Source organism: Vidua macroura, chromosome 17 (genome assembly GCF_024509145.1).
Source record: "Vidua macroura isolate BioBank_ID:100142 chromosome 17, ASM2450914v1, whole genome shotgun sequence".
Taxonomy (NCBI): domain Eukaryota; kingdom Metazoa; phylum Chordata; class Aves; order Passeriformes; family Viduidae; genus Vidua; species Vidua macroura.
Window position 1 is genome coordinate 7902314 of NC_071587.1, and position 203949 is coordinate 8106262.

General features: G+C 56.8%; 19 protein-coding genes across 50 annotated transcripts in view; 6 read left to right on the forward strand and 13 right to left on the reverse strand.

Moving 5' to 3' along the window:
- TPX2 (TPX2 microtubule nucleation factor) overlaps nucleotides 1-1077 on the reverse strand; it is a 14328-nt gene extending 13251 nt beyond the window's left edge. For 4 of the 8 annotated variants that reach the window (XM_053993230.1, XM_053993234.1, XM_053993232.1 and 1 more), the window contains exon 1: nucleotides 615-979. The gene's annotated coding sequence lies outside the window, so the exon portion shown is untranslated. The other 4 variants (XM_053993231.1, XM_053993229.1, XM_053993228.1 and 1 more) reach the window with 4 other exon arrangements.
- Nucleotides 1078-1163: 86 nt separating this feature from the next.
- BCL2L1 (BCL2 like 1) lies at nucleotides 1164-20254 on the forward strand. Of its 9 annotated transcripts, none has more exons than XM_053993239.1 (3): nucleotides 1164-1251; nucleotides 2861-3526; nucleotides 18513-20254. In XM_053993239.1, the coding sequence occupies exons 2-3, from the start codon at nucleotides 2972-2974 to the stop codon at nucleotides 18648-18650; spliced, it is 693 nt and encodes a 230-aa protein (XP_053849214.1). In that variant the 5' UTR covers nucleotides 1164-1251; nucleotides 2861-2971; the 3' UTR covers nucleotides 18651-20254. The 9 variants fall into 9 exon arrangements, with proteins under 9 accessions (XP_053849214.1, XP_053849213.1, XP_053849220.1 ...); XM_053993238.1 differs by lacking the exon at nucleotides 1164-1251 and adding an exon at nucleotides 1706-1902; XM_053993245.1 differs by lacking the exon at nucleotides 1164-1251 and adding an exon at nucleotides 1706-1902 and having other exon boundaries at nucleotides 2866-3526.
- Nucleotides 20255-21286: 1032 nt separating this feature from the next.
- On the reverse strand, nucleotides 21287-26362 carry LOC128816018 (bactericidal permeability-increasing protein-like). Its single transcript, XM_053993236.1, has 16 exons — nucleotides 26311-26362; nucleotides 25111-25281; nucleotides 24775-24889; nucleotides 24561-24689; nucleotides 24323-24478; nucleotides 24128-24191; nucleotides 23954-24014; nucleotides 23685-23776; nucleotides 23366-23599; nucleotides 23211-23270; nucleotides 22619-22786; nucleotides 22243-22310; nucleotides 21883-21925; nucleotides 21644-21707; nucleotides 21486-21562; nucleotides 21287-21407 (listed from the first exon to the last, which is right to left on the reverse strand). The coding sequence occupies exons 1-16, from the start codon at nucleotides 26360-26362 to the stop codon at nucleotides 21366-21368; spliced, it is 1596 nt and encodes a 531-aa protein (XP_053849211.1). The 3' UTR covers nucleotides 21287-21365.
- Nucleotides 26363-28416: 2054 nt separating this feature from the next.
- On the reverse strand, nucleotides 28417-29316 carry ID1 (inhibitor of DNA binding 1). The gene is made up of 2 exons (XM_053993247.1): nucleotides 28959-29316; nucleotides 28417-28776 (listed from the first exon to the last, which is right to left on the reverse strand). The coding sequence occupies exons 1-2, from the start codon at nucleotides 29277-29279 to the stop codon at nucleotides 28735-28737; spliced, it is 363 nt and encodes a 120-aa protein (XP_053849222.1). The 5' UTR covers nucleotides 29280-29316; the 3' UTR covers nucleotides 28417-28734.
- Nucleotides 29317-34363: 5047 nt separating this feature from the next.
- On the reverse strand, nucleotides 34364-47583 carry HM13 (histocompatibility minor 13). Of its 4 annotated transcripts, none has more exons than XM_053993011.1 (13): nucleotides 47367-47583; nucleotides 45964-46062; nucleotides 44659-44741; nucleotides 43513-43601; nucleotides 42672-42757; nucleotides 42434-42559; nucleotides 40574-40631; nucleotides 39799-39882; nucleotides 39445-39481; nucleotides 38370-38472; nucleotides 37507-37592; nucleotides 35725-35773; nucleotides 34364-34771 (listed from the first exon to the last, which is right to left on the reverse strand). In XM_053993011.1, the coding sequence occupies exons 1-13, from the start codon at nucleotides 47544-47546 to the stop codon at nucleotides 34379-34381; spliced, it is 1473 nt and encodes a 490-aa protein (XP_053848986.1). In that variant the 5' UTR covers nucleotides 47547-47583; the 3' UTR covers nucleotides 34364-34378. The 4 variants fall into 4 exon arrangements, with proteins under 4 accessions (XP_053848986.1, XP_053848987.1, XP_053848989.1 ...); XM_053993012.1 differs by having other exon boundaries at nucleotides 34601-34771; nucleotides 35725-35853; XM_053993013.1 differs by lacking the exon at nucleotides 35725-35773 and adding an exon at nucleotides 35395-35584 and having other exon boundaries at nucleotides 34685-34771.
- Nucleotides 47545-49226, forward strand: LOC128816077 (uncharacterized). The gene is made up of 3 exons (XM_053993340.1): nucleotides 47545-47565; nucleotides 47600-47762; nucleotides 49075-49226. The coding sequence occupies exons 1-3, from the start codon at nucleotides 47545-47547 to the stop codon at nucleotides 49224-49226; spliced, it is 336 nt and encodes a 111-aa protein (XP_053849315.1).
- Nucleotides 48166-53008, reverse strand: REM1 (RRAD and GEM like GTPase 1). Its single transcript, XM_053993022.1, has 4 exons — nucleotides 52553-53008; nucleotides 52321-52403; nucleotides 51110-51314; nucleotides 48166-50926 (listed from the first exon to the last, which is right to left on the reverse strand). Exons 1-4 carry the CDS (start codon nucleotides 52860-52862, stop codon nucleotides 50649-50651), a joined length of 876 nt encoding a protein of 291 aa, XP_053848997.1. The 5' UTR covers nucleotides 52863-53008; the 3' UTR covers nucleotides 48166-50648.
- A 6013-nt stretch (nucleotides 53009-59021) lies between these two features.
- On the forward strand, nucleotides 59022-61246 carry SOX12 (SRY-box transcription factor 12). Its single transcript, XM_053993020.1, has one exon. It carries the CDS (start codon nucleotides 59035-59037, stop codon nucleotides 59932-59934), a length of 900 nt encoding a protein of 299 aa, XP_053848995.1. The 5' UTR covers nucleotides 59022-59034; the 3' UTR covers nucleotides 59935-61246.
- A 3440-nt stretch (nucleotides 61247-64686) lies between these two features.
- TBC1D20 (TBC1 domain family member 20) lies at nucleotides 64687-75813 on the reverse strand. 2 transcript variants are annotated; one of them, XM_053993016.1, is made up of 8 exons: nucleotides 75646-75813; nucleotides 73267-73452; nucleotides 72058-72138; nucleotides 70399-70585; nucleotides 69543-69644; nucleotides 68005-68146; nucleotides 67160-67338; nucleotides 64687-67026 (listed from the first exon to the last, which is right to left on the reverse strand). In XM_053993016.1, the coding sequence occupies exons 1-8, from the start codon at nucleotides 75686-75688 to the stop codon at nucleotides 66753-66755; spliced, it is 1194 nt and encodes a 397-aa protein (XP_053848991.1). In that variant the 5' UTR covers nucleotides 75689-75813; the 3' UTR covers nucleotides 64687-66752. The 2 variants fall into 2 exon arrangements, with proteins under 2 accessions (XP_053848991.1, XP_053848990.1); XM_053993015.1 differs by having other exon boundaries at nucleotides 72058-72141.
- A 1325-nt stretch (nucleotides 75814-77138) lies between these two features.
- On the reverse strand, nucleotides 77139-99775 carry CSNK2A1 (casein kinase 2 alpha 1). Of its 3 annotated transcripts, XM_053993019.1 has the most exons (14): nucleotides 99685-99775; nucleotides 87743-87936; nucleotides 86617-86728; nucleotides 85624-85725; nucleotides 85192-85242; nucleotides 84446-84505; nucleotides 83731-83814; nucleotides 83238-83348; nucleotides 82337-82438; nucleotides 81334-81434; nucleotides 80475-80623; nucleotides 79121-79207; nucleotides 78318-78470; nucleotides 77139-77479 (listed from the first exon to the last, which is right to left on the reverse strand). In XM_053993019.1, exons 2-13 carry the CDS (start codon nucleotides 87841-87843, stop codon nucleotides 78355-78357), a joined length of 1176 nt encoding a protein of 391 aa, XP_053848994.1. In that variant the 5' UTR covers nucleotides 87844-87936; nucleotides 99685-99775; the 3' UTR covers nucleotides 77139-77479; nucleotides 78318-78354. The 3 variants fall into 3 exon arrangements, with proteins under 3 accessions (XP_053848994.1, XP_053848992.1, XP_053848993.1); XM_053993017.1 differs by having other exon boundaries at nucleotides 77139-78470; XM_053993018.1 differs by lacking the exon at nucleotides 99685-99775 and adding an exon at nucleotides 90267-90611 and having other exon boundaries at nucleotides 77139-78470.
- A 5964-nt stretch (nucleotides 99776-105739) lies between these two features.
- On the reverse strand, nucleotides 105740-108475 carry TCF15 (transcription factor 15). Its single transcript, XM_053992641.1, has 2 exons — nucleotides 107983-108475; nucleotides 105740-106176 (listed from the first exon to the last, which is right to left on the reverse strand). Exons 1-2 carry the CDS (start codon nucleotides 108457-108459, stop codon nucleotides 106102-106104), a joined length of 552 nt encoding a protein of 183 aa, XP_053848616.1. The 5' UTR covers nucleotides 108460-108475; the 3' UTR covers nucleotides 105740-106101.
- Nucleotides 108476-115018: 6543 nt separating this feature from the next.
- Nucleotides 115019-116648, reverse strand: SRXN1 (sulfiredoxin 1). Its single transcript, XM_053992640.1, has 2 exons — nucleotides 115406-116648; nucleotides 115019-115236 (listed from the first exon to the last, which is right to left on the reverse strand). The coding sequence occupies exons 1-2, from the start codon at nucleotides 115817-115819 to the stop codon at nucleotides 115033-115035; spliced, it is 618 nt and encodes a 205-aa protein (XP_053848615.1). The 5' UTR covers nucleotides 115820-116648; the 3' UTR covers nucleotides 115019-115032.
- A 428-nt stretch (nucleotides 116649-117076) lies between these two features.
- Nucleotides 117077-122211, reverse strand: SCRT2 (scratch family transcriptional repressor 2). Its single transcript, XM_053992639.1, has 2 exons — nucleotides 121963-122211; nucleotides 117077-119810 (listed from the first exon to the last, which is right to left on the reverse strand). The coding sequence occupies exons 1-2, from the start codon at nucleotides 122084-122086 to the stop codon at nucleotides 119104-119106; spliced, it is 831 nt and encodes a 276-aa protein (XP_053848614.1). The 5' UTR covers nucleotides 122087-122211; the 3' UTR covers nucleotides 117077-119103.
- A 3467-nt stretch (nucleotides 122212-125678) lies between these two features.
- Nucleotides 125679-128983, reverse strand: SLC52A3 (solute carrier family 52 member 3). 4 transcript variants are annotated; one of them, XM_053992638.1, is made up of 4 exons: nucleotides 128563-128983; nucleotides 126604-127674; nucleotides 126226-126349; nucleotides 125679-126102 (listed from the first exon to the last, which is right to left on the reverse strand). In XM_053992638.1, the coding sequence occupies exons 2-4, from the start codon at nucleotides 127629-127631 to the stop codon at nucleotides 125890-125892; spliced, it is 1365 nt and encodes a 454-aa protein (XP_053848613.1). In that variant the 5' UTR covers nucleotides 127632-127674; nucleotides 128563-128983; the 3' UTR covers nucleotides 125679-125889. The 4 variants fall into 4 exon arrangements, with proteins under 4 accessions (XP_053848613.1, XP_053848612.1, XP_053848611.1 ...); XM_053992637.1 differs by having other exon boundaries at nucleotides 128419-128983; XM_053992636.1 differs by lacking the exon at nucleotides 128563-128983 and adding an exon at nucleotides 128063-128235.
- Nucleotides 128984-132585: 3602 nt separating this feature from the next.
- Nucleotides 132586-136662, forward strand: FAM110A (family with sequence similarity 110 member A). Its single transcript, XM_053992881.1, has 2 exons — nucleotides 132586-132606; nucleotides 134870-136662. Exon 2 carries the CDS (start codon nucleotides 134938-134940, stop codon nucleotides 135937-135939), a length of 1002 nt encoding a protein of 333 aa, XP_053848856.1. The 5' UTR covers nucleotides 132586-132606; nucleotides 134870-134937; the 3' UTR covers nucleotides 135940-136662.
- A 1976-nt stretch (nucleotides 136663-138638) lies between these two features.
- ANGPT4 (angiopoietin 4) lies at nucleotides 138639-147738 on the reverse strand. Of its 2 annotated transcripts, XM_053993295.1 has the most exons (10): nucleotides 147269-147738; nucleotides 142832-142987; nucleotides 142490-142611; nucleotides 141964-142196; nucleotides 141358-141473; nucleotides 140836-140937; nucleotides 140589-140755; nucleotides 139698-139828; nucleotides 139418-139611; nucleotides 138639-139315 (listed from the first exon to the last, which is right to left on the reverse strand). In XM_053993295.1, the coding sequence occupies exons 1-9, from the start codon at nucleotides 147584-147586 to the stop codon at nucleotides 139451-139453; spliced, it is 1506 nt and encodes a 501-aa protein (XP_053849270.1). In that variant the 5' UTR covers nucleotides 147587-147738; the 3' UTR covers nucleotides 138639-139315; nucleotides 139418-139450. The 2 variants fall into 2 exon arrangements, with proteins under 2 accessions (XP_053849270.1, XP_053849269.1); XM_053993294.1 differs by having other exon boundaries at nucleotides 138639-139611.
- A 1049-nt stretch (nucleotides 147739-148787) lies between these two features.
- Nucleotides 148788-157981, reverse strand: RSPO4 (R-spondin 4). Of its 3 annotated transcripts, none has more exons than XM_053993290.1 (6): nucleotides 157658-157981; nucleotides 156812-157147; nucleotides 153784-153972; nucleotides 153369-153512; nucleotides 153093-153278; nucleotides 148788-150124 (listed from the first exon to the last, which is right to left on the reverse strand). In XM_053993290.1, the coding sequence occupies exons 2-6, from the start codon at nucleotides 156888-156890 to the stop codon at nucleotides 150051-150053; spliced, it is 672 nt and encodes a 223-aa protein (XP_053849265.1). In that variant the 5' UTR covers nucleotides 156891-157147; nucleotides 157658-157981; the 3' UTR covers nucleotides 148788-150050. The 3 variants fall into 3 exon arrangements, with proteins under 3 accessions (XP_053849265.1, XP_053849264.1, XP_053849263.1); XM_053993289.1 differs by having other exon boundaries at nucleotides 156812-157180; XM_053993288.1 differs by having other exon boundaries at nucleotides 156812-157204.
- A 15478-nt stretch (nucleotides 157982-173459) lies between these two features.
- PSMF1 (proteasome inhibitor subunit 1) lies at nucleotides 173460-184198 on the forward strand. 3 transcript variants are annotated; one of them, XM_053993069.1, is made up of 7 exons: nucleotides 173471-173853; nucleotides 174900-175052; nucleotides 175589-175671; nucleotides 176272-176448; nucleotides 177640-177693; nucleotides 179514-179672; nucleotides 179798-180864. In XM_053993069.1, the coding sequence occupies exons 1-7, from the start codon at nucleotides 173725-173727 to the stop codon at nucleotides 179847-179849; spliced, it is 807 nt and encodes a 268-aa protein (XP_053849044.1). In that variant the 5' UTR covers nucleotides 173471-173724; the 3' UTR covers nucleotides 179850-180864. The 3 variants fall into 3 exon arrangements, with proteins under 3 accessions (XP_053849045.1, XP_053849046.1, XP_053849044.1); XM_053993070.1 differs by lacking the exons at nucleotides 179514-179672; nucleotides 179798-180864 and adding an exon at nucleotides 184111-184198 and having other exon boundaries at nucleotides 173460-173853; XM_053993071.1 differs by lacking the exon at nucleotides 179514-179672 and having other exon boundaries at nucleotides 173464-173853.
- Nucleotides 184199-185459: 1261 nt separating this feature from the next.
- On the forward strand, nucleotides 185460-202669 carry RAD21L1 (RAD21 cohesin complex component like 1). Of its 3 annotated transcripts, XM_053993249.1 has the most exons (14): nucleotides 185460-185523; nucleotides 186826-186956; nucleotides 191245-191374; nucleotides 192872-192971; nucleotides 193931-194037; nucleotides 194411-194596; nucleotides 195211-195312; nucleotides 196289-196399; nucleotides 197420-197649; nucleotides 198498-198600; nucleotides 199315-199454; nucleotides 200137-200217; nucleotides 200755-200832; nucleotides 201595-202669. In XM_053993249.1, the coding sequence occupies exons 3-14, from the start codon at nucleotides 191353-191355 to the stop codon at nucleotides 201784-201786; spliced, it is 1452 nt and encodes a 483-aa protein (XP_053849224.1). In that variant the 5' UTR covers nucleotides 185460-185523; nucleotides 186826-186956; nucleotides 191245-191352; the 3' UTR covers nucleotides 201787-202669. The 3 variants fall into 3 exon arrangements, with proteins under 3 accessions (XP_053849224.1, XP_053849225.1, XP_053849223.1); XM_053993248.1 differs by lacking the exons at nucleotides 185460-185523; nucleotides 186826-186956 and adding an exon at nucleotides 190184-191078; XM_053993250.1 differs by lacking the exons at nucleotides 185460-185523; nucleotides 186826-186956; nucleotides 198498-198600; nucleotides 199315-199454; nucleotides 200137-200217 and adding an exon at nucleotides 190181-191078.
- Nucleotides 202670-203949: the final 1280 nt, after the last annotated feature.

Consider the following 203949-nt stretch of genomic DNA (forward strand, 5'->3'; position numbering starts at 1 on the left):
CGTGCTCGCTAAAAAAGATCCCACAAGTTTCAGAAGACATGAAGATGGGACATTCTAAGAATAGATGGAAAATAAAATTATTTTTAGCTAGCATAACCTCAACTAATTGTTACATTAAGTTGAAGGTCCTCTAGCTTAAAAAAAGGCCCCGTATAAAAATAGCTCCCCTAATATTTTTTCTGTTACTTGGGCCGGGTTTTGCCTGGTTTGCTTCCCTCCTTTTCCTGGGAAGCAGGATTTGGACTGAGAAGAAGTTACAGAGCTTTCCGTTGTGAAATACACTGTTTCATCAGATTTCGTGATTGTTTAAGAACTTGGAACTTTATTTCACTGCCGAGGCACCCACCCCACCGTAAGGCACACGCCTGGCGCTCCGGTACCGCGATCCCCCCCACGGGAGCGGGAACCTCCCGCCACGGCGGTTCCTCCCGCTGCCGTCCGGGGTCACCGGGCTCGGCTTCCCCGGAAAACGAAGCGTTCGTAATCAGTCCCCGGGGCTCCGTTACGAGCCCGCCGGCCAGGCGCCACGATAGCGGCTCCGGCCACGAGCTGAGCGGCCGGAGCCGCCTTTCGCCTCCGTTTCCCAGCCGAGCCCTCGGCCCCGTTACCAATACCTGGGCTCGGAGTAGGCCTGGGGAACAGCCGCATCAGCCACGGCCGGAGCGAGCGACCAGATATGGAGAAGCGCTGCGGGTCGGGGGAAGAGGGGCGAGGCCGGGGGTGTCCGGCCCGTACCCCCGCACTCACCTCAGCAGCAGCGCCTCCGCCGCCGCCGTTAACGGATTTCAAACAGGGCTCGGCAGTCCGAACCCACCAATCAGCGCCTGGCACACGCCCCTTAAGGCGCGCTGATTGGCCGGACCGCTTGAAGACCCGGATAAGCACACCCCGAACAACGCAGTTGCGTTCTCCCTGCAAGGCCTGATGGGAAATGTAGTACGTGCTCGCATAGCGCCACAATGACCGGGCGACAACCGAACCACAACTCACATAAAGCACTGCGGGACATAGTAGACCAATCAGAAAAGGCGATGCTTTGAGTGTCGCTCTGGGCGGCCTATTAGCGGCTGGCGGGCGGGTCCCCGGAGCCAGTGTCAGCCGGTACGGCCGTGGGGCCAGACAGGAGCCTACCGGAGCCGGGCTGTGCTACGGCGGCTATATCAGTGTCCGCTGCCTGGCTTCCACCCGCTGCTCCTCAGCAGATCAGCCCTTCGGACTGCTGGGCCCGGGAAAGGCGGCTTCCGCTGCCTGGTAAGCCCGGCTAGGTTTCTCGATGCTGTGAGGAGAAAGTGCCCTTTGCGCAATGGCGTTATCGACCCCAGGTGCTGCATAATCTTCCCCGCGGCCTTGCAGAGGGATGGGTAGCCAGCTGTTAACGGCGGGGCAGGCCCCTGCTGCCTCAGTCGCTTTCACTGCTTCGGCACTACGCGCATAAACCTCCCCCCACAACCCCGCCACAGTCTCCCTGAGCACTGTGGAGACAGAAAACACCGCACGTTAGTCCCGGACTGTTGTGAGGGGTTTGAGGCCGTGTCAGCGGCAGGGCCGTGCCCACAGGGCGCGGTGAGAGCAGAGGCCCGAGCTGACACCGCCGCGGCCGCCAGGGGGCGCCAGAGCTCCGCCCTCCGCCCGGCACCTTCGCGCGTGCGCAGCGCGCCCCCGCGCAGTCCAACCGACGCTCCTCGCCCAGCCTCGAGGCGCCGTGCGCATGCGCACTGCCCCATTGCCGCCCCCTCCCACCCTACCGCACCCCCCCGGCCGCTCGGCGGGCGATGTGGAAAGAGTCCGGGGACTGCTGAGCGGGCCGTGCCCCGGCGGGGCTCCCGGCGACTCCGGCGTCGCTGCCAGCCGGGCCCGCCCAGCAGAGCCGGGAAGGACGCGGACCCTCAGTCGGGCGCTGAGGTGAGGGGCGGGGTAGGGTAAACCTTGAGTGACGCGCGGCTCAGCCAAAGGGAGAGGCCGCAGCCGGGCCCCGCCCCTCCTGGCCGCTGATTGGCTGGCGTGTCGGCCGCGCGGGCGCCGTGTCGGCCCTCGTGCGCGGCCCCGCCCCCCAGGTACGGCGACCGGTGGGGCCGTCCGGGACCTGGGGGGGGCGATCCGGTGACTGGGGGGGGGGTGGTTCGGGGCTCTGGGGGAAGCGGTCCGGTGGGGGGGGGGGTGGGCGGGAGGACCGGGTACGCCCTGCGGCGCTCCCGCCTGCCGCTGCCCGGCGTGTCACCGTCCTGGCCCCAGCGGCAACGCGCCGCTAACCGTGACTGGAATCGCTCCCGTAAGGACGCAAGGCCGTGCGGCGGCTCCCGCGGTGACGAGCGCTCGCCGGTTTTTCAGCGGTTTATCCCCTCCGCCTGCGAGGAGAGAGAGGCTGCGGGGCGGCGGCGGTTACCGTCAAACCGGGCCGCCCTGGGGCTGCCGCGATCCCTGGGTAGCGCTGCCCGCCCGCTGCCGTGGCTGCAGCCGCTGGGTAACGCCGGCGGAGGGGGGCGGGGGCGCCGGGCCCTTTAACGGGCGGGGCGAGGCGGGGGCGGTGCTGTCGCGTTCCGGGCCGACCCGAAGCTCCAGCAGAACAAGAACCGCCTCCGCCCCGGCCCGCAGCCGGCCTGCCAGGCGCAGCCCGCACCCGGTGAGATCTGGGATCTGCTCGGAACGAGCCTGGGGGGTCCCCGGGGCTCGAGGTTGCTTTCCGGGGAAGGGGGTGTTGTGGTCGGTTGTCTGTGCAGCTTCAATCTGGTGGCCCTGAGCCTCGGCGTAGAGCTGCGGGGTGATCTCAGTATAACGATAAGCTATCGGTAATAATGGCGCGGGTGCATCTAAGAGCTGTGGCATTAACCGTTTCGGTGCCTCTCTCCTCATCTGTGCTAAGGTCAGATGCTTCCATCGGTCGCGAGGAAGAGGAGTGGAGTCGGGACCTGCTAAGTGCTGATCTGCTTGTGCTCCGGACCATGGACTCACTGAGGGCGTCCCAGGTGTGAAAATGTACAGCAGTAACCGGGAGTTAGTGATTGACTTTGTTTCCTACAAGCTCTCACAGAAAGGATACAGCTGGAGTCAGCTGGAGGAGGAGGATGAGAACAGGACTGACTTTGCAGGGGAGGAGGACGAGATGGACGGGGTCCTCAACGGGAGCCCCTCCTGGCACGCGGCCACCAGCCACATAGTGAATGGAGCCACCGTGCACCAGAGCAGCCTCGAAGTCCATGAGATCCGTCGAGCAGCCGACGTGAGACAGGCGCTGAGAGAGGCGGGGGATGAGTTTGAGCTGAGGTACCGGCGGGCGTTCAGCGACCTCACTTCCCAGCTCCACATCACTCCCAGCACAGCGTATCAGAGCTTTGAGCAGGTAGTGAATGAACTGTTCCGCGATGGAGTGAACTGGGGCCGCATCGTGGCTTTCTTCTCCTTCGGAGGAGCCTTGTGCGTGGAGAGCGTTGTTAAGGAGATGCGGGTATTGGTGAAACGCATCGTGTCTTGGATGACCACGTACTTGACCGACCACTTAGATCCCTGGATCCAGGAGAATGGCGGATGGGTAAGAACACCTCTCTGTGCTGGGGTTGGCTGCCCAAGCCTTCCCTCGCTCCAGGCTGGCAGTGGGGCCGGTCAAACCGGAGTGCAGCTCCCTGCAATGTTTGTGCTAGAGCTTTTCCTTCTCCTTGCAGGGAGAATAAAGGAGTGTGTGGTCTTGCCTTCTGTGCTCTAAACAGTGTCCCAAGATGGTCAACCCACCGTGTTGACACAGTTTGTGCTCACATACATCTTTCTCCATCCCTGCTTTTTCTCCTTCTCCCTGGATGTTACGTAAAAGACCTGTTTTTCCAAGAGCCATTGGAAATCTAATGTCATCCAAGCTTGTTCTTCAGGCAGAGCCCTGGCTCTGGGGTATGTTCTCAGTGTCATTAACAGCAGGGAGTGGAGCTTCCTCCTCTCCAAGCCAGTGTCGTGGTGGGCTGGCTGGTGGTTTGCCGAGGTAACAGCTACTTCTTCATTCTGGAAACAGCACTTGCCTTGCTCATGGTGTAGTGAATCCCACAGCAGATCCCGGTGGGTGGGTGGGCTTCTGGGACTGTCTGAGCTGGTATGGTGGGAGCCAGAGCTGAGGTGGAGGCAACCTCTGTGCTGGGGAGCTGCTAAGCCTGCAGCTGCTTTTCCCTTGGCAGGGAGCAGTGCTCCCAGCTGCCCCAGCAGCAAACCCTGGGAGCTCTCAGTGGTGAGGTATTAACATGAATAAGCATTTCTTCAGGAAGCATTCTTGAAATGCCGGGTCCGGCTGTGCGGTGCAGCCTGGGACTGCCGGCGGGAGGTATATGACCTACAGATGTCTGAGTTTTCATTTGGCTTCTGCATCTTAGTGATTCCCTGCTGGTGTAACCTTTACCGGTTCCCACTGGAAAGAGTTCATGCTGTCAGGCATTGGCATCTAAACAGTGGGGAATTGCCTCCTTGCTGGGAGCTGAGGCCTCTCGGCCCCCTTCAGCTCATGATCCATTGGCAGAGCCCAGCATTTTGGGAAGGGGACAGGAGCCTTTGAGCCCAAATGTTGTGCTCTGCACCCTCCTCACAGAGAAGAGGCTCTCCCCAGCTCCCCGTGCCTGACCAGCAATGCTGGGGACCTAAGAGATGAAGGGAAGAGCTGGTGCACCCAGGGAGAGGGAGCTAGTTCAGGAAGGGTGAAAGAATTCCAGGAATGTGACCGCCCTGGGGCACTGCCTGGGTGGGGCTGCTCAGGCAAGGAGAGGAGCTTGGTTTCGATTAATAGCCCGGGATCTGCTGGCCATTTCATCTGGCTGTATGTGGCCCATTAGCTCTCTCATCCTGCAGATAACCCTGGCCAAATACAGAGTTCCTTCCCCCTCCCTCTGCTTTTGGCTTTTAGAGCCACAGATTAGTTTTGGAATTAAGTGATCAAACTGAGGTTTCCAAGCTAGTGTGGCTGTTGCTGTTAGTGACTGGATTGGGCTGTATCCTGGAGACCTAGGCGATAATGCAATCTGATTTTTTGTAAATGAACTCTCTGGGGGATTTAGATTAAATCACTGGTGGAAAATCACTGGTCCCTGCTTGTGGGGAATCAAACACCTCCTCCCTCTGTTCCCCACCCCCAACCATCACGATTCAGACTCTTCAATTTTTTTGTGTCTGTCTCTAAATTAATTGTTTGGAACAAATATTTGTTCAACAGATTGCGGAAGGGTCAGGACTCCTATCTGACCCGCCTACCAGCTCTCTTTGAAAAACGCCGTTTCCCACTCAGGGGACCGCCTTGCTCTCTTGTTCTAACCTTGAACTGGGCTTTTAACTTCCCTGCCCAGGCTGTGCCGCTGCCTCGGCTATGCTGCGAGCTGAATGGAAGCCAGGCAGGGTGGTGAAGGCCAGAGTGGAGAGAATCCACACCACCAGCCACCAAAAAAACGGCACTGGGCAGTGTTGTTGTTGCCAGCCTGTTGCAAACCCCGAGTGCTCCTTTGACATCTTGGCCGTAGCTTTCTTCCACTCTCAGCTTTCATCATGTGAATGGAAGCCATGCCACTCGACACCAAGGGACAGAGGCCATAAGAGCTCCTGAGTGCCTCACGTGTAGGGTGTGCATGGGGATGCTTTGCTTTCCTTCGCTCTCGCAATTCCAGCTGCAGGGAGAAAGCCACTGGCCTTCTGCCAGCTCTCCCTGCAAGAGGAGTGCCACCCTGCCCTGGCTGTGATGGAGCCATCCCTCTCCTGCTGCCCTGTTTGCATAGGGAGTCTGCTTGATGCATTGGAGCTGTTAGAGCCTGTCCCATTCAAACAAAGCACTCCCGAGAGGTGCAGCAGGCAGGTCCTGGTGAGAGAGATGCAAGTTCTGGCAGGCCTGCTTGGCAGGGCCCAGGTGGTTTGTGTTTTGGAGCACTGCAACACTTCTCTTCCTGGAAAGCCCCTCTAAAAGAGGGAAGGAGCATGGCTCCATAACAAGTGCTGCACAGCCCTGTTGTGTAGGAAGCTCTGTTTCATTCCCCACTAGTGGAACAAAAGCAGCGTACGAGGGCCACGGGGTGCAGGTGCATTTGGAGGCCTGTTGTGTGCTGGGCTGTAGCAGTTCTCTTGAGAAATCAAGTTTTGAGGCAAGGGGAAATAGTAATTCTTGCTCCATAACGTTAACATAGAAGTGTTTTGTCACATTTACTGGCTCTGCCTTGGTTTGCCCTCTGCTCTGCAATCTGGCACTGGGAAAACAAACAAACAAGAGCAACCCAAGGGGAACATTTAATAACCAGCCAGAAGAGAACTGCTGCCTTGGCAAGCCATCACATCCAAAAAGGAGGCTTTCCTGGGCCAGTTACTTTGACCAGGACCAGGTCCCACTAGCTGTGAAGTTGAAATGGTGGGGCCAGCAGGGACTGGGAGTTGTGGAGGGAAAAATCTGGTGAGGGGGAAGGATAGGCTGAACAGGAGAGAGCCTGGCAGGCAGAGATGTACTGACCGTGCTTAATCTGTTTGAGAAAGTGAGCAGTAGTTCCTGCCTGGCTGTGACCCTCCAGTGCATGACAGCTTTTCCTTCAAGGCTAAATCCACATTCAGAGCGGGATTTAAAAGAGTGTTTTCTGGATGAGCTTGGAGTTAGTTAGATCTGTGGATATAGAGACAAGAGGTTTGTGGGGCATATGGTGGGGACCCACATGAAGGTGCTGTGTCAGGCTAGAACTGAAAGCAAATATCATCTTTAGCACCAGTCTGTGATATGTGAATCCCAACAAACTGTACTAGGCTGATGGAGAATGAACTACTTCCTGCGGTGGCTCCCTGCTTCCTGGGTTCTCAGTTGACCCTGGCCACACAGGACTTGGTGTGCTGGGACATGTGTTGTGTCACCCTGCAGTGGACTAGGAGCTTGTGATTCTCTTTGGGGAAAACCCTTTGAAGATGTCAATATAGCAAGCTCATTTTTATCTTTTAAATTTTTTTTCTGAATGATAGGAAATGACTCAGCCTGTGTCATATGACAGCACACAGCTGGGATTTCGTCCTGTGCTCTGGGTCCAGGCTCCTCAATGGTTTCAGGCTGAGAGTTAGACTTTGATTCTCAGCTCTTTGCTTTTTGGCCTTGTGTCCCAGGTATCCTGCACAAGCTGTCCCTGCCACTATCACATTTCCTGGGAGTGTGGTTTGCCAGAGTTCTGCCATTCTGAGTGTTACAGGTTGGGTTTTGGGGATGCCCCAGCACTTCTAATCCTGTTTGAGATCACAGCCATCCATTTCACGTGGTGGTCAATGTGCAGCAGAACTGACTCAGTGGAAGTGACTGAGCATAGCCAAGGCCATGCTTTGTGGTCTTGAAGATGAATCCTATGGCTTCATCTCAGGCTGAGAGAATTTGGCTTGTTCAGCCTGGAGAAGAGAGAACTCCCTGCCAGTGCCTAAAGAGACTCCAGCAGAGGTGGAGGGGGACTTTGGACAAGGGCATGGAGTGACAGGACAAGGAGGAATTCCTCCCCACTGACAGAGGGCAGTTAGATTGGGTATTAGGACAGTTCTCTGCCCTGTGAGGTTTATGAGACACTGGCACAGGTTACCCAGAGAAGCTGTGGCTGCCCCATCCCTGGAAGTGTTCATGGTCAGGTTGGATTGGGCTTTGAGCAACCTGGTCTGTGGTGCTCAGTTGTGCTGTTGCTTTGCACTTTGTCCTCGGTAATTCTTTTACAGCCTTGATCCCTTGCAGCTAAGATGATAGCCCCATTGTCATCAACTGCATGGGGTGAAAAAAGTACTGTCCTCCTGCCAGTGGAGTTCCCCATGTCCCTTCACAGTCCTGGGTATTCCTCCCTGGCTGTGGGAGCTGCCGGCAGTGTCCTGGTTCAGGCTGTCCTGCCTGGAGCAACCAGCCCAGGTAGCTGTATCCTCACTGACAGCTGGAGATCTGGGCTCAGCATGCAGATCCCTGGCAGCTCCTCACCCAGCCTTCGACCTGGGAGGCTTTTCTGCAGTGCTCTCCAGGAAATGCCATTGGAATGACTTCCACTGCAGCTTCCTGCCCAGCCCACAGCAGCATTCCTGACCAAGAGCAATGCAGAGGCTGATTTCAGAGCTTTGCTCTTTACCCCCTTTACTCGTTCTCCTTCTTTGGGGCCCTGCCTGTTTTCCTTGCTGCCTCTTGGTGTGTGGTGCAGTTTGATTACGTTCCTTAGATCTGTGATTACAGCAGGCGCCTGGAAAGCCAAACTCCTGCCCGTGGCTGGCTGTGGCTCAGAGCAGCCCACTTAACCCCGGGGTCTTTGAGCGAAACGGATAGCATTTCCTTCGGTCCCAGGGGAGCCACTGGCAACTCTGATTCGTAAAGCACTCCGAGGCTCTTTAATCCGAAGAGCTGAGTGTCATTTAAAAAAAGACCTGTGAAATAATTAACAAACTGTTTCTTGCTGCTCTGTGTTCACAGCTGCTCTCAGTAATGTCATTCCGCCTGCTCATCCTGCTCTTCTCTGACTCTGGAGCCGGGTCCCTGGAGCGCTGCCCAGGCTCTCTCTCTGCTTCAGTAGCAGTGGGGTGTCCCAGCGCAGCAGAAAGGGTGGGTGGGAGCTCTCTTTTCCCCAGTGGAAGCTGCAGCTTTCTGTGTGTGTCTAGGCTGCTGTGCCTGTTTTCCGTGGAGCTCTGGTATGGTTTGTGTACATGGTTTCCCCCCGGGAGCAGCAACGCGCCTGCGGCACACACTGAGTGCAGCTGAATGGTGGTGTGGTGCTCTGAGACCTTTGCCGAAGCTGAGAAGGTTTGATTTCCTTTGGTTTTTACCAAGTAGCTGACGGCTGTAAGCACAGTCCCGTCTTGACATTACAAGGAGTATTTCTCTAGCAGCTCTTTCCCCACTAGCTGTAAAGCCAGAGTATTCCCAGGAGGAGCTGGGGGAAGGGATGGATATCAGTTGTGGAAGTGTTGCAGACCTGCTGAACCAAGAGGCAAGGGATTAATGGTGGCTTCTGCTATAGGGGCAGAAGGGGGCTGGGGGCAGCTGCTCTGTCCCCTCTGGGCACCCCAGAGCAGCCGGGATGTTGACCTACCTGCTGATTCAGAGCGAAGGTATTCACTGAGGGTGGCTCTGCCTTGTAGTGGCAGGAGAGCCGCCACTGTCCTCCACCCTCTGCTCTCCTGCTCCACCCTCCCGCAAGGGAGGGATGTTGCCCTTAAACACTATTGTTCTGAGCCACTAAAGATTAACGCATAGAATGGAGGCATGAAAGGGAAGCAGAGTCCCTCAGTGCCAGGGCATTCCTTGCTTTATTGCCCTGACCTTGGACAGGGAAACTTGCTCCTCCCTCCTCCTCACCTGGAAGGATGTGTGGAGGGGTTCTTGGTGAAAGATCTCTCTGAAGTCTTGCTCCTAATCATCCTTGAGATGCCAAGAGCTCAAGTTAGGGAACATGCATTCCAGAGGCGTGGGAGAGCTTCTCCCACAGTGCACCCGTGGAGGGGGGGCAGTGGGGCGGGCTCAGGGCACGGGCTGGCACCCATCGTGGTCAGGTGGGGAGAAGGGTTGCTCTCTGCCACAGCAGAACAGCCCAGCGGAACGAGGGCGCTGAGGGCTGCTGGGAGGCAGAGCCGTTAGCAGATGGCTCCAGCTGGGCTTACCGGAGAGCAGGTGTGGGTTTCGGGAGCAGCCTTTTAAGAGAGATGTCAGTTTTGAACCCGGGAGGCTCAAGAGGCTGAGCCGTGGCTGCCACAACTCTCATGCTGGGGAGCTGTGACCTAGTTGTGCTGTAGAAATGCTCGGTTTGTTTTTTATTTTTAGGTATTTTGCTTATTTTATCCTCATGTTTAATTTAGTTAGCAAAAAAAGAATCGGAGGGCTGAACAGTACTGGGAAGGACTGCCTGCAGGCGGGAACGCCCGCTGCAGCTCCGTGCAGCCAGCATCTCTCCAGCCGCCCGTGTCTTCTCTCGGACACGTGCTCACGTGTACCAGCCCAGTGCTGTCTCTCAGGATCTCTTTAATGGGAAACCCAGTGCACTCAGCGCTGCTGCCTGCCTCCGGGGTAGCGAGGGAGGGAGGAGCGGGATTCAGAGCGTTAACCAGAGAGGCTCCCGTGGCCACAGGGACTGCTTGAATGTTGTGCTGTAACTGGTCTGCCTTCCCTCTGCTGCTGGGAGCAGGAAGCTGGGGGAGCTTGGTGTTTCAGGGGGCTTTGGGCTGATTACTTTTTTGACTGCTGCTTGCCTCTGCACTGGCACAGCAGGCCCAGGGAAGGGTAATGGGCTGTATCTGCAAAGAGGGAAGTTTCAGGGGGTTGTGCGATTCCCTTGGGGAGAGCTGTTTGAATTTATTGCATTATCCTCCTTCCTGCTCAAGCTTGTGTTTCAGCTGTGTCTGCAGACGTAGCTGCTGATTTAAGTAGATCCAATTAGTAGCTAGCTCCTGGCATCAGTATCCTGCTTGGGGAGATGAGCCCTGGAGATGAGGAGCTTCCAGTGGGAGCAGGGCTGGGCTCAGCCTTTCAGCCCCCATTCCTGGTCTAGGATGGACCCAGAGTTCCCCAGCTCACAGCCCTGCACCTGAGCTCAGAGGGAAACCGAGGCAGGTGTCCTGCTCCGTGCTCTGCCTGGCCAAGAACAAAGAGCAGGGAGGTTCTCCCTGCCTGTACCGCTGCCAGACAGGTGCTCTTAAGAGTGAAATCAAATACTCCAAAATGTGACAAGCTGGCAGCAGGCAGGGCTTGGAGCAGGAACTGGAGCTGTTCACACCGGGACTGTGCGAGGGGCCTATGGGCAGAGCCGTGCACTGACCTGGCTCCTGGGGTAGGATTCGAAAGGGAGCTGCTGGAACTGGCTGCTTCCTGAGGGAGCACGGAAGGATTTTCTTCTCTTCTGGAGGATGAAGGGCTCTTTGTGAAGCTCAGAGAAGAGGTCTAGGCTGGCATGGAGCTGGTTTGGTTTGAATGCAGCTAGTACCATGATGAGGTGGAGCAGGACAGCTGTCTGCATTGCTTCTCTGAACAGTACCAGTCCCATTTGCCCAGCTCTCTGGTTTGTGCCACCATTGAAGCTGTGGAAGACTGGGGACACTGCCAGTGTTGTGCAGGGAGCACGTCTGGTGGCAGTACGTGGCATTACTCTCTGTGTGTGCCTTGTGGTGAGCTGGCTCAGGGTTTGGGCTGGGATGTGGGTGCTGGGTGTGTGTGTGTGGCCCTGAGTAGTGCCTGGGTGACATATGACTTACATATGGAGAAAATGAGGTGTTGCTACCTGTAAATCAGCCATCATGGAGTGTTGCAAGTGCCTTCATCCTATACTTGTATGGCTCACCAGTGTATTAAACTTGCTGGAGAGCTAATGTCTTTTAATAGAGCAACTGACCTCATTTAGAAGCTTCCAGTGCACCAGCCAGTGATTATTTCATGCAACAACATGCATGGAGGAGCCCAGGGCAGAGCACAAAGTCTCCTTCTCATGCTGCACTGCTCTCTCACGTTTGCTGCATCAGCTGCCTACTGTGCTTCCTGCCCTCAAGTCAGCAAGGATTTTGCTAAAAGGGACTTTGTGGCTTGAATAATTTGAGATTTCATGGAACTAACAGGAAGTGAAAACAGAATGAGCACATCTTCCTCCTCTTCCTGCACCTCCACCCTTTCCCCTTTTTCATTCAAGTGGCATGTAAGAATTACAGCAGCCTCGTGAAGTGCCAGGGCTGAAGTGGGAAGTGGTGAAGCTTGGCTGTCGCTCCTCCAGGATGCTGGTGGAACGAGTGGCTGAGGCAGGAGAACCAGGCAGCTCTTCCCCAGGATCCGTCTCCTCTGGGCACCATCCCTGCACCCAGCCTGGCTCCCTTGAGCCCTGATAACACCAACGTTCCCTGTGAGGTGGGTTTGGTGAGGCTCATGGTGCGGGTGAGGACCAGAAAGAGCTGTCAGCATCGCCCACTCATCCCCTGGCAGGAGGGAACGTGGCTCGGCAGCCGGGCACACGTGAGCATGGCACGTCTCCCCGGCACAGGTTTCCCCACGGTTACACAAGGGCACGATTGCACAGGAGCTCTGACGTCCAGGAAGAGCAATGACAAGGTGAAAATTGAGCTCTGTTCCCTGGGTGCCAGTGGCCCTGCTGAGGTGCTGTCCGGCACAGCGAGCTGGCCACGGCCCTCTGCTCCCTGGCCCCGCGGGCGGCAGATAACCGGGACATGAAAGCAGGAGCCTTCCCTGCCCCCCGAGCGCGCCCCTCGCACAAAGGCTGCTCTGCTGCGGGGCTCAGACACCATCTGTCCGGTGGGGAGAAGCATCAGAGAGACCGTCTTTCCTCGGACTATTCCACTTAATGCCCTTTGGAAAACAATCCCATTCCCAGCAGGTGCTAATCTCTTGAGTGGATCCGGCTCAGCCAATGTGTTCTTCACTGTGCCTTTGTACCAGAGCCGTGTCTCCTCCCATCCTCGCCAGCCCTGCCGAGCGGCCGGTGCCGGCTAGGGCCTGGTGCTGGCCAGGGCTGTGGCACCTTCGGGCCTCAGCCTGGTTAGATCTGGGAGGAACACTGATGAAAGATGGATGCAAGTGGATTAGTCATTCACATCATCTCCAGCTTTAATACACATGAATGTTTCAGCAGATTTCTGGAACGGAGAGCGCAATTCCCTGCTCTCCATCTCGTGCTGTGCACAGCAGTCTCCCGGGGCAGGGACGGGGGTTACAGCTGTCACCGTAGCCTCTTTCATGTATTTGGAAAACGCTGAAATTGTGCTGAATGGTGTGGGGTTATTGCAGGTTCCCTGGAGCCAGTGATGAAACCAGTTTGACAGAAGGCTGCCGCGGCAAGGATTAGGGCTGGAATGTGCTAGTGAGGGTTTGTTTCTGGTTAGAAAAGGCTCTGGCATGGGCTAGGCTGGAGCCCCGCAGGTCTGTTGGGCTTTGGCCCAAGGGACAGCCTCCCTGCCAGACCCCCAAGCTACAGTCCCACAGCAAAGCCCGAGTGAGAAGAGAAAGAAGAGGGGATGTTCTTATTTAATTGACTCTTTTGAATTTATGGCTGCCTCCTTCCCAGTTGCAGGTTTCAATGAATGCCCTGGGATTTGGGGAGGGCCAGCACCCCAGGGTCCACAACACCCCAGCATCAGCTCCAAGGGCAGGAAAGGCAGGAGAGGCTGGTGGGTGGGTGGCATTCCCTGCCATTGTCATGGAGATCAGCAGCTGCTTCCCTGGAGGTCACCATTTGCATAACAGTTAGAGCTGCGTCTCTGGAGTATTTGCACCTGCAGCTGCTGTCCCCAGAGCCCCTTCCTCTCTCTGTGTCCCAGAGCCCCTTCCCCACCCCGTTCTGAGCCTGCCTGGGGTTGCTGGCGGGGACCAGTGGGGTGAACCTGCAGATCTTCTGTGCCCATGGAAGGGGATTGGAATTAGATGATCCTTAAGGTCCCCTCTAACCATTCTAGGATCTGTGTTTCTCTGGGGAAGGTCAGGCCTGCCTTGGATGGCAGGTTCCCTTGCCATGCTCCTGAGTCGGGTGCTCACCTTGACCTCCACTGCCCAGCACTGCAGGCAGTCCTGTGACCTCTGCAGTCACACTCTGTCCCTGCTGCCCTCCTTTCAGGGCTGGGAGTGGTGAGGGCCACACGTGGATACAGCATCAGGGGGAGAAGGACAGAGGGAGAACCTCTAGGATGTCTCTTCCATTCATATCACAAAGGGACCCATAGAGCGATGTTTACAGGATCCCAGTGGTAGCCTTTGGGAATACTTATGTTTTCTTTTATTCTTAAAGCTCTCAGCTGCCTTTTCTCCCCTGTGCTTCACCTCCAGGTTCACATATGCCAGCCCCATGTGGTGAGCTGGCAGCCCAAAGGGGCTCTGGGAGCAGGTTGCTGTCGATGCAGGGCTTTGTTGTGGTCTGTGCTGAGCTGCTGCCTTTCTTTTTCCCTCCTTGTCTTGCTGCTCAGCACAAAACTGTTCCCAGCATCTCATTAACAAATGTCTGGTCATCCAGATGACTCTGCTCCCGGCCGGTGGTTGCTGTTAGACCTCTGAGCAGGAACACAGCTGTACTTACCGTGAAGGTAAAACAGAAACAGCCTTGTTTTCAAGGGAAACATTGCCTCGTGATGAGAATGCCTGGGTTGGGAGTCAGATGTGGTGGCTCATGCTGCTGGCTCGCACACAGCTCTGGGAAAAGCACTTAACCTCCCCATAGCTCTGTAGATCCATCTGGGAACAATGCTGACTTATCCCACAGGAAGTTTTGGGAACCAGATTATTTTTGCTAAAACACATCAGGATCCTTGGGTTGGAAAGGCTGTTGTGCATGCTGAGGTGGGTGCTGGGGGTATCTGTCTCGCTGGGCTGGTGGGTATCAGAGCCATGGGGAAGCTCCGAAGTTCCTGCTGGAGTCCAAGTCTCCGTGTCAAAGTTTGACCAAGTTCACCTGGATACTCCCAGTAGTGCCTGGCTCTTCTCTGCTGGTTTTCAGAGCTCTGTCCTGGTATCACTGAGATACCTCCATGCCCCTCACCCCCTTGTGCAGGGTAAGCTTTGAGCCCCAAACTGCCAGAGCCCTCCTCTCTGCGCTCTCCTGCCTCACCAGAGGCCAGATGGGAGTTTATTGCCCACATCTGCTTCCTTCACCTGCCCTCATGGCTCAGTGTCACCGAATCCTCTTTCCCCAAGTGCTGGGGCTTATCTTGAAAGAGGAACCTGCTCTGCTCTGCTCACCCTGAATGGGATCCAGCAACTGTTCTCCCTTCCACATGGGCAGCACTGGTGAATGAAACCAACCAAACAAATGAGAGCCTCAAATTTTAGGTGTTCCCCTTCCCAGGCTAGGATGTGAGTAGTGTCTCGGCCAGAAGTCATGTTTCTTTAGTCTTCTCTCCCACCTGAGACAGAGCACTTCAGGTCAGACCTGCTCCTCTTGCCTTTTTGCCACAGGGTTGTGTGTGGGCACTGGGCATTGTTTAAATGGTTGCTGCATCCCCTACAGTGGTGGGTTGCAGTTTAGGGCTCTGTGAGTGTCCAGAGAACTTTTGGCACTGCAGAACCTCTGCCCCAGCTCTGGGGGGTGGTGGAGCCTGACTCTCCAGGTTCTCTGCCTCCTGCAAGCAGCATGTGCAGCAGGAGGGAAGCATGCCCTGCCCCAACTCCTCTAGCAGGTGATGTTTTAGGCTCCAACAAGAAAATGTGGATTCCTTCACCAGCTCTGGGGGGGAGAGGCAAAGGCAGGGGATTGCCTCTTGCATAAGAAAAAGATCTCTGCTTCCTCATTGCCTGCTCTGGAGCATCCTCCTCTCGGATGTGTCAGTCACCCGGGGTGGGGAAGGGGATGTGACGGGCGTTCTGATGGAACAGCCTGTCCTCTCCGGTGGAAGAGGCCCATGGATTGAGACACTGACGTGCTGTTGCTACCACAGTCCTTGTGATTAACTCAGGAATTCCAAATATTTCCTCTCAGATAAAGGTGACTGGAGGAGGCCAGAAATATCTGGACATGTTTGGGCAAGCCTGAGATCCAAACACCAGGCCAGAGAGGTCAGGATCAGTCCTGGGAGTGCTGGGCTTCAGGTGCGGAACGGCCGAGGCCCGGGATGGTGTGGGAACACAGCAAGCTGCCTTTCCCTAACCTTCAAGCCGGCCCCAGCATGGGCAGGGAGGACATTCCTGCCTGTTTTCCCACTCCCTCTGGTCTGGGATCTGGTTCCCAGGGGACACATCTGGGATCAAAGTTGTGCCGAGGCTGAGCTATCACAGCTCCTAGGGTGGTTTCCCCGGGGAAGGGCAAGGCACTCTCCTCGGGTCCCCTACGGCCCCCAGCTGCAGCTCCAGCAGCTGCTGCTCCCTTCCCAAGGGAAGGAGAGGGGCTCACGTCCCCTCCCTGCCTGTGCTGGGCTCTGGCTGTGCTCCTCTCCGCCTGTAGCACCCGATAGCTCTGCGTTCACTGTGCGCCATTTATCTCTCCTTCAGCAAACATTTCCTTTTCTTGGAAGCAAGGGCTTCTTGGAACTGCCTTTCCCCAAGCTCGGCGGCACATGCCATGGAAAAAGCAGCGTGGAGAGCCGGCTGCCAGCCCTGCTTGGCTCCCTGCCCTGCTGGGGGGGCCTCTCCTGGTGCCTGCCCCACGGAGACACTGGGTAGATGTGTGGCCCTGTCCAACACTGCAGCCTTCCATAGAGGGGATGTCCCTGCTGTGGGTCAGGAGGAGCCTGTGGAGATGTGTGGAACTCTCAGTGGGACAGGTCCTACTGAATCCCTGAGGAAAGCAGATCTTCTGGGGAATACATCACAAGGATGCAGCTGTCTTCCTCCAACTGAGCATTCTGCAGTCTCAGGTGCTGTGAGCAAGTGGCTGGGATGTGTGTCCAAGGGAGGACCATCCCTGGAGCCAGGGCCCTGGCACTGAGAGATCAAAACATATGCTGAGTTGGAAGAGACCCGCAAGGATCATCAAGTCCAACTCCTGGCCATGCATAGGACAGCCCAGCAATCCCACCATGTGCCTGAGAGTGTGGTCCAAACACTCCTTGAACTCTGGTTCAGGCTTAGTGCCATGACCACTGCCATGGGAAGCCAGTTCCAATGCCCAACCAGTCTCCTGGTGAATAACCTTTTTCTAACATCCAACCTAAATCTTCCCGGACAAATGTTGTATGGGTGGTGTTTTTTGGACAGGTGCCTTCTGCCCCAGTTCCCTGTGCCCTCCATCCCTGCCAGCCTGCTCTCAGTTTGCTGCCACTGCCATGCCCTGTCACAGCTCCATACTCATCACCACCTATCAGCAGAGGGATTTCCTGTGCCAGAATTTAAAATAACCTCCTTCTTGGGTTTGGGCTCTGCTCCTGTCCCTCTCCTGCAGCGCATCACTCGCTGTTCCCTGGGTGAGTGGACTGGCAGCAGGCAGTAGCCCTCACCTTTCTCCCTGGACAGCATCTGCCTGTGAGCTCCATCCTGACCATTCCTGCAGGGCCAGGACACAGCACAACACCTCCACAGATCCCATGCCAGCTGGCAGGCGTGGTGGGAAGTGAGCTGCATTCTGCCACTCTGTGTAGGTGGTGGGAGTCATGGGGATGAGTGTCATATCCCTGAAGAGGACTCTTAAGTGAGGTGGCAGCAGTGACATGCTCCAGGGTGAGTTAGCAAAGTCCCTGTGTCCCAACACTCTGTGTCTGTGAGTACCTCCTCATGGTCATGGGGTGTGGAAGGCAGCTGGGGGAGGTGTCTGGTGGGAGATGGAGAAGAGCTTTGGTGGCAGAGGCGGGTGCTGAGGTGCAAAGTTTATCAAGGATTGGGTCCCCTGTGGTGGGGAGCCCTGTGGCCATGGAGAGGGACACAGCCCAGCTCCCTGGGAGTAAGTGTGCATGTCTGCTGCACACCCTGCTTTGAAAAACTGTGTCTGAGCTCGGTCATAGGTATGTGGCAAGGTGAGGAGATACCCCACAAGCTGTGACCATCGTGGGGCTGTTTGATGCAAGCTGGGAGACTTGGCACCATGTTCCATGGAAGAGAGACACCTGGATGCCAGCCATGACCTGGGCACCAAACCCCTGCAGTCCTGGGGCCACAGGCTGTGGGCAGGTGTAGGAGGCAGAGTGCTGGCAGAGCAGGCAGGCAGGAATGCTCCCCCTGCCTGCGCAGAGGCCGTGGTGAGGTGTGACAGCGTCAGCCAGGCTTATCTCTGCTTTCCCAGAGCAGCCGGGTTACTGGAACTGCGTTCACTTATCAGGAAACAGGGGATCTTGCTGGGAAGATGGCCTCAAGGTGCGACAGCATCTAGCCCCTGCTGACGCTGAGCTGCTGGCGATCCCTGAGCCTGGAGCTCGCAGCTTCCTCTCCATCCAGCCTTGAGCCTCCTGCTCAGCCCTGATAAACCTGAGAGATCCTGGGCCACGTGTTTCCCTGCTGCCTGCCCAGGGACCCCTCCTGCCCTGCTGTGTGCGGCTCAGGGACCCCAACAGCTCTCCTTACCATGGGCTGAGGTCTTCCCAGCTCCTGCTGCTGCTGGAGGCAGCCGGCTCGGACGAGCCAGGCCGGAGTGACTGCATTCCTGGCCAAGCCTCGTGCTTGGCCTGCTCTCCTGAAGCCGTGGGAAGGCAGTAGCTTGGCGACCCAATGTCTGCCTTCGCCGCAGGGATTCGTGAAATCCAGCTCGTGTTGTGGAGTAACCTGTGAGGGCCAGGATGTGGGAGTGGGAGGTGGGAGGCTCCACTGTGGACACAAAATCACTTGGGGGATGCACGGCGTGGGCTTCCACAGCCGTGGGCACCAGCCCTGATGCTGCTTCCACAGACCTCAGCCAGGGAATGGAGCCCAGCGGGTTCCCACTGCAATGATTTCTATCACTTGGATGCTAATTTTAGAGAGCCAAGAGCACGTGATGCATCCCCTGCCCTGCCCACGTGGTGTTCTCCTCACAAATACTTTCTGGCATCCTCTTCTCTCATGACTGTGCTTCTCCCCTTGCCCTGTGTGCATGATTCAGAGCGAGGAAGCACAAGGCATCTGTCATCTGCCCGGTCCCCACCACCGCTTTCCTGCCAGCCCTTCCCTCTGCTCCACTCACACCCCTGTGCTCACCACTCTCCTCTTTCCACAGGAGCGCTTTGTGGACCTCTATGGGAACGATGCTGCTGCCGAGATGAGAAAAGGCCAGGAGACCTTCAACAAATGGCTCCTGACCGGGGCGACGGTGGCTGGAGTGCTTCTGCTGGGATCCCTGCTGAGCCGCAAGTGAGCTGCCGCCGAGCCCCCCGTAGCGAGGACGGCTGCGCCTTCACCACCACATCCACTACACTCCCGAGCACCGTCACCGGCACAGGGGGCAGCCCCTCCATCCCGGCCGAGCACCCTGCTCCATGGAGTTTTCTCCCTGGTGCCACCAGCTCCTTTTATTGTAGCTCGTCATATTTACTGTTCCGTTCTGTTTTAAAGGCGCTGAGGCCAATGCAGCACTTCAGCCACCAGCTCCCAGCTCTGGGGAGATCCAGGCAGCTGGGGAGGGGGGGGCACAGGCTAGAAGGTGTCCCAGCCCTGCAGGGTTCTCCAAATAATTTGGAAGAGAATAAACAGACTTATTTTTGCATGTGTGAGTGCGTGCGTGTGTGTAGATGTGTCACTAATATAAAGTTCCCCAGCCAGAGCAAGGGTCAGGCTCCGTGCCCCCGTCTCTGGCACGCTCAGGCACCAGGAAGAGGCAGGCTGCCCAGTGGAATGGAGCTTCCCTGCAGCATCCCTATCCTGTTCTTGCTTCCCCAGTCAGAGTTCATCCCTGTGGCAGGGGGAGCAAGAGGAGGAGGCGGAGGCCAGAGGTGAGGTGCTCTGCCCTTGGTCAGAATTTCTTTCTCCTCCCATACTCAGTTGCTGGGAGCTGTGGCCTGTCCCAGATGAGGATGGTGTGCCAGGCCCAGGGCTGTGCATGGTTTGAAGGTTCTTCGTTCTCTCCCCCCTCCTCACTCCAAATGTAGATGGCTGTGGGACAGTGCTCATCCCTTCCCAGCCTGTTCTGGGCTGGTGAAGGAGGCAGGAGAGGGGGAGAGCGCTTGTCCCTGGCACAAAGGGCTTTGCAGAGAGCTGGGGCTGTGGTGTCCAGGAATCCAGAGCTGGGGATTGGAAGGGTCAGGGGAAGCACCTTCACAGAGGTGGCAAAGCCCAGGGAACAGCTGATTCATGAGACGAGCAGGGAAGCAAGCCCAGGGGAGATGGAAGTGAGGGCTGGCACTGGCTGAGAGCCATCTCCACCTCTGGGGAGCCTCTTTGGGGACAATAGGAGCTGTTGGCCTTTCCACTGCTGTTCCCCACATTCCCAGTCCCATAGTGCAGGCAGATCCCTGTGCCCATGCGTGGCTGTGATGGCTGCATGCAGTAACTGAGGTGTCTGGCTTCCCTCCCCCTCATTCCCACACTGCTCCTGCTGCTGGAGCAGGGAACCTCCGGGCTTTGAGCTGAAATTAGCTTCCAGAATAAACGCCCTCATCCTTCGGAGCCCACTGCGGGCAGACACAGCTGTCCACAGCTTGTCCATGTACATACTGCCCGCGCTCTGCTGTACATATACGAGTAGTTTTTAATTCATTTGTGAATACTATTAATGCTATTTTTGTTATCTTGTCTGTCCGTATTTATGTGTGGGACCGTGCTCCCTGCAGAGGCCAAGCTGGGATGGAGGTGAGGGGAGAACCGGAGGTTCCAGGAGGGCTCACTTGGCCACTGAGCACGGACTCGCGCTCCTCATGTCGGACCCGCTCAGATCCCGCATGGGGAGCACGAGGATTAGCATTAGCCCATTGAACGCTTCGGTTTGCAGGTGGAGGTGAATCCACAAATAAATTTGTCATTCGAGCTGCTGGTGGTGCTGTGGTCTTTGCAGTCGTTGGGAATTTGAGAGACTTTGGGCCCAAAGGAGTTGGCTTCAGTGGGAGGGAGGGATGGATGGATGCATGGATGCATGGATGGATGCATGGATGCATGGATGGGAATGAGGGCCTCTCCCTGCCTAGGGAAGGGTTGGGGTGATCCAAGGCAGTTTGTTGCGGTCCAGAGGGATGGTGGTGGGGTTGGGTGGCACTAAGGGGTGATGGGGACAGGAGAGCCCAGGGCAGGCTCTTAGCTGGGCTGGGGGTGCTGGTTCTGGGGACATGGGCTCAGCACCCATTGTCACGTTGGGAGGAGGAGGGCAGGGGAATCACAACCTCACTGGGGCCCACAGCCCCCCGCATTCCCGGGTCTACCCTTCAAAGGAGCACCTTCCCTTTGTGCGAGGCTCATTCCAGCACGGTTTGGACCACACAAACACTCGGCCTTTTTTGGATGTCACAAACATGGGGAACGCCGAGCCACCCCACATCCCTCTCACGGCAGGACGCGCCCAGCTCAGCCTTCCCCAGTCCCCCCTCCCCTGTCCTTTCCGGGGTACCCCCGGGGCGGGGGGGCAGCGGCCGGGCCCTGGCGGCTCCGTGGGCCGGCGGGACGCGGTGGGAGCCCGCGGACACGAGCACCATCCCGTGGGCAGCGGGAGGAGCTGCCGCGGAGCTGCGGCCGCAGCGGCTGCGGGGAGCGGCAGCACGGGGACCCCCATGACCAACAGAGCCGCGAGGATTGGAGGGAACCCCGGTCCCCGAGGGCCACTAGCCCCGTCCCCGGCCGCCCGGAGCCCCCCACAGGGGACGGAGCCCAGCACGGCACAGCCAGAGCCCGTCGCAGCACAGGACACAGCGATGACCCGTCGGGGAGTTGGGAACGGGACCCTGCCTGGGAGACAGGGTGAGGGGGCTCCCGAGACACCCCACAGCACACAGGGCTGAGCTACGCTCCCGCTTTAATCCCTGCCGAGGATGGGGGTCCGTGAGTCCCGCGGCTGGGCACTTTGCCAGCCACGGGGGCATGATGGAAACAGGATGGTGATGGGGACAGGACTGGTGGGGGCTGGCGGGTTCCCACGAGGCAGATGGTCTCATGGCTCGTACTGCAGGTCCGTGGCGATGAGCACGAAGCCCTGTAGGGAGTCAGGGTGAGAGAGGGGATATGGGGGACGTGGGGAACCCTGGGGTAAGGGGACAGTGGTGGCACCCACCTGCTGCAGTGAGAGCCGGGGTCTGAGCAGGCTGAGGCCATGTGGGAGGGGCAGGGGGATGCCAGCCTGGAGCCACTCTGTGGGGAGACAAAGTCATAGCAGGGGATGGCCCTGGTGCAGCTGTGGGAGGATAGGGACAGGTCAGGAATAGCACTTACTGTTTGCCCGGGGAACCCCAAAAAGCCACAGCCCAAACTTCAGCAGGGTCTCCAGACGCTTCACCTGTGGGACAGGCAGGCCCTGAGCCTGGCACAGCACAGGTAGAGGGGTCTGTGCTGCAGGCAGGGCTCAGTCCCCTGCCAGACTTGCCATGCACGGGGTCCACAACACCCCAGATTTCCTCCAAGGTGATGTGGAATCCAAGGCTTCCTTTGGCTTCCCTGGCGCAGCCACTCACCTCCACTGGGCCCACGTTTGATGCCACTTGTGTTACATGGAGCCTGCAGGACAAGATCAGGGTCAGAGCCAGGCACAGGGAAGGGGACTGTCCCATCCCAGGGTAGGGACAGGCTGAGCTCCACGGGGGGACCAGGACCCCAGCAGAGCGGGTCCAACTGAGGACCTACTGCCAGGGCAGTGGCACAGATATGAACTGGGGGCAGGATGGGGTCTGAGCAGGCCATACCCAGGCAATACGGGACTCAAGGAGGCAGACGGACAGAGGTGGGGAATGGAGGAGCTGTCCAGGTATGTCCTGGGGGAGCTCTCCAGGTATGTCCTAGGGGAGCTCAGACCCAGCTCAGGGTCAGGCACTAACCCTGTCAGTCTCACAGTGCCCTCGAGTCTGTTCCTGGTGATCGTCGGCTTCCCCGTCACGTTGGCATCCTGCAGCAGGAAGAGACATTGGAGAGACCAGGGCAGAGCCTGCAACCCAGCATCACCCAGCATGGCCCCAGTATCCCCCAGCATCACCCAGCATGGCCCCAGTATCCCCCAGTACCACCCAGCATGGCCCCAGTATCCTCCAGCATCACCCAGCATGGCCCCAGTATCCCCCAGTGCCACCCAGCATGGCCCCAGTATCCTCCAGTACCACCCAGCATGGCCCCAGCCAGGAGCACAGGCACACCAGCCCCAGCCAAGTCCTTTGGGGTCCCCTGGCTCCCTGAGCTGTGGCAGCAGCAGCCACTCACGATGTTCAGCAGAAAGGCAGGGACACGGGTGGCGTTGGGCAGCACCACGAAGGCCTCAGCAGAGCTGAAGAGGGTCCCGTGCAAGGCATCAGGATGGCAGGAGAGCAGGGGCTGCTGGCGGGCCCAGAGGTGCAGCTCCATGGGCTGGTCTGGATAGCGCTCCTGCAGCTGGGAGGGACAGGGCAGGGGTGGCACAGAGCCATGCTGGCCATGCCCCCATCAGGTCCCCACCATTGCCCAGGTCCCATGTGCCCTGCCCACATCCTGTGTTCCATTCTGTCTGCATCCCATACTGCCTGCAACACCTACCATTTCCACTGCACCCCATTCCCTGTCCTGTCCCTCATGCATCCCATTTGACCTCTGTGTCATCCCATGTCCCATCCCACCTGCAACCTTTCCCTCCTGTATCTCATCCCTCCTCTGCCCCATCCCTCCTGTATCATTTCATATGTCCCACCCTCCAGCATCCCATTACATCATCTGTTCCTCCCGCAATCCCATCTTGTGTCCCATGTCCCATCCCACCTGCATCCTGTCCTACTCCATGTCCTGCCTGTGTCTCCTTCTCCCTGTGTCCCATCCCACTCACCTGAGGGGAGAAGACCTCCATGCTCTTGGTCCTCAGCTGGATTGGGAACCGCCGAGGGAGCTGGAAGGCAGGGAGGGATCAGGGTGCTGGGGCTGAGCAGGGGTGGGCATGGGGACACCCCAGTGGGGACAGCTCTGCTCTCCAGCCACCCCTACCATGTCATTGGAGATGTTCCTGCGCAGGGCCCCGGCCGTGAAGTACGTGAAGGCGGCTGAGTTGGCGACGAACTCGGTGACAGCCAACAGCAGCATGGGCTCGTGTGCCATGGGCGGTGTCATGGGCAGGGGCGTGGGCAAAGCCACAGGCAGTGCCATGCGTAATGCCACAGGCAGCAGGACAGGCAGTGCTGAGCGTCTCTGCTGGTACCTGCCCACCCTGAAGATCTCTCCCTGCACAGACACACAGATGGGTGTGAGGATCAGCCAGGCTCCCCTGTTCCCAAATCTGTTCCAGGGATTCCCAGGATGACATTACCTTGAGGGCAATGTCCCCATACTCCTCTGTGAAGGTTGGCGGTCCCAGCAGGGAGTGGTCGATGGCAGCAATGGTGTCCAGCTGGGTGGACACTGCAGGGACATGGGGGTGGTCAGGAGGAGTCAGACCACCAGCCCCCCTCCCACAGCCTGGCTCTGTCAGGATCCAGCCCCACAGTGGGGTCCTGCAGACCCTGCTGGGCACCAGTCCTGTCCACAGCCCCCCAGGACCACCCTGCCTGTCCCCAGTCCTGGGGTCCCCTCACTCACCTTTCATGTGCTTCAGGGCAGTGTCCAGCCTATCAATGCCCCTGTGGAGCACGAGGCAGAGCTGGAAGCAGAGCAGGGTGTCAGCGAGCCTAGGGATGAGGGTCTCCAAGACTCTCACTGGGCTGGGGGGGACAGGGACACCGACACCCCAGGGCACAGGGGCTGAGCACCCACCTGCTTGTTCAGCTGCTGCCGCAGGGTTCTCTGGAGCAGAGGTGCCAGCAGGTTGTAGAGCCAGCTGTAGGGCAGAGTGGGGTGCTCAGATCACCTCATGGTACCCACCCAGCCTCGCCCAGCCCATTACCCTGGCTGGGGCACCAGTAGTCCTTGCATGCCAGGGACAGGACAGAGCAGGGGGCTTGGCATCACCTGTATCCACGGTGAAACTCCATGTGCAGGTCGGTGCCGTGGGTGTCACAGCCGGCGCTCCAAACCGTGGGGTGGCCACTGCCGTCCTCGCTCACCCCCAACACCGCTGCCACGGCCAGGTCCTCCATGCGGAGCTCCACAGAGCCACTGTCCTGGCTGGGCACAGAGTGGGTGAGCACAGGGACAGCGGTGACACTGAGCCACCCTGAGTCCTGTCCCTGTCCCCATGAGGACTCACACGGCGCCCAGCTGGGCTGCCCAGTCGGCGCTGAGCTGGATTCGGGCGCGCTGCACCGTCAGCCTCACCCCCACGTCCTCGGCAAAGTCCAATGTGGATTCATTCATCTGCAGTTCATGGATGTGAATCCTGCATAAGACAGGAAAGCTGTGCTTGTGGCTGTAGTGCAGACAGGGATGGGAACAGGGACAGAGACCCCACAGGTGGCTCTTACCGTGGCACAGCATAGGTGAGAGTTCCCAGGAGCGGGGTGTTGTAGGAACCCGTCAGGTTCAGCTCATGTTCCTTCTGCAGCATCGACTGGAGCAGCTCCAGCCCAAAGCGCCGGCCTGGGCCAAAGAGGGAATTTGGGGTGACGCCAAGGAAGGGGCTGGGGTACCTGGGCTGTCAGCAGAGTGAGCAGCCAGGACCAGGATGGTGCTTCCATTCCCCATTCCTGGCAGACTTGGCATCATTTCTGGGAGTTCCCCTCTTTCCCCATCTTTAGCAGTCTGGGCATCATCCCCCAATGGTCCCCCCCATCCCTCCCTACTCAGGAGCACAGACTCACCGAACTCCAGTGTCCTCTGGGTCAGCCAGGCCTTGATGCCAGGATTGGTGCTGGGGCTGGTGATGGTGGCAGAGACACAGGTGCTGGTGATGGTGGCAGAGACACAGGTGGGCAGCAGGAGCAAGAGGCAGAGCCATACAGTACCTCGAGACTGGTCCTGGGACCTGGAGGCTGGAGCAGAGGACATGTCTGGCGGACACGCAGCAGGTGTAGAGACCCCCTCCCTGTGCACCAGCACAGCCAGGACTTATATCGGGGACAGGGAGCCGTGGGTGACATCAGCACACATGGGGACACCACAGTGCTCTGGCCACCGAAAGCCCGGCCTTGCCCAACGCATGACTCAGAGGGGAAGCCCCCGCTGTTCCGCACTCGCGTCCATCGTGGGAGCAGGGGAATGCAGGGTCCCACACCAACCCTGCCAGCCCCCACCCTGGGGGTACACACGAGCCAGGACGCCAGCTGGGGCCCCCCCCAGGGGCACAGGGCTGGCATGTGGGGACACACAGAGACCCGGCTGGGCCAAGGCCACAAAGAGCTCCCATGCCTGGGAGCACGTAGGAGTTGGGGACAGGGACACAATGAGCTGGTCCTGGGGCTGGGGGGAGCCTGCACCAGGGCAAACAGGGCTCAACCCATTTGCACCAGGGGGCAGCAGCTGTTCCCACTTTGGGAACCCTGTGTAGGGTTACCTACATTTCAGTGGGGATCAGGGTGTCCAGGGTGCGGAAGCAGCCCCCAAGGAAGTGATGGAAAAGTTGGGACAGTCAGAGCAAGAGCAGAACTGTGCAATCCCCTCCAAAAAACCCAGCGTGGGGAAAGAGCCACCCGCACTGCCAAACCTACCATCAGTGGGACCGTCCCCCAGCCAGGGTGAGCCCCTCCAGTGCTGTGGGCTGTGGATCACAGGGGTCCAGCTGCCCTCCTGGATCCAACCTGGCAGACCCAGAGGTACCTCTAGGAGGGCCAGGGCCTCATCTCAGCACCACAGGGGCACATAGAGCCCACGGGCAGTCTCACCAGAGGGACCACAGCCCACATAATGCACCTTAGGGTGGTCTTCAAAGCAGCTGCCCACTGGCCAGGGGTGGCCAGTGCCTCAGGCAGTGACCCAGAGGCCAGCACTGACCCTGATCCCCAGCCCAATGCCTACCACAGCCCCTCTATCCCAGGGTGCCCCTGCCCTGCACCACCACTCACCGTGCCAGGTGGGTGCAGTGCCCCACACCGCGGGGGCCGCAGGTCCTGCCATGGGTCCCAGCTCCTCCGTGTCCCGGGGACTGTACGTGGCACTGAACAGCAGGGACCAGCTCTGACGCCAGTGTCCATCCCGGGTCCTGGTCAGATCACAAACCACAACGTCACCCATTTCCCCCGTCCCTAATCCCTTCCGGGATGAATCAGGTCCCATGAAAACATCGAGGGACCGGTTGGGGCGCAGGTGCCCGCGGGCTGGGCGCTCCCTCGGGTTCTCCGGTGCATCCTGGTGCTGCCGCATCCGGCATCCCGACACGTGCCGGCGGCTTAGCCCTGCCAGCCCCGCTGCAAGCCTGGGCTGGCTCCGTCAGCCCCTTCCCCACCTCTCCTGTGCCAGGTACCCGGTGGTGGCCGCCCCGCGTCCCCTGAGGAGGGGATGACAGCCAGGGCTGCATGGCGAGGGCTCGGTCGTGGGGCACACAGGGCTTAGACAGGGGTCGGGCAGAGACGTGGGGACACACATGGACACACACGGAGCCCCTCTCCCCACCGTTCCAGCGGGAGCTTCCACATCAGGCGGCAGTGAACAGGTAAGGACGGCACTCGGGAGCACGGCACGGGAAGAGCCCCAGAGCCTCCCGCGCTGCCCCCGGCCCGAGCAGAGCCCCCAGTCCCGGTTCTCCCTGTCCCGGGACCTTCTGGGCTACTCCAGGAGGGCCGCCCGGACCGTGCAGTGCGAGCGGGCACCGGGAGAGGGACCCACCGCCCCGTCCGCGCCGCGCTCCGGGATTGGGAGGAAGACGGGCGGTGGAGGAGACACCAGTGAGGACGATGAAGGGGACCCATCCAAGAATGGACAAGTTAATCCACAGATACCCAGAGCCCCTGCGCCCCTACGTGTCCCCTGCTGCTGTCACAGCCAGGACAGGGGTGGACAGGCGAAGCAGTGTCCTGGTAGCCCAAGTCACCTGTCCCCTGCACAGGCCCTGCCAGGGGATCTGCTGGGCTGGGAAAGCACGAGTGGGCACGTGGACACACATGGACACGCTCGCGGCTGTGACCGTGCCTGTAAACACGCAAACACAGAGGGTGTGCAGAGCCTCACACGCCTGTGCCTGGGGCTGCTCAACACCTGCCAGCCCCAAATCCCTTGACTGCGAGACCCTGGGGAGGGGGGGGCGCCTAAAGGGTCCCACCAGAGCAACAAGAGCCCCTCCAGGCACCCCAGCCTGCCAGGCCCGTAGGGAGGTCTGAACAGATCTGGAACAGGAGGCTGTGAGATCCTTGGGGTGTTTGTGAGTCACAGGGAAGCTCAGGTAAGGGCAGCTGCCCGGGGCACCCCCAGTCCTCGGGGTTGCACAATCCCTGATGCAATTTCCTTGTCCCAAGCGGTTGTCTGTCCCCACAGGCAGGGGCTGCACCATGAAGAGCAAGAACCACAGGGGCGGGGCCACAGAGAGAAGCACCCCAGGATTTTTATCTGCTCTCCCCTGTAAAGGAATCAATCCCTACACGATCACCCCTGTAATCCCCCAGTCCTGACACAGCAACAATTGTGGAAGCCTTGGAAAGGTTGCTGGGTGCAGGTGGCCCAGCCGGGAAGGGGAGTGAAGGGAATTCCGGGCTGCGAACACACCAGTGTCCAGGGAGATGGGGAAGCCACACTCCCATCTGGGCACAGAACCCCACAGCTGGCTCATAGCACTATCCCCTCTGTGTCATCATCCCATCAAGGTGCCTAATCAGGGGAAGATGCAGCTAGTGCTGCTGCATTAGCTCACCACAGAAGATAGGGTGTGAAAAAGCTTTCCTCCTGTGTCTGACCCTCAGCACCCCACGTTTGAGCCCAGGGAGTGAAAACCCACGGGAGCTACTGGGAGAGGCTCTGTGGGGGTAATGCTGGGACACAGGGAATTGGGACCAGCCTGTGAGGAACCCCTTCCCCAGCACCACCACAGGGTCCCAGACCCTGTATCCCCCAACATACCCACCCAGCCCACAGTGGTCTGCTCAAGTTGCCCCCCTCCCGTTAAATGGGGCACAAACCCCCGGCTTAAACACGCCCAAAACGCAGGGGAAGGGGTGTGAGGGGCAGGAAGAAAACGCACGTGTGGTCATCAGGGCTTGTTTAATAACAAAACTCCAGCTATTGTAGAACAATATTCTCCAGCATCATTGTAATATACAATACGGGGAATGCTCTCAGCAATCTGAGAAGGAAGGATCCGGCCCACAGCACCCCCTGCCCAGGCTGCGGGGGGACCCCAAGGGCAGCCCCGCTGGGGAGTCAGGGATGCGGGTGAGCAGCGGTGCTCAGAGATGGGGTCCCGGGGACGATGTCCGTGGTGGGACCGGGATCCCGGGGATGATATCCATGGTGGGACCGGGATCCTGGGGATGACGTCCATGGTGCGGTCCAGAGCGGTCTCAGCGGCAGAGGATCCGATCGGCAGCGGGAATGCACGGAGCCTGCGGGAAAGGGACACGAAGCGGCCGGTCAATACCTGCCAGGAGGGCGCCGGGGAGGACAGGGATGGAAAGGGGGCAGGAGGAAGGGACCCCCCCCGGGAAGGAGAGGACGCGATGCAGATTGTGGGAAGGAGATTTCAAGGAAGCGCGGGTCTGAGCCGTGCCGTGGGGTCCGCACTCACCTCGGGGGAGTCCCCAGCAGCGGCGGGGCGGGGGGGGCCGCACTGCAGCTCCAGCTGCAGGTCCCAGATGTAGTCGATAACGTGCTGCAGCAGCTCCACCTTGGAGACTCGCCGGTGCCGCGGCAGCGTCGGGACCAGCGCCCGGAGCCGCGAGTAGCAGCCCTTCATATCGTACAGCAGCGCGGCGGCCGCCTGCTCCGCCACCACCGGGGACACACCCGGGCCCGGCCCGCAGCGGGCGGCTTCCCCGGGCCGCACCGCCTTCAGCGGGCCGCCGGCGCCCGCGGGCAGCGGCGAAGAAGCGACAGCGGCGACCTTCATGGCGAGAGGCTGCGAGCGCGGCGAGCAGAACGGGGACGCGGCGGGCGGACAAGGAGCCCGCGCCCCGCCGCGCCACTTATAGAGCGCCGCCGACCGGTGGGCGGGGCCGCGGGGAATCCTCGACCAATGGCAGCGCAGAAAAAGATGGCTCAGCCCCGCCCACTCCATTCATGCGCCCCAAAGGGCAGCGTCTTAAAGGGGCAATGGCGGAGAGAGCTCCGTGACGGGTTCGGGCTGCGGTGCACGGACGCCGGCGGTGCGGAGGCTACAGGGGTGCGGAGCGCCCACCCTGGCCCGCAATTAACGCGGGTGCTCGCCCCGCGGGCTCCCGGTGTTGGGCTCCCCGCAGCCCCGCTCGCCCCTTGCCCCCTCCAGGCCCCGGTGCCCCTCCGGGCGCTCGGGCCCCCCCGCACTCCCCGCGCCTCCCCCTCTCCGCGGCGGCTCAGACCGTGAGACGCCAGGGTCGTGACGTCATCCATTCATAAAACCCCGCGCGCTGTCAGCGAGGCGCCGGGCGGGCGGTGCCCATGGCGACGGGGGCGGGGCGGGGGACACACACCTGCAGCCCCTACGGGGGGCACCGGGACCCCCACGGAGACACCGCGACCCCCACAGGGACACCGGCACTCCCACGGAGACACTGGCATCCTCTCGTGGATACGGGGGCACCGGGACCTTACAGGACGCACGGGGACCCGCGGGGGACATCTGCACCCTCACGGAGACACGGGGGCATCGGGGCCCCACGGTGGCAAAGGAACACGGGCATCCCCACAAGGGACAGCTCCGCGCCCCCTGCCCCAAGTTTGGAGTTCTCCGTTCCCCCCCCTCTCCCGCGGCTCAAACCTCCGCAGAGCTGCTCGGTGGCGGCTGCCGGGGCGGGGGGCGCCAGGTTCGGGTCCACCCGAGGGACGAGCAGAGGGGTCGAGCGCTGGGTGTGGGGGGCGGCGCGGGGAATGGGCTGCGAGCACGGTCCTGCCGCGGGCGAAACCGGTGGAGGTCCCATCACTGTGCGAGGCAACCAGTCCTTGCCCCGAAGGGTTTCTGGTCCGGGCTGTAATTAGCGTTACTGCTAATTACCCCGCACCTGCGGGGAGGGCAGGCAGCGCCCGGGGAGGGCCCCCGAGCGAGACCCCGGCACACCCAGAGCAGCACGAAATGGTGTGGGAAGGGAGGGAGGCAGGCAAAGCTGCAGCTCAGACACTCCCGGGTGTGTGTACAGACACAAACACGCAGGGTGGGTGTGCGTGTGCACACACAAAGGCATGGACACACACGTGCTTGCACACACAGATGTGTGTGGGACATACCCAAATATGTGCACAGGAGCATTTCACACGCATACACAAACCTGTGGAGACCAAACACAGCCACAAGTACACGGACACACGGATGGACACACATACAGGTACACACACACACACACACACGTGTACACACATGCACGCTCATGCACACATACACCCTGCCTTGCACACCACATGTGTGCCCAAGTGCCAGCGCAGCTCTCCCAGCCCGTTATGGGTCAGGCTGGGGGAGGCAGACCCTGCCGCACATCCGCAGGCATTCAGGGAGCAGAAGGCCTCCCCTCTTCTTCCTCTTCTGGGGAGGGCAACAATCCTGGAGAGCACGCATGAACTCCAACCCTGCCAGCCTGGCTGGGGGGAACTGGATCCCCCTGTCCCTCCCTCTGTCCCTCCTCCTTGTGTCCTTCAGCCTGGTGCGGTGGCGGTTCCCAGGGTGGGCACGGCGCTGGGGTCGCCCCCTCCATTCAGGGCTCGGCGGAGGGCCCGGTGCTGCCCGGTTCCCACCGCGGCTCTCAAAGCTGCTAATTAGCCCCCATCTGGCGGCAGTGGCCGGGCCGCGGCGGGAGGCCGGGGACATTGTGCACAGGAATGTCTTTCAGGGCCGCCGGCCGGCCGCCGCCACCGCCAGCTGCGCCGCCAACAATGCCAGGACGAGCCGGACCCCGCGCCCCTGCCACCGGCCACCCCGAGCGGCGTGGGGACGTGGACGGATTTCGTGGCCGTGGTGGGTGTCATGGCACACATGGCATAGCCACCCTGGCACAGCCACTCCGGCTGCCCCAGCCCATTGGATGCCCCCGAGAGCAGGACACCCTCACCGCATCCCTCGGCATGTTGGGGTGCTGGGGATGGGGTGCTGGGGTCAGGGCTGCCAGTGTGGCACCGGGACACTGCCTTGGCCACAGCTGGCCGCGGGGTCCTGGCCTGGCACGGCGAGCCGGCCGGCGCAGCAGTGTTGTCCGGCAGAACACAGAGCTTCATTTCCATCTCAATTCTGGGAACGGGGCGCGCGGCGCGGTAACAGCAGCCTCGGCCATATGGTGCTGGCGGGGCTCAGCCCGGCCGGGGGGGCAGCCGGGGGGCGGCTGCTTTGCGCTGAGCAGGGGTTGCCCGGCAGCCGAGCACATCAAAGCCCCCGGCCGCCCCCGCCCCGCCGGGACCACACAGGGCACGGCCGCGCCAGGCCGCCGAGGGGCCGGGGGCTGCCTGTGCTGCCGTGATTGGGGGGACGGGGTAGAGCCGGCACCCCAGAAGCGGCAGCACCCAGCCCCGCACTCTGTCACGCAGGGCAGCACAGACACCGCAGGTCAGGCTGGGCCCCCACCAGTGACCAGGACGCCCAAACTTGGGCTGCTCCTGTCATGGCTGGGGTTGGGCTCCATCCAGATCCCCTCTCCCAGTGCCATCCGCAGGTCACCCCTGAGGCTACACAGAGCCTCCACCCCCCCATGTCCGCACGACACTGCTGAGCCAGGGTTGCAGATGTGCCGGGGCCGCCAGCACAGCTGGAGCGGGGCCGAGGCCTGAGAAAGCCCCTGCGCATTCCCCTCCCGCCTTCTCCCTTCCCGTTCCCAGCTTCCATCCGCTGCAGCCCAGACCAGCTGGAGCCAGGCAGCCCTTCCTGGGATTTATTCCAGCTTCCTGCCCCTCCTCGCCGGCCGACCGGGGCTGGGGCTGCCTTGGGCTGCTTCCTTTCCCTGCTCGCAGCCGCCGGCCGGGCGCCACTGTCAGTACCCATCATCACACGGGACCCCAGCTCTCACCACCAGCACCCACCACTCCATGGGACCCCAGTGCTCATCACCAGCACCCACCATCACAGCAAAGCATCCCCCCAACCCTGTATGGTAGAGCATAAGGTACAACTGCAGCACCCATCACCCATCATCACGCAGCTGCAACCCTGCTGCGGTGGGGAGGCTCCACAGGGCTCTAAAGACAAGCAGCCCTGGCGTGTCCCCCCTCACACCAGGCACCAGCACTCCCAAAACACGAAACCACCCTCCCCCTACCTGGTGTTTGCACCCTGTGCACCGCCAGCTCAGCCCATCCCACCCCACTGCAATTCCTGGTGGGAGCTTGGCACAAGGGGCATGTGCCCATGAGCTCCCCTGGCCAACGGGCATCTACACCACTGCCACGAGGTGCCATGGGTGAGTGGGTGGGTGAGGATCATCCCAAACCCCACATCTGCTGGCAGCAGAACAGGCAGCTTTGGCCCCTGCCCTAGCTGGGCGCAGTTAAGTGGACGGAGGTTTCCTGCCAGAGTCGGCACATCGATGTTTCCACAGCCCCCACCGAGGCGGAGGGACCCTGTGGAGAGGGGAAAGTGGCCCAGCAGCGGTCCAGACACAGTGGAGCCGTGTGGCCTCAGCCCTGCCGGGACCGGAGGTGCCACAGGCCCAGGTGCAGCAGGCGAGCGAACCGAGGAGCGCTGAAGTGCCGGCTCCGCTGGCGGTTCCTTGCAGGGCCCAACACACTTCCTTCCTCCTGGCCGGCCCTGGCTTATCGGCCAGGCAGGGTGAGGGGTGACCCTGCTCTCCCCTTCCCAGGCCTTCCGCTCCCTGCAGCCCTGGGAAAGCTCCCGGCCACGCTTCCACCACACCTACAGCAAGCAGGAGCTGCTCGGAGCTCTGCAGGGCAGCAGGGAGGCTGGAGGGTGATGTTGGCACGGGGGGTACCCTGTGCACCCCCCAGCCTGCTCCTGCACTCCCGGGGCCTCTGGAGGCTGCATGGGGATGCAGCTCCTACCACCAGGAGCCAGCAAGGAGGCAGAGCTTCCCAGGATGCAGTGCCAGCCCTGCACCAAGGGACACACCAGGCTGGGGAGTGGGGTCCTGACTCAGGGTAGGGTCCTGCACCCCACGGCAGAGCCGAAGTCCTTTTCCACGGAACACTGGAGGCTGGTGAAATCACATCTGGAGTCTAGACTCAGTGACTCGGTGGGCTGGGCCTGGCGGCCGCACTGTACCCAGACCCTGCTGCACACTGTTTGCTTAGCTGGAGGTATTTAATTGGAATTAAAGTGGCCCCTCTTGTTTTTGCGGACAGGGCTGTTGGAAAAGGAGCTGTAAGTCATAGAAAACATCTGTAGGAGCCTGCAAAGGGTCATTAGATGGCAGAACGCGAGGCGCCACTTTTAGTGCTCGCAGCCGGCGCGGGGAATAATGGTTCAATACGGCTTTTGTGGAGGAGCTGCCAAGCCAGCAAACACTTTCTATTTATTCTGGCAGTGGGCATGGCCGAAGGGATGCAGGATCCTCCACATGTGGGCCTCCAGGAGGGGTAGGGAGGACACTGCCAGTGCTGCAGGACACAGGGCAGCTGGTCCCAGTGGAAGCCGCAGTGGATGCTGGAGCTGCCCCTGCCTGCAGCCCCTCCAGCCCCCATGCCTGCACCAGCATTCTCTGCCCATCCCAGATCTAAAGGGTGCAGGATGGTGCCTGGCTCCCTGCAAGGAAGGGGGACAATCCATACTATCCTTACCCTGCTGCAGGGCTGGGTTTGAGGTTACCCACTCCTACCCCTCCCATTCCTGCTCCCCCAGGCCATGGGGCGTTAGCCTCAGCTCGCTGAGCACCCCAGCAGCTGGGGCAGAGCATGTTCCCATCCTGTGGGGTTCCTGCATCCCAATCCCTGATCAGCCAACCCTTCTCTGGGGCCAGATCCCGGCTCAAACCCACACAGGGCTCAGTGACTCCGGCCCTAAATCTGGGTATCACAGAGCAGGGGCCAGGCTGGGGGAAGGCCCAGTGCCAGAGAAGTGGGAGGGGGAAGGGGATGGTCACTTGGTCACTTGGAAACAGCCAGACAATAGCCACCGGCTCCAGTGGGAGAAGGCGGGGGAGCTGGATGCCAATCCCAGTGCTGGCTGAGCAGGGGCATGGCCACACCAGCACTCCTTCCTTCAATATGGTTTAATATGAGAGAAAGCAAATGCACAATACAAAATTTAAAAACCGGCATACATCGATACCCCACCTGGGTGGCTGCTCCGACACACACAACACGATGCTCTTGCACAATTGTTTCGTCGTCTGTCACTTGCAGAGGGTCTTGAAGGGCCCCAGCCCAGCAGCGCCAGGCACGGCCCACGGGCAAGGTCACTTCTCCTTCTTGGAGGCTTCTGTTGGCTCTTCTTTGGAAGCCCCTGCTGCCTCCTTGAGGGTTGAGCTCTCCTCGTAGCTGGGGACAAGAGGGATATGAGTGGGGCCAGCTCCTCCCTGGGGACAGAACCCCAGCCCAGCCTGTGGCCTCGGCTTCTGCCTTGCTGCTGTTGAGGACAAGGTGGGCTCCAGCCATCAGCACCCAGCACAGGAAGCCCCATGGGGCAGAGCCCAGGCAGGGAGATGAGGGATGCATCCCCCCCAGACATCTCCAAGGGTAGGGTGGACCCAGCCAGGGGCCAGCTCTGTGCCCGGGGATCTGTCTTTGTTCCCAAGAGCACTATTGGATATCCTGGATAGCACATGCTTTCCTTGGCTGAGCACGGGTGCCAGCAGGGCCAGTAAACAGGGGAACTGCAACAAGACCAACAGCAGTGTTCCCTCCCAGGGTCTCACTCCTCTGGCTGCAAACCCCCTCCAGCAGTGGCCCCAGGGCTCTGACTAAGGAAATGGGAATGCTGCTCCAAGCAGAAAGAACAAGGTCTGGGATGTCAAATCTTCTTGCCCTTCCCAGTCTCCTCTCTCAGAATGGGAGAGAAGCCGGCCCACAGCAGTGCAGCAACAGCTCCAGGCTCTGCCCAGAGTGAGGAGAGCTGGGAATAGGGAGAGCTTGGGCCAGGGAGAGCCAGGACCTGCCCCTACCTGGCCAGAGCGACAGATAAGGGGCCCCGGTGGCAGTGGCTACATGGCACTAGGGCTCTGCTGCCGGCGTCGGCGGGGACAGGACAGTTTCTGCTGCATGGAATCAGCCAGGCTGGCCGGTGAGCCAGACACCGTGGGGAAGTGGGTAAGTCTTGGTGTGTGAGGCAAGATTTCAGCAGAGGATTCATAGCTGCAGGAGAGAGAGGAAGCAGGAAGGGAAAGACAAGGACAGAAAGGAGGGTGGGGGGAGAGAGAAAAAGCAGAAGAGTTTTGGAGTGATAGCACCGAGAACGCACCGCCCTGAGCAGGAAGCATTGCATCCCCCTTCACCTGCTTACACCTGCTGGCCTCTCCTTGCCTGCAAGACTCCAGGACAGGGCTGCAGAATGGAAAAGTGAGCACTGAAACTTGGGGATGAGGCAGCTCCCACTGGCATGAGCAGAGTCAGGCAGCCAGAACCTAGGGAGAGCAAGCCTGGGCAGTGGGGAGGTGGCAGTGGAGCAGCCCAGGTGCTGGGCAGGTGACAGAGAGACACAGCAGACCCTGTCCTGCCACTCAAGGACAGCGTGCCCACAGGAGATGGGGGAGGCAGGATGGGTAACCACTGCTAAGGGAGCTTCCTGCCTAGCCTAGGGAGGTTTGGCATGGCTGAGAGCCATGGAGCTGATCCCGATGTCACCGACCTCTGCTCCCCCAGCACCCCTTCCCTGGGCCTGCAGCACAGATCTGCTCACTCCCACCCTGCCTGCAGACCCTCACTGCTGTGAGATACCATGTGTAGGCAGAGACCACAGGAACTGCCAGCTTCAGGGAGGGATCAGGGCACACCAAAGCAGCACAGCAGAGCTACCTACACCTGGTGGGATTCCTTTGGTGGGAGCCACTGCCCTCCAGGCATCAGTCCCTCTGAATCCCACTTCCTCTGCCTGCAACTGGAGCTGCTTCAAGGGAGGTCTGGCCCCCAGGGGCCATCAAGTTTGCAACCCTCCAGCATCCTGCCCTTGCCCTGGCAACACTTTGCTGCTGGAGCAGCTTGTGCTATTGCTCTGGGAGGGCACTAGGCCCTGGCTGCCAGGCTCCCTGTGCTCCTTGCTGCCCAGTGGGCCCAGCCTCACAGCTCATCTCTCCCCAGTTTCCTGGCAGGAGCTGCTGCTGCTGTCAGCTGGTGAGTCACGGCACTGGGGAAAGCGGCTGCAGGATCCCAGGTGCACAGGAAGGACGATCCCAGGACACTCAGTGCCTGCAGCAGCGATTGTCAGAAGCAAACATCAAAGGAGGGGCAGGTGCGGCAGGGCTGGGGATGGCCCAGCTGAGAGCCGCTGGGAACATGCATACCTGCATCTCCCAGGGGAGGGAGGGGAGGGAGGACAGCTGGCTTCCCGTTGCGCCCAGTTTCCCTGTGAGGAGGCTGGGAGCTCAGGAACGCTCCTCAGGCTGGGGCACTGGGGAGGCTGGAGGGTACACTGCCCTGCTTTAGGATGTTCCCTTCCCTCCTCTGCATCAACCATCATTACTGTGCTGAGCCACCATCAAGTCTCGAGCATGGCAGAGAAACCGCTCTCATGCAGGAGGCCAGAGCTGCCCACTGACAGCCTGGACAGGCTCCAAGAACAGCCCAGTCCCCTTCCCTCTGTACCCACACTCTCTGGGGCAGGGAGACTACTACAAACCACAAGACTTTGCCCAAGTGGGGAGGTTGGGATGTGCTCGAACCAGCCTTGGCTGCTCTCACAGCCGGCTCTGGCTCCATTTTCCCCCACCCACAGGCCCTGGGACACAATGACCAAGTATCTCCACACCAGGTGTGCAGTCCCACCCTCCCCTGCCTGCCAGCGCATGGGAAGAGTCTGTCACTGGGGTGTAAAGCAATACCAGGTGCTGCCTGCTGGTACCACACCGCAGCTCCCACCCAGCTCCCGGGAGGCGGCTGGAGCCAGGCCCGGCATGTACAAACACAGACCCGCTCCCTCCACCCACGCACGTGCCGGCGCACACCCAGAGCATGCCCAGATGAACTCGTCCCTCCAGCTGTGCCCGGGCGTGGGAACATCTGCACGCTTCATGTGCTCCAGCGCCGCCGGCAAAACAGCTCCATCGCCAGCTGAGGCTCACCTGAACATTTCGGTTACTTCTCCCTTTGCCAAGGCCACCAGAAGCGGGAATCCAATGCAGGCAGGGACCAGGTACAGCAGCGCAGGCTGTGGGGAAGAAAAACAACTGTTAAATCAAACCACAAATCACCCCGAGGGAAGAGTGCAAGGTGAGCTCATGGCCTTGTCCCCTCTGCACCCATGGTATCTGTCACATGGCTACACAGGAGTAAACACCCCAAAGAGCAGCTTCAAGAGCTAAGTTAGAGCTCCAGCAGCATGAAGCTAGATTGGATATTGGGAAGAAATTATTTCCTGTCAGGGTGGTGAGATCCTGGCAGAAGCTGCCCAGAGAAGCTGTGGATGTTCAATCCCTGGAAGTGTTCAAGGACAGGCTGGAACAGGGCGTGGAGCAGATTGGTCTAGTGGTTGGTGTCTCTGCCCATGGCAAGGGAGTTGAAACAAGATGGTCTCTGAGGTCCCTTCCCAAATCATCTGGGATTCTGTGAAAATGCTCACTGGAAGGTCCCAGTGGGCCATGAACACACTGAGAGCCCCTGTGCAGACCACAGTGTATGTGCTCCCAGAGCACCCTGCAGCACAGCCAGTGGGTGCTCAGGGCAGCTTGGTTGCAAAGAGCCAAAAAACACAGGGCCCCTGGCTGAGGGGCTGCTGTTGGAAACAAGGAGCCTTGCCCCAAACAGGCCTCTGCTCCAGCTGGGCACAGGAGCTTTGGGAAGGGAAAGGTACAGGCAAGCATTGGAAAATCAAAGCCAAGAGAAGAAATAAATCTACTTTTTCCTGGCAGGATGCAGGAACTTTGTGGCCAAGCTGGCCTGACCCACTTGGATGTGCATCCACAGGAGGCAGCAGGGTGGAGCTCACCTGGGCATGCTTGAAGATGTGCATGATGAATATGGTGAGGCCCAGCCCAAAGATGTAGGCCACAAAGCTGGTGTAGAAATACGTGTGCGTGTTCTTCTTCAGGCTGTAGGGAAAGGGAAGAGCTCAATGACCTCCTGTCTGGAATGCCAGTGGCCAAAATGGAATTGGCCTTGTACTCTTGGGCATCTCCCACCACAATGGAGTGTGCGGAGCGATGCTCTGGCTGTGTAGCCCCTGGTGTTGTGGGAGCAGTGTGGGACTGAGGCTGGAGAAGGGAAGAAGGCAAGTGATGCTGCTGCTGGATGGCAACTGGGAAGGGAGGAATTAGGGCTAGGACCCAGGGAGAAGGTCCCATTGTCTTGGTGGAGCCTGTCCCTGGCTCTCAGCAGTTGCTATTTTATCACGGGGCAGGCTGCAGGAACTGGGATTCCCAGCAGGTGCAGGCAGGATGTGGGTGGTAACACCTGGAAGAGCTGGCACAGACCAGAGGGTCTGTGCAAGAGCAGTGGGAGTAGGGCCACATCACCGCAGTCACAGAACACCCTGTTCCCCAGAGCCTTTCAGTGTGGGGCAACTTCTGCAGCCCAGCTGTAGGTACAGCTTCCCTACATGGGAAGGAGCTGCTTCCTCTAACATCAGTGGCAACCTGGAGGCAGCCAGCACTGCCAGGCATCCATTTGCATCCATGAGAACACTTCCCAGGTGCCAGCACCCCATGCTCTTTCCCACACTGTCACTGCTTCCTCTCACTGCCCTCCACTTCTTGGTTCCAGAGAGCTGGTGAGGCTCTGTGGGGCTGCTGTGTGCTGCTGCCCTGATCCCTGTCCCTATGCTGCCTGCCCTACCTATGCTTGAACTGAACTACTTGCCCCCAGTGCTCAGGACATACCCAAAGAGCCAGCCCCCTCTTCCAAGAGCTTTTCTTTACACCCCCTGGTGTGTCTCCACACCCAGCTCCAGAAGGGAGCACAGGACTGCACTCCTGGCTCCCCCTTCCCTTTTTTCCTCTACAAAAGCAGCTCAAATATGCTGCAAGATCCAACCTGCCAGAGACCCTTCCCTGCCGCCTGCTCACCTGATATCAAACCGCAGCAGCAAGGCAATGAAGATCCCTGCAGGGAGAAGGAAACAATGAGGGGCTGGAAGTGGCAGAGGAGGGACCGCGAGGGGCCAGGGGAGCAGGGAAGGGACAGCGCGGGGCTGGAGCGGCAGGGCAGGAGCCGCGGCGCTCCGTGCCGTGCTCGGGGTGACAGTGCCCTCTCGTGGCACGCGGCACCGGGACAGCACCCGGACCTGCGGGGGGACTCCCAGCCCACGGCGAGACCCGCGCGCCGCTGCGTCGGCCCAAGGGCAGAGCCAGGCACCTGCTCAGCTCCCCGCAGCCCCCTCAAAGGAGACCCCAGCCCCATCCTCCCTCTTCTGTCCTCACCCGGAATGACAATGTCTCCCAGTCCCAGCATGGCGAAGTTGTCGGCATCCAGCCCCTTCTCCAGCAGGTCCTGAGGGAAAACCACTGCAAGGAGCAGAGCGAGGCACAGTGAGGGGGAGTGTCCCCACCGAGCAGACCCCAGCCCCACTGGGCCTGGAAAACAGGGACCAGAGCAGGGCAAGGGGCCTGTCCCTGCCCTCAGCCCCCTTCTTCCCTGTAGCTTTCCTTATTCTTTCTGGGACAATTCCAGAAGAAACCAGGGACCAAACTACTGTATGCTCCACAGCAGTACCAGTTCACCCCTCCTGCTGTTTTGGGGCTCTGTGGGGTTTTTTTGTTTGTTTGTTTGTTTTGTTTGGTTGGTTTTGGGGTGGTGTTTGTTTTGTTGTTTTTTGGTTTGGGTTTTTTTTGTTTTTTTGTTTTTTTGTTTTTTTTTTTTTTTTTTTTTGTTTGTTTTTTGTTTTTTTTTTGTTTTTTTTTTTGGTTTGGTTTGGTTTTTTTTTTTTTGGTGCTTATTTGGTATGGACTGTTTTTACAAGTGGGTGAAATTGCACACTCCAAAGGTGCAGAATGACCCAGACAGACCAGGGCACTGCAAACCATCCCTTTCCAGAGACCTGCCTTGGCTTGAGGCTGGCCAGTGACAGGGAGGAGGGGTCACTAGCAGGAAATGTTCCTGTATACATCCCAGCTTGAACCATCTCCAGAGGTGGAGGGTGCATGGGGCAGGGCTTGCAGCAAAAAGGACCCCAGCACACAGGGAAGATCTACTCACGTTTTATTGGGGCCTCAAATGATTTGGCAACTGTCACCATCACGTTGGTGCCAAAGACCTGGAACAGAAGGAGCCCAAGGTGACCACAGCTGCACAGGAATACACACACACACGCTCAGCTACAGCCTCACCCCAGGGTCAGGAGTGGCCTCAGTGGCAGAAAATAGCCAATGACCTGCCAAAATGTGGGGTGCAGGAGCCCTGCAAACAAGCCCACAGTGTCGGGGAGGAGGCATACGGTGGCACTGGGGGAGGTGGCTGCTTCATGGCTGTCCTGCTCTCAGAGCAGCATGGGGACAGCGTTCACATGGCAGAGCTGCTGCCCACCACCCAGCCCTGCACCTCAGTTCAGCTTTAATCAGTGAGCTCCATGTAAAGTCCAATTGGAGGGCAGGAGCTTCCAGCAAAGCGTCCCAGCCTGGGAGCTTCCAGCGGGGACAGGGGCAAGTGTCAGATCAGCAGCAGTTTGCTCTGAGGTCATTTACTTGCGTGGCCCTATCGGCTGTAAATACTGGCAGCATTTGCAGGGTGGACTGTAAACACTGAGGGCAGCCACTCTGATCTCTGCACCTTGCCATCTCTAAGCTTCCAGTCCAGCAGGCAAAAAAACAGGCACTGGTTAGCACTGGGTGAGCAAGACCCTGGAGCCTCAACACTGGGATCAGGGAAAAGCATCACATGGCCCCCCAAAACTATGTGGGGGCAACAGCATTGAGATCCTCTTCCTCCTTGAAACCCTTCTGGGATCTCACTGTGATTGAATCCATGCCAAGATCCAAGTGACCGGTTCCTGCAGAGGGGCACAGTACGAGGGCCTCCACTTCAAGGCAGCCCTTCCCCAAGTCTCCAGCAATACTCTGATCCATGGGGAAGCCGAAGTGAGAGACAGCCAGCAAGTGGAGAGCACTCATTGTCCCCAAAGCACTGGGAAGACACTCCCACATTAAGCAGGGCCTGGGGCACCAGGTGTGCTAAGGCAGAAGGCTGAGTCCCCTCCAGCTGAAAGCTGCAGAGGAAGTGGCCCACAGGCTAAAAAACCACAGAGCCCAGACTGTTAACGAGCCTGGGAAACAGGGGCACCACCAGCCAAGTACAAAACAACCCACAGTAGCCAGGCTCAAATATGGAGGGATTACACAGGCAGCTGCAGAGCTGCTGGACAGACCTCAATGTATACAAGGCTCTCAGACATTTGGAAACATGGTGATTCAGAAGGTGGAGGCAGCAGGAAGGACTGGGGAATACGGACATTATAAGGAGAAACATTCTCCCATGCATGGAGCAGAGCACACGGCTGCATTCCTGCCTTCCCTGCCCCCCGTTCCTCTACAAAAGTAGCTCAAATACACTGCAAGAAATAAGGAAAATCTTAAAATGAAAAAGTCAGGGTGCAGCACTGGCTGAGGAAAGAGGACTGGAGGCATTCCAGGGTCTGGTCCTCTGTGCAAGAGAACAGAAGGACACTAATGAAACCAGCAGATGACAGAGCCAAGGCACAGCTCATACAAGCAGGCTCAGTGTGCCCCACAGCAGCCTCCAGCCCACCCAACAGCTGTCAGGTCTTGGGAAGACCATAGTGGGGAATACAGGACTGGATATGACACACACTAAGTACCCCACAATAACTCTGATGAGGTCCCTGCCAGCCCTGGGCTCTCCGAGTGAGAGAATAAAAGAAAACACACTTGATGAGCCACATTCTGCCACTGTGGGTTCTGTCATCAACCCTGCCACACCCCTCTGAGCTGAGAAACCAAAAATTCTGACTTCAAGTGTGTGTCCAGTCAGCGTGGTGCCTCCACAAAGGCAGAATGCCAAGCACACACTTCCACCAGTGCCCTGCAGAATGCTCCCGCTTACCCAGAACACATCGTAGATGAAGAGGCCCCCAAGCAAGATGCAGCCAGTGCTGACGTTGTTCAGGTGCAGCAGCTCCACCCCATTGAGGGAGAATGCCAGCCCGAAGAGATTGTTGGCAATCCAGTGCTGAGAAGGACAGGAAACGGAGATCTGAGTCCCGCTGTACATGGAACCCGCACCTTGCATGGAAACGAGTCCGTGTCTGATCCAGCCCAGTCCCCAGCTGTGCCTCACTTACCTTTCTCAGCAGGTACCAGACCCCCACAACACTGCTCAAGGCCAGGCACACGAGATCCTTGGTGTCAAACTCATAATTCACTATTTCTGCAAGAAAACAGAGAAGTCAGACTTGGGGCAGGCCGGGCAGCTCCCCTTCCCAAGCAGGGCTGAGATGAGTGATTCCACAGCTGGGGAGCCCAGAGCTCAGTGCTCACGTCCCAAACAAGGGCACTGTACTCGTGGTACACACATGCAAACCGCCTGGGAATGAGCAGTGGGCTCTGGAAAGCTCAGACCTTCTCCTTCAGCCAGACTCTGCACATGGACAGCATCCATGGTCCTGCTGTCAATAAGGAAATTTGATTCAGGCACTGCCTAAGGCAGGGAGAGGCAAATCTTCTCCCTCTTCCTGTGCCAGTTAACTCCTGGTGGTATCACCAGAAATACTCCCTTACCAGTAAAGCTACTACAAGGCAGGACACTTATCAAAGCATCTTCTGCCAGTGCAAAGATCTGGCCCAGATAAGGCAGCACAAATCAGTCAGATCTATGCTTTCCAAGGGGCTTAAATAAAGACTGTGCATTTAATGACAGCCATAGCTCCATCCCCACAGCACTCTGGGAGGTGTTTCTGGGGTCTCCCTGCCAGCCCAGAGGCAGTAGAGAGTGCCAGCCCAGCTCTGCAGGGACACACGGGGCTCACAGTGGCTATGGAAGCTCAGCGGGGAGCAGGAGGCAAGTCTTTGAGAAGGTTGTTTCAATGGGCTGAGAGTAATAAGACCAAAAAATGAAAAAAAAAAAAAGAACAGTAAAGGCAGAAAGCATTCAGGCTCCCCTGAAAGACCGGAAAGCCAACGTACCCTCCTTGCTCTCCCCGGAGCCCTGGGTGAAGAGGAGCTGGTACTGTTTGTTGGGGAAATTTGCAGGGAAGAATCTGTTCATCATGGGGCTGAAACGAGAGGTGTAGAGAAGGGCAGTTTGACAGAAACCCCACAAGATGTGCTGCCCAGCACCTCTGTGTTTGAGGGGGCCGCACACCCCCTCCCAAGAGGGGAAATGCCATCTGCTCCATCAGGGACTGGCCTGGACATCAGGGACAGGAGCCACAGCAACTCATCCTGCATAGAGATCTGATCTGGCTATATGTGACAGCCCCCCAAATCCTCCAGGGCAAGAAAACAGAGCATCACCCACAAGAAAGGAGGACCCACCCCAGACCCCAGCAAATCCCCTATGCCCCTCAACAACCCTCTGGGCCACCACTGACTGGCTCTGCTGCAGAGCCAGGAGCAGAGCAAAGCCCTTGCCCAGCACCAGTCTAGGGAAACCATCTGGTCCCCAACACTGCAGAGCTCATGAAACAGGAAACCAGTTCAACTTTTTCAGTTACTGAAACAGCCTGAGCTTTCAACACCTCATGCCACGCCTGGCACGAGAGGCCAGGGACATTACCATGAGCTCCAGCTACCTGTGTCACCCATCCCAGTTAGGGTGCTGAAGAGCTCTCCCCTCTGCAGGGAGCAAGGACTGTGCCAAAAGGGGTTTAAGTTGGATATAAAGAAAAGGCTCTTCACCCAGAGACTGGCTGGGCACTGTTACAGACTCCCCAGGGAAGTGGTTATGGCCCCGAGTCTGCCAGATTTCAAGAACTGTTTGGAAAACGCTCTCAGGAACACGGTGGGATTTTTGGAATTGTCCTGTGGAGGGTCAGAAGTTGGACAAAATCCTTGGATGGATCCAATCCGTGGATGCCTTGCAACTCAGGATATTCTGATTCTGTGATTCTGAGCCAGAGAAGCTCCTTAGGGTGAGCTGGCCTTGTCCCAGTGCTGGCTTCCCAGGACCCCCAGGGCTTTGGTTCCCACCACGAGGGACAACACCCTAATAGGTTGGGCAAATACCCTAAAGACCTGGCTCTCCTGCAGGGCACTGGTGCTCTGAAAATCTCCCAATAAAACGAACTGAAGCTTTAGGTAGCCCCAGTCACACCCATCCTTGTGCTGTACCTGATAGTGTGGGACAGGGCCAGGATCCCCAGCACAAAGAAATACATGGAAAGCAGAAGATTGATGTACTCTTGAGAGAATATCTGCAAGACAAAACCACAGAGGGGTTAGTAAGAACAGCATCCTCCCCATCCTCATGCTCCTGTTGGCAGCTGCTGTGTCAGTGCTCCAGGGAGATGAGAAGAATAGCTAGAATAACCCAAATTCCTGCATGCTGAGGGAGAATATGTTGGAAATAGCCGTGTGCTCAAAGAACAAGCACAATGGGCCCGTGAGCTGTAGCACATCTGTGAGCTGCTCAGGTCAAAAAATAACTCCAGTGCTGCAGAAAGGAGGCCACAGCTTCCCCTGCAGAGCAGGGAGAGAGGCACTGCTCCCAGGGGCTGCCCAGGCCCAGGGGAGCAGTAGCATCCCCTGCCCTAATTAAACAGGGCATTATTAAAACTCCTGCCCTCCAAGTCACACGCTCCCCTACTGAATCACACCCCTACAAACCAGTGTGGAAGGGTCCTGGGGCCCTCCGTGCCCTCCTGGAAGGGGGATGCTAGACTAGGCGAGCACATGGCACACAGCCATTGGCAGAGAGGGGACTGTACTGTACCATTCCCAACTCTGCACCTTAACCCTCACCTCCTGGCCAGCCAGGAGCACCCTGGCACCTTGCAGGGATCTCAAAACAGCACAGCTGGAAGCTGCCATGCCCACAGGACCACTCTGTGCTGCAGCTCCCCAGACCCTTCTGGGAGCTCAGCCATGTGCCAGACCTGCATGGGCAGCCCAAGGAGCTTGAGGCCACGACATCTCCACAGCACCACCATGTGCTGCTGAGAGCTCCCATCCATTTCTCAGGTCACCTGACTCTGCCTGTGGGCTCTGAACATCTAAGAAACTTCACCTGATCACACAGGGGCTCCCCCAGGCCTGCAGCTGAAATGGCTCCAGGAGCACAGCATGGAACACAACATAAAGCCAGCAGCATTTGCCCCTCAGAGACCCTGGCACCCTCTGGCTCCAGCCTATGCCCTGTCAGGTTGGCCCACGGAGGCAGGAAGAGCTCAGGGCTATTTGCTCCTCGGCAGTTCTCCAGAAACAACCTGTGCACAAACAGGCTCTGATTTCCCCCAAACTGTGACAATTCAGGCAAGAACTGACGTCCTCCTGCACGGTGACACCGAAGAGCCCGATCTGTGCAGCCTTACACACCTTCTGTCCCAACACTAAGGGCCAAAAACAGAGGCACCCCATTATGGGAGCTCCTGCCAGGTGGGAGAATGTCCTGCCCCAGCTCCAGTGCCACTCACTTACTTTAAAGAAGAGGTAGAGCCCCAGGAGGGTGCAACTGGCAACAATGGGAAAGCGAGCAGCGTCTCGGCTGGTAATGGTCTCTGGCATCTCCGAGGAGTTCTGGGGAGAGAAGGACAGAACAGAAATGGATCAGCCCCTGCCCTGCCTTCACACCTGAGCAGGGAGTGAACAGACACAACACACAACACTCCACAGTGATTTTGAGAGGGACAAAACACCCACTGGCCCCTGCTATATCCGGAGGTGAGGCTGTGTCAGAGGCAGAGCCTGAGCTGGAAAACGCAAACACATGTCCTTTCCAGGGCAGCCACAATTTACTGCTTTTCTCCTCCTGGAGAAGGAAAAAATCCTGTGCTGGCACTGTTCCGTTCTCCCCTGCCCAGAGGGGAGCTGGGCTCCCTCACCGCTCACGCCCAGCCAGCCCCATCTGTGCCACCATCTGTGATCACCCCGTGCATGACACGTCTCTCCAGCCACCTCCTCATCCCTCACCTTGCTCTTGGGACACTTCTCATGCTCAAAGGCCCCAGATTTATAAACCCCTTCCAAGACATCTTTGCACCACCTCAACCAGCCCCTTTCAAGCCATTTCCCATGGGAGACCTTCAGCTTTCAGAGAAGGCAGAGGGCTGCCTGTTCCCTGCCTGCTCCAGGCCCAGCTGGCTGCTGCTCAGAGATCTAATCTCACTCAGGCAAACACCTGCAGCCAGCACAGATCGAGGGCACCTCAAAAGCCCTTGTGCAGCTTATCCTGGGCACGGCAGTTGTCATGCTGTGCCCGGCAGCACAGAGGTGCCCAAATTCCTGCTGCTCCCTGCAGAGTGAGGGATGAGAGCCCCCACCCTGAATCACAGCTGGGCTTTGCTCACAGCCCCCCACTGCCTGGGCTGCCAGAAGCCCCCCCAAGATCAGCTGAAGCCCCTGATATGAGGCTTAAGAGCAGAAAAGGAGATTTTAAAAATAATAATAGATCAGATTGTGTAAAACAGTCCTCCCTCCTGAGCTACAGCAGCCCAACTGTTGGGATTTAAGTCCCTGCTATGAAATGCAGAGAACGGCGGGAGGAGTACTGGGACAGAACAGGGTGTGCAGGCAGGAGAGCACCCCCGGACCAGCCGCAGTGCCGCGGGGCACAGCCACACACGAGTCCCCCCAGCACAGCTCCTCTCGAGGAGGGACAAGGGACGGTTGTGTTTTGCAGCACTTGAATTTACGGGGGCGGTGAGGACGCGGCTGGAGAAGCCCCGGGGGAAGCCAACTCTCTCCCCGGGGTCCCCTGCGCCTCCAGGCCCAGGGCCGGGGCCGTGCAGCTGCCGGTCCTCCCGTGGAACGGAGCGCCCGGAGGGGACCCTTGGGGAGGGGCGAGGCCCTATAGGCCCGGCTGCCCCGAGCCGCGGGGGTACCTTGCTCTTGGCGCAGCTGACGGAGCGCAGCGCCCCGAAGAAGATGGGCAGCAGCGCCATGAGGACGAGGCTGCCGTAGGCCAGCGCCATGCCCTCGGGGGTGGCGGGCGGGCGGGCGGGGGTCCCGGCCCCGGGCGCGGCCCCGGCGGCGCTGCCGTTGTGCGCCGCGGGCTCCTCCATGGCGGCTGCTCCCACCGCGGTCCGCACCGACACGTCCCCTTACCGACCGGAAGTGCGTCACGCGTAGCGGCGCTGAGGCCGGCCCCGCCCCGGCGGCCCCGGTGCCAGGAGAAGGGCAGAGCCCGGCGCCGCCGCCCCGGGCTGGGGCCCCGCCCGACCGAGCGACCGAGCCTCGCTGTGGGCAGGGCAGGGGAACGCCCGAGGAGGTCCCTGCGGGTAAGGCTCCCGGTTTCCCCGCAGCCCCCCTGGAGCACGAGCGGGGAGGTGGCAGCTCCAGCTCCACGAGCGAGTTGTGTCCGGGGCTCCTGGGCTGCCCTGGGTTTTCCTGCCCTTCGCTGTTTTCCGAGGACCTGCACCCCTGTTCTTGGGAATCCCCCTGACTGCTCCCAGCCCAGCCGCGAGCAAACTGCCCTTCTGTAAAATGCCTTATAAATGGCAGCAAATTCTCCCCACGCGCTGGACCGGGACCAGGCTCTGCTGGAAAATTGGCCGAAATGTGTGTTTTCCTCACAAATACTCCAAGCCGCTGGCAGCTCGGCTGTGCCACCAAGCCTTCTCCTCCTCCTCACCAGGTTGAACGTCTGCTGAGGAGCAAAAATTGGTGAAGATTTGAGCACAGTGAAATGGTGCTGCCCCCAGTTTAGATCTGAGCTATGGGCGAGGAGATGGGAGCACAGCAGGGATTAAAAAAACGAGTCTTTAATAAAAAAAAAAAAAAAGTATTTTAAATTTTATATTTTAAATAAATCTATTTCAGGAGCGGGGTGATTCATAGCTCCGTGTTTCAGGCGGAGGGCAGATGGGAAGGCCTCCTGGGAGCCCCTCTCTGCGGGGTTGGCCTCCTGCCCGGGATGCTGCCCTCTCCCTGCAGCTGCTGTTCCCAGAGCCGAGCTGGATGGGCAGCAGAAGGCAGTGTGCCCCCACACCCCCCTGCATCCCACCCTGGCACAGCACAGCTCCTGACCCTGTCACTGCCCCCTTCTGAATCCCAGCCTGGCTTGGGAATGCTCACAAAGGGCAGCGTCGCTGTGCAGAGCGAGATGGGGGAGTCGGGGGCTGCTGGCCCAGGGTGGCCGCATGCCAGCGAGGAGCCAGCAGGGTGCTGGGCACCGGCAGCCCATGGGACGGGGGGAGAGTGTGCTAGGGCTGGTGGCCACCCAGGGATGGATAGCACTGGAGCCAGTGGCCACCCAGAGGCTGATGGCACTGGGATAGCCCCGAGAGCACTCGCTGGAGCAGCTGGTACCACCAAGACCTGGCACCACCTTCCCCAGGAGTGAGCCCAGATGGGGACCACAAGCAGTCCCTGGCCCCCTGCCAGCACCTCCTCCTTCCCGCCTCCCCCCTCCTTCCACCCTCTCTCCGTTTCCCAGCGCCTCACCGTGGCCCCCCTTGGCCTCTCCTCCCACTCCTCCCATCCTCCAGCACGGCTGCATTTTTCTGGGTTTGAGCTCATTCTTTCCACTCCCCTCTCTGCTGACTGCCAACTTTCCATCCCATGGCCTCCCTCCCCCGCCTCCTGCCACAGGGAAACACCAGCTGCAGCTGCAGGAGGGACCGGCAGCAGCAAGGAGCCCCTGTCCCTCGGGTGCAGCCCCCAACCTCAGCTGTGTGAACCACAGCATCACCTCCAGCAGCGCCAGGAATCGGCGAGCTGGGAGCTCTAGGACAGAGCAGTAGGAGCAGAGCAGCAGCAGTGCCATGGGCTAAGCAGCACAGAAAAAAAATCTGAGCACCCACCTCCCCATTTCTGAGGGCAAAACTTGGGACTTGCACCTCTGGACAGACTAGGTTCCCATAGGGACAGGGTGCTGGCCCATCCCAGTGTCCCATCTGTGCCAGCCACAGCCAGTGGTTCCCCACAGTCTGACCACAGAGCGAGCGGAAACTCCCGACCCGAGCAGGAGGGCACCACTGATCCTCCCTGGCATCGGGCCCGGGATGCTGAGCAGGTTCCCCCGTGGTATCCCAGCTGCTGCCTAAAAACAACAGCCTAAAAACAACAGGCAAAGCCCACACAGCTCCAGCATCGCCTCCCTGGGTGCCCAGGGTCACTCCCTGCTTGCTGCAGCCAAGCACGTCCCTTCCTGGCTGTGCCATTCTGCTCAGCTCCTGCTCCCTGCCCCTTCTTGGGGCACCAGGAGCCACCAAGTGCCCAGCTCCCTGCCCAGGCTGCAGCTCCCACAGTGCTCAGGGGCTTTAAACCTGCAGCTCAGCAGAGCTCAGCCCTTCCCACAGGCTTTTCCAGAGCTCGGAAATGCAGGAGGCTTCACAGGGGACGATGCTGGACCACTGGGTGAAGAACTGGGACCTCCAGCAAGGGTGGCCAAAGGAAGCCCTGGACAGAGGCTCTCCCTGCCCCAAGACACTCCAGCTAATGGAGGAGCAGGCAAAGGCCTGGCCAGAGCAGGAAGCAGATCCTCAGCCCTGGCCATAGGCAAGGAACAGAGCTTCAATCTGACCGTGTGGCTCTGGGATGTGGCTCCCCAGGGCAGGGACCCAGCAGAGAACAGCACCTCCCTGATGTGGTTTATTCTGCAGATCAAGGGTTTCCCCATCACACCAGTACAGAGAGAGCACAGAAACACTGGTGCCAGTGAGACATGGCACAAAGCCCTGGCACAACAGGGTCAGGGTGCCAGGTGACGCTGCTGGTGCTCCCCTGCCCCCTCTTCCCAGCCAGGCTCCAGGCTGTCCAAGCTGGACAATGCCACGGTGCCCTTGCCAGTCTCTGCTGCCCTGCAAAGGACAGCACTGCAAGTGGGACCTGCCACACTCCTGGTAGCCTCCAGCCCTGCTCTGGGGCACAGCCACCCCCTCACCTCTGGCTCTGCAGGAGCAGCTGTGATCCAAAATCTCACCACCCCAAGTGCAGGTACCCATCCCATCCTCCACTCCACGGACCTGATCCCACTTATTCCCTCTCTTGGAGGGGAGTGGCCGGATCCAGAGCACCTTCGCATCCCTCAGCACCAGTGAAAACAGCTCCACATCCTCAGCATCACTCCAGCCCCGTCTGAGCTCTTCACAGAGCCGCTGGCCACACTGCTGGCAGAGAGCAGAGTCCCAGCTGGCATGTGTGGAGGGACAGGACCGTGGCTCTCAGAGCACAGACAGGTCATGGCAGGACTTGGAACGGACTTTGAGGGCCACTTTGCTGCTGTTCCTGGCCACCAGCCTGTCGAGAAAGTGCCGGGCTCTGCTGGCGAGGCTCTCCTTGTGCTTCTGGCCAGGCGTGGGGTGCAGGTGGGACTTTTTGCCCCCTTGGCGCAGGCGGATCTGCCGCACCACCCCCTCGAAGAGCTCGGCCACGTTGTGCTGCAGAGCCGCCGACGTCTCAATGAACTTGCAGTCGAAGACAGCGGCGCAGGCCTGGCCCTCTGCAAGGGAAGGGAAGGGAGGGGGCATGGCCCTGCTGGCACCTCAAGTGCTGTGGGACGAGCACTGCCACATGCACAACAACAGCTGCACGTGCAGGGACGAGGGGACAGATATGGGGGAAGCAGCTGGGCGTGGAGGCCCCTCAGGGGTCTCCACCAGGCAGAAGCTTCATCCCTACTCACCTTCCTCAGACACCTCACGGCACCGCACCAGGTCAGTTTTGTTCCCCACCAGGATGATGGGGATGTCCTCAGCCTGGCGCGCGCGGCGCAGTTGGATGCGCAGCTCTGAGGCACTCTCGAAGCTGTCCCGGTCAGTGACAGAGTAAACGATGATGTAGGCATTCCCTACATGCAGGCAGTGGCTACGGCGCTGGCTCTCCTCACCCTGTCACCACATGGGGAACAAGATGTCACCAATCCGTGGCCATGACCATTTCCAGGGGACAGCAGAGCACCCTGGCACTGATGGGACCTGTCAGCACACCCCACCAGCCCCCACACTGTGGTGAACAGATGTGTTACCCTATTAATTAAATGCAGATTAAAAGCTCTTGATTTTGAGGGAATGTTTGGGAGTTTTCCTCTCTATCAACAACAAACTGGGGCTGTGGGGTCTGCTTGGTGGGGGGAGGTGAGGCTGAATCCCTTGGGAATGCCCTGGGACGGTGTGGTGGGTGCTGCACCCTGCATGATCCAGGCACTGCTGGGCAGTGTGGGAATAAGCCATAGTGGGAAAAAAGGGGCCATTGTTGGGGTGTCACAGTGCTGGGGCACCTCTGGGTAGTGCATGCCAAACACAGCTCAGTCTATATAGGTGCTGCACCCCTGTCCACAGTTTGGGCACTGCCTCTGTCCCCATTCCCAGGGACTCACTGCCTGGTGGCACCTACAGGAATGCAGGGCCCTGGCAGGAAGGGAAGGAGGGAGGAGTTTGGGGGGAGGCAGTGACAGCAGCACTGGTATTTCTGCCCAGGAGATACCTCATGATCTAGGCATGAGGAATGCCCTATGCCAGGCTCTTGGGAGCACCGTTCTGTCCGTTAAAGTGTTCTGGCTGGCGATACCAACTTGTGGATTTACCCAGTTAGATCCTTCAGCCCCATTCCCAGACCACTTCCAAGCAATTTGAAGTGGGTTATCATATAAGAATCTGCACCAGTGAGAACACGCCGGGCAGCCTCCCGTGCCCCAGGAGGGTGGATGCAGAGATGTGACCCCAGCCTCGCTTGCCCAGTGTGTATCCTGTGCTCCAAGCCCCAGAAATGGACAGGGGGGGCCCAGGTTGCCCTTCAAAGCGCTCAGAGGCTCCAAGACAGCACTTGTGCCCATACAATGTCCCCGTGGCACATCCTGGCTCACTCAGCTCTCTCCAACACCCAGCCCCGCCATACCCGCTGCTCTGACTCCCAGGTGTCCAGCACCAGCAGCGTGGTCTCCTCCCCATCCACGGTCAGCCTGCGCTCGTACGCGGCCCCTGCGGGACACCGGGAGAACTCGGTCAGTGCCGCGCTTCCCAGCAGGGTCCGGGGCTCCTCTCCGCCTCGCACATGGGTTTGTCCCATCATGGGGCCACAGGATGCCCCGCAGGTGACCCAGCACCAGATCCCCCCAACAGACACCCACCTCCGTGCTGGTCCAGCAGGTCCCTCTCCTGGACGCCGGCGAAGAGGTTGACCAGGCTGGTCTTCCCCACGCCGGGGTCACCCAGCAGCACCACTCGGTACCGGGGCTCCCTGAGCCTTGGGGAGCCCGAGGAGTCGGGGGACCAGCCGCCGCGGGGGACTCTGCCGCCCGGCTCGGAGGCGGTGTGCCCGAGCTGGGGGTGATAGGACTCACCCCGCGAAGTGGCCCTAGAGCCACCTGGCCGCGGGAGCGGGGTGCTGGCCCTCCGCCGCAGCGGGCTCCTGCTCCCGGGCTGCGTGTTCAGGGTCATCACCAGCGCCGAGGGCAGGGGGCCGTAGGGTGGGCGGGGGAGTGGGTGTCGCCCCGAAGGGTACCCGCACCCGGCAGCCCCCGACCGCGCCGCTGCCGCTCCTGGAGCCGCTCCCGCTCTGAGCCGATGGCAACACGGGCACAACGTTCCCGGGACACCCGCATCGCCGTCCGCCCCGAGCTTTAAGCCCCAGGAGGTGGAGCCCCTCGCGGCTCCGATCCCTCCCCCGCCGGACACACCCCCGCCCGCACTGGCCTCGGTCCGGCCCAGCCGCCCTGTCCCGGTCCCCGAGGTCTTCTCGGGGCTTGCGGTGCCGAGGAACGGCGAATTCCCCCGGGACCCGTTCCTCGGTCATGGGGAGCAAGGGTTACATGGGGATGCTGCGGGATGCATTTCCGCGGGCTCCACCACGCTCCGGTCCTGCGTGGAGCTGCGTCAGCCCGGTTCCCGGCCCTGGTCTCGCTACCCCAGGCTCAGCTCCGCCAAGGAAGCGAGCCGAGCCCAGTCTGGTCCTGCCCTGCCCAGGGGAAGATGTGCTTTTTCAGGACCTAGGAGCCCAGAGCCCGGCTGTGCAGCTCTAAGATGCAATGATTGAATACAAGGCTGAGGGTCTCCTGGCACGGGCAATAGCAGGAGCTGTTTTTATTTGATCCCGTCTGTTGATCTCGGGCACTGCCCCAAAGTGTCCCAGTGTGGGCACTGTTCTGACCCTACACTGGGTCACCAGTCCAACCACACTGGGATATACTGGCAGAGCCTCATGGCACCAGGGCTGGTCCCAGGACATCCCTCAGGATCGGAGCACAGTGATGGGAGGGCAAGAATGACAGTAACAACTTTACTGTGCCATAAAACCACATCTGCAAATGCCCAAGGTGCTGAGCAGGACTTGGGGGAAGAAGGGCTGAAAGCAATGGAGTCGTCTTGGCACCTCATCCAAGCCTGGCACTGGGCAAGAGGCTGGCATCAGACAAGTGTCCCTCCTTGGTGGGAATGCTGAGGACCACCTCAGTACCCAGCACGTACCTGAGAGAGAGGAGAGTTAGGAGGGGCAAAGCACAGAGGGAATAAGTCACTGTGCTTTGGCTGTTTGGGTATGAGGAGGAGCAGAAGCAGGAGCAGGGTGACTGCCCAGATGGACTGTGCTCAAAGGTGTCCTGTTCACTGCACGGCAGTCAGGGGGCACAATGGGGCCAGAGGGAAGCCTGCCTTGTGTCAGCTGTGCCACCCTTTCTATGTCCCCAGGGTCCTGCACTGGCTTTCAGTGGGGTCAGCCCAAATGCTTGTTCTGGGACCCAGGACCATGCAAGCAGCTAGGGGAAGAGGGAAACCCTTTTAAACCAGGTAAGGGTAGTGCCCAGCTCCTGTTTAGTGTAAACCAGAGCCAAACCTGACCCCCAGTCAATCCAGCAGTATTTTCTCATGCCTCATGGTCTGCCACAGTCACCGACCACTCTGCCAACCACCAAAATCTGTTCCAGCCCAAGCCTTGCTCCACCACCTCAGACCACCCTTTGTATGGCAGGCTCAGCTCTTGCCAGCCTTCCCAGAGCAGCAGAGCCAGACACAACTCCTGGGCCTCTGAGAGGGAGAAGGAATGAATTCAGCTGCTCTTACTGCCAATCCTGAAAGACAAACAGAAGCAGAGAAAGCCCGTTGGAGCAGCCAGGTACATCTGCTTTCTCGCAGTGGGGACAAGTGCAGCAAGCTGGGCTTGCTCAGAGCTGCCTCATCCATCTCCGTCTCAGCTAAGGACAAACTGTGCATCCAAAGTGTCCCAGCATAGGGCTCAGACCTACTGGTGAAATCCACCCAGGGCCTCTGGAAACAGGAGGATTTTTAAGGAGGGGGAGCTGAAATGCAGATGGGAATGAATACAGGGGGGGTTACAGTTCATCTGGGCTCCACACGCTGCCAGTGACATGCAGGGACCGAGGGAGGGCCAGCACGAGCACTGTGTGCTCCTCTGCACCCTCACATTCCCAGGATGAGCAACTTGTGGCTGATTTTGCTCTTTCAAGATGCAAGCCCAGTGTCTGGAAGCAAAGGGTTAATTAGCAAAATGAAGGGCTGGTGATGTCGTGTGAAAAGTTGCAGGGAGGTCAGTGGGAAAGGGCTGAGGATGGTGGAGAGGGCTCTGGCACAGGCTCCCGCCTGTCAGGGCGGGTAAGCACCAAATGCCTGACTTGTGATGTTACAGAAACTTTCCATTTGGGCCTTCCTGCTATTTTTAACTCTTCTCCCATCCACCCTCAGTAACCCCAGCCCCACCAGCTGCTGAGGCTAATTATTTCCCCTTTTTTATCATTTTTTTTTTAACAGAAAAAAAATTAAGTTCCACTAATCTATCACACAGCCACTCGCCTCCTCCCTCCTGACATGTTCCAGGCTTTTCTCCTCCTTCAGCTTGTGCCTCCATAGCTACAGCCATACCTGCCTTCCAGCTAAAACCCAGACCCTGGTGCAGGAGATCCAGCCCCCCTTGACAGCCACACCACTGCTGCTCTGCGGGGCGAGTGAGTGTCTGCCCACCAGGGTGGTATTTCCATGAAAAATAAGCCCTGTGTGCACCCGGGGGGCAGGAGCTGGGATACACCAGGAAGGAATGATCCCATGAGCAAACCCCCCTGAGCACAGGTTGCTGTGTGTCACAGGGCTCTCTCCCTCCTGGCAGGCTGGTGGGAAGATCATCCCCACAGAGCAAATGGGATTCGTTCTCAGAAATGGAATTGTTTGACATTTGCAAGATCAACACAGTGTCTTTAGCCGAGGATGGAAAGCAAAGGTAACATGACTGTATAGACTCATTTCACAGTGATGTGAGCAACTAGCTTCCCAGATTATTTTCCATTGTTTTTATTATTTCCTGGAGTTCTGCCCTCACTGTGTCCAGCCGGTTCTGACAGCAGGTCTGTACCACTGCCTTCATCCTCTGCACAGGGAGAAATACAAACACTGCTGATTCCTCAGAGCTGGGAAATATCCCCTTGCACCAACCCTGACCTTACCCTCAGGCACTGCTGCTTGCACTGGCAGCACGGAGGAATCTGTCACCGTGCCTGGTGCCACTCCACACAGGAATGGCTCTGCGAAGCAGAGTGCTGCTCCAGCAGCCAGCTGGAGCCAGAGACAGTATAGAGGAATGGATTTAGTACACTGTTGCAGGGGTGATACCGCTGCTGGTCTACGGGGAATCTCTCCCGGCTCGCTCTTTTGTCCATTTGGCAGCTTCTGTGCCTCCCTGTCACCTACATCCCACCATCCTCTGCTCTCCGGGGACGCCCGGCCCTATCGCCCTCCGGGAACCCCTCTTCGCTAAGGTCTCCGGGGATGCTCCGTGTCCCCCGTAACCCGAGCCGGTCCCCGCGGCGACAGCGGGCGGGCTCGGGGCCGGGCGGGGCCCGAGCTCACGGGAACGGGCGGAAGGGACGCCCCCTGCCGGCTCCGCCCCGGCACCGCACCGGGACAGGATCACCGGGACGGGATCCACCGGGCGGGGTCTGCGTGTCCGGGATTGGAAGCAGCTGTGGCAGCCGAGCTGCCGGGCGGGACCGGCCCCGGGCTGCTTGAGGAGCGGCCGGGGCCGGGAGGGAGCAGAGGAACGGCTGTCGCAGGGAGCCTGGGTAGGGGCGGGCCTGGTGCACGAGACCAACGGGGATGGAGAGCCGCCTCCGGCCCAGCAGAGCTGCTCGACGGCACGGGCGTTCCGTGCTAACGCGCACCCAGCCGGTCCTGCCGGCGCGGCGGCAGCGAAGACCGGAGGTGTGTGGGAGCGGCCGAGCAGGTGCTCCGGGCCAGGGCCATGCGGGTGACCCGTGCCGGCCATGACCTCCGGCCATACCGAGCGGGAACGGCTCGGGAAGGCGCCGCCCGCAGGCAAGGTGCAAAGCCGCGGTGGAGAACTGTGTGGTGCTCCCCGGGCAGCGCGGCTCCGGGACGGCGAGGGCAGCGCCCGGGGCTGCGGCCCGGGCCGGCGGGAGGGCAGGCCCCGTTGTCTCGGCTGGCTGCAATGTCGGGGCAGCCGGCAGGGTCGGGACAGGCCACAGTTCCAGCTCAGACCGCAGGACGGCGGCAGGCCGCGGTGCCCGGTCAGTGGCGGTGCCCGGTCAGTGGCGGTGCCCGGTCAGTGGCGGTGCCCGGTCAGTGGCGGTGCCCGGTCGGGCGCGGCCCCGCGCGGTCCCCTGTCACCACAGCAACTGCCGGCGGCGGCGCAGCCAATGGGCGCGGCCCCCGGCGGGCCCGCGCGCGGCAGCGACAGCCAATGGGCGCGGCCCCCGGCGGGCAGCCCGCGGTCTCCGGGGCAACAGCGCCGCCGCCGCCGCCCCATTGGTGCCGCCCAGCGGAGGGGGCGGGGCCTGACCGGGAGGGGCGTGGCCCCACCCGCGGCACCGGGGAGCCGCGTGTCCGCCTCGTGTTCTGCGCGTTCCCCGCCCGGCGCTCCCGTCCCCGCCGGGGGTCGACCCACGGGGAGACGCCGCTGGAATGGGTGGCAGGGATATGTCCACGAAATCGTCGGTGTTCCCATAACGCGTGGCGCCCTAGTGAGCGGCCCGGGGACCGTTCCGGGCCGGGGCTCTGCCCGGATGACCGGGAGCAGTGGGTGTCCTGGGAGCCCGGTGGGCCGGCAGGGCAGGGTTCAAGCACAGCATTCCGGCGTGATACTCGGTGTTCCGGCCGGTCAGAGCCGTGCACAGGGCTCCTGGCGAACCGCGAGGGGTGTGGGTGCTCCCGAGGGTGCGGATGTCAGGGTCATCGGGGACATCGGGGTGCCTAAACCGGGGGAGCAGCGGGTTACTGGCAGGAGCTGGAGCATCCTCGGGTGGGTGCCTGAGGACACAGAGAGGTACCGGCGTACCGGGATGCTTGTCTGAAGGTATCGGGTGTCACCGGGGGTTCTGTGCTGCTCGGGTCGGGGTACTGGGGGCTGCCAGGTTGTCGTGGGAGCGGTATCGGGGGCATTGGTGTGCCGGGTTACTAGGGGGTGGCGGGGCGTGCCGCGTCTAGCGGGGGGTACCGAGGCGTGCCGGGTAGCCGGGCGGTACCGGGGAGTACCGGGGTAGCGGGGCGTGCCGGGTAGCCGGGCGGTACCGGGGAATACCGGGGTAGCGGGGCGTGCCGGGTAGCCGGGCGGTACCGGGGAATACCGGGGTAGCGGGGCGTGCCGGGTAGCCGGGCGGTACCGGGGAATACCGGGGTAGCGGGGCGTGCCGGGTAGCCGGGCGGTACCGGGGAATACCGGGGTAGCGGGGCGTGCCGGGTAGCCGGGCGGTACCGGGGGTACCGGGGCGTGCCGCCCTGCCATTCTCTCCAGCAACCCCTCTCGGCGGGCGCCCATTGGCTGAGCGGGATCTGCCCCCCCGCCCGGCGGCCAATGGGCGGCGGGGGGCGGGGCCCTCCATTGACAGACCCGGCGCGGCGGTGTTTACCGGGGGCGGCGGGGGCGGGGCGGCGGTGTCTATAAGAGCGGCACCGGGGGGCGTGCGGCTCCCGGGCTGCCCGCACCGCCCCCGCGCACCCCCGACCCGCACCTGGACCCGCTGCAACCACCCTACACCATTCCCGACGGAAGCATCTGCCGACTTAACCGGGGAGGCATCACCGGGGCGGCGGGGAGCGGAGCAAGCCCGGGGCGGAGCCCTCACGGCGTGCAGCATCCCCGAGCCGCTACAGAGCATCCCGGAACATCCTCGAGCCGGCGCCGAACATCCCCGGGTTGGTGTGGAGCATCCCCGAGACGGTACAGAGCATCCCGGAGCTTCCTCAGACCGGTACCGAGCATCCTCGAGGTGCTACAGAGCATCCCAGAGCATCCTCAGACCGGTACCGAGCATCCTCGAGGTGCTACAGAGCATTCCGGAGCATCCTCGGACCGGTGCAGAACATTCCGGGACAGGACCGCTGCAAAGCATCTCCGAGCCGGAGACCACCGGGCCACCCCGGGGCCCTTCCGGAGCATCTCCGCGGCCGCCGCCCCGGCGGAGCCGGCTCCGCCGTGCGCCCCCGGGCCCCATCGCGGCCGCCTGCGCCCCGCCCCGCCGCCGCCCGCTCCGCACAATGGGGGCGGCGCGGCGCGGCGCGTAGCAGCGGGCGGGGAGGCGGCGGCGGACAGGGAGGCGACGGCGGGAGGGGAGGAGGAAGAGGCGGAGGCGGCGGCGGGATACCCGGCTCCGGGATGGTGCAGCGCGGCCCGCGGGGCCGGGGCGCGGAGGCTCGGCGGGAGCCCTGCGCCCCACTGCCCGCCCGTGACACCGAGCCCGCCTGGTGCAAGACGCCGAGCGGGCACATCAAGCGGCCCATGAACGCCTTCATGGTGTGGTCCCAGCACGAGCGCCGCAAGATCATGGACCAGTGGCCCGACATGCACAACGCCGAGATCTCCAAGCGCCTGGGCCGGCGCTGGCAGCTCCTGCACGACTCCGAGAAGATCCCCTTTGTCAGGGAGGCCGAGCGCCTGCGCCTCAAGCACATGGCTGACTACCCCGACTACAAGTACCGGCCTCGGAAAAAGGGCAAGGTGGGCACCGGAGCAGCCCGCCCGCGGCTCCCAGTGAAGATCAAGCCCTCCGTGTTGGGCCGTGTCTCTGCCAGCCGCAGGCAGCCGGCCAAGCTGCCCGCCGGCCCCAACACCCCGCAGGAGCCCGCACCAGAGGTGCCCGCTGAGGACAGCCCTGTGGTGCCTGGCACGGCAGCCTGGCACCCGGCACCCGACGGGGAGCGCAGCCCCCAGGAGCCCCCTGCACCCCTGAGCCCTACCACACCCTGCCCGGAGCCAGGGAGGTCCCCAGAGAGCGGGTCCCCCTCTCCCATGTCAGCTGGGTCCCCTCCCTCTTCCTTCAGCTCCTCTGACGAGGAGCTGGAGGAGGAGCTGCTGGGGATCATGCCCGGGCGGGCGCCTGCCAGTGCCACCTGTGGTGCCCTGGACTGGTCCGTCTTCGACAAGGACCACGACCTCTACCCGCGGGGAGGCTCCTCGCACTTCGAGTTCCCGGACTATTGCACGCCCGAGGTGACGGAGATGATAGCAGGGGACTGGCTCATGTCCAGCATCTCAGACTTGGTCTTTACCTACTGAGTCCCACGCTCTGCAGGTAACACTCATTTTTATTTTCACCCACAATCAGGTCATATCAAAAAACAACCCAGGAAAAAAAAAAAACAAACAAACCGAAACCAGCTGTTTACATGCAGGAATCAGGTATTTTGCCTTGAAGCTGCTGGAAGGCAGAGCCCCTGCTCCCCCCACCCCCTGGCACACACCCATTCTCCATCCGTCTGTCTGTCCGGCTCTCGCCTCGTGCCCGCAGGACGCATGGCCGCCCGCTGCGGTTATTTGCCCGTGAAATGCATCTCATCGGGTTTTCATTGTCACACCCGGCTGCTTTCCCCCATGGCCCCGGCACTGACAGCTATGGCTGCTCCCGGCCGCTCCCATCTGTGCCAGCACCGTGTGCCCTCCCGCTCTCCAGGAAGCAGGAGCATCCACGCCACCCCAGCTGTCGGTGCCCACCCCACCTTCCCCATCCCTTGGAGAATGGCTGATTCCGTTTGGTTTTTGACTGCATTGAACGCATGGCTTCAATTTTCTCCTCTTCCTCTTTGCAGCCCTTGGGGAGGGATGCCGAGCCATGCCAAACTGTCCCTTCCCAGCTCCCTATTTTGTGAGGGGTCCCTGGCTTGGGGGTTCAGTGTCCCACAGCAGCGTCTCCTTCCCTGTGGCGCGTGCTCCCCACCACTCGCTTTGGGAAGAGTGAAGTTGCACACACGTGATGAGCACGTGGGTGCAGGAGGCTGTGTTGTTTCTCTCGCCAGGCAGTTGTGCAGGGAAAGCTGTGCCACAGAGGGAGCCCATGTCCGGAGTCACCCCAAAATTGTATGGGGACCAGCCCTTCACTAAGTAGCCAGCCCTCATTTTAACCTTGGAGCCTGTGCCTGTGCAGGACCTGCTGTGGGCTGGCTGACCTTGGCCAGTGGAGCTGGGTGTCACTGTGCCCAGCCGTGGCGTGTGGTGCTGCTGGGATGGCAGGGAGCAGCATGGAAAGGCAGGGTTCGCAGCGAAGGGCAGCTGTGGAAAATCTGCCTTAAACAACCACCCAAACTGGTCCAAGAGCAGCTGCAGCCAGTGCTGGTGGGCTTGTGGGGTGTGGGTGATGCTCTGGCACAGGGCTCCTCCACACAGCACCACACTGGGCTCTGCTGCCGGCTACGCCAAGAGCAGGGACATGCTGGCAGGGAAGATGCTGCTGCAGCGGCTCCTCCAGCTGGGATTTTCTTTGCTTTTCCTAATGGCTCCTTCCTGCGACAGCCGCCTCCTCCCACTGCCAGGAGCACGTGGCTGCAGTGCTGGCTCGGCAGCTGCCGCAGGCTGTGGTTGGTGGGGGGGGGGGGGGGGGGGCAGGGGCTGTGCTCTGGTACAGCTGTGCTGGGTGGGGACCCCACACATCCCTGGGGATGCGGTCATGGCCTGGGCTGCCAGCGTCTGCAAGAGCTGTACTGGGCTCGGCAGCAACCGCTGCTTCAAGCAGCCCCTGCAGTCCCCCATGACCCCGACTCCCCAGGGACTCTGGATTTGTGGGGGCCCCCCTGATCCTTCCCTGACAGTGGGGTGCTGGCAGCAGCAGAGCACCTGCTGCTTGAGGCTCTGCCTCCCTGTCTTGGGGCTGCCGGTTCCCCCAGTCACACAGGCTACCCCATGCCTGCCCCTTGCTGTCAGGCTGGACTGAGCCATAAACAGGGGAAGGACATCCCCCTCCCTTGTCCTGGCATCCCCTGAGGGTGCCTCGGAGTAGGTGCCTGGCCCTGCTGCTGGAGCTGCTGGTGGCCCTGGCTCAGCCGTGGGGATAGGCACTGCAGCGCAGGGAGAGGTGTGTCCCTGGGCCCTTTGCAGGGATGCTTCATGTCCCCCAGCCCAGTCCCTGGGGACCCCTCGAGGCCCCCCGCGATGGTCAACCATCAGCAGTGTAGATGTGTCGGTGTGTAGCGGTAGCTGTGCGTGTGTGTTGGCATTAGCCACGGTGTTTCGGTACCCCCGTGCGGGTGCCAGCCTGCGGAGCCAGGCGGGCATCACGCATCAGACACGTGTTCCCTGGATAGAGCGCGTCCTCTTCTCTGCGTCCCCTCCCTCCCCGGCCTTCCCCCACCGGATCCAGTCCCGCCCCCAAAGGTGGAAAAGCCAAATAAGCGCCGGGACAGCCGTGATTCTGGCAGCCTGCTCCCGCCTCACCGCCGCCTCGGGGGGACTTTGCCTTCCCACCCCCTGGGCAGCCCCGCGCCAGGAGCATCTGAAGCCCCCTCCCATGTGTGAGCGGGATTTGGGGTTCTCGTGGGGTCCGGCGGCCCCAGAGCTCTCTAAAACACACGGATCTCACCCAGCACCTCGGTGCCTTCTTGGGGTGCACAGCCACCCCATGCTGTGGCCAGGGCTTCTCAGGGAGGGCGCCGAGGCTGACGGTCACCTGCCCTCCATCCCTGTCCATGGGGAAGCCAAAGCCCCCAGGTACCAGCAAGGCCTGAGGCCACACTGAGGGTCTCGCATCACACGTGTGCTTTGCTGACCCTGCAGCTCAGGGCTCAGCTTCCGTTCCTATGGGGAACACGGGTCCCAGTGGTCCCCTACGTGCTGTGCATCACCCTTGAGCCAGGGTGATCCCTCCACAGACTGTCAGGCGAAATATTTCCTCAGGAGCAGGTTCTGGGTCAGTGCCAGAACCGGAGCCAGTGCCAGGGTCTCCTGCCCTGGCTGCAAGCACAACATCATCCGCTTTGTCCCCGTCCTCACCCCTGTCCCCCTCCTCGAGTCTCGCCGGGTGTGTTTGTCAGGGAGAACCGTCGTGGACAGTGGTGGATTTTCTGTGCCGTGTGGTTGTAGTGCTTAGAGACCCCTCCCAGCGTGCGGCCCCCTCCCGCTGCGCCCCCGCTGCCCGGTGCTGGCTGGCATGCGTGTGCGAGCGTGTGTGCGTGCGCGTGCGACATCCCGTCATCACTCCAGACAAAGCGAATAATAATAATAATAGTAATAATAAATAATAAAAATAAACCAAACCTCTCTCAGGAAGCAGCTGCCCTGGCGGCGGCCGAGTGGGCCGGGGGTCCCCGGAGCTGGTGGGGCCCCGACGCAGCCTGCGGACGGGCGCCAGCGCTCGGGGTCACCTTTGTAGTGTTGTGTTAGTGAAGGGTCCCTGTGTCTGTTATCTTGGAGAAACAGGATTTTAGCCGAGGGGCAGTGACGACCCCATCTGGGTCCGTCTTGGGGGTGTGACACGGCTGGCCCTTGCTCTGCAAAACCTCGGCTAACAATGATCCTGACTGTTGTGATTATGGAATAAAGTGTGTTGGTCTGCTCCCCATGGCTCTGGCTCCTTCTGTGCTGCCTCGCTCCTCCCAGGAGAATTTGGGGTTCCCAGGGCAATGTGAGGTCCCCAGGGCGATGTGGGATTCCCAATGGCCAGCATCCAGCTCCCAGGCATATCACTTCCCACCCTGAGCCCCGGTTCCTGTGGGCTCTCCTGCAGCGGGGAGGTTCAGCCTCATCAGTCAGTGTGGGCTGGGCGTCCCTGGGAGCAGTGTGAGCATGTGCATGTATGTGCACATATGTGCTGTGCACATGCAGCCCCTGCCCCACCCGTGTGCGTGTGTGGGCAACCCCGGCACCGCCCCCGACTCCGTTCAGCCGGGGGAGGGGACCGAGGGTAATCAGGGGGGGAACTAGAGAGGGAGGGAACCGGGGGTGCTAATCCAGACCCACAGGAGGGCCCGGGGGGGCCACGGGGTCACGCGCCACTTGCGGCACACCCAGACCCCCGCCCCCCGTCTCACCGCAGCTGTTGCCATGACAACAAGAGGAGCCCAGAGCATCCCCGAGTACTGCCAGCCCCTCCTGCTGCCTCGGCGCTCCTGGGGACCGGGCTGTCCCCGAGGGAGGGAGAAGTGCAGGGGTTGTCCATGCCACGGTGACCCCCCAAGTCTGCAGGCTGCACCCACGGGACAGCCCCCAGCACCGCCCGGGGCCTGGGTGGTAGCACAGGGACAGCAATGTTCCAGTGCGGCGTCACTGCAGCCCCCGGCAATGGGATTCCTCTCTGCAGGGGCACTGCTGGGAGCAGGGGGGACCATGGGGCAGCCACAGTCAGAGCTCACTGGCCATCACCACTGCCCCCATCACTTCGGTAAGGTCAGGGCCACACAGGCACATCACACATTGCCACTGGCCTGGTTCTGAGTTACATGCAGCAGTGGCCTCTTGGCTACCCCTAAGGTGCCACGTACCTCCTGCCACCACTCCTCCTTCCCCCTTGCTGCCCAAAGGGTGTCCCTCCCAAAGGGCTCCAAGCACTGTTGAGAAAATGGCTCCTGCAGAAGCCACAGGCAATTAAAAATAACCAACACGGCTGCCAGCCTTGAGCCATCCGGACAAAACCGCTTCCAGGCTGGCCAAGGCGGCTGCATCACCCCAGTTCAGCAGAGCATGCCCTGGGAATTGGGCATCATGCCCAGGATCTCCTCCTGCAGCCAGGCACCCGGCCTGGGGTACAGGGCAGGCTGGGAGCTCGGGCTATTTCCAGCCCCACGCTGCTGATGGGGGGGACACCCCGGAGAGCCAGCAGCACACACAAGGCCTGGCACTGGCCCAGAGGGAGGCAGATGGATGGAGAACGGTGACCGGGGCATGCACACACCCTTTGGCTCTGCTCCTGCTCCTCTTCCCACGGGGCTGCTGGCTGTGAGGCCACACTGAGCCGGCCTGGCCACCGCAGGGAAGGTGCCAGTTCTGGGCCCCAGGGTGCTACAAGAGCAGATCTGGAAGCCCTGGTCTGCAGAGGGTAGGAAGTGTGTTTAGTAACTGTTTATTTTACAGTTTTAGGGCTTGTAGAAATCTGCATTTACAGGGGGTGTATAAGTCTTTGTACAGAGTAACTGAAGCACCCTGGTCTCCTCCCAGGCCCTTCTCCCCCCACCCCCGGGGACAACGCAAGAACTAAAGTGCATCATGGCCAGGGAATGGAGGGGCTGCAGGGGCTCCTCCTGGGGGGCTCCAGCCATCCCCTCCTCCAGTGTGGTGTACAGAGCAGTCCTGGGCCCTCCAGCAACATTCCCAGGTCACCACACTCTCCTGCACCAATGGTTTCTAAAGTGCAAAGTGACCCAGGCCCCAGTCCTGCTCTGCTGCTCTGGGGGTGCCAAGGGGCCAGGAATGGGCTCTGAAAGCCACACTGGAAGGAGCCCCCTGAGCAACCCCAGGTCTCTCCAAGGCCGCTGGCACCATTGAGGAGAGGAGGGAACAGGTCTGGCTGCCTGCCTGGACAAGGGCGGTTTCACACACTCCACATTTCACCTGCAGAGGCAAAGGGAACTCCTGCTCAGGGCTTCATGGGAACACAAGTCAGAAATGAAAACTGCCCATCTGCCCTATGGCCAGAAAGGCACAACCCTTCCATGAGCAAGGGCCCATGGGGCAAACCAGAACACACCCAGGGCGGTTATGGACCAAGAAGGGTAGGAGTGGGGGGTGCTGAGCTTTGCAGGGCATGAGTTTTCTTCTCTATCCCAAAATGCCTTCAACCAACACCTCCTTTTCAGGTGTGCAGACCCTGGGCATGGCACAGATGGCTTTGGGCACAACAGAGCAATGATGGGGCAGCGGGAGGGAGCCGTGAGGGACAGGTAAGGACACTTGAAGGAGATTTAGCAGCTTGGGGGAGAGGTAGAGGCATAGAGTGTCTGTTGGCTCTGTCTCAGTGAGACACTGAGTTATCTATAAGGATTTGCTGCTTAGCTTGGAGGGCAGGGAGCGCTGGGACTGCCAATGGAACTGGTGGGGAGATGGGAGCTATGCAGGGGTCAGGGTGGCCTTTTTGGGAAACCCCTTGTGTTATTTCCAGAGGTGATGCTGAAGCCTGATCAGCTCATAGGGGAGGTTTTTGTCACATTTCCTAGTGCAACAACTTCTACCCTGTGCAAAGTGTTTCATGAGGTGGAAAAAGCCTTTCTCCATGTGGGCATGTTAATGTCCACTTCCAGAGCTACTAAAGAAGTCTGCAATGGGTGTTTACAGTGCCACCAAGACTTGTGGTAGCATAACCTGGCACATCACAGTACACACCTTTGGCAGGGTGACTGCACTTGTGCTCACTTCACTAACCCCAGGTCACAGTACTGCCAGCACAGCAGTGGCAGTGCCTGAGAGCTGAGGGGAGCTAAGGTCTGCTCCTGGCCTCTACAAACATATCAGGCTGCAAAAATGTGGAAGCAAAAAGAGCCAGGGAGTGTTACACACTGAAGAGAAGCTCACAGCATTGTGCTGGTTGGGGTGTGGGAAAGGTTTGGCTCTGCTCAGACGGTGTCCACAGGGAAGAGCTGGAGCACCAGCAAAGCTGAAGGCAGATTGTGGGGCACACTGGAGCAATGAAGAGCCAAAGGGCTGCCCTGTTCCTCAGGAGTGCAACGCCCTCCACCCTCACACACGCAAGCACCCAGAACAAACCCTGCTGACACTCTCCTCCAGGCGAAGATCTGTTCTCACTCCCACCAGTTTTCCCCAACGGAGAACACAGGATCCTTTGGGCACAGCCCACACAGAGCTCTCCCTCTGTATAGTCACCTGAGCACAGCCTGAACAGCCAAATTTGTCCATACCTCTGGTTCCTCAGGAGACAGAAGGAATGCCTGTCTGCTCACCCTTGCACAGGGAGAGGGGAACAAGGTGAGCATGGTGTGGGGAACCGTCCTGCTGGGCTGGTTCCCTCAGTCTCTGTCACAAAGGCCAAAAGCATTACTGGACGCAGTAAGAATAAAAAATAATCTTCAGACAGGTCGTTTCTGGACACGTCCTTCATCAGACATCAGCCCTTCCTGCTGGGGATGGACGCAGTGACAGCAAAGGCCCTTCCTCCAGCTTCAGGGGAAAATCTGCAGCTGAAACTTGGGTGCCCACTCCAGTGCACTCTTTACCATAGCCAGGGCAGCTGCTCCCAGTGCCACCGTCAGCCCCATCACTGCCAGCTTGACAAAGCGGTTGGTCCGGGGCTTTGTCAAGACGGATTTTGTCCGCTCCTCCCCTCGGAGCCGCTCCTCCCCTCGGAGCCGCTCTCTGAAGCGTTGCCTCAACACAGTGTCTGGTCTCTGCTGCACTGATGCCAACTCAAAGTCCTTAAAAGTGGAAGCCGCAGTTCTGCAAGAGAAGGAACAGGTCAAGGAATGTTCCCCGCTCAACCCTGGGACCAGCCTCCAGTCAGGAAGACCTCCACAGGGAGGCAAGACCTGGCAAGGGGATGCAGGGAACACATGGGCTGCCCAGCACTCACCGTTCCGCCTGAGCTGCCTTCTTGGTGAGTTTGGAAGGCGGGAACTGGACAAAAATGTCCCCGGCTTTGCTGATCAGAGACTCATAAGGAAGGTCCTGTGGGATCTGGGACAGGAGGTGGTGGACAGAGGCCATGTCACACTCGCAGTCCAGAACTTCCTGCTTCCGGTGCCACACAATCTGCAGAGGAGTGAGAGGAGGACAGACAAGGAAGTCGGGACAACTCCTTGGCACATGCTGGCACTTGTTTCAGAGCTAGAAGAAAAAAACCACTTTACTTCCAGCTGAAAGACCTTCTTCAAGAGGATATGCTGCAGTGAAGCATTCACTGGAAAGAGAAATGCCAAACCTCTTCTGAAACTCTGAGGCCATGGGAAGCCTCTTTTAGGGTACTTAGGTCTGTCTGCTCAGCAGAACCTGCTACTGGCAGGCCAGAGGTGGGGGCAGAACCTCAGCAGGGTTTGATTTCATGACTTGCTGCTTGCTTCATCCTCCTGCTATCAAAGGATGGGCAGGTGGATGCAGAGTGCAGGGCTGTCCCCAGCCAGCCAGGCATCGCAGTATGTGACCAGAAGCAGGACCAGCACATGAAAGGAAATAAAAACACTGTGTCACGCTGCCTCCACAGAATTGAACTGGTACAGCCAGCACATTTGGCCACCCTCAGGCTGCCCTGAGTTCTCACCTGCCCTTTATCATCACCAACAACATCACTGACTGAATCTGCAGAGCAAGGTACAGCTGGGGACAGCACCAGCACTGGGTTTGCAGCCTCCTTCTGCAGCCCCAAACTCCTACCACTTCAGAACAGCGCAGTTAATCCCTGACCATTTCACCAATACCTACCGCAGCTGCAAAATAAATGGGCATCAGCGGGTGGCAAGCCAGGAAGAAGTCATATAATCGCACAACGTGCCGGAAGTCAGATAAAACGTGGCCAAACCAGGTGATCAGCCAGCTGAGAGCAAAGATGGTTCCCACCTCCGCACTACAGAGAGAAAGAGCCATGAGGTCAGCCTGGAAACAGGGATGAAATGCTCTCAAGCCAGCCCTGCGCTGGACAGCCATGCCTGGGGAAATAGAGCTGGCTCTCAGTGGAGCACTGAACCCCCCTAGAGCAGGAACTGCACCTCTGACACAAAAAAGTGTTTATCCCCTGTGCCACCCCCTGTGGCAAAGTGCTGCCACTACTTGTGTCACATCCAGTGGGGCCACAGCACAGGCTAAATTCTGCTTTCAGGGGACCCTGAATGTGTCATGTATCATGGCACTGTCTGGCTTGCTCGCCTGAGGACAACTGAAGTCCTGTAGCACAGACAGATGTTTGGGTTCCTTCCTACCCTGAGGGCTTACTAATTCTGGGAGTTTGCAATCAGGGTTGGTACCAAAGGACATTTTGGCTGTGGAAAAAAACACAAAGCTGCCCAAAAAAGGGCTCTGAACTGATTCTTCCCGTTCACCTTCATGCTTCTGATTTGATCTGCCCAGACACACCTGTGAGTCCCTAATGCAAAATCTGGGAATTGAAACAAGGACGAAAAATCAAAACCCCACAATTCCTATAAAGATTTGTAGGGATGGTATGTTTATTACAGCGCTGGACGGATGTGGGGGATCGTTCCCCTTCAAAAGACAGGCGTGCCTCTGAGAACTCCTGATCCCTTTTTATTCTTCCTCACTACTTTACATATGCATAGAATTTCACAATAGGTTCATGCATATTCATTCTGCTGATTTCGAGTTACACTTACAGCTAGTTACACTTGTAGCTAGTTTTTTATCAGAAAGTATGGAAAGAACTCCTGGGTCACTCTGCCCTGTCTGTTTCAAGGTTCAAGGAGTCTCTTATCTCTTAAGCTTGGAAATTCGCATTCTTTCTCCTCAGCTGGGGCAGTTTTACTAGTGCTGCAGTTACCAGACTAAACAGCATATTTTACTTATGCTAGCAAGTTCAAAGTGGCACATTTCACCTAAATCCAAATGGATTTCTGCCCTGTTAAATTTTCACTCTGTCTCAGAATTATCCCCAGAACTATCAACAAACTACAGCAAGGTCCTACCAGCCACACAAGTGGTCATGTGAAGCAGTTGTAGCATTTGTACAACACTGTCCCCAAATCCCCAGCCCTACCAATACAGACTGCAGACAACTGGGCTGAAGATGGCACCATGTAAAACCCCTTCATATAGGCAGCACAGGTTTGAGCCTGATCAGAAACAAGTGCCACATGCCTTTGGGGTGACACCATCAGCTGTGGGACAGCTGTTGACTCCCTGAGGAAGCCACTGTGGTGCTGGGGATGTGCTGGTGAAAATGGCCCTGTGAACAGTAACCTGAGACGGGCAGAGGAGAGCCAGGAGGCTCTAAGAGAACATTTGCATACCTCTGCATGAAGTCGTGCACCTCAGGGTTCACCTGGTCTACGATGAGCATCAGGTAATTTAAAATCTGCTTGGTATTATCCATCGTTGGGTACATAAAATCCCTGAGGAAAGATTTAAAAGGAGCTTTGTCAAGCAACAACGTCAGCGAGCAGAAGGTGAAGTACATGCAATAAACAGCCTTGCTGGCAGGGCTGCTTTAACCCCAGCCCCAAGGCATTCTGTCCCTTTGGAGCAGCCTCCTTCCAGCTTGTCTGGGACACACAGGGCTGACCTGCACACAGAACCCAGGCCCAGACCATCACGCTGCTGTCAGCTGACACTTCTTATTTTGCTGCAGTGCACACAAAAACCGTAAAGCCTTTCCAGTACCCAAAATCTGACTCCTGCCTGGGAGAGGAAAGATAATCCCTCCAAACCACACTCTCCAGCTGGAAGCTTGGTCTTACTTCAGTGCAAAAACAGGAAAGACTTTTCATGTGGGGTAAAGGACACTGGTAGTACAGGACACACTGCCCAGGGCTATGCAAGGACAAGAGGGAGGCAGGTGCTGAGCCAGCCCACAGGAGAGGGAGAGGCCCTGACAGCCACACAACCACGGATAATGCATGTGCGTAACGCCAAGAGATGCTACAAATTAACTGACAGCCTTCAATTATCCCTTCCCCAGGGCACAGCTCCCTGCAAAGCCACGTGCTGTTGTGTGGTCAGGCTGCTCTCAATCACCCTCTGGGTACAGGCATGACAGGCAGCTGCTTTAACCCAAGGCTCTGCATACCCTTCCAGGCCAGCTCTACCTGCACAGGTGTCCCCACAGCCTGAGGACACGCAGTTGGCTCCTCTCCTCCCACTGAGTACCTGAGATGATGCATTGAGAGCTTCTCCACCAGTGCTGTGGCCAGCCTGTCCCCCACCACCAGGAGGAAGGTGACCACGATGTCATGGTATCCCTGGTAGTAGTGCAGCTGGGGGTTGCGCTTGAGGACGTGGAGGATGATATCGATGAGCTCCTCCTGCAATCCTTCCCTCTGGTCATCTGGCATCCCTGTGGGAACAGCAGAGGTGGCACAGCTGTGTCACCTACCAGTGCCTGCTGTGGGAGCAAGGGTGACTGTGGTGTGCAAGGAGAGCACCTGTGCTTTTACTAACCTGCCTGATCCCAAGGGATGTGGTGTAGAAGGGGTGGGTGGTAAAACTGGCAGAAAAAACTATCCAAAGCCCTAATGCTGTCTCCCAAAACTCTGCAAGACCAGGGGAATCTGGCCAATTACTGAGAGGTTTAATCTTTAGATCTGCAGAACCCTTATCTGCAAGGAAGCCACTGTTGAGGACAGGAGCAGGGTTTACAGATGTTTGCACAGTGCTGCTGTGAAGAGAGAATTGTTCTACACATCCAGCACAGATGAGGACGTTTTAGTAATTTTTAATTTCCCAGGAGCTCTAGAAAAAAAATCAACAGGACCCATTTTCACAGAAACTATGCCAACTGCATCAGACTGTGAGGCCTCCACCAGCACAACTTTCTATCAGTCCCCTGCTAACAACACGTGTTTAGGGACAGGATGTCACAGGGAAAACATTGTTCCTGCCCTGCACAGCTGCAGCCAGTTACTGGCAGCCCTTGTCAACAGATGAAACATCCAAAGGCCAACCAGAGAGTCCCAGTGGAGATCCTGCAATGACAAAGTTCTCCTTTTCCTCTGCTTCCCTAATGCAGCTAAAAATAGGCAGGAGGCTGTCATTCAAGGGCAAAAAAATCTGTAGGAGCAGAGCCTCCAGGAATCAGGCCTGCACACAGCATCCATGCCTGCAAGAATCAGAGTGAATCAAGTGTTTATACAAAATAAAAGTGGCAGAAGGGGGAGGTAGATTCTGGCCAGAAATAACGACTGCTCAGCACAGAGAGCTGCTGGATTTAGCATTTTATAAATAACACAAGGCACCAGCCTCCCATCAGAACTAAACAACTGCAAAACCATTTTGCTTCTAAATGTTCTAAGTTCTGTTAAATTTGGTGCAAGAACCTGATTTTGAGACTGTTTTATACCAGGGGTTGTTCTAAGCACAGACAAACTTGCCTTCCCTGCCCCTGAGCTAGACCATGGACTAAAATAAACTGAAGCAAATGGCATGTTTCAAGCTTTCCATCTGTCCTAATCTCAACAGCTCATGGTGCACAAGATCCATGCAGGATCCATCCTCTCTCTGCTGCAACTGTCTGCCAGTAGCAGCCTCCTGGCAGAGGGGCACAGTGGGGCAGGGGAAGTGGAACGTTGGAAAAGCCATGTCAAAAACCATCTGTGCAGAGACAGCTGAAGGAAACTGATGGCTGCAGAAGGGCTTCACCGCAAGAAGCAGCTGCTGTGAGCTCACATGGAAAAGGTTTTCTAGAAGTCAGGCCCTTGGAGTAATAATGGAATGCCACCTTCTGCAGCCTCCCAGGGAGGTCTGAGCCAGGAGGAGCCCCACAGCATTGCTCTTGCCCCTGCAGAGTGGGAAGAGCAGAACCCCCCTCACCTGGTGGGAAGCGGCGCAGGGATCGCCGCACATCCAGTAACACTTGCTGGTAATCCTTATTGTCCTCTCGCAGCTCCTTCCCTGCTGAGAAAAAGAGGAACAGGATTAACATGAAGCAGTGCAATGGTACTGGGAAGAGAGTGAGGTGAGGAGCTGGGAAGATCCCTGCTGAATGTGGACATGAAGCTGCACACACCCCCCTACTCCACTGTCTATCCCCTTTTTCACGTCACACCTCAGCCCTGTCCCTGCACTTTCACTGCCACACGCTCTGACACTAACAGCAAATGAGACAATTATTTCTTTAGACAACACATGTTAAAATGCTTAAACTGACAGCAGCACTCCCAGCACTCCTAGAAACATCTCTGCTACACAGTTTTGCTGTGCAATTCAAAGTGTACTCAGCAGCAGCACTGGAGGAATGCTATGAAGGCCACAAAGAATCATTTATAAAATAGAAACAATTTAGAGGAAAATCTCACCCAGGGTTAGCTAAGACAGTTAAAACAGAAAAGTTCAGTGAGCTAGCAAATTCCTTCTATGGGATCATGTAAAGTTAAATATTGTCTTCCAGCAGCTTTGGTCACTTACATCATCCTAATGCCACTCGGTTCTTGACTGAGGTGGGGGGATACACATTTCCAAACAACCACAGAATCAAGAACAACAACAAAATCTGTCCTGGGTGACTCTAAAGCTACAGGACCTAGAGCTCCTGCATTGCTAAGGCTTAAAAACCATGTGGATACTTCACCAGGAAGGTTGTTCCTGTGCCTGTTCTGACCAAAAAGCCACGTGTGCTTCACACAACAAACTGCTGCCTGGAAGAGACACATCGGGAGAATTTTGGCCACACCAGGGCTCAGAACAGCCACCTCTTCAAAGGAGTAAAACAAATCAAGTCTGATTCTTTCTGCTGCAGGTGAACTTACATATGTCAGCTAATGCTCAGGGCTACGCTGACTGCATCCACAATGAACTGATTCCATGACTACCACTAAAGAAAAATCTTGTTTTTAGAAGTGATGTATTGTTTACATACAACACAGTATTGGTGCTGCAGTGAGCTTACTGGGCTTGTACATGAGCTTACTGGGAAATGCAACATGCACAGGTAAAAGGCAGGTCAGAAAGCACATCCCTCCTTTAGGGACAAAGGTCACTGAGCTGTTCCTTCCAAGCAGCTGAGTCCAGGCTGTTCCATACCTGGAAGAGGGGGCAGGTCGTCTGTATTAACACTGAGCAGCTTTGGCCACACTTTGCACCGGATCTCGTCGGTGAGCAGCCCGCCCTCGCTGATCGCCATCCGCCTCAGCTTTGGCACGTCGATGGGGTCACTGTTCAGAGCCTGGTAAATCTCTGCCACTTTTCTTTTCTTCTTAGCATCAAAGTCTGCAAAAGGTCACAGGGATGTGAGCTGACAGGCAGTGCCAGCACACAGTGGGGGCTAGCAATAGCCACTCACAGCGATGTCACACAAGGAGATGACACAGGACAGTCATCACACTGTCAGGACAGGGATGACTCTGGTGGGGACCTCTCCAGCTGAGTGTCCCCATTTCTGCAGGCTCAGCATTGGGAGCACCTCAAAGGGCACTTTCACTACTTCCCTATCCTGTGGGTCCCACTGTAGGAGGCAAACACTGCTCCTCCTGACACCAGAGCCACCAGTAGTGCCCAGACGGAGCCCTTGGCTCCTGTCCTTCCCAATGGCTCCACACAGGATCAAGACAGCCCTGCAAAGCCATCCTGAAACTCTTTGCCCTCTGATGCAGCTGCCAGCTCAGATGTCAAGTGTTTCCTAAGACCAGGACTTAGGAAAGTGTTCAAAGAAAGGTTAGGAAAGTGTTCCCAAAACTGTGTTCCTACCGACTCCCAGGTGCAGCCGTCCTAGGAAGAAGCCTGAGTATTTCCACTGACAGCAACAGACACAAGAAAGGACATAATTATACCAGAGTTAAAGAATCATAAGCACATTGACTTGTCCTATAACAAACACAAACCTGCCAGCCATAAGTACACACACAGCTCAGCCAGTAGGAAATAATTCCTACTGTTTTGAGGAGCACAGGAACTTGGGGCAGGGAGGGAAGGAGGTAACACACAAAGCACAGTGCTCGGGGTTAGACACACTTACAGGACACCAGAGTGCTTCCCAGGGAGTGGAGAAGGGACACTACTTCACACCACATGGTGGAATTTGTCACCGCTTCCTCATGTGAGGAAAGAGAGAAGCAGCCGAGAGCCACTCGATATCCCACACTGGAGGAGTTCCCAGTAAGGAGGCTTTGCTGAGCAGCTGCAGGACTGGAGTGCAGGATGAGGCCACAAACACTGCCTTTCCCATAGATGCAACAACTCTTGGGATCAAACAGGACTCGTTCTATAAGGGACATGTCCAAATAGGATTTGGGGTGGGAGGAATTAAAATGGAGAAACAGCTGTTTCCCAAGGCCGCGCCCTCCCGGCAGAGATAGGGGAGCTCGTTCCTCTGCCCACGTGGCACCTCAGCCACTGCCCCGGCCCTGTTCCTGCGAGCTCCTGGCTGGGAGTGCAGCGCTCAGCGAGGTCTGCAGGGAGCCGGCAGGCTGTTCACACACATGGACGCTAAGTAGGTCGAGCAGTGGATGCTGTTCCTTCTCAAAGACCCTTTTAAAACACTTCTTGGATCAAAACAAGCTGTAACAGCCTACAACAGAGCTCCACCTCCCTCCGAATTCCAAGATCCTGGTAGCATTCAATCTCCTCTCGCTCACAGAGTGACTACAGTTTATTTCCTTTCCGGTCCCTTGTGCAAGCAGAGTTATTTGCACAACAGAAGCCGGCTCTGCTCAGCCGGTTCCCTATTCCCAGCCAGTTCCCTACCCCCAGCTGTGCCTGATCCCCTGCCACACGCACACCCTGGGTGTCACATACCGATGCCTCGGGAAGGAGGAGACAAAGCCTACGGGAGAAAGAACTGTTCACACACAAAGAACTTAAGGAGTAGTGGGAAGGAAGCAGCACATCTTGCGGGCTCCTCCTCTCAAACTTACTAAAAAAGACCGCAATATTTGCACTTTTCAAACACACAGGGGATAATAGCTGCGAGTATTATCAAAACCAGTGCATTTCAAAAAATGTTTTATGCAACCACAAGACGTTAACTCGCAGGTTCACCCCAGGAAGAAGAGACACAAACGCAAGGTGAGGGCGGTCTAAAACCCAGAGGAGTCCGTCGGTGCTTCCGCACCGCTGCAGGCTTCGGGCACCGACACACGGCCTCGCCAGGTCTGGCCAGCCCGGCGCTGCCGCAAAGCCCTCGATGACTGCCGGGGACCGCCCTCGGGCCCGGCTCGGCTCAGGCAGCATCAACCGCACCCGGCTACTTCCGCACATACGCGGGGTGGGCCGGACCCTTCGCTCGGTCCCCGGATCCTCGAGACCCCCGGTTCCCCCGCCCGCTCCCGCCGGGGCGGCTCCGAGCGCAGCACCGGCCCCGCCCCGCCGCCAGGGGGCGCCGCCGCGCCCGCAGGGGGCGCTCCAGCCCCCGCCCCCTCAGCCGAACCACTGCCCCCCGCCCGCCGGGCCCGGCCCAGCCCGTACCGTGGCCGCCGACACCGTTGCGCGGCGGGCTCTGCCGGCCCATGTTCCCGGGCGCTGCGGCGCATTCCGGACACCGGACCGGACCGGGCCGGGGCTCCGCGCTCCCCGTGCCGTCCGGTCCCGTCCCGTCCCGCCCCCGCCCGCTCCCGCCGCCCCCCGCCCGCCGGCGCGCGGGCGGGACGTCACGGCGCCGCAGTGCGCAGGCGCGGCGCCGCTAGGCGGGTCACACGGGCGGAGGCAGCCGCGCATGCGCGAGTGGGGGCCGCGCCGCCTGGATGCGTTCGCCCCGCCAGGCCCTGCTTAAAACCAGCAAAAACCAAAGCCCCAGCCCTCCCCGATGGCCGCCGGACAGGTCATTCCCAGCGCTGTCGGGGGCGGGTAACACACCCTCCATGGTGCTGCACACAGTGGCTGCTGCCACCACTCAAAAAAACCCCGTAAACCCTCCAAACTCCCCCGTCAGTGCTTGGAGACACCGCAGTGGGAGAACAAGTGCCCGCCCCTCCTGTAAGGGCTTCTCAAGTCCGCAGAGCTCCTTCCATGCACAGGGTCCGTGCTTCCTTGTGCAAGGGCTGACAGGCACTGGGGCCATCCACCACTCCCAGTTTCCTCTTCCATTCTTGTCCTTACGCAAACCTCCCTTGCTTGGAATAACGAAAGAACTGGGTAAAATGTCCTGCATAGCTCAGAACCAGTGCAAACAAGCTGTATTTTGTCATACTGGGTGCTTTTACGGTACAGCACATTGAGGTAACAGTCAACACAGTCCAACTTTCACATCACTTTAGGATATAAAAGATTAAGTACAATGGATTTCCACTGGATGAAGGCATGGAGGAGAAAGCTATCCTGGTGTATGTGAAAAACCTCATCGTCCTGCTGGCAATCCTAACAGAAAGGGGCAGTGTTCCATGTCCCATAAATCAGTTTAATCCAGCCCACATGCTCCATCCTAAAATTAACTAAGCAAGGTGGAAGCACATGTCCATCCTCTCCACAGAGCAGACGAGGGATGGGTGCCTGGGACAAGCAGGAGCTGCAGGCCAAGGCGTCAGCACCCACTGAGGAAGGCGAAGATCACTCAATGTCCGTGGGAACAACTGCTGCAATGGCTTTGGGATGAGAGGGCACTGAGAGGGACAGGTGCCATTGTGCCTGCAGCCACACCAGCTGAGCCAGCCTAGCATTAGGTGACTGAAAACAAGTCACAGAAATCCACTGAGTTGCAACAGGCAAACAACTAATAATTGGTTCATCATCTCAATTCCCCACCACCATGGCTGAGACAGAAGAGGAGGGTTTTTTGTTATGGCGAAAGATCCTTCTCCCAGGAGATACTTTGGCTTTGTGACATCTGTGTAAGGCTTCTCTGCACTGCTCCCCACGGGTGTGACAGGGACATGGCCTGCCCAGGGCACATGTGGCTGTCACCACTCCTGTGTCAGTGTATGACCACCCCAGGGAGGCCTCTACACAGGGAACTTAAATCTAACCTCGATAAATAAAACCAAATGTTTATTTACACCAAAGAATTCCAACACTGGATCTTTCACATATGAAGGACAAAGTATATATACACAGCAAGGGGTAGCAGGGCTGTAACAAGGGTGCTTTTCCGTTGTCAATGGTAATATTTGTCCACAATTACTGATCTACCATTTCAGTTTAAGTTAACGTCTCCTGGCTCCTTCCTCTCAGTGCATATTTACAAGACTGTGAGGTAACTGGTATTCTCACCACATGGCACGTGAGGGAGGGGATGGTGGGTGAAGATGTGGGATCGGACTTGGCGCAGTCTGATTTTTCCAGCTTTAAGTAGCCACCAGCTCGAAACCTATAGAAACAATTTAAAAACAATATACCCAATAACAAATTAATTTCAGAGATCCAAGCCAAGCAATGGCTGGAAGAACCCTCCACGAGAAAGGGGCTGATCAGAGCAGGGCTTACTCTACAGGAGCACCTGTCTCAGGAGGTGCCAAGGACTCCAACTGGATCAGTAACTTCATTTTTAAGACTAAAATTACATGCAAGGGGTGAGTTAGCATTCTGGTTGACTCCTAAGGAGACATTATCCAATCCAATTAGGGTTTTGGACACTATCTGCACTTACTCCTTTTAAGCTTATCCCACCTCTCCCTACTGGAATTGTCTCCTCAGTGTACCCTGGCTGGGACATATGCAGGACATGGGGTTTAAGTGAGTGGTACTTTTAAGAATCCCCTCCCCTGCCTCATGAAGACTTGGTTTGGTAGTCTCTGGAGAACAGCACAATCCCCCAAGGCTTGTGGAGGAATAATGGTGGGAACATGAAGAGAAGAGATTTCCAGCAGGATGCAAGAGCTTGGAAATGCTGTTGATTCATCTTTGTTATTACATGAAGAGTTGTTTGTTTGTTTGTTTTGGGGGGGGAGGGGTGGGGGGGGGAAAAGAAAAACTGTCCAAGAAGTATTCCATCTGTAGGTATTTTCAGGGAATCCCCTGAGTTACGAAAAGTTCAAGTAAAAAAAGAAAAATCAGCCTATAATAATTTTGTATATAATGACTGAACTACTATAAATCCACAAGCAACAGTTCAGACACGGTGTCTCCAAAGCGTTCATCCCCTCCCTTCCCCTGCCAGGCACGAGCTGCGTCCTGAGGAGAGGTGGAGGGGGAAACCTCTTCCCCACCTGACTCAGCTCAGGCAGCAGGAGACAGAGCCCGTCACTACTGCTGGGCGCCCGCAGCAGCTGGAACCGGCATCCCCAGGGTGGTGGTGGCAGAGATGACAGGTGAGCCTGCTAGAGGTCCAAGGGGTGAAGGTGTTGGCACTGAAGAAATCCCTGGAAGAAACACAGGTAAGCAGGAATTAGAGCAAAAACAGCACACTGCTATCCAGGACAGCTTCTGAAGTCAAGTGGGAGCTTTGTGGGTCAGTTATGTTTTCAGAGCTGCCAAAATAATTAAAGAGATAAAGTATCTGTCACTGTTCTCTGCAGCTCTGGGAAGGGCACACATTTTCACACCCCTGAGTGTCACTGATGGGCAGAGATGTGGCACGATCACAGAATGGTTTGGGTTGAAAAGGTAACCTTAAAGCTCCCCTTGTTCTGAGTCCTCTGCCATGGGCAGGGACACCTTCCACTAGACCAGGTTGCCCCAAACCCCCTTCAACCTGGCCCTTAAACAATTCCTGACAGCCACAGCTTCTCTGGGCAGCCTGTGCCAGTGGACTGTCCTTCAAGCTGCTGCTAGAAAATCAACTGCAAATAACTTCTTAAAATGAAACCAGAAAAACAGGTCAGGCTGCCCAAGGCCTTACTTATCAGACTCTCCCACCCACTTTGCAGCTCTCCTTGCCCTTGTCCCCAATCCTGGGAGATGACCCAACACTGCCCTGCCTGCTGAACTCTCCCTGCTGGGTCCTCCCACCCACCCCACACATACAAATGCTTTAGCTCACCAAGCACCGAGGCGAGTTGACAGAACTGACCTGACATCATGCTCGCACTGCTGACAGGAGTGCTGCCACCCGGCATGTTGGACGAGCCCATCCGAGCCTGGTCTTTCACAATGGGGTCTAGGAAGAGCACACTACCAGTAAGTGCTGTGTTGCCAGAGAGCTGCTGAGGCACACAGATTGCCTGTGGCCTCTGTGCTCAGCCAGTCCTGGCACTCTGCTTGTGTCAAATAACATCAACCACCATCTATTGAAATACAGACATTTCCACCAATGCCAGTGGGAAGCACTCAAGAAGGTACCAAGGTCATGTGGTATCAGGGAAAATCAGCTAAATTATGTCATTTGGGGAACAGCAGGACTGTCTGACAGGAAAAGACAAAGGATATTATGGCAAAGTTGATCTTTCTGTGCTAAGCAACTGTGTAATTGCAGAAAGCCAAACCCAGAATATGGATGTAGCAAGCAGAAAGATTATCACTGATTACAATCATGTGTCATGTCTCTACACACATCTTACATCTCTGTGAGCTGTCAGGTGTGTTACTACAACCTGTCTTCCATGAGATGATCACAACTTCCTAACTCTTTATTTTCAGCTGCATGTAAATAAGGCTCTGACCTGAACAGGGACAACCTCTTCCTGGCTCCAAGACCTTCTGTGTCAGACAAGGGAATTCCCAACGTTGCTGAGCTCAGCACTACATGTATCTTTTTGTGGACACAAGTTAATGAACTGTTTGTCCAGCTCTCACATTCCAAGCTATTGGCTTCTCTAATGCTCATACTTGCAAAACATTTCCCTGGGATTTTCCCAACAGGCGTAACACAGATCAACAGTCTGTTAATTACAGGGGTCCCTTCAGCAGCAGCTAAAAAAACTCCCAAACCTGAGCAAATATTAACATTATGCATTGTTGCAGCTGCTTCAAACCCCTAGATATCAGTATCTGTGAAAAACAGCAACTATTTAAAAGCATTTACTAGTGAAAGTAACATTTTTGCTTCAAAATCAAGACCTGAATATAGCAGTAGCTAAGCAATTTAGCAACAGAAGGAATAAAACTGTCTGTTTATCAACAAACCAGAGTTCTCTGGGCTTATCCAAACAGAAGAATCCATGCACACCTGCAGAAAGCAACCCCAAATCATGTAATTTAGGTGACTTTCTTTGATATTACTTGCTGATTCATGGGCCCAACACGGGCACCCAACACTGATTCCTTGGCTGGTGGAGGTGGCACACAGAGACCAGCAGCCTCAGCTCCTGCACAATTATTTGCAGACCAGGCTTATCATTGTTGCCATTCTCAGTTCCCATCTGCACAAGCCATGGGAACAGGGATTTCCCAGAGGCAGAACTCTCAGGACAGCAGCTGATACTTACAGAAGTAGGGGTGTTCCATGGCTTCTCTCGCTGTGAGTCGTGACTGGTGATCATATCGCAGCAGCTTGTCTAAGAAATCCAGAGCTTCTGGACTCACCAGATGTTGGTTCTCACTGTGGACAAAGCGCTCCCATCGCTTACGGGAGTGTCTACAGGAAAACAGACCCAAATCAGGCCAGGCAGGGGACAGTGATGCCAAAACTCACTTTCTTAAGGAGCAAGAACTGTGACAGATGTCCAGCCCTGAAGGAGGCCATTGCACTGTGCAGCAGCCGTGGGACTGAGACATTCCAGAACGTGAAGCAGTGTCACTGTGTCTCCACGCGGTGGCACAGCAGTCACAGCCCCAGCACAGCCACCTCGGCCACCACAGTCCCTGCACGGCCCTGCCATGACCCCAGACAGCAGCAGGACTAATGCTCAGAATGGATTACAGGCCTACAATTGCAGGTTCTGTCATCTCTTATGCACCCAACATGAGTTCCTTTAATTTTAGTCCCACTATGAGGGGAAAAAAAACATATAAATTCCATCTTTAGCAGCACCTGACTTTTTGCACTTTAATGCTGAGAAACACCATTTTGTTTTTTTCCCTCCAGACTGCAGAGAGCATATGCCCTTCATGCTTTCTGCTCCAGTAGTTCCTTTATTGCCTGAATGACATTTAAAAATCTTTCCTCAGGTCCATTTCCATATAAAGGACTACAGGAAGCACTGGCAAAAGGGACCAAAGGCACAAAGTGTCAATTCTCCAGAATCCTGGCTCTGATTTCTCCCACAAATTTTTGTTCATTTCAAGGTCTGTTGACAAAGCTGTAACTGTCTGGGTCTACCAAAGAGACTCCAGACCTTGGCTCACCTGCCCAAAATGTCATTGAAACGTGGATCCAGCTCAATGTTGTATTTGTCAATGTAGTCATACAGATCTTCTGTCCCCAGAACCTTGGCTATCCTCACCAGCTGGGAACAAACACAAAAACAAGTCATTGCTGTGAAGGTATGACAATACCAGAGCCTGCATGAAGATAGAGCAGCACATTCCCATGGGAGCTGGAACCTGATCCCAGCAGTATGAATCAGAAGCCACAGGGTCAGCCTGTGGCTCTGGCTCCCCCAGCCACACAGTCCCAGGCATCAGGAACATGCCTCCACTCACAGCTGGAGCTCAGTACCCCAAGGCAGCCAGGAGGGAGCCACAGACCCTAAAATCTCTAAAACCTGAGACCTTGCAACACTACCTTCCTTAGTAGCATGAAAATATTCAAAACCAACAGAAGGGAAGGCAAGAATAACTGGTCAAAAAAGCAGAAACTCTGGATCTTGCATGTGAAAGGTGAAGCACCACCCCAGAGAGCTCCAGAAAAAAGGCTTGAGAATAGAAGGTCCCTGTTCCAGAATATCTGCATGGCAGTCACATGCTGAGCATGTGATAAAGGTTTAAAAATAAAAATATTTGGCCTAAAGGCAACACATCAGAGATTTCAGAATCTGTATAAACCTGTACCAAATTCACAGTTTCTATACAGAGTGGGGAGAGAGTGAGTAGTTACAGGGGCTTTCCACATAACATAACCTCAGGAATAGTCAAACTATGTACTAGAACACACCAGCCTTAATATAACTATTTCTACAGCTTTTCCCAGACACCTACTGAGGAGCTCCTAAGTACAAAGCTCTATAAATCCATTTCTATTTAATTGGTTACATAATCTTGCACACTTGAGAAAAGGACCGTGGCTTCAAACTGAGCTAAGAAGCCATTAGAGAAAGGCTTAAAAATTCTCTGGATGACTCGATAGAAGCCTAAGCAGGAAACCTTCATGATGCTAAGAGAACAGACATTGTACATGACCAGCTCTCACCTGATCATAGTTGTCATGGCCATGGAAAAATGGCTCCTTTCGGAATATCATACTAGCCAACATGCAACCCAAGCTCCACATATCCAGACTGTAATCATACATCTGTACAAAACCAGAAGGACAATTCAATTTCTAATGAATTAAGCAGAACAGACCTCCAAAACTAACAGGGTTCCCCCCCTCCCCGGCAAGGTGATATGAACACAGCCATGTCATGCTGGAAACAAACTGAACTATCTTCATGTATCTTCACCCCTAAACCACTGATCAGCTCAGTGCTCCAGTTACTCAAACAGGGATACAGCAATTAGCAGGACAGCAGGTATTCTAATTCCATCCCTGTCTGCCAGGATATTAAAGATCAGAGCTTTCTTCTATTTTCACTGCAGACTCCAATGTTATAAACCACTGAGAAATGTGTTGGGAAAGGAAGACTTGCAACAAACAACAAAAGGTGTGGACTCCCCAGGGTCCATGGGCAGGTGAGGATGTGCCTTTTTCCAGAACCAGTATGGTCTGAAAGTCACTAGGAACACTGTGATTTCCATAATGCAAACTGCCATCAGATAAGGGGATGCTTTTAAAGCTTAATTTAGAAGTTCATGCAGTACTTGCTGTTCCCACAGGGGCTTTGTTTCATTCCTGTACCTTACTGCAAACACAGCCTTGCTAAAAAATATTTAACATTTGTATTCCAAGATCCATAATGATAGTTCTGCAGCCCTTCCTCAGGTCCTGAGACTACTAATTTTTTTCTTTCATTCAGTGGCTTTATGCCATACATTTTGGAACAGACTGTCTTTAGCTTCAACTCTCTAGACATCTGAATTTTGGGTTTATTACCTTGAAATGGTACTGACTTTCCATATCAAAGTCAGTAAGAAGTCCTGGTAATTCTTACCTGATAATCTACAAGAAGTTCAGGTCCTTTGAAATATCTGGAAGCCACTCTGACATTGTACTCTTGGCCAGGGTGATAGAATTCAGCCAAACCCCAGTCTATTAGTCTAAGCTAAAAATGGTAGAAAACAAAGAAAAAAGGCTCAAGGGATGCTCCAGCTTACCAATGGCTGAATGACACTGGTGAACTTAGTATGAAGTTAATTTATAAGTCTTCCATTTTCAATTATTTTGATCAGAGTGTCCCCAAACCCATATCACCAAGCAGTCTAAATAAAATACCTCTCCTTACAACCCTGCCTGTGGGTTACATGTGACCAAGTAAAGCCTCAAAAAGCAGCACAATATTCTCATTTTACATTTGTCCACACATGAGAGCAGAGCCCCCCTCAAAGAGTTCTGCTAGTACCTCTACACAGGAGTACCCAAAAGAGATCCCAGTTTGCCAAGAGAAAAGCAGGACCCCTCCCTGGCCCCCAGCAACCCCACACTACCTTTCTGTGCTCATGGTCAATCATGACATTGTGAGGTTTGACATCTCTGTGCATGATTCCCATGCTATGGCAGTAATCTAGAGCCTGCAGGTGAAAGGAAACAGATGCTGGAATCACAAGAATGTGTCAAGTTAACCATATTCAAAAGTATTTCCACACATATCAAGACTAAATAGATGACAGGACTGTCCAATGTTAGATCCTGGACTAGACTCACAGATCACAGAAAATGCTGCTAGAGCCCTCTCTCAAAAGAAGGTACCAGCAACAAAAATGTCTTGACTTTACTTTGTGTGCTTCCTCATAAAAATTGGAATTTCAGAGTCTCTAAGAGCATAGTTACTAGGCACTAATGATCACACAAGCCCCCTTTCTCCAGACTCCTAAGGAGAAATTACTTAGTTCAGAAGAATGGATGAAGACATTTGACTCACATTATGCCTGAGCACAAACCCAGCCAGTAACAGCTCACAGTTTTCTTTTTTCAGAGGCTACATGTACTCCTGATTTAGGATTTTAAGGTATCTCAATGTACCAAAATGCTGAAAAAGACAGTGACTTGATATTTTTCTGCCCAATTCTTCCATGGACTGACTGTTTCCTTCCCTTGGGGATATGATGTCACTATCATCAGTAATATGAGAACCATCTCTACAGGATTAGCTGAGAGCAAATAATAGAAACAAACCAACAAAACAGCAGAACACCAACTTACCTTCAAAATCTCATACATGTAGAATCGAATATCATAATCTGTTAATGTCTGGTATAATTGCTGTGGGACACAAACACATCATGTCAGTGTTCAACATCCAAAAAAACCCTGCTCTGGGCTGCTGGCATTCTCCAAACCCATTTGAAGGTTTAGTCCAAGTTTCTCAAGTTATTCTGATCCCACACCTGACTCTGATCAGTCTGTTCCTCTCCCTTTGCAAATCCCTTTCATAGTTTACTTCCAGCTCTGCTCAGACAGCACATCCTGGTTCCTGTCACTATCTCCCTCTGGTTGTACCCACCCAGCACAAGCATGATGGATAGCATTGCACAGCCTTTCTTCTTCTGAAGCAGGTCAGTAGGAAGGGACAAAGAAACATTTAAATCCTCATTCCAGGAGCATGGAAGGCCACAGAAACAGCTGTCCACATTTAAAGTGGTTCCAATAAATAGCTGCATACATGAAAGCCAAGTGCCTCAAAAAGACAGGCACTGATGGGCCACAAGATAACAGATTAATTTGCTCCCAAGGTTAAATAACTCTTGGAATCTGCATTCTCATCTTGTAACTTTTGTGGCAAAATGGTACTGATGGGCTAATTACAAACTTCTGTCCCAACTGCATTTAACTTTAAAAGCATTTCATATGCTGGAAGGAAATGCCTGTCCTATGTACTTTCCCTTCCCCAGAAAGACAGTACAAGTGGTTTTCAAACACAAAAAAAGAAGTCACATCCCACACTGTACCTTAAAGTCTGTGTTGTTTACATGTTCAAAAACCAGAGCGGGTGTTCGAGACTGAAACAGAAAAAAAAGCATTCAGCCATGTTATGTTTCCACTTAGGATAATGAATTGCATCTTTTTTTTCTACTAAAACTGCATAAATCCCTCTGCCTTGGACATATTTATGATTCCCCTCAGACAGAGAGAGCAGAGCCTCAGCCCACAGCCTCCAGCAGCTCACTGGTATCTCTTCCTCACAGAGCGAGGGGTTGGAGGGACCTGTGGGGGAAGGGCCCTCTAAAAGAAGTTTATCAGATTAAGAGCTGATCTGATCAGTCAATTCAAAAGTAGGATTTAAGAGCAGGGGCAAACAAAAAGCCAGGTCAGAGCTGAAATCAAACAGAGCAACTTCACCCATAACCCCAGTGCACCCCTTGAGTTTCTCCCTTACTCACCACAGGATCTTTTACTATATCTGCAAGGGTGATTATATTGGGACCGCCTCTCAAGTTCTCTAAGATCTTGATTTCACGCTTGATTTTCTTCTTTTTAACAGGCTGAAGAATAAAAACCCAAAGTGTAAGATGAAGCCCTGCAGTAAAGTGAGGCTAAATGCTCAACACCCAGATGACAACACCCAGGTGACTGCAGATCAGCAAAATACATTGAAACCTTTGCAATTTCACCTGAGTATGCATCACACCACTAAGGGCTCAAATATCTGCTGTCTCCTTTCTAACCACACAACCCTGACAGCTACAGACAATAATTCCAAGTGAAGGAGAGGAAGGAAGATGGCATTTTTTTAAAAAGCTCTCTGAACATAATCTGATAGGTCAAGAGGAAATGGTCTCAAGTAATGCCAGGAAAAAATTTCTTCACAGAAAAGGTTGTCAATCCCTGGAACAGGCTGCTCCAGTGGTGAGGACATCATCGTTGAATAGATTTAAAATACGTAGATGTGGTACCTGAGGACATAAATGCTGGGGTGTTGGCTGGATTTGATGATCATTGAGTGCTTTTCCAACCCAAACAGTTCTGTGATACTCCAAGACTTCTTACCTGGCATGTGGCAAATGTTTAACTATGAGAAGTCCACGGGCTATTGGAGGGTCACTAAATGAAGGCCAAGGCCATGACAGCCTGCCAGGACACTGGCATTTAGAGAAGCTGAGAATTTTGTAGCCAGCTGCTGAAATGTTGCTTAGGTCCAAGTAAAAAGGCGTGGAACATCAGGGCTTCTTTAAGACAGAGACTAATTCCTTACAGGCAGAGATCTGACTTAAGTGCAGGGCTTATATCAGGAGGCTCAAAACAATGGCCTGTTTCACTGAGTGACGCTCCAAAGCCAGGCTTTAAGGATTTCAGTTTTAGAACATCAAAAAGCCCTTTCTGGCCTCCTGATCACCTCAAGACAGATTTTATCTTTCGCCCAATCCCCAGCTCACCTTGAGAATTTTAACAACTACTTTTTCATTATTTGTAATGTTGATGGCTTCAAATACTTCACTGTATTTGCCTCGGCCTAATTTTCGAACTAGCTGGTAGTCATCTTGATTTCTGTGGAGAGAAAAGGTTAGAGTTCCAAAGGGCTCATCATTTCCATCAGTTTATAAACTGCTCCTTAACACTCAACCACTGCCTCACTTCACAGACAAAAGGGATTAAACAGTGCCTTCCATCTCCTGAACTGGATGATTTAAGAACTAGGAGAGAAACAGGGAGCTTCTATTTGCCCAAGAGATTTAAGCCAAAAGTATGGATTGAAAGCCCAACTATGTATTTCAGCATTAGCAAACTTGAACTATCCCTTCTCTATGTATTTGGAAGCTCCATTTTTCCTTGTATAATGCTGGTAAAATTCAAAAAAGCCAGTACGAGGAAAAATCTAAGTGCAAGGCTGTTTAAAAACAGTCTGGGCACAAAGCAGCACTTATGCTCAGATGACTGTGTACATTCCAGAAACTGGGAACTGCACAGCTGAGGGCAGAACTCTGTCTGGGCCCTCCATATCCCAGCAGGAACGCAGAGCTATGAAGCTGCCACCACTGCTGTCTGATTCTGGGACACTTTAGTCATGAGCTCAATTTAGACACCTCCTTCCTTCAAAGAGAAGCAGCCATGTCTCTTCCAGACACTTGCAGAGAGCTGAGCAACAAGTCATAAAATAGCATATACCTACTTAAGTCTGCGGAGTTTCTTCACTTATCCAAGTCAGCAGCAACTTCAGTTTGAAAGTATTTTCATTTCTTTTCAGTCCTGCACTCAGGACTGTTTGGATTGTTTCAGAAATAGATTTTCTTCCCTCTGAAAGGGGATGTTTCTCGACTACCTGGCAAAACTTCTTCAAACTTTTAAGGAAGCTGCTATAAACGTTCTTCCACAACTGGGAATTTAAAAGTTTGATAAGAAACATTTTTCTGAAGAGAAGTTGTGATCCTTTCCCTTGCCATCTGCCAAGAAGCGTGAAAAAGCCTCACGCAGCACAGCTGCCTGAACTCCCCAAGTAGCACTATGCAGGATCCACAGGAACTGATCCTGGTGCAGGCACATCCAGAAGCAGCCCAGACTTACCCCCACTCAACAACGTGAGACTCATAGTCCCAGTACTCCCGGGGTCTGTGTGTGTTCACATCCGTGTAAACTCTGGCCCTGCTCGGCACGGGTCCCGACATATCAGACAGCTTGGCAGGCGGAAGCGAGATGTGAAATCAGAGGCGACCTGGTCTGCAGTGCTGACAGAGGAGAAAGGCCTCAGATTCCTCCACCTGCAGACAGAACAGAAACCAGAGGTTAAATTCTCAAGGTACTTCAAAAGTATTTAAGTTAATCATTAAAAGCTGCTGCAAAGGAGAGGCTGGAGCTTGCCCAGCCACAAACCTGGGATTTCTTGAAAGCCATTTGTCTGCTCTCCCTCACACAGGACTGGCCCCTAGCAAACCAACCCCCTGACATGGTAATTTTCAGCATCTTGTTTCCAGCTGCTGCTTGTAGAGGTAACTTTCCAAAAGGAAAGAATGCCTTGTGCTCTGTATCTGCAGACAGATCCCCTCCTTTTGACTCCAGACTGAAAGCAACAGCCACAGGCTGCAATCTCATCCCCATCACAAGTCTTGGGCCATCCAATGTAACAAAATCAATTCTGCTGGGATGGAAACCAGCTTTAGTCACAACTTCCTACAGCCAAAATATTAAATCTGACTGTCCAAAAGAGAGCAGCATCTGTATTGGATTACGATGCTTTTATCAAATGTGAAAGAAATGCACTGCTGCAAGGGTCTGAAAATATTCCTTTGCATTCTGCTTGCCCAAAGTACCTTCAATCCTTCCCTCCTTCCAATACAATTTTTGCAAAGCTTCTGATAAGTTTTATTTGTATTGAGACTGGTCAAAAGCACTGAAAAGAAAGTTACTGTATGTCAGAGACAAACACTGTATCTTTATCTTGTATGTCTGAATACTTTATCATCCAGATCTGAATATTCGGGACAGCAGTAACTCACTACAGTTTTGTATCAATATTGTCCTACCCAACATAAATATGGTGCCTTTACATGTCTCAAATCTTTCACAAGGGGAAATTAACACCCTTTTAGATGCTTAAATACAAGAATCCCCTTGTCAGCTTTCAAAATAACTTACAAGAAAGGGAGATGTATTGGAGCAGGGAAGAGCATTGTTTGGTGGGCAGCAGCATGCGGCAGGGCCTTACAGCCCTGAGTATGTGCTCAAACAGTGGGCAACACTGTTATCTAAACTAATATACTTATTTGCTATGCCAATCTTATCCCTTCACAGAAAATGGGCAACTGCCAGACTGCAGAAGGAAGTAACAGCCCCATTAATCACACATTAATGGGAAAGACCTAGAAATCTGCTCAGAGCAGTTCGCTTAAGCTACTAGGATATGTCACAACAGAAGAAAACTCTAGAAGCAAATCCTGCTCTACAGGCAAAGTCATACTGTTTATTTGAGGTCTGCAGCACTCCTGTGAGGACCCAGCAAGACCCACTGGCTGTGAAGATGGCAGAGGACCTGGGGGACACAGGTCTGATGTCCTTCACCGTGTCACACAACCTGACCAGCAGCTGGTCCTGCTTCCAGAGGCAGAAGTGCACGCAAGGGCTCTCTGACATGGACAAAGCCTCCTTAGGTGGGACAGAGCTCAGCACTGGGATATTTTTTGACTTACTGACACACAAATGGTGTTGGTGGCAGCTTCAGGTAGACAGGGTTGCAGTAATCCAGTCCACCAAAGGGCAAACAGGGGACACAGCATTATCCCAAAATCCGCTATGGAAGGGTGACTGAGGCCTTAGACCAATAAAAGCAGGATGGGGCACTTCAGCTGTGTGTCCAGCTAATGGAAGAATATGAAGCATTCCTCAAAATATAATAAGTCTGTTCCTGGATAAAATGCTAGTTCTTTCACAAAATACAATTTCAGAAGATGAGGCAGCAATCATCTACGACCTCAAAGCATTTATGTGGCATGACTCAGACACTTAGAAATTAGATGTCCCCAGGCATTACTAGAGCATGCAAGTTTACTAGAACAGTTTAGTACAGTGAAAATTATTAGATTTCAAAGTTCAATCACTGTGTTTGTGCTTCTTCTCACTCCCTGTGCTTCTGGCAGGAGATGCACTGGCCCATTTCCTCTGCCCAATACTCCTTGTGAAGGAATTAACTGAACTTATACATGTCTCAGATGACTTAGCAATTTTAATTTTTAAGCACAATCCAGTATAAATAAAGCACACGTGACTGCTCCCCTCACCCAGCTTAGCAAGATCATTTTCAGCACAAAAAAAAAAAAAAGAAAAATCAATCACATTATCTAAAGATAGATCAAATTTCACAGTGGCTATTTTTTGTCACGTAGCTCTAGCCTAGCTCAAGCAGCACATTGTAACAGGCTGCTCAGAGAAGGGCTTTTTCAGGAAATCATCAACTGCAGCTTCTAAGAATGGCACACAATGTCTATTTACAAGGGTAGGTATTGTTGTCTACTATTCTTTACACAGGAAGGGGAGAGAATCTGCACAGATAACTAAATTTTAAAGCAAACAGAGTTACAGACATACACAAACTTACCCTGCCTGAAAGCTGCTCGCTCTCTGCTCAAAACTGCCAAGGAATTTGTATAGATTTTTGCCTTCAGTGCCCCTGGAGGGGGATTATTTTGCAGTGGATCCAAGCTCTTTGGCAGAAGGGAATGACACAAATAAGGACAGATAATGGGGACAGGTGTTGACATGCAAGCATCAGTTGAGCCTGCAGTTTTTAAAGCAGAAAAATCTACAGTAGGAGCAGCAACTGCACCTAGAAAAGTGCCCTGAGCTTGTTATAAAAGATTAGTTCTGTTTCTGCAGAATCCAAACAGAATGTTGTCATTTATTAATTGCTGCAATGACGACAGAATCATAGAATAATTTACATTGGGAGAGTCTGCTCGACATCATCTAATCCAAGTAGATGTGGTGAGATCAGGGTCCAGTGTAGCCTTGAGCATCTCCAGAAACAACATTAAAATTTTAACTTCTCTGGTAGAGAAGTGTTTAACTAGGAAACAAACACGAGCTTTTAGGCAATGTACCAGAGGTCACAAAGAGAGGAAGACAAAGCTCCCAACCACAGTCTGACACACTGTTCACTGCCAAGGCCTGCCTGTGCAAGGACACAGAGCAGGGCTTCTCAATCAACCCCTGTGGTGACACCCCTTGGACAGGTATCACCCAAAAGGGCTCACATGACAGCTACAGCAAAGGAACACCACGCCAAAGTTTCACTGTTGGCTTCTCCCACACAGGCCTGTCCTGAAAAATGCCGTTAGAGTATTAACAAACTGATAATTAGCTGATTTCTTACACAGCAGCCTTATCAAGAGGAACCCTGCTCATCCCAGACAAGAACAGAGCCAAACACAGCTCCTGTCCTGCTGACAGACTCCAGGGGAGTACCCAGAGCCACAGCCCAGAGACAAATAATTGCGCTGCCACCATATAGGAATTTTTTAATTGGAAGGCCTATTCATTAAAAAAGATCAGTTCTTAAAAGTTTGAATTCTTCTAACAGTAGCCTGTTGTCTAAACAGCTTGGCAAGCTTAGACATTTTGTGCCTAAAGTTCAATAAAATCGTAAAAAGATGCTCAATGTTCTCTTTGACTCTGATTTTTAAAACATTTTAATCTAAACCAGTTACAAACCCCCTCATTTTTAAAAAGGGATGTTATCATCCTTACAATGCACTCTAATTCTAAGGGCAACTATGCCCCCATAGAGAATTTGATATTTTGTGAAGGATCCATACTTCCAGCACCTACTCCAATTAGTACAGGAATTTCCTACACCCTCTGTCCTTCCAGATGCATGCACTCAGAGCAAGTAGCAACAAAACACAGCTAAGAAATCCATGCAGATTAGTTTCTGAGAAACACACCTACTTCGCCTCTAGTAAAATTTGCCTTTTTTTTTTTTTTTTTTTTTTTTTTAGTCCAGAATAACTGAGATACCGGAATGATTTTTTTCTCCTTTTAAATGGAGATGTTCTTGGCATGGAACCTCTCTCAAGCAGTTACTCATTCAGAACTTAAAACCTATGAAGTTGTCCCAGTATGATGCAGCACTTATACAGGCTCCCAGTGAGCTGAAAGCCAAGAGCTTCTCAGAAGACTGGAGTCCCAAGGAACTCACAAGTGCTATCCAAGTGATGACCTTTGTGGATAAGGTTTGGCATATAAATAATGTACCCAAGAACACAAACACCGCTTGACACTGGCTTCCCTGTGGATTGCTGTTAACAGCATGCCTTGCCCTCAGTGTGAACACTATACTGCCAGGAAGATCCAAGTTCATCCAGAGAGAGTGGAGTGAACCCAGAATACCTTGAACAACACCACATAAACCTGGTTATTCCCGATGACCCACCTGAACTCTGCTTCAGTGAGCTGTCCCAAAGGAGTAAAACAGGCCCTGAACTGCAGCAAGCTGAACTCAAAGAGCCAAGAAAACATTTCCGTAGCTTTGTGAATTCCAGACAAGCTCACCTTCCTCTCGAGGAGAAAGCAAAGTGGACAGATTGGCCAAACAGGTCTAGAGACTTTCCTCTCACTTCTACTTTCCCCACGTAAGCTCATTACAGTGGCGATTGTGCCAGCCTAAGACTGTAAACAGGCTGAGACAGCAGCGGGTTTGTTGTGAGAGAAGAAAAGCTCTGTCAGTGCAGAAGAGCAGAATTACAGTGTGGAGTCTGGAATCGAAAGGTTATTCCCCTTCTTTTATCTACAACTGTAAGCAAGATGTTACCTTTCATAGCAGAAAGCTTAAACCCAGCCTCTAAAATCATGAGTGTAAAATGTGATTTGGTAGGGTGAGCAAGAATTACAATTATCAGATAAAATTGTTGATGATTTCCTTCACATAGCCCTGTAATGTTCCCAGGGAAGTGCACTTGCTCCTTCAGAGTTTGGAGAATATCTAAAACTGGAGAAACAATGAAATTTAAAAAATCAAGACATGCCTAAATATTACAGTACTGCCTGCTGACAGTCAACATCAATCAACACCCAGCTTACTTTTAAAAGAAATAATAGTAATAAACTTAATTAAAAATATGCTCTATCTCACAAAAGAAACCTGTTTTGTGTGTTCTTATGATGCTGAAATTTCAGCAATACAAGTACGGAACAAATGACCTCCTGAAGTCCCTTGCAACCTATATTTTTCTATGATTTTATAGCTAAAATAGAAACAAGCCTGGATTAACAAAATTGACATTTTATATCCTTTCCTGAAGATCATTTCCCTACTAAAGGGACAACATCGACAGAAAAGTAGATTTTAAAATCTGAGTTTAAAAAAAAAAGCTTAGGTTTGAAATCAAACTTTTCTCTGGGTATTGTTTTGGAACAGCACAGTCTGATTTAACTGCATTTTCCACCAAAATTATTTTCCAGATTTCTTTTAAATAGCTGGTTGTATCCAACTGTAGAGAAATAACAAATTATAATGTAATGACCTCAACATTCCCTTAAAAAAGAAACATGAACTGTTGTGATTAATTCAAAACAAGACATGACCAGTCTGTAGGGAAAGCAGTTGATAGGTTTAGTTATATTGGAAGAAACATCTTGGAGTAATTCTGCACTAGAAACTTCCTAAATTTAGATTGGCTCTTCCTATATCAGCTCCACTGATTCCTCTCTGAATTCCTCATGATTCCTGCCAATGAAGAAGTCACCCTCTGTAATGAGGATTACAATCTATATGGAAGCCACAGGAATGGTTTTACTGTAACTCCATGGTTTATTATACTCTTCAGAGTCTTGAGGAAAACTTCACTGTCTCACTTTCCCAACTCGGAAAGCAGCGTGTAACATGTCTGTCACCCTCCAGGATGCCCTGGCAGTGGCTCTGGTGCCACACACTCTCCTGGCAGAAGGTCTGTCATGCTTTGTCTTCCTTTTTGTTCAGATCTCTAACAGCTGAATTTTAGCAGAGCTCACATGAACCCTCTATGGGTCTCCAGCATCTCAGCCTGGTTGGACATCTGTCTTTTGCCAAATATGAGTGCTGGCAACAGCACATGGACCTGGGGCAGGACACTGGGATCACCTCCAGCAGCACTGACAGGAATGCTGCTCACTCCATCTCTAAGGGACTCTATGCAGAATGGACAATTTCCCAAGATCATGAACGCTATTATTTTCAGAGCTAAGTTAGTCAACAGCACATGGAGCAAAGGGAAAGACCCCAAAACACAAAGACCCCAAAGCTGACCTTGGATGAGGCCATGTAGCTGCAGAGGGCAGCAACATCAGCAAGACACCCAAGCCCCAGCAGCCGAGCGCAGGCTCTGCCTCTTTCCCATGCCTGCAGCTTCTCCTAACACCGCTCCCAGCACCCATAAACCGAGCGGACATCCTCCCTGCCAGTGCCAAGGACTCCTGACACCACCTGATAAAAATGGCTGCAATATAACCAGGCACTGCCAAACTACCTTTTCTGTACACACACACCAAACAGAAATCAACGACAAAACTCTTCTGCTTGCACCTCTTCCCCAAACTGACAGTTCAGGCTGAGCAGGGAGTGCAGGAAAGGTGGGGGGATTTTCTTTGGAGGAATATCCCTTCAGGTCTGCCCTAAAGCCAAAGCAATACTTCAACAGGAAGCAGTTCATTTTTCTTTCAAGAGCACTAACAAAACCAAATCTCCTACTGCTGGAGCTTTGGATAGTATTCCAGTTACCAAAACTACAGTTTCTGAGACCCCAGCAACACCAGGGACCTCTTCCTGGAGGCTCACAAAGGGGAATGTTTCAGCAGCACTATGGGCTGACATCAGGTTCCACTGGCAGCATCCTCTGGAAAGTTCTACCTCCCTAATTGCAGCTAAGTGACACAGTTGTTTTCTTCATTAATTAGTAGGCACAGAGTACTGCCAGGACAATCATTCAGTTGATTTGATTTCTATGGTTAATGTACAGAGAGGGATTTAGGCAGAACTCAGAAAACTGAACTGTACCAACCATCTGTAAAAGTTACAGAGTTTTAATTGATCTGATCATGCAACTCCTAGAGGCAAGAACAATTACCAGAGTGAAAGGATAAGCCAGAGGACACTGCCTGTAACCATTTCTTCAGGAAATCCCTGTGATCAGCTGTTCCATGCAGGCAATGCACCACAAACCACCTCCAACACTCAGCCAGCATCGAGCAGGCTCACCAAGAGGCACCCGGTGCAAACCCCTGCCAGCAAGTGAAGCTCTGACATAATTCTCTAAAAATTTATCATTATTAACACAAGATGAAACTAACTACCACCATTCCAAGAATCAAATGGAAAAAAACCCCCAGCTATTAAACTCCAGCAATCAGCACTCTCCTTCGCACCTTACAAGCCCCCAGTAAAGCCATTGTGCCAAAACTTGCAACTTAATTTGTAAGCTCAGTTGAAATTAATCTAGATGTTGCAGAGTGAGCAAAAAGCCCTCTTTTTCCTTCTGGAGTACAACCAAGCATGGAAGAAAGGCTGGAATTCAACAGCACACTGGCAACAGATAGAGAAACCTGTGAAAAAGGCTGCAAGAGAAGGAACACTGCAGGAGCTCTTGCTTTTCTAGACTGGAAATTAATTTGTTGTGCGCGTCCACGCTCATCCATTTTCTGAACACTAAAAATAAAGACTTTCTGACAACTCACATGCACATGTGCAAATATGCTCTGAGAAAATGCCTTCTCCAAAGGCTTTGGTAACAACAGGGAGAGGCACCTTTTTGGCTCCCTGGACACACAAGAGGATTTGGGGCCACTTCTTCCCACCACAGGAAGGCCTTTCCCACCCAGGGAAAGCAAGTTCTGGCATGTAATTCTGTATTAGCATGCTGGATTCTCCCTGAACTTGGCTTAATTAAAAGAGGACTAATTTAGCCTTTGGTTGTTCCAGAAGGTGCAAGGGCAGAGCCTACTTCTCTGCAAAAACAGAGTGAGTAACTTCAATTTTCTGGGTCTGCTGTTAACACTTCAGACTATCCAATGGGAAACCTGCAGCCAAACTCTTGCATTGACTCAAAATTGTTTTCCATCTAGCACACAATTTATTCACCACTCACATGAAGTAAACTGCCATAATATGATGCAGCCATTACATAGGCAGGAACTGGATAGCCTGCTTTAGAAACCACCTAACTGTAAATGGTAATATTAATTAAAAAATAGAACTCAGTAAGGAGGACATAACCTAAATCTCAGAACTCAACTCCGTGGAAAATTAAAATTATTGAAGTTGTAACCTTCCAAATGTGAGTCTGTGGTGGTACCAAGTCCTCAAAGAACTCCAAGCTTCCCTTCTGCTCTTCAGCCTCTCAAAGCAGCAGTTTGAAATGGGTAATAAACCCATTTGTCCAGAATGGTGTGAAAACAGAAGCAGATGAGACTTGGGCCAGGCTCATGTTGCTGCTTCTCTACTGGACTCGTAACCAGAAAATATCCATGAACCACTGATCCCATGACCACATCAACAATCCCACTTCTCATCAGTCTTTCCTACCAATATATAAGTTTGGCACCTTGATGGAAAAAGGGGCCAAAAACCAGCTTGAAAAAACATTTTACATTCAGCAGCAGCACTAACACCAGCTCAAAAAGCTGCAGCCTCCTCTTCCAAGCAGTTTTTTCAGGTTCAAAGGAGAACTCCCTGTCTCCAATTACATTCTGTAAATTCCAGGGAAGTCAGCTCTTGGAAGCCCCTGGAAGGAGATATCCAAGTTTATAAAAATTATCCAAGAGCTGTCTTGCAACAAATGCTTGTATCCAGACTAAGTCAAGGCAGTATCGCCTGATCTTAAAATCTTCTTGTTTTTTTCTTTTCTATCAAGACCCTTATGGGACAATAAGATCTAAGGTGGTAACAATCTCATGCACAGAGTTCTAAAACAGATATCTTAATGTAAGCAATTCCATAATGGAGGAACAGTGGAGGTGACAGGTCTGGTAACCCAGAAATAAATCCCTGCCTCTTCAGAAATGTGACACGAAATTAATCACACCACCACAATGTCACCCATTTGCTTCTCCTGTCTTCCTTTCCCTTATTTCTCAGAGGACATGAGGAAAGACAAAGAGAAAATTAGTTCTGTAAGGAGAAAATGGAGAAGAACTGAAATGGAAGTGTAAGGACACCCACCATTTAATAAAATTGGGAAAAGTTGGGTATGTGTCCCTTTCATCAGAGCAGAAAGTTTCTTTCTCTACAATGCCACAAATCTATAACCACCTTTCAACATCCTATATACCCTGAGATTCCTACTTCCAACACATTCCATGCTGATGAACCTAATCTGCATTACCTGAAAATGCCCCAAATACCAAACACTAAGTCTTTCCATGTCTCACCTTCAGGAAATGGTATTTACCAAGTCAATTCCCAATCCCGGGTTTGCATCTTCATTCTCTCATCTCACCAGCTTTTTTCAAGCAAACAATTACCATTAACTGCCCCTGCGCAAACCTCAACAACCTTAATGTCATGCAACACTCCATGATCCAATTTCCTCCACATTTGCTAGAACCTACTGCCAGTTTTAACATCACTTTTCCAAAGAGCCATATTCCAAACATCCAGCAAGCCTCACTTTCCTTCCATCTATGAACCCATGAGCCCTGCCAAACCAAGAAAACCTGTTCTGACCCTCCCACTTGGAAGTGTCTGATTTCTCCTCCAACATCTACCTTTCACCACAACTGCCCATGCTCTGTGCCTCATCCCCTCACCCAGGCACATCACCCAGATCTTCAGCTGCATGAGTTTTTGCTTCTTTGCTGCAGAAGACTATGTTCCAAGACTATGTTCCCTTCCTTAACCCTGTTTCAACTCCCCACAGGCAGCAGCTGACTGGCCAAGCTCTCTGCTCTGAGTGCAGGACATGTACACCCAACTCAACCACCACACACACTGGGAAGAAGAAGACAGCAAATTTCACTAACAACAGAAATTACGTTACCAGGTATTGAGATAAATCACTAGAGAAAGGTGAAATAATAGAAACTTCTCCTCACTGGCAAGATGAAAGGAAAGGATCACTGCCCACCACCAAAGATGGACATTCTTCATGCTCAGGGAAAGGTCTGGACCTTTACAATTACAATTCACCTTCCCTGTCTGGAGTCATCCAAAGAGAACAGGGATTCCAGCCACAAGGCACAGGCAGATCTCCTGAGTGCAGAGCACTGCCTGCCCTGTACCTGGGATCAGACATCCCAATCCAGTTTTCATCTTCCAGTTACAGACACGGTGTGTGTCTCCACAGACCCTGTGCTGTAGCACCTAGAACAACCCTAATCCTAGTTTTAGGGCTAATTAAGGAACTGCTAAAGCATCACACTTTCCCAAAATCTTGCCTTGAGTCTTCCCAAGCTCACTCTCTCCTCTCCTAGCAGAAACTTTGCCCTTTTCTACATCACACCAAATCAGCAACCACAGCATGAGCGACTCCTCTGTCCCAGCTGATGCACTAGGAATCCACGCTGGATTCACATCCAACACCCAGGTTGGCTGGCAGGATGGCACAAGCCCCAACTCTGAGTAATTTGAGCAATTCTGTTTCAGAAAAGAGAGTGTGTTCAAAGAACAAAGAAATCACTCCCAGCCCCAAGCAGAAATGCTGGGTGTCCACTTGCTTTCCTCTGAACAGCTGCCACTGTGCCCAGTTCCCTCTGGCAGGGGCTCTTCTGGCCCATTTGTGGAGTGCACCCAGGACTGAGCTTCCATGAGGAGCCAGGTGAGCACATGGCACAACTCTCTCCAGGGACACGTGCCCAGTTTCACAGCCTGGCACCAGGGTCAGTGCAAGAGCAGCTCCCCAGGGCCCCAGCCCGGGGTCAGGTTTGAGCAACACAAATCCAAATCATGAGAGACACCTCTCAGGGGTACCAGGGCTGGAAGTGACCCACAAAGAACATCAAGTCCAACTCCTGGCCCTGCACAGGACACCCCAGCAATCCCACCTTGTCCAAATGCTCCTTGAACTCTGTCAGGCTTGGGGCTGTTACCACGGCCCTGGGGAGCTTGTTTCAGTCTCCATCCACCCTCTGGGTGAAAAACCTTTTCCTAATATCCAACCTAAACCACCTGCAGACAGCTCCATGTCATTCCCCCAGGTCCTGCAACCGATCACCGGAGACCACAGATCAGTGCCTGCCCCTCCACTTTGCTTGAATATTCACAATCCAAACTTTATTGGTTTTACCCAAAGCTCTCACTAAGAAAGAATTAAGTGATCTGACACACATGGGGTTCCATAATCTTATCTGACCCCTCTCTTACAAACCACATTTTACCAACACACACACTGCTCTCGGTCCCAAGGCACAATTAACTAAATTACAGCGGAGGCAAGACTGACCACCACTGCTTCCACAGACTGGTATGGAAAGCCGTGAGAACGACCTTCCCCTCCACCCAGAAAAGCCCAGAACAGAGTCCGTGCGCAGCCGGGGGTGGGAGCGAGCACTAACAGGCCCTTCCATGCCCCTCCGCATCTCCCCGCTTCTCCGGGCAGGGCGGGGAAGAGGCAAGATCGAGCAATTTAGGTAAATAACACCTACACGGCCCGAACGTGCGAGCTGGGAGAGCTGGGGGAGGGGACGGCTCCCGTTCCGCGGGGCTCTGCCCTTCCTGCGCGGCCGAGGGCGGCCTCGCACCGGGCTGGGGGCAGCGGGGCGGCCCCTCCACAGCCCCTGCCCGCTCCCCCCGGGGACTCGAAGCCCCTCCGAGGGCAGGAGGCGGCGGGCCGTGCCCTTTCCGCCGCACCGGATCCGCCCGCTCTGCCCGATCCCCCTCAGCGCCGCCGCGGCCCCACTCTCCTGAGGGGCAGCCGCGGCCCCCCGGCCCACACCGCGCCCGCGGCGGGGGGGGCGGAGGAGCTCGGAAGGCGCAGCGGCGCCTCCCCCCCGCCGCCCGCTCCGCCCGCCACCGCCGCGGGGCCCCGCTTGGGCGCCGGAGCCGCCGGTACCTGGCGCGGCCGCTACCGCCGCCGCCGCCGCCGCACACAGACAATATGGCGGAGGCACAAGGCTCGGCCGCCGCCGCAGGGACCAGAGCGAGGCGCGCCGGAAACGGAAACCGCGCGGGCCCCGCCACGGCGCCGCGGGGGCGTGCGCAGGGAAGGGTGGAGCTCGCCGCGGGGGGCTATGGGAGTTGTAGTCCGTGATGGTGGCGGCCGTGTGCGAAGGACGCGGGTTTGTTCCCGTGTGGGTTCCAGGTGTGTCCCCGTGAACGGCGGGAAGGTGGCGGGGTCCGTGTCGGTTTCTGCAGCGCCGGCGGGAGCCGGACCGTGAGCTATGGCCGCTTGGGCCCAGCCCCTCTGTGGGGCTGTGTGCAGGACCCGCCGCCAGGGGGCGACTGTGGCCTGCGGAGGTGTCCCGGTACCGGCGGTGCTCCGGTACCGGCGCTGCCCTCGGCCCCGCTAGAGGTCCTTCCCCCGGTCTTTCCCACGCCCTTGCACGGTCCTGTCCTGGCCCTTCCACAGCCCTGTCCCCGCCGTTCTTCAGCCCTTCTCTGGCCCTTCTGTCAGCCCTTTCCCGGCCCTTCCACCGGCCCGGCCCCGGCCCTCCCAGACCCCGGGGCCGCCGCAGAGCGGTGGGGTCCCGCCCGGTGTGTGGGGTCTCGGGCGCTGTTCATGGAAGGGGTTTATCCCTCTACTGAGCCAGCAGCCGGGCCAGCAACCAGGCCAAGACTTGACCTAGACCAGCGCCCCGTGACCTTCTCTCACTGCCTTTCACCTTTTTAGCCCAATTTCTTGCCGTGCAGCCCAGGACATCCCTTTTTTCCCCAAACGACTGGCCAGAGCGAATGGTCCACCGACCTATCTGGCGCAGGCTGAGCTGGGGGAGACCTCGAGGTGGGAGAAAAGGCATCCAGGTTCAGCCTGAGGGCGAGCAGGAGCCTGGGCTAACGGCACACTCGGACCAGGGCTAGCTGGGGACATGCAGCTCTGGTACTGTCCTCCCACCACGTCCAAGCTCTGGCTCGAGCTGTGAGCCAGCCTGGAGGGGAGGGGGCCGTGCTGAGCTATGTCTGCACCCCTTTGACCACCCCCAGATCTCCCCATGCCCTTCAGAAGGGAGCCAGCCTGCCCCCCCCCCCCAACCTCGACCTCATGGAAAGCTGAGCACGGCCAGGCTTCACCCCGCTTCCCTCCCGCTGTGGGAGTCTCCCCCAGGGGAGGCCGCTGGCCCAAAGCTCGCAGCCCCTCACCCCGGGTCACTCCCATTAGGTAAAGGAGCAGCTCGTCCTGGCGGGGGTATCTCCCTCTCGCGCTTTCCTTGTATTGTACGGGCCTGGGTCATCGAGGAAATCTTACAGGTCCTTCTGCTGCCGAGTGGTCACGGGGGAAGCCCGGCCCCCTTCCCCCCATTGTCAGCGGCCGGGCCGTATCCTCGCTCCAAGCCCCGGCCCCTAAAAATAGCTCTTTGTCAGGCGATTGTTCCGACACCTTCGCGGCGGCATTGACGTGGGCCGGAGCGGGAGAGCGGTGGGGTAGGTGGAGGGGAAGGGCTGGAGGTCCCCCCTGGGAGCACTCTGAGGATTTGCCGCTGATAACGGCCCCTGTTGCGGGGAAATGGGCTCCCGGCGCGAGGCACGGTGCCGAAGGCCTTCCCGTGCCGCTGCTGCCCGCTGGTCACCTCTGCCCCACCTGCCCCAGCCCTCCTGCCAGCCCCCCACCCCACACCACCCTGGGTCACCAAGCGGGGGAAGCGCCTTCCCAGGGCACAGGGGGGGATGGAGCCCTCCCAAGAGCCCAGTTCAGATCCTGCAGGGTGGGGTCCAGCCCTGCCCCCCCCAAACCAGCTCCCTGGGGTATCCCTGCCCTGCTCACCCCATTGGGGCCGGGGCGGGCAGGGGCAGCCCTGGGGGCGTGTGGCTGCTGGTGTGTGGGAAGGCCACATTTTGGAGGGTTTAAGGCCATCCCTGCAGCACTGTTCCTGCCTTGAGGATCTGCAGTGAGACCTTTTCCCATCCCCTCTCAGAGCCCCATCTCCAACCACGGTGTGTGTTTGATTGAGTGTGCGCCCTGCCGTGGGATCCCAGGGAGCCACTGCAGGGCTTGTGCTGGGAAAGGGGCTGTGCAAGAGATCCTGGGACAGCCCCCTCCCTTGTCATCCCCTGCCACCCACTGCCAGCTGAAGGTGACGACCCCCGGGCCCTCTCCTGCCCAGCCACCCCAGCTGCAGAAATAGGATTTTATTTCCCATGAAAAGGTTTGGATTAAAATAACCTTCTGGCCCAGATCCCTTTTTTTCTGATGTGGCTGGAGATGTTTGCCCACAGCCCTGCTGGGTATCCAAGCCTTGACCCTCCAGGCTGCTGTCCCCATGGTGGGGACATGCTTGTCCTGTGCCTGGCCTTCAGGGACATATCCCTCTCCCAGCCATGCCCAGCCTCTCTGACTCAGAGCCTCTGGCCCTGCTCACCTGCTGTCCACAGGCTGAGCTAAGCCCCCAGGGCCGCTGGCTGTGGGGCAGGGCACGGGGCCAGCCCTGCTCTGATTACCCCCAGCGTTTTTTCCTTTTTCTTCCTTAATTTACTGAGGGCTAAATCCAAATATTACAACTTCCCCTCCGCGCCGCTGGTTACGCAGGCGGCCCCGGCCGGGCATTGTCTTATTGTTTGCAGAGGGAAGCTCCAGCGGGAGATTAACCTGGCGTTCACCCCGCGCCACGGCCTCACACCCTGTCCCTGCTGCGGGGCCCGTGTCCCCAGGGACCGCAGCTGGCACGAGCTCCCAGCAGGGCGAACAGCTCTGAGGGCTCCAGTGCATGGTGGGGACGTGGCGGGGTGGTGGCAGCCCTGCAGCAGTGCCCACTGCACCCCTGGGATATGTGGGACCTTGGGGCATTCTTGCTGTGCATCCCTTGTGATGGTGAGGATCTGGCAGGTGTCTTGGGGGCCTCAGGCAGCCCCTTTGCCTGTTTTCTTCCCCAGGGACCCTGGCAGGATGCTGGAGGCTCAGTACAGTCTGGTCTGCTGGCATGGGGAGGCAGGGACTGCCCAGCACCCCCACCTAGAGGACCATTGTGCTGTCCCTTGGTCATCCCATCCCATCCCATCCCATCCCATCCCATCCCATCCCATCCCATCCCATCCCATCCCTCCCTGATCCTTCTCTCCACCCTGCCCTGGGCAGCAGAGATCTGTCACCCTGTCCACACTCAGTGCCATCCAGACCTTGGGGGTCCCTTCCCGATCCTTCACCCCCAGGTCCAACAGGGCTCGAAGGGACCTGTGACACTCAGTTGATGGCTGTCACCGTCACAGGGAGAATTCCCCAGGCAACAAGCAACTGAGCTTTGCTTCAGGATACACTGGGGTCTTTATCATGAGCCTCCACTCTGGGGGAAGCCCAGGGAAGGTCAGGCAGCACCCAGAGGTGTTGCCAGAGGACAAGGAATGAGTAGGGCCGGATCCTGGCCCCAAAATGTGTCTTTGTGTCCTCTATCCCTGTCTGCCTCCTCTTGCTCTGTTGACTCAGACTCAGACAGGGTTTGACTCCACAGCCCCATCCTGGGGGCGGTGGGTCAGGAAAGCAGCGCTGCCCATGGACTGCAGGCTCTGCCTGACCCCTCTGCCCTCTGTCCTCCCACACCCCGTGGCCAGACTGACCCTCCTGTGTCCCTGCATGGCCATGGTGCACAGCAGTACCAGGGGCTATCAGGTCCTGGCCCCTGTCACTGGGGGTGAGCCCCAGCCTGGCCCCTGCCCACGGCTCCAGCAGCTCCTGCCTGGCCAGACCCAGCCTCATCTGTCCCACCAACAAGGCAGCTCCGGCACCCGCGGGTGCAGCCCTGCTGCATTCCAGCCTGGCTGGCCAGCCTGTGGGGAGGCTGAAATATTTGGGAGGGGAATGGAGAAGGGAAAGGGGAAAAAAATAATAAAATAAAAATCTATAAAAAGAAAGTTTAAAAACACAAGTTAAAAAAAAAAATACCAGGCGCGGAGTGCAGCTGCGTTCTAGTTCCAGTTCCCAGGTGATGTCAGGCCTGGAGCCTCTCCAGCCCTGGCCCCTCAGAGACGGTCTTTGTGGGTTCAGCACTGAGTGTTTTTCCTTCCTGAGACTCGGGGACACCTTCCTGTCTCAGAGAAAGCGGCCAAGAGCCTTTCCAAGGGTGTCCGCACACAGGAAGGGGAGAGGATGGGAGGGGAGCGTGGCTGAGCTCAGTGCAGGGCTGCGGCTGCCGGGGAGCCGGCGGTGGCCATGAGCGATCAGTGGCCACAACACTCACCCCACACGGGGCAAAGGGGCACCCAGCTCCCACCAGCCCGGCAGCTCTGAGTCACCGTTTCCCTCTCACGGTGCTGGGAGGGGCTGGAATGTACTGGGACCCACAGGCTTGTCACTGGGACATGCTGGGACCCGTGGCCCCAGTGCTGGGACATGCTGGGATCCATAGCCTCAGCAATGAGATGTGCTGGAATCCACAACCCCAGCACTGGATGTTATTGGGCACCCAACTTCTGCACTAGGACATGTGGGGACCCAGGGCTGTTACACTGGAGCTTGCTCTGGGGTCACTGTGCCATCCTTGGCACTGGGGTGTGCTGACATCCATGGCCCTAGCACTGGGAAACGCTGAATCCCACAGCCTCAGCACTGGGACATACTGGGATGCATGGCCTTTATACTGGAGCTTTCTAGAGCCCCAGTCTCTGGGACTGGGACATACTTGATGCACAGCTCCTGTGCAGGGATTCACTGGGGCTCATGGTCTTCATATTGGAGCTTGTTGAGGCTCCAGTTGCTGGCACTGGGATATACTGGGACCTATACGCTCAGTTCTGGGACCTGCTGTGCCCCCAGCACTGGGACCACCAGCCCTTGCTGAGCCCCTGGGGGCTCCAGAGCCGCTACTTCACGAGGACGGTCCCCTTTTATGTGCAGGTTGGGTTGTTTGCAGAGCACAGCATCCCCCACGGCCCCTGCCCCCCGATAAACCCAGGGGCAGGGATTCTGTGTCCTGGGCTGTTTGGAGAATCTCACGGCTGTTTATTGGGGTCTGGGACACATTAGCCACGCTGAGAACAAACTTCTCCCACCCACCCTGGTCCCTGCTTGGGACCAGTTCTCACAGCTGCACCGCGCTGTCAGCTCCATAAATCAAACCTGGGGGAGGGAGCCCGGGGCAGGCTCACCTCGGTGAGCAGGAGGCCAAGAGGTGCTGTGGGCTCCCAACAGAGCCTCTGCCCGGGGCGAGCTCCAGCAGGACCCCCAGCGTGCACCCCCTGCTCCATGTTGGCTCCAGGACCCTAGGGAGATAGGGCAGCTCCAGTTCTTCAGCCCTTGGGGGGAGCCCCCAGCCGCCCCATCCACAGCTGCCTCTGCTCCGTGGGACACGCCGGCCCCTGGGAGCCGCCAGCCCCGGCACAGCACCATTCCCAGGCTCAGCTATCTGCACCGCCCAGCCAGCCAAGCAGAATCCCATGTGGGGATCTGGCCTGGGAACCCCCCATGTCCCCACCTGACCCCTTGCAGGTGCTGCTGCCTGCAGCCCCACCATGCAAGGCTCTGCATAGTCATCGTGGTGGCAGTGGCAGCCACAGTGGGGACAGTCATTGTGCTGGTGGCAGTCACAGTGTTGGTGGCAGCGGTGACGATGGTGGCAGTTGCAGTGGCAGTGACATCGCGCCAATCATGATGTACCAGGTGGAGGGCAGGGCACCAAAGCAGTTACACCAACCCTGACCCACCACTTGGGCACCTGTGGCTGCAGCACGGGGCTGGCAGTGCCATCCCCATCCCATGGCATGGCACTGACCCCCTTGGGACTTCTGCAGCCTTTCTGGGGCTAAAGCTGTCATCAGGGCCTGAGGACACAGGGACAGCTCACCCAGGGGTCTTACCCATGTGAATCCCACTGTGGCACAGGCTGGGATGGTCCCACTGTGGGTAGGTCTGGGATGGTCACACTGTTTCCAGCGGCACAGAGCAGCAGTGCAGGGCTGGGGGTCCAGAGCCATCTTAGGGACCCCCACCTCACCCCACACGGGGGTGACAGGCAGGCACTGGCCCATCAGAAAAATAAGGTTTTATTTTCCAAGCAGCTGCACGTGCACAACCAGCATCCCCAGGGCCATGACACTGTCCCCCCGGAGCGCCTCGACGCCGGCCGCACACAGGTCCCTTCCAGTCCAGCCCCGGGGCGCGGGGACCCCCCTCCCCGGCCCTGCCCCGCGTGGGCAGCCTCGGCCACGGGAGCGTCCTCTCGCCCCACTGCCGGCTCCAGGGCCAGTGTCGGTGTGGTGCCAGCCTGGGCTCGGCCGCTGCCGCCTCAGGCGAGCAGCTCCCTCCCTCCCCGCTGCGGTCTCTGGGCTGGCGTGTGCGGGCTCCGTCTGCCTCTGCCGCTGTCTCAGGTGGGTGCTGCCGGACCCCGGCTCATCTCCGCGACACTCGCAGGGGCGTCACCCCTCGCACCTTCAGGCAGTTGCCCCCGAGGTCCCTCCGACTGCCCTGCAGAGAGAGGAGGGAGAGCTGCAGCTACCATGGGGTGTCTGGATGGGGGCACCCTGCTCCTGCCCACTGTCCACCTCACTGACTCCTCCATGGGGACCCACTGTGAGATGGCCAGTGGCTCAGTCCTGGGGTGGCTCTGTGCTGCCTGGAGTGGACAGACAGATGGGGCTATGCCTGACAAGTGGTTGGGTGTGTGGTGGGTGCTGTGGTGGAGCCCCAAGGTGGGTCCCCCTTGTCACCCTGCAGGACATAGCCCCCATAGCTGCTCAGCACCACAAGGCTCAGAGCTGTGGCAAGGGCCAGTAGCACCCCAGGACAGACACATTACCCTAGACAGATCCACAGCCCTGGAGAGACAGGCAGAGTCCACACTGGGATGGGGAGACTCAGCCCTACCTTGCAGTTTATGAGAGCAACATCAGCCCAGTACTGCCCAGTATAACCCAGCACAGACCAGCATGGTCCAGATTTAGCCCAGAACATTCCAGTGTAACTCCGTGCAGCTCAGCAGAGCCCAACAGAGCCCATTTCCAATCCAGCCTATTTCCAGCCTTGCACAACCAAGCACGGTCCAGTACAGCCCATTTCCAGACCATTTCCACCGCAGTACAACCCCTTTCCAGCCCTGCCCATTTCCAGCCCTGTGCAGCCCCTTTCCAGCCTCAGGGCTGGGATGCAGAATCGGATCCCAACCCAGCTCCCCCCACTGCCCTCCAGCAGGAACTTCCCAGTGCCTCCACAGGGTCCCCTGGGGGATCCAGCACTGGGCCAGACCCCTGGCTCCAGCCCTAGGAAGCAGCCCAGAGGATCCCAGCTCTGCTAGGGACGAGGGCTGGAGGACCCCAGGAGGGCTGGAGAGGCTGCTGAGGGGGGTAGCAGGAGCAAGGGAGCAACTAAAAATGGAGCAGCAAAATGTGAAAAAGCTCTGAGGGCTGGAGTGTGACCTATGGCTGTATTGCTTGGGGTCACACATGGGACATCTTGAGGGTCTGTGGGGCCAGTGGCTAGTACAGCAGCCCCTGCTCACAGCCCTGCCAAGGGATGTCCAAGAGGTCGGGCAGCTTCCAGCCCCTCACCCTGCACCCCGTATCCTGCACAGCTATTCCTGGGTCAAGCGCACCCTGGCGTGGGCAGCAGGGTGGCTCACCACCCTGGTGAAAGGTGTCCCTTGAGCTGCAGGGTGCTGGGGGAATCAGCTGGGTGGGCAGGGCAGGGGTGCTCTGCCACGGCCCAGCTCAGCCATGTGGGAGCTGTGCCAGTGCTGCCAGCAGACCTTGCATGGGAACCCTGGATGGGGAACTCTGTCTGGGCCCTCTCGGGGGGTGTCTGCTGGGCTCTTCCTGTCCTCATCACATCAGAGAGCTGCTGGAGTAGCCCTGCTGCACTGCTGGTGGGCTGGCAGGGTTGGGGATGGAGATGGGGATGGGGATGGGGATGGAGAAGGGGTCAGCCAGCGAACTCTAAGCCCTCCCGGGACAACCAATGCTGCCAGCTCCGGGGTGACTGTTTAACCCCTGAGACCTCCCAGCCCGGATGGATGTGGGGGAGCAGCCCAGCCCTCTGACGTGAGCAGGAGCTGTAGGCGTGTGGCTACAAGCAGGATTTGGCCAGGAGCAGCCAAAACTTCCAGTGGGAGCTGGAGCCAGAAGCTGTGGTTCTCACTGAGCTATGCCAAGTCTCCTGCCCCGCGCAGCCCAGGCAGGGGCTGCTGCCCCCCATCCTTTGGGGACATGCTGAGCCTCCTGCCCCACTCAGGCCAGTAAGGGGAGGAAGAGCCCTAACCCATCCCAGAACCCCGCTCACCCCTTTCCGCTGGTTGCTGAGGCAGAAGGTGCAGATGCTGCGGGGCTGTTTGCTGTCCAGGTCGCCCTTGGCACCATAGATGGCACTGAAACAGGGCTGCCCGTCCTCGCAGCCCTCGCCCAGCAGCAGCACGTTGGCCAGGTGCGAGATGTAGCTGGAGGCCAGGCGGAGGGTCTCGATCTTGGACAGCTTCCGATCCACGGGCTCGGTGGGGATGAGGGTCCGCAGGGCGGTGAAGGCCGTGTTGACGCTCTGGGTCCGGTCCCGCTCCCGTGCGTTCGCCGCCTGCCTCTGCTTCACCATCACCATCGGCCCGGGCTTCCGCGGCAGCTTGCGGCGAGCCTCGGCGCCCTCGCAGCAGCCGAACGACTGGTCCGACGTGTCGCTCTCGCTCCGGTTCTCCTCGTCCTCCGAGAGCATGCTGAGGTCGGGGTAGAGCACGCGGGCGGCCACAGGGCGCAGCATGGTGAAGGCCATGGCGGGGTGCCCGCCCGCACCCCCGGCCCTGCTGGGGGCACCCCCCGGGCTGCGGGGAGCCTTCCCCCGCCGGCACAGCCGCGACGGCGGCTCCGGACGCCTTCCCGCTGCTGCTCCGCTGCGGCAGCTGAGCAGGGCTGGGACGACTGTCTGCAGGGGGAATCGGGATTTATACGGCCGGGGAGGGGCTGGCTCCGGAGCCCACCCCCAGCCGGCCCCCCGAGCTCCGGCCAGCGGCCAGTGGCCAGCGGCCAGCGTCCTCACCCCAGCCCTCAGAGCCAGTGCTGGCTCTGGCCACTGGCCTGGCCCCACTCCGGCATGCTGGCCTGGCTGCAGGCACTTTGACCCCAGGTCGTGCCCACGGTGCTAAATGAACCGTGGCAGTGCCAGGGCCACTGTCCGACAAGTGTTCCCTGTGCCATGGCCTCTGGCACCTGCAGGGCAGTGTCACACACAGTCAGCGCACAGGCAGCGTGTCCCCAGTCCCTGCCTGGCTGTCTCTTGCCAGCCCTGGGTCCCGCACAGGGTGGCAGGAGATTAACCTGGGGCACAGGAGCTGGGATTGGGAAGGCAACCATGAGTGGGTGGCACTGGTGTGGTGCCTGGGGTGTTTATCAGAGGAATACCAGTGGGGGACATGCTGCTGCCCACATCCTGCTATGCCCCACTGGGACAGGGTCTGTGCCCAGGAGGATGCCCGGAGCAGTCAGGGAGCAGAAAGGGCAGGCAGCCCCGCAGGGATGCACTCCTTGATCCTCTGTTCCCGGTGCCTGCCCACCACGGGAGGTGACAGGGAGACATGGAGAGGCACGGGCAGCACTGCCGGCAGCACTGCCAGGAGCATTTCCTCCCGCCCAGGAGGAAGGTGTGTGCCGGCAGTGGAAACACGGAGTCTTTTCCTGAGAGGGGAGCTATGAGCTGGCAGCAGCGGGAATCACCGGTGTCCTGGGAAGGGCTGGGGGTGCTCCCCAGCCTGACTGTTGCTCCTTGTCATTCCTTGGCACTCAATACCACAGACTATGGCCCTGCTCCTCCTCACAAGAGAGGTCAATGCGGGTCCCACTCTGCCTTCAACCCTGAACCCAACGCTCTCAGGAGCAGGCAGGGGGGCAGCCAGCTGAACCAAGCAGGCAAGAGGCTTCCTGCCTGCCTTCCTCCCCTTCCTCCTCCTCCACGATGCTCCAGGCATGATGCAGGTCAAGGGGCAAAAACATGTGGAGGGCAGGACCTGGCTCCTGGTGGATGGCCCCAGGGCTGTTGGGGATGTGGCTGGGAGACTTGGCAGTGCCAGCTTCAATCCCCACCGTCCAGAAGCTCCACAGCCAGAGAGGGATGCTGGGGGAAATCTTGGAGGTTTGCCAGGGCTGAGACAGTGGCCATGGAATGCAGCTGGCATATCACAAACCCCAGTGAGGTGGTCACTGGAGTGCCCTGGGGCCATGGAATAGGGTGGCATCGTGTTCCTCAGTGCCCCATGGGCAAAAGCATATGGTTGCAAGCCTGCAGCTTGTGGTATGGCTCCTGGGGTCTGGGTCCCCCCATGGGCTCTCCTAGTGCTTCCAGGGCTTGTGGCTGCTGGACCATAACAGGGGCAGCTGTGCTGCCTGGCACAGGCACCACTTCACTGCCTCCCATCCTGCTGGCTGTGAGCAAACGGCCCCTCTGCCCCCCGCGGGGCACAGGCAGTTCCCGGCTGGCGGGAACCCCTGCCCTGTTTTCCTTCACCATTTGTCTGCCTGTGCAGAGCCTGTAAATCACGCAGTGGGGGGCAGAGAGATGGGCTGGGGGCTGGTGGTCTTGCTGGGGCTGGGGACACGTAGGGCTGCGCCCAGGGCCAGGGGTCCCACTGGAGCAAGGGACATGCAGGGCCACACCAGGAAGTGGGGACATGCAGGGCTGAGCTAAGAGGACAGGGATCCTCCTGGGGATGAAAATGGGCAGAGGTCTGCACTGTGTCCACACTGGCAGCTCTCACCATGCATCAGTCCCCATGAGGGAACCCGTCCTTCTTCTGTAGCATTTGCCCAAGTGCAGAGCCCACAAAAGGGTTCGTGCCAGCAGTGCCGGGGCAAAGCTGGGGATGGGCAGACCCTTGGCATGACAGGCAGGGAGCAGGCAGGGAACAGGCAGGTGCCTGTACAGTGAGGGGAACCCCCACTCTGCCCCGCTCTCACCCCAGAGTCTTGCTGAGCCATGGCTGGGGGTCCACAGCAGCTCCTGGCCCTGACAGGTGGTAAGACGGATGGCTGGGGCTGTGTACTCAGCTGCACGTCCCACACATGGCCACCAGCTGACAGGGATAGGCTGGGGGGATCACCCAGTCCCCACACCCAGCCGAACTGCCCCAGGGCTTTTCTGGGGAGCACGGCCACGTGTGGGGTGCTGGTAGCCTGAGGGGTCTGGAACATGGCAGGGCACAGGCAGGGAAGAAGCAGCAGACAGGAGATGGCTCAGTGTGGGGTGGGGACAGCACACGTGTGTGCACACATGAGCGAGTGTGTGGGTGTGCAGCTGCACACATCTGTACATCCAAGCGTGCATGGATGTGTATATCCATGTTTGTGTGCACAGGTATGAGGCTGTGTGCACGTGTTTGTGCAGTTGCACGTGGATGTGGATGTGTGCCTGTGGGTGCTGTGTAAACCCCGAGTGCCACCACCTCCTGCTGCAGTGACACCTCCATGTTGGCACAGACGTGTGTATGTGTGACCACTGCCTCGCCAGATGCTGCACACAGAAGGATGGATGGACAGGAGCTGTCATTCCTGACTGGGAGAGCAGCAGGAGCCATGGGAAGCAGGGAATGCTGCCGGCTCCCTGCCTGTCCAGCTGCCTGGGGATGCTGTGGCTGTGGGGCAGGAGGACGCGCGGCAGCAGCCGGGTTTTCCTGTGCTGCCTGGCAGGCGTCTGGTACAGGATGTGAGCCCCTGTGCCTGGGCCCCCCCAGCTCCCCCAGCTCCCCCCAGCTCCCCCAGGCCCACTGGCCTGGGCTCTGACTCAGCTGGGCAGTGCGAGGCGCAGTTGAGGCTGTGGCATCACAAACCTGCCAGCTTGGGTGGGTGCCAGGACATGGTGTGGTTTGCCACCACAGCTCTCCCAGCTGATCCAGCCGACCCCCGGGCAGTGGGCAGCACCAGGCAGTGGCTCAGGCATTCATGGGACCCTGCATGGGACATACAACAGGGAGGGGACATGGTCTGAGCATGGGGTTGCAGCCCTGACCCCAGTCCAAGCAGGCATCTCCTGCTTGGCAGGCATTGTGAGGTCACTGTGCTGGGCACCCTGAGGGCTGGGTCCTGCCTCTGCTGCCAGGGAAATGCCCCCTGCCCCCCACACCAGGGAGTGTTTATCTTAGAGGTGATACTTAAGTGTAAGAAAATAAACAGGGAGCAGATGGGGCAGGGGCCAGGGCTGCCCCCGGCCCCATGGGAATGCTCCAGCCCTGCTGGGAAAACACCACGGCCAGTGAGGCAAATGGATTCCAGACCCGCAGCAGTGCTGGAACATGTGGCCACCAGGACACTGGGCCTGACCCTGTTGAGCCCTGGTGAAGCAATGCTGGACTGATCCATTCAACTCCACTCCACCCCACCCCATCCCATTCCATCCCACCCTGTCCTATCCTGTCCCATCCTGTCCCATCACAACCCATCCACGCCATCCTACCCCATCCCATCCTACTTAGTGCCCCAAGTCCACAGCCCCTGACCAGACCTTGGCACTGGGGGATGTCCAGGACTGGCCCCTCTGCCTGTGGCTCCCCAGTTTCAGGGTGCTCAGGCCAGTGAGGCCACGGGCCTGGGAGCTGCCCCATCCCAAATGCACAGTCCTGTCCAGCTGGGCACACACAGTGTCCGAGTCCAGCTGAGCCCAGTGAGGCAGGGCTCTCATCCCAGGGGAGTCTATCCCTGCTCCCCAACACTGGCAGACCAGAGATGGCAAATCTGGGAGCCCTCAGAGCCCCCGGAGCCCCCTGGGTGGGGAGGAGCAGTGAGTGCCATGGGGATTGGGCACTGTGAAACATTTGGGGGAACAGGAGAGTTTTCCCATTTTCCTGGATCAGGGCTGTATCAGGGTGACCTGGTGGGTCCTCAGGCAGTGTGGGAAGCACCAGCCCCCCCCTGCTCCCCGGGCTGTACCTGAGGGCTGGGGCTGCTGGTCTGGAAGGCATTACACGCCTGTCGCACAGGGAAGTCTGTCCCAGTTCCGGAGCTGGGACCCCCCCCACCCGGCCCCGGGCTGGGGGGAGCCCACAAAGCTCCTTTGTTCCTGCCCTGGAACGAATGGATTGGAGGCAGCCGGATCGGCTGTCAGCCGGCGACACCAGAGACCCCGCGGGTCAGGCAGAGGGAAGGGGGACAGGTGGAGGACGGATAGATGGAGGCAATGCAGGGCTCCGGAGAGACCCATTCCTGTGCCAGCCGGGGGGCTGTGGCACCAGCAGCCCCTGCTGGGAACCAGCTCCCACTGCCACACTATGCCAGCCCCATGGATGCACCAGTCAGGCCTGGAGATGCTCACGCAGCACCTTGGACACAGCTCCAGTGCCAGGGAGCCCTGGGAGTGATGTCAGGACACCCTGGGACTGGCACGGACCTTTGGCGCTGTTTGCAAATGCAGAAAAAGCAGATCCTGCAGCAGGCTTCCCAGTGGAAGAAGCCTCCATGGCTTGCAGGAGTCGCAGGATCTGGGCAGTCTCAGTTCATTCCCACTTAGTGGAATTCCCAGCTCTGCTGAGCTGCCTCTTTTCCAAGGGATAAGGGGCACAAGCCCGGAAGAGTGGGGCAAACAGAGTTCATGTGAGATGCCCAGCAGTGGGGGCACACAGGATATGGGCAGACAGTCCCTGCCATGGGACACCCGTTTGGGAGCACTCTGGAAATGTCCACATTGCCCCAGGAGCTGCTGCAGGAGCTGCTACCTCCTCCCTCCACCCCCTGCTCTCTAACAAGAGGAAACTTTTTAGCACGCCACAATTCTTAGGAGAAATTTATGGCCCATCAGGGAGCCGTGGACCAGGGCTGCTCTCCGTGAGTGCTTGCAGGGCTTCCTCTCGGCACACAGCTGCTTTCATGCGGCACATGCAGCTCTGCCGCTCCGGAGTCTCCCTGCGGTCCCTTCCCCTCATCCAGCACCCCCAGCCCACCCTGCTCTTCCTCCGCAGTGGATCCTGCGGAAACGTGGAGGCAGCGGTAAATTGTGCCCTGTGCGATGCCAGCACTGCCAGCTCCTGCCATGCAAACGAGCCGGCCGTGCCCTCCTCTCCCAGCCCGTTTCTGCCCTAGGGGAACAGGATCCCTTCGGGGAGGAGCATGGCTGATGGGGCAGAAGTGTCCGGCCGCAGTTCCCGTCCCAGTCCTGCTGACTCACGGCGTGGTGGGTGAGTCAGTGGCCTTTCCCCTCCCTGGATAGAGGCTCTTGACTTAGAGGGATGCTGGGATGCCCAGGGGATGCTCGAGGCGTTTTTTCCAGGCTGCACGTGGGGTGATGATGTGGTGCTTGCAGAAATTACAGCATCCCAGCATGGCAGGACCACATGCGTCCCCACAGCTGCACCGGAGCTGACTCTGAATTCAGCTCCATGGCAGGGTGGGCTGGCAGAACATTGTCCTGTCACAGCATCCATTCCCTTGCAGAACATCCATCTCCTTGCAAAGCCTCTGTCCCTGTTCTGTGTGCCCACAGCCGCTGCTCTTGCTGGTGCCAGGACACCATGCTGTGCCATGCTGTGCCATGTTGGACCACTGCATCCCTGCTCCCAACCTCAGCACCCGCTAGCACCACACCAAGGAGCTGCAGGGGTTTTGATCATCTTTATTCCAGGAGCAGCAGCGGCTGTCCCCACCACAGGGTTTTGGACATGTCCCCTATGGAGACTGGGACCACTGGTGAGCCCAGAGTCACTGAGGGAGGGCTGGGGACTGCCCATGCCAGGTCGGCTGTGTCTCTTCCCTGTGTCCTGATTCTGTTGTGTCCCAGTTCGCCTGTACCCCTTCCCGGTTCAGCTGTGCCCCGAGTGAGCTGTGACTTGTCCCAGTTCCAGTGTGCTCCGGTTCAGCCATTCCCGCTTGAGCCATGCCCCGGTTAAGCCCATTCCATCCCGGTTCAGCTATTCCCGGTTGAGCCGCGCCCCGGTTTCGCCTGTTCCATCACAGTTCAGCTACTCCCGATTGCGCTGTGCTCCTGTTCATCCCACCCCAACCGGTCCATCCCGTCCCGTCCCGGTCCATCCCGTCCCGTCCCGGTCCATCCCGTCCCGTCCCGGTCCGCGCGGTCGCTCCGGGCGGCGCAGCGCGGCACAATAGCGCCACCTGCCGGCCCCGCCGGGCTCCTCCCGGTACCGGTGAGAGCCGGACCCATCCCGGCCGCCGGGACCCCGGGGACCCTCCAAGTCTGGGCGACCCTGACCTTATCCCCGCTGGAGGAACCCCGGGGACCCTCCAAGTCTAGGGACCCTGACCTCTCCCGGCTGGAGGGACCATGGGGACTCCCCAGGGCTGGGGACGCCCACCACATCCTCATCAAGGGCTCACGGGTCGGAACCAACAGGGACAGAATCCTCGGGGTGCTGGGCTAGCGCAGGTGAGGCGTGGAGGAGCCGAGGTAGGTACGGAGGTCGCTGAGGGTGGAGGGGATGATCTTGGCGGGGATGGTCTCCCGGCGGAGTGCCTGGTGGGCAGCATAGCGGTGGCAGCCCCCGAAGGAGTAGAAGTAATCGCCGCCCTCACTGCCTTTGATCCAGAGCACGTCGATGGGGGGCACCCGCTCGGGATCCTCCTGGTTAGGGGAAGAGACATGCAAGAGCAACACAGCCCGCCACTCCCAACCTTCCCTGACACCCCCCCGACCGGACTGTGCCAGGGCTTGGGTGCTGGCAGCTTCCCCAGCAGTGCCCTCTGAACGGGTGCAGGAGGGGCTGCCTCTGCATGCCGGGGGCTGTGCTCACCTGCAGGGTCTCCATCAGGCTCTGCACCTTTCCCGGCTCCAGCTCTGCCGGGATGGGCCGGATGAGGACCCGCATGGGCACGTTGTGCACGGCCGAGATGTGCTGGGTATGGATGCTCCTATCTTCGGCCTCAGCCATGGCTGTGGCTGCCGGCCGGCCTCGGCTTTCCTCTGTCCTGCTCAGCCGAGCCCTCCGCTCTGCCCCGAGCAGTGCAGCGCCCAGTCGTACCCCTCTACTTCCTCCTTGCCCAACCATCGTCATCGTCAGGGCCTCCGCCCCACCGTTTTGCAGAGTCACAGTGAAGGGGCAGGACAGACTTCCGGGCCGGGTGCCAGAGCGGGCTGGCCCGCTGCCTGCTCCGGAGAGCCTGCGGTCAGGGCTGCCCTCGGCTCCTCCTTCCCATGGGACACCCATGGGCACGCGGCAGCTGAGCCCCCCACCATGTGCGCTGGGGGTCCCTGTCCTGCCCCCTGGGGGTCTCGGGTCCCGCCTGGCCGTGCTGGGCCACTAAGGATCATCCTGCAGCTGAGATTTGGGATATGCCCCCCGCCTGCCTGGCTGTACCAGGATCATGTCCCCAACCCAGAGCCCCCTCCCTGCTGCGCTGACGCCTATGGGGTCCACAGCAAGGAAGATGAGGCATGAAACAACTGCAGAGCTGAGCAGTGATGCTGGGATGCTCCACAGCTGGGCAGGCATCAAAGAACTTCAGCCCTGAGTCTTTCTAGGTCATTTCTTCAGACCAGTGTTCCAAACGGGGAGAGGCTTCTGGGAGGAATTGGGTCTCCCACCCCTCTGGCTGCTGCAACCGGGACACCCTATATACACAGCAGGGACACGATGTCAGGGGATGGCTGCTTCCAGCGCCCTCACCTTGGCTCCCTGGTGTCATGGAGGGCCCTCAGCCCCAGAGCTAACTTGGAAGCATGCAGATGATGGTCAGGGATGGTTTTGTGAGGCTCTGGAATTACTTTCTTGCAAAGTGAATCTGGTAATGACTTTGTGCGTGAAAGATTGCACTGATGTCACTGGGAGCCCAGGGCTCAGCTAGGTCTTTGCTGACAAGCTGGATGCTAAAAATAATTTGCCTTCCTCCATTAGCACCCACATCTGGGAAAGGATGAGGAAAGAGGGGTGGGAAGCAGGAATGCCTGTCTGCCCCTGGGAGCAGGAGCTCTACTGGGTTGTCATCACTGGCGAGTTCAAATAAAATTTGCTCACAGAATCCTCCCCATCCCACGCAGCGGCGCCCCGGGGGTGTGTGAGCATTACCGGCGCCCTTCCCGGGCTGCCCGCGGGGCTCTGCGCCCGCTGCCGGGATTTCACACGCTGCTTTACTTCCAGGTCAGCGCTCTGCCGTGCTCACAGCCCCCGGCGCTCTCACGAGCAGGGTGGCATCGTAACCTCTCCTTGTCACAGCAGGGGTTGCCTGGCTGCTGCCCACTCGCTGAAGGGCTGGCAGGGCCACGTGGGCAGCGTGGAATGCTCAGGGCGTCTCAGCCACCCGTTTCCAATGGGTTGCCAGGACATCACCGCTCTGTTTGGGGCAGTTCTTTCCAGGATGCTCCAGCCCAGGAGTGGGCGTGGGCACAGGGCACCGTGGGATGGGCAGGGTGGCAGCTCGCGTGCCGCCACCCACTACCGCTGACACAAATCCCCCAAGACACATGGTTAGTGGCAGAAATCCCTTTTATATCCCTGAATTGCATTACAAGTAATACTGCGGGTGGCCGGATCTCAGTAGACTTGTCATACTGGGGCTGGCGAGTACAAAACCTGGCAGAAAAAATCTATCATGCACGGAAAATTATTGCTGTAGTATCTGCTATTTACAGGAGAGAGGGGCAGCGGCGCAGTGCTCCAAGCCTGCCGGCCTCAGGACACCGTGCTCCGCGGAACGGCGCCGGCATCGCGGGGGAAACCCGGTGGGGTGCCTGCGTGGCCAGGGCCATGCTCATCCCCTCTGTGGGGTGCGGACATGTGGTCACCGTGCCATGGCAGCGAGGACCATGACAGGGACATCCCCACTCAACCCGTGACCAACACAGGCACCGAGGCAGCGGGGGGAAGACGGTGGAGGGAGGAAGACGGCGCAGGAAGACGGTGTGGGGGTACGCGAGTGCGGCCCCGCGGGGTGCCGGGCTGAGTCCCGAAGTGTTGGGGGCCGGCACAGGGTGATGGGGCTGTGGCAACTCGCGGCCCGAGGTAGGAAGCGGAGGCGTGGGTCGGGCCCCGCTCCGGAATGCCGTGCGCGGCGCTTGCTCCGGGGCCGGTGCGGGGGCGCTCCGCCGGGAGGTTGCATAGAGTGGCTGGTTTGTCCCCACTGGGCTGGCGCGGGGCACGGAGCAAAGCAGGAGCTCGTGGAAGCAAGGAAGACAAATGAGAAGGGCTTTGCCTTTGTGGGAGGCTTGCAGGACATGGAGCCTGGGTTGCCGGGACAGCTCGTGCCCTCCTGCCTCCGTGCCCGCCACACAGTCCGCTCTCGGGGTCCTGTCCCCGTCCGTGTCACCGTGGCTCTGTCCTGGGCACGGCACTTCTGCTGCAGCTCTGCCACCTCCTGCGAGCCAGCGCTGGCATGGCCCGGCCAGTCTTGACAAATAAATAGTGAAAAGCATAAGTTATAAATAATATAAATAAGAACATTTAAATAGACTCACCCAAACTTTACAGCTACTCTGACCCCCTCCTCCTGAGTGCAGGTGGGGGGCAATGGCGAGGGAGCCGGGAGCCGGCTGGAGAAGGGGCTGAGGATACATGGGGGGGTGGTTGGGGGTTCGGGTACTACCTGCCCCAGGGCTGGGTCTCCAGCCCAGCTGCCAGCCCAGCCCTTTGCACGGTGAGGGGGGCTGCACCTGCCTGGGGGGGCTATTCCCCATCACTGTGGCAGGGGCCAGTTGTGCCTGGCCAAGCCAGGAGCTGGGAGCCAATGGAAGTTGTGTCCTGTGATCTCTGCTGGAAGCCCCTGGCTCCTCCCTTGGCTCTTCCCCTGACTCCAGGGCTGCAGATCTGCAGTGCCAGGGTGAACATTGTGCCACGGGGCAGAGGGGCAGCCGGGTGCCCTGTGTGGTGGGCTGCAGGGACCCAAGGCTCCAAGGGTGACTGGCAGCCCTGCCCTCTGTCAACCTCAGTGGCCATCAGTCCTGCCAAGCTGGCAGTAACACCAGCACGTGGTCTCATCAAGATTAGGGTCAAGGGGAGGGTTTGCTCCTAGCGGGGAGCAGAAAAGTGTCTTTTCTCCCCCGGGATCCCCCGGGAAGAGAAGCAGCAGCTCTAAATAAATAATAGTAATAAATTAAATAAATAGAAGTGAAAGTCACAAGCTAGGGGAGGAAAGTCTCTCCTGGGTCAGGAAGAGGTCCTCAGGTGAGTCCCCCGCAGAGAGACCTGCCTGGCTGCGGGGGGGGCTCTGGGACCCAGGGGAAAGGAGCTGGATCCCACTGTGGGGGACCCCCTTCCCAGGGAGCAGATGGGGAGTGAGTCTGTGGGGATGTGTCCTCCAGTCTCAGCACAGCAACAAACCAGCTGGCTGCAGCTGCAGGAGTGCTGGCACAGGGACTGGGACCAAGATGGGATCGGGATGGGGACAGGATGGGATGTATAGGGGAATAGGGATGGGCATGGGATGAGATGGGGATGGGGACGGGGATGGGATAGAAGGATGAGGTTGGGAATGAGGATGTGCCACAGGGTTTGGGGGGCTAGTTCCCTATTGCACAGCTGTGTTCGGAGCCCTTGAAGCAGGCGGACTCGTAGTGCTTGTTGAGGTACGACTTGAGGGCGAAGGTCTTCTCGCACTGCTTGCACTTGTAGTGCTTGAAGGCGGAGTGGGTCTGCATGTGGGCGCGCAGGTTGGAGCGGTCGGCGAAGGCTTTCCCGCAGTGGGAGCAGCCGAACGGCTTCTCCCCGGTGTGGGACCGCATGTGGCCCTGCAGCAGCCAGGGCCGGCTGAAGGCTTTGCCGCACACGTCGCACTTGTGCTTGAGGTTGTGGGTGAGGACGTGCATGGCCAGGGCGGGCATGGAGACGTACGCCTTCCCGCAGGTGGGGCATTTCCTCGCCATCTTGCTGTCCAGGCTGCGGTGGGTCTGCTTGTGCCGGCTGAGGTTGGAGGAGGTGGCGTAGGTCTTGCCGCACTCGGGGCAGGAGTGACGGTGGCTGCCACGGCGCTGGCTCTCGCTGCGCCGGCGCGACCGCCCGTCCGTGATGAAGAAGGCATCCATGGAATAGCTGTCTGTCACTGCTGCCTCCCCATTGAAGTAGCGGGCGGAAAAGCTGGACTGGGGGCTTTCAGGATCGCTGTACTCCTCGTGGCCGGGTGCGTAGGCTGGGTCTGGTGGCGGTGGTGGCAGGCCTTGCTTCTTGTCAGTGTCGTAGCCAGCTGGCGCCAGGCAGTGCTGGAGGTACCCTGTGGGGACAACACAGTGGGGTCATTGTCCCTCCAGAGCAGCTTCACCAGGGACAGGAAAAAGCCACAAGCTAAAATTTCCCATGGAAGGTGCAGAACCAGAGTTGTCCCCCCCAAACTGGTTCCTGTCCCTGTGGAGCCACTGAGCACCAGAGCGGCATTGTCCTGCCCTGGCTCCTGTCTGCATCTGTCAGCAGGATGGGTCCCATCCCGCAGGGCTGCCTGGGATGGGAACTGGGGATGGAGCTGCGGAACGTCCAGCTGCGCCTGCCCCGGCTGCGGGCAGCCCCCAGGGGCTATTAGCTGCCAGACAGCTGTCGGTGCCGGGAGCTCATTGTTCACCGGGGCCGTGCCGGTAATGAGCTACGCTCCATGGGCAGCCCGGATGGGGGGGATAAGGCTGCTCCAGGTTCTCCTTCCTCAGCAAAGGGGCTGGGAGAGCCCCCCACCTCTCTGCTGTCCCCGCAGGGCCTATTCCCTGGAGATGGGACAGCACCAGGAGGGCAGCAGCACCAGGTCCCTGGCCTCCTGCCAAACTGAGCGATGCACAGCCCCCCAGGTGTGGAGCTAGACTCGGGTACCAGTCCACTGGTGTCACACACATGTGACATTGGTGCAAGTCTGCTCATGACACTGCTTCGTATGTGGGTCTCCCAACCTGTGTCAGAGTGGGCGCTGCGTTGGCATCCCAGTCCCTCTGTGCTGTCACACAAAGGTGACAGCAGGAGCAGCAGTGCAGCCCCCTTCCCATGAGACCAGCAATCCTGGGGACGTACTGACACCCCAACACCCCCAAATTGGTCCCAGCAGTCCCCTGCCTTGTGCACACTGGTCCTTGCAAGCTGCTTCAGAGGCCGCATCCCCACTGATAGTGACAGAGGGGCTATCGGGGGCTTGGGGTCAGTGCACAGCTGGGCTGACCCATGCACACCGTGGGGCAGCAGGGACATCCCACCACAGCTGCAGCTGAGCATCCCCTAAATCCACACAGCCTCTGGCAGCACCCACGGGACCCCTTGGCAAGCAACTGCTGCCGTTTGTCCCGTGGCGGCCAGGGATGCCTAGTGTGGGAAGGGGGCTGTGGGGCAGGGGCAGAGCCGGGCCCCCCCCGTCCCCCGCGCCGTGCTGACAGCGCGGGCTGTGCAGAAAGCGCTCTGCTCAGCAATTTCTCACGCTGCCTCCGAGCATGCAGCAAGGTTATTTCCAGGAGAGCAGCGTCGGCAGCTTCTGCCCAGCTGCAGCACATCCCTCCCCCACCGGCTCCTGGTTGATAGCGGGGAGCAGAGGACCCCCAGACCGGACAGGCTTCGCACCCCGGCCCCTGGCAGGGAAAGCCCACCAAGGGCTGGGGAGCGCTAGAACCGGGGGGACAAGCGCCGCAGCGGCTGTGCGATGTTAGCTTGTGCATGGATCAGGCCCATTCCCGCATCCAGCTCCGTTTCCCAATCCATGAGCAGCTAAGACTCCCCAGCCTATGCAACAGACCCCCCGACCCACGGCCAGCCTCTCTTTCTGTGCAGGTGCCTGGGCTGCCCCGTTGTAGGGCTGTGCCAAGCCCGGGGAACTCCGAGCCCACCCCAGTGTTCCCACGCAGGACGGGATTCCAAGGACCACGGCCACCCCCAGTCCAGCCTTTTGCACCTCTCCCGCTGCCGGGGGTACCCCCTGGTCTCCCTCCCCGCTCCCCGTGCCCCGGACGGCGCCAGCCCCCGCCGCGCTCCCAGGGGGGCTCGGGGCACCGCTGCGAACAATGAAACCCTCCGGCACGGCGAGGCTGCCGCCCCCCGCCGCCCCCCGCCGCCCCGGCAGACTGGTTGCTTCTTATCCCCCCAACTTGTCGTGGGAAGGAGCCCACCTCGGTGTCCCATGGGCGGGGGGGACTCGGGGCTGCCCACGGGGCTGACGCTGTCACGCAGGGGATGTTTCCCCAAGGACCAACTTTGGCAGCGGCCGCTGGCCCCGGAGCCGGGGACAAGACGGCGCCGAGGGATGACACACCCCACCCCGCACCCCTTGCCCGCTGCGGGACACAACGCGGGGACCCCCTCCCCGTCCTGCCCTGCGTCCCCCCGTGTCTCCTTCCCAGTGCCCCGCCGGGCGCACAGACAATAGAGGCGGGGGGGCCCCTCCGGACCCCCGGCCCCGCACTCACCATCGCCAGCGGCGGGGCCGGGCAGCGTGTAGGGGGGCTCCAGGGGGGCGTAGGGGGGCGCAGGGGCCCCGGCGGCCGGGAACGCCTCCGCTTTCAGCTTCTTCACCAGGAAGGAGCGGGGCATGGCGGGGCCGGGCAGCGCTGGACACCTCCGGTACCGGCACCGCCACCGGCCCCGGCCCCCACACCGGCCCCGGCCCCCCCCTCCCCGGCCCCGGCGCTCGGCCCCGGCGGTGCGCACGGAGAGGCGCGGGGAGGCGAGTGCGAGGGGCGGGGAGGCGGCAGGGCGGCGAGGAGGAGGAGGAGGAGGAGGAAGAGAAGGAGGTGGGGAAGAGGGGGAGGAGGAGGAAGGCAGGCGGTCGGGGGGGGGAGGGGGCTGCTTCGCCCGGCCGCGCCCGGAGCCCCCCCAGAGCCCCCCGAGCCGCCGGTAGCGCGGGGTGCCCCGGGCATCACGACACTGTGGGGTCCCTGGTCCCTCCCCCTGGTTCCTCCCCCCACCCCGGCCACGGACAATGGGGACACAGGGGGACGGGGGGGAGACGGGAGGGGGGGCACATGCCTCTGCCTCCCACCGCCTTTGTCTCCCTGCCGCCAGTCCCCGGGGCCAGGGAAGGACGGGTCTGCCGGGCGGGAGTCCTCATCCCCATCCCTGTCTCTATCCATGTCCCCTGCCCCATTCCTGTCCCCTGTCCCTTGATTTGTCTCCATCCCTGTCCCTGTTCCTGCTTCTTGTCCCTTTCTCCTTTCCTTGTCCTTGTTCCTATCCCTGTTCCCAGTTCTCATTCCCATCCATCTTCCCTGCTCTCATCTCTGTCCACAGACCCTTTCCACTGACTCTTTCCCTTCTCCCTTCCTCTGTACCTTTTTCTCTGTCCTCAACCCTTTCCCCTCTTCCCTGCTCTCATCTCTTGTCCCCATCCCTGCTCACAGTTCCCATCCCTCTTTTCCCACCTTCTCTCCCCTTCCCATGTCCCTGTCCCACTTTCAGTCCCCAGGAAGCACTGTGACCTTCGGAGCCACAACAATAGCCGGGCTCGTGGCAGTTCATTGTTCCCGGCCAGAGCCCCCACTCTTACTCCCCCCTCCTCTCACTGGAGCCCCCACTCCCACTCCCCCCCTCCTCTCTGCGCTCCGCTGCAGGCAGCTGCTGGTCCGGGGCTGCCTTTCCCTGCAGTTGTGCCATCTGAAGGCCGGAGTTGTGCCATCTGAGGGCCACTGGGTGACACGGGGACCTGACTGGCAGCTGGCCGCGCTTTCCCTGAGCCTTGTGCAATGCCCAAAGTGTTGCAGCACTTAATAAGGACAGTCCCTCTGCTGTCACCACAGGCAGAGTGCTGGCACGGGGCAGCCCTGGGCACACCAGCCCCTTTGGCCAGGGATGTGGCACTGGGTCTGGGAACCAAAAGCAGCATCCACACAGGCAGCACCATGGGCCTGCCTGCTTGCAGCCATGTCTGCTACTTCAGTCATGCCCAGAGCCACATCTGGAGCCAGCTCTGCATCGCAGTGCCCCTGCTCACTGCTTTGTGTGGTACTCCACAGCCCAGGGCATCCCATGGCATCCTACAGTATCCTATAGCCCAGGGCATCTCACAGCCCACATCATTCCACAGCATCCCACAGCATCTCACAGCATCTGATATCCCACAGTATCCCACAGCATCTCACAGCATTCCACAGCTAAGTGCATCCCATAGCTCACAGCATCCCCCATCCCAGAGCATCCCATATCCACAGCACTCCACATCCTACAGGATCCCAGGGCTGCTCCCCATGTGGGCTGGGGTCTCTCCACTTGCTCCCGCAGCGCTTGGCCAGGGATTGCCGGCAGCACCACGAGTCCCATCTGTCCCTGCAGCGCTGCCCTGACGTCAAGGCTCTGCCAAGTTCAAGGTCACCTCTCCCGCAGGGCTGCGGCCCCGAGGGGACATCGCCTGCCGGGCTGCTCGCGGCATCCCACACACACTCTGGGCTCCTGGCCTCCGCTCCCCGATTTATTTATCCGTGCGTGTGCCTGTTCTCTCCTGGAAGGCACGCTGGCAGAACGGGCGATTACTTACGCCCTAGTTGGGCCTGCCTGCCCGCTGCCTGCCACTGCCTGCCCGCTGCCCGCTGCCCGCCCGCCCGCTGCCTGCTGCCTGCCTGCCCGCTGCCCTGGGATTTTGTCTCTCTCCAGGCTGCGGTGTAATAAGGGAGGTAATTAAGTGTAAAAGGCAGGAGGAGGGAGGGATGGGAGGGGGGAGCAGCCCCGGCTCCTTTCGGAGGCAGGGGACTGCGATAATGTATGGTAATAACCGCAGCCAGCCCTGCCGAGCTGATAGCGCTGACGGCAGCGCCTGGGCCCCCCCAAACCTGCCCCCGCCCCTGTGGGGAGGGGGAGCAGCGCCAGAAGAAAGGCTCAGCCTTCCTCCACCGGGTTTGTGCCTTCCTGAGCAGCTGTATGGAAATAATTCCCATCGGAGGCAATTGTTTCCTCGACAAGAGGGAGGGGTCTGCAGGGGTACTGTGGGTGAGGGGTTTTGGGGGCTCCCAAGGGCAGGATCATCCTCTTGGGGGGCAGGAGAAGAGAGGTCAGGTCCCTACTCCAGCTCCCAGTCTACCCACAAGGGACATATCCTGCTACTGGAATGAGACAAACTGTCCGGCAGTGCCCCCACATCTCCCACCAGTCCTCAGCTCCCTCATCCTCCATGGATCCTGGACAAGGGCTGTGGGGTCAGCCAGGATCTGCCAGAGGATGCCCACTAGTGCCAGGAGGCAGAGCCCCCACTCCTTCCCTCTCTGCTGCCTCAGCTGCAGGACCCCCACCACTGCCAGCTTGGGGGGCTGCTGGCCATTAGGTATTCCAATCTCGTTCTTCCCAGAGGCGTCCGGGTCGCAGCCGGAGCCCCGAAGTGGCTCCAATCCGTGGTCTGGTGCTGCCGCCGGCGCAGGGAGCAGATGCCAGACAAAGGGCCGGGGACAAAGGCCCGGCTGCCTCGTGCCCCAGGGAAGGGGCGCAGGCGCGTGCAGGGCACCTGTGCTGTCCCATCCCGGGGCTGCTACTGCCCTGACCTCCCGTGCCTGCCATGTCCCAGTGTCCATTCAGCCCCTGTCCTGGCTGGCATGGCTGGGGCACAGTTAGGTACCAGGTGGGCCAACCCTGGCACTGGCGCTGTGCCACCGCTGCCACGGGCCCTCTGCCTGCACTGCTCTGGTGCGAGGCTCTGCTGCGGCCCCCCCCATTCAGCTCTGCCCACCTCAAGGTGCAGCGGGGCTGAAATGGGGTGCAGGGGGGCACAGGGCTATGGGGAGGGAGCAGAAAGCATGGATGGGACCACAGCAGAGGGTGGCAAACATCACACATGTCACTCCAGTCCCACTGTGCCTCAGTTTCCCCAGCTACTATTGGGGGCCTTGTGAATGTTCCGTGTTCCCCCACCACCCCCCTCCCCACGGCTGCCTTTGTCCCCACTTCCCACAGCCGGCTGCAAACCCCCTGTCTGGGGGCAGCTGCCATAGCACAGGGCCAGGAACGCCACCGGTGCTGCCGGGCGCAGCTGGGGCTGTGCCCACCCACAGAGTCCAGGGGGGCTTTAGGGCACGATGCCAAACTGTGCCGGATCCCCCAGGGGAAGGGACTGGGCATGGCCCAGTTGAGAGGTACCCAGGTGGGGGGCACTGGCACAGACAGCCCCCTCAACATGGGGGGTGCAGGCAGCAGGGAGGCAGAGGGCTGAGTAAAACACCTTCTATTACTTTCACAGGATGGAACATCCCGTGCCCAAGCTGGGGACAAAGCCCTGGAGATGCTGCGCCCTGGCAGAGCCCATCAGGGAGCCGTGTCTGCAGCCGTCCTGGTCCCAGCGCTGCTTCCCAGCCAGCCAGCCTCATTGATTTTGGGAGTTCATGCTGGCAAGAGCAGCGGTTTTGGGGCGTCCACCCCACTCATGCTGGGCACTGCAGGCTGCAGTAGTCAGCAGATTTGAAAAGGCCATAGACGTTGACAAGGGGGAACATGATCAGTGCCCCGAGGAGGGAGCCCAGCTGCTCCAGCGCCCCGTACCACACCAGCGCGCTGCGGCTGCGGCTCCGCAGGATCACCCCGGCCATCACCTTCATGTAGGAGAGCGTCCCGGTGAACAGCACCCAGGAGAGGACCTGCTGGCACAGGTGGAAAAGTGGTCAGGGCCAGGGTTTCCCTACTGTGGGGACATTGTGGTGAGGTCAGGTCCAGGTGTGGCATCAAAGACCTCCCTGAGTGAGAGGGACACCGTGACTTACGATGATGACATCGCCCCACTGGGACTGCTGGAGGAGTGGGCAGGGACTCATCACTGCGATGGCCATGTTGTAGGCACCAAAGCCTGTCCCTGCCATTGTGAGGATGACCATCAGGGTCAGGGACCTGCAAGGGACATGTGAGTGTCACTGGAGAACACTACCTTTCCCTGGTGAGCAGCACAGACATGCAGCACATTCCAGCTCCTTGCTGGCTCCATCCTCCTTTCCTGGGGTGTCTGTGCTGTCAGGACATGGACACCCCACAGGCCCTCTCCCACCCGCTGCCCACAACCCCAACCCTTGCAAAGGAGGGGCCGCTCTTGGGGCAGAAGCCTCTGGTGTGCACCCTGCTGCCACCCCCAGGGCCCTGCAACTCACCTGCTGGGCAGGAACATGGCCATGATGCAGGCCAGGGGATTGGACATGGAGCTGAGCGTGGCTGCCAGGTGGTACGTGGTGTGTCCGTAGGGCAGGCAGGAGTAGGACTGCACCGATGGCAGGACCCCGTTTGTTAGGGCGCTCACCCAGGCGATGAGGAGGTAGATGAGGGTGAGCTGGGTTAGGGAGTAGGAGATCTTCTGTGGCACGATGTCCCCAGGTCCCTTGGGATCCTTTGGGCATGAGCAGCCCCTGCTCAGGTGCGAGTCAGCTCCCTCGTCAAGGATCTGGTCAAATGAGTTCAGCACAATGCTGCTGGGAAAGAGGTGCTGCTGAGAGAGCTCCCACACCTTGGGCTGCCGGGTGAGGAAGAAGAAGGCCAGCAAACAGGTCAGCATCATTGCAGTCATGAGCAGGAAAAAGATGAGGGTGGAGAAGTTGGGTGGGAGGTAGTGGGTCTCCAGATGGAAGATGGTGCTCTCCACGGTCTCATTGCCAGTGGTGATGTTGACCTTGTAGCTTACGTTGGTGCAGCTGGAGATACCAGAGCCCTGGCCCAGGGCAATGAGAGAAGGGATCAGCCCACTTAGCCCTTCGCCTATGAAGAAGGTGTTTGTGTACTGGGGCTGCAGCTGCATCATGAAGGGCAGGAAAGTGACAGAGGAGGTGCAGTCCACCAGGGCCAGGAAGAAGGTAAGGATTAGGAAGGGGATGCTGTGGGATGTTCCGGCAATGAGGGACGTGTGGTTCCAGAGGAAAGCCAGGAGCAAGCAGGCAATGACACCCATGGACACAATTGCATAGATAACAGCCATCTCCTTCAGCAAGCCAGGCCGAAAGCGATTCAAGAGGGTGACAAAGAGTGGTCCCACGTTGGCCATCTGGATGATGATGGTGATGTAGGAGGGGAGGTACCACTGCTCTGGCAGCACTGTCACCAGCAGTGGCAGCTCCACCCACAGCCCGTTGATGGCCACCCAGGAGCCCATGCCGAAGGCAGAGGCCAGAAGGTGGGTGAGCAGTGCCATGGCTTGAGGCTGGGTGTCTGGGCCTGCGAGTGACGCTGCTGTGCTGGGGGGAGAAACTTTGATGAATGGTGAGGTGAGATCTGATCCTTCCAGATCCTGGCCCTGTCCTCCCATGACCACTGCCTGTGTTGGCAGAACAGCTTCCCTCCTACGTGCCACGAGGGTGTGGGACGCACAGCCCAGCCCAGCCCCACTTTGCCCTCTGCAGGCCCTGTGGACCCCTCTGCCCCCTTCAAGTGATGATATGGTGCCCTCCTGCCCTGGGTGTGGATCCTGATGAGCTTTGCCTGGTCTCATCCCAGAGAGCTGGGGCTTGGCAGCACCAGGTGCGGTACCCAGGAGGGCATTGAACCTGTGCCAGCTCACGTTGCAGTTCCGTGAAGCCTGGAAGGGCTCGGCACAGCCGGGTGCAGGGGGAAGAGGGCTCTCACCTGGGGGCTGAGTGGCCTGGGCAGCTGCTCGGCTGGGAATGGACGCCTCGTACCTCCCACTGCATCTGCAGGGCAGGACGACGCAGCGCCCGTCCCCTTCCAGTCAGGATCCGCGCGATCCCGGCACGCTCCGGTGACCGCGGGCGACAGGCCCCAGCAGCCCAACCTGCAGCCCAGCCTCTGCTCGCACCAATCAGCTGAGTCAGCCGGGCTCCGGACACATCCCTTGCCCACTCCCATCCCGCTCCTGGGAGGAACTCTCACGTCCCATGTCCCCACGTTCCGTGCCCGCCCCGGTCCCGCAGAGCCGTTTCCAGCCCTTCCCCGGCGCGCTGAGGCCGCCAGAGGAAACTCACGTCTCACGGGGCTGAGCCCGGCGGGCGCAACGACCCAGCCATGGCCCCGGCCCCGCGGGGAGGCACCGGGCTTGGAGCAGGAGCCAGGAAGGAAACGGGCTCCGGTCTGACCGGTCCCTCGGCAATCTCCCAAGGGTAACTCACTGCGCTTTAGGGAACCGGCAGCACCACGCGGGCGGGAGCCAGTCCTGGCTGCCGGAGCAGTGACGTGAGGCGGGCGCGTCACCACCTCCGGATGCGGACCGGTGACAGCCTGGCCCTGCTCTGCTCTTCGTCTTGGTCCCAGCTGGCAGAGTCCTCAGCTCAGGGGGGTTATTATTCTTGGCGGTGTCCTGGACTTTGTCCTTGTCCCCGCCTGAACTGCGTCCCACCTATCACAGACTCTTCTTGCAGGTGCAAGTGTCACCCGATGACGGTTCCTGTCCCCATCAGGATCTCTGCGGGGGTCACGGGTTGGCGTGGGGCTCTGGGGGAACCTCAGAATGTGGCAGTTGTCCCACCTCGGGACACTGCGGGGACCAAGCCGCGAGCCAGCGGATGAGCCACTTGCACCGGCCGGGAGGTGACGCGGGTGAGGAGACAGACCCCTGGTCACCCCCAGCAGCCATCCCCCCTCTCCCAACCCAGGACCCACCGCCCCAGGATTGCCTCATGGCGGCTCTTCCCCCAGCACCCACCGGGTGTCGCTGGGAGAGCGGGCTGCAGCCCTGCAAAACCTGGGGCTGCCTTCTACCCGTCTGCTTCCCTGCCTGCTTCCCTGCCCCACCTATCTGCAGTGCCCGTACCTGTCCCTGTCCCTCCGGGGGACTACAGTTTGCTCCTCCACCCTGCCCTGTGCCTGTGGGAGCACCCATGGCAGCCGTTGGGTGTAGTGGGGACAAGTCTTGTCCCCGGGGCTGCAGGGATCCTGGGTGACAGTGGAGGGGGATGGTCACAGTTTGAGGTACTGCTGTGCTTTAATCCCAGCAGGCAGGTTAGACCCCCTCAGCTGCTCACTCACACACATCCCCCCGGTGAGATGGGGTACAAAATGGGGAAAGATAAAATGGTAAAAGAGATGAAACTGACGGTCAGCTTAATAGGAAAAGCAAGGATGTCCTGTAAGTCCAAGGTATCCCAGGGCGGGGGGGGGGGAGGGGGAGTGGCAGAACTGTTCCATCCACGTCCCCTCACAGTTTCTATGCAGCCCCAGCGCTCTCACTCACTGGTGGGGCAGCGGGAGGAGCAGAGAAGTCCTTGGGGCTCTGTGGGCATCGCTCAGCCAGGATCAGACACTCCTGGGTTATCAGCACTGCTTTCAGCACAACTCCAAAACAGTCCCGCACTGGCTCCTATGGGCAAAATGACTCTATCCCAGTTAAACCAGTACAGAACCCCAGGGGACCTGGAAGGTGGGGAACAGGTGCAAGGTGCTGGGGAAACCAGGCGCAGGGAGCTTGGGGTGGGTGCAGGACAGCTGAGGCCACGGTGTGTCCATGGGCATGGGGACAGGGAGGGGACGGCAATTGTCCTGTGTTTAATTTGTCGGCACAAGGAGACGGCTCAGCTGGCAGTGAGACCCTTCCCAAGGGCGAATGGCTACAGGGCAGGGGCAGTTCGACGGGGTGCTGGGTGTGGGACCTCCGTGTTGCCCCTTCACGCTACTCACCCAAATCCACGCGACGCGTGCTGCCTGCCCCGCCTGTGCCTTCTCCGCCCCCTGCCCGCCCCGCAGCTGAACTCCCGGCTCCCCGGCCCCTCGCCCCTCCGCACCCCCGGCAGATGCGAGCAAAGGCCCCGGAGCAGATGGCAACATTTGGTAGCCGAGTGGTCCCTGCCTGCGGGACTTTGCTGGGCTGTGATGACCATCCCTCCAGGAAGCCCCCTCCTCATCCAGCCAGGGCTGGGGAGCCCATCCCAACTGCAAGCCAGCGCATGCCAGGGGGTGCAGAGGGGATCCCCAGGGTGGGAACACTGCCCTTGCCATGGGGGTAACAGGGTGGCAGGAGGGCATGGGAAGATTGGCAGCCCAGAAAAGCAGAGGTCTGTCCTTGAGCTCAGCCCTAGTGAGACCCATCCCCTAATATCTTCTTCCATGTGTGAGCAGTGGGGATGGTCTGCCTGGGCAGAGGGTGGCTGCTACTCCAGTGGGGGACAAGGGGACCCCCTCACTCCAGAGACTACTGGCCACCCTATTTGAGAGGGTATGACCCCCCCAGACTTTGGGACCTGCTGGCGGGTCTCAGCCTGGACCCTGGCAGTCTCAGCCCTATTTGCATTCCATTTCCATGTGAAAGGAGCAGGTCAAGTTGAAAGTGGAAAGGCTGGTGGGGGCAGCAGGGAAGGGGCCGCTGCCGGAGGTGAGACCCCAACAAAAGGGCCGGATCCCCAGGGCCCAGTGCTTGCCTGGCCATGGGCTGCGGCCACGGCCCCACGGCAGCCGCCATCTGCGGGTCTGTGCCGCCGCCACCACTGGCCAGACAAAGGCCTCGTGCCCAGCATGTCCCCATCTGTCACCTCCCTGGCTCCCGGATCCCTGAGCAGAGACAGAGTGTGAACATCCGGGTGCAGGCAGCATCATTCCCTCTGCCCACAGGGAATGGGGCGATGCTGGGTGCAGCGGGTGCCTCCCCATTCTGTCCCCATGTTCCTTCTGGAGCAGTTCTGTAGAGCTCTTGCTGGGGAAACTGAGGCAAGAGCAAGTGGTGGCTTATCCTGGGTCAGGGCATGGCAATGGGCTGCAATAAAACACTTGGGAGTTAACACCCAAGATTAAGGGGTTGGGGACCTCTCAGCTCTGGGGATGCCTCTACATGGGGGTGCCCACACTGCTGAGCCCCAACCCTGCAGCTTGGCAGGTGTTGCCAGGCACCCGTAGCTGCCTCCACCCAGCACTTCCAGGGGGGAATTGGCTGCTGACTGTGTTTTCTGCTCGTTGGCAGCTTAATTTATCATCCAAGAGGTCCCGGCAGTGGCACGAGGGTGTCTGTAGAAGGTGAGAGCAAAGGCACTGCCAGTGCCTTGTTGTCCCTCTGTTCACAAACACCGTCCACGTGTTCCTGGAGCAGTAGTGGGGATCCTTCACTGGGTGCTGGAGGAGCATTCCTGCAGGAGGCTGTCTTCCCGGGGCATGTCCCGGGATGCTCCCGGGGAGGGCGAGGCTTGGGGCGCTGCCTGGATCCAACGCCCCACTCCAACGGGCCAGACGTGCCCGAGCAGCTCCTGCAGCCTCCTGCCTGCACCCGCACAGCCTCAGCACCTGTGGGGGGACGCAGCCTGCAGGCTCTGCCCTTGCCTACCAACTGGGATTTTCTAGCTGAGCCCGTTGTGCGAATCTGGGCTCAGGGCAGACTCTGTGCTTCCCTTGGCCCTTCTCCCTCCACCAGCTCCTTGTCTTGCTCCAGGAGCCGTTTGAACAATGCAGGGCTGTAACTGAGCTCCATAGCATGAGCCAAAAGCTTGATCCCTCTGTGCAGAGCTGAACGGAGATGCCTGTACTGTGGTGCAGGAGCCACCCTGGGGCTGGGTTCAGGCCAGCAGGTCCAGTGGCTGCAGGCTTGGTGACCCTGTTCCAGTCTGTGACCTCTGTTCCTGCTATCCAGTTTATTTTCCTATGTTTTGGAGTTCATTGCTGCTAGGTGAGCGGGGAAACAAAATGAGATTTCCAAATCAGAGCAAGCTCTGCCAACTGACCAGACCAGTGATATGAGGGAATCTGGGTGCCCACAGGAAGGCTGGGATTTTCCCCTGTGTCCCTGAAGCCCTAACCCAGCACAAGGACCCTCTGCCCACAGCGAGCAGTGACATCCAGAAGCGTTTTGGATTTGTCACTGTGAGCACCTCAGGCTGTATGTGCATCCAGGCTGCCCAACCAGCACCGCGGGCTGAACCGGCACCCGGGGCGTCACCGGGCTCCGGCACGCTGCGTGGCGCAGCCTGGCATGGAGGAATGCCCTGTGGTTTCCATCCCATGTGAGCGCTCGGAGGGTGTCCTCGCCCGGCGCTGACTCAGAGGCAGCCGCTTGCATGCAGAACCGCTCCAGCACCCTGCAGCCGCCATCACGCGGGGAGACGGGGAGGACGTGGCTGGGGAGCAGGAGGGTGGGGACATCAGGACACCATCAGGACATCCTCGGAAAGAGAGCAGGGAGAAGAAGTGTGGCAGCTGATCTGTGCCAACGAGGCTCCCACGCTGCAGGGCCAATCCAGGTGGGTGGCAGAGGTGGTGCTGGTCCTGTGCTGGTCCAGTGCCAGCAGAGTGGGGCTGGGTGAGCCGGTGAAGGGGTCACAACCGTGTACCTCTGGAGCAGCTCTTCCAGGCAGGAGGTGACCTGGCGTGCCATGTGAGCCTGGCTGGACTGCCCACCCCAGGAGGGAGAGGAGCTGGGGCCACACTGGGCAATGCCCAGAGCTCAGATCCCTGAACTCCAGCTGGGTTTGGGGCATGGGATTTTGTTGCCGAGTTTCTGGGGCTGTTCGGAGGGCGGCTCCGCTCAGCTCAGCTTGGCTCGGTGCAGCCCAGCTCGGTGTGGCCGTGCCAGCGCAGTGGCTCAGCACCGCAGGAATGTGGAGCAGCAGGTTGTGCCCGGCCGGGCTGTCCGTGCTGGGGAGGGGTCCCCACGCTGGCCACTGGTGGCTGTGCTGGGGCTCCCGTGTCCTTGTCCCTGCACTTCGCAGCCATCTCCTCTGTGGCTTGGCTGAGTGTCTGGTGCAAGGCTGAGCTCCAGTGCCTGATGTAGGGACACTTTCCCTCTTTGCCTTGCCTGGGGGACACTTTTGCACCCCTGTGCTGAACCGAGGAGCCCTCCCTGTGCTGGGCACAGGTACAAGGGCAGTGAAGCTGGCCATTGGCACAGGGGCGGGGCAGCACTGGACCCGAGGGGTCGGGCAGAGGGGTGCAGAAAGCTGCCCCGGGGAGGAGGCAGGAGGATCTGTGCCGGTCCTGGGACCGTTCCCAGCTGTCGCACGCCTGGCCGCCCCCCTGCAGACATTTTCCAGGTCAGGAGGCAGCATGTCCCCCCAGGCAGGGGACGAGAATGGGGAGAGGGGCAGCCCGCCTCCCCCTTGGCCACTCGTCTGTCACAGCGTGTCACGGGGATGTGTGCTGTGCACGGATCTTGCTGGGGTCCTGATTCTGGGGAATCTGGCATCCGTGGCCTGGTAGGAGGTGCAGACATGGCTCATCTGTGGCTCAGCCACGGCTCGGCGGGGCTGTGGGTGCCGCTGGGACAGGCGCTGGGCTGCTCCCAGGAAGTTTGTGCACGCAGGTGAGCGGGTGACGGTGGCAGCTGCCTGCTCGGCTGCCACGGGAGAGAGTGAGGCCACAGCACACCGGCTCCGCCCTGCCCACCACTGCACCTGGTGAGTGCTGGGGCTTGCTGTCACATCCTCGGGCTCATCAGTGCCCCAAATCGGGACCCTCAGGAGGAATCTCAGAGCAGCTTGGGAAAGGGGTTGGGGGAGGGGGTCTGACCCACATATGCTCCTGTGTGCCCTGCCACTGCTGAGCCCCTCTGGGTATTGGGGCTACTCTTGGTGTGTCCACCTCTGGTCAGGGGGCTGCAGAAGGGTGTAGGGCTGGTTTGGGTGCCCTCCCCCCCCTTTTCGCTGTGGGCGGGCTGGTGCCTCTGCGCGACCGTTGTGGCGGCTGCGCTTGTTGGGGTTGGCAGGGACCCAAGGACACGGGGTGCACAGGGCCTCACGCTGCCCCGAGCACACCACGGCCGGGGAAGCACGAGTGGAAACCCCCGTGTACTCCACTTACTTTCCAAGGAGCTCCAGGATGAGAGCAGGGAGCCTGGGAACAGCCCCGGAGCTTGCGAGAGCTGAGGGAACAGCAGAGGGAGTGGAGCACCGAATCCACCAGCCCGGCAGGGTGGTGGGTGATGGAACCCTGGGCATGGGGGATGCACGCCTGGGAGCAGGCAATGCACCCCTGGGCATGGGTGATGCAAGGATGTAGATAAGGCACCCCTGGGAGCAATCAGTGCTCCCCTGGGAGTGGGTGATGCACGCCTGGGAGAAGGACCTGCCCCCCTGGATGTGAGCAGTGCACCCCTGAGCATGGGCGATGGGCACACGCAACGCACCCCTTGTTGTGGGCGATGCACCCCCGGCACCTGCGACTTGGGCAGAGCATCAGTGAGGGGCGCTTGGCTCTCTCCGCCCCCACTCTCTCTCCAGGGTGCCCCTCGCCGGCACCGGGGCGCCCTCCCCGCCGGCGCCATTGGCCCCGGTGCGGTTTGAAGCAGGCGTGCGGCGCGGATTGGCCGGGGGACTTGTCGGGGAGGCTCGGCAGCGGCGGAGGCGTGGTGACCGCCTTCAAATAGGCAGCCCGGAGCCGGGGGCGCAGCGAGTGCGGTACCGCACAGCCTGGGCTGTCTTTGTCTGCCGTGGGGCCGGGGCGCGGGCAGGGGCAGCATCGCCGCCGCTCTCACTCCGGCCCCGCTCTCACTCCGGCTCCTCTCCGCAGCCGACGGCACCTGAGCCCCTCGCTGCCCGTGGCGGCCGCTCAGCCGTGTCCCGGTGCCGGCACGGAGGATGCCCGTCGAGGCGCTGCAAGCCGGTGACACCATGAAGGGGGTGGCGGTGACGGCGCCTTTCACCTCGGCCATGCCGGTCCGTATTCTCCGCAAAGGGCCCGCGTATTTCCGCCGGCACGCCGAGCCGGGGGCCGGGAAGCCCAGCGCAGTGGAGAGGCTGGAGGCCGACAAGGCCAAGTACGTAAAGAGCCAGAAGGTCGCCAGCACCAAGCAGGAGCCTGTGAAGCCACTGGTGCTCAAGCAGCCCCTCTTCACCCCTGGAGTGCGCCGGGCTGTGCTCACCCCCAGCCGCAGGGCACCCCCCGGGCCGCGCCGCGCCGATGCTGCCAGCCCGAAGACCTCCCTTGACCTGGAGATCCTCAACAACCTCATCAACCTCTGTGACAGCCCCTTCCCTAAGGCGGAGAGCCCGCTGGGCAGGGAGTGCAGGTGGCGAGCGGAAACGCCAGAGGTGGAGGGGGCTGTCAAGCCACCGGAGAGCCCGGCCACCACCAAACCCCCTGGCAGTGTGGCCGTGCGGAGGGTGGACGTCCGTCCCTGTGGAGCTCCGCGAAGCCCAGTGACACCTCTGCCTGCATCCCCCATCCCAGGTGGGCTGCCTGTGACCCCGTCCCGCAGCTCACCCGCCCGCCCGGAGAGCGCCCGCCGGCAGCCGCTGCTGCACCGCTCCAAGTCGGACCTGAGCGATCGGCTCTCGCGGGCCACCGCCGACCTGGAGCGCTTCTTCAACTACTGTGGCCTTGACCCCGAGGAGATGCAGGACATGGCGGCTGAGCGCTTCGCCCGCGCCAGCTCTGACATCGTGTCCCTCAAGTTCCACAGCGTGAGCACGGCCAGCTCGGAGGGCGGCCACTCGCCACCCAGCGCCGCCACGCCGGAGGGACGGCCGGCGGAGCGCGTGCCCTACGGCATCTCCATCATCGAGCGCAACGCCCGTGTCATCAAGTGGCTCTACGGGCTGCGCCAGGCCAGGGAGCCCCAGCAGGTCTCCGATGTGTAGCAGTGCCGTGGTGGGCGCTGGGGATGGGCCGCTCATAAGTGGGCAACGCTGGATGGGGACAAAGCACTGACTGTGCCCTGGGACCTCTTGGTGGTGACAGGACCCTTGAACTCAGCCCTGCTGTGCTGCAGCATCACTGGCCTGATGTGGCCAGGGATCCATTGTCAGACCCCTGTGCCAGGTTCCTGCAAGCCTGTGGGAAGGCAGAGGACATGTGTCCCTGGGTGTGTGGCTGGTCCTCAACACCCACAGGGCCTCATGTGTGGCTGCCCTGCCTGCACTGCTGGCAGCTCCTGCCTGTCCTGCTCTTCACCAGCACCCTGGGTGGGGTGCAAGGGGCTGGTTCCCCCTGCATGGAGCAGGGACACTGCACCGGTGAAGGAGCTGCCCCCTTGCAGCCTCCACAGAAAGGGTCCCACTGCCTGGGGTGGTGGCCACATCCTGGTGGTCCCATCTTATTGCTGAAGAAAAGCCTGGTGCTTTGAGGCATGAGGGGGAAACCTGACCCCCTGCTTCAAGCTGCCCAGGGCTGTGTGTCTGTCTGAGTGTCTGTGGGTGCCTGTGTTCCCCTTCCTGGCTGCCAGTGGGCAAGAAGCCCCCAGCATGCTGGGCCTGGTATTTATGAAGACAACAGTTCCTCTTTTCTACTGTTTTCCTTATGTTTGATCTGTAAATAATAATAATTATAATGCAACCAGTTTTATTAAATGCCTGTGTTTTGGAGGCTGTGTGTTGTCTCTTGGGGCGGTGGAGGTTGGGATGGGACAGGGACTCTTGGGGTGCCGGTAGCTCTGCAGGGCTGTGGGTGCTGAGTGGATGGGTGCTGGAAGGGAATCATGGGTTCCATGCTGCAGCGTGCCAGCGCGGGGCCCGGCAGGCACGGCCGGGCGGCGGTTGGGTCAGGCAGGTCCCGGCAGAGCCCCAGCTGTTGGGATTCCCCTCTGTGCCATGCACCCTCCCCTGCCTCCTTCCCTCCCTCCTGCAAAGCTTGGCCAGGTCCCAGCTCTCCAAGAACTGGGAGATGGGGGTGGCAATAGCGGAGACCTCCCAGGTGGGCTGGGATGAAAGCTGGCGCAGGGAGTGCTTTGAAGATGAAAAGCGCCCGTGTGTTCTCCCAGGGCAGCCTCACATGGCACCACAGCTCTCCCGGCACCTCAGGTGCCACCTGTGCCCTGTGATCCCCATGCTACTGATGTGTCCCATGCAGGCAGGTGTCTGCTGGGGAAGGTGACATCAAAGCCACCAGCAAGCTGCACCCAGGGATCCCACCTGAACCTGGGCCTGCCGCTGCCTCCCTTCAGTGGCAGCCCCCCAGCAGCTGCTGGCCAAGGCAGCACCATGGGTCCCCTGACTGGGGCTTCCATCCAGCACCTGGGGTCCCCAGAAAAGCTGTCATAAAGAAGAATTTACCATCCCAGCTTGATTTCTGCCTTGTTGTGTGTCCACACAGATCCCCTGCTTAGGGTGCAGGATCCACGTGACTCCTGCTGGGTTATTGTCAGGTCCAGCTGCCGGGAATGTGGAGGGCAGGATGTGGTGTCAGGACGTGGTGACAGGACACGGGGATGGCATCTGGCTGTGAGTCAGGCTGATGAAGTGCTCTGGAGAGGACACGCACACCCAGGGGATCCTTAATGATGGCACATGGGGCACTGGGTGCCGCCCCAAGGAAAACACCCCGGAAACCAGAGGGTGACAGGACAGGGACCCCGGGCACTCGCCTGGGGACAGGCTTTGCCCTTGGGGAAATCTCTGAGGGAACCAGATCCTCGCTGGTGGCTGGGACCGGCTGTGCTGCTGGATTCCTCAGCGTGGTGTGTCCCAGGGCTTGGTCTAAATTTGTTGCTATTGCTAAGGAGAAGCGGGGGGGCACCAGTCCCCATCCAGGCAAGGGCTGAGCAGCCACATCTCCCTCAGGTGCTGCCAGTTCTTGGTGTGGCTCTGGTGTCCCATGCCCTGCATGAATGGGACCTGACATGGCCATCCAAAGCCCTGTGTGCTCATGTGTGCATGATCCTATGCATGCAGGATGTCTGTGTGTCTGTGTGTCCATGTGCACATGTGTTTGTGAGCAGTATTTCGATGTGCACACACAGATGCACACACAGCAGCCTTGTTCCCGAACCAGGAGTCTCCATCTGACCCCCACCCATGGGACTGCCAGCATGAAACCCTGGCACAGACATGTTCAGACACCCCAGAATGCCCCCCTGCTGCATGTCCCTGCTGGGGACAGCAGGACAGCCCCACACTCCCTATCACTTTCCCTGGCAGCTGCTTCCCGGTGGCTCCGGTTTCGTGGGGAGCGCAGCTGAGGCCATCAGTTATTTCCAGGGAGGAGGGACAGCCGGGGAAATGTCCATCACGCTCACCCTCTGTGCTGAGATCCCCCATGGGTGCCCCATGTGCAGGCAGGAGGTGCAGGCAGGCAGCCAGGACAGAAGGAAAACCGGCAGCACCGCCCCCCGTGTTTTCCATTTTTTAATTATTCCCCACTGATGAGCATCTTCTGGAAGCGCCAACAACGTCACGTGCTTTAATCAGCGTTAATTAGCGGGTGCCTCAGGACAGTGATGAGGGCAGGCAGCAGGAGCCCCCCCGCTGCTGCGTGCACAGCCGGTGTCGGTGCCAGCACCCAGCACCTCCCGCCTCCCAGCCCCTTTAACCCACAGCCCCCTCCCCACCCATGACCCCCCAGCCCCTTCCTGCTAATCCTGGGGCCCTGCCAGCCCCTGCCACTGCAGTGTCTGCTCCCAGCAAGCGCCTTCCAGAACTGGGCCACTGGCCATCCCAGGACTGGTCCCCAAAAAGGTCCCCAAGGATACCCTCTGCTCTTCCTGTCCTGGAGAAACCCAGCTCCATTCCGTGAGGAGCAGTGCCTGTCCGGCCATACATGGGGACAGTGGATCGGGCCATGCTAAGAAGGGGACAGCCGGTGGCCCTCTGCATGGCTGTGTCTGAACAAAAGGTGAAGGAGGGACACCACCAGCCCCCATGCTTATCAGGATTCCTGTCCCATCCAGCTCCTCTAATCCTGCAGGAAAGTGGGACGGTGGGGGATTTACAATATCCAAAACCAGTGAAAAGGCAAAGTCCCCATCATGTCTGGGGTCCCTCTGACTGCACGTGGTCCCAGGGGTTCTCAGAGCCCCATCACTGAGGGGGGTCTTGGAGCCCTGTCCCCAAGACAAAACCCTGAGACCCAGCAGAAATCTGGGGAGAGAAGCTGAGGTGAGATCAGAGGGTTTCCATATGCTGGAGTCCACTTTGGCAGGTCTGGCTTTGTCCCACTCCAGCTCCTGCAGCTCCAGCTCCTCAGCGCCCTTTAGCCCTGCCCATGGCTCCTCCAGCATGGCCGTGGTGACATTGCAGACTTCTGAAAAATGGGATAAACGAGAATAAAAAATATACTCATGGTAAAGATTCCCTGCAGCAGGTGGGGCATCTTAGCCGCCCCCAACCATCCCTTGTCCTGGACTTGTCTCTCAGTGCTGGCACTGCCGCAGGCACGTTAGAAGCTGGTGGGCCGGATCATCATGCGGGTGCCCTTCAGGGAGTAGCTGGGCCCCTGGAAGTGGTGCCAGCGGATGCCGTTGAGCTTGCGGATGTTGTTCCGGGCCGGGTAGTAGATGCCATTCAGGTTGGAGAGGCCACAGGCATCGAACCACCATCCTGTGGGAAGGGAGAAGGGTGGGAAGGTGGCATCGCAGGCTGGCACCCACGGGTGCCGCATGGGGCTGTTCCCCTGCTCCACTCACCTCCCGAGAGCATCTGGGCACACTTGCAGAGACAGTTGTCATTGTCGGCGTCACGGGTGCTGAATTGGGTGCCCTGCAGGGCCAGGCCACTCTGCTGCCCAGCAGTGCCACTGTAGTCCTGCAGCGACAGCCTGTGCCCAGCAGGAACACAGCCACTGTCACTGCCGGGGCGTCACAGAGCCCCCAGCACTGCTCAGGGGCTGCCATGAGCTGAACACAGCACAGAGGGATGTGGGCAGAGATCCTGCAGTTCCAGCTTGGCCTCCCGTCCTTGACCTCCAAGAGTGAGGGCTGTGGTACTCTGGGGCAGAGAGGACCCCCAAGTCTCCTCCAGTCCTCTTGCTGGGGGTCAGCTTGGTGCATGCATGGGATGGATGGTGCAGGGGATGTCTGGGGTCTGGTTCCACCTCCAGCCCAGCAGTGAAGGCCCCCAGCTGCTTTTCACCCTCCTGCCCATGGCCAGGAGCACATGATCATGGCAAGCTGAGCATTAGGAGCACAGCATCCCTTTGTGGACATGGACAGCCTGGGGATGCCCAACACCCCTGGGAATGCCTGGTGGCCACACCTCTGTCACCACCCTTGCCCAAAAAAAGAGCCTCAGTGCAAGTTGCTCCCACTGGGATGGCAAATCCCACTGCCTTGATGCAATTTTATGCATTAAAAATGTACTTCTCAGAAGCCCAGGGAGAGATTAAACTGTCACAACAATGTGCCTGGCACCTGGCACCATAACTACACCAGGACAACCCAGTGAAGCCCCAGGTGATCCTGCACCTCCCTGGGGCACCACACCCAGCCCTTCCCCCTGGCCACTGCTGCCCACAGGGCTTGGGGGCAGTCAGAGATGGGAAGTGCTGCGTGGCTCTTCCCACAGTGCCTCTCCCCTACCTGTAAAACTGCCGCTCACTCCCCAGCTGGAATTTCCCATAGTGGGCATACACCTGGCCACCCTCCCAGTCCTGCAGCTCGACCCGCAGGGCGTAGGGCACCCGGCTGGTCAGCAGGTGCACGGCCTCATTCCCCAGCCAGTACTCCCCCGACGCGTCCCCGAAGCCCTGTGGAGCAGCAGGTGGGTGAGTTCAGGGTGCCTGGGGGGCCCCCAGGGTGTTGTGCCCCTCCCCGGTCAGGCACACACCTGCTTGTACTCCCTCCAGCTCCTCTGGAAGCTGAGGCTGCCGTTGGCACGAAGCTGGATGATGGTCCAGCCCCCTCGATCCGTCTCCATGTCACAGTATGCCTGCAAGGGAGTGAGGGACAGGCTGGGGGTGGCTTGGAGGGGGCAGCCAGGTGCATCCCTGCCAGGCTGGGCAGCTCAGCGTGGGTGCTCTGTGGGTGCTAGAGCTGCCTGAGGGGCTGACGAGGGTGTGCTGTGCCCAGTGCCTGGCTGAGGAGTCTCTCCTCCCTCCGTGGCTGTGGACAGGGCCTGGGGTCTGGTGCTTATAGGCCAGGGTGCCTAAAATCAGTTTTATGCCCCCACTTGGAAGGCTGTGTCAGCCCTGCTTTCATCCCGTGGAGGCTGCCTTCACCCAAGGCTGGATGGGGTGGGGAAACTGCCCTGGGATGTGCCAAGCAACAGGGATCTGGTGTGGGACTGGTGTGCACTGGGTGGGCAACACTCCAGGGTGCAGCAGGGAAGCCCTCTCTGGACTGTGCTCACCTTTTTGGGCTCGCTGAGGTTGGCAATGTGCAGGGTGTAGATGCCACTGGCATGGATGCCCGCCCGGCGCACCTCGGCACAGTCCTGGAATTGCTGCTCCTGCCCAGGTGACGTGGCTGTGGCAGAGGGGACAGTGAGAAGGCAGAAACCGTGATGGCCCTGCAGCCCTGCCTGTTTTGCTGCTCTTCTCTCTCTCTTTGGATGCCTTTGTGCTCATGGATCATTTTTTTTATCTTCTGTGCCATCTCCTGAGGGCTGAGCAAGGCAGCTGTGCCACCAGGCCTGCTGCCAGCCTAACCCCTGGGGGTTTGCCATGGCTGGGAATGGCATCAGGCTATGGACCCACCCCTTGGAGCTCCAAGCTGCTCCTTGGTTGCAATGAGTGGATAATTTTCTAGTGGAAGGTGTTCCTGCCCATGGCAGGGTGTTGGAATGAGATGAGCTTTAAGATCCCTTCCAACTCAAACCATTCTACGATTGAATGATTCTATGATTTTTGAGGTGAGGTCACTCAAGCTGAGCAGACCACAGGGGGCACCCTGGCACGCTCCTGGGAGGACAAGGAGCTTTCCCACTGCCTCCACTCTGCCCGCACACCCCGCTCACCTCTGCCCTGGGAGACGAGGCGCATCAGGCTCTGGACAGACTGGAGGAGCTGGAGCTGCTGGCGCTGGAGCAGGCTGGTGTTGGCACTGGCAGCCAGCAGCGTCTTTTCCATCTCCTCGATGGTGCCGCTCTGCCGGCTCAGCAGCCGCTGCAGCTTCTCCTTCTCTAAGTGGGCCCCCGCCAGCTCCGCCTGCTGCTTCGTTTCCATCTCCAGCACCCGCACCTCCAGGATGCTGGGAGTGGGATGCAGCGGTGATGGGGTGGCAGAGCGGTCCCAGCGTGTCTGCAGGGACCCATTGCTGTCCCCATCCCCTGCTACACCCCCTGAATTGTACCCTCTGGGATGTGCCCAGCCAGAGGAGCCCAAAGCCCAGTGGCCGTGCTGGGGCTGTGCAACCCCCTAGGGACCACACCCAGCACCTGCAGGGGTTCAAGCCCCCTCAATGTGCAGTGTTAGGTGGGAGGGACCAGCCTCCCTGGGCTGGTCCAAGGGCTGTGGGGGTCCCTGAGCCACCCCAGCCCCTACTTGTTTCTGTTCTGCAGCTTGTGGATCTCATTGGTCTGCAGCAGCAGCTGCTTCTCCAGCTTGGTGGTGGACAGGGAATTCTCCTGGAGCTGCATCTCGATGCGCCACGTCTGATTCAGCACCTGCCTCGGGAGCAGAGGGGAGTCTTGGCATCAGCAGGCAGGGCCACACCACACCCGTGGTGTCGCCGGGCTGGCGGGTCTCTGGCACACAGCCCTGGTACCTCCACCACTGGTGCATTAAACCCCGTGTCACCTCAGGGCATTGCGTTTATCTGCAGACAAACCGTGCCACCCCCCACAGTCTCAGGGTGGCGGGGACATGGGGACACATGTGCCGTACCTGGGCCTCCACGTCGGTGAGCTTGCGGCTCTGCTCGGCGCTGCGGTTGAGGAGGGAGCTGCCGATCTCCAGCATGGTGGCGGTCTGGTTCTGCACTGCCGTCTGCTGCAGCTCCGCCATCTCCGGCTTCACGCTGCTCTGGATGTAGCTCTCCAGCTGTGCAGGGAAGTGAGGATGCAGGGGGTCATTTGGGCACCTCTTCAGGTCCTGTCTCAGCATCCCAGCTGAGCCTGGCACCGCTGGGCACAGCCCCAGGCACAGCCCTGTGTCTACACAAGGCTTGACCCACCTCAGGGCCCTTAGAATCTTATCAGAGGACAGAGTGAGCTGAGCTGCTGCAGGGGAGTCTCCTCAGGCATCGTCTGCCAAGATTCCTGGGCTGTGGTACCAGCTGGGGCCTGGCATGGGCTTCTGTGTGCCCAGGTGTGCTGGCGAGCTGGGGCTGATGCCCAGCCAGGGTTGCCTGTGCCAAGCAGCCAGGCAGGGAGTGACTGGCACTGGCATCAGCATCAGCTGCCAGCCCCCAGCCACCAGGGATTTGGAGGGTGAGGGGACACCGTCAGCCAGGGAAGGTGGGTGTCCAGCACCCGGTGCTCCTACACCACGTGGAAGTGCTCGGGGCTGGGAAGAAGCTGGCTGCGAACACAGCTCGGACACAGCTGAGATGACGCTTCCGCTTTCCCAGCCCGCGGGGGAGCCGCCTTTCCCAAAGGCTTTGCTATTTCTGGCAGCCCCGCCATGAGGTTCCCATTCAGCCCCTCCCCAGGGCGATGGCCTCGGTGGGGGCACGGTCCCTCAGCGGGGGCCACAGGGAGCGGAAGGGGCCGCGCTGCCGCCCACGCTGGGAAAGCAGCCCCTGAGAGCAGCAGGGACGGGGGCTGCCCAGCTCCCTGCATCCCACAGATGCTGCTTCCCTGCAATGCCCAGGTCCTGAGCTCCCCAGTGGTGCAGGCAGAGCCCCACATCCCCCTGCATCTTGTGGGGTTGTGGACCAGAATCAGCAGGGTTGGGATGCTGCTCTCTGGGCAGGGTGGAAAGCAGGCAGTGGTGCCGGGATGTTCTGCACCATGGTGGGAATGCAGTGGTGCTGGGGTGCTTGGCACAGTGGCAGGCAGGCAGCAGTGCTGGGATGTTTGGCATCATGGAATACCAGGATGTTCAGCAGCATGGCAGGCAGCAGTGTTGGGATACTCAGCGTGGGAGTGGGGTCGGCAGTGGGCCAGGGCACAGGGCTCTGCACTTGTTTGGCATGACGAAATCTCACTGTTCCTTCCTCTTCTGCACCAGGCAGTGGCAAAACCATCACCCCACTGTGAGCACCCATGTGGGGCAGGAGGGTCTCGGGGCAGGAAGGTCCCAGGGCTGACCATCCCAGCCAGCATTGCCTGCACCCGTTTCCCTGGGGATTTTCCCTCGCAGGAACACGCTCTCAGGGAGGAAGCAGGGAAAGGTCGGAAAGCCGCGTCTGGAAAACATTTCCCTGAGCTGAGGGATTGCTGGAGAGTTTCCCTTTAACCACGTCGTTAATCTTGTTGCTTCACAGGGTTTGGGGAGGCCTTTTCTCCCTCTCAATCTTGCTGCTTTTTTTTTTTTTTTTTTTTTTTTTTTTTTTTAAATAAACATATCTGTGAGCTGAGGGCAGAACATACCCACAGAAAAGGTCAAGCTGGCACGGGGAAGGCTGAGAGCTCTGGAGATGGAGCCCTGGATCCTGGCCCCAGCAGCTCCCTGGGAGCTGGAGTGGGGCACAATGTCCCCAGGCATGTCTGGCATAGGGGACATAAGTGGGGCAGGCTCTGAGCCAAGGACAGGGAATCCGGAATCCCCCCTCCTTCATCTCATGGGTGCTGATGTGAGCTGGGCTCTCCTGGTCTCAGGGACTCATTTCTCTACCATAAGGGCAGAGCCTCTGTGGTAAAAGCTGTGGTGCTGTTTTGGTCACCCCAAAACATCACCGTGGAGCAGGAGGAAACTCAGCCACTCGCTGGACATGCTGGGATCCCATTGCCACATGCTGGGATCCCATTGCCCACAGCTGGATCATCCTGTGCTGCCTTCTTGCAGCCACATCCCTCCCCTATGCCCCAGTTCTTACCCTGCCCTGGCATTTCTATGCATTTCACAAGCACTGGCTCAGGAATCCTTGAGGCACAGGTGGGTGGAAAATCCTTCACCTGCTCCCCACACCGCTGCACACATCCCAGGGTGAGCAGCATCAGCCCCTGTGCCTCAGGCACCTCAGAGCTGCCAAAATGCCACTGCCTTGCTGGAGACCCCATCCCACCCCAAGCTCCCCCCCAGACCCAGCGGCACCATCAAATGTTTGTGTTTGAACTAAAATTAATTCCTCCTGAGACAGAAGCAGCCGATGTGTCCTTGTGTGCTGGGTCCTGGCCATGTCCCCACCAAGGGGTGCTGAGTGGGGAGGGTGGGCCAGCCCCCAGTACCATGGATGGGGGTCCTGGGGGAGGCCAGTGCTGGAGATGCCTGAGGGGACCTGGAGAACCTGTTGGGTGCCAGGAGAGTTCACAATTTCTCAGCATCCTGCAGGGCTCCCCAGGCCAGGGCAGAGCAGATGGGGATGCAACACTGTTTACGATCTGTCCCTGAACCCAATGCCTCTTTTGAGCCCTCGTTTGTTTGTTCAGGGCTGGAGTCTGACCAAAACAAGCGTTCTTGGGCAGCTCTGCTGAAATTTGGGAAGCTGAGGAACAACAGCAAAAAACATAGCTGCAAGCTGCCTCTAAAAGGAGAGAGCCATGCTGCAGGATGGAGCTGGATGGGATAGGCTGGGGTGGGATTGTTGTGATGGGATGGATGGATGGATAGAACAGGATGGGGATGGGGAAGGGGATGGGGATGGGGATGGGGATGGGGATGGGGAAGGAATGGGACACCGGCTGCCCAGTGCTCCACTGCCTTGTGCTCCTTGGGGCTGTGGTGAGGGGCATTGCTGCCCACTGCTGCCCAGATGTGCAGTCCCACCTTGCCTGTGGCTGTCTGCTCTGGACAGGGCCATGTGCACCTGTGGTGGGACCCTGGTCCCCTGCCTTGCTTGGCCATACAAAGGCTGCCCTCATCCCAAGAGCTGGCCTGGGCACACAGGGCACAAAGACACCAGAGCACAGGGACACCAAGGCAGAGAGCTGAGGGCACAGGGACCCCAGGGCACAGGGACCCCAGGACTTCTGTGCACCCAGCAGACCCAGCAGGTTCCACAGTGATAGAGATTCGGTGCCACCAGCCAGGTTGTCACTGGCCCTGCTGACCCCTCTGCAACACTCTGGGCTGGCTTCCAGCAGAGCCACGGTTCAGCGTTTTCCCAGCTCTTGAGGAATTTGTTCTCTAAAGATGGCTGAGGGGACAAGGAACAACGTCCTGCACGTCCCTGCTGCCTGCACTGTCCCCCACAGCCAGGGTGGCTACCCAAGCAGCATGGCTGGCACAGACCATCCCCGGGACCCCCACTCAGTGTGTTGGCCCCATCCTGATCCCTGAGTGCTGCAGGGGCTCGGCACGGGGACATCACCCAGGAAATGGGACTGCAGAGGCACACGGGTCCCATTGCAGCCTGGTGGGACACCACAGGACACACATGTGGCTCTGCTGGGTCAGTGACAGCTGGGGACAAGCCTCTTCCCCTCCTATCAGTGCAGGTACCCAGTGTTCCTGGCACGGGCTGTGGGTTCAGGGCCCCCCTGGGACGTGTCCCTTGGGATGAGCTATTCCTGGGTCTGACGCAGGCAGTCGCACTCAGCTGCTGGGGGCTCCAGGAAGGAAATGCTGCTTCCTGCCTCAGGCATTGGGGACAGGGTGAGCCAGTGGGAGCTGGGGGTGGCAAATCTGTGGGTACACAACCCCTCTGGTGTGGCATCCTACTGCTCCCACCATGCACCACCCACAGGCCACCCAGGAGCCATTGGGTCCCACACAAAGTCTCATCAAGTTCTGGGAGCTTTTGTAAAGCCTGTAGGAGGGAAAATGATTAAGCTGGAAATATTTCAGTGGCCCCTGCCCTTGGGACCCTCTCCCTACCACTGGCCAAACCCTTTCCCAGTCTCCTCGCCCAGAACTTGGAATGCTGATCCCCAAGGGATGCTTGGCACGGCTAACCCAGCAAGGACCATGAGGAACCCTATGGCAAGGATGGACAGGGAATACAGCCTCAATGGGAAGTGCTCTGGGTGAGTGATCTGCAGCACCCATGAGCTGCAGCACCCGCAGAACCTGCAGCACGCATGCCCTCCATGCAGACAGTGCTTGATTCCAGCTGCACACCTGCAGAGAAAAGCTGACCTGGATGCTCAGGTGGGCACAGGCCCCAATGGCCACAGCTGTGCCACAGGGATGCTGCATGAGTGAGTGCTGGACACAGATCCCTGCCCACACCACCCCGCTGCTGGTCGCCCCCCACACCCTCCACATCCTACACCCTACCTTGAGCAGCCACTGGGTGCTGTTCTCCAGGATCCTCTCGAGGTGCCGCAGGCGCTGTGCAGCCCCGTGCCCGGCGGTGCCGGCCGGCGAGTCCCGCTGGAGCAGCACGTTGGCCGGGCCGGGGACGGGGCCGGGGGCGGCTGGGCAGGGCAGAGGGTCGGCCTCGGGCAGCACGAAGGTGTAGCTGCAGTGGCCGTGCTGCACGCGGTGGTAGCGCCGGCGGCCGCCGCCCTCCAGAGCCCGGCGCTGGGCTCCAGCAGCGCACAGAGCCGTCGTGGCACAGGTCAGGGCCACAAGGCCGAGGCTGAGCGCCCGCATGGCGCGGGGGTCCCCGCGGGGCCGGGGTGCCACGGCGGGGGATGCGCCGGCAGCTTGCTCCGTGCCGGGATGGGTCAGTGGGCGCTCGCCGCCGCGTCCGACCGCGGCGATTTCGGCATTTCCTCCCTCTGAGACGGCGCTGGCCGCCCCGGCCTTTTATCGCCAGCCCTCGCAGGGGGAGAGGGGAGAAAAAAAAAAAAAAAAAAAACAACAAAGAAAAACAAAGGAAAAAATCTGTTTAAAAACAATACTTCTATCTTTTTTCTTTCCTCTGAGTCCACTGCGGGGAGATCAAGTTTCACACGTGATCTATAAATGTCTCTCTCTCTCTCTGTCACACACACACACACACACTCACACTCACTCACACACTCACAGTCGCACACGCAGCCCCGTCCCTCCCCCGGGCGTTCTCTGCAGAACTCATTGCACGTCCCGGGGTGGACAGCGCCACGGCAGCACCGAGCCCTCCCACCCCCCAGCCCTACACCCCGCGAGTCCCCCCGATCAGCGCCCGCTGGGATGCACCACACCCAGGCACCCCCATCCCAGGCGCACAGCTCCCTCCCCATGTCCCGGCTATTTATAATGCCAGCGGGAGCCAGGCCTGGATTTCGCTGCTCTGGCCATGGGATGAGCCCGTGGGGACCAGGAGGAGGGAGGGCTCTGTCCCAGGCAGTTTGGCAGGACGCAGCCAGACTGTGCGTGCCCAGAGCCCAGGCCGGGGGCTTGTCAGGGGCTGATGGCTCTGACCAGAACTGGGGGTCACCATGTCTGGCAGCCCATGGACTGGGACAGGATCTGGGCTGTGTCCCCTAGGAGGAGACAATCCCGGTGGTGGGGACAGGCTGCCAAGGGGATGTCCAAGCATCTTAGCAGAAGGGGATTTTCTCCAACACCCGGAAAAAAAACCCCTGGTGGTTCCCAATCCTGTGGAATGGCAGTCCCAGTGTCACACTGGCCGTTTGTCCCAGTGCTGGCTCAGACAACGAGCGATGCTGGTGGTACTTTAAGCAAAAACTTGAAATAAAATCTTTCCCCAGTAACCCAATTCTGGGGGGCCAGGGCAGGGTGTCCTCCCACAGGGACCCAAGCTGCAGAGCTGTGGAATACGGGATTGCACCGTGGCCACGGCCAGCATCCCAGACGCCCTCTGGCAGCAACTCGTGGGAATGGGGAAAACAGGGAAGCAGGAGCGATGCCGGGGGTTTAATCCATTTATTTGTCATGAAGCGATCGGAGGAGATGCTCCGGCAGCTTTGTGCCGGCTCTGGGGCTGGCTCGGTGCTGACACCCAGCGCTCCCGTCCTGAAGGGTCTGTGCAGCCCCCGCGGCCTCGACACCCCGCGGCCAGCCCCGGCCTCCCCCTGCTCACGCTCAGGGCGGGGACGGGGAGTTCGCACCTCGGCAATCCCCAAACGCAGAGCTGCCTGCGGCTGGACAGCGATTTAAGCACACACGTGGTATATATCCCGATGGAACCCTCTGCTCCTGGGGCACGCAGCGCTCAGCACTGGCACGCCTGGGCTCAGCACCCCACGGTCACGCCCTGGTGATGGCTGGGAGGGGTTGCAGAGCTGCTTCCAACACATCCCAGTTTGGGGACGCAGGATGCAGCAGCATCCCCTGCCTGGGCTTGCATTTGCATTGTGCATGTCCCTGTCCTAGACAGACAGTCACCCCAAATTCCAAAGCCCACATCCAGCTGGGAGAGAAGCTCTGTGAGCCTCTCTGTGAGCCTGAGGAAGACACGATGTGGCCCATGAGGGTGCTGTGTGCTGGGCTGGCATGATCCCAAGAAGGGTTATCAGCCTGGAGGTCCAGCTGCCCTCTGAGCCCCAGGAGAGCAGGATTTGGCCCTTGGCTGTGCTAGTGGGGATGCTGAGCACCCGGCTAGCCTGCTGTGGGCAATGGCATGGTCCCCAGTGGGGTCACCCCAGGAGTCCTGCTGCTTCCCGTGCCTGTGGCTGAGGATGGGGGACACTATCCAGCACCTGGAGCAGCTCAGTGGTGCACTGTGCCCCTCAGCACTCCCATAAAACCAGGACCCTGTGGAGCCAGGGCATCTCCCAGCCCTGGGGAACACTATTCAGGCAGGCATCATCTTCATTAGTAGGGTCCAACCCCAGTCTAACCCCATCCCACCCGTCTGGAGGAAGGGATGGAGCAGGCTAGGGGAGAGGGAAGACCAGAGGAATAAAGGAGCCACCCCCTCCCCAAGCCCTAGGGCTTTGCTTTGGACATTGCAAATTAGATTTTCTGAAAAGGAAATGTTTTACAGGCCATAAATTGTCTCAAAAGGAAAGGGGGATGGGGGGGGGCAGAGAAAATTGTGCAATTTTTTTTTTTTTTTTTTTTTTTTGATGGAAAACCAGGGGTGATGTGGCTGGAGCATCGTGGCAGGAGTTGGCTGGGAACTTTTGCCATTCCTGCCATGGTGCCCCAGCTCCCATGCTGGTGCTCGCTAGGTGCCCGTGTGCCTTTCTGTCTTCGGCTTCTTCTGTCGCTTTTTGCCTTTATTTTTGGGTTCGGTTTTCTCTGCAACAGAAAAAGAAGAAAATGAGTGCTCGCCCATTGGCCAGGCAACATGATCTGACCTGAGCCCCATCCATGGGACGCTGGTCCCATATCCTCAGGGTGTTAGTGCTCGACCCAGTTTCTGATTTTGGGGACCCCAGAGCCCTCTCCCGGTCATGAAACAGCAGTGTGGGTCTGTGGGGGGTTTGGGTGTGCTGATGGCATGGGCAGAGGGACACTGGCGTGTTGTCCCCACATCTCCCATGGCTGGACTCTCAGTCCTGGTACCCCAAAATCCCTAGGAATGGGGTGGGACAGCTCAACTGAAGTGGAAGCTGCCTGGAGAAACCCCAGCTCCTCTCTGAGCAAGGACTGTGGGTGTTGGAGAGGGGCAGTGGCTGCACCAACACCCCAAAGCCATGGCACAGCTGTGCTCAGCTCTGCCATGATGTGGGAACCTGCCCACCACCAGGGGACCCAGACAGCCCCTGGGAGGATTTGGGCATGGTGGGCAGCAAGGTGACTTTGGAGCGCATCCTTGCATAGGTGCTAATTCTCTCTCCCTGTGGATGCCCTCCACGTGTGGATGGTCCCCATCCCAGTGGCACAAACAACGTGCTGGTGGAGCCTGGCTGCATCCCAGGTCAACCCACTGCCAGCTTTCCAGGGTCAGGCTGTTGGGACCCAAACCTTTGCTCACCCCGAGAAGCTGCCACAGACCTTCCAGCTGGCCAAAATGTTGGTGCTGAGACACCAAAGAAACAGGGATTCAAGATAAACCCTGCTGTGCTATGGGCTCCACTGGGAGGAGGAGTCCATGCTACAGATCAGAATGGTTGCTCCAAAAACTGGGCAGCTTTGTCGGTCCTTGCCCCCCTGCGCCCGCTCCAGTTAGAGTCACTTGTGTGGGGGGGTTTAGTGATGTGAGGGGCACAAGGGACCATGACTGTCCCTGGTGCTGCGTGCGCCAGCACTGTTGTCCCCAGTCCCTTCTGAAGGCTCCAGTTCTTGTCCTGCCTGGCTCTGAAACCCTTTTTCTCAGCTCTGATCTCCAGACAGTTGCCACCCACAAAGGAGAGGGCACGGCACGCACGCCAAGAGTCTGGAGAGCGGGACAGACACCCAAGGCAGATTTACAGCAGTGCGAGGGGTTTGTGCCACGGCCAAGCGTGGCAGCTTTTCCCTTCCAGCCGCCTGGATGGCTCAGAAGTGGTGGCACAAATCTCTCATCACACGGTCGGGTTCGGCTGCCTGCTCTGGCTCGCCTGGGCTGGGGGTGTCTCAGATGCATCAAGTGAACTCCTCGTCCTCCTCCAGCATCTGGATCCTATAACCCAGCACTTGGCCAGGCGGGCAGGAGCCTGGGAGTGAGGGCAGACACAAGCTCTGCTGTGGCAGGGACTCCGAACAGCCTGCCCAGGAGTGGGAGACATGGAGGGGCTGCTCTCTCCTGAGTGGGTTGCTTGGGGGGCATTCATGGATTCCTTCTGCTGGGCAGGGGACAGGCCTGTCTCTAAAGCTGATCCCAGATAGGAGCCTCAAGAGTAGAGTCCTGCCAGTCCCTAAGCCCACCACCGTAGCCCCACAGCTTCCAGCTTGCAGGAGCACAGGCAGAGACAGGAGGCCAAGCACTTTTCTGGGGTGCCAGTGCCTTCTCAGTAACTTCACAAGATGAGATACCCCTGAAACACTGGCACAGCAGTCCCTGCCAGTGGGACCTGCTGTGTGCCAGGCAGGACAGGGCATGGGCACAGTGCTCCAGAACACAGTGCTCCGGAGCAGCCTGTCCTCCCACATTAAATTTCTTGCATCAAACTGTCACCAGCTCTGCGGGTCTGGAGCTGCCACACACCAGCAGGGAGGAGAACATCCTCAAAATCGAAGCCACCTGGCACCCCAAAGACGTGAGTTGAGATCTGGGTGGGGAAGGGAATCAGCTCCTTTGCACTGTCAGCAGGAAAATATTACTTATGATTGATGCTGCTGGGATGAAACCTCTCTCCTGGCTCTGTGGCCCTCGCCCAGCACGCACGTCCTCTGCTGCTGCCCCCCTTCTTCATCCTTTTTCTCTCCACCCTCACAGTCCTGTCCTCCCTGATCCCCGCCACGCTGGCGGTGCCGGACAGCTCATCCCACGGCGCAGTGACCCCGCAGCTCCGAACCGCAACCCTCGGTGGCTCAGATCTGCTGCCAGGCACTTCAGATCGGTATCTCATGCATCCCCCTTGCTGCCAGTTATTAAGTGGAGATTTATTAGGGTAGCTTCAGTCCAGACGCCTGCATCCAAAAATGACATCAGCCACGTCCTGGTTCCCGTCGCCAGCCCTGCACCCGTGCACGCACCGCCCGGACAGACCCTGCAGCGGGTCTGGTGTGTGAAAGGTGGGGAGATCCCTCAGCCAGGGAGCCCCCAGCCTGGGAATGAAGTGGGGGGAAGTGCAGCAGCATGAGTGAACATCTGGCCAGATAAGCCATGGAGCGGCACTGTGCCCTGGGGTGTCTTCCAAAACTTTGGCCATCAGAAATCCCCTGGGTAACGTCCTCCTGCTCCACGAGTGTTTCAGTTTTTAGGGAGCTCAGAGGTTTTTGCAGGAACCTCCCCTGTATGTCTCAACCCTCCTTACCCACAGCTGGAGTACAGAAAGCCTCCCTTTGCGTCGTGGCAGAATGGGAGCTGGAGCTCGGCAGCCTCATCCCACCACGGCGGTTCGTGCCAGTGCCCAGCCCAGCCCAGTCCAGCATGGAAGGGGACACTGGCTCGTCCCAGGCAGTCTCGGGAACTGCCAGGTGGGAGCAGCCAGCCCTAGGGCTGCTCAGCACATGTGCCTGAGATGACGGCTTTACCCAGAATTTCAAAATGCTTGGGAGATGACAGCATGGTTCGCCGGCCACTGCCAGACCCCTGCTGCCATCATCCTCCTGCAGCGCCCCTCGGGCTCACTTTGGAGGGACGCGAAGCTGTCCTCAGCCCCGGTGGCGCAGCGCTTACCTCCCGGGCAGTGCTTCTTCATGCGGCACCTCCTGGTCTCCAGCAGCGCGGGGCAGGCAGTCCCCTCCTCTCGGGCAGCCTCCGGCACCTCCCGCACCCGCGTCTCCACACCCCACTTGCAGCCGCAGGTCCGACTCTCGTGGGTACAGGCGCTCCACTCGCTCCACGGGCCCGGCTCGCACGTCTCTGCAGGGACAGGGACAGAACGGATTGGTGACTCCTCGGAGCCAGGCACGTCCCCAGGGACGGCGGGCACGGGGTGCGGGCGCTGCTTACCTTGGCACTCGCGGGTGCCGGGCTGTGCCGCAGTGCCGGGGGGACACTGCCGAAAACACTGGCCCTTGTACAAGTAAAACTTGTCCTTGCACTTCATGCAGAAGTCTCTGCTGAAGCAGCTCTCGCAGCTGGGCGACCTGCACTCTGCCGGGAGGGACGGCTGGTCAGCGGGACAGCCCGGGACACCCCCGGCACCCACCGGGGACCCAAAACCTGCGGGGTCTAGGCTGCGGCTCTGGGCAAGGGAAAAGCGGACGAAGCCCTCCCAACCCGGCCGCCCCTGGATCCAGTGCCACCAGGGATGCTGCGGGAAATGAAGCCATCGCCCTTCCCGCAGCACTGGGACCCGCAGGGTGGCGAGGAGAGCAGGGGGCACTAGTAGGAGCAGGGGGACCCCGGCTGGCGCGGGACGTACTTGTGCATCTGTTGACTTCCAGACCCCGCACACCAAAGTAGCCTGGGGGACAAGTGTGGACGCACATCCCGTACTGGCGGATGCCGTCCCTCCAGATAAGCAGGAAGAGCCGGTGGTGGCAGGTGATGCAGCCGTTGTCCTCAGAGCACAGGACGCAGCCCGTGCAGTTTTCCAGCAGGCCAGCACTCGCTGCGGGGACAAATGGAGGAGAGGGGCTGTGGCACAGGTGCTGAGGGCGATCCCAGCCCCGTGGCAGCCCCTCTCTGACACACCAGGGTGACAACGCTGTCCTGTCTCCCTGCAAACACCACCTCACCTCTCTCTGCTCCTCAAATCCCCACCTCTGCCCACGCTGCATTGATGGCCTGCATCACTCCAAGATCTAGACTGAGGGTTTGCCCTATGCCCAGCACTGCCCACGGGTGACAGTCTGAGCCACACCCCAAGCCAGCCTTGCCCATCCCGTGGGAAGTGGAACAACCACTGGGTCAGTGGTAGAAATATGATCTGACCTGATGCCTCTTAAGTGTCAGAGGACCAAGGGCATTTTGGATGCACTCAAGAGGAGCTGGGAAAATAATCTCTCTGCTCAAGAGCCTCTGCTGCCTGCCTGGCTGCCTGTGCTGTACTCTCAGACTGTGGGAGGGTGACTGACCCTGAGGTGGGTGACCTCTGTTCCCAGGGACAAGGACAGGGTGCCAACATCCACTAGGCCAACTGCTCCTGCTCTCTGAGCCCACAGAAAAGCCACAAAAGGGGCCACTGAACTCCTGCCTGCAGGCATCCAATACTTTCACCATGCCCCTTTGTTGGGAGCTGTTTGGCTCTGGCACCACAGCCTGAGTAGAAGTGACCATGCCAGAAGCCCTGGTACAGCATGCTTAGGACCTGGGCTCTATAGAACCACAGAATCACAGAATGGTTTGGGTTGGAAGAGATCTTCAAGATCATCCCAAACCCCCTGCCATGGGCAGGGACACCTTCCACTACACAAGGTTGCTACAAGCCCGAGCCAGCTGGTGGGTCCTGGGGGAATGCCTGGCACTGGTCCCTCTGACCCCAGAAGCTGCATCAGAAGGGTCCCACAGCTGTGGGGCTGGTACAGAGGTGCTGGGAAGCCGGGGGAATGCTGGCAGAGGATTCTGTCAGACGATGATGGCAGACGATGCCTCACAGCCCCGTGTGCTGGTCCCTGGCACAAACCAGTCCACAGTGCTGTGGTGCCATGCAGTTGTCCCCAAGCTGGCTCATCCCAGTCCCTTCTCTGGGGCACACTGTCTGGGACAGCAGCACTGCCAGGAGCCCTCATTAGAGCTGCGTCTGCTGGGAGCGCTAAGGAAGCACCTTGGATCCATTAAGTTGTTATGGTCTCCGTTACATATTTACCAAATGCTGACAACATTTGTGTTCCTGGCTGCAGCTGGAGTGGCTTCCCTGGAGACCCGTGGATTTACGAGCCTCTTTCCCTTCCCTAATTCTTTTTGATATTTAGGGTTTTTTTTTTGCTGGTCTCCTTCCACTTCCAGCCAGACCAAAGAAGGTGGGGAGCCCTGGATGGGCTCTGGGGCCTCCTTCCTTTCACTGGCTTTGGAAGTAATTCCATGGTATGGAGCTGGGAGAAGTGGGGTCATCCTCCTCCATCCACAGTGCTGCTGACATGGCACACACATCTCTGCCACTAAGAGTGACACTGGGAGCCACCACAGAGAACATCAGAATGTGGCTCACTCTGAAACCATGGGCTTGGGGGTTAGGAAAAAGAGATGGGTTCATCTCCTCCTGTCCAGTGGTGATGGCAGAGGGCAGGGCTGAGCTGGGATGGGCACGGGGCATGAGGAACAGTGGGCACCTGAGTTGCCGGACATGGGTGTGACATCCCCCATCTCTGCCCACCCTACGCCCAGTCCTGCAGGGAACCGTGAGTCCCCGGGGCACTGGACTGCCCAGACCAGAGGTCCCAGGGTCAGTAGGGAGGCTGTAGGGTGATGCCACATCTTTTGTGGCTCCTGGACCCCGTGCTGGTTTTTCTGTGCAGGTTATCCCAGGGTATATAACATGTCTGGGGTGGAAAGCCATAGCCAGATCCCCAGGCTGCCAAGACCTGAGGCCTTTGGAACATTGTGCTACCCAGCGTCAAGCAGTGGTAGCTGGAGCCCCTCTTGGTGCTTGGCTGTTTCCCATCAGGGGTGTTTTGGCCACCAGCCTGGCCACCCACATCATCACACACACCTACTGCCTCCGCATGCCTTTAATATGGAACAACTTCAAGGGAAGCTCTCCGGGCTCCAGCCCTGAGAGCCCTGGTCCTGGGACGTCCTGCCCCTACCCTGGCACATGTTGGCCCCAAAACCAAGGCATTCCTGGCACAGAGCTGAGAACCAGCCCTGGACCCACTCCACGCAGCCAGCTGGCACTGCCTGGCACTGCCCAGTGAGGGCACATGAGCCAGTGCCCAACAGAGGGGGCATGTGCCTCAGCACAGTCCAAGCACACCCTGTCCTTGCCCAGGCACTGAGCAGTGGCTCAGCTGATGCCTCTTCCTGGGGAAAGGATGGGGCAGAGGACAGGCAGTGCCTGCCGTGGCTCTGAGCATCCTTCCAGGAGGTTTTACTCCTAAGGCAGTTAGTGTGCTATGCAGAGAAAGGAAATATCAGAAAATCAGCCCATTTAGTGCTATCCCCAGTGTGTCTGGCTCTGCTGGAGTTTGCAGAGCTGCTCCCAGTGCCAGCCAGTGTCTCTTGTCTCCTGCCAGCCCCAAAGGCAGGGCTGGCACCGAGCAGGAGGTGCTATGGGGCTGCACTCTGCATCCTCCTGCACCGCCAAGCCAGCCCCATGCCACGCACCCAGAGGGGAACACAGACGGTCCCCAAGGGGGCTCAAGGCGAGGGGTTGGGGTTTTGCTGGTTCCTGGCACCTCCAGCCCTGGTTCACAACTCCTTCCTGCTCCGTGCAGGCAGGACAGGCAGCCTGGTGTCCCAAAGCCACCCTGCGAGACCCGAGCGGGACAAGCCCACTGTGCACACTGTACCTTGCTTCTTCCACCGGTTCTGCGTGAGCATTTCCATGGAGCTGATGAATAACAGCAACATGAATATTATCCACTGCATCTGGGCAGGAGTGATGTCGGACAGGGAAGAAATCAAATCATCCAAGCGGCTGGCGGGCTCTGCTCCTGCCAGAGCTGGTGAGGGGTGCTGGGAGGGCGACGAGCGGCTCCGGGCTCACACCATCCCAACACGAGCTTCGGACACACAGCCACACTTCAGGGCAGCTTGAGACGGCGACAGTGGGGCAGGCTGGGGCTGTCAGGCCCGGGGAGTGCTCATGGTGGCGGGGAAGTGCCGGCTGCTCCAGGGAGCTCTGCCTTTATAGTCAGTGTCAGCCCCCTGTCCTCACCCTCCCTTTCAAAATAATAATAATCCTAAAAAAAAAAAAAAAAAAAAATCCCCCAGCAGCAACAAAGCGACTGGCAAACGCCCTGGCTGGATCCCCCCGGAGCACTCCAGCCACCACCTCGGCTGGGAACCGTCCCGCCGTCCCGCCGCGGTCCGACTGTCCCGCTGCCATCCCAGCGCCGGGGTCACAGCGAAGCCCCCTGCGATTTTGGGGGGGTGGAGCCAGGAGGGTGACGCTGCCTGCGCCGGCCCCCCCGGCTCAGCCCCCCCCGGGTCAGCCCCCCGCTCCGAGTCGCCGCAGGGCCAGGGGGGCAGGGCTGAGCCCCCCGGGCAGGGCTGAGCCCCCCGGGCAGGGCTGAATCCCCCGGTCGCCGGGAGCCATCGTGGATCTCCGGCAGCTCCGGCGGCGGCTGCGGGTCTGCCCCGGCTGTCCCCAGGATTGCAGCTGACTCTGATTTTCCGAGCGCTTCTTAACTCACCTCCCTCCGAGCTGCGGGAGCGAAGCTGAGCCGAGCTGAGCTGTGCCAAGCTGTTCCAAGCCAAGACGAGCTCACTGCGCTGTTCTGGGCTCCTATGCGGCTGTCCACACCCTTTGTCCCATGCTGTGCTCCCCAAAACCCACCTTAGGGACTGTGTTTGAAGTGGGGTGCAGGACAGGAGGGGGACACCTCACTAGCCAGGTGAGCCGAGGTGACCTACAGGCACAGGTCCCCATCCTGGGACCCCCACGTGCTCGTCTCGTTGTCCCAACCCTGTGCCAGGAGCCGAACCCTGGAACAGCCTGGTGACCTCCCAGCCAGGGCTCCAAGGCCACTGGCCACCAGCGACAGCGCCAGTGAGAGCGCATTCACTCCTGTCATCACCACGTGCAAACCAGCACATGGTGCCCCTCTCCTCCCCCCAGAGGGGGCACAGAGAGACTTTCTGGGCTCACAGGACCCCTCTGAGCACCCTGGGGGAGATCATCACCCACCTGCTCATCCCACACGCCAACGAGCTGCAGGGCTCCTTTCCACCTGGGATGTTCTGGGTCTGCATTGCCTGGGAGGGATGAATGGACTGGGGGTGCTGAGAACCACCAAACTCATTGCACCAGAGTGAACCACCCATGGGGCTGCAGTGGACGTGTCCATCCGTGTCCTGGGGTGTCCAGCCATGCCCAGGGACAGTACATTGGGGTTAATCTTCTCTCTACCCCTCAAATTTCTCCCTCCTGTTTCTCTTCTCTCCCCCAGCCCCCCGAGCCTCTCTCCCCACCTCTCCCATCCGGCACTGCTGCATTTCATTCCTGAAGGGTTAATGATCAGACAACAAAGGAGCTATTTCAGACCCCTTTGGCCTCACTGTAGGAAACCAGGAGTAATAACTGAGGAAACCAGGAGTAATAATGGTTGGGATCACTTTAGTTTTGTTTTTTTTTTAATTATGAAATAAATTGAAAAATTACACATAAAATGCATAAATTGCAGCATCTGGCTCAGATGAAATTTCCATTAACAACCAAACCTGCAGCATGGCATCACCATCAGAGTTTACAAGGGCTGGGGCCCGTGTGGACACGGGGATGCTGCTGCCATCCCAGCACAGAAGAATAGGGATATGGCAATGGCATTGGGGATCTCTGAGTGTCCCCAAACCCTGGCTGCAGGCAGCTGCATTGGTGTGGATGGCAATGACCAGGATGAGATATGGGTGCTGCAGGGCAAGGAGCTTCCACAAGTCCTGTTGGGTGCCAGCACAGCTGCCCTAGGGCCCATAGGGAATTTCCTTGTCCAGATCTGGAAGGCAAACACCGGGCAAGGGCCAGGGAAGCACCTCATTCCAGGTCACGCTCTCTGGCTGCTGGCATGGGTGAGCGGATGTTGGAGCAAGCCTTGCCAGGGTGACCTGTCACAGGAGGACGCACTAATTAGACAACTCTCGTTAATGCTGGATCCTGGGGGCACCACGTGGCAATTGCTCAGCCCATCCCCAGCTGTTTGGGATCACGGGAGATTTGCCAAGGGTGGCATAGCCGCTGTCCCCCTGCCCCTGCTGCTGTGTGTCAGGTATCCCTGAGAGAGCAGAAAAATCCCACTTTTACCTTAATTTGTCTATTTATGACAAATCCTACTGTCGGTGGGAGGAGAGGTGGTGTCTGCTGTTTAACTGGGCACTTGGCAGCCCTCTGTTGTGCTGGGAGGGGTTTGGGGGGCTGCGGGGAGGGGGAAGCCCAGCTGATGATGGCAGCACCCGCGGTGACTCAGGGATGATGTCGGGGAGAAGCGAGGCTGAGCCGCGGGTGCCGCTGGCAGCTCCCGGCTCCTCACGCAACCCCGCTCCACGCCAGCACAGAGGGAATGAAATGTTCCTCCTCCGTCTTCCAAAGCAGAAGGGTGAAAGTGTCCAGAAAGATAATTTGGAAAGTTTGTTTGACACTTGAGCACACTTTCATCTTCGGAAAAATCTTGGTGACCTTCCAAAGCTGCACCGCCTGCTTCCCGGCACGGCAGGCGCCCCAGGGCACACGCCCGTGGCACCACCCCAGTGGCTGCTTTCGGGATGCTCAGGGCTCTGGAGGGGACAGTATGGTCCCGCCGGGCCCACAGGTCAGCAGGGATGCAGTCACAGAGGTGGTGGCACAGGGATGCAGGCACAGGGATGTTCTTAGGAAAGGTAGTAAAGTGAAAATTAAATGTCTGGAGCTGGCTAGCAGCAGGAGACAGGAAGGGGCAGGGGGATGAAGGGAACCCCTGGATGAGGGCGGGGTTTTCTCCACAGGTGCCATGAACTCCCAGCAGCTACGAGGGCTGGGAGGGATCTTCCCCAGTGCATCCCGGGCGATGAATGTGGGTTTGATCAGGGGAGGGTTTGAGCGGATGGTAGTGGATAAGGAAGAAAAATACTTGGCATTCCTCTCCCATCATAACAAGCCCAGATGCTTGGACGGTGGCAGCCCACTTCCCACAGGAATGGAAAGTCACAGCTGCTCTCGCGCCAGTTCAGCAGAGGCCCTTTCACTGCTCTTAAGAAAAGCCAGCTCCACCTCACACTGCACCACAGCCCTCACTGGCATCCTGTGACACAGCTCCTTCCATCACCCGGGCCCCTGGGGGTGGCACTGCCCATGACCCCGCTCCAGGAGAGGCAGAGCTTGGGGCAGGGAAATGTGCTGGGAAAGACCAAGTACCAGATTTACTGCTGGCGTGGCTGGTGCTCCTTCCCACATGCCAACATGTTGGGAATACCTGGACTAGCACAGCCCTGCAAAGGAGGAGTGCTGTGGGGAGGATGATGCCGTGGGAAGCATTAATGGGAAGCAACTCCTGTCTGGTCAGAGCTGATGGGAGCAATGCCAGCCTCTTGGCAGCCCAACTCACCACCTCCCATACCAGCACAGAGCCAGTGAGGTCTCTCAGTGCTGGGGTGCCGTCAGCTCTCCCAGATGAGAAGGAAGGTGTGAAGATGGCTGATTTTAGTGCTGATATTGCCAAGTGCAGTCCGCAGCATGCTCATGGCACATTTGCTCTCCCCTCCTCCTCCTCTTCCTCTTCTTCCTCCTTTTCCTTCTTCTCTTCCTCCTCCTCATGCCACACTCCAGCCATTCCTGGGTTTGTGCCATCTGCCATTCCTGCTGTTCTCAGGGAATGTGGCATCCCAAGAGGCTTAATATTTGCCATAAATCACATCCTTCATCCCGGAGTGAGCTCTGGAGCTCCATCTCTCTTCTTGGCTCCTCTGGCTTGCTCCAGTCCTGGACGCCAGCGTGGCTGCACAGCCTTCAATTGCTCCAGCTGCCAAAACAGGAGCAAAGCCCAAAGAGGGAACTGGCATCAAGTGGCACTGAAGGCCAAGGGGCAGGAAGAGTAGGAGAGAGAGGCAGGAGGAAAGGGAAGATGAGCACTGAGATGGGAGGGAAGGCTTGGTGTCGAAACTGAATTCCTGGTCCATGTCAGCACAGCAGATTTCCAGTGTTTATTTTATCTCTTTAGTTGAGCCCCTTTGAGGCAGAATATATTAAATGGCCTGACTTTATATAATGGAAATAATTGAAACAATACTCCTGCTTCCAGCCGCAACGTGCTGTGATTTCAGCCAAGAGTGGCCAGCCTCCTCGAGGTGCTGGGGACAGCCGCTGCCGCCGCTGGCGCTTGTTCGCTGGTTATTGTTGACACATGTCAGCGTCGCTTTCCAATTTCCGTACAGCTGTCAGAGCGGGGAGAACACCCGGCGGCTGGCGCGGGGTGGGCTCAGTGCCGGCCAGCACCGACGGGCGCGGGGAAGGACGGCGTCCCCACGCTGGGATCCTCTGCTCTGCCCGGCTGGTGGTCATGGCTGAGCTGGGATTTCCCAAGGGGACACGGTGTTGGGGCAGTACTCGCAGGTAGCCAGGAGATGAGGATGGTGGAATGTGGAGACGCTTGGGAGGGTGGAGGATGTGCTTGCTCGCTGCATAAACTGTTGAACTGGGACCTCGGTATTCACTGGAGAAGGTGAAAGGAGGAGGTGAACATGAGGGCTGGGGGTTGTTGAAGGTTTTATCCAACTCTGCCCCAGCAGTAGGTGACATTGGGGCAGGGAAAGGCCCCCAGCCCCAGCATCCCTGTGGGAAAGCACTTGCATCAAGCACCATCCTTGAAGCCGACATCAATCTCCATCCCACATGAGCCACTGAAACTCTGTCACTGAAAATCTGTCATTGCTCCATGAGCAGAGCTGAATGGATGAAACAAGCAAACACGGTGGTCAGGAGCCACCAACACTGAGCCAGGCCATAAACCAATTCCCATTTGTGGGCACCGCAGGGTTCCAAGGAAAAGCTGGCAGGAGGTGACAGTAAGAGAACAGCAGCAAGGACTTTGAGGAACTGAGACATGGTGTGAAAAGTGCTCCAGAATCTCTTCCCGCCATTGCAGCCACTCCCCCTGGCTGTGCACAGTGGGGGCTCAGGGAAGGTTTCTCCAAGGAAAGGCAGGAGATGGGACTTGCAGTGTAGGACAGGGAGCCTGGGGTTTGAGGCAGCTGGACTGCACATTCCTTTGCTGTAGGGAGCTGGAATTCCCCAGATGAATTGGGTGCTGCTACTGGGCTCAACAGGACCCCTCAGCCTGGGCAAAGCCTGCTCTCCCAGCAAAGCCAAAGCATCGGTGACCATGAAGCATCCTCCTCTGGGCCAGATGTGCCTCTGCCTTCCCTGCAATGAAAATCATGTGTTTGTTACTGGAGGGGAGTGAGGCAGCGGTATTTTAGTATCTGGCCCTCTTCTATTCTCCTAAGAACCATATATGCCAAATTCCAATAGATTTTTTTTTTTTTTTAAATATTTGGACTATTTAAGGAAAGTATTGAGAAAGACAGATGGAAGCATCAGTCAGATGGATGTTCCTGGCTCCACGTGAGACAGCACTCAGAAGTCCCATTCTTTTTCAAATAATTTTAATGTGACTACATGGTTCCCTCTTGCACATCATTCCCCAGGAGGGTAAATCCTCTGACTCTGGTGGATGACTCTCACTGGCTGGAATTCAGCAGAAGACAAAGGCTTTGAGCAGGCTGCTGGTTGGGGATGGGGAAATTCCCCCCCACAGCCACAGAGCCCAGGGAGGGCTGTGGAAGCAGCTGCTGCAGTCGTGGCTCTGGTGCCCATGGCCAGCCCTGCCCATGACCTGCCCTGCCCATGCCATGCCACAGCTGCAGCTCCCAGTGGATGTGCTCCCAGTCAGGGGACGTGGTGAGAGGCTGAGGTGACTCTAGGAAGTGGAAGGCAAGAAAGGTGCCTATCTGTGTGCCCTCAGGGAAGCAGAACCTGGGATATGTGGCTGTACCTTCACCTCAGCTTGTGCCAGGGCTGAGAGTCTGATGCTGGTGCTGGCATCACTTAGCTGGGACTCGGCCACCAAAGGCTGTGATGGTGTCTCTGTCTCAAAGTTTACTTTTAAGCCATTTTGCTGATAATTCACCCCCAGTGTCTCAGCTCTGGGAACTGCCCTGGGTCCTCTGGTTGTAGCTGAACGTGGACTTTTGCAGCATCCTAACCCTCACGGACCCTTCTTGGCAGCAGGATGTGATCATTCCGTGACAAAAGCCAGCGGCTCCTCAGCTCCCGCCTGCCCTGGCCAAAGCTGCAGGGATGTGCTCATGCTTTGGACACCAAGCCAGGAGGAAATGGCGTGTCTAGGAGCTTGTCCTTTGATGGACCCTGCTGTGCTGGCACGGGGTTGGGAAACACCCGGTTGAAGTTCATGGTCCACAGGAACTGGAATTTGGGTCTTCACAGGGACATGGGTCTCTCCTCACCCTCCCAGCCTCAGGATCCATCCTTAGTCCTGCTGACATCCCAACTCCTGGCTCTGTCTCTGGGTCTCTAGGGCACTGCCTCCCATCCCTCCACTCCAGAACAATCCAGGAACGTGGCACAGCAGGGCCAGCCCGGACTTTGGTCACCAGCCCTGCTGTGGCTGCCAGCACCCCAGGGCTGGCGGCCGTGTGCCACGGTGACTTATAAAGGCTTTTTTCAAAATTAATAACAGGAGGAATACAAACTTTAATATTTCTGAAGTGAAAATGGAGTGATAATTGTATTTAGCCAACATTCAGGAAAATTATTACCACCTGGCAGCCCCATTTGTGGCTGACGTCAAAGAGCACCATAAACCACCGTTAGTTTGGAGAACACCAGGGAAAAAAAAAGGAAAAGAGCAGAAATGGTGACCTTTGTATTAAAAAATCCAGGATCAGGAGTATCCTGGAATGCTGGACAGAGCAGGTCCCCAGGGCCTGTTTGTCATCAGGAGTTTGACTAACACTCAGGAGTGTCAGCAGATATGGTCCTCAGAGGTTGAAGGAAAAGACATGGAGAAAAATGTTCCCCTCTCCTTTTTATTTTTTTCAGTCTTTTATATCCTGTTTATGCCACTAACAAATTCAATTTTCAGGAGCTGGAATAAAGACAAAGCCTGAGCTGTTTAAAATGGGTTGTGGGCAGCTCCCTCTCAAAGCACACAGAGAAGGTTCATCACCCTAAAAAGGACCAAATTGCGGGAGTGGAGAGAAAAGGGGGTTGGAGTGGGACAGCAGAGCTGAAGTAGTGATGAAGAGGGTGCCAGTTGGGTGCCCTGAGCCTCATGCCTACTTCTGAGCATCCGTGCTGCTGCAGTTGGAGGAGGGATACAGGGGCATGGTCTCAAACTGGTCCCCAGTGCCATGGCCAGGCACAAAGACGTGGCAGGAGGCTCTGGCTCATGGAAAGAATTCTTCACTTGGGAATTTGAGCAAAAAAGATTAAATGAAGTAAAAAATGCATGTCACACTATGAAAGCAGAAAAAGAACATTTCCAAATATCCCCAGCCTCCTCCGCACCCCGCACGCACTCCAGGCCCTCTCAGCTGCCACCTCTCCTTCCCACAGCATTTTGGGGGGTCATGGCTCCCCACCAGAGAGGAGAGCTCTGTCTCGGCTCTGAGGCAACCACAACATGTAGAGACATCATGACCTGTTACCCTCATCTCTTTCCATCCATCCTCATTCTTCCCTGGCTGTCTGGGAGGCTCCCAACAGAACCAACCTGGCCATCCATTGCAGTAGGGAAGTTCCAGCACCCTCCTGCAGGCAGACGGTCCCTCCTGCTGAGGTCTCAGCCCTGGCCTAGGGTGCTCTGGGGTGCAAAGAGTGATTCCAGTCCCAAGGGAACTGATGCTGCTCAGAGTTCCCTCGGAGACAGGGAATAAATCTGCATCAGTTCTCTGCTGGAGAAGAGATATTTCTATGCTGGGCATACCCAGGAACAGGGGTCCTGTGAGGATCACAGTGGTGCTTCCCATGGATGGGGATTTCCAGGGTCCTGGCATAGCAGTGCTTTCCCACTGTGGGCCTGGAGCAGGGCTGCTTACAGACATGAAGGAGCGATGTGTGGCATGGCCTCCCCAGGTGCAAAATGCCTCCTCCCTCAGGAAAAGGGGATAATTAAAGGCCACTGATGTTTTGAACTGTTTAACAATGCTGGTTTGTTAATTTGAGCCCTCCTGGAAGACCACACAACAATCCCTGTGCTCCTACACTCTCTCAGCCAGCCTGACAAGCAAGGCCAGCAATGGTTCCATCAGCCAAACCAGGTCTGCCTCCAGTGCTCCCAGTTCCAGTAGAGCCACTGGGATGGGGACGTCTGTCTATCCCCACATGGGGATGAGCCCCAGCTCTGCTGACAATGGCAGGGCTGGGAGCACCTAGGTTTGCAGCAGGTTTGGAGTATCCCTGTCCTTGGCCATCCCAATGGCATCTCATTGAGCCTCAACCAAGCAACTGGAGATCACTGAGACCACAAACAAACAGCATTTGATTAGATTACTTTTTTTAAACATTTTTTTCCTTTAAAAAACAAAGAGAAGAGAAGAATTCATATTTCCTGTTCGTGTGAAAGGAATTTGCCAGCATGTGGCGGGGAAAGAAATGCTGGTGGCCTGGAGAAGTCACCACCCCATGACTCTAGGGGCACAGAGCAGCCAGGAGGTGGCTGGCATGGAGACACACCCAGACACCTGCACAGGGGCACATAGGCCAGAGCAGGGAGCTCTTGCCAAGGCTGCAGCTCCCTAAACCCGGGTGCTGGGAAGAGGCAGGATGGCGTGGCCAGGCCAGGCTCAAGCTCCACTGCTGCCAGGGTCTGAATGTCTCAGCAAAGCAGCAGCGGCGCCCAGCCAAGGCTTCAGGAAGGAATTTCAGAAAGTGCTTGGTGTGGCCTCTCTTTTCCCAGATCAAAAGCTGGGATCTGCTCAGCAATCCTCCTCCATCAATTTGCCAAGTTGCCTGGAGGGGTCAGAGGAGCAGAGTGAGGCTGATCTGAGAAGGCCTCGGCACGCTGAGCTTAGGGAGAGGATCTGCATGGGCAGAGGGATGGGATGGGCAGAGGGACCATCAGGTCGGGACTTGCATCCCTGCATCCCCACAACCCTGAATCTCTGCATCCCTTCATCTCTGGGTCCCTGCATGTCTCCTTCCCCCAAATCCCTACATTCCTGCATCCATACATCCTCTATTCTCATATCTCTGCATCCCTGCCTCCCCATAGCCCTGGAAGGCTGTTCTGTTTTCAGCTTATTCAAACATCCTGTCATTCTTCCCAGATGGTTGGTGCTGCTGGTTGTTTGGCACATCCTACTGCACTGGACAACTCCGCAGCCCTGGCATCTTGCTCTCGATCGAAGTTACGCATTCACTGAATTCTTCCATTTCCATATTAATAACGGATAAATCCTGTTGCATAATTATTTTCCACATCATCTCTCTTCCCTGGTGCTGAGAGGCACCAACCACCCTCCAGATCCCTGCATAGCTGTGGTAAGGGTTGGGCACCGTGGCGCTGCAAAGGGGAGTCCTTGTCCCTGGTCCCTTGAGGCTGGAGATGCTGCTGGGTTTGAGTTTCTCAGTCCCTGGATGTGTTTGAGGCCAGGTAGAATGGTCTGGTGAAAGGTGTTCCTGCCCATGGCAAGAGAGTTTGAGCAGGATGATTCTATCATTCCCAAAGCCTCCAGCCCCCTCCTCAGTGCTGCTGAAGCTCCAGGAGCCTTCAAAACACTGTGGGGTCTCAGCCAGACCTTCACCAGACACCGGCACAGCCCCTGCACCCTCCTCCAAGCACCCCTCGGGCAGGCTGCAAAGGGGAAATGACATTGGAGAGGGGCAGGATGCAGCATGCCAGGTGTCCTGTGCCAGACAGGGACATGGACTAAGGTGCAAAAGCCCCTGGGGGACTGGCAGCAGGATGCAGTACCATCTCCATCCCTGGGATGGGCCCTCCTGCTGGTTCTGGGGACAAGAGCGGCTGCGGGCGAAGGGAGCAGCAGTGTCAGTGCATGGCCAGTTCCCAATTTGCACCAGCTAGAACAATGACAATGACAATGGTAGAAATAAAGAGATGAAAAATGTGGCTGTGATTTGAAGAAGCTGGAAACATCCAGCATAGGGGACAGAGGGCGGGAGGGTGGCTCCCGACTGGCCATTGCTCCGGCAGCGAAAGGGGTCCCTAATGCCTCCAAGCTGTGGAGCCCTTCATGGGAGGCAGCCTGGCTTTCCACAGTCACAGCTTGGGAATAATTCAAAGATTTTCTTGTCGGGAATTTCTTGACGGGAGTGGCTGTGGGCTTTTATGTTTGCACCGAATGACTACGAGGCGTTGGAAAGGCAGGCGGGGGCTCAGCGGAGCCCCACGGCCTTGTGCAAAGCACCCGTGTCCTGCTCCCATATGGAGAGCAAAGGAAAGGGAAAGGCTGAGTGGTGGGAAAAACCACAATCATCCAGGCCTCCTCAGCAAATGGCAGGTCCCACTCTAGCACCAATTTTGAGGCTGTGGCCACATCTCTCCCAGTCTGGTTTTCCAGCCAGGATTAAGTGGGAGCAGGAGGGGGCATCAGTGCCAGACCATCCCCAGCACCTGCCATGACAGAGGTGGCAGTGGCTGGTCCCAGCACCAACCCACAGCTCATCCCCTTCTTGGGCTCTTCTCCTTTCCTTTCCTCCCTGGAATTTTGCCCTCCTGTTTTTGGTTTTTTTTTTTTTTTTTTCTTTTTTTTTCTTTTTTTTCTTTTTTTTTTTTTTTTTGTTTGTTTGTTTGGTTTTTTTTCAACATAAAATTTTTCATAGCCTTTTAAACACTGTAAAATTTAATACAAAGGAAATTAAAAAACCCAGAGGAACTATTCTCAAAATAATTTCACAATCTGCACACATCCCTCAGCAAATTGAATTTGTAGGAAATAAAGAACAAAATACGACAATAAAGGGCTTCTAAACAAATCCTAATGTGTCACATATGGAAGTGCAAATGCCAGCCTGTGTGCAGGCACTTGGCAGAGGTGGGTGGCATGTGGGTCTGGGGGGCACAGCTCTGCCACCCCCCCAACACTGCTGGGAGTCCCTGCACTCCTGGGGGCAGCTCGAAGGAGCCGGGGGGGTTTTGCTGCCCCAAACTTCACATTATGAGCCCTGTCTGAGCGTGTATTTCTTGTGTCCCAGCAGCTCCAGCTCTGGTGGCAATGCTGACAGCATGTCCTGCTTCATCAGCCTGGATCCTGACCAGTTTGTGGCAGTTAATGGGGAAAACTTCAAAGGATCTGAATCAGCTCTGCCAGGGTCCCACAGGGTGAGCTGGGAACCTCCTGCCTCACAGCAATGCCCACAGCATGGCTTCCCCATGGCCACTCAGCATCCCAGGGGCTTGGTGGTGAGGGAACATGGGTGGTTACTGCACCCCCATCCTCACACCCCCATCCCACACACACACCCAACACCATCCACCCCCAAAAAGTATATCCTTCCCAGATGTTCCTTGTCCAGCTGTAGCCCTGCTTCTCCCCCCTGTTTTTTCCCTCTTCTATTAATAAACCTGGCACCTGAAGAGGAATTTTCCCTGTAAACACCCAGCCTCACACTTTAGTGACTTTTGTTCTGTGTTTTAATTAACGAACTGGAAAAAATGTCAATTGCTGCCCACCACAGGCACGTGTGTCCTGCAGGCTGCCTGAGACATGTCCTCCCTGCTCTGTCCCATGCTGTGGTCACAGGGCAGAGCCACTCTGCCCTTTGCCAGAGGGAAAATAGGGGATATTTGGAGGGTTGTATCCAAATTGCTGTTCCACTGCTGCACCCACACACAGCACTGCTCCAGGGGAATCCAGGTGCTCTCCCTTGCCCAGATGCCCCATCCCAGATGGTCAGCGCTGCTGGTTTACCATGGTGCAGCCCTGCCCACCACGACTGGACCCCTTGCATGCCCTCACCATCCCCAGTCCCACTGGGCAGCATTTTGGACCAGTTTCATCAAGGAATATTCCCCACCAGCCAGGAAGCCAATACTCCCCGAGAACATTGCCTCATCCCAGCCGTGCGTGCCTGGGATGGGGAGAAACACTGAGGAGCTGCAAAAGACATCCAAAAATTAATGTACTGTCTGCAGCAGCACTGGGGCTGCAGCCTGGGGGAAGCGCCCGCCGTGTGGCATGGAAGGAACTGCAAAGAAAAGGGTCTTGTGAGGATAGCGGGAGCTGCGCAGCAGGAGCAGGCTTTGCTCTGCAACCTTCCCGCAGCTCCAGGATAAGCTTGGGATGGGACTGGCTCTTCCCCCATATGCAATGCCACCTCCTGCTCACCCCTGCAGAGGGAAGGTGCTGCCAGCCCTGTAATGCTACAGTGGTGTCCCCGCATCCACGCACCCCCACCTTTGGTGCTCTCTGCAGCCGCTGTGACCTCGGACATCTCTCTCCATACTCGGAGCAGGGAGCAGCTCTGCATCCCGGCTTTGCTGCTGGGGCTCAGGCAGTGAGCAGAGGCCAAGCCCGTGTGGGCAGTGCAGACAGGCAGCCCGTGGGCAGGGCGCTGCCCGTCTGGGGCTGGGACACCCCGGCAGCCAGCTTGGGACACCCCGGCAGCCAGCTTGGGACACCCCGGCAGCCAGCTGCTCCTGCTTTGATGTGGAGTCCCTCGGGCTCCGCACAATGCAGACTGGGGTGGGATGAAGCAAGGGTGATTGATTGTCTTGTTTTGTTCCTCCAAGGCTGTCCTGGACCGCTCGGATTCACAGCTGAGATCCCCCAAGAGCAGGGGTTGGCAGTGTCCACCCAGGCTGCAGGGATGGGACTGGTGGGGTGCAGGCTCTAGCTGGAGGCAGTAGACTGGTGGTCTGATTCCTCTGTGCCTCAGTTTCCCCATCATCACTGCCCTCTTGGAAGCTCTTGGTGTCTCTGGATTAAATACATCCCCTGAAACTGTCCTCCATTACTCTCAGGTGTGCTGGGCATCCCAGGAATTCAGATTGACAACGGGAGCATAGGAGCCCTACCAAGGGTAAAGCTCATTAGGATTTGAGCATGTTGACCTTCGAAAAATGGAGTTTAGCTCCATCCAGTTGATGAGTCACGATTCTGTTTGTGCGATGCACTCCCTGCAAGCAAGGTTTCCACCGCAGAACTAACAGGCTTTTCTGGGAAGCACAGGGGTTCTGGGTTTCTTAATTATTTTCAAACCCTACTGGCAGCCTCTCTCTGACAGGGATCACGCCTGCTCAAAGCGCAGCACTCAGGCGTGTTTAGAGTCCTGAAGCACTAACTGACTTTAGCTCGGCCTCGCTGCTGAGCGCCGGCTTTCGCAGCCCCAGTCCCTCCTCCTGCCTGAGCCTGCCTGCATGTGGTTTGCATTTCTTCCCCGGAGAAAAAACCCCTTTCTCCTGCCTCAGTGTCATCTTTCCCTGGAATTGAATTTAGGAGAAATGAAGGGGAGGCCGAATTTTCATGGAGTGACTACCTCCCCTTTCAAGGCAATGATGGCAGTGAGGGGAAAAGTCCATTCCAGGAACCCCTGCCCCCGTCCACATCCCTTGGCACTGGTAATTTCAGTCACAATCAGGTGGTTCCTTGTGAGCCAGTAATCCCTGAGGCACTGAGCAGATTGTGGAGGAGCTACTCCAGTGCTGCTGGCTCTCCCTGCTATGCAGCAGGGGATCCCATCTTTCCCTCCCACTATGTGCTAGGAAACTGCTGCCTGCATGGAGCAGGACAGAGATTCTTGTAGAAAACATGGCAGTGCCATCCATCACCTGGCCCTGCTCACCCTGGGTGATGCATGGGGGTTTTCCCATCCATGGGAGAGGAGCAGCAGCAAGCTGACCCCACGGGAAGCAGCAGCCTGCAACACCTGAACATCAGCCAGGGATTATCCACAGCCCCTCTCTGCCTTCTCCTGTGAGACTCTGGGTCATACCCAGCACGCACAGCACAGCACAGCACAGGGGTGAGCCAGCTGCCCTGGCCGTGCTGGCAGCCATTCCCAGCACAGAGGGCTCATGGGCTGCCAGCGGGGTGGGCGGTTGGGAAATCTGTTTCCTCTTCTGCTCGTTACGACACCACAGTGGGCGCATGCAATGGGAGCAGTGAGGCAGTGGGAAAGTATGAAGGTCAGGGGAGATTGTGGTTCGTGTGACGGAGGTGACCCCGGCTGATGTAGCCTTTTACCTGCTCCAAGCACCACCTTCCGGCTGGGATAGCTCCAGCTACTGCCTCCCCTGGGACATCACCCCTACCCATGCTCTGTCAGGGAGCAGATCTCCACAGATCATGTTCCTGGGTGAAAGAGGGAGGAAAACGGACAAGGGTGGCTTCCTTGGTGCAAGAGCTGGGCGTGAATCGTTATGAACACAAGCGAGGTATCAGGGCACTGGCAGCTCTGAGGGTTTCACTCAGTTCTCACAGCATCGCTCCTGCTCCCAGCTAGGCTCCAGCAGTCACAAAAAGGACATGGCTGCTCTGACAACGGCACCAGCGTGCCCGGCAGCCGCCCTGACGCACTCGCCTTGCCGCACAACTGCGCCAGCTCTGCAATTCTCATCACCTCCTTAGTGACTTGGCTGTTGATTCCAGCTGTGGCCAGGCTCTCCGTACCTCCCACGCAGTTCGCAGGCCCCTAACTCACATTAGGGAGCTGCTTTCATGTGGCCAGTGGTTTTCATCATCATTGAGCCATGGAGTGAGTGAAGCACGGGAGCAGAGGAAGGAGACAACAGGGAGTCAGGCAATGTGGGCCAGCATGGCACTGTGAGTGCTGGAATAACAGCTTTGATGTAGTGGCAGTCAGCCCTGGGGCCATGGGCTCAGGTATGGCAGGGCCCTGGCTCCCAGGAGGATCCTGTGGTGAGGGGATGCATGGAGACATCCTGCCTTCCTCACTGCTGTGCCCATGGAGAGGCTGATCAGGCCAAGAGAGACTTGGCACCAAAAGTCACTTTCCAAGAGTGGTCTGGGGCAGCTGACACAACACGGTGTGGGAAAATAAATCAAGGATGAACATGGAGGTGAAGCCACAGGAGGACAAGCTGAGGGCTGGATGGGAGCAGGTAGTGAGGGGTGAGAGGGTGGGGAGCCGATGGTGGGTGAACAGGGATGGCAGAAATTTGGATGGGAAACGGAAAGCTCAGCAAGCACTCAGCAGAGCTTTGGTGTGATCCTGCTGAGACACTGACAGCTCCTGAGGCCACCAATCCTAAATACCCTGTGCTCCTGCACCTGCAAGAACCTGTGCAACAGCTCTGCAGGAATGTAGGGGGGGTCCAACAGCAGCAGTGGGATACAGGATTCCAGATCAGGTTTCTGAAGGAAGAGCTGTGATTTTAAACTCTGCCTCAGAACTGGGCATTTAAATGGAACCACTGGTAGCTCCTGGCCCACCCAGGGCCAGGCTGGGAAAGTGAAATGTGGATGTCATCAAAGCTTGAAACCGCGGCTGCTGCCCAGGAGTGAGCTGAGCCATGGGGTGGAAATGCTGCTGCTGCTCTGAATCACATCTGAGTGATGGAGAAGCTCTGGCTGAGGCATTTCCTGCTGTTCCCAACTCATCCCCATCCGATGCCTCTCTCATGGAGCTCCTGTGCTGAAATCCCAGCCCTGTGGAAAATCCACAGCAGCTTTCCTGATGAGTCCAGCTGTCTTCCCTGAAGAAAGGAGCGGCAAAGTATGGCAGGAGGTGTGGTATCTCCTGGTAGTGATTCCCATGGGACCTGCCGGGCTGTGGTCGGTTGTTCAGCCTCAGTGACTTCTTGAGAGGGAAATGGAAAGAGCGAGCAGTGCAAGTTAATTAATTGATGCATAATGAAGTCAAGATGAGCATCCCCCAAAGAGCTGAAGCTCAGATTAAGAAAGCAGCAGATGATGGTGTTCAGTGGCTTTGTCCCGAGTCCCAGCCTCCTGCCAGCCACACTGAGGATACTGGCTCTGGCTCAGGGGCAAGGCAAAAAAGCCCCTGAATGCCTTTCAATGGCAACTTTAATAGAATTTAGGTGTTATAAGTATTGTGGCCCAGGCAAGGAGTTACGGAAGGGATGAAATAAACCCATCAATGGCTGTTTGGTGCTTTAATCCCTTTGGTGTCAGCATGAAAGCTTGCTATGGCAGCACAAGAGACCTTGCATGGACTCAAATGCTTTTCTATGACAAGAAAGAGCCAGGAGCAGGGAAGGAGGCTCAGAGTGATTAATCCGGAGGTTGCTGGATGGTGCTGGGCAGACACCCTTCACAGGATCACGGAATCCTTTAGGTCACTGAGTCCAACTATTGCCCCAGCACAACCAAGCCCACCACTAACCCTTCTGGCAAAGAAATTTTCCCTAATATCCAAAGTAAACCTCTGGTACAACATGAGGCCGTTTCCTCTTGTCGTGTCCCTGTTCCCTGGGAGCAGAGCCTGACCCTCACCTGGCTGCACCCTCCTGTCAGGGAGCTGTAGGGAGAAGGTCTCCCCTGAGCCTCCCTTTCTCCAGGTTGAGTCCCTCCAGCTCCCCATCTGCTCCTGGTGCTCCAGCCCCTTCCCCAGCTCCATTCCTTTCTCTGGACATGCTTCAGCCCCTCAATGTCCTTCTTGTCCTGGGGGGCTCGAAACCGACCCCAGAACTCGAAGAGCCGTACAGCGCCGAGCACAACAAAACAGGCAGCGGCTCCGTGACCGGAGGAGGCGGCTCGGGCCCAGCGCAGCGGACGGGGGCCCTCTAGTGAGGGGCGGTGCGGCCCCGGCTCCGCCCCGGCCGGAGCAGCCATGGCCGGTTTGGAGCCGCTGTACGCCTGGGCAAGGCCCGCCATCTCCCGTCCGCAGGACGCTCTGGTCTGCGGCATCCACTGGGAGCTGATTCGGCATGGCTACCGCTGCCTGGGTACCGGCGACCAGGTACGGGCCGAGCCGCGGTGCGCCGCCGCCGAGGCCTAGTAGGCCGCGGTGAAGCCTCGGTCTTTCCTAGCGCCGCTCGCCGGCGCCGTGCGACCGCTGCCTGGGCCAGGGGAACTGGGCGGTGCCAGCGGTGTTGGAGGCACCCGGGCCGGTGCGGGGGCCGAGGGGCCTCAGTACTGCTGTGGAGCGGGCAGCTGCGGGGCTGGGGGTGTCCCGGTGTTGGGGGGTCCCGGTGCTGTAGGGGGGCCCCGCTCTCGGGATAATGGCGGTGCTGAGAGCATCCCGGTACTGGGGGCGCCGAGGGTCCTGATGCTTGGGGATGGTCTGTGGGATGTCACTAGACGGGAGATCCTGATGCTGGTGCGTCCGGGAAGACAGTTAGTATAGTGTTAAGTGGAGCTTGGTGGTGAGGCAGAACTCTGTAAGAAAAGGGAGGTGTCCAGTTCAGTGCTGAGGAGGAAATGTACTGGGGCAATACCAGAGGGTGGGGCAGTCTAGTTCTGGACCCAGTGCTAAGATGGGGTCTAGTGAATTGGGATCCTGATGGGTGCTGGGAGAGTGCCTGATGTGGTGTTGGGGGGGTAATGGGGGGTGCAGGGCACTGTCACAGCAGAGGACTCTCCTCAGTACCATAGGAGGTGACTGTGTAGGGTAGGGCCCCCCCAGAAGCACTGATGTGGGGCTGGGACAGACATGATGACAGCCTTCCCCTGTGCCCCAGACAGCTCTGTATCATGCTGAGGAGGTGCAAGGTGTCTGACAGGGAAGAGCATTGTCTCCTGTGTGGTTATTTGTGACCTCTTCTTGCTTGTTGTGTCCTCCTCTTCCAGCGCAGAGATGCTGTGGGAGGCTGGCAAGCAGGCAGGGCCAGCCTCTAGAAAATACCTGCTTGTCTTGTCAAAACCTGGAAGGCATTGAGGGATCCCCTCCCAAAAACCTCAGTTCCCTTCTGGATCTCCCTGTGCAGCCAAGACAAGACCCCCAACCCTAGGAGGTCATGCTGGGCTCCTGGGCAGGGTCTCTGCAGCCCATCTGTTCCATTGCAGCCAGGTCCTGATGAAAGGAAGTCAGAGCTGTTGCCTGCTGGCTGGGAAGCCAACAAGGAGGTGTACACACTGCGCTACAAGTCCACGGATGATGCCCATGAGCTGCTGCTGAAGGCCATCATGGTGGAGGACAGTATGATCCTCAACGTCATGGTGAGCACCCATGTGGCCCCCGTGGGTTTGGGGTCCGTTGGCTGAAAAGAACACCAGGGGCAATTTCTTAAATGTTGGCTTTTGCTTGTTCTGCCTGGAAGTGGTGTTTGTCCCTCAGGATAGAGCAGACCCAGGGGGTGTTTTTGTGTCAGATGTGGCCCAGCATGAAGCTGGTCAAACCCTGGCTGTGTCAGGGCAGTGGGACAGTTGGCCTTGAACAGTCCAGTGCAGGAGATTCCCTGCTTCAGTCCCTTTCCCAGCTCAGGACTTCTCTGCAGCCCCCAACAAGCAGCTGCTCCAGGTGGCTTTGCTCAGTGTTCCACCCTTTGCAGCCTGAGCTGGGGAGAGGGACCAGGGAAAATCTTGCTGTACGCTGGAGTTTGCTCCTGGGGATTCAGGCATGGCACAGGGACATGGTGGGAAGCAGGTGAGCCCCGTTCCTTGTATCCCAAGCCTGGGGCTGTTTTTGTAGCTTCTCTGTCCCTCATTCCCAGATCTGCCAGGCTGCTCACTCTGCTTTACCTGCATTTTTCCAGGATCGCAGCTCTCAGAAGGTTGCAGATGTGACCTTGGCAGTGGCCGACTACATCAACTCAGAGCACCTGGACGATTTCCACAAGTAATTTCAGTTTCCTGGTATTTTCTGCAGGAGCAGATTTCCTACTGGCATGGAGAGGGAGGCAGAAATCCCCCCTGGGGGAGCTGGAGGACTTACTCCCCAGATCAAACCCAGGCCAGTCCTGATATACAGCCAGAACTCTGTTCCCTGCCTTCCTCTGCACTGGCACGAGATATACAGAGGACAGTGGGATCGTGGGTGTGACCCAAGGGGAGAGACACCCCACCTGGGAACAGGCCAGGCCAGCACATTTATTTCCAGAGCACTGTGCTGGGTGGACACTGCCCAGGAATGTGACAGCTTCAGCCACATCCACAGTGTCATGTGCTTTCCTCCAGTGCAGACTGGTTGGGTTGGAGCAGAAGGGAGTAGCTGGGTGGCACCTTGCCCATCTGAAGTGGGGTAAAGGCTTTGGTCCCCTTGTGTGCTGTTACCCCTTCCTGTCCCCTCTGTGCTGCCAGTGGGGGACATGTTTTGTGCTAGGGACACTTTGGGCTTGTCTGTCCCCTCCCCGTGCCTGTTGCAGCCTGTCCAGCACCCCATGTCCTGGTGCCATGGCCACCCCACCCCACCCCACTGCCTTCCCTCTCCTTGCTGCAGGGTGTACAAGAACACCGGGGAGCTGAGGACAAGAATCACTTCAGGCATCATTACTCCCCTCGGGGCCCCTGCAGGAAAGGCCAGAAAGGAGCCTGAGTCCAAAGAGGATGTGCACTGGGATGAGAACCCGCTCCGGCTCCCTCCCCGGCAGCCGATGGGCACAAGGGCCCCATCCAGGTGAGGAAAGAGCGTGTGGCTGCTGAGAGCCTCCTGTTAGAGGGGATTTGGTCCTGGCAGAGCTCCCCAGACTACACATCAGGTCCCCATCTTGCACATGTGGGATGGGGAGTGAAAAGGATCCAGACCTTCCCCGGCTGGATCAGCCTGGACACTTGGGTTTGATTTGGTTGAGAGGGATGGGCTGTTCTGGAGCTGTGTGTTGGACTGACAGACCCAGGAGGGAACAGGCAGGGGCTGGGGCTTGGAGGTGAGGTGTGGGGTGAAGGACAGTGGCCCTGCTCCTGCTGGCTGAGGGACCATCGGGGCTGGCACAGCAAGGACACTAGTGGGAAGGACAGTGCCACTGTGTGGCTGAGCAGCTTTTGGGAGGGACACCAGAGGTGCACCCAGCCAGGGTGGGGTGCAAGACTTCGTCTTCCTGTTTTCCTGACCCCACTTTGCCCTTGGAACAATTTCTGGCAATGCTGGGTAGAGAGGACACATGGCACCTGCTTTGCCATCCCTTCCTGGCCCCTTCCAGTCGTCCCTTGTACATGGCAGGCAGGTTCCCTCCTCTTGCACACACACTGTGATCACCTTTGGCTGGAAATCAAGAGATACTGCAGTGCCTCTGCCATCTCTTGGGGACCAGCTGTGACTTCTTGCTTCCGTGTCACCCTACTGCTCTCTGCTGCCACTCAGGGTGCAAAAGGCTCCATGGAGAGGCTTGGAAAGACAGGCTGGAGCTGGGCACTGCTCTGAAACCATCTTACTGGCATGGGTTATTGACAGGAGATGTGCCAGCTGCCTGCAGGCCCACCACCCCACTGTTCCCACACTCCTAGAAGTGAGATCATGTCTCTGACTGGGATATGCTGGAGAGCCTGGCCCAGCCCAGCACTCCTTAGGGATCCCCTGACATGGAAACTCCTGATATGCATGGACAGCTCCTGCTCCAAGCAGTCGGAACAACGGGGGAACAACAGGGCTCCCTTTATCTCAGCAATCTTCTGCCACACACACCAGTGTCCTCATCCAGCAACACCCTGGAGCAGGGAATGCTCCCAATGGCGGCCCCCTCATGCAGAGTCCCACAGATCCCAGGGCCCTCCAGGTGCTGCACTGTTTGCCATGGGAGAGCACCCATGGGCACAGCTACATGCAGGTTCTCTGCTCTTCCTGAACATTTTTCTGTGTCCTATGTTTCAGGCCTTCCCCCTTGAGTCCCTTTGCTGTTGGTGGAGAAGACCTGGACCCTTTTGGGTGAGTATGGCTCTTGAAGCACACCCTGCTCTGCCTTTGGGGGATATGGGGTGGTTGAAGACCACCGAAACAGTATCCAGCCAAGTGGGGGCAGTTGCTCAGTGCAATTGATAGTTGCTAAAGCTCAATATGGTTCTAATATCGTAATAAGATCCTGTCTCTTGCATAGATGATAGGTTGCAATCTGTGTCTGTTTAATAATCAGCTTGTATTCATTTAACACACAGTAATTCCTGCAGTAAATCAAAGCTGAATACATCGTTAAGTGAATGTAAGCCTCTAATTTAAACCGTTACCAGCTGCTGTGTCTCCAGCCCAGCAGTCTGCAGAAGGGGAGGCTGAAAGCCGAGTTCACAGATTCTCAAGTCCTGTTTCAAGCCTCCTGGCTGTCTGAGGCACTTGGAGAAAGCCTGGGCAGAGGCTGGGCCATCTGGGCGACTGAGCTTCACAGATACATCCTTGATATTTGGTTTGTTCAGGCAAGGAGAACCTGTCATCTTCCACTCCAGTTAAAAGCACACAGTCAGACAATAACCAGCTTGTGGAGTCGTTGTGGAGTGTCCTGCAGCCCAGAGGAGACTCCTCTTTGGAACCACTCTCCTGTGGGGATGGCATTTTCTCCCCTCTTGCAAGACTTGTTTCTCTATGGGTTTGGCTAGAAAAGGGACAGCTAAAAATGTCCCTGCTCAGCTGGAAAGAGAGGCCTGGAGCTGGGGGGACTCAAAGGAAACCTGATTACACCAGGAGAGGGGATTCATTTTGGGGGAAGGGTGTCCCTGTTTCTCTTGCTGCCTCTGACGCTTCATCGGAGATTTCTCTGTAAATGACAAAAAAAAGAGGGTAAATGGAAGCAGATTTGTGTGCTGACACCTGCCAGTGCTGGGACTGGAGACCCAGACTCCTAGGAAAATGATCATGGGACCTGGCTGTCCCGGGGCACTTTGGGCAGCTGTTCTGGCCTAATGGAACTCATTAGCACGGTTGTTAATGACTTGTATGATGGCAGCAGTGTCCAGAGGCTCCAGGCACATTTGCACAAAGCCGACCGTGAGGAATGGCACTCGCAGCGTGGGGCAGCTCCGAGGAGCCGCCGTGGTCAGCAAATGACTTCCAGCAGTTCTTTGGAAAGGCTTGTGGGAACCCATCTGGCTCTTGCAACACTGCTCAGGGCAGGATGGGAAGCAGGGATGGAACGTGGGTCTGCAGTGAGGGTCAGCAGGTCTCGTGCTTCTTGAGGGAACAGCCAGCATCTCTGCTGTGGAAATTGGCTGAGAGAGCTGGGGCTGTTCAGCCTGGAGAAGAGAAGGCTTCAGGGACACCTTAGAGCCTCTTACAGTGCCCAGAGGGGCTCCAAGAGAGCTGGAGAGGGACTTCAGACAAGGGCCTGAAGTGACAGAACAAAGGGGAATGGTTCCCACTGAGAGCAGGCCAAGTTAGATTGGATTTTGGGAAGAAATTCTTTGCTGTGAGGATAATGAGACCCCAGACCTCTGGTTATCCAGAGAAGCTGTGGCTGCCCCATCACTGGAAGTATTCAGGATTGGATGGGGCCAGGGAGAACTTGGTCTAGTGAAAGATAGCCCTGCCTGTGGCTGGTGGTTGGAATTAAGTGAGCTTTGAGGTCCCCTCCTACTCAAACAATTCTGGGATTCTCTGCAGGGGTCTCTGTCTTCCTGCCATAGGCTGCCGCACTGGCTGGTCCTGGGAGCTTTCCTTCCCACATGCCATGTGTCAGGTTAACCCCATGTTCCCATGCTCAGCATTTCTTCAGTTCTCTCCAGTACCAATCTCATCTCCTTCTCTGCCTTCTCTCTCTCCAGAGGTCGGAGTGGGGGAATGATTGTGGATCCTCTCCACTCTGGCATCCCGCATCCTGGCATTGACCCATCATCAGGCATCCCAGGCCGGCTTCCCCCAGGAGCTGTTCCCCCAGGCGCCAGATTTGACCCCTTTGGCCCCTTAGGAGTTGGGCGATCCGGGTAGGTCCTTGGCCATGCTGGTATTCCAGCCTACTTCCCAGCCTGCCACTGGATCCCAGTTCATCCCTGTTGCTGCAGGCCTGAGCTCTCACTTCTGTTTGACTCTGCTCTGAATTTTTTTCCAGGCCGGATCCTGACCACCTTCCCCCTCCAGGCTACGATGACATGTTCATGTGAGGAGTCACCACGTGGCTGCTCGTGAACAAGTTTTCTGGGAAGCAGGAGCACTTCGCCTCTTCACTCCTCATCTGATGGACGTGATCTTTCCAGCAGTGTTTTCCTTCTCTCCGTTTTGGGCCACATTCCCTTGTGTCCCATCAGCTATAAAGGCTTCCCTGTTTGCAGAATGGAAGAGGAGGCAGTAGTAGGTCATTTCTTTCTCTGCTCCTCTGAGGGTGCCCGGCTGTTTGCACCCAGCAAGGAGGGAGCATGGGGTGTGGCTCTCTGGGAACAGCCTGGGTGCTGTGGAATTTCTCTGCTTCTCTGGGGTGCTGCTGGGGTCCCACAAGTGGTGGGTGTGAGAAGGGAGCTGGCTCCTTGCTGCTCCTCTGCAGGAAACCACAGCAACCTCCTGAAGGGGACAGCTGGAGTGGGCTCCCCACAGAGTGGGGTTCTCTCTTGCTCTGTATCTGAGCAAGGCACTTATTGAAGGGCTGGAAAGCCCAACCCACAAGGTCTCCATGGGCAGACCCCCAGCAGCAGCTGGGATTATGGCTGTGCCTGCTGGCTTTGAAGAGCAGCACCAGAAAAGCTTTTGATGTGCATGAGAAGAGACATAGATTGAATTCCTGGCTCACCTTGCCCCCCCTCTTCCCTGAAACCATGGTGTTTTTCATTCCTGGGGTGTCTGTGAAGCCCTGCAGGCAGTGTGGTGAGGGATGCCCACTGGGCACTGCATGGATCTGGAGTCAGAGGGAGGGAGCTGTGCAAAAGAGGTTTCTCAAACATGTTTTCTTACTGCCAGTCTTGTTGCGTGTGGCTCTGCCTGGCTGGCTTGGGGAGAATGCGTGAGATCTGCTTGGCTCAGGCTCCTGAGCTCTCTAAGAAGCCTCCCTTCCCTACAGATTCCCCACCTCAGTTGATTTGGGCCTGTAGCTCATCTCTCTTGTCACGGGCTCAAACTGTTTTTCTTCTCATGTTTGATCTCTTGGAAGAATGTTCATAAGATTGAAATAAAGACCTGACAACAGTGTTGTGCTGGTGCGTACTGGGGTAGCCTTTCTGTTCCCTACTGTGCAAAGGGAACCCCCAGAGCCTTTCCTGAGGCAGGGGATTCAGGTTGGGAACTCGCTTTGTACCTTCCCCTGAGCAGCAGCACTTTTCCAAGACATGTAACTGTATTAGGAAAATGAAGTGGAGAGCAGCCCAGCCCTGCTCCTGCAGTAATTGCCTCTCCGGGGCATTGAGTGCTGTTGGAACACTGCACGCAGCTGCGTTGGCAGAAATATAAAGGGGGAAGGGATCCCCCCATCTATCTCTTTTCCCAAAAGGCTTTTTCCTTTTAAAACCTCTTTGCCTACAAATGCAGTTAATAAAGCTGTGTTATGGTGTGTGCCACCCTGGGCCCTGCATATGTGGGAGCAGGGAAAACCAGCTGGAGAAATCTGGTGCTGGGAGGAGTTGGAGCTCATGCGTGGACCCCATTCGTGGAAGGGCTGGTTCTGAGCCCAGACCCACTCCACTACCCAGAGGTTTTTCAGGGGAAGTCCCAGACCCACGGGTGGGCTGTGGGCAATGCCCATGACCAGAGCAGATGGGAGGGATGGAGAGAGACCCAGGCTCGGTAAGGCCATTGCTCTTGCTTGTCCCCTCCGGCTCCTGGGACAGCCTGTGCCTATTCACAGCTTCGTTCCAGGAGAAAGAAGCTCCCAACCTTGCTGCTGGGGTTGAAAGACTGGATGGGGGAGAGGAAACAGCTTTGGCCTCATCGAGAGGCTCTCTCTGTGGGGGGCGGCTGTTTTCTGTTCCTGAATTAATCATGTTCTGCGACCTACCAGGAGGGAGAGACGCAGCCGGCTTTGATGGGCTAATTAAAGCGAGTCAGCGCGGGGAGAGGCTGCGGCAGGGCGAGGAACCGGCTTTTGTCCGCAGCGCCCGGCCCCGGCGGGTCCGTGGTGTTGTGCAGCTGGGAAACAGGTGGCAGAGGAGGGGAGTGGGCTCCAAACGGGACAAGTGTCTGCTGCAGGCCTTTGCCTGAGCCTCTGGGCTCCCAGAGCTGAGCCATCCACTCTCCAGAAAGAAGGGGTGAAAGGAGGCACAGATGCTCCTCTCCATGTCACAGGATAGTGGGAACAGGAGACCGTCCCCACAGCTGGCTTGGGTGCCACCAAAGGAGCTGGAGCATAGCAGAGGTGGCTCCTGAGGACCAGTGATCCCAAGCACATTCCTTATTCCATCTGTAGGGCGTGTGGCCAGCACAAACCCCATTCCCTGAGAATGGCTGGGGGGGCAGCAACCCCCATTGCAGGTTTGTTCCACAGTGGCTGCAAGGTCCAGGTCTCCCTTCAGCAGGAGGGACAGTTCAGGCCTTCAGTCATGTATCCCTGTCCCTGTCCCTGCTGTTTCTGCCCTAAGCAACAGGAAACATTAACATGCACGGGAGCACAGTAACACACCCCGCGTTAATTTTTATGGGAAGGCTGTGAGGAGTGGCTGGGGCTGGGTGTGCGGTCTTGGCACAGGCTCAGCCTCCCTCCTCCAGCAGCAGCACTTCCACTACACGTTTGAAGAGAGGCATTGGCTTATTGGTAATGGCTCAGGATCCCCAGAGAGTCCTTCAGGCCATCTGCCAGCCCGCCCAGCCCACAGCACCTGCCTGCATGCTCCCGATGGGATGGCAGAACCCCCCCGGCGTCGCTAATTACCCTGCAGCCGGTGCTATATCCCTTGGATCCTGGGTACAGGGAAGTCGTGTGTGTGGCCCAGCAGGAAAACAAAGCAGCCCCCGTTATATGGAACTGGGAAAGGCACGCCGGGCCCTCCCTGCTTGCTTTGCTCACCCTGGCACAAAGAAAGACACCCCGAAAACACCAGCACTGGGGGACTGGAGAGCCATTGACCCTCCTTCCACTCAGGCTGCACAGCATCAGCCTTTCCCTGCCAGATTTTTATCAGCACTCTGAAATATTTTTGATTGCTTCCTACTAGTCCCCTGCACATTAAGCACCACATACTAGTGCCTCTTTCCCAGTGCCTGCCAGAGCGATGAAGGGACAGCCAGGTCAGACAGCTCCATGTCTCTCTGCCACAGCCACCCTACACCTCAGCCTAGGGGAGGTTGTGTACAAGATCACAAGATCCCAGCCCTGGAGTTCTCAGTGGGGAATCTTCTTTAATGGTGCTGTTGCTTAACACAGTTGTTCATTGTAAATATATCTCTCTCCATGTAGAGACTTCCCCACAGTCCTGCAGGGACTCAAGGCACAGTCCAGCAACGTGCTGACAAAGCAGTAACAGCCCCTTCCTGCAGTTTCTTGAGCAGCCTCATGGCCTAATCCATGGGAGTATTTCTTGTGCTCACATACAGCAGGTGCTTAACAGCTGTAACCTTCAGCAGGCTCAGCTTTTCATCCTGAAAACACTCCTTCCATCTTATTTAAAGCAACAAAAAAGGGATGTGGATAATTTCTCCATCTAACGGGTTTATTTTACTAATCCAGAAATGCAGGGCCAGCGCTGAGTTGCAGGAGGGACATCTGCCTTCTCAGGGCAGAGCCTTGATTGGGAAGACTCAGAGCTCCCCCTTTCTCCCCTTTTTCTCTTCTTCCCTTTCCTCCCCTCTCTTCCCTCCCACCCACAGCATCACCCCTTCCCCCACCCTAGAGCACCTCTGTGACAGCCACAATGACATTTGCCTCCCCTGCTCTCCTTGGATCCTTCATTTGGCCCTTCAGGCTCTGATTGAAGCCATTTGTCCCAGGGCTGTTGGGGACAGACAATGCTTGTTTGGGGACAGTGGGGCACAGCCACCCATTTCACTCCAAGTGTGGTTTCATCCCAGGGAAACTTGGGTGCCAGAAATGCAGGTGTGAGGTGATTCAAAGTTGTTTCCTGGGATCCTACAATACATCAGTGGCTGCTGATGTGGTGACAGGGAGAGAGGCATGTGGCACTTCACAGCAGCCAGAAGAATCATCTGTGAAGCATTATATGGAAACATAGGTCAGAGGACACCATTCCCAGCATACAAGGAGACAGTGGAAACCCTGGAATAAAACCCAACAAAGGCAACCAGATGTCAAAATCACTCTTCTTTGTGTCAGGCTGTCTGGAGGGATTTGTCCCTGCCTGAGAATGTCTGAAGTGGGTAGCTTATGGGATGGATTGAAAACTGGTGGCAGTTCATGATAAACAGCACATTTTGTGGGTCTGCATTTTCCAGTGGGATAATTATTTCCCTTTCCCAGCACATTGCTCATACCCATTTCTCTTTCCACAGAATATTGTGCTTTAATGACGCTTCATGTTTAATTCCCGAGATGCAATTTTGCCTTCACACCACAGACAACGGCCCTTGAATCAGCAGAAAGGCCAGTGTGGGGACACCCCAGCAGCAGCACTGCCAGGCCAGCGTGGGACACAGCCACCATGTCACCTCGAGGCACTGAGAATCATCCGCTCTCTCTGTACAGAGCACCATGCTTTTTGAAGAGGCTATTCCAGGGCTGCTGGTGGTAGTGGGATGCTTGGCACGGTGCAGGCGTGTGTCCTGGCCTTTATCCTGCTGTGCAGAAAGGAGCTGGTGGGGTGTGAGGGCTGGGGGTTGGCAGGGGGCTGGACCCCACCTCACAGGTGGTGGGCAGGCCTCCTCTTCTACCCAAAGCAGTGCTAGCACCAGCTCTGTGCCAGAGTTTTACAGGAAACTATTGCTAAAAACGGTCACCGATGGCAGAAACAGATCTGTAGGAAAGAGCAGTCAGGTCCTGGCTGTGGGAAGGAGCTCAGCCTCACATCCAGTCCAGGCTGCAACCGACCATGGCACAGAAATCCCAAGGCTGCCTTGATTGTGCCACTGCCATGATGCTGGTGGCAGGATCCTATCCAGGAAGGTGCTGAGGCGGTGATAGGAGGTCCCAAAGGTCCCAAGGCCATGCTGTCCCAGTGCTGGTGGTGGGGGACAACCCAGGCCAGGGCCATGCAGTCTGGTGGAATACCTCAAAGCCTCATCAGTCTGGTGCCGTTGGGTCAGAGCACCATTCAAGAAAGGTTCAAGGAGGTGAGAATGGTGGCTGAAGGCTGGTGTAGGCGAAGTTTCACCCAATGGTATCAGTGTTGGAGTGCAGCAAGGGGACCCCGTTTCTGCCAGTGGTGGGGGGTCCCTGGGGTGCGCACAGCTAGGAGCCGGGCCCCTCGGGGGGCTGGGGTGGGGAGCTCAGCTGGCTCTCGAGCAGCGCCCGCGTCCCTTCAGCTGATACCCTCCGCAGCCGCAGCCGTACCGAGCCATAGGTGCCACCGGTGCGGCGGGCGGCCCGGGCGCGGCGGCGGGCGGCGGCGGCGGCCAGCAGCAGGGCGGCGAGCAGGAGCCCACCCAGGGCCAGCAGCGTCAGCCCGGCCACGGTGCAGCGGTCGAGGCGGGCGCGGAGCCGGGCTGCCCGAGCTTCCAGCCGCTCCATCTGCCGCGCCGGCACCGCGGGGTCGGGCCGCGCCGCCCGCGGAACGGCCCCCGCCAGCACCACCAGCGCCGCGCCGCCCAGGGCGCAGCCCAGCGCCAGCGCCAGCCCCGGGCCCGCCGGCACCGGCCCCCCCGCGCCCGCACCAGCCCCCGCACCCGCGGCCGCCGCCTCGTCCGGGCTCCGCAGCTCCGCCGCCCGCGGGGACGCCATGGAACCGCCGCCGGCCTGCGCGGCCGAAGGTGAGCGGTCGAAGCGGGACGGGCTGCTCCTCTGGGTCGGAGACGGGTCCCCGAACCGGGATGGTTCCCCAACCAGACAGCCGAACCCCGAGGGCGGGATGTTTCCCCTTCCCGGAGTCGCTTCCCCTGACCAGGCTACCAGCCCCACCCCGCAGGTCTCCGAACCGGGCTGCTCCTCCTCCTGGGATCTCTCTTAGCCGAACCGGGCAACCTTCGGAGCTGAGACCCCGCCCGGACTGTCCCCCTTCCCCGGAGCCGACCCCCAAACCGTGCTGCTCCCCTTTCCTGAACCCGGCACCTGCCTCTCCGAACCGGGTCGTCCCACCTGGCTCTCCCTCTTCCCAAACCAGGCTCCCACTGCGCGACCCACCTTCCCGAATCCGTCTGAAACTCCCTGTGGGGACCTGTGTCCCTGTGACTCCACTAAATTGCCCCTCACCGGACCCTCCTCTCCCGCCGGGGTCTGTCCTCCCGTTCCCCGCTCCCGCACCGGGCTATGGCCCCGCTCTGTGCACCGGGCTCCGCTCCCGGCTTCTCCGCTCGGTCTGCCCTCCCCGCCGATGCCCGCACCGAGCTGCCCTGCTTCCCCTCCCGGTCCCCCGCGTCGGGCTGCCTACCCCCGCCGCCTCCCCGGCTCCCCGGGCAGGTGCCGGTGCCGCCGCGGGGCGGGCGGTGGGTGCCCGAGCCGCGGTCGCGCACGGCCGCCGCACGCACACGCACACACACACACGTACGGGGGGCACACACATGCACTCGCATGCACACGCCTGGGTGCACACCGGCACCTGCTGTGCACGTACCCTGTGCAGCAGAGACCCTTCTGTGCACCCCTCTCGACAGAGCCGGGACCCTCTGTGGGCACCCCGGGGGCTGCATGGGGAGGGGCTTTGCAAAGGACAGAGCAGCACGGCAGGTTTTGTGTGGGGTCTGCCTGGAGGACGTGCACCCCCCAACCAGCAGTCCCCTGTGGGACCCGAGGTGGAGCTGGGCTGGGGACACTGGGGCTGCAGCATGAGCATCGCTAGCCCCAAAGACAGCAGGGAGATGTCCCATATGGATGTTGCCCAGCCTGTCCCCAAATTCCCAGGGAAAGTGGGGGTTGACCTGGGTTTCAGCCAGGTATGATATGCCCCAACCTGGGACAGAGGACCTCCTGGCTCCTCCAGTTCCACCACAATCCCACTGCAGTCCCATGGCATAATGCCCCCCTTCACACACACACACACACAAGTTATTTATTCCATTTTTCTCAGAGCATTCATATCAGTGCTTGCACTCTTCTTCTCCCTGACCTGGCACCAGACCCAGGCACGTGCCCCAGCAGCGACCTGCTGGCAGCCACACGCTTTCCCTCGTTTGTTAATACGACGTGGTCTATTTCCACATTTGGAGCAGTGCCTGGAGATGTGGATATAAATCCCAAGCAATAGCAGGTGGGCTGCTGACAGCTGCTGGGAAGGTTTGTCCATCACTTTGCCGTTCCCTTCAACACCTTCACATGCTGTGGGCACTGGGTGAGCTCAGTGCTGGGGCTGCAGGGATGCCACTTGTGCCCTGCACCCTGTTCCCATCTTGTCCTGAACCCTGTCTCCGCACACAGTGCGTTCCTCTGCAGCTACACTGGGCTCTGTGTTACCCATAGTGTCTGGGCACTGCTCTGTGTGGAGATTTCAGATGGGAGTCTCTTGCCACCTGTGTCATGACAGGGCAGGGAGTCAGATACAGCTAAAATGGATTAAAAAAGGTCAGAGAGTTTTAGAGCATGCCACACAAATAAAGAAGTGTGTTTGTGTTTTCTGAGGGCTGGACAGGTGCAACATGATCCAGGCTCAGCACCTATGCAGGCACAGTGATGCTGACTGGAACACTCTAGACCAACACATGGCACCTCTCAGTCTCTGAGCTGCAGCAGGGGCATGGAGCTTGCCATGGCAGGGGGCTTGGAATGAGATGATCTCTAAGGTGTCTTCCAACCCAAACCATTCCGTGACTCTGTGACTCTATGAAATACAGAGGCTTCCCAGCAGTGTCCCCAGAGATGAAGCCAGAAGTGGGCCAAGAAAGAAGCAGAATTAAAAATAAATGTTAAGTGCATCCTGACACGTTAACTACATTTAGAGAGTCTTTAGTACCAACCCACTCCACAGGAAGGCAGGAGATGCTTGGAGACAAGTAGGTCATGGGACACAGATTGTCCCAAATCAGCAGGAAAAGATGGATTTGGAGCAGGCAGGCATATCACTGTGAACAGATGGGCAGGAGCAGATCTGCTGCCTCACCATCGCCAAATTCCCTGGGAAGACAGAACTGCCACCAGTTTACTCCTGAGCAGAGCTGAGGTCAAGCCCTCTGTTCTCGAGCACCCAAGCCCTGTGGCTGCCTGTGCACCCAAGGATGCCAAGGCCAGGAGCCCAGCCAGGATGGAGATTTGTGGGGCAGAAGCCAGAGGCACTCATGCTGTGGCTCCCACCTGCCTTCATACAGGGACAGGGCCACCTGTGAGGGATGAGGTGGAGGGATGCGTTCTGCTGGCATTGCTGTTTGCACTGTGCTGCCCCAGGATCCCACTGCCATTGCTGGATGGGAGCTGGAGGGGACCCCAGGCCTTTGAAGGGGCCTCAGGGTAGCCCAAAAACCTTCCCCAGCCTGATCCTGAGTGGCTGAGCATGAGGATGGGGACTGGCAAAGGCCACTCCATCCCCAAGGTGCTGGCACTAAGAGAAGGGGAGGAGAAACGGAGACAGTCAAGATCTATGCTGCCAGTGCAGGAGCAAAGAGAGGAGGGAGACAGCCAAGGTCAGAGGGAGCACTGCCAAAATTCACAATGAAACTGCGGGAGTGCTGGAGGGGAGAGACAGACGACTTGGAAAGAAAAGGAAAGAGGAGGGAGGGAAGGAGTCTGGGAGATGGAATAGGGTGAAGGAGCCAGACAGGGAACCAGGGATGGGAACATGTCACTCCTCAGACAAAATGATTGAACATGGATGAGAGGGACAGCAAATGGGAGCCTCAGGCAGGCAGAAGAGGACAGCAGGAGTAGGAATGTGATGGAGCTAGACAGGCTGTGAACCTGCTCTGTTCCCTAATACAGCCCTGTGCAGTACAGATCAATTTTGGGGAGTGCACAGCTGTCTGGTGCCCACTGGCAGTGCTGACCCCTATCCAGCCTCACCACCGAGGTGAAGTTTCATTCCTGCCTCCTTAGCATTCACAGCATCCCATGGCAGAGCGAGTGCCCGCAGCCAGCACAGCTCAAGGTGACTCGGAGGTCAGGGAAAAAGCAGCCAGGCAACTCAGGAGCTGGCTCTACATCACTGAGAGATCCAGCAATTTGGGAGGACCAGAGATGTCCAGCACATCACAGCCTCCCTGCCTGTCACTGCCAGTCCCTGTGTACCCCAGACACAACATCCCAGTGCTCCCCGTGGATTGTGGGGTCGGGGGGGGGGGGGCAGTTTCTGCTCCTGGGAGCTGTTGCCACCAGCAAGGCAGGCAGGGCTGGATGTGAGGCTTGGTGCTGGGGAGGGCTGGAGCTGCACAGTGGGCATCAGTGAGGGTGGTTCCCCTCTTGCAGGGCATGGAGTTCCCAGACAGGTTTGGTGTCCTGGAAGAGCAGTGCATACCTGCTCTGGGGCTCTGGAGGTATCTGGAGGTTCCTCCAAGTCCCCGTTGTGGATACACCATCCCAAGGATGGTTTATAGGAAAAATCCCTCTCCTTCCCCAAACGTCTGAGCCCCAGCCCAAAGGCAGCTGGAGGGATGGAGCCCTGCTTGCCACTATGACCAGATGCAGAGCAGTACTGAGATGAGACTCAGCACTTTCCTGGTGATAATTAAGATCTCGTTATCTTCAGCTAACACCAGGGAGACAGGGAAAACCTCAGGTGCCTCGTGATATGGCAACAGCTGATGCTCCGGGCTGTGCCTGGGAGCAACGGGAGCCTCGCTTGTTCTGCCTGAATATAAAGCATGGAAAGCACGAAGCAGAGGGTGACAAACTATTTTTTTCCTGTCTGGTGATACCTAAGTGTGCAAACAAACTGTCTGCTCTCTGGGGTGGCTGGGGCTGACACAGATGGATGGCTGTGCACCTTTTGTCTTTCCCCCCTGCACAGAGGTCCAATCTGAGGCTGTTTTTTTTTTTGTTGTTGTTGTTGGGTTTTTTTGGGTTTTTTTTTTGTTTTGTTTTAGTTTTTTTTTTTTTTTTTTGGCTTTTTTTTGGCTTTTTTTTGGCTTTTTTGTTTTCTTCTGCAAATTTCCTTCACCAGGGGAGTTTTATCAGACGTGTCTGGAGCCACGCAGGAGCTGCTCATCTGCAGAGAAAGAGATGGGGCGGTGTCTGCGAACGGGCTCTTAGAACGTCAAGGGTGAAATGGATTGGGAGGAGAAGGGGAGGGGAAGACAAGGAGAGCGGAGGAGAGGAAAACGGACAGATGGATGGGGGAGAGTGAGGTTGCTCTCCACTCTCATGAACCCAAAATGACGGGTGCGACAATGTGTTCCCGGGCACGTGTGGGTATTGGTGGTTAGCCCCAGGAAGGAGGGGGCCATTTACAGCGGCAGGTCCTTGCCGAGGGCTCCGTGGCTGTGGGGAGCCGTGGCGAGCGCACACGGCGGTTGCGGCCGGCGCTGCCCGGCGCCGGCTCCGAGGGCGGGCCCGCTGTGGGGACCCCCCCGCGGCGCCTTCCCGCCCTCGGCTGAGCCGCGGCTGAGGCCTGAGGAGGGTCCGCCCGCCCCGCCGAGCCCCCTCGGCGCCTGCTGATCCCCCTCGATCCCGCAGAGCCGAGCGGGGCTCCGCATCCCCCCAGGGCCCCTCAGCGGCCGGCTGTGCCCATCCATCCCTCAGGATCCCGCTAAATCCAACACGTCCCTCCTGGCATTGCTCAGGCCCCCTGTCCCCTCAGCGACTTGGCCACCTCATCCCCTCAGGTCCTGCTAAATCCGCAGGGCCTGGCTGGATCCCTCTGTCCCCTCAGGCACCACTAAATCCACCCTGACCCATCCTCTAAGGATCCTGCCAAATCCTCCCCACTTGCCCTCTGAGAGTCCCGCTAAATCCTTTCATTTCCCTCAGTGCTCCCAGGGTTCTCCCATTCCCTCAGCACCCAGCTGGGTGATCCCAGCCCTTCTGGATCCCACTAAGTCCTCACATCCCCTCAATATCTGCCTGGATACCCTGTCCCCTCTGATCCCATAAATCCTCTCATCCCCTTCAGTGTCTGGTTGTGTCCCCCCATCCCCTCAGATCCCACTAAATTCCCCCTTCCCCATAGCACCGACTGGGTCCCCCATCCCCTCAGATTCCATTAAATCCCTAGTCCCACTTGGTGCCCCAGGACCCATCTCCTTTTGCAACGGGAAGAGCTCAGGGAATTTTGTCAGGGCTGTCCTGAGACCTTTGGCCAGGCACCATGTTCTACGTCCATTTGCTCATCAACAAGCGGGGGCCGCTGGCCAAAATCTGGCTGGCTGCCCACTGGGAGAAGAAGCTCACCAAGGCACATATCTTTGAGTGCAATTTAGAGGCCACTGTACAAAAAATCCTCTCCCCAAAGGTAGGCTGTGGCATGGAGGGATCTCCTGGAGAGTCCTGGGGTGGAGGTGTTGGTCTGTTGTAGAGAATTCTATTACTTCTGTATAATATTTTAACATATTTTTTGGCAAAAAGCCAAACATACTAACTCCTGAACAACTTTTTTCTTAAATTTAAATCCTCACAAGTTTGCTATAGCTCTGCGAACCTCTGGACACTTACTCCTGGGGGTGGTGCGGATTTACAACAGGAAAGCCAAGTACCTCTTGGCAGACTGCAATGAAGCTCTGACCAAAATGAAGACAGCCTTTCGTCCAGGTATACACAAAATTCAGAATTTTTTCATTGTGTCCTGTACCACTCTCATTTTACAAGTTATTTTTTGGATATTTCTGTTAAATACACATTACTGACCCCAAAGGAAACTGAACATACTAGCACCTACTGCTGGTGTTTAGTATGTCTTAATTTAGTGCCATTTCAGGTCTTTGACTCCCTTAACAGAAGCAGTATCTTAAGTGGACTTACATGAAGATGCTTGAGTTCAGCCTCCATTGCTAGATAATTAATTTTAATTTCTGATGACACCAACAACATGTCTAGCAGTGTCAGTGCCAGACCTGACAGAGTGTTTTGAGCTCTAGCCATGTAGACAGGGAGAAGGGAGCTGAGATGACTGGAGCCTTTCCCAACAGGCTCTGTATTTGTCATACTTTGGCAATAAATGGGAGGCACTGTTGTCTAAAAAAAAGCCTGAGAACACCAGCGTCTCCTGCCAGTTTAAATGTGCTTTGTGACCTGGTCTGTTTGCAAAATAGTGAATAATTACTCAGCATTATTCTCAAGGATATGATCACAGAATTATAGAATCAAGAACCATTTAGGCTGGAAAAGCCCTCCAAAACCCAGTACAACTGTTCACCCAGCACTGCCAAGGCCACCACTAAGCCATGTCCCCAAATACCACACGTCTTTCAAATCCCTCCAGGGATGGTGACTCCAGCATTACCCTAGGCAGCCTGTGCCAGGGCTTGAAAACCCTTTTAGTGAAGAAATTTTCCTTAATATGCAACTGAAATCTGCTAGCTACAACTGGTGGCTATTTTGGAGATAGATCCTGTAGCAACTTGGAGAGCACCACTCAGCTCAAGAGCACACAACAGTCACCACTGCTGCAACAGAGACTTTACCTAGATCAAGTGGGGAGAAGAATCTCAGCAGAAGTGGTAAAATGCTGAAAGAAGCTTTTCAGGGATGATGTGAAATGTCCATCAACAGAAATAGTCAAAAGTGATCTGACTTTGAAATTAACCCTGTTCTGAGCAAAAGGTTGGGTTGGATGACCTTGAGAAATCCCTCCTCACATGATTTTTCCCAGGATCCTCTGATACCCAAGCAATTGGCAGTCTGAGTACATAACTATTTGATGCTGGAGAACAGTATTATGGAGACAGAGCAGAGGAAAGGAAAACACAGTTGTTCATTTGCAGTGTTGTGAAAGACTCTGGCTAGAGTCTCCCAGTCTCAGCTGGGAGAACCTTCCAGGGTCTTAAAGCAGCTGTTCACCAACACAAGTACTTAAATATTTCAGGTCCTGTTGCAGCAGACTCTTTTGTATGTGTCTGTAAAAAATAGATCATCTTACGGACATGGAAACTGAAATTCCACTTTTGGGTGCCTAAGCTTTACCATTCTGTGATTTAGAATGGCAGCAACCCCTCATGACAGGTTTATAGGCTTATTATACCTACTTGGGAGAGAACACTACTTTTATTTTATTGATACTTATTTTGTTATGTTGTCTGTTTATTTCAGGGCTTCTTGACCTTCCAGAAGAGAACTTTGAGGCTGCTTATCAGTCCATTACATTACCTGAAGAATTTCATGATTTTGAAGCACCACTACCAGATGTAAAGTAAATGCTTCCCTAGTTTTTATTAATTCTTTTAGAATTTTCAGAAGTAAAAGCTATACTTGGTGTTATCTGATTGAGACTCAGGTTGGGTTGTTTCAATTTAATAACTGAATTCTCCTAAATTCTGAGCTTTACAAGGCTACAGCCACAGGCGTTGTGCTTTGGTAGTTTTCCTCAGTCCTTTAATCAACAGACCTTCACAATGGAATAATGTCTTGAACTTAGGCTTCAGGATTTTAAATTGTCTGAGTGAAGGATACAAACAGCTTTCTGAACCTCAAGAGAAGAGATAAAAATTAGTATTAATCCTGAAAGATGTGGCCAGTAAACACACAGTGTTGCACCGTTCCACTGGGTAACTTCATTTTGTTTCTGCTCCACTGCTCTCTGGGGCTGGGGTGTTTTATCAGCAATAGTCAGCCTGGCTCCTGAGAAAAAGCCAGCATATTTCTTAGGCTTTTTTGACACAAAGCAGCATTAATGTAGAAAACGGATAAAAACCAGGAGGCTAAGTCATGTTTCTGATGGCTCTGATGCCCCAAAGGTCCAGGACAAGAGATTTCCACTGAGAGTTGCTCTGTTCCTCCTCATAAATATGGTTTGATGGGATCAGTAAGAGTTTATTATTTTGTAAGTACAGCTGCAATAGAATACACTTTATTCAAGTGTGCTAACTCTGTAAAGGTGCCTTTTCTACCTGCCCAAAGAGTTGTGTAATTCGATTTAAAAGATGTTTCGCTAATGAGTTGCCTTCTGATGAGGGTCTGGTAGGTACCAAGGCTTGGATGGGAACAAAATCACAAAAGCCCAAGTTTACTGGCAAAAGGGAGTGGAGAAATATGGGGGCTTGTGATAAAATGCCAGGATTGAAGACTGTGTAGAAACAAGTTTTGACATTCCAGCTGAATGCTCAATGAGTTTCAGTTCACTCTATATTTTTATAATATTTTTTTCATCAGAGCCATTGATGTTGCTGAACATTTTACCTTGAATCAGAGCAGAGCTGAAGAAATCACACTTACAGAGGATTATGAAAGCAGTATACTTCTCTGTGATAGAAACTTTGGTGAGAGAAGCTGAGAAACTGGAAGTATTTTACAGGGGAAGTGTGTTTTATGTGAAACTTATGTGAGCCCTTGCCACGTGTGAAAAAGCTATGATTAAAGGTCCATTTGTTTCATGCTTTTGCTGATTGGCTTATCATGCTGTCTTAGGTTTAAAATTTTGTGTAAGCAATACAATCTGGTGTCAGAGACTGAGAACCAAATCAAACATTTCCTGCTTTTCCTAAATTAGATAACATTGTTTATTCTTTATTCCATTTGAGGTATGGTATATCTTGCAATCTTTTAAAAATTACTTGGAAAATTAGGAAATTGATACATCTGGGTTTATAAAACTCACACAGATGAGGGATCAGGAATTGTGTGTTCCCTCAGATGAAGAAGCAGAAGCACTGAGGAGACAGAACTTCTTTGAGGGCAGTGTCCTGACGAGCAGTAACAGTCTGGTGGCCGACCCCAACTCAGCCAGCACCAGCGGAGACAAATCTGTGCTGCATGAAGATGTTTACTCCTTCCAGGATGACCATTTTGGGGATGAGGAGGATGCTGCAGATATGATTGGTACGGTTTGCCACAGGCAAACAGAATCAGTTCCTTTCCAAATATTTTTATTCTTACAGGAGAACAGTCAAGACAGCACCAAAGCAATTGTTGTCAAACATAAATTCTATGTTATTTGTTGTTTTCATACATATATTTTTCCTACCTGTCACTAAGTCTATGATCACTTTGACACTGCCAAGTCAAATTGATTTAAAGGCTGTATTTCATTATTTTAGAATTAAAGGCATTAAATTTATGCTTAATTTTTAACAATTTATTTTCTATTTTCACAGGTGTATATTTTTATCCTTACTGTTGTAATAGCAAAGGCAGCAAAGTAGTTTCTACATCATTATGGCTCAGAGCATTTATGTAAACCTTACAGATTGATACCTGTTGACACTATCAAGGCCATATTTGAAGAAAAAAAAAAAAAAGGTGGAAATCTCAAACTTGGGACTAATCCCCTCCTTTGTGTGCTGTTGCAGACAGCCGTACCACCGAAGGCCATCTGTGGAAGCTCAGCTTGCTCTCTTTGCAGAGTATTAACCTTGACTAACATTAGGCTGTATGAGGCTATTTCATGACTGCTAAGGCTTAGAATGATTAAAACTATGTGCTTTGTATTTTAGAAATCCTGTTGAGGGATGAGGAAAATGTCCTAGATAAAGACATTCTTGATGTGGAGGAAGCACATCCTTTGTCACAAGATCTGCCAGAGAACAGCACAGCCAGTGAGTTTGCAGTGTCTGCTCCATCTCACATAAACCCTCTGTTCCTGTGTTAATGCCTAGTGTCGCTCACATTCAGCTTTTTGTAGTATCCTTGTGCCTTTTTCCTTTCTTCATTTATTTTGCTTTTTTTTCCCCCCAAATCGCTTCATCCACCATTTTAGAATAATTCGATTTGATTTAAGGATTCCAAATTTGTAACTTGACATTGCTTAGAAACACCTTCATGTGACATCCTGTTGGATATGCTGTTGGTCCACCCTGCTGCTCACAGCATGATGTCCCTTTTGAAGGGGAAAGAAACCCAAATAAGGCTGTCCTGTAACAGTGAACTTTCCTAGTGAGAGCTTAAAAGGTCTTTTCCAACAGAAACAAATCTGTGCTTCTATTTCTGGCTTTGTATTTCTGCACCAAATGACGCTTAAGTAGCTCATAAAGGTGTTGTTAATCTTCTTTTGGTTTGATGCTGATGAAAGAAATTAAGCTTTGATAACTATTTCTGAGAAATTTTTGCTATCTTAAATCTTTGCTTCCCCATCAGAGTGTTAGTTTAAAACAGAGAATTCTGGAACAGCTTTAAAGGGATAGAGTTGTTCTTGCCTCCCCTTGCTCTATTGCTGGTGCTGCTTGTTTCTTTTCTGTTGACAGAGGTGTCCACACTGCCATGCACTTGCCTGGAACTGGAAACAGATGGGGATTGAAACTACACACCTTTGCCCCTAAACACTTTCTGTTGTGTGGGTTTTCTCCAGATTGGTTCTTCTGTCTCTGCTGCAGTCTGGTCATTCTGGGATCAGTGAAGGGAAGTGTAGAGTATGAGAAGGAACTGGTGAACATAAGTGAGATTATAAACAAAACCACAGTTTCCTATTTCTCGCTGGGTTTGTCTGGTAGCATTCTCTGTTGTGTGATTGAGAAATTAGTCCATATTGTTTTTTTTTTTTTTTTAATTTGGGTTATTTGCTGTGTTTTCTTACAGTTGAGTCCAACTGTGCAGACACCACTGTTAAGGATATAAATCACACAATGAGTGAGACAATCCTTTTGTTCCAGGAAGAAGGATTTGTGCTTGAGCCAGTTGATGATACAGGTCAGAAGTTGATCAGTTTCTGATAAATGTTTGCATTAACTAGGTTTGGTTTGCTTCTTAGTAGTGAAAATACTTGCAATATAGATTATTTCTACCTTAGATTTCATCTGCTCCTGCTATCAGAGTTCCTTTTTACAGTAAATATTATACAAACCCAGTGTCAGGTTATTTATCTCAGCTGCCCAAATTTCTGCTTGCAGTTTCTTCCATGTACTAAGTCAACTTTTGTTGCTCTTCAGCTCTGGTAGCATTGCAAGCTTGGCCTCAAGGGTGGTGCTGAAGATTCACCTGAAAAACTTTAATTGCCAGTTACACATCAGTGACCTTTATATTTAAAATCACAATCCTAAAACTTTCAAGCCTTTGGAAAACTTTGTTTTGTGAACTTTTAACAAGATCCAAGGTGAAGAGTCTTACATTTCCTCTGCAGAGGAAATCTCAATGTTCCCTATCACATTGGTGGCTCTTTATGAATAAGCAAGCTCATGTTGACAGCAATATTTACAATATTGGAATTCTCCAGCCTGCCCAAATAATATCCAGGAAGTTATGGCTATATAACTAATCTGTGTCTTTCTTTTGTGTTTACATCTTGATTAAATTGCTAAATGATTAAACTGACAAATACAGATATTAATTATGAGGTAATGAAACCTCTCGAGTGCATCAGCAGTTCCTGGAGCACTTAACTGCCTGATGGATTAAAGACAGCTTATTCAGTCTTGTTGCTCTAGCATATGTTTTCAGTAAGTTGTCCTGTACCCAGCTCTTTATTAAAAGAGTCATTTGTCTTCCACAATTAAACATAAGGAAATTTCCAGTAAAAGAGTACAAAGAGTGAAAACTTTGTAGAAACTTTTGAAGGAGTGGCCTGTGCACTTGTACTTTGATTTTCAAGTCTAGGCAGTGTTCAGAAGGTTGGCAGCCAGGTTGATTCACTGGGGTTTTTTTTTTGTGTGTGTGTGCTTAATGTCCTAGGAATAGACCTTAAGACTTGTTATTAATACTTGCTTTATGTAGCTGTCCCCCAGAGGAAAAAAAAACAAAGAAAGAGGAAGCTGTTGGTGGATGTAGAGAAGGAGCTCAGCTGCCACACCATTTACAAGCAGCTCACCAACTACACTGACCTCCTGGCCACGTTGGAACTCGCTCCCCCAACCAAGAAAACAATGATGTGGAAGGAGTGGGGAGGTGTGGATAAACTCCTGTCCCATTCTTCAGTGCCTATGCTTCCTGCTCAGCTACAAAAGGTAAAGCTCAGTTCCTTGTGGGGTCTATGCCACTGTGTAGGTTCCAGGATTGTTGCAGAGCTAGGATCTTACTGAGAGAGGTTTTGCAGACTCTGTTTGATCTGAACTTGGAGCTGGCTGCAGGTGTGCACTGAGCATTACTCTGCAGCATTGGTCAGCTGGACACCTGATGGTTTGCACACTCACCACTAATTGTTTCATCATCTGTGGGGTCACAGCCTTAACCTTCTGCACTCCAACAAGTGCAAAATTGCAAAAGGAACACGAGAGCTGATGCTTCAATTCACACACTGGTGCCTGACTGATCTTATACTGAGACATAACATTTTACGTTTCTGTCCATTTCTTTTATACTTTCTCCTTTGTTGTATTGTTTTCTGGTTTATTTCCTGTTCGTAATCAATTTGAGATATCTTTTGTTTATATTTACTTTAAAGGTACATCATTCATAATTAGTAGAATATTGCTGATGGATTTGGAAGGGTTCACTGCAGCAGTGCAGCTTCACCACTTAGAGTCCAGCTGCAGAATTACAACTTGCTCTTTAAGAAGATGAAAACTGCAGATGTTTCTTTCTTTCATCCTTCCTTACTGGCTGGCTTCAAGAAAAATGATTCAAGCTGCTCCTAAGATGTTTTTGTCATTGAATTCATGTCGGAGCTGCAGAAGGCTATTGCTTAAAAACAAAACAAAACAAAAAAATTGCAGATTTTCAGCGTGACCTAAGTCAAATACTGAAATTCTGGGTTGCAGCCATTAACATACAGCTCATATTCATATTTTGTGTTGATGTTTGTAAATAATCTGACATGATATTCTGAAAGCAAACAAAAAATAATTATTTTCAGTTGTTTGAAAAATGCTTCAGGACTGACAGATTTAAGATGAGAGCAAATGGAATACAGAGGATGTCTGAAACTAAAGAAATGAGAAAAGAGCAAGATACTACAGGTAGTATTTTAATTCTGTTGTGCAGAATTAGCTGTTGGAGTGTATTTTGTATTCTATATAATGTTTGAGAGACACACGAGGTGTTGATGTGCACTATTACACAAATTACTACTTTGCTGTTCTTTTGTTTCTTAGAAATCAAATGAAATCCAAGTCTTTTCTTCCTTGTGGCATAAGGAGATATTTTTGGTTTCATCTTTGGTTTCTCTAATTATGTCTGAAACTGCAGATTTGGGTAATGTTGCTTGTGGGGTTTTTTCAATATAATTAAAAAAAAATAGCTTCTCACTTATTCTAAGTTTAATCAAACTCCTCTCCAAAATTCCAAATTAATGTAAATAGTTCTACTTGTTTCTGGAAGATGTGTTTGGTTAATATCAGGCAAGAAGAAATGTTCCATTTTCGATCTTCTGAGAAGGATGTATCCACTTTCATTCTTTTGCTCTGCTGGGAACCTAACCTACCTCAAAAATTAATTAACAAACCCACCTCCTGTGAGTCCATAAAGGTCAACTTTCAGAAAAGGAAAACCTGCCTTAGAAGGTTCTTCTTCCATGCTCCTGTTGGGAATGATGTTTCTTCAATATTTGCTTCTTCTGGCTCTTCCTCTAAAAGACTCTGAACTTGTGTGTGATTTTTGGTTTTCAGTGGGTTTTTTAAAAGATGGTGATTCATAGTAATTTCCTCTTCAACCCTGGTTTTCTATTAATACAGAGATGCTGCCAGTAGAAGAGCCAAGTTACCTGCCAGAGCCAGCTCATTCCGAGACTGGGAGAAAAATTATAAATGATTCCTTTATGTTGACATCACAGAATGACAGAAATGAAACCAATGAGAACTGTGGTGAAATTATAGTGAGCAGTTTTCCTCAGTTTTAGAGACTTAAGTGTGCCTATTGGTTCCACTTTTTGCTAAGGTTCCATTTAAAACATGTTAAGAAATTACTAATGTTTGGAAAGGATGCTAAAAACAGTCAAGACAGCATTAAGTAGCTTGTGTGATAAAAGTTTATTTATAATTTGGTAAACTCCCACAACGAATGAATGATTAATTAAAATGTTTATTCATCAGCATAGATTACAGTTTAATCACTAAGTATAAATGAGAGCTTAATATTAAATATGAAATATTGTACTGAAGAGAGAAATATAATCTTTATAAAGGATAAAACGTACATTTTATGTGTCATATTGGGGAAATACTTAAGCAATATCTCTTCCATCTTCACTTCTGCTAAAGGGCATTCTTTAGGGAATATGAGGCTCATTAATGTTGAAAAGTGATGAAATTAGAGATAATGGCAGCAGAAAATGTGTGCTTCATGCCTGAACTCTGCCCATAGGTTTAGATTCATCTGTAGATAAATCCTACAGCAAGATCCTTCCCTGTATCAGGAAAGACATGGTAGAAATAGCAGCTATTAACTCATTTTGAAGAACTTGATTACAATAAATTCTTTGAGCAGAACTGTGTGAGGAGAATTGCACTGTGTGCATAAATAGTCAGGCCTGGTGATTGTCTTTTTCATGCTCACAGGAGGATGGAGCAGCTTTCTCCGAGAGCTCAAAAAATTCCCTGGGCCAGGAAGCTGAAGCACAGCAGGTGGAGGTGCCAGAGGTGTGTGTCCTAAGCTGATGGCCCTGGCTTGTTTCAGAAGAGAACCCTGTTTTTTTAAAAAGAAACAAATACATCATGAACTTACAGGGAGTTTTGCTTCCTGTGAGAAGGAAATAATTTCAACCTTGCTGGTTCTGAGGATGTTCAGGTACTCTGAAACCAGGGCAGTCAGCTGCAGATTTCAGAGGTTAAGCCCAAAATCTCAAGCCAAATATCTCTTTAAGCTCCTGGCCAATTCAAATCCTGTCAGAATCCCAGTCCCACAGAGCAGTACCTGGCTGTGGAGCTGCCTCACTGGGACCATGTCCATGTTGCATCTAAGCTGTCTCTGTAGCACAAAGCACACAGGTTCCATTCTTTCCTTTGTTTCACACAGTATTGTGTGAGCACAGAGGTGTCAGAGGCTCCAGATTCCCTGAGTTTGGCTATCCAGATATCCAGCTCCATCTGGATTTTCAGCCAGGCTGGAACTCCTGTCCATTTTCTCGTGGTGTGTGACTTTTTACACACCCTGACTAACTTTCTGTTTCTCTCAAGGAGCAAACAATGACCAGGAAAGACAATGAAGAAATAAGATGGGGCAAAAGAACTCTTCGGTTACAAAAAACTTTACAGGTACCAGTGCTGGATTTTGTTATTAGATACCAAAAGCTGGTGTTGATTTCAGCTGGACCATGTTAGAAAAGCTCTTCCTTCTACTATCCATTGTGTCTCTGCCTCTCACTTGCAGTATGTGCTTTTTTTGGTATTTCTGTGGAAAATCAGGATTCTGAGTGCTTGATGTGTGGTGTTCCTTTCCACAGCTGCTGGAATTACTAGAATTTTCTGAATGCTCTTTTTTTTTTTGAACATATTTCAAAGGTTCTGGGCAAATAGTAAATAAATATTTACAGCCTTTAAAAAACAAGAGAACTCTGAAACCAAAGAACTGATCAAGGATATTTATTGTTATCAATCACAAAGCTTGATGGAAGCACTCCACTGGTGTAATGGAATTCTAGATATTAGTCACATACATAAGTAACAACACTATTATGGCAGTAAAATGTTAAGGGTCACTTCTATAAACACAGATGGAAGATAGCCAGAGAGGTTGTGGACTCCCCATCTCTGGAAGTGTTCATGGCCAGGTTGGATGGAACAACCTGGGGCTTGGAACAGCCTTGTCTAGTTGGAGGTATCCAGGGTGGGAAAATGAGATGGTCTTTAAGGTCCCTTCCAACCCAAACCAGTGTGTGCTTCCATGATTCTATGGAGATTGGATCCTATTTGAGGCATTCAGGCAGAAATGTTCCCTCTATGCAGTGCTCTCTGTTTGGGCTCCAGTTTTGCTGGTGGAGAAGCTGACCTGACTGATTTCTCATTTCCCTCACGCAGCAACTGAAGAGATCAGGCGTGTGCTCCTTCAGTTTTCGGGAGCTCTGCCGGAGAAACAACCGCAAAGAAGCTGCAGCCACATTTTACATCTTCCTGGTGCTGAAGAAGCAGGAGGTCCTCAAGCTGCAGCAGCCTGAGCCCTTTGCTGACCTCACAGCCACTGCTGGGCCCATGTTTGACAAGATCAGATAAACTGATCAAAATACAGCTTAGGTTGCACTTTCCAGCAAGTAGTTTTCCTGGAAAAAGGTTGGAATGTCTTGTCAAGCTGTGAGAGATGAGCAGAGCTCCCTGTCCTCTACACCACCCAGTAATGGCTTGTGCAGGAGTCCTGCCCCAGGTGATCACTACAGGGCTTATTATTAATATTTATAGTTACATGATGAGTTATATGATAGTTATACAATATGTTAATAAAATACCACTAAAATATATATTCTATATAAGAGATTTACATTGTGAAAGATTTTATAAAAGTCCTCAAAGGAATTTTATAAAAGTCCTTGAAGGGTTTTTTAAAAAGTCCTTCAAAACCTTCCTCAGAGACTACCTTTGGAGCTTAAATTATTTTTGACAAGGCTTGTGTCTGTTAATTCTCTAATACCATCAGTAAGAGTTATCTGTTTACTCTCTGTAGCAAAAAATTTAGACTATTTAAAATTGTTCCTGTCAAAGAATGTTCAGTATTTCGTATTTTAAGATCTAGCAGGGTACTGTCTCCAGTGTTGCTTTTGTGTGTTCAGGCAGACAGAAGTTACATGGCCCTAGAAGAGTCCAGAAGCTGCAGCAAGAAATTCTATTTTCTAGAAATCCTGCATTTTAAATTATTAACACCTTTATTCATGTGTCGATCTATTTAAAAATGTATGTCAACTGAAATATTGTTAGTTCTTTGTATTTTTATCTAATTTAGATAAATTTTATCCTTTTTACTGTCATTTTCTGAAGCTCTTGGTTTCTGGCTGCCTCCCATCTGGAGGAGAGATGGTTGTGCCGCACTCTGGTGCTTCTGTGCCGTGGGGACATCACTGTTCCTTCATGTGGAATCAATAAAAATCAGAAGATGTTTCCTTTGCTTGTTGGTGTTTCTTCTGAAGGATCAAAGCCTACAGGTTAATCTCAGAGTGAGGGACTTGGTGATTTTACTTTAAATGGGAAAGGATGGGTGATACTGTCACCTGACTTCCAGGTGTTCACTCACCTCAGTGACACCCCTGTTTGTGCTCACTAATGTGTGTGGTTCCTGTCCCACAGGATTTGGGGAGGTTTGGTTTTGAGGGTCTGTTTAAGGGAGTAAAAAGACTTTAAAAGAGGTGAAGCCCCCGTGTGGGGCATGGGGTGGCCACTGGCTGTGGGGATGTTCCAGCTGAGTGTCCTTTCTGAACAGGAATATTTGATTAAATAAGTATTGGGCCTGTGCTGCTGTTCTCTGAGGGGTTCCTTTTCTGGGTGTGAGAAAAGCATCCCTGTGTGGTAAAAACCTCTCAGTTTTCTGTAAAAGAAACGTTATTTTTGGGTGGGAATAGGAGCATGGCTCAGGCCAAGACTGGAACCAAGGGCAGCTCGTCTTTTCCTAATGGCAGGCCTGGCACTTCCAAAGCCAGATGCTGACCTCGGAAAAGGGTTTGGTGAAAACCTCTCTCTCTTTCCCTGCAGCAGGCCCAGTCTCCCTGGAGTGGTGCTCCCACTCTTCAGGTCAGAGTATCCTGGGAGAACAAGCACAGCAGACTGCAGAGGGAAGGAGAAACCATTTTTCTTTCCCAAAAGCCATCAGGAATGACTCTGCATCTCACAGCAGAGCTGCTGCCTGTGCCACATGGTCAGAGCTGCTCCAGTGGCAGCCGCTGTGATAACTCATTAATTTTCCTTTCAAGGAGAGAGGCTGTGCCTTGGAATCACCGGCAAAGAGGGAAACAAAAGGCAGCTGGAGGCAGGCAGGAATAAATGGGAGGCAGGATATATATATACACTGAAAACAGTCTGTGTGCTGGGATAAATGAGGTACAAATCATGCAGGAAATAGTGCTGGAAGAAAGACTGACATGTATTTACCAAACAGGTTTGTCAAAACTCTGGAATAACCATGGGGGCGTGACAAAGGGAGCTGGGAATGTCTGGGAAGCACAATGAGCCTCGGGTCCAGACCCAGTTTGGGCGCAGGTTCTACTCTGGCTGTGAATATTTCCCACATTAACATTTCTCTCCATAAATCCATATGTGAATCCACACAGGCTGGATGCTCTGTGGATGTTTGTAGCACAGGCACATGTGCCTCTCTGACGCTCCTGGTCCCCACGGGGGTGTCCGCAGCCGACCTTGGGCACTCCTGGCCGCGGGCACGGAGCTCCCCAGGAG

Coding starts and splice junctions, on each gene's coding strand:
- BCL2L1 (XM_053993239.1), top strand. CDS start 2,972: ATGTACAGCAGTAACCGGGAGTTAGTGATTGACTTTGTTTCCTACAAG. Junction 3,527..18,512: donor TCCAGGAGAATGGCGGATGG/GTAAGAACACCT, acceptor CTCTTTCCACAG/GAGCGCTTTGTGGACCTCTA.
- LOC128816018 (XM_053993236.1), bottom strand. CDS start 26,362: ATGGCAGGACCTGCGGCCCCCGCGGTGTGGGGCACTGCACCCACCTGG. Junction 24,690..24,774: donor CTCACCTATGCTGTGCCACG/GTAAGAGCCACC, acceptor TGTCTTATGCAG/GATTCACATCCATGAACTGC. Junction 22,787..23,210: donor TGGAGGTCTTCTCCCCTCAG/GTGAGTGGGATG, acceptor TGTCCCTCCCAG/CTGCAGGAGCGCTATCCAGA.
- ID1 (XM_053993247.1), bottom strand. CDS start 29,279: ATGAAGGTCGCCGCTGTCGCTTCTTCGCCGCTGCCCGCGGGCGCCGGC. Junction 28,777..28,958: donor CTGCTGGGGACTCCCCCGAG/GTGAGTGCGGAC, acceptor CCTTTCCCGCAG/GCTCCGTGCATTCCCGCTGC.
- LOC128816077 (XM_053993340.1), top strand. CDS start 47,545: ATGGCGGCTGCTCCCACCGCG. Junction 47,566..47,599: donor TGGCGGCTGCTCCCACCGCG/GTCCGCACCGAC, acceptor ACCGACCGGAAG/TGCGTCACGCGTAGCGGCGC. Junction 47,763..49,074: donor GCCCGAGGAGGTCCCTGCGG/GTAAGGCTCCCG, acceptor CTCCTGCCACAG/GGAAACACCAGCTGCAGCTG.
- HM13 (XM_053993011.1), bottom strand. CDS start 47,546: ATGGAGGAGCCCGCGGCGCACAACGGCAGCGCCGCCGGGGCCGCGCCC. Junction 46,063..47,366: donor TCAGCTGCGCCAAGAGCAAG/GTACCCCCGCGG, acceptor TTCTCTCCCCAG/AACTCCTCGGAGATGCCAGA. Junction 37,593..38,369: donor ACATCTTCAAGCATGCCCAG/GTGAGCTCCACC, acceptor TCTTCCCCACAG/CCTGCGCTGCTGTACCTGGT.
- REM1 (XM_053993022.1), bottom strand. CDS start 52,862: ATGACCCTGAACACGCAGCCCGGGAGCAGGAGCCCGCTGCGGCGGAGG. Junction 52,404..52,552: donor CCTGCTGGACCAGCACGGAG/GTGGGTGTCTGT, acceptor GGTGTCCCGCAG/GGGCCGCGTACGAGCGCAGG. Junction 50,927..51,109: donor CCGTGAGGTGTCTGAGGAAG/GTGAGTAGGGAT, acceptor CTTCCCTTGCAG/AGGGCCAGGCCTGCGCCGCT.
- SOX12 (XM_053993020.1), top strand. CDS start 59,035: ATGGTGCAGCGCGGCCCGCGGGGCCGGGGCGCGGAGGCTCGGCGGGAG.
- TBC1D20 (XM_053993015.1), bottom strand. CDS start 75,688: ATGGGCCGGCAGAGCCCGCCGCGCAACGGTGTCGGCGGCCACG. Junction 72,142..73,266: donor CGACCTGCCCCCTCTTCCAG/GTATGGAACAGC, acceptor TCTTTTTCTCAG/CAGGGAAGGAGCTGCGAGAG. Junction 70,586..72,057: donor CCTGCGCCGCTTCCCACCAG/GTGAGGGGGGTT, acceptor CTGTTCCCACAG/GGATGCCAGATGACCAGAGG.
- CSNK2A1 (XM_053993019.1), bottom strand. CDS start 87,843: ATGTCGGGACCCGTGCCGAGCAGGGCCAGAGTTTACACGGATGTGAAC. Junction 83,349..83,730: donor TTGACCATGAGCACAGAAAG/GTAGTGTGGGGT, acceptor TACCATTTTTAG/CTTAGACTAATAGACTGGGG. Junction 80,624..81,333: donor TTCAATGACATTTTGGGCAG/GTGAGCCAAGGT, acceptor GTTTTCCTGTAG/ACACTCCCGTAAGCGATGGG.
- TCF15 (XM_053992641.1), bottom strand. CDS start 108,459: ATGGCCTTCACCATGCTGCGCCCTGTGGCCGCCCGCGTGCTCTACCCC. Junction 106,177..107,982: donor TCAGCAACCAGCGGAAAGGG/GTGAGCGGGGTT, acceptor CTCTCTCTGCAG/GGCAGTCGGAGGGACCTCGG.
- SRXN1 (XM_053992640.1), bottom strand. CDS start 115,819: ATGGGTGTCCCATGGGAAGGAGGAGCCGAGGGCAGCCCTGACCGCAGG. Junction 115,237..115,405: donor GCCTGATGGAGACCCTGCAG/GTGAGCACAGCC, acceptor TCCCCTAACCAG/GAGGATCCCGAGCGGGTGCC.
- SCRT2 (XM_053992639.1), bottom strand. CDS start 122,086: ATGCCCCGCTCCTTCCTGGTGAAGAAGCTGAAAGCGGAGGCGTTCCCG. Junction 119,811..121,962: donor CGGCCCCGCCGCTGGCGATG/GTGAGTGCGGGG, acceptor TTGTCCCCACAG/GGTACCTCCAGCACTGCCTG.
- SLC52A3 (XM_053992635.1), bottom strand. CDS start 127,928: ATGAGACCAGGCAAAGCTCATCAGGATCCACACCCAGGGCAGGAGGGC. Junction 126,350..126,603: donor GCCATGTTCCTGCCCAGCAG/GTGAGTTGCAGG, acceptor TGTCCCTTGCAG/GTCCCTGACCCTGATGGTCA. Junction 126,103..126,225: donor AGTGGGGCGATGTCATCATC/GTAAGTCACGGT, acceptor CTGTGCCAGCAG/GTCCTCTCCTGGGTGCTGTT.
- FAM110A (XM_053992881.1), top strand. CDS start 134,938: ATGCCCGTCGAGGCGCTGCAAGCCGGTGACACCATGAAGGGGGTGGCG.
- ANGPT4 (XM_053993295.1), bottom strand. CDS start 147,586: ATGCGGGCGCTCAGCCTCGGCCTTGTGGCCCTGACCTGTGCCACGACG. Junction 142,988..147,268: donor GCACCCAGTGGCTGCTCAAG/GTAGGGTGTAGG, acceptor TTCCCTGCACAG/CTGGAGAGCTACATCCAGAG. Junction 139,612..139,697: donor TGCCCAGATGCTCTCGGGAG/GTGAGTGGAGCA, acceptor CCCTTCCCACAG/GATGGTGGTTCGATGCCTGT.
- RSPO4 (XM_053993290.1), bottom strand. CDS start 156,890: ATGCAGTGGATAATATTCATGTTGCTGTTATTCATCAGCTCCATGGAA. Junction 153,973..156,811: donor GAACCGGTGGAAGAAGCAAG/GTACAGTGTGCA, acceptor TTGTCCCCGCAG/CGAGTGCTGGCCTGCTGGAA. Junction 153,279..153,368: donor CGGCACCCGCGAGTGCCAAG/GTAAGCAGCGCC, acceptor CTGTCCCTGCAG/AGACGTGCGAGCCGGGCCCG.
- PSMF1 (XM_053993069.1), top strand. CDS start 173,725: ATGGCCGGTTTGGAGCCGCTGTACGCCTGGGCAAGGCCCGCCATCTCC. Junction 173,854..174,899: donor GCCTGGGTACCGGCGACCAG/GTACGGGCCGAG, acceptor GTTCCATTGCAG/CCAGGTCCTGATGAAAGGAA. Junction 175,053..175,588: donor GTATGATCCTCAACGTCATG/GTGAGCACCCAT, acceptor GCATTTTTCCAG/GATCGCAGCTCTCAGAAGGT.
- RAD21L1 (XM_053993248.1), top strand. CDS start 190,935: ATGTTCTACGTCCATTTGCTCATCAACAAGCGGGGGCCGCTGGCCAAA. Junction 194,597..195,210: donor GGATGCTGCAGATATGATTG/GTACGGTTTGCC, acceptor TTTGTATTTTAG/AAATCCTGTTGAGGGATGAG. Junction 199,455..200,136: donor AGAACTGTGGTGAAATTATA/GTGAGCAGTTTT, acceptor TCATGCTCACAG/GAGGATGGAGCAGCTTTCTC.